The sequence below is a fragment of the Marmota flaviventris genome, chromosome 1 (assembly GCF_047511675.1).
Source record: "Marmota flaviventris isolate mMarFla1 chromosome 1, mMarFla1.hap1, whole genome shotgun sequence".
Classification (NCBI taxonomy): Eukaryota; Metazoa; Chordata; class Mammalia; order Rodentia; family Sciuridae; genus Marmota; species Marmota flaviventris.
In genome coordinates, this window is record NC_092498.1 from 202,362,487 (window position 1) to 202,609,645 (window position 247,159).

The following is a 247,159-nucleotide window of genomic DNA, read 5'->3' on the forward strand; positions in this document are numbered from 1 at the left end:
AAAAGCTCACCCTTCCTTCCTGTGCTGTCCTTCTCCCCTGCTTTCTTCTCTAATCTCATGGTACCTGCATCCCTAGGGAAGGTCACATTCCCCCAAATAATAGGAAGAGAATCGGCTGAACACACTCTAATGGGCTTTATGTTTTTCAGGGTGAGGTTGCATGTAGCCTCATAGTTGAATGGGAATTGACAGGTCCTGGAGACACCCACCATAGGGACACTCAGTTACTTGAGTGGGCGTGGACTAAGACAGTTCCCAACTCAGGCTTGGGGGTCTCAAGCAAAGCACAAAGACCTGGAGTGCGATGTACACCTCTCTAGAGGGAATCTGTGTCTCCTTAGAAGGGGACAGGGTGATGATCTCAATCATGGACAAATACTGGAATAAGATCTGCCTTTCAGGCAACAGGTAACTGGGGCAGTTTGCTCGCCTCTCCCGCACATTTCGAAAGCTGCAGGTATGTTAGTTCAGGTCCTCTGAGAAGCAGACACCAAGATAAGATGTTGCCAGTCCTCTCCCCATCCTGTCGTCAGCTCGGGCCCTACCCAACCAGCTTGGTCAGTTCTCACGTGGGGGGAGGCTGTGGGAGAGAGGCAACCATCTCTACCAGGCCCTCTGCCCTGCCTGAAGTAGAGGTCCCCCAGGGCAGCCAAAGGCTGTCCACTATCACCGGGGGCTGGACGTGACTCAGGAAATCAAACCATGAAATCATTTTAACACTAAAATTTCATTTATTTGGACAAAGGGGAAAAATAACTCCAACCAACCCTCAGACGTGGTGGGTGTCTTGTGGATGTCTGCTCTATCTTGTGGTCCATCCACAGCTCTCAGAAAGCACAGAGTGAACCATTCCCATATTTTTGTTTTGTTTTCTTTTTAAATGGACCCCAAGGATTGTATTTTGCAAGTGAATAAGAAGTCATGCCCGCAACCATGCTGGGGTCTGCACTTTTACAGGAGAGCTGGGGGTGGGGGGACTGAGCTGGCCTCCTGGCCCTCTTCACTGTACCCTTGAGACAGTGGAATTTAGGTTGAAAAGCCATTTGCCCAGGAAGACAGGATTTTTGAAGACTGAAATCTGCCATTGGGTCTCCAGGCCCAAGCACTGGCTGCTTCCCAAACCCCAGGGAGGGTTGCTGTACTTGGGAACTCTCCATCTTCTGCCTGAACCTGTCTTCAGCTCCCTGATGGTTGGCCAGATTGACCAGTGTGACACATGGCTTTGGCCTCAGGGCTGTGTTTTTATCTCCTAAAGTCAGAGACTTAAAGAAGGTGGGGGGTGGGAAGCTATGAACAGATGTGAAGGCAGGAGAGGGAGCTAGGCAGGCCTCTGCTCCTCCTGGGCATGGGGCTCACAGACTCTCAGCAGAGGTCACTTCTCTGCAGGTGGCAGATGGGGAACTGCTTCAGGCCCTGAGCTGCAGCTCACAGTTTCTCTAAGAGCTGCCAGGGTTTCTTGAGGCCACCTGAAATCCTAAGAAGCCTCCTTTTTACATTCACACTCCAATCATGAGGATTCCTGAAAATGTCACAGGGATTTTTTTTTTTTTTTTAATTTTTGATGTTGCTTTACAAGCATAGCAGGAATGTTCCCAAGTCCTTGGACCTTCTGGAGTCACCCCTTTCTTTATTATTCAAGTGAATAGACGCAGCCACAAATCCCATTGAACTGGGGCAAGTCAGGCTTCTTTCCCATGGCCCTTTCAAGGTCACTAATGACACTCAGGTTGCAAAGCGATGACACTTTTTAGTCCTCATCTTAACTCCACAGACAGGCTTTGCTCTTCTCCTCCTGACTACTCCCCTCCCCATAGCCACCCTGATCTCTTACGGCTTGGGTGCCCAAGTTGAAGCTCTACCCTACCCTAATCATGTTTATCCTTGAGGACAGGATGTCTGAAGGTCAGAAGCGCCTCTTCTGCCTCTTCCAGTGGACTGACTGAAACTGGCTGGATCTAAGGTGGCTGCCAGAGTAACCCCCAGACAAATGCTAATTTCATCTGCATACTGAATGACACCCCCCCCACCCCAGGTGTCATGGTTGACAATTGCCATGAGGACAGCTGGAAAGAACCATAAAAGAAGCAAAAAGAGGTAGTACCTGAATCCCTTGGAAAATCTCCATCAATTCAGAGAAAAGACATGAACGTTCCTCCTGTTTCTTAGCCTATCCCTCCCCTCATTTTTTACCCTGTATCTATCACCTGTGTGCCAATAGGTGGAGAGGTTGACTGTCCAGTCTACTCTCATGTCACGAGAAAGCTATGCCATTAACGTACACTTGCCCGCCAGGCACAGTGACATATACGTGTAATCCCACTGGCTCGAGAGGCTGAGGCAGGAAGATCCCTAGATCAAAGCTGCCTCAGCACAAGCGAGGTGCTAAGCTACTCAGTGAGACCCTGTCTCTAAATAAAATACAAAATAGGTTCAGGATGTGGCTCAGTGGGTGAGTTCAATCCCTGGTACCCAAACAAAAACAAAAACAAACTCATAGACTGGACAGTTTTTTTTTAATCTTTCTACAATATTGGAATTCCTTGAGTAATGAAAAAATTCACAAGCTACATCACTTTCACCAACTTTAATTCACGGAGTACTCATGATCCACTTGGTAGTTATGAGCAATTCTAATATTTTGATTTTTTTTTCTTTTTGTCAGTACTGGAATTAAACTCATGGATGCTCTACCACTGAGCTACATTCCCACACCTTTTTAATTTTAATTTTAATTTTTTTTATTTTGAGACACAGTCTCATTAAATTGCTGAGGCTAGCCTCAAACTTGTGATCCTTCTGAATAGCTGATTACAGGCATGTTCCACCATGACTGGCTCCATTCCAATCTTAATTACTAATATCTAGCAACACTTTAAACAATGTTATATAGGTTACAAAATGACTAAGAAAGGGTTAAGGCAGCTATAGGGTTTCAAGGGGCTATGCCAAAAACCAAACATAGAAATCAGAAGAATGCAAAAGACTCATTGCAGGTGGTCAGATAAGACCACCACCATAACCAGCTGAAAAACTTGCCCAGTACACAGGATGTTCAGGGTGAAGAACTTTTTCAAGGTACAAGGTATGGCGAGGTTACCATGGCTGAGGCAGGAGGCTGGAAGTTCAAAATCATCGTGGGCAATTTAGTGAAACTCTTTCTCAAAATAAAAGGGCTAAGGATGTAGCTCAGCGGTAGAGCACTCCTGGGTAAAATTCCCATTACCCAAAACATAAACAAAAAACAAGTTATCAAATGATTCTGCCTCTGCACTTGTACTAAAAATAGAGTAGCTCTTGGCAAACCGCATCTTCTTAAATGGAGTAACTCAGGGTTAGGCACTGCTGTTCTGTACAATGTGGAGCAACTCAGAGCAGGGCACAGCCTGCTCTCCACATCCAGTTCTATTCTTGGCCAAGAATAAAATTCTCCTTCCCTGCTCAATTGGCCCTCAGTCCTATTGGAACCACAATTCAGAGAGGGAAAAAGGACCAGTTTGGGGTAAAAAACTGGACCTCCTTCTCTGGCTCTTCCCTCTGTGAACTCTGGAGCTTGGTCCTGGGCTCTGTTCTCTGATTGCACCCTGTTCCCAGGGGATCTCACTCAGGCCCCATGACTCAAAACTCCAGTGGCTCCAAATTTCAGGTCCAGGCAGCCCTCCCCTCCAACCACTCAGCTGGCTTTTCACCTTCCTCCTGTTGTTGTATTTTTTCCCCCTTAAACCCTATTTCTCCCCAAATCTGCCCTGTTTCAAGAAATGGCCCACCACCTATTGCCCAAGACTCCCAGTGGCACAAACAGAAAAATTCGGAATTCTCCCTGAACCTCCCCATCTCCTGTCCTGCATCTCCACCCAGTCTCTGCCTGCCCCACCCTGAGATTCTCTCTCCACTGCTTTCTGGCCCCAGTGTCTCCTTGATCTCACCCCATCCTCTGGCCTGGGCTACAACAGGCTTCTCCACTTCTCAATCATTTCCTAGGGTGGTGTAATAGGAAATAGATGTTTGGTCTGGATCCTGGGTTCCTGGCACAGAGCTCCTCAAATCCCTGGAATGTCCTGATGGGCATATCCTCTGTTGCTCATTCACCAGCCCCTTGGACACATTGGACACCAAGTTGGTGTCAGTATATGCTGATGAGATGATTCCTGGAGAAAAGAGGCCTCCGGAGTTTCAAGGTGGGGGAAGGGAGGGGGAACACCAGAAAGACCAGCGATGCCTGGAGTGCTGGAACTTTCAGCCCAACTAGGAGGGGAGAAGGTGGGAATAGTGGATATTGTTCAATGACCAATGTCCAGGGATTATCTATCATGCCTATGTGATGAAGCCTCCATAAAAAAATCTTACACATGGGAATGTGAGAGCTTCCATGTTGGTAACCAGGTCCATGTGCTGGAGGGTGGTGTGACACCGGAGCTTCTGCTGCCACAGCCCATTCCTTGTGCTGTGTGGCTCTTCCATGAGGCTGTTCCTGAGCTGTATCCTTTATAATAAGCTGGTAAACAGAGGCAAGGTGTTTCCGTGAGCTCTGTCAGCCATTCTAACCAACTATTGAATCTGAGGAGGGGGTGTGGGAACCCCCAAATTGGTAGCCAAGTCAGACATACGTGTGGCTTACCTATGGACCCAGATTCGTGGCTAGCTTCTGAAGTGGGGACAGTTTTGTAGGACTGACCTCTATTCTGTGGGATCTGAGCTAGCTCTGGATTGTATCAGAATTGAAATGTTGGACACCAAGTTGGTATCAGAAAAAAGACCTTCCTTTTGTGAGAAACACACTCACTTATCCAAACCCAAAGAATGGACTAAGAGACACAAAGGACAGCAAAAAGCAAAGTTTACTTTAATGCTGGTCTTGCAAGATGAGGTGCCTGGTGGTCAGAGACACACAGATTGGGTACAACTAGCATTTTGTCCTAGAGAGCACAAGATTGTATCCCCCACTCCCCGTTTCTCATTGGCTAAGTACTATGGGGTGCGCGATCTTCCTGGACATTACCTAGGTCTTATTGCCTCTTACTGGGTTATTTAAAGAAAAATACCTTTAGTTGTCCCACCTCCCTTTATTCTCTTGAGGTGGGACAGTCCCCTTGGATTGAGTACCCTTTGGCAGTAAAGTTTTTCTGTTGGTCAGGTGGAGGGAGGGTTCCTTCTCACCTCCTCTTTGTCAAGGGGCTGTGACTTTTTACACACTGGTGTGAACTTTCCATTCTGCTCTCCCCAACAGTTGCCTTTCTTACATCCCAAGTCATTTTACGTTTAAAGTGAAATACTGTATCTGAACATGGACCACGGGACTTCCTGTTTCTCATGCTTTCCCTTGGCAGTCAACGCCACTCAAAAGTCCATTCTCAACATGGCAGCCATGGTCATCTTTTCAGAGCTTAGCTCAGGTCATGCCATCTCCCCTTACCCACCTCCAAGAGCAAACCCACTAACAGGCAGGGAGACCCCGCCTGTTCCAGCAGGTGTACCCCAGCCCTCCCCTACTCACAACTGGGGCTGTCCTCCCCTCTGCGGGAATGTTCCTGCTGGTGCCTGCCCAGTGCCTTACACCTCTTGACCTTCAGATCCTCTCAAATGTCACCTCCCTGATAGACTCCCTGAAAGTCCCTATGGTTCGATTTTTTTTTTTTTTTTGTATCTTTACTTCGAAAAAGCATCCTCTCTGTAATAGAGGAGAGGAGGTGGAATTTATTGTGCCCAGGGCAATGGGAGAAGAGGGTGAGAGGACCAGAAGTGGAAGAGGGAGACAGAGGGTAGAAGACTGAAATGGCCTAAAGTGATTCCTTTTTGAAATCTTCCAAAACCTTCAATGAAATTTAATAAGCTAACACATTTTTTTTTCAAAATTTAAATTTAATTTGTTTTTAATTGTGGTAAAATATATATAACCCCCCAATTTTTTTGATACTGGAGATTGAGCCTATGGTCCTATTTTATGGAAACCTGTTAGCTCTGACTTTTCTAAATTTCCTTCTTCTGGACTACAGGCAGCATGAGTGGGCTGGGGGAAGCTGGATGTTCATAACCAAAAGTCTGATTGTTTCCAACGGCCAAAGTGTCATCTGCTCTGGAGCCTCACTGTGACACAAAGGCCTGGCTGAGTGATTGACACTTGTTCTCTTGTGGCTTCACACGTCTCCTAGCACCTTACTGGGTGGAGCCCAACATCACAGAACATATGCGTCTCCCCTCAAAAGCTATTCCTGTGAGCTGAGGAGGGTGATGGGAAATCTTCTTCCTCTTCCAGAGCACCTTTTACAAGTCGTGGCATTGGATTTGACTTTTCCTTGCCAGGGCCATGCGGCTGCTTTAGACTTCCTATGTATTTGTCATGTTTTCCCAGTATTTGTCAATGAAAATTATGTTATTTATGGCATCAGAAAAACATGTTTTTAGTCAAGCGTGGAGGCACACACCTGATGTCCCAGCTATGCAGCCGGCTGAGGCAGGAGGGTCTCTTCAGCCCAAAAGTTCAGAGTCAACCTGGACAACATGATGAAATTTCATCTTAAAAAGAAAAAAGGAGTGTGTTACCACACACACACACACACACACACACACACACACACACATACACACGCACATCTCTTCATATTGAAATATGAACTATATTTTCATATTCAAACATGGTCTGTAAATCCAAAGCCCCATGGATCATGCAAAATTCATTTGCTTAACCAAAACCAGGTGTCTCATTGACCTATAGCTGCTGATACCCCTTCTCACAAATTAGCCTGGAGAATTGTAGGCACAGCAGCATTTCTAGGAGAGCACAGCAGAGTGCTAGGGCTGGGCTGGCTGGGCTGGGTGAGCCCAGGTCCCACCGCTCATCCCCCTAGTCCTCCCTCCAGCTCCTCCCAGCCTTCCAGCATTTCCCCCTGGGGTTCAGCTGGACAAAACAATACCTATTTTTTTTAGGCTCCTCTTTTCTAGACCCTGGGTGAACCAAGAAAGGTCCTGGCTGCTTTGACTTTTTGAGGCTCCTAGTATATTTGAAAAGAGAAAAATCAAAATGTCACTGGAGGAGTTCCCAGAGAGAGGGATCTTGACTCAGGACTGCTGTTAAGCCTCATTTTTTATAGATGGTTCATCAATTCATTGTTTTGGTTTTAAGCCTTCTTTTTCTTTCTTTTTTTTGGAGCTGGGTTGGAATCCATGGATGCTTTTCCACTGAGCTACACCCCAAATATCCCCTCTTTTTTGTGACAGAGTCTCATAATTGCTCAGGTTGACCTCAAACTTGTGATCTTCCTGCCTCAGCCTCCTAACTGAGTAGGATCATAGATAGGTGTGCATCACCTATACGGTAGAGTGTAACCATATAATCAATTTGGAGCCCTGGTTGGCAGAATCTGCTACTTTTTTTTTTAGTTGTTAATAGACTTATTTTTATTTATCTATATGCAATGCTTAGAGTCGAATCTAGTGCCTCACACATGCCAGGCAAGCGCTCTACCACTGAGCTACAACCTCAGCTTGATCTGTTACTTCTTTCCTTTTCCTTTTTTCCAGTTCTGGAGCTAGAACCCAGGGCCTCGCACAGGCCAAGAAAACGCTCTGTCATTGAGCTATACCCCAGCCAGGATGTAGGACATGAACCCTCCCATACCCTGTGACCCAGCAATCCCATTCTCACCCATGTGCCCCAAAGGCCCACTTTGGTTCATCACTGATGTCTACCTACAACTGTCACAGCAGCGCTATGCAAAATGTTCCTTCCCAAAGAGGGAACTAACTACCCAAGTGCCTGCTGTAACGGGATGGGTGAGGGTGGCCTACCCTTGCCATGCAGTCACATAGCATAGAAAATCGACAAGCTACGAGGATGGGCAACGCAGACGAAGATCACAAACACGTTGAGCAAAAGAAGCCAGACCAAAAACGGCTCATAGGGTGTGGTTCATGTGAAAAGCAGGAATAGGCAACACTAATCTGCGCTTTGGGGAGACAGGATAGTGGTTACCCTTGGGAAGGTGGTGAGGCCACAGGGGCTCCCAGGGTTCTGGCATGCTCTGTCTTGATCCGGGTCTAGGATGCACAGGGGCGTTCAGTTGATCGGATTCCACCAGGTAATACCCTTCTACCATACTATCAGAAACTTTTCAAAAGGCTTTGGAGTGGGTCAGGTCCTTCTTTGGGGTTCAACCCCCAGCACCTAGGGGGGAAGAAAAGAAAAAAAGAACATGTGGCTATTATCTTTAACCTGCACTCAGAGGAAGTTTTTTTTTTTTTTTTGGTATTGGGGATTGATCCAGGGGTTTAACCACTGAGCCACATCCCCAGCCCTTATTATTTTTTCTTTTGAGACAGGGTCTCACTATGATGCTGAGGGCCTCCACTAAATTGCTGAGGCTGGCTTTAAACTTGCAATCCTCCTGCCTCAGCTTTCCAAGTTGCTGGGAGTACAGGCATGTGCCATCACACCTGACCAGAAGGTCAATTTCTGATGGAAAATTGATGGATTCGCAAATTTAGGTGTAGACAGGACCTCAGATATCACTCAGGGCAGAAAGCAAACATTCATGGATTAAATCCCAACTGCTTACCAGCTGTATGCCCTTAGGCAGTTTACTTAACCTCTTTTCTTCATTTTTTTTTAAATGGAAGTAATAGTGGGGTTTATCACGGAGAACTGTTGTGAGAATGAAATGAGATAGGTATGGCAAATTCTTAACAAGTTCTTGGTAAATGTAAGCTCTTAATAGTATTATTATTGTCCAGGACTATAGTTATTCATTCACACAACAGTAGTTAATTGAGCATGTTGTAAGAAAGCAGGATGAGCTCAGCAAAGTAGTCCATGCCTATAATCCCAGCGGCTCAGGAGTCTGAGGCAGGAGGGTCATAAATTCAAAGCCAGCCTCAGCAACAGCGAGGTGCCAAGCAACTCAGTGAGACCCTGTCTCCAAATAAAATACAAAACAGGGCTGGGGATGTGGCTCAGTGGGTGAGTACCTCTGAGTTCAATCCCCAGGACCCTGCCTCCCAAAATAAGATTAAACCAGAGATTGTGGCTGATTCAGAAAATCAGCACTGTAGTTCACCATGTCTGAAGAGTCTTTCACAGCTTTTTAAGCAGATGGCTCTGGGAGGGGTTGTTTAGGGCTGTGGGGAGTCATGTGGGGCCCATGGCCAGGCACAGGCCTCCAGCTGGGTTGCCTGTGCAGCTGAAGGGCTGGTTGTAGGTGGGGATTAGGGAAGAAAGAACAAGTGCCAGCAGCCTGGCAGAGGCCACACACACAGTGCAAGGTCATGGTCCCAAGATCTGGCCTGACCCAGGCAACTTTCCAGGCCAGAAAATCATGAAACAAAGGCTCATTACAAACACTAGGAAAGGGCCTTCACTGCAGCTGCTTCTCTCCATTTATGGGGCAATTCCACATTGATGCTTAGGGCCGGAGAAGCCCAAGGTTCAGGAAATGGATTTGGAGGGGCCTGGGCTCCTGGCCTGTTCTGGCACCAGTGGATGGAAAGAGCCCAAAAGAACTTTAGTTCTTAATTCTTCATCCATCTCTTCAGTTGAAATATAAAGATTCTTTTCAGATCTGTCCCTGAAGTGGCCCTCCAACTTTGGGACACACACAGCATTGTGTGCCTGGACATTTCCTATAGCCAAGCAAAAGCTACAGAAAGGCCCTTTCAGTTTACTGCAAAATAAGCAGGGTTCTGTCTCAAGCCAGGGGCCCTCTGTCCCATGAGCGCCTTAACAATTCACAGACTGCGTGAGCAGTGCTCTGCCTACAGTCTATTGGACTAGGGTTTGTCAAATGCCCTTTGGCCAATGTTTTTTTTTTTTTTTATACACACCTATACAAAAAATATGTATGTGTGCAAGTGTGCAGGTTTTTTTTTCTTTCTTCTTTTTTTCCCCCCACTGCGGTACTAGAGATTAAACCCAGGAGTGCTTAGCCACTGAACCACATCCCCAACCCTTTTTGTTTTTTGAGACAAGTTATGGCTAAATTGTTGAAGCTGGCCTTGAACTTGTGATCCTCCTGCCTTAATCTCCCAAATTGCTGGGATTGCAGGCATGCATCACCACACCAGGCATAGATTTTTTTTTTTTTTTGTACCAGGGATTGAACCCAGATGCACTTAACCACAAAGCCACATCCCCAGCCCTCTCCCCCGCCCTTTTGAGATAGGGTCTTGCTAAGTTGCTGAGGCTGGCTTTGAATTTCAGGCACAGATACTATTAAATCAAATATCTTTTACAAATTCAAATGCACATATACATATATCCATGTGCAGCCCTATTCTTGACTAAGATAAGTATAATTAATATTCATCAAATATGATTTGTATCAAGTAATTGACTACAAGATAATAAAAAAAAAATCTTCAGAAGGTGTGTAGAGAGCAGAATGTGGTGGCACATGCCTGTAATCCCAGCAGCTCTGTAGGCTGAGGCAGGAGGATTGAGAATTCAAAGCCAGCCTCAGCAAAACTGAGGTGCCAAGCAACTCAAATAGAAAATAGGGCTAGGGATGTGGCTCAATTGTTGAGTGCTCCTGAATTCACTCCCTGGTACTCCTCTCTCCCCTCAAAAAAGGTGTGCAGAGACAAGAGTACTAATACCACCTTCCTTGCTTCTCCAAACCTAAGCCTAGTAATTTCTCCTACCTGTAGATGGCAGCACTTGAGCTCCCTTTCCTGCTGTGATTGGGCTGGTTTGGGGACTTTGCCCCCAGGCACTTTTCTAGATTGCTAGGATACAGCAACCAACAGTCGAAATCCACAGCCACGTGAGTTTGCGTTCCAGTGAGGCGACTCACAAACAAGCCATGAAGCAGGTGTTCCCTGTGTGTCAGGTAGGGACAGGCAGGAGAGGGGTGCCGGAAGGGTTTCCCTAGGAAGTAGCCATTAAGTAGGGAACTGGGAATTGTAAGGGAGGGGATCATAGATATCTGGGGGAGCAGATTTTAGGCAAAGGAAATGGCAACTTCTTTGCCCATTGTTTGGCAAGAGCCAGTCCTGGTTAGACCCAGCACTCTTCCTACTGCACACCCAGGTCTGCACAGCTGACACTTGGCTAGGAAAAAAAACATGCCTGGTGCTGCTGGCCTTGTGGAAGCTCACACCCAGATTCTCAGGGTGGAGCTGGGGAGCTAAGGGGAGCCTTCGGCTTGCTGGGGTCATTCATGCTCCCTCTCCCCTAGATGGCCAGTTACCAGCAGCAGCTTCACCGGCTTCATGCTCAGCCAACCTCCTCACCTCCTATTTCACTGGCAAAATTCTAACCTTCAGAAGGCTCCCATGCTAAGATCCCAATACCTTATGTACTTACCTATTTGAGTCTGTCAAATCCTTCCCCTCCGTTACCATGGGTGAGGGGAGATGTGTACTGGAGTCCAGCTCCTCTACCACTCTGGAACGTTATTCCAGAAACTCTGCCTCCCTTTGGCATTGGTCATGCTCTTCCCCCAGCCCCACCATGTCAGGCCAATCCCATCAACCTTGAACATGCTCTTCCATCTCCCATATTTTATGTTTTTTATTTTTATTTATTTATTTTTTTTAACTATTTTGGTGCTGGGAACGGAACCCAGGGCCTCACACATGCTAGGCAAGTGCTCTACCACTGAGCTACACTCTCAGCCCATTAGGTGTCCCTTTCTCAGCAAGACCTCCCCTGACCTTTGTATTTAACCCTGTGCCCCGCCTCATGTCCTCTTCCTGGCTTCATCTGTCTCCACAGTGCTCCTTCCTTTCCGACATCCTCTCTAAGGTCCTACCTACTTTGTTTATTATCCACCCTTCCTATCTGTACATACAAAAATGTATGTCTAAAGAGGACAGAAGTTTCTTCTACTTTGTGCATAGCACCTGGAGAAGGGCCCAGGCCATCACAAGTGCTTGGTAAGGTAATGTATGTTCAGTGCAAGAAGGAATGTACGGTGAGGACAAGGAACAGCTAAGTCACCGTGGCTGGAGCAGAGCAAACAGGGGAGTATTGGGAAATTAGGCAAAGAGGCCAGATTACAGATCTTACTCTCAGTGTGGTTCAGGACACTGCTGAAGAGTTTGGAGATGGGAGGGACAGGATCCGATGGATGTCACTGAGATGCAGGCCTAGTTGAAAGTTTCACATAATGAGTGTGACCATGTGACAGACAGTTTTTTTTTAAACCTCTGTTAACTTATGAAATTTGACTGCAGGACTAAAGGAAAACTGTGTGTTGATAGTGGCACCTGTGATATAGACAGGGTCAGAAGGGAATGACCTGTACCTTGGAAAGGAGCCATGCTTTACTGGTTGCTATGGACTGAATGTGTTTGCCCCATCCCAATTCATATGTTGACATCCTACTCCTGTGGGTGATGAGGTCCTGAGAGTGCAGCTCCATGAATAGAATTAGTACCCTCATGAAAGAAGTCCAAAGGAGCTCTGACACCTGCCACTGTCCCAGGACACAGCAAGAAGGTACCATCTGTGAACTAGAGAGAAGCTCACGCCAGAAACCGTCTTTGCTGGAGCCTTTGTCTTGGACTTCCCAGCCTTCAGTTCTATGAATAATAAATTTCTGTTGTTTATAAGCCACTCAGCCTATGGTACTCTATTATGGCAGCCTGAATGGACTAAGATATGGATAAAAACACAACCCTAAACGTTTCTCCTTCAACAAACAAAATTAAAGTTCATTTGTAAACACTTAGAACTCTCCATGCTCTGTTGACCTACTAATAAAAATATTCAGCTCAAGTTGTTTGCTTTTTAAACAACTGGTGTGTAGGTATGTACATAATTTTTTAAAGATATGAATCAAGAGGCATTTCCAAGCACATGATACTGGTCTATGTTAAATAACTGTGGCTGGTTTCTAAATGTTATGTGCAGAATTTGAAAGATCTGTCTTGAGTATAAACAGTAACACTAAAACATTTGTGGTCTCCAGGCCATGTTTAGCATTTCAGTTATTTATTTCAGTTATTTATTTATTTATTGCAGTCCTGGGGATGGAAACCAGAAACACTTACCACTAAGCTACATCTCCAGCCCTTTTAAAAAATTATTTGAGACAGGGTCTCATTAAGTTGCTGAGGCTGGCCTCAAACTTGTGATCCTCCTGCCTCAGCATCCAAAGTCAACACCCATGGGTTACTATCTTATAAGCTTTTTTTTTTTTTTTTCCAGGACTGGGGATTGAACCCAGGGCCTCACAACATGGTAGGCAAGTGCTCTACCACTGAGTCACACCCCAGCCCTAGAAGATTCTTTTAAGATAAAAATGCCTAATTCTAGCTGGGTGATGTGGTGCATGCCTATAATCCCAGCAACTCAGAAGACTGAGACAGGAGGATTGTAAGTTTAAGGCCAGCCTCAGCAATTTAGCAGACCCTCAGCAACTTAATGAGATTCTGTTTCAAAATAAAAATTTGCCAAAGGATCAGGGCTGTGGAACAGTGGTAAAGTGCGCTTGGGTTCAATTCTAGAACAAATAAAACAAAACTCTCCTAATTCTAGTTTAATATTTTATAGCAGTGCTTCTCAAACTTTACTGTGCACCCCACCCCCATCTTGTTAAAATGCAGATTCTGGTTCAGTAAATTGGGGCTGGGCCTGAGACTGGATTTTCAACAAGCTCCTGGGGTATTCAGACTCTACTATTTGGTGAACCACACTTTGGATTTATGGAATTTAAAGCACTCTCATGCAAGTCATCTTATTGGTCATTGTCACAACCCTACAGACAGGATTCGCTAATATACATATTCAACCAAGCACTGAGCATACAGATATAGTCTTTTTAACAAAATATTTATTTTTTAGTTGTAGTTGGACACAGTACCTTTATTTTATTTTTATGTGGTGCTGAGGACTGAACCCAGGGCCTTGCACATGCTAGGCAAATGGTCTACTGCTGAGCCACAAACCCAGCCCCCAGATATAGTCTTATGGGGTGGAAAACCAAACACCAAACAAAAAAGGCATGTAGACAGATAAATAAGTAATTATAGTTGACCCTCTTCGACACATCTGGGGATTCAACCAATAGAATGAACAGCAACAAAAAAGTTGTACATGTACTGAACATGTATGAACTTTATTTTTGCATCATTAATTCCTAAAAATAAAACCTAATGTCTATTTACATAACATTTACATTGGATTAGGCTTCATAGGTAATCTAGAGATGAGTTAAAAGTGTATGGGAGGGTGTGTCTAGGTTTATATGCAAATGATGCTATTTTATGTAAAGGACTTGAGCATCTGTGGAGTTTTATATCCACTGAAGGCAATGTCTGGAACCAAATCCCCAGTAGACACTAAGGGATGAGATGACTGTATGTAAGTGACTAGCCCTGAGCAGGAGATAAAGAGAAGGCTGAAAAAGAACAGCAGGAGGTGATTTAAGTTCAGAGGCAGAGAGGCAAGGCTCTGGACAGACACCAGGCTGCTTCTGCAACCAAAGCGCAGGGAGGGAAGACCCCCAAATCAGGTTAGGGGAGGCAGGGCTGGTCAGCTGTAGAAGGCCCCGGTAGAGTCCAGGGTATGCGTTGATGCTTTAAGTAGGGACCTCACAGGTCTGGTCTTTGCCTTAGGATCGCTCTGCTATGTGGGAAATGAAACCTCTCCAGGGTCACAGGGTGTGTCAGGACAAGCTGGGGCTTGACAAGAAATCAAGACTGGTGCCCCTGGAGTCGCATGGACACTCTTGGGGACCAAGAGTCTCCGTATGAATAAGGTACCCACAAGGGCACCTGTTTTCATCGCCGCACGCAGGACGTCAAAGGCGCGCTCGCTCCAGGGCTCAACCTGACTTTCCTTTTACTTCTTTTCAGAGGACCATCTTCGCTTTGCTGGTCACGCTGACATCTTGGCCATCTCTCTCCCTCTCTGCCACAGTCTGGATGACACCAGCCACAGGAGACAGCGCCGATTTCCAATTGTGCACCTCCCTCAAATCGGGCAGCAGGCACAGCCCGGGAATCTGAGGCACGGTAGGGCGAGGAGCGCGCGCGCTCTAGAAACTCTGAGCAAACTTTAAGCCACGGGTCTTCTGCCACCGCAGGCTGCCCAGGCCGCGGGGGCGTTTCCTCGCTTAGGACCCCGCCCCGCGCTGCCAGGGGCGGGGCCCGCGGAGTGCCCGGGACAGGAAGAGGGCGGGGGGATCCGATCCGTCCGGGACTCGCAGCGGGGCTGAAGGGGCGGAGGGGAACTCCCGCGCCATCCCCGGGCGAGAGCGCGGGGCGCACCTCGGGGTTCCCTGGCCCGTCCGGGGGCGGAGGCTCGGCCAGGCTGCCGACACAGGCCTGCCCCGGGGGCCCGCCCGCGCCGTCCCCGCCCCTCGGCAGCCACCGCCACCGCCTCCGCCTCCCGGCCGCCCGGGACGCACCCGGCGGGCTAGCGAGCGGCGGGCACGGCTCTCTGTCCGGCGCACTCACTTCCGCGTCCCGCCGCCTGGGCCGAGCACCCAGCCGCCGCCATCGCACACCCGGCCGCTCCGGGACCCAGCTGCCGAGACTCCCGCCGCGGGGAGACCGCCCGCGCCCCCGCCCCGCGTCGTAGGACCCCAGCTCTGGCCCCAGGAAGCCCCGGAGGACCGAGCGCGCGCCTGCGCCTACGGCCGCCACGCTTTGCTCGGCGGGATCCGGCTGGCAGCCTCCGCACGGTGCTGGCCGACCCGGCCCTAGCCCCGCGGCTGCCCGGTGCATTCCCAAGTTCGGTTGCCTAAGGTGGATGGGATGTGCCTTTTCTTTCTCACTCTCTTTTTTTTCTCCTTGCCTATTTCATTTTCTTCTTTGATTTGAAAAAAGAGAAAAGGACTCCGCAGAGCAGGCCAGGGACAGCTGAGTTCCAACCGCCCCCACGTGGACGCTCTCTAGGGGAAAAGAAGTTGGAAGGAAACTTGGTCCAGCTGGTCCGGAGGCCTCAACTTTGACTGGACTCGAAGCCCTAGAGTCATGACCCTCACATCGGACAGGTGGAAGTCTTTACCTGTCCTGGGCTGGACTTGAGCTCCTGCCCTTTACCAGCACTCTCTCCGCCCCCCCCCCCCCCCCCGTCGCCACCACACTCACATTTGGCATTTAGGCTACGCCTGGACACTGGTCAGCAACATGGATAAGTATGACGATCTGGGCCTGGAGGCCAGTAAATTCATCGAGGACCTGAACATGTATGAAGCCTCCAAGGATGGGCTTTTCCGCGTGGACAAAGGTGCAGGCAACAACCCTGAGTTTGAGGAGACACGCAGGGTGTTTGCTACCAAGATGGCCAAAATCCACCTTCAGCAGCAGCAGCAGCTCCTTCAGGAAGAGACCCTTCCCAGGGGGAGCAGAGGCCCTGTCAATGGTGGGGGCAGGCTGGGCCCACAGGCCCCCAGGGAAGCTGGTGTGGGCAGCAAGCTGACTGTGGATGGTGCTGCCAAGCCCCCTCTTGCTGCCTCCACAGTGGCGCCTGGGGTAACCACCACCACTTCCACTGGGCAGCCTATATACCCACCCCAGGAGCAGAGGGCCAGGCCACATATCCATGGCATAAGGCCTGGTAGCCAGGACTGTGGTTCCAGGGAGGGCCCATTGAGTTCTGAGAGGTCTGCTTTCCACCGACCCTGCGAAGATCCTTCCTGCCTCACTCATGGAGACTATTACGATAACCTCTCTGTGGCAAGCCCACCGTGGGAGGACAAACCAGGAGTGTCCTCCAGCATCGGCCTGGGTGTAGGGAGTATGTGGCCTGATTCCTCAGGGAGTGACTCCTCATTGCCCAAAACCTGTGGGGACCATCATCTGTACCAGCCACAGCTCTCCCTGAGCTCCAGCAAGTCTTTTGAGAGTGGCCTTGGTGGCCAGGATGGTGGTGTCAGTGGCTGTAGTAGTGAGAAGCCAGCAGGACTTTGGTCTACTGCCTCCTCCCAGAGGGTGAGCCCTGGCCTTCCTTCCCCAGGCTTGGAGAATGGGGCTCCAGTTCAGCCCAGGAACCCTTCTATTTCAGCACCCCTGGCCTCCAATTGTCCCACTCAAGGAACTCTTTCAAGGACAAACTTAGGGATGGGTTGTGAGATACCAGGCGTTTTGTCCAAACCCACTGTGGACCCTCAACCCTGGTTTCAGGATGGACCCAAATCTTATCTTTCAAATTCTGCCCCATTATCAGCAGCTGGCAAGGACAGTTCACAGCTAGGTAAGGTCCCTGGGTTGGGACCGAAGTCGGGATGTGCAGACCTTGGCACTGGGCCCAAGCTCAGTACCACCAATCTTGTCCATCCAGTGATGTCCACTCCGCCTGAGTTATCTTGTAAAGAGGGTCCTCCCAGCTGGTCCCCTGACAGTAGCCTAGGACCTGTGCTCCCAGAGAGCCCCAACTCATCCAGGGTGAGGCTGCCCTGCCAAACTCTTATCCCAGGCCCTGAACTTGGACCCTCTGCTGCAGAATTGAAATTAGAAGCCCTCACCCAGCGTCTGGAGCGAGAGATGGATGCTCACCCAAAGGCTGATTACTTTGGTGAGTGAGAACCTGCTGGAGCTGCCCATGGTGGGGTGATGGGTCTCTACCAGGGATGCTGTAGCTGTCTTGAGACGCCTGTGTTATTAATTTTTTTTTTTACTTCCTCTTTAAACTGCTTGTCTAGTTCAGAAACTTGAAAGCATCCTTGGGCAGAAGTAGATCTTGCAGCTGGGAGTTACTCATGTGTGAAGGGTAAAGCAGGGTGGGACTATCTTAAAAAAAGAACGGAAATGCTGTGACTTTGGATTTCAAGGGTTTTGGGGTGTGACCTTAGAGACTCTTACAGTGACAGGCTTGTAAGATCGGAGTAGCTTCTCAGGGACAGACACTTCTGAGCAGTTGGTCTGTAGCTCTCAACCGCCCGTGTGTGTGGGTGTGTCTTGTGGTTCCCGTGTGTAACTGAAGCAGGTGAATCACTGCTGTTGAAGGCTGTTCTAAGGACAGTGGGTCTCTTTTCTTCTTTTCTTGCAGTTCTGGGGATTGGACCCAGGGGCACTTTGCCCCTGAGCTACACCTCCAGCTCTTTTTATATTTTTATTTTGAGACAGGGTCTCACTACGTTGCTGAGGCTGGCTTCAAACTTAAGATCCTCCTGCCTCAGCCTCCTGAGTAACCAGGATTATAGATTTGTGCTACTGCACCTGGCTAAGGCAGTGATTCTTGAAGTGTATTCCCTGGACCAGCCACACCCTGGTTAGAAATGGAAGCTCTGAGCTCTACCCCAGACCTACTAAATCAAAAATTCTGGGATAGGAGCGTGGACTCCACCAGCCAGGTGATCCTGATGTGAAGGGAGATTTGAGCCCTGCCTCTTAACTGAGCCCACACCCAGTACCAGCCAGCAGCCAGGTGGCACCCACAGCTGTGTCTTGAAGTAGGATGGGAGATGCTCCTTGCTGGTTTTACATAAATGTGCAGATTTTGGTTTATTATTTTTTTTAAGCCACAAAATCTGGGTGACTACTGGATTCAACTTTTTTTTCCTCTGTTGAGTGATGATTTGCTTATTTCACAGAACTATCTAGAAAGTCAGCCTATTCTGTCCCAGACCTGTTATTTTCCACTTTTGAACTCTGGATAATTGGGCTCTGATTCTCCCATAGCCTCAGTCCTGAAGCTCTGTGGAGGGAAGGGGCAGGGAAGGCCCTGGGTTGGGGGAAGATGGCTGGCTTACTGCTCCTAACCTATGCTTGCTGTCTCCCCTGAGGTCCTTGGAGAGGGTGCTAAGTGGTGGGCCAGTGGATAGCTCTGCAACCTATGGTAGTGTTTTTGCCCCTCATGAGAACTTCTGGGAGCTAGCTTTCCCCCTGCACTCAGCAGTTGGAGGTCAAGGTTACTGTTTGTTGATTTATTTTTTAAAGAAGGTAGCACGTTCTACTGTGAACTGTCCTTTCCTTGCAGAGTCTGACCTTGGGGATAATATTTAGTTGGAGATGTCATGGGTCTTTTATTTTTAAAAAACTTTTAATTAAAAATAATTTTTTTCTTTTCCCCATGATACTGGGGATTGAGCCCAGGAGCTTTCTGCCTCTGAGCTTTTAAAGTTTCATCTTGAGACAAGGCTCTTACTCTGGCCTCAAACTTGGGATCCTCCTGATTCTGCCTTCTGAGTAGTGGGGATTAGCTAGAATTATGTGCGTGTACCACTGTGCCTGGTTCTGTGGGTCTCTTAATTTTGATTTTAATTTGTTTAGTTTTTAATTTCAAGCTAACAACAAAAACCAGTTTTATTTATTCAGGGATGCAAGTTTGCACCCTGGGTCAGGGCAGTGATTAGTAACCAACACTATTAATTCATTCAGTATCTATACTCTGAGCCTGTATCCTGAGCCAGCTGTATTCTAGGCGTTGGGGATACAGAAGGAATAATACTGACAGAAACCTCTTCCTCCCTGGACAGACAGTGCAGTAGAACAGGCAGGAAATGAGCAAAGCAAATGAGCAAGAGAGAAATGGGATTTTCACCTTGAAGTGAAAATGTACATATTTCTCTCTGCCTGACCACTGTTAATGCTGCTTGGAAGATGTTGGGTTCCTATTCAGCTGGCTCTTGGGAGGTGCTACCTGCAGGTGCAGGTGGCTTCTGTTTGCACAGCTGTTCTTGCTGCAGAGGGATGCTGGGTGGGCATGTGTTTTGTTATGCCCTGTCCTGCTCCTCTGGTTTTGGGTCCTTTCCTCATTTACTAAGGAAAAAGGACACAAATAACCACCTGCTGGGCTGGATTTCTGGGGAAACTGATTTTTAGAGTTTAGTGTGCAGGGGGCTTATTAACAGGTGCTATTGGGGTTCCCACCTGTGGATGGGAGGGGAAGGAAGCTGCAGAGAAGGAGCTGGGGGTTGGAAGAACCCTTCATTCCCATCCTGAGTTGGGCTGAGATGACCTGGCCTTCACACTCCCCATGCTCAGCCATTGGATGTGGGCCACCCTGGGGAGATGGAGACCTTGGGCAAAGTAGCTCTGTGTAGCTAGGACAGTCCCTGCAGGGGACTGCCAGCGGCACAGCAGAAGCTGGACCACTCTGCTCTTTCAATGAAGCATCCTCCACATTCCCTGCTCTTGGGGCAGGTGGCCATGGGCACTGTGGGTCTAATAATTGCTACTATCCGTTGAATGATGTGCCAGGTATTGGATTAAAGCTTAGGGGGTATTATTGTCATTTAACCTTCATACAGGTATGACACAGGCTCCATTGCTCTTTGTTTATAACTGAGTCCAGAGAGGTTAAGTGACATGCTCAAGACCACACATGTGTGAGTGAGGCACTTCTACCTTCCTCGGGGCTTTTGCTTCCACTCCGGTGACTCACTTGGTGGAAGTAGGTGGTCATGCGTGTTAAGTTGGGTGCCTTGTCTTTGCCTCTCCAGATGCCTCCAGTGCACTGGGGGCATCTATGTGCTCCTTGCCCTTCCCAGACCTCCTTCCCCTACAGTCAGGACTCCAGACTAATGTGTCCTCTGGACCCACAGCCCCTGTGCCTTTCCTCCCTGTTGTGGGCAGGCCTGAGGATCGTTCAGTGCAGAAGCCACCCCAGGACAGAGCCACACACTGCCCAGAGGGGAGAAGGCTCTGCCACCTCTGTTAGGCACCGGAGGGTCAGGAAGGCAGGAATACAGAGGTTTCAGGGTTTCCTTTCTCCCACAAGTGGATGGATGGCCTCCTCTCCACCCGTAAGGAGAGAGAAGAGACTGGTTATGTCTTTAGTTTATACTTTTTCGTGGTGCTGGGGATCAAACACAGGTCCTCATGCATGCTTAGGCACAACATTCTATCAGCCAGCTACATCCCCAGCCCCAGTTAAAAAAATTAATTAATTAGTACTAGGGATTGAACCCAGGGATGCTTTACCACACAGCTACATTCCAGCCCTTTTTATTTTGTAAGAGAGGGTCTCCCTAAGTTGCTGAGGGTCTTGCTAAGTTGTTGAGGCTGACCTCTAATTTGCGATCCTCCTGCCTGAGCTTCCTGAGTGTCTGGTATGATAGGCTTGCGCCTCCACGATGGCTGTCTTTAGTTTTTCTGACTTTGGTGGACATACCTGCTGCAGTATTTAAACCTAGAAAGGCAGAGCCCACCCCCAGCCTGGGTGCCTGGAAACAGTTGCGATTTCTCCTGGGAATGGCTCTGCCCTTGTTAGGGCCCCAGGGAGCCTGTCCTGCCTGACCTCACTTTACTGGCCATGCAGGTGAAATGAGCTGTCCAGATAAGGAGCACCAGGAGGTCATCCCATCTGCCCCTTCCCATTTGAGTCTCCTGTCTTAGTGACCTTTTAAGCACCTCTTATCTGACTTTATTAGTGATAGATGTGTGACAAAAGGGGCCGAATTCTAGCCTAAATGGAAATGGGGAGCATTTTTCATATAAAAGGAAATAACATGGGCCAATCCTCTCATAGAGCAGCATCTCCAGAATTCCAGGACAGGGGTCTGTCAGTGCATCCTAGAGAACCCATCTACCCCCAGCCCCTCCAATATCAGACATTGCATTAAACCCAAGGCAAGTACTAAAGTAGAAGGTGGTAGGAGCTCATCAGCTACTCTGCTCTGAGTGTGCTTTCCTAGGAACTGGCAATGCTTTTGGAGATTTTCTGCCATGCTTTGGAGTCTAGGCTTCCACTGGACATGGAAGTTAATTTCTGATCCTCTGGGTAATTTTTGTAAATGACATCCAGGATTCCAGTTCTGCCTGTCTACCCCTACAGGTGTACACCCTAGGCTATGGGGATGCCCAGACCTTGAAAAATTGTTCACGTGTTTATTTATTTATTTTTTTAAGTGGACTAGGCAGTCTGCCCCTCAAGGTTAGGAAGGCAATGACTTTTTATCGATGCATATAGTGTAGGTGTGCAGTAGGTGCTCACAAAGTGAACACCAGCACCCAGATCAAAACAGAACAGGACCATCACTCAGGAAGCCCCTGGGGCCTTCACTGTCATTGCCACCCTCTAAGGATCACTGCAGCCCTGACTTCTCACAATAAAAATGAGTTTTCGAGCAAGCGTGGGGTTTGAAGTAACGTATCATGGCGTGTCTGAGGATGAGTGGAGATGGTAAGGTTGGGACACCGTGTTGGCCCACACTTTAGCTCTGTCCCTGTGTGCCAGCTCTCTCTCTAGCATCTCTCTTCAGAGTTGCTGGGGGCAGGGAAGAGAGGGAGATGGAAATGATGCAGCTCCTCCCAGACTTCACCTGGAGTGCTGCATCTCTTTATTCAGTCCACAGACACACAAGGGGCATGGGTGGTGTCCCCGTCATGCCCTTCTTGCTGGCCTGGGTGTGTGTGGAAGGGTACACGGGGATCACAGGCACTGGGATTCAGTCCACGTCTCTCTTACGTGGGCTCCCAGGCTGTGCCTGCTCTGGCCTTGCCCACTCTGCCCCTGTTGCACAGTCTCCTTGCTGTTCCCTGAGTGAGTTCCTTGCCCACACAGGACCCTGCCTTTGCTGCTCTGGTGGACATCCTTCTGGCTAGTGCAGTGCCACCCCTACTTCTGGTGCCCTCCAGGTGGGTGGGCCTGCTGGAGTCGCCATGTGCTGACATGGGTTCCCACAGCATCTGCCTGTCCCATCACGCCTGCTCTCTGGGTCCTCCCCTCCTTGGGATGGCATGTGTCTGCTCTTTTCCTTTGTGACCAGGAAAGAATGTCTTGTTTTTTTCCAGCTAGTCTTCCTGCTTTTCCCATTAGCAGTCAGAGCATGAAGTGGGTCTTTTGGCATGGCCATTCTTGCCAGAACTGTTTTAAAAGGTTATGTTTCTTTACATTTGTTGATTTATGACTTTCCCCCGCGAGACAGGACTGTGGAAGAAGTTGTGTGGATGCATCTGAGAGCCAGGAAGCCAGGCATCTGGGCCTGATCCTCCCAGCAGCTTAGGGATACTGTTGGGCAGGGTCCCTACCTCTGCTGAGCCAGGATGACCTCTGAGGGGCCTGCCTGGCCAAGGGTCCTGTGACCATGGCATTGGGTGTGTAAGTACATGCCTGGAGCTAACCAAGTAACAAGGGACTAGATGGCATCGTTCAACATCGTTTGGAGTTATGGTTACATTTCTTAATGCAAATAGTAGTCAATTTTTACTTCAGATATTCTGGAAAACATATGGTTAAAAGAAAAAGTATGAATCATTCCTGTGTCTAGCACCTTAGAAAACGTAATCAGTGTTAAGATTTTCTGCAGAAAATTTTCAGTACAAAATCATGGCAGAGCCCGTTGGTGAGGCAGGGTGTATCACACACTGTGGTTTTGAATCTCTGGCCAAAGGTAGACTCATTTATGGAGCTAGAGGCCAATTTGCTCTTGATTGTCTAATTAAAGTGCGATTAGAAAGGACTGAGGGTTTCCTTTAAGAAACAGCCTGACACAACGAGCCACTGGTACTAAAATGATCCCAAACCCTATGGGCCACTGAGGCTCTTGTTCTAACTAATTGGGTGTCCTCAGTGTGGGGAGCTGAGAGCACTCATGGTGCTCATTGTTCGTGGTCACCTCTGTGGACTCCTGTGGTACCCTGGGCAATGCTGGGTCTCAGGTTTGGCCATCTGACACAGCACAGTGACTTGGGGCCCAGCCTTGTCTGGGCCGGTCTTTCTCTTCGGTGTCCCAATGCCCCATATCATGTGAGCTCATTGGATTTCTGTTGAGGAATGGAAAGACTTAAGTTAGGGTGGGAAGGGATTTTTAGCTGGGGTTAGGGCTCTGAATAGTTGGGCTAAAAATTCATTGAGAAATTGCTTTCCTAAGCATCCCATGTATGGTAGCTTCCAACAACATCCCACATAGAGTAGCTTCCTTACTTTATTACCCCCATTTCACAGGTGGGAGACTGAGGTACCCAGAAGTTAAGTGACCTGCTTAATCCATTTACTAAGTAGTTCTGCTACGCCTGTGCTGTCTGCCAGCTTCTGGAAGCAGAAGGGCTTTTTGACAAAGGGAACTTCAGAGGGCCCTGTGGCCACTAGCAGGTCAGGGCTGAGGTTCTCCTCTTCTCTGCTAGAGCCAGGGCCACTCTGGGAGCAGCAGAGAAACAGACTGTGGTGGGTATCTGAGCTGGTGTGAGGAGCTGGATCCCTGTCTTGTAGCCCCAGGCAGCACTGAGGTTCCTCTTCTGTCCAGGAGCCCACCTGAGCGCCTCCCTTCGGGGCAGCGTTGGGGCCATGAGGATGTGGTGGCTTAGTGGCCAGGCACCTGAATTCTCATGTTCCACTGAGGTTAGTGAGTTAGGACAAGCAGGCCATGCCCTTGGGGGTGCTTGTGAAACTCAAGACATGCTTCAGGCATGGAAGAGGCACTTCTATTGGGGACAGCTGGGGTACTTCGTCCTGAGGATTAGTAGCAAGCCCAGGCTGTGTGCAGATGTCCTAGAACCAAACTTGGATAAAACTATGCTTAGAGTGCATCTGGCAAACGGAGCAGAAATCTTACCCTGAAATAAAACAGGTTACCAAAATTTCCAAGGCAGGCTAGTGCTTGCCAGCAAATATTTATATCGACTCCATTTTTTATTTATTTTCCCCCTCATGGGGAAACCAGCTGAACACAGGGTCTCAGGGTCATGCTGGAAGGTGAGGGACTTTCTGCTTGAGTGTTTGAGAGGGAGGACTTTAGGACCCGTAGCCAGGTTATTTTTAAAGTTTTGGGAGCTGTGAGTATAGACTTTGCCAAGTTCTTTCCTTTTCCTTCTTGTTCTGTGACTTGTCTCTGTATGTCCCAGGAGAGTGAGGATGGGTTACTCCCGGTTACTGGAAGCTGGCTGGGAACATATCCCTCCCTCCCCACCCCAAACTTGTATTTGTAACATATAGAAGGTTCCGGAAGCCTGCCATGATGTTGTCTGTCATTCAAGAGGAGGGATTTTGGGCTTAGCAAGAGTCTATCCTGCAGCCATTCTGGGAGTGGTAATGATTGAGGTCTTAGTGGACAGGGCACCTCTCCTGGCCTGCAAGGCAAACACATCGTGGCAGACCCAGGGCTGAATACGTGAAGGTTGATTTCTCAACAGCATTTCAGTTGATAAGTCAATAGCAGATTTACTTTTTGTTGCCTGAAGCCTGTTCTGACACCAACTGCGGCTTCCTTGTTCTCCTGGACCTCCTGTCAGCTGAGCTGGTAGATTTCCTTCCAGCAGGGTGGAACCAAGTTTGCTCACATGATGGTCAGGGCTGGCTCGGGGGTTTTGCATCTGCTCAGATATTGCCTGTTCCTCTCCTTCCACTTCGGTTTGCATTGCTTCTTGATGATGCAGTCATCAGGTTTTGGGTTTAGAGAGAGATGGATTCCAGGGCAGCCAGCTGCTCGCTGTGGCCAGGCTCTGGGGCATATGCTGACAGTTGTCCTTTATGTTAACTGTGTAGGCAGCAGGGCCTGATCGTGCCACCTTCTGACAGTGCTAGCTTGGACACCTGGCTTCACCTTTCTGTTCTCAGCTTCCTCATTTTCTGGAACTGAATGTCCTGTGCTTATTATAATTGGGTTTCCTTTCCTGTGCTGAGAGCTTCGGATTTGGGCTGTTGACTGGAGGAAGATCACTCTCCTCCCTGTCCCTGAGAGTGACAGTGGTTCTGGGAAGAGCCTGCTTCAGATATACTGTGTGTTTGCTTGTGTGCGTGCCTGAGTGAGATGTGTGTACGTGCGTGCATGCTCAGGGACACAGGTTGAACTTGGATGCTTTCCCTCATTTGCTTGCGGAGAAGCCAGCTGGAGTAGAGCAGCCAGGGACAGGGAGGTGTGGAAAACTCGTAGGCAATGACAAGTTTGCTTAGAGCAAGTGAGGTCACACAGTGTGCTGGGGTGCCCTGCCCAGGCTTATTCCACACATACTTATTTTGGCCTGCTGGGGGCCAGGCTCTATGTTGGCACAGAGCCCAGGGGAGGGGCTGGTCGAGTAACATGAGGCTCCTTTCCTGCAGCACCGGGAGCCACCCCTTGCATTCTCTAGTTTCTTACAGTGTCCTTTTAGTGGCTGACTTCACACAGTGGGGGAACTTGTCCCCTTGTGATCTGAAGGGACTTACCAAGAGTGCCATAGTGGTATTGGGTGGCAGCAGTGCTGGTGGTGGTGAGGAGCAGCTCTGGGGCTTCCATCTCTCCCAGACAGTATTCTTTTCACTATATTCGGGCCACCTTGGAATTCTCATAACTGGGTCCAGGCCAGGTTCCTGAGGCTACATGTATAGGTTGGATCTCTAGAAAGGTGGCTGGGACAAAAATTTATATGAGCAGAGCATGGTGATGCATGTCTGCAACCCAGTGACTTGGGAAGCTGAGTCAGGAGGATCACAATTTCAAGGCTAGCCTGGGCAACTTAGCAAAACCCTGTCTCAAAATAAAAAGGGCTGGGGATGTGTATCAGTGGTAGAGTGCTTGCCTAGCATGCATGAGGTCCTGGGTTTCAGCCCCAGCACACATACACACACAAAGAAAAAAGAAAAGAAAAAAAAAGTTATACTGGGCTGGGGCTGTAGCTCAGTGGCAGAGCACTTGCCTTGCATGTGTGAGGTACGGGGTTCAATCCTCAGCACCACATAAAAATAAACAAAGGTATGCTGTCCATCACTTCAAAAAAATTATATATATAAAAAAAGTTATACCAAGTGATTTCCAAAGGCCGTCCTGTCAAGGGGATGGGTCAGGGAATGGAACAACTGGATAGAGGGGTGAGGAAGTCAGGGGAGTTTTAGTCTCAGGCAAAGTCACAGAGGGGGTAGCTTCTGCTTGATCCCACTGAGAGATCTTCTGAGTTCCAAGGACCAGTTCGCCAAGCCCTGGGCAGGTTGGACAGGAGCAGGGGATGGGGTGGCAGGCATGCATGATCTTCTCCAGGGAGATACTCATTTTGTACTAAACCAGGCTTGAGGAACTGTTTGTGGGGAGCAAAGCCTCCAGAGCATGTGGGCTTTGCATCTGTCCACCCTACCTAGTCCCTAGCTGTGAGGCACTGGGCAGGTTATTCAGCTTTCCTAGCCTCGGTTTCTCCATCAATCACATGTACATGTGGTTATGGTGAAGACTGAATTATGGTGAAGACTGAGTGTAACCTGTCCAGTGTGCATGACTGACCACTTGCAGCTATCACACACTTCAGAGCGTGGCTCATTCTAGATGACCGAGGTGCACTAATAGGAGAAAGAGATGGCTCCTCTGAACTGAATGTACTATAAGTGTGATAGACACTCTGGATTTTGAATACTCGGTTTGGAAAACAGAATCTAAAGTAGCTCATTAATATTTTGAAGTTGATTCTGTGTTTGATGAGACTATTTTGAAGATCTCAGGTTAAGTAAAATTGACATCAATTTCACCTGGTTTTGCTCTTTAAGTGTGGCTGCTTGATCTAAACCCACACTGGCTTGCATTGCTTTTCTGGAAGCACTTAGGACAGGGTATGTGTGGTATGCAGTGGTCACTTGTTCCTAAGCTGCTATTGTATCAAAGCATCTTTACTTTGTCTCAGCTGAAGCCTTCAGAACCATAAATGCTTAAACAGAAAGATGGTGATTTGTTCAAGGGAGGCGGATTTCACAACTGCCATCCACCAAATGAGCCCAGCTAGGCCTTGTGCCTGAGGCAGGGGGTGGCACGAGACTCACAGGCAGCCATAGAGTGTGTGTGTTCCCTGGAGGAAGAAGGTCCTGGGAGCCTGAAGCTGCTGTCTCTACATGGCATGACGCGGGCAGTGATCATCGCTGAGCCTGTTTTCTGGTACCTTAAAAATGTACCCTGAGCTTAGCAAGTACATGCAGAGCCTCCCCAAACCACCCCTCCCCTCGAGGTAGTTGGAGGAGATGTGGAAGATGACATTTCCCATCCAGAGGGGAATGAGGAAGGTTGGGATTTGGCTCATGTAGGGCTGCGGCTGACATTCTGCCTGTGCCCTGCCCCACTGTCAGGCTCCGGAGCCCTTGCCTGGGTGTGGGCCTCCCTGGAGGCATGTGGGGGAGGATGGCAGGTGGCCAAGTTGGGGTGCAGGATGGGAGGTGGCTTTCCAGGCAATTTCCAAAGGCCTGTTTGTCTGGAGCTTGGCCTGATGGAGCTGAGGCTTGCTCTCAGGTGGCAGGGGCTTAAACAGAAGCCCTTTGTTGGCCTGCCAGAGGTCAATTTTAGAAGCTGTGAATAGACTCGAGCTGGCAGCCCCCTCCTTTGCCCTTGGCCCGTGGCTGCCAACTCTCTGGGTTACCCACGCCTGGTGATGGGCTAGTGGCATGTGGCAAGAGGTGGCTTTGCCCAAGTTGACAGCCAGGGCGCAAAGGAAGTAAAGGTGGGGGCAGGAAGAACGGAGATGATGCTGAGAAAACCCATTTGTTTGCGGAGGGTGGAGTGGGCGGGGCACTTTCATCTCTGCCTTGAATGCTCAAGGGTAGGCTGGTGCCACTGGTTCCCCATCTTCTCTGACACAGCCGTGGAGGTCACTTACGGTCACTTCTGCTGTGCTCTGAGCAGGCACAAGCCCTCCTACACACCCACTTCTTGATGGGAGGAGTGTCTAGGAATTTGTAGCTGTGTTTTAAAAATGCTACATTTACATGCAGTGGAGTGTGTAGGCTGGTGAGTTTTGACACCCATGTAACTCAGAACAATCCCATCCCCAGTAAGTTCTCTCTTGCCACTTCCCAGTTAGAGCCCATTCTCAGGCAACCGCTATTCTGACTTTTCCATCATTTTTAGTTTTCCCTCTTTTAAAAATATAAATGAGTTCGTGTAGATTCGTGTGCAGTTCCTCCTCCTCATGCATGGATTCTGCATGGGGGTTCCAGCAGAGGAGCACGTCTGCTTGTGTACTGTCCTCCTCTATCAGGAAGGTTGTCCTCTTTGACCGAATGCAAAGCTCTGGAAGAAATGCACATGGAGCCATGAGGGAGGAAGGAGACTCACCTGCCTAGCTAGCCACTTCAGCAGGGCCATTGACCCTGGCCATCAATGGGATGACAGATTGGCCTCACACCCACAGATCCTGAATTTGCATATTTATTTACTTGCTAAGATTTAGCGAGAATCAGTACTCAGCATTTTTGGGATCATTCTTGGTTGTGCAGAGAGTGGTGAAAAATTTGAATCCCCAACACCTGCCTTCCCAGCTACAGCCTAGCTTGCCTTCTCACTTCAGGTCTCAGAGAGTAAACAGGTGCCCTTTCATGGCTGATTTAGTGCCATGTTTTTGTTTTTCTTTCTTTTTTTATTGCATCTTTGTGCTTTCTGTTGTGATCTCACAGTTTAAAGCGGCCCCCAAGCATGGTGCTGAGGTGCTGGCTAGCCTTCCTAAGAGCAAGCAGGCTGCAGTGCCCTAGGAGAAAGCAGGGGTGTCGAAGCTCAAGTTCATGATTGAGTCACGGCGCTATTGGCCGGGGGTTCAGTGTTGAGTCAGCAGTGTATAAAACAAGGTGTCTTTAAACAGAAACACACATACACATTTGTTTACTGATTGGTTGATGGAAATCTCGGGGCCAGAGGTTCTCAGGAACACGCACTTTTGTTTGTGCTAGGAGTGATGGTGCCAGATTCTCTGGTTTAGTGTTCTTGGCAATTTTATGGAACGTGATCACTGCAGATAGCAAGAACATGCTGTAGTACTCTTTAGCTTGGCTTCTTTTGCTCAGATGCTATCTGTGAAATTAATTATGGACATATTACTGATTTTTTATTTTCCAATTGAGAAACTTTTTTTTTTCTCCTTTCTTTCAGTTTTTTGGCTAGTATGAATGAATCTGCTATTTTCCTTTGTGTACAGTCTTTGATTGGATTGCCAAAAAAATTTTCCAAAGCGGCTGTGCCATGTAATGTTCCCACCAGCAATGTGCGAGTGAGTTCCTCCTTGGATTTGAGCTGTTTTGGGATTTTTTTTTTTTTTTTTTTTTTTGGTGATACTGGAGATTGAACCCAAGGCCTCACACATGCTAGGAAGTATTCTGCCATTCATCTACATCCAAGCTCTTTTTATTTTTGTTTTGAGAAGTGATCATGCTAAGTTTCTGAGGCTAGTTGCAAACTTGGGAGTCCTCCTGTCTCAGCCTCCTGAGTAGCTGGGAATATAGATGTGCATCACCATGCCTGGCAAGACAAAATACATAGATACTTAATTCTGTCTTTATTTTTGCAATGCTGGGGATGGAACCCAGGGCTTCGCACATGCTAAGCAAGAGCTCTATAACTGAAGTATACCCCTCACCCCTAGATAATACAATTTTAAAGAATCTGAGGGAATCAAAATTAACTTTGTTGTAGAACTGGAGATTTTAGTGCAAGTTATGATGTCTAGTAGAGGGTATAGGAGAAGTTGGAAGTCTCTTTCCTCTTAGGATCCTGGCTGGGCCTGAGAATTAAGTTGGCATAAGAGAAACAAAAGAGAAGCTTGTAAATTTAATATAAATTTTACATGACACTTCATAAAAAAATGAAGATCCAAAGAAGGAAGAAAGTTATGTGCTTTCGTATCAGGTTGAACAAAGAGAGACAGTGGTAGGAAATTAATTCGATTATATGTGGGGGCTAAAGGAAGATAGGAATTATTTTAACAAGATCTGCTTTGTACAGAATTCTCTCAACTGTTACTAACCACTGAAAGTGTCCCTTTTTTCCTGGTACAGGGAGGGTGTGTTTTACATGGGAGTTATTAATCTCTTGTGGTTTTGTCTATTGGTGGTTCTGAGGATGAATCCGGGCCTCAGGCATGTTAGGCAAGTGTTGTACCACTCAGCCACACCCCAGCCCCTGCCTGGGAGTCTTTTATCTCCTTTTTAAGGAAGAAAAAGGAAAGATGAGAGTGGCCTTCTAGCATCTGTTGATTCCAAGTGTATTAGCCCTCGGTAACCCTCTCTCTAAGTGGCCCATTGTGGGGTAGCCACCCTTCCAGGGCTTTCCAGTGTTCAGAGAAGCCAGTAAGTGAAGCAGTTTCTCTTTTAGCCATTTGTTGAAAATGCCTCTTGCTTTGGGTCTCTTGAATTCCTGGGAGACTGTCACCCTGGCTGGTGTCCTTATTTCTTGCAGGGTCAGCCCAGACTCATCTTAGACAAGTAACTGTGAAATCAGAATTTAGACCCCGAGTTCCCTCCCCTTCCAACAGGAATCTTTTGACTTCACCTTGCTGACAAATCCCAGCTCCTTCCCCTGGTCACTTAACTCTTGAGAGGTAGCCTGACAAGTGTCTTGTCAGTTCTTGATGTGGAAAACTCCTCTGTTGATCAGCCACAGTCTTCCTAAAGGTCTGACCCAGCCAGCAGTGTGATCTGTCCCATTAAGACAAAAACCAGGTTCTTCCCACCTCCGTCTCCAGCCCCTGGTCCGCTCTCCCCTCTGTGCGTAGCCATGGGTACTCATGGCTGGGAGCCCGTCTCTATTCTGTTTCCTTTCTCTGGACAGGACCTTATTCAGGCCCCTCCCTGGAAGGAAGGTCTTGATCTTGGAGATGCCCAGGAGAGTCACACCTGTGTATTCACTGCCAATGTCCTTGCTTACTGGTGGATTTTAAACCCAGTAGTGTCAGAAAGTAGTGTTTTATCTTTTCCAAGAAAAGGGCCTTAGCAGTTTGTCCTGTGTTATACTCTCAAGTCAGGTACAAAACCCATGTTAAAAGTTCTATTTTGTGACATGAACCCAGCCCAGCCGCCCCCACCCCCTTCTCACCATGCAAGATTTCCCATGTTTGTTAAGGGTGGAAGTGAGCACTTGGCAAGGGGCACAGATGTTCTAAGGAGAAAATTGTTGGTGGGTGCACTCTTTGGCCACTAAATGGGGAGACTCTCCCCAGCCTGCTGGGAGGCTGGATTGCCTCCATCTCTGGGGGAAGAAGAGGACCAGAAGGAGAGAGGGGCCATCTGGGAGAGAGAGAGAGCAGAAACTCTGCTCAGGTTTTCAACAACTTTTCTCTTTGTCTTCTTTTGTTTCTCTGTCTACTCCCCACCCCACCCCACCCCCAGTTTGGTAACTATGTATTTAAAGCAGCTCTAAATTCAGCCTGGGAGCAATGGTATAGCTCAGTAATAGAGCGCTTGCCTAGCAAGCAGGAAGCTCTGGTTCTGTCCCCAGTGGCACAGAAAATAAAATAAAATCAGCCTTGTGTTAATTCTGAGGAAAATTCAGGCTTTTGTGTTTTTTTCTAAAAAGAGAAAAAAGAATTTTCAGTTTGATTCCTTTCCATGCGGTCCGCCTTGGCTGGCACAGGGGCTCCTCACTGCCCGTGGTCACTGCCTTAGCCTTTCTGTGTCATAGCAGCCATCTCTGACTCAGCTGTGCACAGTGCCCGGCCGCCCACTGGCGTTTGTGTTTTCTGTGGTTGGAGGGAGGGCAGGCAGGGAGATGGGAGCCCAGAGCCGTGTGACTCATTCATTCCTTCTCACTCATTCAGCTAATGTTCATTGAGCTCCTGCCTGTGCTGGGCTCAAAGATGGGGCAGCATCCTCCAGGGCTTTGCTGGCCTGTGGGGGACAGGGACAATAGGGAGGGGAGCATGGGGCCTGGGAACAGAGGCCTCAGCTCTGATCCTGGGGGTCCCCCAGGGAGGGCAGGAGGTACTGTGAAGTCCTGGAATGTAGAGTCTGTGGGGACAGCGGTTGATATCTTTTCCTTAACCACTGTCCTTAGGCTTGGAAGGAAACGAGGGAAGAGGACATCTCTCCTGAAACGGAAGGGAGGAAACAGACTTTCGCTGGATGCCTCCCGGTGCCAGGAGCTTACATGATCTCTCCCAAGCCTCAAAGCTCCCTCAGGAAGTGTGTGCCATTATGCCCCACTTGGCAGATGAGAAAACTGTGAGATGGGGTTGGAGCTCAGGATTTACACCAAAGCCACTGCAGGTCTTCAGCAGGAGAGAGGCTATGGACAGGGCAAAGAAGCACTTGCCACTGGGAAGCACCTAGAATGTTGGTGACCTGCAGTCTTAGGGAAAGGGCCCACTTGGGAGGTGGTGCTACTTGGTGCTTATTCATGGGTGCTGATTTTTTAAAAAAAATTTCATGTATATTTTTAGTTACCGATGGACCTTTTTTTATTTACGTATTTATATGCAGTGCTGAGAATCCAATCCAATGCCTCACATATGCTAGGCAAGCACTCTGTCACTGAGCCACAGCCCCATGGGTGCTGATTTTGAGGAAGGATCCTCAAAATGAGGAAGAATCATTGCATCATATTGTACCATTCGTGTTTTCCTCCCTCCCTCTTTCTTTCCCTCCCTCCCTCCATTCCTTCCTTCCTTCCTTGTGCTGGGGATGAAATCCTGGGCCTCATGGGTGCCGAGTGTACTCTGTACCACTGAGCTACACCCTTAGCCCCTGAGTTTTCTTTCTGTGTGTGATACTAAACTAAAAATGTTTTTTAACAGCACTCCCTAGAATAGGATAGTGAGGCAGTCTTTTAGAAGATTCATTTAAACTGATTACCAGTTGTGTGCATGAGTAATGCTAGCTCTTCTTTATGCTTGAGCATAGATAGCCAGATTTAACAAATAAAAAGATAGAACATTCATTTGAATTTAAATTTTGCAGTACTGGGGATTGGACCCAGGGATGCTCTACCACTGAGCCACATCCCCAGCCCTTTTTATTTTTTATTTTGAGACAGGGTTTTGCTAAGTTGATAAGCACCTCACTAAATTGCTGAGGCTGGCCTCAAACTTGCAACCCTCCTGCCTCAGGAGTCTCTGGAATTATAGGTGTGCACCACCGCACCTGATTCTAGTGGTTCTTAGTGTATTCAGAGAATTGTGCATCAGCATTTCCACTGTCTAACTTTGGAACATTTCATCACTCCAGAAAGACCCTGCACCCACTAGCAGTCACTCCTGTTTCCCTCTTCCCCAGCTCTGGGCAACCATTTATCTACTTACCATTTCTGAGAACATTTATTTTTGTCAGCATCTTTGTCTCCCGCCACCCAAAACTTCTGTTACATTAACTGGGTCACATGATGTAATTTTCAAAAAATGCTTTTTATACATTGTACCAAAGTATCCATTAGAAAAGTTGTTCAGGGGCTGGGGTCGTGGCTCAGTGGTAGAGTGCTCGCCTAGCACATGCGAGGCCCTGGGTTCGATCCTCAGCACTACATATAAATAAATAAATAAAATAAAGGTATTGTGACCAACTACAACTAAAAAATAAATTTAAAAAAATACTTAAAAAAATTCAATCTTTTGGTTCCACTAAGAGAAACAGGAGTGTCCTTTTCTCTCTACCCTCAGCAAAGATGTTATCATTATTTTCTTTCTTAACCAGTTGGGTAAGTGATAAATGGCATCACCTCCTTGCATTGAACTCCTAGTAGTGCCCAACACTTTGCATGCAGAGTGGTCATTCCTATTTTAGATTAGAGTTGAAAAGGCTCACTGTGGAGTAGAGAGAGACTGGAAGCGAAGGAGGCCGGAGAGAAGGGTGTGCGCAGAACAGGGGGGGTGCCCTGGTGGCTGGCTGTGGGAGGGTTTGTGTAGGAGGTTGGGGCAGGGGTGCGGGGCTTTCTCCGGATGTCTTCAACTCCTTCCTTTGGAGAGTGGAGGGCAGGGGATCGTTCAGGCCAGAGAGTGGTAGCACCCTTGGGCTAAAGAGCACCTGCAAATGGGTCTGGCTGGCAATCTCAGCATAGTCTGATTGGGACATCACCTTAGAAGCTTCCTTTCCCAATGCAACAAAGTGAGGCCATTGTTGGGTTTGAGGCTTTGTGTGTTTTAATGGCAGCTTCTGAATGAAGAAAGTAGGCTGGTGCAATGCCTCTGTAGCCCAGAATGGCTCTTAAGTACTTCCTTTGTGGCTTGGTGATAGCCTCGTGCGTTTGACTGGGGAACTGTGGAGCATGTGGAGAGAAGCAGAGGCAGGGGATCTCAGGGTGCCAGGGGGATGCAGTGCCATGTGTTGTAGTGTCTGGGTCTAAGGTTCTCAACTGTTCTCACATTAGGATCAGCTGGGGAGCTCGCCTTGTCCCTACATCTGGAGGTCATGTTGGGCGACCCCACCTCGACTCTGCATAGCAGACTTGAGAAGTAGCCATCTGCTTAGTGCATCATAGGCTCAGCGCTAGCTGTCTCTGGGGATGTGTTGTGAACTTATGGGGTGGCTGGGGAGGACTCTCTGGTTCATTCTTTTTTTGATGGGGGATGGTGTTGAACCCAAGGGTACTCTACGACCGAGCTGTATCCCCAGCCCTTGTTATTTTGAGACACAGTCTTGCTAAGTTTCCCAGCCTGAACTTGAGCTTGCAATTCTTCTGCCTCAGCCTCCTGAATCAGTGGAATTACAGGTGTGCACCAGTGCCCAACTGTCACTGGGGTCATTGGTTCAGCCTTGCCCCAAGGGCTTGGCTCCTCTTCCAGAACCTGCTGATGTCCAGAACTGTTTGAGTGCAAGACTGCAGCCTTTGACTGAGAAAGAGCCTTGTACAACTTGTGCCCCAAATAGCCTTGCAGAGAGGCTTCAGGCAGATCTGCCATCTTTGAGTTCCTGCCCCCAGACCTTGTCTGAATATAGGGAGTGATTCATGGCTACATGATCCCACATGATGTCCAGTGTTGGGAGCACCTTCCTCACTGAGAAGTGCCAGGGTACGCAGAGCCACTCTCACTGGCTGGCACTGTGGTGCCTTTTTATTTAAAACCTTTTCATCACGACAAGAGATGCTGACCAGGTCACCATCCAGGTTGGCTGTGGATTCAATTGAAGGAGGCCCTCTGGCCTCCATGGTCCTCGGGCTGGCTGCGGGCAGGAGGGAAGCAGGAAATCTGCTCTGGCTAAATGTGAAGGCTGCTCTGCTGGTCAGACAGCAAATTAGTTTTTTTGGCTTTGGGTGTGTAGGAGACAATTCAATACCAGTTTGGGGTAGCTTGTTTCATGGGGAACGCCGCCCAGGCCAGTGCATTTTGATCCATTATGCTGTGGTACTTGTTTTCAATTAGTCTCCCTGGAATTGCTGCAGGGCCCGGCTGTTCCAGGAGGCAGAGCGGGCTCTGTCCCACCCTAGACAAGTTGCTTCCCTTCTGTCTGTTATATATTTTGAGATTCCACTACTTTTTTTTTTTTTTTTTTGAGAAAAGTTTTTATCCATTAAAACAGTTTGAAAACCACCTCTGTGCACAGAGAGGCCAGTCTGATTTACAGGTCACCAATGCCATTGGTCTAGAACCAAAATAATGATGTCAACAGTCTGGCCACAGTAGTGATAAAAAGTCAAATGCCCTTCATGGGAGAACTTTTTGTTTACTTGTGGTGAGTGGAAAGTCCTTAGCAGAAGGCCTGTTGCATTGCTTTGACCCCTTAAAGGTCATTACATTATAATAAGTGATGGTGTTGGTATTTTTTTTGTACTGGATACCCAGTTTTTCTTTTCTGTCACATGGAAGACTATATAAAACTCTGAGCAACTGCCTGGGGTCTCCAGGATGAGAGTCAATCAGCAGGGAAGGGATAAGCTGAGAATGACTAGGATCCCTGCCTTCTGGGAGATTCTGCTTGGGAGTGGCCACAGCAGGTCTGGGCATCCTCAGTCAGTGACTATCTTGGCGCCCCGGGGGAGGGGAAGCTTTTGCCCTGAAAAACTTTGCAGCCCCTTGTAAGTCCTTCCTGCTGTCCTAGGCATGCAGTGTCTTCTCTGTTCCCTCCTCTCCACCCCGACACTAGATAGAACTTCTTTCCTTTAAATCCAGTGTCTCAGGGTCATTGCCTTCATATCAACTGCCCCAGAATTGTGCACATATCTCTGGCTTTCCTAGCCATGTGGCTCTTCCCTCAACCTTGAGCATCTTCTCCCCAACTCTTGACAATTTTTTTTGTTTTTTTCCCATCAGTACTGGAGATTGAAACCAGGAGCATTCTATTACTGAGTTATGTCCCAGCCCTTTTAATTTTGAGGGGGGCCTTGCTGAGTTGACCATGGTCTTGAACATGCGATCCTCCTGCTTCAGCCTCCTGAGTAGCTGAGGTTACAGGGGCGCGCCACTGCGTCTGGCTTTCAAATGCATTTGGTGCTTACCTGGCATCTACTGTGTGTGGGACACTTGCTTTTCTTCTATTTATGGGGACACTAAAATATACGGCCAAACTCTGCCCTTAGCAAGTTTTTTTAAAAAAATATTTTTTAGTTGTTAATAGATCTTTATTTTAGTTATTTGTATGCGGTGCTGAGAATTGAACCCAGTGCCTCACGCATGCCAGGCAAGCGTTCTACCACTGGGCAACAACCCCAGCCCTCTTAGCAGGGTTTTGGTGTTGCTTTGTTTTGTTTTTCATAGGTGGCAGGGGACAGATACCACTAGCCTTTCCTGCAGAAAACCATGAGCTACAAAAGACAGGCGGTATAGTGCTTGAACAGTCCTTGGTGGCTCTTTGTCTCCTGTTGTACATCTTTCACAAAAGGAAGCTGTCCCTAGTCCTTGTCCTTTCTGTGGGAAAGAATTCTGTACAGCTACTTCAGATGACTGTTCGGCAGCTTCTTATAAAACGAAACATATTTTTACCATATGATCTAGCAGTCACGCCCCTTGGCATTTGGTCAAAAAGGCTGAAAACTTACATCCACACAGAAACATGCACATCGATGTTTATAGCAACCTTATTCATAATTTCCCAAACTCAGAAGCAACCAGGATGCCCTCTAGTAGGCAAATGGATAAAGAAATGGGTCCATCCAGACAGTGGAATATCATTCAGCCTTAAAAAATGAGCTACCAAGCCATGAAAAGGCAGAGAGGAACGTCAAGGGCAGTTAGTAAGCCAAAGAAGCCAATCTGAAAAGGCTATGTACTGTAGATCCCAACCTTCTAAAAATGGCAAAATTGTGGAGACAGTGCAAAGGTTATTGATTGCCAGGGGTTAGGGGAAAGGGAGGGATGATTGGCAGAGCACAGAGGATATTTTAGACAGTGAACTACCCTATATATGATGCTATAATGGTGGATACATGTCATTACATTACGTATTTGTCTGAGTCCATAGAACATAGGACACCGAGAGCCCATCCCAGTGTAAACTGTGAACACCAAGTGATAGTGACGTACCGGTGTGAGCTCATATTTGTTAACAGAGGCTCTACTTTGGAGTGGGGGGTGTTGGTGACAGGGGAGGCTGTGCGTGTATCAGGGCAGGGAGAATATGGAAAATCTATACTTTGTGCTCAGTTTTACAATTATCTGCTCTAAAAAGTAAATTCAATTTAAAAAAATGCAGAAAGGGAAGAAACCAAAATGCTAAATGTCATATTAAAAAAGAGTCCCCACTCCATCTATCGATTTAGTAATGGTCTTTCACAACCCCACCCAGTTCCCCAGCTCCTCAGGTGGTCCCAGGAAGCAGAGGCCTCGCAAACACAAACCTTCTCTTCTGGGCCCCCTCTGTGCCCAGGACCCCAAGAGCCATCTCTGTATGGGGAGAAGGGTGGGCTACCTTCATCTCGAAGCTGCACCCAAGAAGGGGCTCTGCTCCTGCTGGCGAGCTGGCCTGTGGATTTGTTGGTGCCCCAGAATCTGAGGACACTAAGTTTGAGGATGAGCAGAGTGTGTCTGGCCTTCCTTCCTCTTAACTCTCTTAGCCCTTATAAGTGTTAAGGGGGACTGGAAAGGTCACGGATGAAGAGTGAGCCTGACTTTGGGCTTTCTGCTTCATCTTTGAACTTCGCTTTCTTCATCTGCAAAGTGATGATTTTATCCACTGTTGGACTGTTGTTCAATGAAGAAGCTGTGTTGTCTAGCACAGTGTTTGGCATGTAGGATGTGTTAATAAATGCACACTCCACAGATGAAAGGATGGGGACTGGGTTAACCCCTAGCCCAAAGCAACTCCAAATAGAAAGAACAAATAAAATTCAGGCACAAGGATAAAATAGAGCATTAAGATACAACATCAGGGTAGGAAGGACAGTAACTTCCCGGAGCTGAGGCCCTGCTGTCACCTTGAGGGGACTTCCAGGCCTTGGCACTAGGAGAGGGGAGGCAGAGCTGGCAGATCCCCCTAGTAGAAATGGAGCTGAGAGTCTAGGAAGACTAAGGTGGAGTTTGTAGCAATAGCCATTAAAGCACTTATATCCAGAATATATAAGGAATGCTCATAGCTCAACAACAAGAACAAAAGGCACAAAGGATTTTTTTTTTTTTGGTGTGTGTGTGTGTGTGGGGGGGGTTACTGGGGATTAAACCCAGTGGTGCTTTACCCCTGAGCTGCATTTCAAGCCCTTTTTATTTTATAAGTAATCTGGGCTGGCTTCAATTTGTGATCCTCCCGCCTCAGCCTCCCAAGTTGCTGGGGTTACAGGTGTGCGCCACCATGCTTGGCAAAAGATTTGAATGGATACTTCACTAAAGATATAGGAGGGCAAGGCTGAGGCAGGAGGAGAACAAGTTCAAGGTCAGCTTCAGCATTTGGTGAGACCCTGTGTGGAAAAGGGCTGTGGTTATGGCTCAGTAGTAGAGGACCTCTGGTTCAATCCCCAGTACCACACACAGGCATGTGCACACACACACACACACACACAGAATAGGAAGACGATGGCAAATAAGCACTTGAAGATGCTCATGCACAACATAGTTACTAGAGAAATGCCAATTAAAACCTCACTGAGAACCCACTATGTATGTACCTATTATAATAGATAAAGACTGTCTACACCAGGAGTTGGAAGGATGTGGAGAAATTGCAATGCTAATAAACTGCCAGTGGGAATGTAAAATGGTTGAACCTTTTCAGAAAACAGTTGGATAGTTTCTTAGGAAGTTAGCTATATACCAGCCATAAGACCCAGCCATTCTTAGCTCTAGAGAAAAGGAAATACATCTGCTTTAATCAGCATTTTTACCGCTGTGACTAAAAGACCTGATTAGCACAATAGTAGAGGAGGAAAGTTTATGTGAGGGCTCATGGTTTCAGAGGTGTTAGTCCATAGAAGGCTGGCTCTATTCTTCCGGGCTCGAGGAAAGGCAGGACATCATGGTGGAAGAGTGTGGCAGAGGGAAGCAGCTCACATGACGAACAGGAATCAGAAAGACACCACTTGCCAGATACAAATATATTCCCCAAAGCCACGCCTCTAATGCCCACCTCCTCCAGCCACACCCTACCAGCCTTCGGTTACCTCTCAGTTATCCCAATCAGGGGATTAATTCACCGATTGGGTTAAGATTCTCATAACCCAATCATTTTTCCTCTGAACTTTCTTCCATTGTCTCACATGTGGGCTTTTGGGGGACACCTCACATAACAATGTCCATGCAAACATTTGAGTGCAAGTATTGATAGCGGCTTTATTTGTAATAGCCCCAAACTAGAAGCATCTTGTATGCGCATCAACATGTGAATGGATAAATGAAATGTGCTGTGTCCTTATAATTCAATACTGTGTGGCAATAAGAAGGAATAAACTATTGATACACAAGAGAACTTGGATATATCTCAAAATAATTATGCCAAGCGAAAGAAACCAGATGAAGAGGAGTACATGCTCCAGATTCCACTTACAGGAACTCTCGACAACACAAAGTAATCTGTGATGACAGAGGGGAGCAGCGGTTGCCCCGGGACAGGAGAGGAAGGAGCTTGGGCTTGCAAAAGGCCCGCAGAGCTGTGGACTCGGTGCTGGGTGTGTTTACTATCTTCATTGTAGGGTGGTGATTTCACAGGTGCATGCATATGTCAAAACTTATCAGATCTCACCCTTTAAATGTGTGCAGTTTATTGTGTGACACTTAAACCTCATTAAAGCTGTTTTTAGAAAAGATCACTCTAGCTGTAGTTTAGAGAATGGATTCTAGGGCAGAAAGTCAAATTGCAGGGGAAAATGTCCTCTTCCTCACTCCTCTTGACGGGGTGGTTTTTTTTTTTTTTCTTTTTTTGGTGGTTCCAGGGATCAAACCCAGTGGAGTTACCTCCACCCCACCCAGCCCTTCTTTTTATTGTTTTTTTGAGACCAAGTCTCACTAAGTTGCCTAGTTGGGGCTTGAACTTGAGATCCTCCAGCCTCAACCTCCAAACTGCTGGGGTTACAGATGTGCACCACCCCGGCTTCCCCCTAAAAGTTCATTCCCTTACTCCCCTCACTTTCCTCCTGGCTTTTGAGTCTGGATTATTCCAGTAATAGGTGATGGCGCTTTCTTACTCCCCTCTGCTGAGCATGTCTATAAATCTGATAGCCTAAAGGCCCTGGGAAAGCAGAGGGAAGCTAGTGGCTTGCTTTTTTTCTTTTTGTGGAACCCCAGCCTTTTCTCAGCCTGGGCCACTTAGGCTCAGTGCAGGATTCAGGTGAGGATGGGCAACCCACCTGTCAGCCATGGCAGAGGCCAGTTTCCCCAAATAGGGGCTCAAGTGCAGTCTCATCCTATTGATAGTGTTTGCAGACAGCCGGGTCACAAGAGATGGAGGAGTGTTTGTGGGTGGATTGATGCTGTACCGACTGGAGGGGCAGTTGGAAGGCACTCAGCAGCAGTGTCCTTGGCAGGAGGGCAGAAGGGACTGTGAGCCACGCATCCTCATGGGAGAGGCCTTACTGTTGAAGTCCTAGGCACATGGCGTGTGTGGGGAAGTAAGGCAGAATGGAGGGCAGGCCAGGTGGCAGGAGGAGATCCAGGGCAGGGGGGCCTTGGGTTCGAGCCCCTGAACATGTTGTGTGTTAGAGGGTGGAGGAAGGTGCTCCCTCATTATGTGAGGGGCCCTGTGTGTGTGACATGAATTGAAAACTCAGAGATTAAAAACTCCCAGTCCAGGCTCTAGCCCTCGGTAAGTACCTTCTTTCCTAGAATGTGACACTTGCATTTCTTGTTTTTTTTCCCCATCTACAAAGGATTTTTCTATCCATTTACTACACGCAACATAGATGAAATATTTTCCTACTGACGCGGCTTTGTATGGGATTGTCCTCGCTCTGTGACCGATGGTTTGGACACAAGTGGCTTCCTTCCTTGCTTTGTATCTGTGCTCAGTGGTCAGAGTGGTGCGAAAGGATGCCAGCAGCCCCAGGGATGAAGCTCAAGCATAGAGAACCGGAGGGAGCAGGTCCCGGGCCTCAGAGAAAGGGGAACTGGAAGAGAGCGTTGGTGGACAGGGTACAGAGAGAGGAGGAAGTGATAAAGTAGCAGGAAGTCTTGGGAGGTTGTCACAATGTCCACTTGAAGGTGCTATTCATTGTGCTGTTTGCTTTATGAGCAACGGGGGAGAGGGTGTTGGGTTAAACCCTGACAAGCCGAGTTCCCTTCTGTCTGGGCCCACAGGGTTACACCGACTCATGAGGTGTATCTCTCGTCTCCTTTTCTGCAGGCAGCCTCAGGCTGCTCCTGATCATCTGTGGAGGGCGGAAAGGGGCAGTTATATAAATATGGGAACCTTTGAAAGTTCTGGGCAGGGTTGTGGGTTGACCCAGCGAGATATTCTGAACATGAACATGACAGTATGGAGGACAGTGTGAGGCCTGAAGTCCAGCCTGGTGGTGGTTTTCTGCAGTTGAAAGGACTGACCTTCAGAAGGGCGGGAGGGTGATGGAAATACATTTCTAGTGACAGGCTGATTGCTGGGGGAGGGGTGGCCTCTCGCTTTACTCATTGGCTGTTTTATGACTTGGTTTTCGCCCATTCCCTTTCTGACTCACTGGTGTGTTCTTGCCTTGCAGGAGCCTGTGTGAAATGCAGCAAAGGAGTATTTGGGGCTGGCCAGGCCTGCCAGGCTATGGGGAACCTCTACCATGATGCCTGTTTCACCTGTGCGGCTTGCAGTAAGTGTGGGTTGTGTGGTGGAAGAAGAGGACTGTGGGGACCGAGGAGGTGGGGAGAGGGAAGAGCATGGGCCTCACGCGTGCTATGCAAGCTCTCCACTACTGAGCCCATCTCTAGCCAGAAGTGTCCTTTAAGCTAGATTCTTACCACCAGCACGAGGGTGTGCAGCATAAGGTGATGCATCAGAATGTACTCAAGGTCGCCTGTGACTTTGGCGACAAGTTGCATGGATCCCTGACAATGGGGAGAGGCCTCAGAAGAATGAAGGGAGGGGAATGTTGGGGTTCCCCAAGTCTACCCTGTTGTCAGTTATCTCCCCCACTGTATGGACCACTCAACTAGAAGGTTGTTCATCAGTCACTTAACTCTATGTGGGAGGCAGGCCACTTTATAACTCTTTGACTCCAATCTTTGACTTAGAAGCTGCTGTATGAATGTGAGGTGTGTGTATGTGTTTGTGTTTATGTCATTGTGTGTGTGCATGCATGCCTGTGTACTCTTTGCTCGTTAGCACTGTCACTAGGGGACTGCTGGTGGTGATGCACATGGCTCATTCACAGCAGTGCAGACTGTGTGTAGTGGTGGTGCAGTTGATCATGATTGCTTTGTGGAGCTTGACCAGGTGTCTTTTTGCATACTTCAGGGCGGGCATTAAGATTACAGTGGGAAATCAGGAGATGGATCCTTTGGGTCCTTTAATGGCAGCTGCCCCAGTGAAAGAGTCCATCATGCAGGATGGGTGCCAAGTCTGACCAAAGCATGAATTGTGCTTATTTTCTGATTTCTACCAAGGATTAATTTTTGAGGAGCACTTTTGGAAAATGTCCCACTGATGTTTTCCAGTTCTATACCGAGATTATCAGCTCTCGGTGAAAAGGAATCATTACACAGAATGTCAAGGATGAAGGAGTCTTTGTTACTGTCTGGCTGGTGAAGCTCCATCCTGGCAGCTCATTAGAATTACCTGGGAGATTTAAAAACCAGTGAGCTCCACCGGGACCAGCAGAATCAGAAGGGGTGGAACTCCTAGAGGGGGTCAAGGATATTTTTTCAAAGCTCCTCAGGTGCCTCCCGTGGGTGGTTTGGACTGAGTACACTGATTTAGTATCCGGCACCTCATTTCCAAACCTCCTGGCAAGGGAAGGGAGGAACCTGCTTGTGGCTGGCTTGTGGCTGGTTTGTGGCATGACCCGATTCCCAGTGCAGAGCTGCCCAGTGTATGGACCTGACTCCCGACCTGCTGAGCCCTGAAGGTCCAGGCAGAAGCTTGAGTTCTCTCCTTGCACTTGAGTCCTCACTCCGGTTCCCCCAAAACACATGCCTTAAAGTTCAGTTCATGTGTTGGTCATTGTTCACTTTGTAGGGAAAAGCTGGAAGAGATTTTGACCTGGAAATCTGTGTGTCCTCGGTGGAAACACCTAGGAGTTGTGTGGTCTTCGATTGTCTTGGTCTTTGAGCTCTGTGACACTGTCACCAGGGGACTGCTGGTGGTGATCCATACGGCTCGTTCACAGCAGTGCAGAGTGTGTGTGGTGGTGATGCAGTTGATCATGGTTGCTTTGTGGAGCTTGACCAGTTTTGCATCTAGTAAGCAAATTGATTTCTGCCTTCTGATGGCCTGTACATGTGGTTCTTTGCATTGTCCCAGTTGGCCAAGTGAGTTGACATGAGTTCAATAAAAATCTTTGACTTGTGTTTGTGGTTTATCTGAATGGGAGTTGCAATCAGATAGTCCTTTAAAAATTATCTCTGGCCAGGTTCCGTGGTGCATGCCTGTAATCCCAGCAGCTCAGGAGGTAAGACAGAAGGATTGCAGGTTCAAGGCCAGCCTCAGCAAATTAGCAAGGCTCTAAGCAACTTAGCAAGACCCTGTCTCAAAAAGGACTGAGGATGTGACTTGGTGGTTAAGCACCTCTGGGTTCAATCCCCTGTATCTTCCCCCCAAATTATCTTTGACCTTTGATTTCCACAGGTATTTATCAATATTTGCTCTGTTTACCAAAAGAAAGCAAATAAATATGAATCAGAGATTGTTTTTCACCGTAAGCAGTTACTATTTGAACTAGGGAAGCCTTTGGGGAGAAAAGCCTATGGATGAGTGTCTCGGTGTTCTGGGCTGCTGTAATGTCACAGCACCTTGGACTGAGTGACTTACAAACAGACATTGATTTATCATGGTAATAGAAGCGGGGAAGTTCATTATTGAGGTGCCAGCTGATTTGGTGTCTGGGAAGGATGTCTCTTTCTGGTTCCTAGATGGTCATCTCTGGGTGCTTATAAAAGGGGGACTGAGCTTTCTGGGGCCTCTCAGAAGGGCACAAGATCCATTCATGAGGGCTTCACCTCCCAAAGGCCCTACCACCGTACCCACTGTGTTGGAGGTTGGGCTTTCAACAAAGAGATTTTAAGGGACACCATTGTAGGTGAATCAGCTGGTTCCACCTGTGGCTACTGGAATAGCGCTCTATTCCTTCATAGAATAGGTTTACATTGTTTCCAGTTGTGGCCAGCGCAGATACTTAATGACAGAGCTGATGTGGGTTTTCTTGATATGTTCGTAGTCTAGTCCCTGTCCCCTCACTTCCTGCTTCCTATCACAGCTAAACTGGATTTCTCTTTCCCACTTCCACACCTGTAGCCACACTGTTCCCTGCAGTCTCTTCTTCTCACTCATTTTGTGCATTTAAAATCTGTCCAGCCTGAAGACCCCACTCAGGTTCCTCCTCTTGCAGGAAGGAACCCTGGCTTCTGAATCTGGCACATTTTCCTTGCTTGTTCGTGACGTCATGCTCTGGTGCCAGCACACCAGCCCTAGAACAGAGCTGTTGAAGGAGCTGTGCTTGTGCGCAAGCTCAGCAGGGTGCTGTGTGCCATGGGGCAGACACTCCTTCTGTCACCCGCGTCTCTCCATTGTATAGAGCAGTTGGCATATTGGAGAGCCAGGCATGTGTCGAAGCAGCTTCTTTTGGGCACTAGAAGTCATTTGTCTTTGTTCAGTTGACTTATTGCTGCCCTTTAGCTTGGCTTTCAGCAGGGTGAGGAGGCACCCGGTGCTGTGTTCCAGCTCTGCAGGTCCTCGAGTGTGTCTCAGTGAGCTTCAGCACCATGAAGACGGCACACTGAGGGGCCAGGGAGGGTCCAGTTTACCCCTTTCTTAAAAGAGAAAATGGGGGCAGAGAGTGGAGAGACGTTTCCAAAGAGCCAGGAATGATGGTGCATGCCTGTAATCCCAGCCACTCATGAAGTTCAAGGCCCAGCCTCACAAGTTCAAGGCCAGCCTCAGCAATTTACCAAGATCCTGTCTCAAAAATGACCAGAGGTGTGGCTCAAGGGTAAAGCACTCCTGGGTTCAATTCTCAGTTCAAAGAAAAAAAGAGAGATGTTTTCAAGGTCCAAAACCTGGCAGCTGAACTAGCACCAGCAACTAGGGCTCCTGCCTCTAGGTTTGACTTATATGTTCCCATTTCTCTGACTCACGCAAAATAAGATGTTTTCTTTGTTCTTTTTCATGTTCTGATAATAGAGCCTGATTAGTGTATTTCAGAATATATGTGTATGTGCTTTTTTGGTTTGTTTTTTTGGGTGCTGGGGATCAAACCCAGAGCCTTGTGCATACTGGGCAACTGCTCTACCACTGAGCTACATCCCTAGCCCCCTATACATTTTCTATTTTTCCATTTTGTTTTTCATTTTAAACTAGAAAATAATCTAGCTTAAAACCTCATATAGGTCTGGAGGTATAGCTTAGTGATAGAGTGTATCCTTAGCAAAATGAAGCCCTTGATTAATTCCTTGGCCACACCTCACAAAGAAAACCAAACAATGCTCCGCACTGAGAAAAACTCTACTACATACATGGTATTTATCCTTAAATTTTTTATTTTTCCTACAGTGCTGGGAATTGAACCCAGGGCCTCATGCATGGTAGGCAAACTGTTGCTGAGCCTCTCTTTATGGTATTTAAAGCTAGATTATGGCTATATGTATATATCTGTAGGTCTGCACACACATTTCTTGGATTTTATTGATTCACATTTAAAATATAATGTTGAGGGCTGGGATGTAGCTCAAGCGGTAGCGCGCTCGCCTGGCATGCATGCGGCCCGGGTTCGATCCTCAGCACCACATACAAACAAAGATGTTGTGTCCGCCAAAAACTAAAAAATAAATATTAAAATTCTCTCTCTCTCTCAAAAAAAAATATATAATGTTGAGATACAGTCAAGCTCACATACATTTATAAAGCCAGGCCAACATTTCACTGGTTTGACTGGTAAAGATAGCAAGGTTCTTAAGAGGTTCAAACAGTTTATTACTTAGGTACTGCTATGGTTGGGGTGTTCGTCCCCTCCAAAACTCACGTTGAAACTTAATCCCTGAAGTCATGTGTTTGTTGGGATGCAAACAGCATTAGATGAGGTCAATGAGGGTGACGCTCCATGATTGCATTAGTGGCTCTGCATTAGTGGAGGAGACCTGAGCTGATACAGGCTTGTTCCATCTCACCAAGAGATGCCCTGTGCTGCCTGGTACTGTGCCAAGTCCTCATTACCAAAAAGGACCTCATCAGATATGGACCTCCACCCTCAGACCTCCAGAACTGTGAGCTGAATAAACCTGTATTCTTATAAACCAGTCTGTGCTCTTCAGTTATAGCAACAGAAAATGGACCAAGACACATACACAACACAAAGAATAGGCCAAAGGTGCCAGTATCCTGGGTCCTTGTCCCAGAAACTGAAGGAATGATACAAACCAGAGAGGTTGGGTGACTATGGCACAAGTTATGGGATGTTGAGAAACATTGAAGGATGTAGTGAAGTACTCCCAGAGCCCGCAGCTCTGTCCTGAATGGAGGGCAGAAAGCCTCCTCCCTCACGAGACAGAGGCTAGTGGAAGGCTCCTGCTCGCATCTTCCTGGGGCCTGCAAGGCTCCGTGGTGTTCTGCCAGGAGTCGGCAAGCCTTTGCCCATAGGCGGATAGGTACAGATTCTCCTGGGCACCAAGGTGGGTTTACTGAACAGATAGATATGTACATTTCCCCATCCTCTGATGAGAGGCGGAGGTGTTTAGTTCACTTTGAGTTGTGCAAACCACATGAAAACCGCAAAGGAAAAATTTTTTAAGATAGACACAGCACCTTTATTTATGTATTTATTTTTTAATGTGGTGCCGAGGTATGAACCCAGTGCCTCACACATGCTAGGCAAGTGCTCTACCACTGAGCCACAACCCCAGCCCACAGAGGAAAATTTAAAGACAGAAACCCTCATGTTAGCATTGTAGAAGAGCAGCCTTGCCTTCAGTTTTCTCTACCCATTTTTGTCCAGATATATCCACACTTTATTTTAGAGCTGTGATGATAGAATAGAAATATTGTATCTTTTCTGACTTAGCGTTAATTTCATAGTAATATGTCACCAGTACATGGTCGTCCACTGAGCTGTACGGGGCGTCATGGCCTTGAGCCTGTTTCAGGTTTTCATGTAATCACACATAGTGAGTGTCTTTGTGCATCCACCCCCTCCCTGAATTGTCTGCTCGGTTTTCCAGAATACTTACTCAGGGAGCAATGTGTGGGTGTCTCTGTGGTTTGCTAAAGTTTTCTTCTTTCTTAGGTTTTGGGCCTTGAGTGTGGTTGCCATGGCAATGTGTGCTGAGGTCTCCCTTCTCCCCACTCAGGCCACGCCCACCTGACGTGGCCCTGGCTCCTGGCTGGTTGCTCTCCAGAGGCCATGGGCACACCCTGGAGGGGGGTCCAGTGGCCACGCAGGCGTGTGTGTGTGGAGTGGCCTGTCTGGAGGAGAAGCTGGCGCCTGTCTAGCTCTGGAGAGGTGGAATGAGAAGGAAGAGTGTGCCGACTTGAGGGGTCAAGTGGAGTTCTCCTGGGCACCTTCTAGAACAGACTCTTAGGGAGAAAGGAGAGGCCCTGCATTCTCACCCCAGGCAGTCTTAGGTCCCCCCAAATAAGATTTTGTTCATTTTGTAATAACCAAATTCCATCCCAGAGCCGAGGTTAAACCTGTTGGCCACGTTGCATTTACAGTTGCTATAAATTTTCAGCTGTAAGAACTGGAAAATGTCAGAGCCCTCAGCCCACATACTCTCCCTCCAGGAGCCCATGGAACTTGGGGTGTTCGGGAGGCAGCTGATCTCAAGGCTCCAAGGAATGAGGAGAGCCACAGAGGGCTGGACCAGGTCCCCTCAGGGGATAGTGCTGGGATGCAAAGGCCAGAGCAGGTTGATTTCAGTGGAGGAGGCTTGTGTTTATAATCCTGGGCGAGGGGATGCGCTCTGATCTGCCAGCCTTAGCAAAACGAGAATTCATGCCATTCCTTATCTCGCCTTCCGAAAACCCAGTGCCATGCCTCCTAAAGATGGTGACCGACTCTAGTCCTGGAATCCATTACTCATACTGGACCAGTGGAAAGTCTGTCCGAGTTAGGCAAAGGCTGCGTCGAACGCTCACAGAACATCATGTTGTCAGCTGAGGTAAATAGGACAGTAGAACTCAGCCTACCCCTGGATCAGAGGGTTTTTTGTGAATGAATACACACTTTGACCCCCAGGTAAGTTCACCTCTGAATTACAGGAAGGCTCTTGTCAGCTATTTTGTTTTTCTTACAAAGTCTCGATACCACCTCTGAAAGCCTCCACCTGTTCCGTTGACTCTGTAAGTGACCTCGGCAGCCTCGCCTCTGGAAATGCTCACACCTCTGACTTGGTTGAGCTTCACCCAGCTGATCACGGCTGCCTGCCGCAGCAGTCATCATTCTGTGTCTATACTCTCCAGCTTGCTGTGGGCCCAGGGCCACATAAGCCCTTCACCCACAGCTGCTCGCTGAGTGAGTCCTTGTCACAATCCGGTCAGATCAGCATTATTTTTAACCGTCCTTTTACAGTCAAGCATTTAGTGGGTTGGAGAGTCAATCTGCTTGTTGTTGGTTACACTGCTCTTAAGTAGTGTGGTTGGCACTCGAACCCAAGACCACGCGGATCCGGAGCCCTCACTCAAGACCACTCTCCTAAAGTGATCTTTGCTTAGAAAGAACACGTGCCAGAGGAAGGAACCTGGCGCTGGGCATGGGCTCCTCCTGGACTTCTCCAGTTTGCCTCAGGGCTGTGTGACAATGAAGACTGAGGTACTCAGCTACCCTCGGGTTCTGAGGGCAGGAGATTGCCCGGGACTTGGAATAGGGTGGGTGGTATCAGTTCTGGGATGCCCCAGAGGAGACAATGAGCTGAGGGCTCTGATCGGAGGTCTCTCTCTTTTAAGGCCTTTGATTCTGAATTTCTGAGCCATTCAATTGCCCCAGTGTTTCTCATCACGTTCCCCATTTCTGTATGAGCCGAGTGAGTCAGCTGGGTCTAAGGGAGAAACTGAAGATCAGGAATGTGGGAAAGGAAGAGTGGGTAGACACTGAAGGAAGTCAGTGGGCGAGAAGAGGTCAGGGAACAACTCAAATAGACTGGAGCCGGGCAGAGGGCTGCGTGGGTCAGGAGTGTGCAGAGGAGTGATTTTGACTCGGTGGGTTTTCAGAGGTCCCTTGGGTTCATCTCAAGGGTGCACTGGAATGGAGGCCAGACTTGATTTGCCAGGCCAGACTTTGTGGCCCCATCAAAGGTCATGAAGTCCCAGAGAGCAGGACAATATCAGCATCTTCCTGCGTATCCCATGAACAGCCTGCGGGATCTGAACTGTACTTCAGAGTGTAACTTGGGTGTGACCTACACCTCGATTGCCATGCCCACATTCTGAGCCTTTACTGTGAATTAGTCATGGCCATAAGGAGCCTGTGACCATGCAGATTCTTGGCTCTACCTGCAGAGAGAGAGAGGACTGCCAACATGAGGGGCGCGCGTCCTAGGGATCAACACCAAGGTTGGGAACTTGCCCTGGCTCTGTGGCTGTCCTGCTTACCTGCCCCTCTGCTTTCCTCTGGACTTTTTCCCTCTGGCCTCTCAACTCTAGACTTGCACTGTCCATGACAGCAGCCCCTGGCCACAAGTGACTTTGGAGCATTTGAAATGTGGCTAATGTGACTGAGGAACTGAATTCTTCATTTTATTTCATTTTTAATTAATTATTTTAAATGGTCACATGTAGATATTGGACTGTACATAAAAAAGAGTCTAATTCCAAAATCTTTTCTAATAAGAGTTTACTGATTAGTAAGAAATTATCAGTAGAATTTATCATTTTGTTGCATTTTAAATATCACACATTCAATATAGTGATATAATAAAAAATGTACATGGAAGAAGAAAATAATTTGTAACTCAATATCAAAAGGAAACAAAATAAATGTATGCTGTACCTACATAGGCATCTTTGATTTTTTTTTTTTTTTTGGTACTGGGGATTGAATTCAGGGGCACTCAACCACTGAGCCACATCCCCAGCCGCATTTTGTATTTTATTTAGAGACAGGGTCTCACTGAGTTGCTTAGCATCTTGCTGTTGCTGAGGCTGGCTTTGAACTTGTGATCCTCCTCCCTCAGTCTCCCAAGCCGCTGGGATTACAGGCGTGCGCCACTGCACCCAGCTGAAAATGTTTTGATGTTATTTTTTTCAAAGTTTTCTGCTACACCCTTCCTCCCCTCTGCTTCAGGGACTCCAGGGATCCTTATATTAAGCATCTTGAAATTGTCCCATAGCTTACTTATGTGTAATTTGCCATTAATTTATCCAATTTTTTTTTCATGCCCGACATTTTAGTTCTTACCTCTTAGAGTTCAGTTGGGGTTTTTAAAATATCTTCCATGGTGCTATTTAACATTTGGACATGTGGAATATAGTAATAAGTAGCCATCATTTTCCCTTCTCTGTTTATGGTAATATCTGTGCCAGGTCTGTTCTCTTCACTATGGGTCATGTTTTCCTGCCTCTCTATGCCCGGTGACCTTTGATTGGATGGCAGACATTGAAAGTTTTTTTTAATTGAGTCCCGGATATTTTGTGTTCTTTAAATCTTCTGAGCTGTGTTGTTCCAGGATGCAGTTAAGTTGTTTGGAAATGGTCTTTCCAGTCTTGCTTTTATGGCTTGTTAGGTGAGTTCGAAGCAGAGCTCAGGCTAGGGCTCACGGTTCCTCACTTCTGGCGCTGGTGGGAATTGGCACTGCCTCCAGCCCTTGTGAGCAAACATCAAGCATTGTTTTTGCTCATCCTTCAGATGCCTGTCCCTGACCTTGATTAGTTCCCTCACATCCATGAGCCAGTCAGCACACACTGCTGAATGCTCAAAGAAGAACCTTGGCACATCTCTGGGTTTTTAATCTCTGCCATGTTCTCCTCCCTGATCTAGATGATAATGGCCTAGAATAGTAGGAATGAAAAACAAAAAGAATGACTCTATGAAACTGTTAAGATAAATCAGTCAACCAACCTACCAATCAAGCAACCTGGGAGTGGCAAGTGAGAAGAGAACTGGAGCATGAAGCAGGGCTACTCAAAGTGTGGTCCTCAGACCAGCCCATAGGAGAGGAGCACAGAGGTGGAGGGTATTTAGGAAGTTTTGTAACAATTTGTCATGGTGACTTTGTGTCAGTTGAATTAGATAATAACTATAATTGAGGCTTGGATTTTATGTTTCATTTTTCTATATTACTGTATTTTATAAGAAAATAAAATCTGACAGGTGGAAATTAAAATAAAACAACCTCCAAACCAGGCCCTTTACCACAAATAAACCGAGAAGGAAGTAGTGACGTGGAGGATTTGGACAAAGAGGGAGATGACAGTGGTTGTGAATTTTAGCTCATGTAGCTTTCATATGAGGAAACTGAAGGTCATTAAAGGGACCCTGGCAATAGTAACTTAAGACAGATACTTCATAGGAGCTGGTTCTCTGCTGGGTTCCCAACTGTGATTCCCAGTTCTGTCCTGGCCCTACTCTACACCTTCTGCCAAGGAACCTGAAGGGGTTAGGTGACAGGCCAAGGTCTTCTTTCTGGGAAGAGGCAAAGGTATGTTCGGACCCCAAGCCTGAGTACATTTCCACTTTCCACCTTTCTGCCATGTTCCCTGGCTTACCAAGACAGGTGAGCCTGCATAATCCAAGTTGGATATCCATTTCATTTGAGCTGAAGCAAGTCAGTTGGTTTCTTTCTGTTGCTTTATTATTAGCAATACCTTTTAAGAGTTAACCTCCTCTGGAAACAGCTGTTTGAAGGAGTAGATGAGGTAGAATTTTGTGCTATGATGCGAATGTTCTAGAGCTATCTGGACCCAAGCGGCCATCTAATACTTGAAATGTACTAGTTCAAGAACTGGAACTGAACTTTTAATCCAACTTATATGCAAATAGCTTCGTGTGACTGGCAGCCACTGTAGGTAACAGGTAGAGGTTATTAATTGTGACAGGACAATAAAAATACAATGTAGATGATGATGTTGTGCTAATTTTTTACTTCCTTTTCTCAGGAAGTTCGATCATGATTGGGAAAACCCTGCATTTTTACTTGTTGGAGAGGTTATTTGGGAACTGAAATTTGCGGTGAAGTTACAACTCATTTCTCTTTCTCAAAGGAAGGGGAAATAGTGGGTATTACTGTACGTCCAGTTTTACTTGTCACAGTAAATGGCTGGCCTCTCTTTGCCACCCTCGCTGTGTCCCTCATTAATCCACACTGACTTTATCAGATGCTTTTTTTTTTTCTTTTTGTCTGAAGGTTCCCTGAAGGCAAATATAAAATATTCATTCACTGCATCCATGGAAAGTGTCTTTTGTAGTTGATTCTCTGTGCGCTTATATCAGTTAATGTTTCATAAACCATGTTAAATAGGAAAAGGACATCTTTGCTGTAATACAGAACTCAGGAAAGCCCAGTTCTTTGCTATATGCTTAGTATGCATATTAGTAGCTTTTTCCTGGTGGGGGTGGGGTGGGGTGGGAATTCCTCATCAGGAATCAGGGTGACTCTGAAACTAGAATTTAAAAAATCTAACTCTGACAGTTCTACCCCAACATTTTTTGTTGTTGTTGTTGTTGGAGGCTAATTATCTAGGCCATAGTATAGGTCTTAGAACTTTGACTTGACCAAGATGAATTGTATCAAGTGGAAAATGCTGGTTCAAAGACTTGCCTGAGGGGTAATCTAACTCAGTGGTCCCCAGGGTGGACAGTATTGGACTTTGCCCTGCAATGACTTGGGTTCGAATGTCAACATTTTTAAATTTTAGCTATGTGGGTAAGTTCAACTGACCTCTTTTAGTTTCCCCATTGGCAAAATGAAGATTCACTAAAGCGCCAGCATAATACAGTAAGTGAGGTTCAGATGCTAAAATGCAGAGGCACAATATCAGAAGGTTGATGAGCTGGCCTCATCGTGCCTCCCCTGCCAGCCATGAATTCTCAGTGGGTTGTGCAGCCCCAGTCTGTCCTGGTTCAGGCTATGATTTGGTGCCACCGAGTGGTGGTTAGGTGCTATAACGTAGATGTTAATGAGGATCTTCTGGATCCTGTCCTTGATTGGAACTTTCAGTCAAGTGGCAGCAGTGCCAGGAATTTCTAGGCTAGTTGGTGTCTTTCATTGGTGAGATCTGGAGTGATTTAGCATGGATTTAGTTCATGTCTTGTCTCCCTCCCTTCTTCCCTCCCTCCCTTCCTTCCTTCCTTCCTTCATGATAGTGGGGATAAACCCAGGGATGCTCAACTACTGAGCCACATCCCCTGTCTTTTTCTTTCATTCTTCTCAAGGCCAGGTTGCTTGCTGTTCCCTGCCTGGCCTTACTCTTCAGTGTGCCTTTTCTCCAAAAATTATATAGATTTTAGTCTGTTTTTTGACTGAAGCTTCCCTGAAGGCCATTTACTGTGACAAGTAAAACTGGACGTACAGTAATACCCACTATTTCCCCTTCCTTTGAGAAAGAGAAATGAGTTGTAACTTCACCTGTTTACAGGTGGGAGATGGGAGCCAGTCATCAATCAGATTATATCCAAATGTGTGTCCTCACAAGGAAGTTTTACACACATGTACATGGTACTTAAGTGTGATATGATGTAAGTGAAGGGGTCAGTACATAAAAACTCCTTAAATAATGAAAATTCCCTTCTCCATCCTCTGGTAGGAAGAGAGAAGCAGGGTTCTGCATATAGGTGTGTGTTCAGTGAGCATTACATCATGGTGGATGGTCCCGTGGTTTACTTTAATCAAGCGTGGGCTTCGGAGTCCCAGACCTGAGTTCCCAGCCTGCCCACCCCGCACTTGGGTTGAGGTTCACCCAAGTGAACCTTACTTATTCCTTACTTATGAAACAAAGACATTTAACACTCAAGTGTCCTGTTGTGGGCCAGGGCTGTAGCTCAGTGGTAAAATGCTTGCCCAGCGATGTGAGGCCCTGGGTTGGATCCTGAATAAACAAACATCATATTTTTGTGAGGAGAAAAGGAAACCCCAAAAGTTGGGAGTGGTTTTTGGGAGTGATTTCGAAGCATGGCCAGTCCTTGTATCCTTGTCCTGCTCCATGATACCAACACCATGGCATATCTTATTTCTGCCTCACACTTTGGTGATCATTCTTTTAAGGCCACTGGTTTAAATCTAAGTAAATATTTATCCATATTTTTAATCCTTTCCAAAGTTGAGTCCCAGATAGCCCCACTGAGTCAGGGATAAACGTTTTAGAGTTTTTCCTTCCAAGGAGAGTTAATCACCTATGCTCTCATCAGTCCTTTAGAAGAATATGCAGTGATGGCAATCCCCAGCACTTAAAGTTGATCTAGTAGGTGAAAAAGCCCGATAGTCCGTGTGTGAGCACGCTAGAGGACTCGGGGCTTTGCATGTTGAATAGTCTTCCCTTGGTGAGTTTTGGAATAGAGGTCATCTGCCCCCTAGTAAAACAAAAAATGGTTTCCTGCTCAGATTTCTTAGCACTTCCCAGTCCCCATTCCTGGAAGCAGTCGGCTCCTCTCACATTGGATGAGGAGGCTCAGCCTGCTCTGGGAATTCCAGTGTGAGTTTCTGGTGTCCTCCTTGCTCTCTCTAGTGGTCCCATCCGAAACTGCAGCCTGACTGTCTCCCCTCTTCAGAACAGGATTCACCTCTGTGGGAAGTCTTGGACTTTAATTGCAATCAACAATGTGTGACCTGTTTTTTCTTCTGGTTGTGAAGCTTTCAACCTTTCTGATTATGTGGTATTTTTCTGTCCTTGCCACTTTGCTCTTGGGAAGGGATCGAGGGCAGCAGATCAGCTCTTACCCAATTATCTTTTTTTTTTGGGGGGGGGGGTTACTGGATTGAACCTAGGGACACTTACCCCGGAACTATATCCCTAGCCCTTTTTATTTTTTTTATTCAGAGACAGGGTCATGGTGTCTGAGCCCCATCCCACCCCCATTTCATTCGGTTTTTAGTCTTTTTAAATCATGCAGAAAGCTGAAGATTTCCTTCCAGTTATTGGTCTTCATATCTCCTTTGTGGTTTGTCTTTCCCCATTCTTTGCCTATTTTTCATATAGTGCTATTTATTGAGTTATTTGCATAATTTAAGGTGAAATCCTTTTCTGTCATGTAGTGTAGGGATATCATCTTTGGTCGTAGTGTTTTATCTACAGGGTGTATGTGCGTGCACGCACATGTGCATGTGTGTGTGTTTAGAACTACAGGAAAGTATGGTGGGAAATAACCCTTATTTACCTATCACCCAGATCGCACAGACACTTCTACATTGTCATTTGGGCTCTATATATTTTTATAAGGGATGTAAAGTATTATAGATGATGAAAATCCTCTTGGTTGCCCTTCCCATCCCATCCCTTCCTTCCCCGGGGCAGCTGCTGTAATGGATTGAGCATGGCTCCTTCCAGTCCCCGTATCCCTACTGTTTCACATGCACAACTGCCAGTAAAACACATCTAGTGCTAGTTCATGTGTGTGTGCTGGAGCTTACAGATGTATGTCATATCGATGTATGTTTGGAAAATTTGCCTTATTCGTAATTTTCGTTCAATTAATAATGATACGTATAGATCTAGCTTCTTCACATTGAATGCTGAGTAGAATCACATCCATTGAATATAATTTCAAATTCTTTCTCAGTTTGTTTATCAATTCTTCTATTTTGGGAAACACGGAAGACACTTCTCGTTTTTCTGTAAGCAACTTTGCATGAACATCTGCACGTACGCCTCCTTTTTCGCATGTGGGGATCTTCTCAAGGGCAATGGGCTATAGGTTATAGGAATTTTTAGCTCTTGACAAATTGTTCTCAGGGTTGTCCCAATGGACCCTTGCACCAGCATCACCATGACATGGTGTTGTCGGATTTAGTCATTTTTGTGAATCTGTGGGATTGAGATAGAATCTGTGGCCTTAATTTCATTATCCTGATTGCTGGTGGGATTGAACATCTTTTTATTATATTGTAGATATTAGGTTTTTATAATAACCTTGCCTATTATTCAAGGTTTAACAGGTTTTCTTTTCTATACTCTTTCTTTTCCTTTTGCTCATTTTGCTCATTTTACTTTTTCTTATTGATTTGTTAGCATCTAGTATGGTATATATAAAGAATGTTTATCATATGAAGATATATAAAGAGTCATTCTTTACATGATATATATGTATGTGTGTATATATATATATATACTATAGATAGAAAATAATTATATATAATTATATATATTATATATAGGAAATAATTATATATATATAGATGTATATGTATATAATTATTTCCTTTCTGGACTGGGGATTGAATTCCGGGGCACTTTATCGCTGAGCTACATCACTAGTCCTTTTTATTTTTTGAGACAAAAAACTCCTTCCAATAGTGTGTGTTTTCTACAACTCAGAAGAAATAAAGTTAACCAATTTGTAGAATTCCCTGGTAGGTTGTCACAAGCATCCCCTGGAGAACATGTCAAAGTGGCTGTCATAAATGCTGGTGGAGTGCCTGGTGCCGTGGCGCACCCCTGTAATTCCAGTAGCTCAGGAGGCTGAGGCAGGAGGATCACAAGTTCAAAGCCAGCCTCAGCAACTTAGAGAGGTGCTAAGCAACTCAGTGAGACCCTGTCTGTAAATAAAATATATTTTTAAAGGCTAGGCATGTGGCTCAGTGGTTAAGCACTCCTGGGTTCAGTCCTCAGTACCAAAAAATAAAAAGCCAGTGGAAAATGGCAGCTTTGTAAGACACTGTTGCCGGCACCCCGCTCCAGTGTGTGCCTCTATCCTCCTGTCGCCTGAGGTTTCTGGCTTCTTTCTAAGCAGAGAGGAGGTCCAGAAGGTGGGCATAGGATGATTCCCTCAGCTCTCAGGGCTTCATACCAAATAGCAGCTTCCAGGGGATCCTTTCTTCTGTCTTAGCCTGCCCATGGCTGAGAATCATGGCATCTTAGTAACCGGAAACTTACTGGCAGTTGGCATTTCCTTTTTTTTTTTGTACACATGTGTTTATTTCTGTTAAAAAAAAAAAAAAAAGACATCGCCTTTCCTTTCACTCTGTTCTCATTGCACATTAGCATTTCTCTTTTTTACACTGTCTTTGTATTTTTTACCTTAGGCCGGAAGCTGAGAGGAAAAGCCTTTTATTTTGTCAACGGCAAAGTGTTTTGTGAGGAAGACTTCCTGGTGAGTATGTCACCCAGCTTCCCCTCCCTGTGCTGGCCAGAGAGGCACAGGGCCAGGAGCCTGGGGGGACCCAGACAGTAGGAGGTGGATTCTCTGCACTGCCCAGCTCTGTTGGGAAGCCACACTGCTGGACAGACAGGCCCTGGCTATCTTCTGGAGATGCCAGGGTAGCCCTTATTCCTGGGGTGACGCTCCGGAACTCCTCTTTGAGAACCTCTGCATTTAGGAATTCAGCTTTTTACATAAATCCTGGCACACAGTAGGTGCCCAGCACAGCTGCTGTTAGAGTGGTGGTGTTAGTATTTGTAGTGGCTTTTGTGGCAGAAGATAGCTCCTGACTCAGTGTATGGCTGCGTTGTTCTCGGGTAAAATGACAGATTCCTGCCCAGAGTGACACATCGTTCTCATAAATTGCTTATGATTCTCTGGTCTGGTGGGAAAGTGGCTGATTCATCCACCCAGCCTGGGTTTGACTTCTTTTCCCTTTCTTCTGCAGTACTCTGGCTTCCAGCAGTCTGCTGACAGGTGTTTTCTTTGTGGACATCTGATCATGGACATGGTGAGTCAGATCAGCTGAACAAGATCATAGCATCTTGGGAGGAGGAGGCAGTTGCGGGGGGAAAAAAGAAATTAATAACGGAGCACAGTGCTTATTATCTTAATTGGTGGCCTCGGCTGGTTTTATTAAAAGAAGTCCCGGTGAAGTGCAGCCTGCTTCCCTAATAGAACCCACGTTGTTGGCTTTTTGTAATATTTGCAGCTTTAATCATTCAGACTGCACAGTGTTGATTCTGATCTTGTTCTCTCCTTCACTGGACTATTTGGATCACATTGGCCCTCTGATTTCTCTGTGATCTGGTGGCATTTCAGGTACATGCCAAATGCAGCCTGGTTTTACTGCAGAAATCTCAGCCAACTTGAAGTTGAGTGCAGAAAATCAGTTGAATAGGGTTGTTTTTTCCCCTGTATTCAGTCCAGCTCAAGCTCCTAAGATAGGTTTGGGGGCCTGTCATAACTTCTCAGACAGTAGAATTAGGCCCTGGTTGTATGTGTTCTATCTCTTGTTTGGCTGCTGGCTCTCAGAGCTTGCCCTTGTCTCTTCAGCAAGGACAGTTTTTCCCTAGGGGGTTGGGTTGTGAAGTTAGTGAATACAGGGATTGAATCGTTCACCACTGGAAACCTGCCTTTAAGAATGTCTTTAATTTACTGATCATAGGAAATGATTGTGTGACATACTTTAGTTGGAAAGCATTAAATTCCTCTGTCTCTCTCATGATCCATCAACTCCATTCTGGAGAAGAGAATCGCCAATCATTACTTCTTTTTTTTTTTAACCTTTTTATTGAGAAGTAACTCAGAGTGAAGCGTGCAAATTTTGGGTGTGGCTGATGAATTTTTTACACGTGTACCTGCTCACATAACTACCACCCAGATAAAGATTCATGACATTGTTTGAACCCCAGAAAGTCCCTCTTGCCATCTTCCACTTGAGATCCTATTCCCATGGTGGCGACTGCTGTTTGGCTTCCGTTGCCACTAATATGTTTTGCTGGTTCTGAAATATCATAAGAGAAGCATTGTCGAACATAGATGCTTTTGATGTTGATGTATTTCATTTTTGTTTTCTGGGGGTACTGGGGATTGACCTCAGGGCAACTCTATCACTGAGCCACATCCCCAGCCCTATTTTGTTTATGTAGAGGCAGGGTCTCACTGAGCTGCTTAGTGCCTTGCTGTTGCTGAGGCTGGCTTTGAACTCAAGATCCTCTTGCCTCAGCCTCCTGAGCCGCTGCCATTGCAGGCGTGCTGCACCGTGTCCGGCGAGCATAGAAGCTTTTGAATCTGTCTTTCCTCACTTAGGGATGTGTTTTTGGTCCTTCATTTATTTTTGTTGCAAGGTAGAATCCCATTGTATGAAATTGATGGGAATTGGGGTGTTTTCTTTTCTTTTTTTTTTTCGTGCATGATGCTGGTGGGAACTCTCTTGTGCATCTTTGACAGATATAAACACTCGTTCTGCTGGTTATATACTAACATTCATAAAACAACAGTGAACAGAGTCCTCACTATTCATGAAGAATGCCTGTGGCCATGAAGTATTGATACATTGCACCAGAGCTTAGCCTGCTTAGCCACGTCCTCACTAGTGCCCAGGGCCTTCCTGGGGAACAGGGCCCTCTACCTATTTCCTCAGGGGGAGGCATGTAGGAGACATGTACTCTTCCCCCTACCTTCCCCGGTTGCCTGCCAGACTCTGTAGGGCTCCATTTCTTTTGCAGAATTTGTCCTTGTTTTTAGAGTTCTTCTGACAAACCCACTGCATATGAGATCAGCATTGTCCAAATTCATGAGTACTATTATTCCTTGTTCCTACTTATAGGTGTCCTAAGTCTTCTTGGGCCTTAAGTTATATCATTTATCTATTGCTACATGATAAACCACCCCAAAACTTAGTGGTTTAAAACAACAGTGATTTATTATTTATCATGATACTGTGGGTCAGGAATTAGGTCGGGGCTCAGCAGGGTGATTCTTCTGCTCTCCGTGACATTGGATGGAGTCACTTAGCTTTGTTCAGCTGGTGGCACACTTGAACTGGAACCTCTGAGATGACCTCTCACCCCTAGGCTACTCCCCATGTGGACTCTGATCTTTCTGTAGTTTGGTTCAGGCTCATAAAAGGTAGAGGAAGCAGAAGCTGCCAGTTCTCTTAAGTCCCAGACTCCAAAATCTCAGGACATCACTTCTTCCTTATTCTGTGGATCAAATAAAGTCACAGGCCAGTCCTGATTGGGGAGGGGAGTATTCTCCATTTCTTGATGTAAGGGTCAACATATGCATCTAGGAAGGGGAACACTTGATTTGGGGAGATGGTTTTCTACTCTAGGGGATCATGGAAGTTGGACCTGCAATCTCCCAGGTCTTTTTGAAGACTCAAAACCTCTTGGTGAACGTCTGTCTGGTAGTAAGCCTGGATTTTAAAGACAGAACCCTTGACTGCTGCCAAGAATTTTCATAACACACTGAAAGATTTTTTTCAGATACCACGCTTATTTCTATAGCAGAGCTTCAACGGTCCAACTCTGTATAAATTGTCTGTTCATATCCCTTTTTGTTAGTAAAGGGGTATATTCTGGAATAGGACATAGTCTTACATACCAGAATTATTACAGCTAGCCAAGATGGAATGAAATAACTTTTTTTTTTTTACAATCTTGCTTTAGGCACATCATGGGTTCAATTAATTTAAGGATCTCTTTCTGCCAAGGCAGCATTAGTCCGGAGGAAATGCATTCCAAGGCCCAAATTGCCAAATGGACTTTGAAAGCCCAGCAGTTGTTCTTCCTCTTTGGCAGTTTACTATGGATCCAGAGGGGCCTCTGAGGTAGTGAAACCCAGGAGGGAATGAGGAAGTATGAAAGCTGAGCCTTCAGAGGTGAGCTAGCAGAGCACAAAGTCCACCTCTTGCCACGCTGGCTAGAGTGTGTGCAGTGTAGAATTATCTGCTTCCAGTGCAAGGAACTGAAACATGATATGTCTTTCCCAGGGTCTCACAATGTCCTGACTTTCCAGTCCCTTTCCTTCAGCCTGTGTGAGATTTCCTACATGGCTTCCACTACTAGGGACAGGTGGCCGCCTGTACATTCTCTGTACATGGGTGTTTGTGAGCTCCCTTACTTGTGTAGATTGTTTTTGCTCTTTTGCGGCCCAGGTAATTGCAGAGACAAATCTATTGAGTCAGTGAAGTTGCTTTCAACTATAAATTATAGGAGAATACAGACTCATTTTAACTCGAACCAATGATTCCTTAACTTAGCATGTATCCGAGTCATCTTATTAAAATACAGAACTTTACCCCACAGTTTCTGATTCAGGAAGTCCAGGATGGAGTCTGAGGATATACATTTTTACCAGGTTCCCAGGTAATGCTGAAGCTGTGGGTCCAGGGACCACACTTTCAGAACCTCTGATTTAGCGGTGAGGTTTGGAGATAAGGGGTCCCAGGGTGAGTTAATTCAGCTCCTTGCTGATCTCCCCAAGGGTGTTCTTTCCGTACCCACCCTCCTCCCCTTGCCTGTGTCCTGGTTTCAAGATGGTGTCAGCAGTTCCAGGTGTCATATCCAGAACAAATGATGCTGAGAAGAAGGAGGTTTGTGGGTATTTGTCTTCGTTGTGTTTAAAAACAGCTGCCACTGGGGACTTTGCTTTTACACTTGGATGTGAGATAACCAGGGCTTGAGTTGGGGCTTCTCGATTACCATACTGCGGAGTCCATGTGAGGAGCACCCAAGAAGCTAAAGTTAGAAGGTTTTTTCCCCCAAATGGCCATTTCCCGTAGAATTATCTTTCATTTTCTCATGTAATTGCCGCTTGCCAAATTGGTGAGGAATCCCTCTGTGCCTCAGCTTTGCATCATTTCCTGCTTCTCTGTGGTGGCTTTTGGCCCTGGGATTGACTCAGCCCTATCCCAGCATACCTCTCTAGGAAAGAGTTTCCTGCTGTGGGTGGGGATTGGAAAGGAGTCCCCTTAATTCCCTCCCTGTTCAGCAACCCTGAGAGGTTGCAGGAGAAGGATTCTTATGGATCCACTCCTGTCCATACATATAAACAGACCAGCCTTCCCATCCCTGTGCTCCCTTGACCTCCATCCAGGTGAAACTCTTGGGAGAGCCTGCTCTGTGTTAAGTTCCTGCCAGGTGGCTGGGCTGACGAGATGAGCTGGGTTCAAAGGAGCTGGCTGCAGCAATAAACTAAGAAAACGGCGAAGAAACCACACAACACACGGACATAAGTTTCTAAGACCAAGGGTAGGATGGCTCTTTGACCTTAAGGATCAGCTTCATGCTGGACAGCACTGGAAAGAGAGCATATACCTGGAATCTCTCTATTTTATAGGAGGGACACACAGAGGAGCTTCGATGGAATGTTCTTCACCAAATAAAGCAGGAGATAGGGTTTCAAAGGTGGAGTCTTGCTTTGTGATGTCTTGTGGTCAGCAGATTGATTGACATCTTGGCAAGTTACACCCATTTCAGGTGTTATGTGGGATCCCAGGCAGAACAAGAGAAAAGGTGCATTTACATCACACAGACCAATCAGCATGCAACGCCAGATGTCTCCAATGCGCACACACACACAGCCCATGGATGGCTTGTGACATGGAGTGACTGTACATGTGGCCCCTCTGCCCAGAGCACTTCTCTTTCTCCCACTGTCCCTTCTTTCCCTGGAATTCCACTAAGTCTCTGCCTTTCCTGCTTTGTGCCCCCAGATCCTGCAGGCCCTGGGGAAGTCCTACCATCCTGGCTGTTTCCGATGTGTGATCTGTAACGAGTGTTTGGACGGGGTGCCCTTCACCGTGGACTCGGAGAACAAGATCTACTGTGTCCGAGATTACCACAAGTAAGGAGGGAGGGACAGACGGGAACCATACACGTAGGCCACACTGATCTCAGCAGAGAGTGGAAACGACCGTGATTACAGTAGCTTGTACCATTTGTCCAGAGTCAGCAAAGGCTTAATGGCTTTGAGGGTACAGCATGGGCCCTGGGAGGTCAGTAGATGCCAGCAGATAGGAACTGGTTGACACATCTCTTTAGTGAAAAAGTAGAACAGTGTCAACAAACCCTGTAACCAGCTTCCTGGTCTCGGGAGGACTCCACCAAGCTACCAAGTGCTGTGGCTCCAGCTTTATCTAACTTTGCCAGGTACCAAGTCAGGGTTGGTTGCTACCACACTGGGTTTACTGGGCTGTACTAGGCATCACAAGGGGAGTGAAGAGCCAGGTTAGTCTTTATCCAGGTGTTCTTGTTATAGCTGGGAACAATCCCAAAGCAACACTGAAGCGTGTTCCACAGAGCGAGCCAGGCTCCGGTCTTCTGGTGAGGGCTGGAGGGATGTGCCAGGATGTGCCACCTGGGCAAAAGGTGGCTCCTCGCAGCCTCCTGGTGCCAGCCTTATTCGGGGCCTCGCCTCCTAGAAACAACACAAGTACATTTTTCTGCTTCTTTGTTTTTCCCCAGGGTATTGGCCCCCAAGTGTGCAGCTTGTGGGCTTCCCATCCTTCCACCTGAGGTAAGATGCTTTCTCAGACATGTTCCTGGGTCTTCTAAGACCCGGGCATCTCCCTTAGGTCAGTCACAAGATTCTGTGTCCTGTTCTTATACCTTTCAGAATCCCAATTCTGAGACAAATAGCATTGCTCCCTTTCTCGTGGCCTGGCTTTCCCAGCCCCATGCCCTTCATGTGCCTGTTCATCCCACAACCAGGTCTAACTCCCCTACTTGATGCTTAGATTAGTAGATGAGCAGAAAAGCTTTTCTTTTTTTTCATTTAAAAAAAAAAAAAATTAAATGTCCCTGTTGGCCTTTTTGTTCTCTGTTGACTCCGGTGCTCCAGAAGGTGATATTGTCCCTCCTACTTCCTACCTCCTCAGCGAATTCTTCCTCCTTCAAGTGTTAGTTTTCATTGCAGCTCTGTGTTACCCCAGGACACTCTCTGCTCCCCACTCCATGGCCCTTGGCATCCACTGGGCCCTTAGCTGGCCTTTTCCACATGTCTTGCTTTTCTTTGGGCTCAGGGCTCCGATGAGACCATCCGTGTTGTGTCCATGGACAGAGACTACCACGTGGAGTGTTACCACTGCGAGGTAGGCCCCTCCCTCGTGGCTCCCAAGCCCATCTCAGAAGTCCAAGAGGAAAGCCACTTAGGTTACTGGGGCCTGAGAGGGTCGTGAGGTTATGGGTAAGATCTGCCCTCTAGAGCTAATGTGGGAGCAGACGGGGAAGATATGGGTGCTCGGGTGTGAAGGTCTTGATCATTTTCTGCACATCCAGAACTGGCAAGTTCTGAAACCTAAACTGCTTTCCCTGGTGCTGCAGAGCTAGGAGGGTCAGGTGGAGTGTGGGTCTCAGGTTTTGTGTGGGGACCAGGTCATCAGACAGGAGTGTGGTTGGGGGAAGAGACTCCCTTCCCTCCAGCACACAGGCTTTTCCATCTGCCAGAATCTCCTTTCTGAGCTATGCCCTGTAAATCATGAAGAAACCCCTCTTGGAAACAGGCATGTATGGAGGCCAGTGGAGGCTCACCTGCCCCGTGTCATGTGCCAGGCTGAATGAGCCACTAGTGTGCCTAATGATTGCCAGGGAAACCAGAGGTCCCCTCTCACCAGCCCCCATGAAGGCTGACAGTGGGATTTCCACAGGAGATGAAGTTCATTTTGTGATACTGTTGCTGGGGAGGGCAGGGAGCGTAGGTTACACATATTGAAGAACTGAAGGAACAGGTGGGACGCATGGCCAATGATACCCCAGGTCCCTGGAGAAGAGGGTGAAGATGTTTGCTCAGCCATCCTCTCTGCACATCCCAGACCAGCCTGTCCAGTAGAGATATAAGTGCCACAAGTTCAAGTTGGGTGTATCACTTCCAGTTTCCCAGTAGGCACATTTGAAATGTCTAAACAAGGAAGTGGGATCAATTTTTTTTTTTTTTTGGCAGTATTGGAGATCAAACCTAGGGCCTATGCTTGCTAGCATTCTTACCACTGAGCTATATCACCACCCCTGGGATCAATAATTTTATTCAGCCTAGTAGATCCATCCTAGTTATCCATCCTAGTAGATCCTAGTAGATCATTTCAACACGTAGTCAGTATAAAAAGTTATCCATGAGGTGATTTTCCATCATCCTTTTGTCCTGAGCCTTGGAAATCGGTGTGCATTTGCTCTGTCAGCACATGTTCTTTCCAGCCAGCCCCCTTTCAGGTGCTCTGTAGTGACATGTAGTCAGTGGCATCCAGATTGGACAGGTCTTCACTGGGGAAAGCTAGGAAACAGTGCCCCCTGCTGACTTGGGATGGTGGCCTGATGTCAGTCTCGCAGTCTGTATTGTTCTGCTTTCATTGGACATTCTTGCTTTGCCCCCTCGTCCCCCAGGACTGTGGTCTGGAGCTCAATGATGAAGACGGTCACCGCTGCTACCCCCTGGAGGACCACCTGTTCTGTCACTCATGTCACGTCAAGAGGCTGGAGAAAGGCCCCTCGTCTGCAGCCCTCCACCAGCACCACTTCTAGCCAGAGCCACTCCCGGACCTCCTGGTGGGGGTGAGGGGCCAGAGCTGCACAAGGAGACATCTGCCCTTTACTTCTGGTGGCCCCTGGGATGGAATTGGGGTAGAGGAAGAGGAGAACGGGTGGGCGAGTTCCTGCATGTGTGGGGTTCCTTTCTTTTAACCAGGGAGGTAGTGCACTACCTGTCTGGTGTATGTATTTCCCAAGTGCTTTTCTCCTTGTCACGCCCTCGTCAGGTGACTCGGGAAGCCACTCCACTGTGTGAGCCAACAGTTCCCGCTTCAGGAGGAGAGTTTTGTGTTGATCACATTCCCAGTATGTCCTGAAGTGACAGCTCAGCGGCCAAGACATTCAGCCCTTCCCGATAGGAAGATGCCTTCACCCGGTCACCCCTTCATACATGTGTACCTCCAAGGCATGATTGAAGACTGCTTTCCATCCCAGATTCAGTACTGCTGAGAGTGGCTGCAAACTTTAGTCGCATTATGGCAAGAAGGAAGCTCTAATCCGTGCTTTGTGTCCTGAGAAGTATTTGCTTAGTAAATCAGAGCCAAGGTTCCAGACACGGGAGGCCAGGCTCCTCCTTGGGCTCTCACAGCATTCTGTGCCCCTGCCAGGCCTCACTCTCTTAAGGCAGGGTGTGATATTTGGGGGCCCCATGGAGGCTTGCCCTGTCCCTGTAAAACATGCTTTGGGAGAAGACCTTGGTGCAGGCACCAGGACTCTTTTGCCCACCTATTTGTGTTGTTTTTTTCTCGGAGCTCTGGAGAGTCTGTGACTTTGGAGCCATTCCTGCAAGGAAGTCTCTGGATCCCATGTGGGAACATGTCTGGCACCTATTTTAGCTTATTTAACGAAGGCCGTTTTGAAAGCCCTGCCCACATTGCAGAGAGAGAACTCCTTAGAAGCAGGGAGAGTTTTTGTGTGTGTGAGATCTGTGAGCCGGCATGGCAGGCAGTGAGTGAATATATTTACTTCAGGGCTTTCCCTCTTGCCTACTTCTGGGCAAAGACATTATGTTTGAAGAAACCAACATAAGGTACACTGCTTTGGCCTATTTTTTTTTTTCTTTTAATTGTTTCTGTCCACTTTTAGTCTTTCACACACACAAAAATACCTCACAGATAGAGCTTCACCAAATTGCATTTTTAGGAGGGATTTGGCCACCACACTGGACTCAGATACCTCCTTGGGTGTGTTAGGAATCGCTGGCTTCACATGGCAGACTCCAGCTGGTCAGGGTAGTGTGATCATAACTAAATAGCAGCTGGGAATAGAGCTGATGGAAATTCGGCACTATGGCCTTACGCATTTCAGCATACTGGCTCCCAGGTGGCCAGGGCTGGAGGAGGACCACACACTGGCAAGATTTCAAGATCACCTGAAAAGTCACAATTTGCCCTCCAAGTCACTCCAAGGCTGCTGAGGCCAGAGGATAATTTGAATGGGAGAAGCTTTAAAAAAAAAAAAAAAAAAAAGACTGGTTGCCATTTGCCCTCTTCTCCTGTGACGGGATTGCTGGGTGTCTCCCTGCTGCCAGCCAGAGCAGGGCATGGCTCTGGCCTCTGTACTCTGCAGAGTCCTATCCTCACACCCAGAGTGGGCTGTGGAGAGTGGTCAGTGGTATTGCTGGCACAAGTGAATGCAGACTGTTCACCGGGCCTGGCTCCACCTGTGGGCCGTGTTTGGACTCATTGGCAGCCATTGTGGGTGAGAAGCACAGAATCAGCACCATGGATTTGTCTTTTCCATTTCCTTTGTCCAGATGGCACTCCTCAGTTTCTGGTCCCAGGCTGTGCCTCCTGAAAGCCCATGAATGCATGGGCCTGTGGTGTGGACCCTGAGGCTGGGTCCCTCTCTTCTGAACAAGCCATCCAGCTCGGCTTTGGCAAGGCTGGTGGGGAACAAAGTGAGCCACTAGGTCTTAACCTAGCTCTGTCCCCTAATGTTGGCTTTGCCGGCACACCTTCGCTCCACTTTTGAGTCAAGCAGAGTGAAGAAAACTGTGTTGGAATCACTATCAGAAGGAGCAGGGATTTGTTTGCAAATGGAGTAATTAGTTTAAAACCCTTAGATTAATATTTTGAATGACATTTTTAAAGTGGCCTTGATAGAGTTATTTCAGATGTATTTGCAAATACATTTTATGTTGTGGGAAAAGTACAATACAGTAATTTCCAGATGTCCTAGAAATCCTAGCAGTGGACTTCTCTGATTGTCCAGTCTCTGGAAAGGGCACTGGTAGGGATCTTGAATTAGTTTTGTCTGTCTCCATCTCAGGCCCTTGCATGAAAGCCATGAAGAGATGTTTGCCTATCTGTATTTTAAATAAATTATTGGTCCAATAGAACTGTAATGGGGTTGTATTTATGGGCATATAGGGAAAAACCAGGATGAATAAATTTGCTTTGAAAGTTAGAGAAAATAACCTTTTTGGTTTCCTGGACAGTTCTTGGACTTTAGATAAAACAAGGAGGATGAAGGCCTGATCCCAGACCCCAAAGTGAGCCTCCATCCTTCTCTCTTGTGTCATTTCGCCTTGAGATGTTTTTGCACTCTATCTTGGTTCTCTCCTTTTTTTCATCTGCTCACTTGAGTCAAAAGCAACCTGGGTGATCTATAAAAATCTGATAACCCAGTTTGGTCTGTCATGTAGGGATTCTCTCTCATTCACTGTTTCTCCTCCCGAGATGGAGATCGTCTGCTTTGTTATCTCTTACTGAAGAAGGGCATTCCTTCCTGGCATGAGGCAGTGGGTGGGGACTCCACTTCTCAGACTCCACTTCTCTCCACTTCTCAGTTATTAATATTTGAGTGTGCTGTCCTACAACTGAGAACCTCTGAGGTTCTGCTTTTGAGTCCTGGGTGGCTGTTAGAATAACCAAGGCACTCTGATCACCTTCAAGTGCTGTCCTTGCCTTGTGTCCGGGGGCCTGAGTCACATTTACAAGATGAAAAGCAGGATTGTTAGGATTTAAGAGAATTGTTCGGAATTCACAGTCCATTGCACTCCACTAAAGGCTGCTTTTATGTGCCCTTTCTGTGCCCGTGTGAGTGCATGCTGTAAGGTTGATAGTACCTTGCAGAGAAAGGGTGTGGGATTCTACCCCAAATAGTGGTTGCTGGATGCACTTATTAAAATTCTGTCTGTCAGGAAACCAAATTATTTTTGTACTTTCCTTTGCCAAGAATCAGTCCTAAGCCAGGCATGGCAGTGCATACCTGTAATCCCAGTGGCTTGGGAGGCTGAGGCCGGAGGATCACGAGTTCAAGGCCAGCCTCAGCAATTTATCAAGGCCCTAAGCAACTCAATGAGACCCTGTCTCTAAATAAAATACGAAAAAGGGTGGGGATGTGATTAAGGGCTCCCTGCATTCAATCTTCAGTATGCACCCCCCCAAAAAAAGAATCAGTCCTAATTTCCTAGTTAGTATTTGAAGTAACTTTAAAGTAACAACAACAAAATGAGTAAAAATGTACTAGGTATCTTTTGTGTTCTGAGCCAAAACTGGACAGATGTGGGAAATCTCCATATAGTTATGAAAGTTTTGCTGTATAGGGAAAATTATTTTCCTCTGTGTGTCTTCTTTGCTATAAAATTATTCAAAATATTGCAACGATACAACTGAATCAATTTGTAGGCTATTAAAGTGTTCTCCAACATAACAGTGTTCACTGGGCCTTTTCTGTGTGTGGAATAATGTGACAGTGTTGACAGTGTTTTTACCCCTGGGTTTTACCCTTTTAGAACTCTGGATTCTTTAAGTAACACACGAGTTTCAAGAGCCTGAGATTTTACCTTCTTAAAGCTAATAAATTAGCATGGCATGGTTTCCTGGATCCTGGCAGAAGTTATGGAACTTGCAGATCAGGACAAAGGACAGTTTATTACTAATAGCAATAGTAGTAGCCTGATTATCAGCATTTGGAATTGTTTACTGAACCCTGTTTTCTACAGGGCTCCATGAAGAGGATCAGACAATACCTGCACATGTGGTGGGTTGCATTACAAGGGGCACCAGATGCTTAGGAAACCCTGTCTTTTATAATGGGCATTGAGTCTGCCTGATCTTTGCTCTGGAGAGACACAATCATTCACAACTGTTCAATGAACTAACATCCTTGAAAAGATAGTCTGGAACTAAGGCAGTCGGTGCCTATGCTCACAAGATTAGTGTTAGAATCTGAAAGGCCTTGGAGAATCATATCCAAGGGTGTGTTGATTTCTATGATGCAAATTCTCCTGTCACACCTAATTTCATTCTACCAACATGGCACCCCAGAATCCACCCCAAAGTTGGGAGAAGATAACTTAGTTATGAGCAAGTATGAGCTAGCCTCATGCATCTGGGGGCTGAAGCAGAGAGGAAATCTGATCTGGTTCTAAATTCCATGATTGCAACATAATAGGTGACATTAATTGTGGGGACCATGTCCCAAATGTTATTTTAAGGACTCCATATTCTCTGTCATCCCTCATTTTATGAACATCTGAGAGACATGGATGGTGAAATAACTCTTCAGTAATACATCAGTAAATAGCAGGACCAGTATGCCATCCCAAGTAGTTTCATGCAGAGTGGCCTATCTTGGCCACTCTGTCTGCTGAGGGGTTAATCAGTTGTACTTCAGTGTATTTATTCAATAAAGCCACACAGTCCCTAAAATGGCAATGAGGAGCAGCTTATCACTGCTGTTGGACTCTTGTTTTCCTGTTGCTACTGTAGAGTCATTCCTCAAACTCGGTGGCTTAAAATAGCACAAGTTTGTTAAAATTCTGAAGAAATGGGTCCTCTGGGTTCACATCAAGGTTGTCTGTAGATCTGCACTTGATGCAGAAGCACTGGGAGAAAATGCATCCTTGCCCATTTCCAGCTTCTCAAGACTGCCGTGTTTCAGGGCTTGTGGTGGCACCACTCCAGCTCTGTAACTCTGCTTCTGTAGTCAGGCTGCCCATCTCTGATCACGCCCCTCCCCCCTTATCATAATGACCTTTTTATTATATTGGTATTTTCCAAATAATCCCTAATAATCTTACTATCTCATGATCCTTAAGCCGAAATCCCCCTTGCTTTGTTGGATAAGATATAGTCGTAGATCTTGGACATCTTGATGGACAGCATTATTCAGACTCCAACAGAATATGTTTTTTTTAGGATGGAAATGAAAGTTTCCCTATTTTTTCAAGCATTGTTAAAAGTGGGGTTTGCATTTTTCCTGGATTGAAAACAGAAATGTATCATATATAGTAAACACAATTAGAATCTGGGTGTTAAAAAAGTCAGATGTCATACCGTGATGGGAGAAAAAAAAAATCCAAGAGGTCTGGTCTGGTTTAGAAGTTCTCAGACATGTGACATCCCCAGGTGTATGACCCTTCTAGGAGAAGTCCTCATTGTATGATACCTCTGAGCTTGTAAAGTAGCTGAAAATACTGCTGCTACCTACCCACCCTCTCCCTCACTCTTCCAACTGATCCAAGTCCTGGAGAAAGGTGGCTGTGGGCACAACAGGTCTCTGAAGGAGTGAAAAATGAGGGAACTTAGGGATTTGGCATGAAGGCAGACTCCACAAGACAAAATGGATCCAAGGTCTGTAAGTGGGAATTAGACAAGAAGGGAGCTATAGAGATCATCTGGATGGTGCCAGTAATCTGCAGCTTGGACTGTCTGCATGAGAAGGCCCTGGCAGATTTTATAAAATATTCATATATGTATAAATAACAATTTATTATAGGAAAAATTCGGTGACAGATGTCAATTTACATTTACCCATCCTTGATGGTTTCTTATCCTGAACACTGCTGTGCTTAAGAGTCTTATTTTGGCTTATTTGGCGTTTAAAAATCCTGGAAGAATGCCTTTTTCTAACTGTATTCTCTCTCAGTGTCACTAAATGTTCATGAAGGCCTTGGTTTATGGTCCCCAAATGGTGAAGACATGTTCAGAGCAACTGGGCAGGCCCTCTCTGGAGGGCAATGGCCCTTTAGCTGGAAGTATTCGTTTCTTAAAACCCAAGAAACACAACACAACTTCAATCCCTTTTATTAAAAGGGAAGAAATGTCCAGAAGCCCAGAGCTGGTGAATAGAAGAATTATCAGGACTAGAAATGAGGTCTTCTTATGGCCAGTAAAGAGGGGAGAGTAGTATGTGATTGCCATCCATGCTCAGTCAGGGCACAGGACCTGAGCCTGTTCATGGGTGGCCTTCTTGGGTACAGTGACCCCTAGGGCAGGAAAGCCTTGGGTTCAAGAGCCCTCAGTATTCACCACTTAATTGTTCAGTGACCTTAAGGAAATTTAGTTCTCTCTTCTTTAAAAAATGAGGATAACAATCACAAGTTTAAGGCCAGCCTCAGCAACTTTGCGAAGCCCTAAGCAAATCAGTAAGATCCTGTCTCCAAAAATAAAAAGGGTTGGGGATAGGGCTCAGTGCTTAAGTACACCTGGGTTCAATCCCTAGTACCAAACAACAACAACAACAACAAAAACAGGTAACTGAACATAAAGAGATTGTTTTAAGGGTTGATTGAATTGGTCCAAATAAAAGAGCTTAAAGCAATATCATGCATGAAGTAACGGCTCAGTTAAGTGTGATAGTTTTTAAGATTTAATATATTTTCACATCAGGATGATCAACAAAATAAATTAGAAATGAATTAAATAAGAAAAAGTAATACAAATAAAATTTTTAAAAAGTGCATGTGATAGGGACTAGGGTTGTGGCTCAGCGGTAGAGCGCTCACTTAGCACACGCAAGGCCCTGGGTTCAATCCTCAGCACCACATAAAAATAAATAAATAAAACAAAGGTATTGACAACTACAACTAAAAAATAAATATTAAAAAGTACACGTGATAGAAACAAAATACTAGCAAATTTGAATTAATAAAAGCAAAAATTAGGTTAAAAATATTATAAGGAAAAGATAAATAATAAACTGGCAAAAAGATTATAATGTGTTTGATAGCCAGAGTTAATATCTTTAATACATTAAAAAGTCATATTTGTAAGAAAAAAATTAAATATATTAAGAAAATAATAAGAAATAATGTAAAGGAAGTTCCATTTTTCAATTATGAAAATTAAAAATTATGATTCAATTTATATTCACATTTTATGTAAATACCCAATTTACATACATAAAAATAATCCAGTGTTGGTTAGCATGCATGGAAATAGATGCTTTTGATTGAAGTGTGTACTGGTTTAATCTTTCAGAGGGCAATTTTTAAAATATGTACCAAAAATCTTTAAAATGTCCATGAAATGGATCTTAAAAATGTTCACCTGGTTATTCCATCTAGAAAATTTTAAGACATAGAAATAATCCAACACTTATCAGTTTTATAAAGTGTTAAGCTGACTGGTTCCTCTGGCTCTCTGGTGTGCAGGCCATTTGGGGACTGTCCAGCTTCTGATAATGTAAGCCAATCTAATAAATCCCCTTTTATTTAAAAAAAAAAAAAAAAGACAGTTCCAACTGACAAGCCGTTCCTCAGAAATTATTTTCCAGACTAGAGAAGAGTCACAGAAGGAAGGCTGAGTTACAGGATGCTGCCAGCACCTTGGAAAGGGATCTCCCTTCTTGTCAGACCTTCTCTTTGTAACCGGCCTTTATGAATTGTTTGCAAGGGTTACTAGAGCCTCCCTAACCAGCAGGTTGAGGGGAATCAATGGCAAGTCAAATCTAACACACACACAGCATTATTTAACATAAGGAGCTCCAAATAAGTGTTAAAGAGAGGACAAGTGAGAGACATTGCAGCAGACAGTGCAGTCCGCCTGGCTTCATTCACATTGATCTTCTCCATTCTTCATAGAGATGAATGCTACCAACTGACGTTAAACTTCATTGAATGCTTAAAAAAAAAAAAGTGTCAGGCTGGCAACAACCCACATTCCTAAAATATTTAGTTATTTGATAGAATATCTTCCAAGACTATTTAATGGCTTTAAATCTCAGACAAAAAGCTAAAGGATACAAAACGAGACCCTGTGGGGGCGGGGGGGGGGATGTGCAGGTAAATCCCTATTAAAGTGCAACAGAAAATGTTAATAGTGGTAATCACAGAGTAGGAATTTGCTTTATTTATTTTTGGTGCCTTGTATGTATGTTTAAGCAGCCACTATACCACTGAGCTACATCCCCAGCCCCCGCTTTATTTTTATTCTCAACAAATTTCTGTTGGAACAACGTTATGATGGGAGAAATTAATTGATCATGGAGTAATTGGTTCATACAATGTTCAAGGCAGCCACTCCGGGGGTTCAAGGCTCCCTGCTGCCGCAAACGTTTTGGGCCTTCTCAGGTCTTGTATCTGGGAACCTGTAAAATAAGGGGTGAATATACTAGATTAGTCGGGGCGGGGGGTCTTCTCACTGTAAAATGACCAAGGTTTAAAATTTTCCCGATTTAGTTTAGGAACCAGAATGGTTGGGGGGGGGGGGCCCAAGGTAGCTGGCACCAGGGCTGGAGGCTCCGAGGGCTTTGCGGATCCGCACCACGGCCCGCAAACGCACTGCGATGGTTCCTCCTTGGCGCGGGCAGAACCGGAGCCCACCCACCTCGGGAAACCCGCGCAGCAACCCTTCTCACGTCGGTACGGGGGTTTCTGCTCCTTGGAGAAAAATAAGGTCTCCTAAAATGCGTTTTTGCGTTATCGGTAGGTAACCCGCAAGCCGCTCACTCCAAATCGCCACCTCTCAGGTGTGCTTTCCTAAAGGTACTGGACTTAGATTTTATATATATATTTTTTTTACCAGGATTCCTCGTGTGCATCATTTAAGATGAGGGCGCTCTCCAATTTGCAAACCATTTCAGACAGCTTTAGGTTTCAAACATGGCTTAAAAGAGAGTATTATTGGGCAATTCAAGACTTTGACCTTCACAGTTTTTACACATAATTCTTTTCTAAGGACCCTTCCATATCAAACCCAAACGTCGCAAAAGAGCGCACGTCGAGCCAGCCAGGAGTCGAACCTAGAATCTTCTGATCCGTAGTCAGACGCGTTATCCATTGCGCCACTGGCCCGTGCTAGCGGAGCTTTCACTGTGCAGCTGATCACCGCTGACGCAGTTTCAACAGGCTTCCTGGCACCAGCTCTCCGTTCCTGCCCCTGCGTCGGGTGTCGTGGCTCCGGCGCTGAGCTGCCGGCTCCGCCTTTCCCAAAGAACACGCCGCACCAATCCGCAGACGCTACGTCACGGCGTTCTTCCACGCAATCCAATCCATCTCATCAGGGGGCGTGTCTCTCACGCTCCAACTCGCTTACTAGTTTGTCCCCCATCGCCTCCGGTTCGCTTGCGTTCTTTCCCGCGGGGCGGCAAAGGGGTGGGGTGAGGCGGGCGCGGTGGCTGGAGTGCCAGGGTGACCGGTAGTGCAGCAGCGGAGGTGGTGGTGAGGCTCAGGGCGAGCCGGCGGAACGGAGAGGGAGAATTGGTGGTGCAGGATGGCGGCGACGACTTACGAGCGGCTGAAGCTGTGAGTTCCGCGGCTATGGTGGTTGACAGAAAGGGCCCGGGGGCGGCAGGTGCGGGCCGGTGTCTCCGGGAGGATCCCGACTTCAGGGTCGGGTAGGGTGGGGAGCTCCGTACCCCGGCCCCTGTCTTCAGGGCGGGAGCACGGATCTTGCCGGCCTTTCTGGGCCCTCTCGGCCTCGGCTCCCGCGGGGCAGCGGAGCTGCAGACCGGCTCCCAGCTCTCCTGGACCGCGTGACTACGCGGCCCTTCTGGGCGCTCCTCCCCACTTTTTTTTTTTTCCTTTTAAAAGAGAGCTCTTGGCCCAATTTATCCTTCTGGCTTAGCAAAGAAAAAGAGGGTTTCCTTTATTTAATGTATTTATAGTAACGTTTTAAAGTCCACATAACACTTTTCTCTTGGTTACGTCGAAGGCTGCTTGACGGGTCTCTAGGGTGCAGGAAAAGAAATTTGCGGTCAGTACTTCTTTTAAGGTCTGGAAGGAGTTTACTTTGGTTTAAATTTTACACAACTGTAGCATAAGCAGGTCCTTAAGTCTTTGCTTCGTTAATCTCTACCGTTTGGACATTGCAAATTGACTTTTTGGTGAAGACAAATGCTTAGGGCTTTGGGAGAAAGAGGCCCTGGATGTTAAAGAGTTTAAAATAGTTGTTTGTAAGGGCTTTGGCTCGTCCTGGATAAATAATATGCATGTATTTCCCCTTAGTATTACCCTCAGCGTCTGCACTTTTCTTGTCTGGGAATAACTTTGTTCTACTCACTTTAATGCTTTGCCTCTAGGCTATTTAAAAATTTGGTAGTCGGGGAATGTTTTTGACAGCAGAATCAAATGTAATTTTTGAGAAGCTTATCCATCCCTCTGTATGTTAAAATATCCTGGTACTTAGGCATAGGTATCACATTTCCTTTGCAGGAAAATGAGGAGGTATGGTTTGGGCACTTCTTGTACTCCCAAGAACCTCAGGCTCACTAATAACTTTCTGAAAGGTTTAGAGTTTAGGGGGTGCAGCATTGGGTGGGAAGATATCTACTCCATGTCATGTAATTTGCAGAAAAGGTGACTACTTTTTCTACATTTCACTCCCTTTGCCCCTCCCATTTATAATAATCCCCTTGAAAACTCCCAGCTGCACACCTCCCTCCACATTTTCTTCACCATTTATTCTCTCCCATTTCCTGTTTGCAAAGTGATCAAAAAGTTGAAATGTCTTTGACTAGGTAACTGGCTAGGCCAATGTTGCGTGTGCTTTGCTGGTGAATTGGGTTATTGTTGTCTATCTGATAGGCATTGAAGGGTTTAATGTGATCTTACACCAGGTCTCAAATGTGTTTAAGCAATATGGAGCCTTGGTTTAATGCAGCTCAGTGTTAGGTTACAGGATGCAGTTGAATTTTCCTGTGGCAAAGATTGAATAAGATAGAGAACTTTAGAATTTTGATGATTGTTTTTGAGCTGCCAAAGCACTAAATTTCACCAGTCCAGACCTCAAAACAAACAACACCCTCTATATCCATAAAAGAGAAAGGAAATTTGGTCCTTAAATGATGAGAATGATGCTTTTGTATTGATTTATGTGAGAATAGAAGCTATAAATTTGTTTCAGTAAAAAAGTAAATTTGGGGTTATGTGAAAGTCATTCTCTGATTTATCAGTCCTTAAGTTTTGAGTACTTCTTATAAATGTGAGGATAGAACTCTTTTTTTTTTTTTTAAACCAATTTGTTTTACTTTAGCGGGCTTGTGAGTTGAAATCTCTGTTTTTATTCCTTTTTTTGCTCTTGCTGTTCAGTTTTTAAATGTGGCCTCTGACCAAAGAGTATTCTTTTGGATGCATCTGGATGTGGAATTGGTTGCTGACCTACATAAGAATTGGTAGGACACAGTAGCCATTTTTTAAAAAGTGCCTGGAGATGTATTTTAAGAAAGTGTCATACAAAAGAGATAGTTTGGTTAATTTTTTTAAACAAATTTGTTGAACAGTGATTATTTAAATGTTAAAGTGCTTGAAATACTAAATATTTTTTCCTACATTATGCCATACTTTTTCTTTGTCCATCGTTGCTCTGCTGAAGTTCATCTTCCAGATGTCTTAATTTCATCCTCTACTTCCTAAGGTACAATTTCCACTTCCTATAGGATCAAGCCCACATTAGTTGGCTGTCTATATTCTTAACCTTTCTATAATCTATTTTCTAACTTTATTTTCTGTAAGTACGCTCCCATCCCCTGCCCATTTCTGCCAGACTTGGCTCACCCTCTTCTAACTTGGATTTATTTTGATCCTTTCACCCGGAATGCCTTTTCCTCTCTCCTCTCTCCTCTCTCTCTCTATATGCTGATCAAATCCATGATAGAACTGAGAAAACTCAGGTTTTTTAGTCAGAATAGATTTGGATTCAAATCTTAAACTTGCTACTTGCTTACTTGCTTTCCAGGGCATAATACTTAATCTCTCAGAATCTTTTTTTTTTTTTTTTGATACTGGGGATTGAACTCAGGGGCACTTGACCATTGAGCCACATCCCCAGCCCTATTTTGTGTTTCACTCAGAGACAGGGTCTCATTGAGTTGTTTAGCATCTCACTTTTGCTGAGCTTCACTTTGAACTCGCAATCCTCCTGCCTCAGCCTCATGAGTTGCTGGGATTACAGGCCGCAGTGCCTGGCTCAGAATCATTTTTTTAATCTGTAAAATCTGAATGTTAATACTTCACAGAATTATTGTATGGTTTGAAAAGGATTGTGGATGAAATACTCACTGTATGTCACAGAGACCTTCTCTGAGAAACCTTTTCTTTTCACATTTTTCTTGTCGCTCAGCTGTGATAAGTCTTTGAAGCCAGAAGTGAAAAATTAAACAACAAAAGTCCGAATGATTTACATATTCTGTCTCTTTGGATTGATTTATAAAGCATTTACTGTGTCATGGACAAGAGGACTGAGAGCTATAACCATCCATCCAAAATACTGTTTGAATCAGTCACCTAGAAAGGATGTGATCATGATGTATACTTTGTTTCTTTAGCTGTGTTGCCACTATCTAGAATGTGTTAGAAGCACCTTAATAGACTTCTCCTCTAGTCCTACTCAGTATTTAACAAAAAGCCTGTGCATCTCCTCAGTGAACCTGCATCCCCAGTAAATGAACTTTCCAGTATAGATCACCCACCAGTACTTTAAAAAGAATAGTTTGTAGTAATTTGGAATGTATTATTTTGAAAAAGCAGAGGCTTAAGTCTTTTCATGTATGTTGTTTTCTTCCCAATGCCTCTGTAAGGTCTTAGGTAGGTATGTCCTCTGTCATTGTTGAAGACAGTCAAATAATTACCCTTGGTTACAGTCAGGTCACACAGCCAAGCCACAGCAGAGCTGACCTTGGAACACAGTTGGTCCAGAGTCCAGTGATCTTTCCATTACACTGCAGTATTCAAATTACCTTTTTTCTCTTTATCAGGTTGATTTCTTCTTAGTCCTCAGACATGCCAGGTATAGAAATGAACTTATAATAAAAAATAGTTGACATATCCAAATGGGTTTTTAATACGGAAAACAATGTAGATTTGTTTAGAATTTAAAATTTATATACTTTTTAAACTTCTAGGCAATTTTAAATGTCCTTTGTTGAGACTTCTTTTTGTTTTTTAGATCCTTTATGTAAGCATGGGTAATTTCAAATGTGTATCTGAAATTGTGAAACAGACTAGAAATGTATTATTTCTCCCAACCCCCATCTTGAAAGGTCAGCTGAAACTTGGTGGAAAACAGGGAATCCTTTAGCTACTGAATCTGGCGGCATCTTGTCTCTGAAGAAGTACTGTTTCCTTAGTTAAGAAATTGTCTTTCCTACAAGATTTTCATAGCTGTGAGGTCAGTCAGGGCAGATGTATTGCAAACTAGAGAACAGATGTAAGCTAACCTGCATTGTAATGAGAACCGGTGTAATATGTCCAACATTCACATATCTCTCCATGGAGGGAAGGGTATAGATTATCCTCATGAAATTGGACAAAGATGATAAAAGTTTGTGTCTTAAGAATGGCATAGTTGGATGGAAGTTTGGGCTAGAGAGTATAGATTAATGCTAAGTGATGCGATGTAGCTAGCATCCTTTAGATACATAAACTTTGTGATAATGACAGTTACCAGGTTCCTAGGCAAATAATCGTTTTTTCATTATGATAAAATGTATATAAAATATATTATTTTAACCATTTAAAATGTATAGTTCAGTAGCACGAAGCACTTTCATGTTGTTGGCCAACCATTACTACCATCTGTCTCCAGAATTCTTGTCTTCTGGCAAAACTAAAACTGTACCCATTAAACAACTCCCTATTCTTCTATTCCTCCAGCCCCTGGCAACCACCACTCTAAGTCTTCTGTTTCTGTGAATTTGACTGTTCTAGGTGCCTCATTTCAGTGAACTCATAACACTATTTTTTTTGAACAGGCTTATTTCACTTAGTATGTCGAACTGTGTCAGAATTTCCTTTTTAAGACTGAATAATATACCATTATATGCACAGTCAGGTTGCTTTGCAATGGGAACACATTCTGAGCAATGCGTCCTTAACCAATGTTGTTGGGTAAACATACAGTATACTTACACTTGTCTAGATACTTACACAGCCTATTATACACTTAGGCTACTCGATATGGACTGTTGTACATGCGGCTCATAGTTGACCAGAACGTCTTTATGCAGTGCATAACTACTACCATGTTTAGTTTATCCATTCAGCTGATGATGGTCATTTTGATTGCTTCCACCTCTTTGTTGTGAGTAATGCTGGCATGAATGTGGGTCTATAGATAGCTCTTTAAACCCTGCTTTCAGTTATTTTGAGTATATACCCAGAAGTAGAAGTGCTGGATCATATAGTAATTCTATTTTTAATTTTTTGAAGAACTGCTATATTGGCTGCACCATTTTATCTTCCCACCAGCACAGTTACTGGGTTCCAGTTTCTCCACATCTTTGCCAATACTTATTCTTTTTTCATTTCTTCTCTTTTTATTTTCCCCGTTTTAGTGGGTGTAATATACTTGAAGTGAGTTAATTTTACTCATGGTGATTGGCAGGATTTTGAAGACATTGCTTGTTGCCTGAAATAAGATATGGATGTTGCATGGGGAAAAACTATGTTTTTAGATACTCAAATCATAATCTAAGAGTTAAAGAAAATAAACTATTTGGTATGTACTTTATTTTTTTAAAAGAGAGAGAGAGAGAGAGAGAGAGAATTTTAATATTTATTTTTTAGTTTTCGGCAGACACAACATCTTTGTTTGTATGTGGTGCTGAGGATCGAACCCGGGCCGCACGCACGCCAGGCAAGCGCTCTACCACTTGAGCCACATCCCCAGCCCCTGGTATTTACTTTATAATAAAATATGTTGCTTTTCTTAAAATTTAACAAGGCTCATTTTAAAAAAGTATTCTTAAGAGCTATTGAATCTCAGGTGGCTATAAGATTAAGTGTATTTGTGGGGCTGGGGTTGTGGCTCAGCAGTAGAGCGCTCACCTAGCATTTGCAAGGTCCTGGGTTCAATCCTCAGCACCACATAAAAATAAAATAAAGATATTGTGTCCAACTACAACTAAAAAATATTAAAAAAAGATTACGTGTATTTGTATTAACTATAGTAGCCAGAATTTTCTTTGTTGAATTTAACTTTTAGTCTCCTGTGGTTTCCTTTTTTAATCCCATACTATGATACTAATCCTTAAGAGCAAAATAATCTACCAAATGAAGGTAGTTAAAGTAGGAAGCAGTTGTTATTTAAGTATTATTTTGCTTTGATATTTCTTCCATTATAGTATGTGGCAACAGAAACCAGAATTCTAGGTGATATTGAATCTTCTTGTCTTTTTTATTTTTATTTTCCCCTTCTTTTTTTTTTTTTTGATATTGAACCCAGGGTCACTTTAACCACTGAGCAGTATCTCCAGTCCTTTTTATTTTGAGACAGGGTTTTACTAAATTTACTGAGGCTAGCCTCTAACTTGTGATCCTCCTTCCTCATCCTCCTGGGTCATTGGGATTTCATACATGGGCCACTACAGCTGCCTGAATTTCCTTGTATTGAATTTAATATATTCTTATTCACTTAGAATTAATAGTTAATTGTATCCATCCCTGCTGTTCTGTCCCTTTACCCCCCGCCCCATCCTGATACTGGGGATTGAACTCAGGAACATGCTATAAACCCAGCCCCCTCACCCTTTTTAAAATTTTTATTTTTGAGGCAGGGTCTCACTAGGTTGCTCAGGCCGGCCTCAAACTTGGGATCCTCCTTCCTAAGTCCCCATAGTAGCTGGGTTATAAAGCGTGCATCAGCTGTCTTGTTTGGCAATAGTTGATTGTATTCTGATCACTTTATCAGATGGTTTATATAGGACCAGAGCCCTTTTTGTATAGCATTAATTTTTGAACCTTAGAGACCTGACTACATAGCTAATGACCAAATAATCTTGAATGGAATCTTCTTATTCTCTAAAGCCTATTTTATTTATATTTATTTATAAAATAAATAATGTGATAGAGTTCTGTGGAAATGAAGGACATCACAGGGTTGCTGTTTTTTTTTTTTTTCATAGAAAAGTTTTTCCTAGGTTTTTAGTTACCATTGTTTTTCTTCATTTGCATGAAGTCCATCAGTTCTAAGTAATTGTTATGTTGAGAATGCAGTATAACCTGTTGACTCTTAAACTTGAAGAAATTCCTGGGCGAAGGTGGCTTGAGCAATACTCTGTAAACTTTCTTATCAGGGAGAATACTGCTCCCTCTTTCTCATTTCCAGTTTAAAACTTGACCTGTCAAGAGCTTTTCTTAGCAAGGAAAAAGGAAAACAGTGTTTAAAATTTTATTTACTCTATCACTGAGCCAATAAAAACACAAATTAAGGCCCTTTAAAACTATGTAGGTGTTTGCTGACTAAATATGTCATATTCTCTAAGAAAATTGATTAAGCTGCTGCTTTTTTCTTGTGTGAGAAATACCCAGGAGAATGGACTAAGCTCAGTCCTTGTCTTCAGAGACAGCCATTGGTGAGGATTTTAAATCCAAAAGAACAGTAAAACCATAAACACCAGCAAAATTACATCATCGAATGTTCACTCAATTATTCTTGACTGTAAGTGCTAGAGGGTGCAGTGTTTGAAGTCTCAGGAGCATAAAACTTATAGAATAGAATTTACTATATGTGACAAATATACTTCAGATCAATATTAAGGCCAACTAATGAGGGGTGGGAAATGAAAGGAGGAGAAAAAGAGGGCAGCAAGGGTGTGTACAGGTGTCTCTGACTGGGGGTGATTACTGTTGTGATTAGTAGGATTCTGAGTCATTATTTACAATTATTGTCCTTAGAAATGTTGATGAGCTAATAGTCATTGTTCATACTTTCATTATATCAATTCTTAAGCCCAGAGATAGCAGACATTACCAGAATAGTGTGGTGGCAGCACCCATGGCTTAATTTCTGGCAGCATCTCTCAGCGGTAAAGGCCCCAAGGCCCTTGGGCTAAAACTCTAACTTAATCTATAATCTTATTTGTGTATTTTATTATTTTAATACATTGTTAAACTTTATTTTAATCTTGCCAGTATATGGTTTAAAAGTAAACAGTACCAAAGCTTACAGTATCAAAGAACACCCTTCTGTACCCCCAACTCCCACTGTCCTAGATGCAACTTTTTAAGTGACTTCTGATATTTTATTGCATATTTCTAAAGAACATGCTTACACTGCTGTTTCCTGATATTTTTTCAATTTTAGTCATCTGATGACTTTCTTCTTCAGAAGATGACGATTTAGCTTTTACTTCTTCTGAATATAGTTATAGTGAAATATTCAGTGTTCAGAATTTCTTGTTAATGAAATGAGAACAGAGTGTTACAAAAAAATCATCTTGTTTTATATTCTGTATCTGACTCTGTGATTACCCCTCATTTTAGTGGGACATATCTTTCCTGCTAAGAAAGAGGAAAGAAAGATATTTTTTTCTTTTCTTTCTTTGTTTATTGGTGGTACTGGAGTTTATTTATTTATTTATTTATTTTGGTACTGGAGTTTAAACCCAGGGGCTTTCAACCCCTGAGCCATATCCTCAGCCCTTTTTATATTTTATTTAGGGACAGGGTCTTGCTAAGTTGCTTAGGGCCTTACTAAATTGCTAAGGCTGGCTTTGAATTTGCGATCCACCTGTCTCAGCCTCCATTCTGAGGATTCTGAGTCATTATTTACAACTATTGTACTTTTATTTGGTGTGTTTTCCATTTATTTGGTGGGTCTTTTAGTCTAGAAACTTGTCCTTTGGTCATGGATTAAATTTCTTACTATGGATTTGATAATTTCTTTTTTTCCCCCCTCCTTCTTTGTGTGTTCTGGAATTCCTGCTAAATGGAAGCTGAACATCTTGGATTGTGCCTCTTTTTCTTTCTTTCTTTTTCTCCCTCCCCACCTCAATCATCCTCCCTTCCTTCTTCCCTTCCTTCCTTGCTATGCTTTTATCTCACAATTCTTTTTAGTCTGTTCTCAAGGAGAGTTTTTTCAGTTTTGTCTTCCAGCCTTTCTGTTAATTATTCAAATTATTATTTTCATCAGTTCAAGAATATATTCATGCTTTTTTTTGATAACACCCTGTTCTTATTTTATAAATTCAATGTCTTCTTTCTGAGGCTATCATTTATAAATGTGTTTTGAAGTTGTTTTCTGTTCTTAGCATACTTTGTTTACCCAGAGTTGTTTTACTGCTTGTTTTGATCTTTGTCTTCTCAAAGGGAACCTTTATTTAAGTACCTAGTGACTCTTGGTTGTCGTCCCATGTTAAAGAATGAGGCATTAAAAACAACTAATTCAAAGATTTTTTTTGTGGGTCAGGACTTGTCAACTGTAGCCCTCATTGTGGTGTGATTGTGCAAGAACTCTCATCTTCAATTAGGTTCCTAAATGTCAGCAGTTCCAGATCTTTTTTCTCTTGTACCTATTAGTTTTTTCAGGGACAGTCTTCAGAGTTCCTATGGGGATTGGGAGTAAGTAAACTTGGCCGCCATCATTCTGGGAGCCTGGCAGAGGAGGAGGATTGGATGGTCATCTGTAAGTAGACTTCTGTGTCTCCTGACTTTGTCATCTCACACTGAGCTGGTCCTCAGCTGTGCCTGGTATCTGGAGTCCAGGGATTCTCTTGTCAAACTGTTTTAAACATTAAATTCCAGCACCAGGAAGGGCAGGTGCTTGGGTGCTACTGGTTTGGATAAGGATCTTATTGTTCCTTTTACAAACTTCAAACTTCTTCACTTCCATCCCTACTCTTGCCTTTCTCTCATTGCCAAATTCTTATTTACCTTTTTCCTCTGCTCTTGAAGCTATTCAGTGTTTTTTGCTGAAATATGTTTGTGTTGTTGGTTCTTACCTCATAGACAATTAGATTTTCTGGTAATTAAGTTAATTAGCCTATTTCCAAGCACTTTTCCTTCTTCAAACCTGCATTTGAGTGGCTTGGATGTGTCCTCAGCCTGCATCTGCCTGTTGGTGCTCCCCAGATTCTGTCTTCTGAAAGAAGATCAAGGCTTTTTCTGTGGAAGATTTTCACTCTTGGAAATTTGTTTTAGTTTCACCTCAGTTAAAATTCAAATTTATTGATCTTACTTCAAATGTGTTTATCCAGACTCAGAGGTGTCATATATTGTATTTTTTAAAAGAAAGTATATTTTCTAACTTTGTAATTTTAAAAATTCTAAGCACATAGTAAAGTCATTAATGTGGTGATTATTAGGAATATTTGTTTTGTTTTGCTGTGCTGGGTATGGAACCCAGGGCCTCACTCATGCTAGGTGAATGTTGTACCACTGAGCCACACTCCCAGCTCTCTAAATCAGTTGTAAATTTAAATGTCAAATTGAGAAAAAAATTTTAATTGCTCATAAAAAGCTGATTTTTTCCATGTATGTGTACATATGTGTGTGTATAACTTCTTTTTTAATCACTTGATTTTTAACAATGACTGCTTTATTGATTGAAATGTACCTGAGTTACATATTTAAAAATGTACAGAATATGGAAACAAAGTGTGCTTTTCAGTTCATTGGTTTCATTTAGATAGCTTATTTTAATTCTTGAAGTTTTACAGGTGAGAAGTTTAAATGCATTTATATAGACACATGTAGAGTGTAGAAGGATGAATTATTGAGGGCAGGGGCAATAAATATTTCTCCATTGGCTGTTTATTTAGATGCAAGTTTTGATTTTGTGCATTATATAAAAAAGAGGAATTCAGTTTCTGTGATCATATGTTGAATAATCATCTTTTTATATTACTAGTAATTATTGAACAATTCAACTAGTTATTCAGTACAATTCAATTAGTTATGTATCTGGAGACATAAACTGTGGTAGCCCTGTCCCCCACAGTACAACGCTGAATTTAGAATGCAGTCCTTGAACAGCACGAAGAAACTCAATGTAATAAGGACTGGTGGACTTGATTCCACCGTCAGAACTGGGTAGCCCTCCTCAGGCCTTCTCTGTAGCCTGTTAAGTTTGTCTTAGATGAAAAACTAAAGCAGCTGAATAGAAGCCGTAGAAGAGTAAAACAACAACAAAATCCAGGGGTCTGAGGTCACTTAGTAACATAATAATAATGCTCCCATTTCATGGTGTCGCTTCTTAGTGCTGGACATATCATGTACATTCCCTTGTTTACCTTCACTTAATTTTTTTTAATGAAGTGGAGACTGAGCCCAGAAGTCTGGTGCTTTATTCAGGCACTTAGTGTACATGGTGTTGGGATTCAAACCAGATTATAAGAGTCTAAAACCTGTCATTTTTTTCACCATAGTAAAGTACTAGAATTTGAAGATATCATCCTTTGGTAGGCTAGCACAGATATTGTTTAGTTCAAAATAGACCGTGATCCATCAGGAAAGTACTGTTAATTATACTTATTTTAAGAAAAGTCTTGCCAGGTGCAGTGGCACATGCCTGTAATCCTAGTGGCTCTGGAGGCTGAGGCAGGAGGATTGCCACATTCAAAGCCAGCCTCAGCAAAAGCAAGGTCCTAAGCAACTCAGTGAGACCCTGTCTCTACATAAAATACAAAATAGGGCTGGGATGTGGCTCAGTGTTTGAGTGCCCCTTAGTTCAATCCCTAGTACCCCCACCCCCCAAAAAAAGAAAATTCTTCATTTACTAAAAGTTAAAAGACTTCATTAAAAATTATTTTTGGTAGCACTGGTGATTAAATCCAAGGGCACTCTACTCCTGAGCTACATCCCCAGCCTTTTTGAATTTTTTGGAGACAAGGTCTCAGGTTGTCCAGGCCGACCTTGAATTTGCAGTCCTCCTGATTCAGCCTCCCAGTTGCTAAAACAAAAGGCCAGTTGTGGTGGTGCATGCCTGTAATCCCATCTATTCTGGAGGCTGAGACAAGAAGATCACAAGTTTGAGGCCAGCTTTAGCACCTTAGGGGCCCTTAAACAATTGAGCAAGACCCTATCTCAAATAAAAATAAAAAGGGCTGAGGATGTAGTTTAGTGATAAAGCACTCCTGGGTTCAGTCCCCATTACTGGAAAAAAACAAAAGTAAAATTTATTTTTGAAAATTTTGTCCCTGCTGGGAGGCTGAGGCAGAAGGATTCCGTGTTTGAGGCCAGCCTGGGCAACTTAGCAAGACTTTGTCTCAAAAGAAAAAAAAAAAAAAAAGATTGGGGATGTAGTTAGTGGTAGAGTGCCCCTGAGTTCAATCCCCAGTACTTCAAAAAAGGCAAGCAGTGGGTAGGAAAAAGAAAAGTTTGTCTCTTAGAAACCCAAACACTAGTATCTAAAAATTCAATTGAGGGAAGAATCTCTTTCCTTGCCACCAGGAATTGAAAGGGTTTGTGGGTGTGTTCTGGCCAAGGGTTAAGGTGAAAGTTATTTCATTTTACAGGAATGAAATTAGCTTTCTGTTGTTCTTGTACCAAATTACCATAAACTTAGAGGCTTTAAACAATATAATATGTATTATCTCATAGTTTCTATAGTTAGGAGATCCTGTTTGAGGCTCACTGGGTGAAAATCAAGGTGTCAGCAGGGCTGCCTTTCAGGCTGGAGGCTGGGGGAAGAATCCACTTCCAAGCTTATTCAGGATGCTGGCTGAATCTGCTTCCTGTGGTTGTGGGGCCAAGTTCCCCATTTCCACGCTGGCTATCATCCTGGAGTTGTCCTTAGCTTCTAGAGTCCTCTATTGCATTTCAGGCACCACCAATAGCTTATCAAACCCTTTTCAAGACTAAACTCTCCTTCTCTTTCTGCTGCATCTTCCTGACTGCCTCTTCTGTTTTCATGTGCTTTTATTTTGTTTATTTTTATGTGGTACCGGGGATTGAACCCAGTGCCTCCTGCATACGAGGCAAGCACTCTACCACTGAGCCACAATTCCGGCCCTCATGTGCTTTTAAGGGCTCATGTGATCACACTGGGCACTCAGGATGAACTCCCTATTTTAAGGCCAGTTGATTAGTAACCTTAATTCTATTTGCAGGGCAGCACCTGGATTAAATAATCAGCAGATAGGAATCTTCAGGACACAGTTCTAGAGTTCTGCCTACCACAGTTACTTCTATAACAAATCACTTCTACAATAAATCTCTTAATTTTTCAGCATTCTGACTCCAGTTTAATTGTTCATACTTTCAGCTATGCAAAGTAAAAATGATTACCAGAAAAAGTAGCATAGTATAACTGACATTTTATGCTTTTTAAAGTTGATTCTGTGCTAATGTTGTCTTTTATACTAAAGACCTTTTTTAAAACATATTTGTATCTTTAATACAAAGTTAAAAAAGACATCCTTTTTATTTACTATTTATTTTTTTGAGTCAGGGTCTCACTGTTTCTCACTTCAGGCTAGACTTGAACTCCTAGGCTCAAGGGACCCTCCCATCTCAGCTTCCCAAGTAGCTGGTGTGCTTCACCATACCTGGTTCATTAATAATTTTTTAAACAAAAAAATTTTTTTTTTATTCTGGAACATTTATCTTTGATATAAAAATCAGACCTTTGTTTTTTGTGGTCTTGATATTTTGGGTTAATGTTTACAACTCTGCTTTCTTTTGAAATGTAGCTTTTTCCCAGATTTGTTTTTATTATATTCTGGTTTGTAGAATATATTTCTTGTAAATATGTGGATATACATTGGTGAAAATTCCATCCAGATATTTTGGAAGAGAATTATTTTGGGTCTCTAAGCATTAAGAAACTTGGTATTATTATAAGGAAGACAGATTTTTACTACAATTCTGGGGCCAAAAGGTGAAGTCCATGTATTTTTATTTTTAGATTATCATTATTGGAGTAATATCTTAACGCGTATATGATAAAATTATCAGTTTAATACAATTGATAACAGATATGCATTAGAGCACAGTGCTATAGCTAATATGTTGTTATTCATGTATCCCAGTTATATGTTACGTTCAAACAATATATTTGAGTTGGGATATAATTTGATTCCAGTGTTGTTCTATCAAAATTAATTGCTCAGATATTGTCTGTGTGACAAATCAATATCTTCTGCTATATATTATTTCTAATTAAAATTTTTAAAACTTTTAAATTTTGTCTAGTTTTTCTTGGTGCTTTATAATTATACTTACTAGTGGAATTCACTGTGACATATTCATACATGCACAACATAATTTGATCATTCTCATCTCCCAGTACTTCCCCTTTCCCTTTCCTTCCCCCTCCCTAATCCTCTTCCTCTATACTACTGGTCTCCCTTCTATTATTAGTACATTGTAATTGTGTATAAAAGTGGGATTCATTATGGTATATGAATATATATAGTAGATGGACATAGCATAATTTGATCAATTTTGTTCCCTAGTAATTTCCTGTTCCTTTCTCTCCTCTGTCTTCTTAGTTCCCTTCCTCTACCCTATTGTTCTTTTTTCTTGAGATTGTTTTTTTCCTTTTTTCTTTTCCCCCCCTCCCCTCTGGCTTCCACATAGGAGAGAAAACACTCAACTCTTGACTTTCTTAATCTGGCTTCTTTCACTTAGCATGATGTTCTCCAATTCCATTTACCAGCAAATGATATAATTTTATTCTTTATGACTGAGTAAAAACTCCATTGTGTATGTATACCACATTTTCTTTATCCATTTGTCTAACAAGTACTTATGAATCCATAATTTGGCTATTTTATTATTTCTTTAAAGCATTCATTGAATAACATTTCTACACCTGCGTTCAGAGTCCCATCCTGATAATTGGCAACTTTTCTTCCTTCTTCTATGTTAAAGAATGGTACTGTTATTAAAGCGATGGAAGGTAACCATACCTCTGAGTTAGCCCTTTACCTTTGCAAAAACGTGCTAGTCATGGTTCTGTCAGGTAGGTAGGGTAAGAGTTGTCATGCCCATGGTTTGGTTTACTTATAGGCCAAGGTGTCCTGGTTCACAGCCATGCCAGGAGCTTTTACATGTTGTTTCATTTAATTTTTTTAATGCGTTGGTTACCTTCCATCCCCAACCTCCTTAATTTTCTTCACAGCATATATTACTGAAATCATTTAATTACTTTCTTGTATAATGATTATCTCTCCCATAGGCCCTAGATTCAGAGATTTTGTAGCACTGATGCCTAGAATAGTACTGGCATCAGGTATTCATATCTTAGCCAGTGTTACATAGGTAGTAATTAGCATGGTCAAGGTTAGAACTCCTTGGGCTGGGGTTATGGCTCAGCGGTAGAGCACTTGCCTAGCATGCGTGAGGCACTGAATTTGATCCTCAGCACCACATAAAAATAAATAAATAAAGGTATTGTGTCCAATTACAACTAAAAAACAATTTAAAAAAATTAGAGCTCCTATACTGTTTATTGCAAATCTGTAGGCCATTTCAGTATAATTAGTTCTTAGGCAGTGTTTTTATAATTTGTTGAAGAAGTGTTTTTATTAGGACTTATGCTCAGTTTTTTGAGGCCTACAAACTATGGATTGATTGATTGTGGATGGTTGCTTTGGCCTCACTGGAACTGAGATAAATCTTTGTTGGTTTACTTAACGTGGATGCAACATTATGGGCTATTTCTTGACAATGATGTGATCACCTATTTTAAAGTCTGGTGAGGAGAAGCTCTTTGTTAATTCATATGATTTGTAAAGTTTCATAAGACACTTAGAATAAGATGTTCTGTGATAGCTCTGGCCATGGATGAAAGCATTTCACGTGGCCCTTTCAAGTCCTAGTCTGCTTAAGCTCCAGAGAATGCAGCGAGACATCTGCTGCACAGGCATTTGAGGGGTTGAGGAGTGTGGGGTGTAGATGGACTCCAGATAGAGGCTTATCAAAATGCCATCTGCATCTAGAGGCAGTACTTCTTTTCAAAAACATTTGTAAAGAAGTTTTGTTTTTCAGGTCTGCTTTTTATTTAAAAAAAATTGTGTACTATGTTTTATTCATCACCTATCTCCTAGTCTCCAGTGTTTGTGTAATGCTTAAGCACATGGTATCTTTTCAGTACATGTTAGAAGTGTTACATTTAGAGTATATTTAATGTTTGCATAAAGCATCTTCTACAGATGTGGACTGAATTTTTTTAAATGATTTAAGACTAAAGGTAATAAGAATAATAAAGAATAGCAGTCTGGAGTTTTAAAAATATTTTGTTTCAGAACTTCTTCCCTTTTTTATAGCTTTATTAATGTTTCATATGTTTATTAATGTTTCATATAAGCTTTATATATTTAAAGTGTTGTACAGTTTAATGAATTTTGACACATTTTTACATCCTTGAAACTGTTGCCAGTGTTAAGGTAGAGAACCCCATGTCTTTCTCCCTTCCCATATAAGTTTAACATAAATGCACTGTATGGTTGGACCCAGCCATTTCTCTTCTGAGTGGTACCAGAGAGAGATGAATACATGTCAGCTTTAAGACTTACACAGGAATGTTTGTAAGACCTCTGTTCATAATAACCTCAAACCAGAAACAACCTAAATGTGCATCAGCAAGTGAATGAATAAACAAGTTGTGATATATCCATACAATGGAATATATTTAGTAATAAAAAGAAATGAACTATTAGATTGAAGACTGCCTTTTTTGTTGAACATGTTTTTTGCTTGACTTTTGTTTTTATTCTCTTAAGATGTTCCCTAAAATGAAGGAAACTAATCTAATATTAACTGATTTGTTACTGATGAGTCATAAATGGTTGTAAGTTATATTTGGGTAATCAAATATTCCTTAAAGAATTTATGATTCTTCATGGTGGGGTGAATCAGAATAGTGGGAGTAGAATGAAGAAGAAAGAAAAAGCCTTCAGATTTGCTGCTGCACAAGTAGGATTTTTTCAAGTCTGGTTTATGAACAATAAAAGTTAGTTTTTGGGGGACCTGCACCCCTTCTGCAGCCTTGCTCAGCTCCTGGGGAGGCGCCTCCCCTGTGCCTTCAGGGACAGCAGCCTTGGCCGACAGACAGCAGCCCATGCTTTACAGTTCTAAGTAGGTCCTTAATCATGTGTCCTTAACCACGCAGAGTTGTTTGCCTGAGCAAGTTATTCTTTAGGAACCAACTGTTAATTTTTGTTAGACTCTGGTTACAAAATCAAAAAACTTTTGAGTAATATGCCCCAACTTTATTTGATTGTATTCTTTTTTCTTTACAGAACAGTAAGTTTTGTTGTTGTTGTTGTTGTTTTAAGTTTTTGTTTGGAACATATAGCTTTCTCTGAATCTTAAACAATTTTTTAGAAATATTTTGTTAAAAATGTGTTCATTATTATTTTTAGCTAATACTAACCTCTTGCTTACTAAGTAGCAAATGTTGTTCCAAGTTCAAAGATTAGCACATTTAATCCACACAACAGTCCTGGTGGTGAGTCTGATATTATCCTTTTTTTTTAAGGGAATGGGGTGAACAGAGAGGATGAGTAATTTGCCTAAGGTCACACAACACAGATAGTCTGGTTCTAGATTGTATTGCTGTCTTCTGCATGGCGGTGAATACAGGTGATAAATTAGATTTGATAATGATTTTCTTGTGTAAGTCCAGGTGATTAATTTTATAGAAATTTTTCTATAATTTTATAGAAAATTAAAACTTCATCATTGTATAAAGTGTGAGTGAACAGGGTTGCAATAAACTTATGAGGACAGCAAACTTACCACTTCCTCTACTTAGAAGCTAGGAAAATGATGTCACATTAAAACCCTGCTGTAATTTTACAATAAAGAGGGTTTTTTTTTAAGTTTTCATTTTATTTGATTTATTTATGCCTTTCAATTTCTTCTTAGGCATATTACACCTGAAAAATTTTATGTGGAAGCTTGTGATGATGGAGCAGATGACGTACTTACCATTGACCGTGTGTCCACAGAGGTCACCCTTGCAGGTATTGTATAGCTTGAAGTGCCTGAGAAAGATTTTATACTAAATTACAGTCATTAAAATGTTACTCAGAGTTATTTCAGTGTGTGGATCCCTGTATATTTTGGTTTTGCTTCTCTGGATTGTAAAAAACAATTTTTTTTCAGTTTTGTGGGACACTGATTTATAAGTAGATTAATGCAAAATAATTTGGTGATAAATTAATGTATCATGTGGTTTTACAATTAGAATTTCATATTTCATTGGCTTAAAGATTTTAATTTACCTCCAGATAGATTCCATGTTCTTGTTAAAGTATAATATTTGAATAACCTTAGAGCAGGCATTCAGTTAATGTTCTTCGCATAAAGTGAAAAATATGAGAATGTTTTCAGTGAGTTAGTGAACTATAAGAAATGTGTGACTATAAAATTTCCATTTCTTTGGTTATTTGATTATTTTGGTAAGTACCATGCACAGTTTTCCTTTGATCAAATGGAATTAGAGTTCTTTGATAATTTGGCATTTTGTAGTTGTTGCTTGGTGACTGTTCTCAAGATAGCTGATTGGTTTTAGCCAATGTTTGTATACCTCTCCTAAAGTTCATTTACACTACTGCTCCTTTTTGCCATAGTGATATAAGCTCATGTTTTATAAGAGCTTTCAAATGGGTGTGTTTTCAGTTTTTTTTTTTTTTTGTGTGTGTGTGTGTGTGATACTGGTGATAGAATTCAGGGGCACTCAACCACTGAGCCACATCTCCATCCCAATTTTGTATTTTTATTCAGTGACAGGGTCTCAGTCAGTTGCTTAGCATCTTACTTTTGCTGAGGCTGGCCTTGAACTCTCAATCCTCCTGCCTCAGCCTCCTGAGTCGCTGGAATTACAGGCATGTGCCACTATGCCTGGCACCACTTGAATTTCCTTCCCTTTTTTTTTTTTTTTTTTGGTGGTTCTGGGTATTGAACCCAGGCCTTGTGCATGTGTTGACCTTCCGTTGACATGTTATGTGTAAGTGGAGAGTGTAGACCCATTTGAGTAGACTGAAAGCTACTGGTTTAAATGTGAAGACGATGATGATACCAGCAGTCATCAGTGGGCACAGTGCTTTGAGCAATCAGTAGTGATGAGGGCTGACTCACTCACAGTTTCTCAGTGTTTCATTTTACCAGTAGCTTTGCAAACTGTGGTCACGGAAAGAAGGGTTTTTTTTTCCTTCCTTGGGAAACTATCATATATGCTAGGACTTATCACAGTTTTATTGCTGTCATCCTCCAGTTAATATAATTTACAGCTTTATCAGTAGTACATTTGAGTTTACCAGATAATCTCAATATATTCAGAATTTACTCAGAGCTATTCATTCATGCACAGGCATTTCTATTTTTCATGTTGTAATTGTGGCACAGATAGCTAAGAATTACAGGCATGTGCTACCATGCCTGGCAATACTTGAATTCCTTCTTTTTTTTTTTTTTTTGGTGGTTCTGGGGATTGAACCCAGGCCTTGTGCTTGTGTTCACCTTCCATTGACATGTTACGTGTAAGTAGAGAGTGTATTGGATTATTAAGAGATAGACAAGTGAATTTTAGACCTTTTCTGGAGTTACTTTATTCAGAGTAACAGAATTACTGGTATGACTGCCTTTAAGAACTAGGCCTTGGGTTTATGGCAATATTTTAAAAATGGCTTTCAGGATGATAAGTTGCAATTTAGGAAAGCTTTCTGCCCTTTTTTTTTTTTTTTTTTTTTTTAATTTGGGAAACCTTGGGTTAAGCAGTGGAAAAGTTTTTTATTTTATTTTTAATTACAGTTGGACACCATATCTTTATTTTATTTACTTATAATTATATAGTGCTGAGGATCAAACCCAGGGCCTTGCACGTGCTAGGCGAGTGCTCTACCGCTGAGCCCCAGCCCTAGCCCAGTGGAATAGTTTTCTTCTGCCTTCTCAGAGCCTTTACTTTCCTATTGTGTGTGTGACTTTCTCTGTAGGAGGGGGACTAAAGTGCCGCAGTCTGGCTGCAGCAAAATAACCAGGGGGCGACGAACAACTTGTGTACATTGATACAGCAGGAGTGGAAGCCGTTTATTGTAGGACAGGAGGGGTATATATACATTCCACACAGCTTATCTTAATTAACATAAACTAGATATAGCAGTCAACCAATAAGGAATCTCTACACTTAATGGCTCGCTGGCGTTACTTCACAAACCACTCCCTCTGCAAAATGCCAGGCGCCATCTTGACTTGTTTACAGACTCTAACACTAAAGGTAATTGGAGATGAAGCAAAATGAGCGTATTTGACTATGGGACTCTCCCTCTTCCCTTTTAAGGCACTGTGTTTTCAACTAGAGTTCTTCAAAATGCATTTGTGAAACATTAACTGCGAGTTTTAGGAATTATGTGAAGTGAATCCTGTAAGATACTCTCCAGTTAATAAGGGCATCATTGATAAAATCAAGGTCAAGAATGGTGCCTTCCTGCATACCTGTGAATTGTGGCTAGACCCAAGGAGGAAGCTTTTTCTTCCTCTTTCATCCCTTGGATCTTTGCCTTCATATCCCACATTCTTATATGTGAGCAGACAAGGCCTGCATGTATTCAGTTAGTTGCATGTTAAGATTAAAAACTTATCTGAAACCTTTACTTCCATTATTTACTTTAATTCTCTTAAAGGAGTAGGTTCTTAGTTTCTGGCAAGAGGTTGAATAAATTTGGTTGAAAATGGGCTTTAGAAATGGCCCATGACTGACCTGATGAGGAAGCTAGAACATATTACTCAACACAACACCCTACATGAGTAAAGGCCTTTATATATCATGTGTACATCTCCACCTGACGCTCTGCCACAGTGGAGGTCTGACATTAGGGCATATTGCTTTTTTAGAAAAATCATGCAAATGAATTTAGTTGAAGTAACTTGTAATCAAACTAAATTTCTATTTCTATTGGTGAGCTTTTTCTGTGTAACTTTTTTTCCTTTGTTTCTTTCTTTTAAGCCAAGAAAGATGTTCCTCCTTCAGCTGTCACAAGACCAATATTTGGTATACTGGGCACAATCCATCTGGTGGCAGGTAAGAGAAAATAAGCTAAGATCAACAAAGAAGGCAATTAGAGTGTGAAAGTATACTTCATATCATGCTTTGGGCAGTAAAGCTCTAGGCTAAGTATTTGTCATTAGTTTCCCTCTCTCTTCTCTCTCTCTCTCTCTCTCTCTTTTTTTTTTTTTTTTTTTTTTTGTGGTTCTTGGGGTGAACCCAGGGCCTTGAGTATGTGAGGCAAGCTCTCTGCCAACTGAGCCCCTGTCATTAGTTTCTAAAAATAATGCTCCTCAAATGGTTAAATTTATTAGCCTGGAGTTCCATTTTAAAAGAAAGATTTCATGTTTTATTTCAAGTAGATTTGAAATCTGTCATCATTTATACATTTTTCATATATTCTGAGAGTATTTAAATAAAAATTTTGTGCATTGATGGATCAGGATATTCTATATCTTCAGCCCTATCTGGATATGACATAGTGTGTATGTGTTACAGAATGTTACTTTGTTTTGAGTTATTAAAAAGGTGATTTGAGGGCTGCTCAGTGGTAGAGCACTTGCCTAGCATGTGTGAGGCCCTTGGTTCAACCTTTAAAAAAAAAAAAAGTTGATTTTTGTTCATCTAAATTCCATTTCATTATGAATTGCATTCTGCCATCATGTATAACAAATTAGAATAAATAAAGAATTTAATAAAGAAAAAATAAATTTAATTGAACTTTTAAAAAGTTGTTATTTCAGTCATTGTGCTAGATGTTGAGTTAGAAAAGAAAGTCTCTGTTCTGTTCATTCACAGTCTCATAAGAGAGCATATAAATAGTAGATTGTGACAAATTTTTGAAGAGATACATATACAGGAAAACTTCCAGTGAGGACACTTGCAGGTAGAGGATTGAACAGGCCTTGAGAGCTGATCCAGTGAGGGCTCAGTACTTAAGTAGTATGTCAGAGTTCTCAGGTTCTATCCCTAGCAACACACACACACACACACACACACACCCCAAAAAACAAAAACCAGAAGAATTAATATAATGGGAAAGGGTCTCTCTGTTTTATTTGTCTGGGGATGAGGCTGCCAGGATCATGTCGGTGTACTGTGCATGGACCACAGTGACTTCTTGATTCCCAGCAACTCATCCTTGTAATATTGCAGTAACCAGTGAGTTTACTCCCTGTCACATTTTTCTACCGTTTAGAGTGTCTCCAAGGACATAGGAATAGTATAGAGGAGATGTTGCCCTTGGGTAGCAGATTTTGTGACTGTCATACTTCAAACTACGTGCAGGAAAATGATAGACAGAGACCTGAATGCCTTAGGGGTGATGAGAGAGGAAGTGTTTTCTGTCTTTTCTTTCTTCCTTTCATCCCTCTCTTCCTTTCTGTGCTGCTCATGGAACCCAGGGGCCTCAAGTATACCAGGCAAATGTTGTACCACTGAGCCACACCCCAGTCCTCTTTCTCCATTTTCTACCTGCTAGGACCACTCCTTTGGTGACCAAAAGGTTTTGTGTTTATCTTTTTGAGAAAAAATTGACCTTTCAATGGGAATTTTTCTAATATGCTAGTCTCTGTATTCATAAGTTGTATGATTGCTTTTAAAAATGGTACTTTTGAGTAGCACATTACAATCTCATTTTCTTCTAGCCATTTAAAGTTTAAAAATAAAGACTATTACTCTGTTACTTTGGCTTTTTCTTTTCCTTTAGTGTTGTTGGGGGGTCAAACATAGGGCCTTGCACATGCTAAGCTAAATCCCCAGCCCCACTCTGTGAGACTTTTTTATTATTTATGTGTGTTTGGTCATACTTTTTTGTAGGTAATTATCTTATCGTCATTACCAAAAAGACAAAAATAGGTGAATTTTTCAATCATGTAATCTGGAGAGCAACAGATTTTGATGTCCTTTCTTATAAGAAGACAATGTTGCACTTAACTGATATTCAGGTAAGAACTGGAAGTAATTATTAATTGCAAGACCCAACAAAGTACCATGGGGCAAGGGGTTGCAGAATACAAGGTATATTTGATGAATTTCTTCTAAGCTTAATTATGAGGCAGCCTTTAGGGAAATGTCATTAGACCTATGTTTTTACCTTTCCATAGATGATATTTTAAGAAATAGTTCATGTATTTTATTGGTTTTAATGTCTTCTTTTTAAAATAATCTTTAAATTATGAAATTTCTTATAGACAGAAAAGGACAAACAAAAAATGCATCCAGATTTAACTTCATGTTTTCTGTAAAGAAGTATTAGATACTTTTGAAGTTCTGCTCATTTCATTCCCTTTTTGTGCAGAGAAAAGTTTTCTTCACTTTTACCATATGTGAATAGAAGTAGTGGGTGTATGTGCATGTATGCACGTATACACAGAATATATGCATGTATTTTCAGGCAGTCCTCTTTGCCTGATAGGAATCTATATGCACAGATGTCAGTTACCTGTCCCCCAACAACACAGTTTAAATTTTAGTTATCACAATAGATTAACTGAAGAAATAACTTTACAAAGATGAAAGTGTGAAGAAGCAAATGACAACTGTGGAAGTGAAATTGAAATTGAATGCATGCAATTGAACATAAATGGAGCACAGAAGAAATAGCTGACTATAGGCATGCTAACACTGTCTTAGAGGCTGTAGTTAGGCTGGCAGAAGTTGGAGTGAAGGCAAACTTATATATATTAATGATGAAGTGACTGTGACAAAAAGGAAGAAGAAGAAGTGATAACTTCAAAAACCTTCATGATAAATTAGAACCCTTGTGTTGTGACATTTAAACTGCAAAGTGTCAGAAACTGATTTAGACTTGGAAAGGTGTATGACAGTTTACCAAGGATGGAGTAGGTATTTTGTATCATGAGTTATATAACAGGGAAGAAGGCAAGCACTGTTAGTTTCCATTGATGAAATTTTTACAAAGAAACAAATATTTTTAATTCTTATGTTTCTAATGCTTGGAGTGTGCTAAAAATATTAGTTTTACTATTTTTTATTTCCATGTACATTTATAACTTACAATAAGAGAATTTTTAATATTTTGACAAACACTTTTAAATATCATGGAACAATCATCTTTTCTAATGAATTATTAAGATGGTTTAAGATTATTAAAGTTAAAATAGTATCATCGTTTTTACAGTTTCACCCACAGTACAAAGTGAAGATGACCTATATACAAACAGCATCTATTTTTGCTTGAAAGTGTATGTAAGACTTGGCACGAATGGCATTACTCTGTACTGGTTGAAACTTACTATTTAAAAATAATATTATGGTTAGATATTTACACCTATGAGTGTTTTCCAAAGTAATTTTATGTTATAGTGTTTGCCTTAAAAATGAAGTTGTATTTTTATATCCAAGATTACAAAAATGTTTGTTTCTGAAAGACAATATATTTTTCCAAAACACATACCTTACCTGTGATAAACCTTTAAAACAATTAGACTATAGCGCTGTCTTAAATAAGTAAAATGTGGCATGTGATTTTTATACTTTTGAGTCATGATATTTTTAAAGAAATAAAAATGGCAGTATTCATTTAATAACCCTGGAATATTTACCTGGAATGAATTCTTCCTCATTGCTGCTCTCTCTCTCTGTGTTGTCAGGCCCTGAGCTGATGTTAGCTTTGCTTGCTACATCTGCTTTGACTTTACCTTCAATTAAAAAAAAAAAAGAAAAGAAATTTAAACTCAAATTAATAATTTTTAGTATGTAGATTTGTAACTCGTGGATTAACATGTTAATCATTTGGTAATCATTAGAAATTATCCCTCATGAATTTGTATGTTTCATTTGCCAAGTGAGGCTAACCAAGCAGGGTTGTTGTGAAGATTAAAGAGAATGAATGCAGTGTCTGGCATACAGTAGGTCATAATCTAAGATGATAATGTTTTGTTAAAACAACTCTTCTACCTTTTGGAGTAAAAATTGTGAAAAGGAGTCCTGCCTAATCAGGTCATGTGATAAGACCCTGAAATATTTGTATGTTCTATGTAAGGAGCTCTCCTAGGTCCTCAGAACATAATATGCCTCCCCTTCTCTGCCCAGTCCTTGCGCTGGTGCTGCTTAGTGACACTGGATTTAACACATGTTTATTTTGTCTTATTCTCATTTTGACAGATTTCCTTTTTTCAACTATGAAACATACTGATTTCCCCCGCTTTGTTTACAGTTACAAGATAATAAAACTTTCCTTTCGATGCTGAACCATGTCTTGAGTGTGGATGGGTTTTACTTTTCAACAACATATGATTTGACCCATACTTTGCAGCGGTTGTCCAACACCAGTCCAGAATTCCAAGAAATGAGTCTCTTGGAACGGGTAAGCTTGATCTTCACTTATTTATTCTTAGTTTTCTTTTTAAAGGACATGTCTCATTCATCCATAAAAAAAATTATTTTTTAATTTATATTTCCTTTTTTTTTTCTTTTGTGGTATTAGGGATTAAGCCCAGGTTCTCACACATGCTAGGCAAGTGCTCTACCACTGAGCTATACCCTCAGCAGTATTTTGACTTTTCTTTACTCTCAGGTATATATATTAGGATCATGTGTGGCTCTTTGAAAACATACCATGTTTTAAGTGTATATCACTGTCTCAAGTTGAGGGACCTGGAATCAATACGTGAACACAACCAAGATTGAGAAGAACTGGGGTAGATGTTCAAAAGTCTAGTCTAAACACACATGTAGGCGATTAGAATTTTTGCATCAATATTACCAGACTATCAAGTGCTGACTCTCAGGTTTCAGGTCTTCCAGCATTGCATTCATTTGTAATTCCATAGATTTCAGTGGCCTGTATTGTTGGCAATATAATGAGGTTTATAAAAATCGATTTTCTAGCAATTAATGTTCTTTTGGTAGTGATATTATTTAAACATTTTTAAACTATAAAAGTAACAATTTTTTAAGAGCTTGAAAGTATTCTTTTAAGTTTTTTTGTTATTTTGCCTTTTTTTTTTTTTTTTAATTAGGCCTCAGATGATCTCAACTAGAACTTTCTGCTATTCAGGAAACTGAATAATTGCTGCTCTGATTTTTTTAAATTAACAAACCATAGATGTGTTTAGGGGGTAGCCAGAATTTAAAAAGTTGCTGTTATCTCTTAGGTTGGACCATATGAAAGTGCCAGTTATTGACCATTTTTAACCACTAAAAATGATACTTCCATATAGTTCAACCTAAATTAACATTTTAGTTGACTGATCTTTTGAGTAAAATTTTATACTCTCAATCAAGTAAAATTATAAATTCATATGTTAATTTATATATAGGATAAGCAGTCAAGAAGTTTGGCTTTTTAATAAAAGAGAGTGAAGTGTTTTTCATTGTTTATCAAACTTCTCTTGAGTGCGTGTCATGAACCAGCCACTGTATTAGCTAGTGGGGACCCAGAATGAAAAGCTGTGGCCCCTGCTCTGTGGAAGAGCATATAGTCTACTTTAGGAGGTGTGTGATAGACACATATATCTTAAATACTTTATCTTAGCTTAAAATTTCTTTATCCATCAGTGTTTTCATGTAGAAACATAGATGTTTCTTCTTCTTTTTTTTTTTTTGTACCAGAAATTTAGAGACTGATTCTCACTGAGATGCTTAAGGCCTCGCTACATTGCTTAGTCTGGCTTTGAATTTGCAATCCTGCCTCAGCCTCCTGAGTTGCTGGGATTACAGGCCACATCACCATGCTTTTCTTTTTCGTTAGTTCCTGGATTCCAGATTGTCTTGTCTTTTGTTAATCACATCCATTCAACTTTCCAGTTTGAGTCTTTTAAAGATGAACATCTTAGAACAATTTGTGAGCAGAATCCTGTAGGTTTTTTTAGTATGTTCCTTTCTAATCTTTCTTAGTTGCCACTTTCACTAATTCAGTGGCAATTTTGTTTTAGCGACTTGCCCCTTATCAATTTTTATTTCAAATCATTCAACTTCATAGAAATAGCAATTTGTTTTTAGTTTTATTTCATTAATTTAGAAAACATTTAGTTAATATGCAGTCACATCATTATGTAATGATGAATAACTAGTATGCCTGTCATAAACTAACTGGGAATATGTGTTCAGCTCTCAGTTAATGCCAAGTGTAAGGGCCATTCCCTATGAACTTTAGGTATGATTCAGCTGAGTGCTTAATACAGAGACTGCAGAGAGTTGGTCCATCTGCTGAGTCAAATAAACAGAGGTTGTTGAGGAGCTTCCTCTGTATTTGTAGTTGAGTATCCGAGTAGCCAGAGAGTTAAGTAGAGGTTGCCAGATCCTAGGCCTGTTTAGGCCAGGAAGAGTTTGGTTCTTAGATGGCAGAGAGTCACTGAAGAATGTCAAGCAGATAAGAGACAGGAGGTGAGAGAAATCCTCCTGGCAGCACTGAGGAGGATGTGTGGGAGGGCTGATGCCAACACTGGAAGAAAAGGGGGAGGCTGGTGCAGTAGTGAGGCCGGAGTCAGATATTGCTGAGAGGGATGGAGGGAGAAATGTAGAACAGAGTGTGGATTTTGAAGGAGATTTGGTACTGGACAGTTGGCTAACGGAAGGGAAAGAGAGACCCTGAGAGGACTGCCAGGCTTCTCTCAGAGGCAGACAGGAGAGGGCAGATTTAAAGGGGGAGGATGTATTCTGGTGGGAGCCACCAGATGGAGATATTGATGAGTGTAGTTTTTTTTTTTTTTTCTATAGAAACTCAACATCACAGGAGCTATTTTATTAAGTTTTAAAACTTCTCTCAGGCAGATCAGCGATTTGTATGGAATGGTCATCTTCTAAGAGAACTGTCTGCTCAGCCAGAGGTAATGTAACTAACTAAAATCTGCTTACTTGTCACAGTTTTCATTTATACATGTTATAAAAAGACTATCTAATCACTAAGGATTTGGATAAATAATTCTAATTTAACTATAACTTACACATTTTGATCATGTCTACCCTCTTGTATCACTCTGGATTGAAGAAACCTAATGTTACTGTAATCTTTGTTAGTTTTCTATCACAGTGACAAAATACTTGAGGATAAGACAGAAGTTTTATTTTGGCCCATAGTTTTAGAGGTTTCAGTCTTTAATTGCTTTTGGGCCTGTGGTGAGGCAGAACGTCATGGCAGGGAACGCATGGTAGGGCAAATCTGCTTACCTCATGGTGACCAGGAAGCAGAGAGAGAGAGAGGTGGGAGTGGGCCAGGTTCCCCATCCCCTTCAAGGGCACACTGCTAGTGACCTAACTTCTTTCCAGTAGGCCCCAACTCCTGAAGTTTCTACCACTTCATAATAGGGTCACAGATTGGTGGCTACTCCTTTAACACATGACCATTGGGGGACATTTAAAACTCAAATAATAGTACCAACAGAAGCCTTAAGTTAAAAAACATTGTTTTCTGTAAGAGAGCTGGAATGAGTCTTGGTGGATGAATAATGAAGAAATGAAGGGCTGTGACTCAGTACCCAGGCTGAGTGGAAAGCTTTGCACCTGTCTTCCTAGGGTTGTGTGAGGCCCTTCTGTCTTGGAGAGAGACATGCCCAGATGCCACCTACCTCTTTCCTTTGTTTATGCAAATGAGTATAAGGAAGAGGCCCTGCTAGAAAAACATAATATATTGATTCTAGGAAAATAGGCTTGTTTACCTTATTTCTTGACATTTGTTAGGCTTTTTTGAGAAAACTAGTTCCAAGCTACAAACAGCGTGGAATGTCTTTTCCAGGAGGAGTGAATTGGTTGTAAGCAAACACTGAGAAGGAGGGAGGTATATATTCTGCAACTTCATGTAGTTTTATTAGTTTCCAAAATTTGAGTAATCAAGCCCAAATGATTGTACTGCATATCTAATGTAATTAGAGACATTCTTTAAAATGAAAAGTTATGTGAAAGCTTACTACCATGTTATGTATGTGTATTACCTCCCTGTGTATAAATGTATTTATTTATTTCTAAGATATGTTGATTCTAAATACATTGTATATCTTCATTTCAGGTTCACCGTTTTGCTCTTCCAGTGTTACATGGTTGTATCCTTACCTGATATTACTCTCTAGTTCCTAGCAGTCTATTAAAGTATATTATAAGATAGATTTGGAGATAGTGTCATATCTGGCATGAAAAGAGTATTTGGGGATTAATGGAAATTGCTACTGATAAGAAAATTAAACTCATTGACCTGAAATCTTAGCATTGATTATGAACAACTTTTTTAAAAAGAACTCTCAGACTAAATTATTGTCTCTGTTCAAGAGTTTGGGGGCTGGTAGTTTAAAGGAAGGAATTTGTGTACTATATTTTGCATTTATTTTATATTATATCGGTGAATTGTGCAGTAGAAGTGTGAACTTGTCTGTTTAAATGAAACCATTCCTTAGTAATTAATAAAGCTAGATTCAGGGACTAGGATGATTGACAGCTTGGAGAGGAGAAATGCAATTAAAAATTTTATTTGCATTTAAAGTAATGATAGAAATGAAAATCAAGTATAAAGAATAATGCTTGGGGAAAACCATAGCACAAATGCAAATTAAGTAGTGGTTGTATAATTGTAAGCTCATTTAAAAAACATGTCCTTAGCAGAGATAAATTAATAAAAATAGGGAAGAGAAATCAAAGTGTGAAATATGATATATCAAGAACTATGTAATGTTTTGAACAACCAACAATAAAAAATTAAAAAAAAAATAGGGAAGAGAAGTGAGCTGGCTCTTGAAGGATAGGTACAGTATATGCTAATGAGTGTTTGTAATTAGGACTGTGGTGTATAGAAATTGAGGTAATATTTTTTTATCAAGTAACCCCAAGGAACTTATTGTCACAACAGTCTTATTTATTCATTATGTTAACAGGATTTTATTATTGTATTTGTTCTACTTAAAAGCAGGAAAGTAATAGAAGAAACGTTTTACATAGTTATGAAAGAATAACATTAGAAAATCTCAGGATAAAAGGCTTACCTATTTCACTTTATTTTATTTTTTTTGTACCAGGATTGAACCTGGGGGCACTTAATTACTGAGCCAAATCCACAGCCCTTTTTATTTTTCATTTTTTTATTTTGAAACAGGGTCTCACTAAGTTACTCAGGGCCTTGCTAAGTTCCTGAGGCTGGCTTTGAACTCATGATCCTCCTGCCTCCTGACCACAGGTGTATGCCACTGTGCCTGGCTCACTTTACATTTAAAGCATTAAATGAGCTTTTGTTTAATGTAAATTGGTGACTAGGAACATAGTTCCATTTTCACATAACATAGAGAGAGGTCTGCAAGTACAAAGGTCTAAGGCAAAAGCTTGGCTGGAGCAGAGTGTAGACAAGGAGAGGCAGGAGCAGTGTTCAGCTGCATTCTGTCATCAGCTGGGTGCAGATAACTAAAGAGTTTTCTGGAATAACTGTAGCTTTTACTTTCACTGTGATGAAAAATTTTGAGGAGGGTTTGAGTTTGAAAATTGGCATGGTAAGACAGTGTCACTCTGATTGTGATATAGAGAATGGGCCAAAGGTGAGCAAGGGTGGGTGGATGCAAGGAAAAATTAGGAAGAATGAGTTGGAGTCATCCAGCTGAGAAGTGACGTTGCCTAGGACCAGGGTGGAAATGTGACATTGGTGAAAGATGATCAGATTTTAGGTAACTTTTAAAGACAAAACCAACAGAATTTTCTAATATTGTACATGGTGAATGAAAAAGAGATTAGTGTGACTCTGAGGTTCTTGGCCAGAGTATGGAGGTGGGCTGGAGGTAGAAGAAGATTATCAGAGTCCATTTTGAACTGTTAAGCTTGAGGTTTCCATAGATAACCAAATAAAGATGACGAGAAGGCATTGGATCAGATGGGACTGGAGTTCAGGGAAGAAGTTCATGCTGGAGACAAATTTGAATATGTTCAGGGTATAGATGGCATTTCAAGCCATGGAACTGGATGAGGTCACCAAAGGAAGAAATGTACACAGAGAAGAGAAACAGTTATGGGAAAGGGGTGTCAGAGAGAAATGACCTGAAGGGGAAGGGAGTTCTAGATAGAGAAAAAATGTTAGATCCATGAACTGTAGTCCCCAGTGAGGATGAAGGACTTGAGAAGTGAGGATCCCAAGCAAATGTGCTAAAACAGTAGGTCCTAGGGTATTCCACACTTCAAAAATCAGAGAAAAAGGAGATGGGGTCGTAGCTCAGTGCTAGAGCGCTTGACTAGCACGTGTGAGGCCCTGGGTTTGATCCTTAGCACCACATAAAAATAAATAAATAAAATAAAGGTATTGTGTCTATCTACAACTAAAAATAGTTTTTAAAAAGTCAGAGAAATGAATATGAACCAGCAAAAGCCAGTGAGGAAGAGGAAAACCAGGTCAGAAATAGGGTCCCAGGAGCAAGCAAAGTTTCCAAGAGGGTGTGAGTAGCTGATATGCTGCTGATTAGTTAAATATGATGACTATTGGGGAAGGAGATTATGTTTTTGCTTCTCCCTAACTAAGGGATATTACCAAATTTTTAAAGATTTAGGAGAAGGAGAAGACTGCATGCTGAAGGATGCCTGTGAGTAGATGAGGTGGAGTGCTAGGCACGGGTAGAGGGCCCATCATGCTGTTAACCCACCACTGTAGAAGCCAAGCAGAGGTGTGGATATGGGTGCTGGTGGTTGTATGAATGTGGTAGGAGCATGTAGAGGACTTTTATCTTCACAGTGAAATAGGAAACCTTGTTATTGGTTGTGAGTGGACTGAGAGGAGTGTTGGAGGTGAGGAGACTGTGAAATGGACATCCTGGGGAGTAGCAGTGGGTCATGCTGGGAGTTACCTTATTGATAAGAGTAGAGATTAATTCATTCACTTTTTAAAATTATAGTGTTTGTATTTTGTTCTTGAGATATATATATATCTTGTAATCAGAGGGAAGTGATTCACAAAGTAGTCATATTTTCTGGTAGATTTAGCTCTCTAAGAGTAGGCTCATGTCTTACTCATCTTTGTGCCCTGCCTCTAAATAGATAATTTGGGTGAGTAAATGAATAATGCTGCCTTGAAATCTTCTCTGGTGTTGTGGGAGCCTAAGAAGAGCCATTAGTAAGTCTGATGATGCCAGGTAATAGGAATGAATCATTAGCGATTCATATTGCTGGGGTCAAAATGGTACCGCCATTTTGTTTGGCATTCTCTTTGTGAATTTGCCAGCCCTCCTCCTGTGTGTTCCCAATACATTCATACCAGGAGATATTTACAGACATGCTCATAGCAACATGTTAGAGCAAAACTATGAATACAAGTTCCATCAGCAGAAGAATTAGGTCTTTTGTGGCATGGTCCTTAAAGATTACACATAGCACTGCAGAGGACTAAAGTGCTTTATGCAATGTTAAGATGAATCTTGGGGACTTATAGGGAAGAAAAAAAAAGGGCTTGAAGTTTATAAATAGTGAAGGACCATTTTTATAAAACTCAAAAACAAGCTCTGTGCTTTTAACTCATGGTTGCATGTATTGAAACTAAAAAGGGGAGTGGCTCCACTTACTAAAGACTTGTGAATATTCATGGGGAACCAGAAAAATTTGCGTGTTCTATCCCTTTTTCTCTTCGGACCATTGATATTAGGGTAACAATAGTCAAATATAGAAATGATACATATATTTCTACATGTTATATTTTTTTTAATATGGTTAAGTTATTACTATGCACTCGTGTTCTATCAATGGAAAATACTTCAATTGGATTCTCATCTCCAGGAGAAGTTGTTTCAGAGCTGGCGTGCGTTATTATGTAAGAGGTGAGCTTCTTTTTGTCAGTGTGATTCAGTACCAGTTCATATCTATCTCTAATCAACATCTCTCTTATGGTGATATGACTGTAATCTTTTGTGTTTTGTATTCATTATTATTTGTTAAATATTTGTATCCTGCTTCATTATAATAGGTAGGTCTTGTGTGTTTTACTCCAACTACTGTAATCACATGATTACAACGTGACACTATATGCTACTTCTTTAACAGCTCTAAGAGGAAAAGCACGTTTGTTAGATGTTGGAAAGTACAGCTGAACTCTGTAGATTTCAGTAACCTAAACTCATATTAGAATGTTCTTTCTCTTATTACTCTTGATTTATTTACCTGTGTAAAGCTAGACATTTGACCTCTTGCCTTCACTTTGTAAAATGTTTAGAGTTAGAAACTCTCTTGTAGAAACTAGGTTTTCTTCGATAGAAGTATATTTTATAATTGCAATTTTTTAATAGGCAGTAAATTTGCATATTTCAAATATTAAAAAAGATTTTAAGAGGTACTAAAAATGTCCGTCCCATTGTTGTCTTCATCTGCTCAGTTCTTAGTCCTACCAAGTAATCACGTTAGTTTCTTGTTTATCCTTCTGGATAATTTTATGTTGGACAGGTATTTGTTAATTATTTTTCTTCTTTTGTGGACAGTAGTTATACACTTTACATTTTCCTATGCCCTGTTTTCTTCCTTTTTTAAAATTTGGTATGTCTTGGCAATCTTTTCATAAAGAGATCTCTCTCACCTTTTCTTCTCCCTTTCCCTTTTCCATTCTTCCTCCTCTCTTCATTGTTAAAGTATCTCTATATTGTTTCTTAATTGGAATTATGGAAGGAAAAAAAAACAGCTTATGCCTCTGAAGATAATCTTAGGATTATTAAGATCAAGTCATTGCTAATTTGGCTCAATAATTTTGTCCTCTTGTGGTAATACATTAACAAAAACAATAATACTGCACACATACCTCAAAATGGTATATTTGAGAAATATATCACATAGAAAGGGTGCTAAGAAATATTTTGAGAGCTAAAAATCCATTGCTTTCTGAGAATTTAGTAATTTGTGTTAGGGACTAGCTTGAAAGTTGCTTTTGCTTAGCAAGTCTTTGTTAGCAAAAAAATATAAATAACTTTGTAAGGGAGCACTTCAGATACTGGAAAGGACTAAGCTCTGCCAACACTGTAGAGCAGTACTTTCCACACCAGGTTTCATTGGTATATTCATGGAGTTTAGAAGCTCTAGAATCATATGCAGTTTCTGTGTTTATTTTGATAATTAAAATTAACAGGCATCTTTCAGAAATCTTCTGAATTATTATAACTAAACAGTATTACTGTTGTGGGCCTCATTTGCCTATAATATTGTGTTATTACTAAGTATGATCACTTAAGTTGATTGTTTTTCAACTTTCAGAGTACTGTTTTTCAAAGTAGGATTTGTGGACATGCTTGAGAATTTTTTTTTTTTTTGGAAGATGTCTCAAGAAGCACTGTTTTAGAAAAAGTTTGTATAAAAAAAGTGACTAGCTTCATTTGTTTATTAATAGGTCTTTTTTTTAATATTTATTTTTTAGTTGTAGTTGGACACAACACCTTTATTTCACTTGTTTATTTTTGTATATGGTGCTGAAGATCGAACCCAGGGTCTCGCACGTGCAAGGCGAGCGCTCTACCGCTGAGCCACAACCCCAGCCCTACTAATAGGTCTTTAAAACTCCTATTTAAACCTGTTTAAATCAGTAAGCTGTTAGTTTTCAGGTCATATGTAATGTATTTGTTTAAATTTTAATTTTATAAGTACTTTCCCTTAAATTTGAACTGAGTTAATTTGTTCTAAGTGAACTTGAATTAGTGAGTTTCTGATGTGTTTCTTATGTACTAATTATAATTAAATCTTAATTTTTTCTCAATTTAGGAATTGATTCTGAAGGCCATGCAGCTAACTTTGTAGAAACAGAACAAATTGTTCACTATAATGGGAGCAGGGCTTCATTTGTACAGGTAAGTTATGACGATGTCTGATTGGCAGCCTGCCTTTTGGCCTTTTCTGCTTGATCATAATTTTCTGTCATGTTGGAATCTTCCTCCCCTTCCTTTCCCCTCTTTAAGTAATATCTTTGTCTACCATGTGTAAGAAGTACCCCCCTCCCCTCCCCAAAGAATTGTTCATTAATCAGGCACTGTTCTGCTGACATTTCCTGCTCTTAAATACCTAAAGGAGAGGGTAGGGGAGGAGGGGTATGGTTATGGAAATGTAGCCACTTGTCTGAGGATAGGCTGTTGGCTTCTGGTTAGCTTTGCCTGCCTTGCACTTCACTGTGAAGTAATACCTCTCATCTGTTGCCTCCTCATGGAATTGTGGATCACTCCTGCTCCAGTGATAGTGTGTAATGTATTCATGTGTTCATAACTTTATTCATTTAAGAATGAATAAAGCAGTTTTAAAAATTTTCATGCTGCCAAATTATATAATAAACATGCCTTATTAATTTTTACTTGTGGGTAAATTGATTTATTTTAGAATTTAGGGAAAATACAAAACTGTCTACTACACAAATGCCATGTATGTAAAATTAGGACAAAGAGTCCTTTCTGAGCATTTTCCTATAAAATATGAACTTTTAGAGTAGGTGTGTGTGTACCTCTTCCATAGCTGGTAGGTTGTATTATCTTATACCTTTGCAGAGTCACTAATATTTATACTGCTAACAATGAGTAAGTTGAGAAAAACAGTTTGTATGTATTTGATTTCACATTTCTCTCTTTTCTTTTAGACTCGAGGATCAATCCCTGTTTTCTGGTCCCAAAGACCAAACCTCAAGTACAAACCACGGCCGCAGATCAACAAAGTAGCAAATCATGTGTGTATCTTTCATTGGCTAAAAGTAGAAGCTCAGGGGCCATTTAGGTTTGCATATAAAGCTCTAGTTCTCCATAAGCAGAATTCAACATCTTGAGGTCCTTCTTGATTTTGGCACACAGTGAACCTCTAAACCAAAATGCTTCAAAGATTGCATATTAGAAATATGTGGGAAATGACTGTGCTTGAATGTTGATGGCAAATACAGATTTGAGGGAGCTCAGTAAGATTTACAACTTATGCTGTTGAAAATACTTAGTATATTTTATTTGAGGTTGTGCTCAGAATTAAACTAGTATTGTAGCTAAGAGTAAAATGGCTTGTAATTACTGTTTACTACATAGTATTTAGAATATCTAGAAAGCATCCTGATATGCTTTCTTGAGTATAGAAATGGGACATTTAAGGAGGTACTTTAAAAAAATTATAAAATATTCCTATAATGTAATATGGTAAATATCTATTTCCCCCCTCTAGATGGATGGTTTCCAAAGGCATTTTGATTCACAAGTAATTATTTATGGAAAACAAGTCATAATCAATCTGGTAGGTTTCTTGCATGTTTCTTTGGGGGGTGGAAATAAAACAATAATTTTGTTAATAGAAAATTTATAATTTTAAACATTTTTTAAATATACAATTCAGAGGCATTAAGTATTTCATAGTGTTTTATACCCATCACCACTATTCATTTCTGCTACTTTTCATCATACCAAACTCTGTACTCATTAAGTAATAACTTCCTATTACCTCCCTCACACCAGCCTCTATTAATTATTTTATTTCCAATCTCTCTGAACTTCCCTATTTTAGGTTTCCAATGTAAATAGAATCATATTATCTTTGTCCTTTTGTATTTTACTTATTTCACTTAGTATAAATGTTATAAACATTTTAAAGATTCATCCACGTTGTAGCATGTTTCAGAATTTTATTCTTTTTTAAGGTTGAATAGTATTCTGTTGTAGCTGTATGCTACATTCATCTATTGATAGTTATTTAGCTTATTTCTACTTTTTGGTTATTGTGAATAATGCCATTATGAACATTCATGTGCAAGCTTCTCTACTTGAGTCTCTGCTTCCAATTCTTTTAGATTTAATTTTTTTCCCCCAGTGCTAGGGATTATACCCAGGGCATCATGCATTCTAGACAAGTGTTCTACCACTGAGCCATATCTCCAACCCTTAATTCTTTTAGGTATATTCCTAGAAGTGGAATTGCTAGATCATGTGATGATTCTGTTTAATATTTTGAGGAACAACAGAACTGTTATTCATAGTGGCTGCCCCATTTCTATTGGCAGTTCACTAGGGTAGGGTTGCAGTTTCTCCAGTCCCTGGCAACAGTTATTTTGATGATAGGTATACTAATGGGTGTGGAATTGGTGTCTCATAGTGGTTTTGATTTAGATTTATGTAATGACTGGTGATGTTGAACATCTTTTCATGTGCTTATTGGCCATTTGTGTATCTTTTTTTAGGAGCATTTCTTTTTTTTTTTCTATGATGTTTACTTAAGTCAGTTTTTTTTTTTTTTTTTTTTTTTTGTGGTTCTGGGGATTGAACCCAGGGCCTTGTGCATGCAAAGCAAGCCCTCTACCAAATGAGCTATATATCCCCAGCCCTTGTTTTGTCTCTGTTGTGAGTGGTAGTCATTCTGTCTATATCCTGGATATTTAGAGGTTTTTTTCAAATATTTTCTCCTATTCTTTCAGTTGGCTTTTCATTCTCTTGAGAGTAGTATGTAGTGCACAAAAGCTTTTAATTCTAATGAAGTTCAGCTTATCCGTTTTTTCTTTTGTTGTCTGTGCTCTTGGTGTCATATCAAACAAACTCATTGCTAAATCCATGAATTGTCCCGGACAGTATTTTCTTCAAAGAATTTTCTAAAAAAGCTTTAGATCTGACATTTAGGCCTTTGATCCATTTTGAGTTAACTTTTGTATGTGGTGTAAGGTAAGGGTACACCTTCATTTTTTGCATATAGATTTCTAGTTTTTTGAACACCATTTGTCAAAAAGACTGTCCAGTTCTTATTGAATGGTTGAGACCTCCTTATCAAAAATCAGTTGAACTTATATGCAAGGGCCAATTTGGGGACCTTCTGGCCTATGCCATTGGCCTGTGTTGTGTGTCCTTATGTCAGTATGACACTGTGGCTTTCTTTAGTAAGTTTTGAAATCAAGAAGCATGAGATCCCCCTCCAACTTCCTCTTCCTTTTGCAAGATTATTTTGGCTATTTGGGGTCCCTTGAAATTCCATTCCATTGGAGGTTTTTCTATTTCTGCAAAAAATGCCACTGAGATTTTTTTAAAATTTCCTGATTTTTTGCCATTGAGATTTTAATAGAGATTATAGGGACTCTGTAGATGACTTTGGGTAGTATTATCATCTTAATATTTTAAGTGTCAGCCCATGAACACCGATGTCTTTCCATTTTTAAGTTTCAGCAATGTAGTTTTGGGGGAACATGTTTTCATTTCCTTGAATAAGTTTATTCCTGAGTATTCTTTCTGATGCTATTGTAAATGGAACTCTTAATTTTCTTTTAGAACTTTTCATTGTTAGTGTATAGAAATGTAACTGATTATTGTGTGTTGATTTTTGTATGCTGCAGCTTTGCTGAATTTATTATCTTTAATAAATATGTAGTTTTTGGTTTTTTGTGGTATCATTGTTTGACTTTGATATCGGGATAATCTTTTTCTTATAAAACAAGTTAGAAATCATTCCCTCTTCTGTGTTTTGAAAAAGAAGAGTGGTGTTAATTCTTCCATAAATGTTTGGTAAAATTCACCTGTGAAGCTATTTGGTTTAGGGCTTTTTGTTGGGAAACTTTTCAGTACTCATTCAGTCTCCTTTCTAGTTATTGGTTGATTGATATTTTCTCTCTTTATGATTAAGTTTTGGTAGATTCTGTATGTCTAGGAATTTATTCATATCTAGGTTATACATTTGTTGATACATGAGTGCTAATATTTTAATATTAATATTAAAATAATACTTTAATCCTTTTTATTTCTCAAAAATTGTTAGTAATGTCCTCACTATCATTCCTAGTTTTAGTAATTTGAGTCTTCTCTCTTTTTTTTTGAATGGAGGGGGGTCATTCTAGCTAAAGTTTTTTAAATTTTATTAACCTTTTCAAACAATGGACTTTTTGTTTTGTTGGTATTCTCTCTTGGTTTTCTATTTGTTTTGTTTCTCTCTGCTCTAATCTTTATCATGTCCTTTACTTGTGTTAGCTTTGGGTTTAGTTTGCTCTCCTTTTTCTAGTTCTAGACATTTGACTCTTATTTTCTAGTTTCTAGACATAAAATTAGATCATGGATTGAGGCTCTCCTTTTTTTTTTTGTATGCCTTTATAGCAGTGAATTCTTCTTAGCACTGCTTTTGTTTTACCTCATAAGTTGTGGCATATTATATTGTCCATTTGTCTCAAGTACTTTTTAATTTCTCTGGTGATTTTTTTCTTTGACCCAGTGGTTGTTCAGGAGTATGTTGCTTTCACATATTTGTGAAATTTCTATTCTTCTGTTATTGTGATCAGAAAATATATTTTACTTTTTAAAAATTTATTAGAAGACTTGCTTTGTGGACTGACATATGGATTATCCTGGAGAATGTTCCATGTGCCCTTTGGAAAGATGTGTATTCTACTGTTAATGGGGTAGAATATTCTGCATATTTGTTGGCCTAATGGGATCTATGTTACTTAAATCCTCCATTTTCTTATGGATCCTCTGTATGATTGTTTTGTCTGTTATAAAAATGAGGTATTGAAAGTTTTCAACTATTATGGTTAGACTTTTATATTGCCAGTGTTGCTTCATTATATTTTTGGACTCTGATGGCTTGTTGCTTCTTTATTTTTAATTGTTAGATCTTCTTGGTGAATTGACTCTTTTATTAATATTTAATGTTCTCTTATAACAGCTTTTCACTTAGAGTATATTTTACCCGATACTAATACAATTGCTCTAGCTCTTTTGATTGCTATTTGCACAGAATATCTTCTTTCATCCTTTTACTTTCAACCTGTATGTATCTTGAAAGTAAATGTCTTATAAACACCATAGGGTTTGTTCTTATTTTCTATCCTTTCTCCCAATCTATCTCTTTTTATTGAAAAATTAATTCACTTATATTTAAATTAATTACTGATAACAAAGGATTTGCTTTTGCCATTTTGCTATTATTTCCTATATGACCTGTAGTTTTTGTTACCTATTTCCTCCATTGCTGTCTTTTGTGTTTAGTTGATTCTTTGTAGTGATATGTTTGAATTGCCTTCTTATTTTCTTTTGTGTATATTCTGTAGCTTTCTTTTGGTTAGCCTGAGGATCATATATAATTTCTAAAGTTAAAACTATCTAATTTTAATTATAACCAATTTCAATTGCATATAGAGCTCTAATCCTAAAAAGGTTTGCCCTCCCTTTTGTGTTGTGGATATTGCAAATTGTGGCTTTACACATTGTGTTCCTAATAATACAGATTTACAGTTTTTATTCATTTTACTTTTAAATCCTGTAGAAAATTTTAAAATGGAGTTATAGAGCAAGATTACAATAATACTGGGTTTTATATTTACCTTTACTTATTCTACAAAGTTAGTTCAGATAACTTCTAGGTTTGTTGTTTCTGTGCCAAAATGAGAACTTGAAGCATCCTTGTTATTCTTCTGATCTCTCTCTTTAAATAAACAAAGTTATTTATGGTGTTTTAAATTTTTTTTACAGGTAAACCAGAAGGGCTCAGAGAAACCACTTGAACAAACATTTGCAACAATGGTGTCTTCCTTGGGAAGTGGAATGATCAGGTACCTCACTCAGAATCTGTTGCTGGATTTCTCAGGTCCAATATGCATTTGCTGTGGCCAATAGGTCAGGAATTTCAGTCTTTTGTGATTGTTTGGTGTGTGGCCTCTGATGTTAAACACCATATCTTCTGGATCAGTTAAGCTTTTGCATGGTGACCTCATTTGGAACATTACCTATACCTGTCCTAATACCAGGCAACAGTTGCAAATACTATGTATCTTTGTGAAAAGATGGGATCCTAAAGCATCAGTTTCCCTGTGGAAAGGTACAAAGTAAGGCAGCCCATTTGGAGCTTCTCCCTAGGAAACTGGGTGGGTGGTGGGGGTATACAATAGTAAGAAGTGGTTACTAGCATTTGGGGAGAAATTGTATGGAAAAGTTTAAGTGTACACAAAGATGAATAATATAATGAATCTTGGGGAAGACCTTTAGGCTTTCCTGTCCAACTCAAAAGCTCTAGCAAATTCATCAGATCCTCGCTCCATCCATACTTCCACCTTTTGAGAGTAGAACCTGCCCAGATATGCTTTAGGAGACTCAAGAGAGGGGACTCCTATACAAGGTGTGCCTGAGAATCTATACCAACAGACCCGATGATCGGAATCTCTGGGGTTGGAGTCCAGCTTATGTGTACTGGAAAAAGTTCATCTGTTGGCTCCTGTGTACACCCCTGGTTAGATCCCTGTGCCTATACAGTTTCCATAGGCATTTTTTGCCTCCAGAGTTGTCCTGAGAAATTTGGAGTTTTTAACAACAGCTAACTTTGAGAACTTGAGGTGTGAATTAAGAGTCTAGAGTCATGCCCTTTGGGCAATGTGAAGGTTGCCTACTGCTAAAGAACAAGCAACCCAAAGCTATTTATTTTGTGAACTCTAAAGACCACCAAACAGAGGAACATAATAAGATTGTATTTGAATTTTTAAAAAGTTGATAAATACATATTCTGGCAGGCAGGAAAATCAGTGAGTTGATTTAAATCTGCAGTCAAATGGTAGATTTGTTGTTGTCTCTAAGATGTCTCTTGTACTGGTAAACCTTTTAGTTGTTAAGCCAGTTATTACAATGAGTGAAGCAAGTGGATGAATATGGCCAGAAAAAGAAAAGTCATATGGCCACACTTATGAAGACTACTAGGACTCATTTAGCAGTGGAAAGTTATTCTTTTGGAAACTGGATGAAAAATACCTAGATGTGTAAGGTGAAGTATCTCTAAGGGTTTCTTCCTAGAACTTGGAGAGAAGTAAAACTGCTCAACCATTGGGTTCAGAGTAAAATAATATGTTTAAAATAATTAATCATCAGAATATAACTCTGTAACTCATTCTTGGAAGACATAACTGATTTAAAATAAGGGTACAAGCCTAACAATCCAAGTATGTTTAGATGCTAGTGAGCTATATAGATTCTTTTGGTTTGTTGGTTTTCTTTTTTTTCTAATTTCATTTTATTATGGTAGGAACACTTAATATGAGAACTACTTTAACAAAAATTTTAAGTGTACAATACAGTATTGTTGACGAGAGGTCCAGTGTTGTACAGTAGCACTTTCTAGTAGCACTTTCATTTTGCTTTACTAAAACATTATGCCTGCTTAGAAGGAAATTGAATGATTTCTTATCAATATCTGAATCTTTCCTTTTGCTAGATACATTGCCTTTGACTTCCATAAGGAATGTAAAAATATGAGATGGGATCGTCTAAGTATTTTATTGGATCAGGTAGCAGAAATTCAAGATGAATTAAGGTAAGCTATATTGTTTCCTTGTGGAGGTAAAAGGAATGAATGTGTGTGTATATATACATATATATAATATCAATCATTTATTATATAATATCTAGTAGACTTACAAAGGAAGTTTCCTTAGTTGTCAGTGCTTTGTATACTATTTTATTTTGGTCCTTGAGTGTATTATTTTATTGTTTAAATTTTTTATTGGAAAGATGAGAATTGATGATTTAAAACTATTCCTAAATTCTTAAAAATGACCCATTTGGATATATTCATACTATAAATTATCTTCAACACATTTACAAATTTTCACATAACTGATCTGGTTTACCACTGTTCTATATTCAGTTGTTTTCACTAAACATTCCATCATAGTTTTTTTGATTATTAGTCTGCATAGACTTTTTAATGTTAGTGTTAGTGGCTTTTCTGTATTCCGTTAGGTCTAACATGATTTGAAACAAATGTTTTCCTTTACATTAAACACCCAGTTCATTTCCTCTTCTCCTATCCTGAGCAAGCTACAGTGTGTCACTTGGGTTACATGTATATATAGATTTTTACTTCTGTTAAATCCCCCCTTCCCAAATTCTCAAGAGTAGGATTAATAAAGGTCTGAATATATTTGTGGTACTTTCTGTATGCATTTACTATATTATTTATCATGTTGGTTCACAGATTTACTGTATTCTATGCATATGTCTGTCTTCACTTATTTTAAAGGTAGAAGAAGGAATCTATAAATCATTCTATCATTTTATTCTGCCTCTGTGTGATAGTTCTAGACTCAGATATGCCTTTTAATTTTAACTACACAGGCATATAATAAAACTGCTGATAGACATTTTCTCAGTTTCTTTTTCCCTTGTTTTGTTGTTGTTATTGTTACTGCAGTGCTGGAGATGGGACCTAGGGCTTTGTGCATGCTTGGCAAGTGCTCTATCACTGAGCTGCATCCCTAGCCCTTGGTTTTTTAAAATATATTTTTATGTATATTAAGTAATCAAAAATAGTTCTACTTTTTTTTTTTTTCTGTGAGATTTTTGTCACAAATATTGCTGATGTAGGGAGATTGACCTGTATTGTTGTTGGGCTATTAGAGATCAGTGAAAACATTGGCTGGGCCTGGCATCTTATTGGTGGGTGAGGTGTGGTTCCTTGGGTTCACCCATTAATTGCTGTTATACAAGAAAGTAAGAAAGTAGGAGGATTATACCAGAATCTATATCCATTGCCATTCACTGTGCCACTGAGACAGTAGTAGATTTTACCAGTGACTTTCAGATGACCTCTCAAGATAACTTTTTTTCCAGAGGCTTTTGTGATAGTAGAAAGAATCTGGGCTTTCAGGTCTGATTTGTCTTGGTTTAAATCTCAGTTTGTCTCTCATTAGCCTTGTGACCTAGGCACCTGTTGGATATCTTTAAACTTTGGTTTTTCTGTTTGTAAAGTGGAGCTAAGGACACCTACCTCATAGATTTATTGTAGGGTTTACAAAATAATATTTACAAAAATCTAGCATTTATTTCTTAAGTACTAATGGGGTGCCATCACACACACAACATAGACACACACATACACACACACACACACACACACTCATGCATATGTATACATGTGTGCTAACTCTAAATCTGCCTCACTAGTCCTCCATGAATCTCATGTAGATTTAAACACCTTTTAGGTCTTTATTACTAAGACCATGATTTCTATGTAGCCCTCGATTTATTGTATCTCCTCCCTTCTTTCGAGTTTTGGAGAATAATTTCAATACATTAATATCATCTAGTGTTCATGCTATGCCTCATACACTCTGATAAATACTTTTGTGTGTGTGTGCATGTGTTATGAATTATCTCATTCAAACTTTAAAGCAGTCTAATGAAGGTACTATTGCCTCCATTTTGTGGATAAAAATACATTATTTGAAGTTACAAAATTAGGTATTTGCTGTGGTGCTAAGGCTAGCAAACAGATTATTTACTGCCAGACTCCCTTTTCTTAACCATCACACTGAGTGTTGTCAGATTTTTGAATTCCTATCTGGGTAGTTAAATAGAGAAAGGGAAGCAAATTTTTCAAATCATACTTGATTATACTTTTTATATTTTGTACTATTTGCATGTTATCCATTTAAAAAGAAGAAAAAAATGCCTATATAGTATGTAGATCCACCCTTGCTTCATAGATTCTGATTCAGTTGATCTAAAAAGCAGGAATTTTTACTTTTAACCAGAAACCCAGTGGAGTCTGATATGGATTATACAGGGACCATGAAACCCTGATATAAAGGGACTTAGTTGAAATAATAATGTTAAAGGAACCTCTTCTGACCTTGGGAAAAATGATTGATGTGCATAGCAATCTATATAATACTCCCAAGTCTACTTTTTCACTTCTCTTAGATGTAGTGACCTCTGATATGCACATCTTTTTTGGATAGGGGGCTGTGTGGCCTCGGCCATTCAAACTGCTATTTGATCTAGAATAATGAAATATGCCTGACCATGCATTCCTGTCAGACTTTTTAATTCATAACTTTTAGTAATGTCATTGAAATGAGACCCATGTTCTAAAACAGTTATACCATTAGTAGATTTGACCTACTTTGGTATGAGAGTGTTTATACAAATATGTTTTAGTTATTTTCTAGTAGACTCTGCCGGCAAAGTGGTGGCAAACCAGGAAGGCGTGTTCCGCAGCAATTGCATGGATTGTCTAGATAGAACCAATGTGATCCAGAGTTTGTTAGCTCGTCGGTCTCTTCAGGCCCAGCTTCAGGTGTGAATTCTTTTTTTCTTTTTTTCCCTCTCATTGAAAAACAATATAACAGAAAATTTAAAGAACCTTCATTTTTGAAAACCCCAAATAATGATTCACATTGCCCTCATTCTAAACTAAACTTTTAATGTTTGTGTCTTGCCCTCACTGGTGTGCACATTTTCTATAATGGTTGTCAGTGTGTGTGTGTGTGTGTGTGTGTGTATATATATGCACAATTTTTAATATTACTGTTTTCCTTTAGTATTTACTAAGCCAGTTAAGTTGCTATATTTTGGGCTTTTAAAAAACACTGAAGAAAATATATCTGTTCTTGTTATTATTGTCAACTTAAACTATTTCCTTTGGGTTAGTTCCAAGAAGTGAAATTACTGGATTAAGCTGATGTCAGCAATAAATAAGTGAATTCATTTCATTGAACTTGTGCCAGTGTTAGCTAGTTTTATTTAAAACAACTTTTTTTTCTCTCTCTTTTAATTCTACAAAGTAGTTCTTCCAAGTTGTTCTCATTTGCATTTCTTGTATTACTAGCAAGGGATATTAACTCTTGGCCAAAAAGTTTCTGATACAATTTTGCTTTACCACTAAGATTATACTAATGTGAAAAATAGATAAAAATTTCTTTTTCTGTTATATTTGCAATTAAAAATTTGTAGCACCCAGGTTTCTAAATAACATTGGCATTTGTTGGGTGGGACAAAGTTTATCCCAAATGATTTCCTGCCTAGGTAGTTAGTATGTATTCAGTTTTATTTCTGACTATTATATGATACCCAGGAGGAAATTATGAAGGTAAAATACCTCCTTTAGAATGAATGATTCTTGAATCCTACAGTAACACATGTCATAGGAGTGAGTTCCCTATTTAGGAAGTCTCTAATTTGTATTGTACTATGTCCTTGTCCTTATGAAAATTTTCAGTAGAAACAGTGTTAGGAATGGTTTGGTTCCATGGCTGATTTACCAAAACCTATTTAAATAGATTCTTCAGCCTTAAGTCTTTTACGTTCTAAACCTGACAAACCTTCAGGACTGTGTTGGTAGGAGTTTCTCTAGCAGCATTACATTATTGTGGGGGCTCTCCAGTTGTGCTTTCCTCCTTCCACTGAAGGCAGTGTTTTTACCAGCTGTAAGCCATTGAGGGTGGCTCCTGCTGTGTCTGAGGGTAGAGTGATCCATTCTCGGTGAGAGGTAGTGAGCTATCATTTGAGGTAAGAAAAAAAGATGGTGGTTCCCAGAGAGTTGGTGGCCTGAGACCAAGGCCACGGCAGGACTTCCTAATCTATGGTCAGTGGACGTCACAGAGGAGTCCATAGAGGGGATTCAAGAACCCACTGACTCCTATGGTTTGGGGATGGTAGATGTGTAGCATTTATCAGGTTCTCACATGTGCCTGGAATAGAGGGTAGGCTATAGTGAGTCCGGAGTGAAAGCGTCTGGGGATGGTGAACTAGGAGAGGGCAGAGGAGTAAAGCAGTAGAAGGTTAGAATGGGAGGGAAGGAGGAAGTAGTGGCTCAGATCCCACAGCAGCTTTCAGTCTTACTCATGCCCTTCTCCCTGAATATGCTCCTGCTACTTTCTCTGTGATTCTGGGGCTCAAAGGAGCCCCCAAGAGAGTCTTTGCAGTTTGCCCTGGCTGAGAAAGGTTTCTGGTACTTGGGATGCATCTCTGTCTTACAACCAACAGCCAGGATCCATTTGATAGGATTTCAAGACTGTCTCTGCCTTTTCTTCTTAAATCTTATGTCTGCTGAAATCTATTCCACATAAATACGGGTGTGGTTCTTATTCTAGAGACTAGGCGTTTTGCACGTGGGACAAAAGCTTGAAGAACAAGATGAATTTGAGAAGATTTATAAAAATGGCAAGTAATTTCTTTAATTGATCACAGTTGCTCAAATTTCAAAATAAATGTTTTGGATTCAGAGATTTGGTTGTCACTTTTATCATATCAGCTGCTTTGTACTTTTTGTCACAGCCTGGGCTGACAACGCAAATGCTTGTGCCAAACAATATGCAGGAACCGGTGCCTTGAAGACTGACTTTACCAGGTAAGCCGCACTTCTGAAATGGCATTGCTCATCATAGTCCTGGTGACTTTTAGAATCCTGTGGGAAACTTTTGGGGAACGGCAGCTACAGCAGCCAAACACCAGTACCTAGTACTCACTTTGGCACCTGTTGTGTCGGGGTTAATGGGAGATAAGGCCCAAACACTGGTAGGTTCTTAGCCTCCCTGGAGGATTCTGATGCACAGGGTATGTTGAGAACACAGCTCTGCAGTGCTTCTCAGCCTTCATCGTGCACTCGAATCACTCACCTGATTCTGCAAATCTGAGGTGTGCCTGAGAGTTGTAGCTCTAAAAAGCTTCCAGGTGATGTTGATGCTGCTTTCAGGGACCGCACTTGATGGTGAGGAGTTATAACATTTCGAATACATTACAAATGCATTTGGGTCTTTTCTGCTGTAGTGCATGTTTTCCCTGGGAGCAAAATGCAGTTTCTAGTCTCTTTGCTGTTTCATACCACTTCACCTGGCTGTAGGACTGTCTTCATATTTCTAGTTTTTGCAGCTGGGACTGTTCCTTCTTGTGCCTACTTTAGTGATATTTTAGGAAAAGAATTCAGTTGGTCTTCTATATCCACGGGTTCTAAATATGTGAATTCAACCAACCACAGATTGAAAATAGTCAGGAAAAAAAAAGTTCTGAGCATGTTCAGACTTTTTTTCCTTGTCATTATTCCCTAGACAATATAATATAACAACTATTTATTTATCCAGAAATGACTTAAAGTGTAGGGAAGGATGTATGTAGGGCATATGCAAATACTATGCCTTTTTATATAAAGAACTTGAGCATCTGCAGACTTTGATATCTGCTGGGATCCCCCGTGGATACTGAGGTACAAATGTATGTATTTCTTAGACTTGCTAGTGACTTCTTTGTGAAATTTCTATATTTTCAGTAATGAGTTTTAACATATTTGTAACTCACTTGGTTTCATGACATATGACCTTAAAGCAGTGTAAGAATTTAGTGTGTAAGTATGTAATTTAAAACTGACCTTTTATAACCAGAACTGGGAAGAGAACTCAGTTGGGACTCATAATGGATGGTTGGAATTCACTCAAACGATATTACAAGAACAACTTTTCTGATGGATTTAGACAAGTAAGTTTCTAGTTGATGCTTTCTTTGTTCATTGATGGTAGTTTTGCATTATTACCCAATAATAATAATAAAATAATAATAATATCACATTGAGTTTGGGAAGTTTCTAATTTCCTTCTCTCTATTCTAGGATTCCATAGACTTATTTCTTGGGAACTATTCAGTGGATGAATTAGAGTCTCATAGTCCTTTAAGTGTTCCAAAGGACTGGAAATTCCTGGCTGTAAGCAACTTTTATGTTTTTCAAGTTTTTAAAGCATTGTTTCTGAAGGGTAGATGGTACCAATTCCCCTTGACTAAAAACAGTGCATGCTATCATTCTAAATGGAATATAAATACTTAGGATTCCCTAAAGAGAAGATTACAGTGCAAAGTAAAGTAATTGAGCATTTGTGTTCTTTCCCTGATACTCCCTTTCACATCCATTTTGTGTGGGAACACATAAGCAAAGGAATGTGGAGGATTCCTTGTTCAGGAAGACTGCAGTCCTCTTAGAACTGAGGAATTGCCAGAGATACAAACTTGTAACAATGGAAGGCAAAGTATGCTTTTAGCACTTCTCTTGTTTTTTACCTCTGTTTGCCAAACTTTGCAAGAGCCTCTCATGCTATTGGGCAAAGTACCCTGGGATGGAGGGGAGGCCTGGTAATCTAGATTCTCATTTGGGAGACTTCCTTCTGCTTGGCATGCCTTCATTTGGAGCAGAGATATGCTTCCACTGATTTTGTAACAACCAATGTTGCCTTGGAGTTGTGGTTGAACCCCTAAATAAGGGGTCTGTTTAAAAAAAGAAAGATATTATGTATTATCAGCCTGCAAAAGAGTTTTATTCTTTTTCCAAGCAAAACAAGCACAACTGATGTTGCAAACCTTGAATGACGGTATCTCTTTCTATTATCTTTTCCAGTTGCCTATTATTATGGTTGTTGCCTTTTCGATGTGCATTATCTGTTTGCTTATGGCTGGTAAGTCTGTTCTTATTTTATATTCTTATATTTTTTATTTCTTAGAATGTTGAACTTATACATCTTGAATTTTTTAGTTCATTCAACATTTAATGTTTACCTTTTTAAATTGAAGGAGAATGGAGTAGATGAGACTAGTTGTTTTGATGTTATAAGAAGAAAAAATATATGGTAGTTTAAATTAATTCAGTTTTGTTTGTTTTTGTGGTGCTAGGGGTCAAACCCAGTGCTTTGCGCATGGCTAGGCAAATGTTCTACCACTGAGATACACCCTCAGCCCGTGTAATTTTTTATTTTTGTTTTTTATTATATGTAGTACTGGGAATTGAACCCAGAGCCTCACCCATACATTCTACCATTGAGCTATATCTCCAGTCCTGTTTGGTTTTATCCTTAAGATTTTGATAACTTTTCTTATTACCAAAGTAATACATAATAAGTATAGAAAATAGTTAGGTAAAAAAAAGAAAAATATTATCCTGCCTTCCAGAGAGAAGTTAACCACTCAACATTTTGATGTTTTATTTTTTGTGTTTTTCTTTTGATACTGGGGAGTGAATATAAGGGTATTTTACCACTGAGCTACATCCCCAACCCTTTTAATTTTTTATTTTGAGACAGGGTCTCACTAAGTTGCTGAGGCAGGCCTCAAACTTATAATCCTCCTGCTTTAACCTCCCAAATTGTTGGGATTATAGGCATGTGCCACCATGCCTGGCTTGATGTTTTATCTTTATAAATATGTGAATATTTTTTGTAAGAGAGATAGTATGCATTTTTGTAATCTTATTTTTGCACTGAGCAATAGGAGTATTCTCATGTTCTTCACTTTTAATGGCTTCATTTGTGGTTGTATAATTATTGAACCAGGCACTTATCATTGGACAAATAAACATTATTAATAGATTAAAGATATTACTTACCATTAAATTTTAAAAGATTAGGAGTAAAATTACCTAAGAATCTGAACTGAAAGGTCTTTGTTTTTCTTTTGTGCTTAGTATTTTCTCATGTTAATAATCATTTAAGCTTAAGTGAAAGGCTTGCATTATGTACTTGTGCTTTGGGCTGAATCCGACTTTGGTATGTCATTCCTCTAAGGCACAAGTTCAGGCACTCTGGGAAGAGAGGCCCCTTCAGTTGTCGGCCTCCGGCCTTGTTTGTCTGTCTGAATCCCATTTAGTTGGGCACCACTCAGATGCCCCCTCTGACAGTGTCCCTGAGACCTCCACAGAAGTTATCTTTCCTTCTCTGGATTTCCATAGCACTCTCAATACCTCTCTTCCAGCACTCTCCTCTTTGAACTCATAAATACCTAGGGTTTTACTCTAGAGGTAAAATCCCTCTTTAGAGTGTTGGGCAGAACCAGTGTGTATTTCTTTATGGCAATCATATGTATACTTGTTTGTCTTTTTCATTGGGTCAGCAACTTTTTTTTTTTTTTGTACTGGAAATTAAACCAGGGGCTGTTAACTACTGAAGCACATCCCTGGCCCTTTTTTGTATTTTATTTAGAGACAGGGTCTCACTGAGTTGCTGAGGCTGGCTTTGAACTCACAATCCTCTTGCCTCAGCCTCCTGGCCTCTGGGATTACAGGCATGTGCCACTGTGCCCAGCCAGATCAGCAACTTTCTGAGGGCAGAGAATATGTCTTACTGTTTCATTTCCAATATTGAAGATGTAGTAAGCCCTCAGATGTATGCAGAACTAAGGATTTGTTCAAATACCATCCCCACCTCCACTGCTGTTTCTGGCAGTTTCTTGAGGGGGAGGCTCAGTGCCTATTCATCTCTGTGTTCCCTTCCTGTTACACATGGCAGACTGTTACCACTGGAGTGATGGGTAGGCGGAAGGAACCATCCTGTTTATCTCTCTAGCTAACACGCTTTTTCTGTAAAGAGCCAGATAGTAAATATTTTTGTCCTTATGGATTACATGCTGTCTCTGTCATATACTCTTTGTTTTTGTTTTTATAGCCCTTTAAAATCAAAACCCATTCTTAGCTCACAGGATAAAAATAGGTTGAGGGCATAGGAATTACTTCTGGCATCACTACAAGTCCTATGTCAGGTTTTATGACAAGAAGGAAGAGGACAGAATGATCTAGAGCCAGCAACCAAAGGCTGGTTCATTCACCCACTAGATCCTGGCTTCTTTCTTAAAAACAATGCCCACTGGAAGCCTTTTCCTGGGAGCCACTCCACTGTCAGTCAGTCTTGTTTTGTTTAGTGTGCCATTTTACATTAAGAACCTTGAGAGCAGTGGGAAAGTTAACACCAAGAGCTCAGCTTGCAGAAGAGGAGAACTCTTTGGGGCAATGTCCAACAGCTTCGAGCAGCTGCCTTTCTTCTTTTGTCAAGAATTGTTAAGCTTAGGGCTGTGAAAATTATGAGTATACGAGTTTTGGGGTATATTTAGCAAAACGAGATCGGGTACTGTAGATGGTAACATCTCATGTCAGTTAATTGCTGTAAATAATGAACTTTGACATATTTGGGCATGCTGATGGTGTCTGATCTCTAGCCCCTGCTGTGGTTTTCAAGGGCATGAAAAACAAGCACAGCACAAACTCTGCCAGCATGGAAGGGGAGAGTCCAGATGTTGGCCTTCCTTGTCGGCCTCTGCTTGTGTTGCACTGTCTGCAGATGAGGCCAGTACAGTTGTAGGAGAGAAGTGACCCCAAGCTCAACTGTTCAAGGAGTAAAATGAAATAGATCTTTGCCTACTGGCTTGCTACTATATCCTTCATGAACTCCAGACTTTGAAAAATGCCACCAGTAGAGTTGTGCTAAATATTATTAAAATATGTTGTTATGTTTTGTGTTATATATTTGAATATATCCTATGTCTGAAACATATTTTATAAATATGTGTATTTTAGTAGTTTCTTATAGTATTAAAGTTTGTAATCTCAGAATTATCATTTATCATTTGTGAGATATAATGTGAAAGAGTTTAGTCCAGTGGTTCTCAGAGTGTGGCATCAGCATCATCTGGGAACTTGTTAGAAGTATAAATTCTTAGAGCCCAGGAGTTGATAGTTCATCAAGGCCTGCAGAAGATTCTAGTACTAATGAGAGTTTGAGAACTGCTGGTTTAAACCTTAATTAAGAGGTTTATACATTTTTCCTGAGGATGGGCTGATAAGCTTTAATGTTGTGAGGACATACTAGACACCTTACTCCTGGATTTGATTTCAGTGAGTGACTTTATTTATCAACTCTTTTTTTTTTTTTTCATCAACAGGTGACACTTGGACAGAAACACTGGCTTATGTACTTTTCTGGGGAGTTGCAAGCATTGGAACATTTTTTATTATTCTTTATAATGGCAAAGATTTTGTTGATGCTCCTAGATTGGTCCAGAAAGAAAAGATAGACTGAATTTGTGTTTGTGGAAAGCGGCTTGGCTTGGAAGATTCCATGATACAGAACTGGAGTCTTTACTGACCCGCTTTCCACATCAGCCGCTGTCTTTTTAAAGCCTTTATCCAAAAGCACCTCTTGTGCTCTGTGTGGAATGATGACTTAGAATTGATCGGATGTTACTGCCTTGATGATCTCTTTGCTGTTGGGATGGTTATATTTATAATTTGAAGCTATATTATAATTGAAAAATAACCTGAATTCAGCTCACAGAAAAGAAGGACTCGACTCATTGTCAAGTTAATCAGCTGTTGCAGATGATTAATATATTTTAAAAAATTAGCTTCTTTCATTATTTAAAACAGTAAAATTATTTTTCTAGCTCTTTTGTTATTATCATTGTAGGTGCAGTCACCGTTAGCAAGATACTTTGCCTCACCTTTGGACTTTTCTTCAAAGTTTAATAATGAGCTAACTCTACCATGTCTATAAAATGTAAGTCTCTTACTTACATCAGATAGCTTCATGATATAGTCTGTGACTTCACAGGAAGGTGGAGGAGGATGGGGTCTGGGTTCTTCAGTTTCCGGTGGGCTGCCTCGGCCTCAGTCAGCTTGAGCTACTGCAGTGCACCAGCAGTTTACGTGTAATGAAGGGTCAAGACAGACTTCTGTCTTCTTTACCAGTTGTGAATGGAATCAAAGAATGGAAAGTCTCTTTCTTATGCTAAAGGTCCAAAGCCTCTACTTTTTAAGAATTGCCCCATTGTAGGAAATACCCTTGACTAGCCAGCTGCTTCCTCCTGTACATTTTTATTTCTTTGGGGGTTATTCATTGAGACCCAGAGGCCTCTGAGGGGGTGTCGTGCTAGATCTGATATTGCACTTGGGGCAACAGCTGCTTTTCCACGCATGTTATTGCTTTTCTCTCTGTCACATTTTTTTTGTTGGCTATCAATAAGTGTGTCTAAAATTTAGTGCTTCCAGGTAGTTATAGTTCTCCAAATCAAGGACCAACTTCAACTTCAATTCATGTGCAAAAACAAACCTGAAAAATATGCTTCAGAAACTGTGCATAGTTGTAATTGTAAGTCAGATTGTATATTCAAATTGTAATTATGAGGTTTAGATAATAGTACAGTATGTAAGGTAGTGTAATTACCACTATTTTGAAATAATTTGATTAAACACTGCTATAATATTTCAGTGTTTTGCTTGAAAATATGTACAGGTTTTTTCCTTATGTTGTCCTTAAATATTTCTAAAAGCGCCTTTATTTTAGCATTATCTTTTTCAACATAATCTTTTATAAACATTAATAAGAATTGTTGCTTTTAGAAACTCTGAAAGAAATAATAGCTGGGAAAATGCTGTGTAGCTTAAAATCAGTCATTAAAACTCACAGTAGGGTAAGTAGATAGAGCCACCTATTCCTAACATGTAAATAAGCATAATTTGTTCCAAAGATGGAATATTGACACATAGCTCATGTCTACTGTAATATATTATCCAAATGCTACTGGGCATTTCACAGTAATGATGTGAAACCAACTGCATCAAAGACCAAATCTGAACCGCTAATGTGGCTGCTTTGCAGGGAATGGACTTATTGGTGTGTTAGGTCATAAGCTATCAATATTTCAGAACCCTGCAATGATTTTATTTCTTAATTCATGTACTGTACATCCATAAGTGAAAATAAAATGTCATATTCTTTTCTAACTACTATTGGTTTTGTTTGTTCCTATACTTTATCTTGAAGATGAGTTTTTCTAACTTTTTTTTTTTTAATCTCAAAGCAATGCATGATCATTATGGAAAATTTAGACAATATAAGTAAACAGAGTCAATAGCTTCTGAGATCCTGTTTTCCATTTACCTTTTTCATCGTCTCATAGTTATTGTGCATCAGAAATTTGGGCATTTCAGTTCTGCCTCCTGCTTTAGGGTCTTCTACAAAGGCTGCGAATAGGATTCATCTGGGTCCACTTTCAAGATTACCCCATTGGTTGTCAAGATGCAGTCCTCACAGGCTGCTGGCTGTTGGCTGGAAGTCACTCTCAGTTTCTTGCCACGTGGTCCTCTGCAGTGTAGCAGTTTGGTTTGTCAAAGTCAGCAATAATGTCTGCTAGCAAGATGGAAGTCACAGTCTTCTATGATCTAATCTTGGAAGTGTTATCCCACCACTTTTTATTCTATGCAGAAGTCATCACTGAATCCAGCTCATTCAAGGGGAGAATTTATGAAGACATGAACACCAGGAGACAGGGACATCTTGTTAGTCTGCCTATCATAGTAGGGAGAGAAGAATATTCTGAGGCCAGAGCTAGTTTTGGAGGGAATCAAGTCATTTCCTGGGGAGGTTGGGCTTACACCAAGTCCAACGTGTAGTGATTATTTGAAGCTCTGTAGCAATTGGCTCAAAAGTGGGGGAAAGGAAGGAGGAAGTCATGGTTACACAGACACAGGTGGTGTGCCATGCTGCTGTTGTCCTTAACCCCTGGCTGTCTTCCTTTAAAACAGTTTATTTTCCCTTTCACATTTCTTTGTGTGTCTTCTAGTTTAGTACATATTATGTATCCCCAGTTAAATGTAATGTTTCGTTCTGGGGCATTCTTGAGGGTTAGAAGGAATCCTCACAATTCAGAAGACCTTCCACTCTATTGTAAATCCAGCTCATTGGAAATAGTTTTCCTAACTTTTCTCATGGAACTGAACCCTCATCTCCTCCTGGGGCCGACTTCATGCTCCATGATGGTGTCGTTTTACTGGCTACGTGAGGAGGTGAACATGGGAAGAGGTGACAGGGAAAAAAAAAAGACTTACTGAGTCTCTGCCTTTTCTTTATTTTCCACTTTTCGGAATTAGCTTTTGTGCTTACATGATGAAAGGATCTCTTGTGTACAGAGAGGTCTGGTACTGTATGAGTAAATGACGAAAAAAATCCCAACTACAGATATACTTGTTTAACGTTTTATTGACGTCAACAGTGGATAAAAAACAATTTTTCCCCTACCTAATATCTTGGAGCTAAGTCCAAGGTAGTTCTACTTCCAGCATGAATAGGAAGTTTCCAGAGTCCACCATCTGGCCATGATGCCATGGGTCACTGTTAAGTGACAAGGATGGAATGTCCCTTTCCTCCTATTGGAGGGTGGGTGGACAAGTCCCTAGACTACCATTTTTGTGCAGTACCTAGCAAACAGCAAAAAACCTTTTCTAAAACAAGACTTACTACTGGCTCAAGAGGATTACTGAGAAGTGTCCTGCTCTTCGTGAAGTTCACAGAAGCCAGGGTAAAACTTCAGTCAAACCAGAGACATTGTCGCCTGGAGCAGATTACATACAGACATCATCGTCTGACTGATGCTGATGTGACCTGGGATATTTTTGCTCTGTGATGGTGTGAAAGCCACATGCATCCAGTAGAAACTGTGTCTTAAGGTTTGACCACACTAGTGAGATGCTACATGGTACTTGGGGCATGTGAGCAGCTTGCAGTCAGCCACAGGGTCACCAAGGTCAGCATCCCACACAACACAGATCGCTGTGCTGCTGAGCTGAGGGTTGGTAAGTGAGGGGTAATCATGTTTTTAACTTTGGGTGTTTTAACTCAAGGGTTTTTTTTTGGATATAACCACGTGAGTCAAAGAGCCTCATGTTGCTTTATCTCTCTGATTTCCATGAGCAGTTATTCCACAGAAGTACCTTTTCCCCATAATTGGAAATGCTTTCCGATGTTAGAAGTCCTTATTGATGTAACTGAATATACCACCATTTTCTTTCCATCTTAAATGGGGCCTGGCTTTCCGGTTTTGTTTTAAAATCTTAAAATTTTCTGTAGGATGTGGCCGTCTGGAGTTTGCAGTGCTCCCAGGTGGATGGGGATGGGTCGTGGATGGGAATGGGTGGTGGATGGGGATGGGCGGTGGCAGGGGCGCACTGGAAGAGTGCCGGCCTGAGTGAAGCAGCCATAGGTCGACCTTTCTCTTTTCACCTCTGAGGCTGACGTTCAGAGTTGACAGGCTCCCACTGCCTGTGACTGACTGCAGGAGAGGGTGGCACTGTGTCCTAGGACAGTGACCACATCTGGAGGTCAAGAGGAGGGGACAGGCCCTTAAGGATGGAACAGACTGGGTGTTTGGCCTGGGGAGGGCCCACTCTTCAAGTGTGGAAAACCATCAGATGAGAAACCAGAGGACTGAGTATTGAGTAAATAAATGCAGTTCAGACATTTGAAAGGACAGGATCTTTAAAAAAAAAAACAAAAAAACACATCAGGGGAAGCTGGAAGTATTGATAAGCTGGTGGCTAAGATAGCAAAAGACCTTCCTAATACTTATTTTTGCTGTAAGGAAATTTATAGCATGAAAATAAGTTTTAAAGAGATATCTCCAGCTGATGTCCCAAGTGGGTGTTTAAGTGTCTTCAAAGATGTCTGTATCAATGTACCCAAAGGAATGCTCCTGATTCCAGGACCTCAAGGAAGCACAGAATGCTGGGGCAGGAAGGGGACCCTCCTACTTCAGAGTAATGTTAACCTACTTTATTACAGTAAAATAGATTCACATGGTGGGCTAATGCTATAATCATACTATGGTGTATCTTCAGTAATAAGATGCTCTGTTTAAATTACGTACATTTTAGAAAATTTTCTTATGTACAGATAAATAAACACTGTAATTGATGTTTGTTTTCTTTATAGAGTTGTTATGCCCAAATATCATTTTAAATATATGGGAAAGTTAAATTTACTCTTCATCTTCACAGTAATTTCTGGAACCTTTTCTAAGGCACTAAGACACCATGGATGGGATATCTATTCATATTCCTCAGGGATTTGGGGGTTGCAAACTGTACTTGGGGCAGTTTTTGTAAAGAGGGCTATTCCTGGACCACTGTGAGAGACCTTAGATGAGAGACAGGTGCTTCCCTTTGGGGCCCAGTAAAGGTCTCTCTCGATGGCCAGTCAGTCTTCTTCACATGTAAAAAGTGGACAGGGAACACAGAAGTCACATGTTCACTGAGTAAAACAAAACAAAAGCGTAATTAAACACTGACAGTATTCAAATGTGGCACCTTAGGTACTTCAAAACTCCTCCAACTGAAGTAAAAGTATTGTTCTCTAATATTTTGGTGTCTCCTCAGCAAAAAACCAAATTGCTTATATTTGGATCCCAAAGAATGATGGTAAAATTTCAGCTCACAGTGTGCCTTACTCCTAGGACTTTGTAGAATCAAGGAAACAATTATCTTCAAGCCTAGCCTTAACCTTGGTGACAAGGAAGCAGCATGCTGTGGCCTTCAGGGCCCGCAAAGGGTGGAGGCTGGTTTTGTGAGCAGCCTGCTTTCTTCTCAGGGAATCTTCCTCCTCCGCGGCTTCTGAATTTTGTGTCATCTCTGGAGGCTGGGAGTGAATCCTGGAGGCTGAAGTATTTTAAAAGCAGCCAAGGCGCTTCCACCAGTTGCAGCAGCTGTGACACGGGGCGTCTCTGGGAGGTCCAGTTCTCAGGCCACGGGGGCTGTGTCTCCCCTCTTATAGCGATGCATGATGAAAGTCCCCAGGGCCACCAGGGGGATGCACATAGTGGAGGATGCCACAAGCAGCCCAATAACAGCTAGAGCATATGCCGGGTAATCCTTGGTCACCAGCTGACCCTGCAAGGAGGGAGAGTGTCAGTAGAGGAAACCTTTCCATAGAACCTTCTGAGCACTATGCCCAGGCCTCAGCCCTCAAGGAGGTGGAGAGGCAGCATGGGGTGGGAAGAGACCTGAGGGGCTGCCATGCCACTCCAGAGGCCACCCCAACCCTGCAGTTCACAGCAAATGTGCTAGGAGCCCACTTCTCACTCTTCCATAAATAGGGACAATCTGACACCTCACTCAGGGGCACTGTCCAGGGCACCTAAATGTAGGTCCACCTTGAACCCAGACTAGAACTTTCTGTGGTGGTAAATGTGCTCTTTATCTCTGTTCAATGTGGCATCCAGACACCTGTATGGAGGAGGAGTTCCCTGCCCAGGAGTCAGGAACCAGCAGCCTTTTCAGGGACACTTTCTCAATACCCAGGTAAAGGTCCACTGGGATGCTCCGGAGGAGACTGTCTCATCACTGGGACACATTTAAAAACATACCCGGCTTTGCTGTCCTGGACTGAGCATTTGTATAATACCTTGGTGAGGTTTTCATGTTGTGACCAACGACCTCCCCATACCACAGCGGGTGTCAGAGAACTAAAAGCTGTGCTTTGGTGTGGCCAGCCCTGTCCTGTGGGGACAGCAGATACCTGGGTGGCATCCCAGGCTTGGTACTGCAGGGTCCCTGTGATGATGTAGTCACTCAGGTAGAAGAATAAGAGACCGATGATGAGCAGCGGGCTCACACAGGCCCACATGGCCTTCCAGTACCAGTTGAGGGCTCTGCCAGTCATGGCCTGAAGTTCATTTTCAAATCTATATGGATCATGGGGAGAGAAAGTCTGGGTTATTGATGCTTCTGGAGGTGAGAGGGGTCCAGTCTGCACACCCCATCACTTAGGAAGATTTTGTTGGGGGCACCATTTATGTTTGAACATCACCCCGGGTGCCTCTCTGACCCCTTCTAGCAGGGGCAAGGGGAAAGGGGCTGAGGCTGCCCAAGAGGGGTGACAAAGCAACCCCTGCTGATAGGAGGACACCAGGAGACATCTTCCTGGTACTAGCTGCCAGAGTAGACCAGAAGGCAGCTCACAGTGACAGTGGGGACAGGGTGCATGGGGACTAGCAGTCCAGTCCGTCTTCAAGGACGGGGGCCCTCAGGTGGTTTTGCTTCCCCTCCACTCCCATCCAGGTGGCTCTACTGCCCATTAGAAATGCTCCCAGGACCCGCAGAGCAGAATTGCTTTATGCTTGCGAACAGCAGGTCTTGTTGCAAAGAGAGTCTGGTCTTGGCCCCAAAGGGCCTGGACCCTGGCCAGGAAGAGCTGGAGGAGTGGGCCCAGAGGAGCCAGGGCTGTGCTTTCCAGAACTGGAGGCCGCAGGCCAACAGCACTCCCACCCTGGCTGCACACTAACGTAGCAGCACACAGCAGTACTCCTCCACAGGCCGATCAGATCCTGGTCCAGGACCCACATGTGTACTTTAGCACTTAGGGACATGTTGGCCCAACTTCTCTCCCCATTTTACAGGGGAGGAGACTGAGGCCCAGGGTTGGGCTGGGACTCACTGAAGGCACCCAGGTGGCAGAGTTCCTCCTGCCTTAAAATCTGCTTCTCACTATGGGAGAAGCCACCTTGGCAGGAAGGCTGGGGTGAGGCAAGATGTCACTGTCACCAGCAGTGGTCACAGCACCTGCCTCCCTGCATCTAACCCCAGTGTGGAGTTTTGGGTAAAGGGGATCAAACCTAGGGCCTCGAGAATTTTAGGCAAGCGATCTGTCACTGAGCTGTATTCCAGGGCCCAGGTGAGAGGGTGTCCCTCTCACCCCTAGCCACTCCTGGAGAGAAAGGTGGGAAGAGCAGGCTGCAGAGGAGGAGGCAGGACACTGCCTCAGAAGTTCACTAGATGGCGCTGCGCCCTCAGCGAGCAGAAGAGCCCTCTCCTGGCCACTCCTCTCCTTACAAGTCCTTCCAAACTGGAGCTCTGTTTTTCTTCTCTGTGCCTCCTGCCTTCCCACCACTCTTCTGATGGGCTTGTTCCCCTCCCCACGACCTCCAGTGAACCCAAAGTTCCGTTCCTCTCTCCCCAACCTTCTCCCTTTGCTCTGAAACACCCTCTTTAGGGACCAATTGCTCCTTCTAGACTGGCATTTTCTAGGCGACCAATCTGTCCCATTCTACTGGGGACTTTCCTGGATTTAATACTGAGAGGCCTGTATCCCAGGAAACCCTTTGGGGCTGGGGAAAATGGAAGACTTGGTCACCCTCATGCTAGTGTCCTCAAAATGTTATGAGATGTGAAAGGAAGAAGAGGGGAGGATAGAATGGCCGAGGGAGGGGGCTGGGGTCTTGGCTCAGTGGTAGAGCACTTGCCTAGCACATGTGATGAGGCACTGGGTTCGATCCTCAGCACCACATAAAAATAAATAAAAGGTATCTACAACTAATATATATATATATTTTAAAAAAGAGCCAAGTAGGTTTGGGGAATGCTGCAGATTATAACCCCTCTCTGTGAATCTCAAGTGTCTTCCGGGTTCCATGAGAGCTACAGGAAAGACAGCCAGCTGGCTTCAACTTATGTCCTGAGATGCATTGATTGTGGGCAATCCCTTGGCATGTCAGGAAATCTCAGCTGTTCCAGGCACAGTGAGGAATGCCTCTCAAGGGACCTCCAGCCTGCTAGAGTGCTGCAGCTGGTCTTCCTTTCCATCCCAAACCAGTGTGGAACATCAGAAGACACCGGGGAAAGAGGAGGTAAGACAAAGTGGCCTGGTCCCCTGATCCCAGCTCACGCTGGAGCAGCGCCTGCCATGAGCTCAGAACATGTTAATTTGATGAGCTGCCTCAGTGGCACTGGGTAGCCTGAGGTCCTCAGGTTCTAGCAGGCACTCTGCTCCTTGCTGCTGCTGCTGCTCAAGGGACCACAATTGGAGGAGTATGGCACTAGACCATGTCTCAAAGTGTGGCCCCAGACTACCTGGGGACATGCAAAAATGAGAACTCTCTTTTCATTCATTTTTTGGTACTGGAGATTGAATCCAGGTGCTCTGCCACTGACTTACATCCCCAGACCTTTTTTTTTTTTTGTTTGTTTTTTGTTTTTTGAGACAGGGTCTAAGTTGCCCAGGCTGGGCTTGACTTGAGATCCTCCTGCCTCAGCCTCCCGAGTCACTGGGGTTGCAGGTGTGCTCCACTGCACCTGGCTTAAAATGAGAACTCTTGTCCCTCACCCCAGACTCCTTAACCAGAACCTCCGGTGGGGCCCTGCAACCCTTGTTTGCATGAGCCCCCGGGTGGCTGTGAGGCACATTCAAGTTTGAAAGTTGCTGTAGGCCAGGGGTTGTGAGCCCAGCTGCCCATTTCATGACCTGGGGAGACGGGCCACATTGCTGTGCCGGCCTGGGCAGCAGGGTTGAGAACCTGACCACATTTTGAATTTGCCAAAATTCCTAGTTCTCAATGGACTTTGGTCCAAGTCCTTGAAAAACACTGATGTTAGCCAATGATCGGGGCATCTAGGACCTGGAGGTATAAAAATTCTCCACCGAGTAAGCTGTGGGGTCCAGCAGGGTCAGCGGGGAAACTTCCTATAACAGAGTGAAGCGAGGCAGAGAAATAGCCGAGATCCAAGGGCAAAGGGCCGACTTCTGGGAGTGAAATGACATTGAGTCGGGGCGATTTTTCTTGTGGGTTGTCCCCCTTCCGCTGCGTTTCCCCCACATAGCTGGCAAGGGCTGGAGCCTGCTCACCTCCTCAGCCCGTACACGTAACACAAGGCGATCGTCTCCACCAGGACGATGAGCAGCAGGGACAGCGTGGCCGCATAGTCATTGAAAATGTCAAACCAGTAGTTCCCGGCCTCCATGGTGAACACCAAGCCGACGGCACAGCTGATGAGGCACAGCAGACCTGGGAGCACAAGACCAAGGGCTCACCTGCCCACACCTCCGCCCACGCATCCGATTTTCTATGGGGCTGCAGGAGCCATGGGCTCCTAAGGGGACTCTGGCCAATGGGTTCATCCTCATGGATTGGGAGAGGGTGATGCTAGGCTCCTTGGAAAAGTGAGAGTGGTGAGCATTTGCTCTTTTGGGACTCTCACCTGGGCTGTGGGGCTGGGGATGATATTGATCCCATCCACTCAGCTCCAGAGCTCATGGACAGTCAATCAGGGAAAAGGCTTGAATGTGAGGTAGGGATCTCCATCAGGACTTCCTGGAGATATCTTTCATACCACCAGAGTGGGGAAGAAACTTAGTGTTTACCCAGCTCCTACTATGTACCAGGCACTGGCTATGAATTGTACCCTTAAACCTGCCAGGCAGGTATCAGGAATCACTTCCCCAGCGGGAAGCCAGGGCTCAGAGATGTCAAACAATTCATCCAACGGCCCACAGCACACGGTGGCAGAGTCAGGATTCAGACACAGGTGCCTCAGCCTCCAGAATCTGGATTTTGTCCCCGTCTCCTTCAGTTGCCCCCCATCTTGGGGACCCCAGGAGGGGTTTGAAGCCTAAGGTCCCACTCCTTTCCACTGCACACCAGATAGTGATGGCCGCTGAGCCCCACTGCCATCTTCAAGGGATGACACCAGGAAAAAGGGGTAAGTGCTGTCTGGGGAGCTGCTTGCACACATGCTGGCTGCAGAGACAGGATTCCGAGCAGGATGCTAAGTGCAAGCAGACCCTCAAGAAAGGCAGGCGGCGCCAACTAAGGGAATCAGGACTTGAAGGAGATGGGAGGGGAGCTGGGTTTGGATCACCCTGGGCGTGGTGGAGGCGTGGCACCAGCCATGGCACAGGCAGAGAGCCAGGCTCCGAGGTCCTCATGACTGGTGGGAATGGTGTAGAGCGAAGCCAGGAAAGATGTTCTGGGAGAAGCTGGTTCCTTCACTAACGACCCCAAGGAAAGCTGAATGGATGGAGAAACTGGTCTGCGCTCTTTCAATGGCTTCTTGTACGACAGGAAGAGTGTCTGGCAATTACTGCCACATGCCCAGTGGATTTCATGGATTTTGAATGAAGACAACAGACTTCATTGATCCACAGTTCAAGGACAGTGCAGAGAGAACTAAAATGGTAGGACTCAGAATAGGGGAGGGCTGTAGGCATGCTTATTGCCCGGGAAGGAATCTGAGAAGGAGCTCTCTGGGGTCTGGGCAAAGTTCTTGACCTAGGTGGTGGATATTTGGAAGGACCTATAGGTAAAAATTCATTGCAGCGTCCTTAAGTAATATATGCTTGTAATCGTGATGCTTCAATGAACAGAAGCTGAATGTTATGGTTGGGACGTGAAGGGTCCCTCAAAAGCTCAGTGTGAGACAGTGCAAGAAGGTTCAGAGGAGAAGGGTTGGGTTGTGAAAGCTTAACCCCATCAGTGAATTAATCCCCTGATGCGATTAACTGAGTGGTAACTAAAGGTAGGTGGGTGTGGCTAGGAGGTGGGGCATTGGGGGCGTGGCTTTGGTGTATTTTTATATTTGACAAGTGGAGACCTCTCTCTCTCTTTCTCTCTCTCTCTCTCTCTGCTTCCTGGTCATCATGTGAGCTACTTCCCTCTGTCACACATTTCTGCCATCACATTCAGTCCCACCTTGAGCCCCAAGGAATGGAGTCTGCTGTCTATAGACTGAGACCTCTGACACTGTGAGCCCCCAGATAAACTTTTCCTCCCCTACAGTTGTTCTGGTTAGGTCCTTTTAGCCACGGCCATGAAAAAGCTGACCAAAACACTGAAATAGTCTCTCTCCCATGCTGTAGTGTCAGGTTGGGGAGGTGGGGCAGGATTTAAGTTTTGGGTGACCTTTCCTGGGATGTTGAGAAGGGAATGCACAGGCTGACTCATAGGTCTCAGATTACAAGCAGCTAAGGAAGCACAGGACTGTAGTGAGGTTGCTTCTGTCACCTGGGGCCGCCTTGAGAAGCACAGGGCCCTTGAGGAAACTTAGCCTTGACTTGCCGTCACCTCCCAGCCCACCCTAACCCAACCTCTTCCACTGGCTAGCCCACTGACCTGAGATGGCCTCCTTGGGCAGGTGGCTGGTAATGACCTTGCTGTCAGTCAGAGGGGTGAGGATAGCTGCCGTGTTTCCCAGCATGCTCCCAATGCCCAGTACCAGCAGCATGAAGAAGTAGAGGACGGACCACAGCTGGGACACCTCCATGTTTTTAATGGCCTCAGTGTAGACGATGAAGGCCAGGCCAGTGCCCTGGACAGCCTGCTCGCGGTGAGAAGATACCAGTTGCACACCCATGGGCTTGACAGTCTCCTGTCCTACACTCAGTTCTAAGCAACCTGGGCACCTTGGAACTAGCCCAAAGAAGCCATATTCTGAGCTTTGCATATGCCAAGCATGTATACTACTACAATATGGGGGGTTTAAAAAGAACTGGATAGCAATTGTATTTAAAACCAGAGGGATAGGAGGAGAGTGTTCAAAAGGCTTTTTGCTACTTGGGAGGGAAATCAAGAGACGGTCTAACATTAGACTTTGTTAAGTTAAATATGCACAGGAAAATTTCCAGGAAAAAAACAAAAAACAAACAGGCATCCACATTTCAAATGGTAGAGGATTACATGGAATGAGAAGACGGTGGGGGAGAAAGAGAGAAAAGAACAAACAGAACAGGGAAAAAAGTCTAAATAAATGAGTAACCATATAGTTCATGGACACAGAGCCAAGTTCAAAAGTTAGTGAGGGAAAAATCTCAGGTGCCAAAACCAAAAAGGAAATGGGAGGTGAGAGGCCTGAACAGGACCTGGTGCTCAAGGGCCCCGTGGTGCTAAACAGAATCTAGGCCTTGATGCCTAAGGGTGGGGTCTTGTCATGCGATTCTCCCAGGAAGGGAGGGTCACACCCCAGGGTGGGGCAGGCAGGGATCTGGGGCTGAATCACCAGGAGAAAGAAAGCGTTGCCCCACAGGTGAAATAACCCAGAATGCCTCCCCCATGTAACCAAGGGACCAACAAGCCCAAGAGACCAGCCTCCTGCAGCCTCACTGGAGACCAGAGCCACGCTCTCCCTCTTCCCTATTCTTGGAAAGAATTCTCTAGAAGTCTTTAGAAGTATTTACATTAAGTATAAGAACTAGACAATATGCTTGCTGACACTTCTGTTAGGCTCAAAGCCCTGGTGCATACAATAAGAAAATGAAATGAGATACAACTACTGAAAATACAAAATTATGTCTGTTTACACACACAAAAAAAAAAAAGCCCAGAAGCAAATCTATAAATGAATATGAAATTTTGTAGGCAAATTCATCAAAGTCGCTAGGTATGAGATCAATGTACAAAACCTATAGCTTTCCTTTACATCAAAAATAAACATGATAGAAAAGGGCGGGGGTTCCACTCACAATTGCAATATAACAACAAGGCAATATAAATCCACTAAATGATTTGCCAAAATATTCATGTAGAAAATTAGTTGTAGAATAAAACACCTGGGCTGGGGCTGTAGCTCAGTGGTAGAGCACTTGCCTAGCATGTGTGAGGCACTGGATTTGATTCTCAGCACCACATATAAATAAATGAATAAAATAAAGGTTCATGAACATGAAAAAAAATAATTAAAAAATAAAAAGGAACAAAAGACCTAAGTGAATGAGAGAAAGCCTGTTCCTGAATCAGAAGTCGTGATTCAAAAGATATTAATTCTTTCCAAATGACATTATAAAATTATCAATGCAACTCTAATGAAAATTCCCTAAGGGATCCCTCCCAGTGAAACCTGCCCGTGTTATCCTAAAATTATTGTGGGAAAAAATGAAGATCCTAGCATAGCAGAGAGAATTCTGTAAACTATAAAAATTATTTTAAAATCAAAATGTGAAAAGCATCCAAATATCTATTAGTAAAGGGATGGATAAATAAGTTGTGGTATCAATGTGTGATGGAATAAAATAAATATAGCACTTAAAATGAATGTGTGAGATTCTAAATGTATTATTATGGACAGGTCTCAAAATTAAACTGTTGAATGAGAAAAGTGTCCTCCAGGACCACTTAGGCTCACTTAAAAACCACCAACAAAGCAATGATATCATCTAAGAATATTTAAACACATAGTCTACAAATATTTTTCCCATATGCTGGCTGTCTTCTCACTCTGTTCACTTTTCCTTTGCTGTGCAGAAGCTTCTTAGCTTGATATAATCCCATTTGTCTATTTTTGCTTTTGATGCCTGTGCCTTTGAGGTGTTATCTAAAAAATCATTGCCTATACCAATGTCTTGAAGTACTTCCTTTGTTTTCTTCTAGTCTTACATTTCAGGTCTTACATTTAGGTCTTTGGTCCATATTGAATTGATTTTTGAATTTGGCAATAGACAGAGATCAGTTTCCTTTTTATGCACATGGATATCCAGTTTTCCTTGCACTGTGTATTGAAGAGACTATTCTTTCTTCAATTTATATTCTTGGTACCTTGTCAAAAATCAGTGGTGTCAGCAGCTCAGGAGGCTGAGGCAGGAGGATCACAAGTTCAAAGTCGGCCTCAGCAACTTAGCAAGGCCCTAAGCAATTTAGCAAGACCCTGTCTCAAAATAAACAATAAAGAGGCTGGGATGTAGCTCAGTGATTAAGCACCTGTGGATTCAATCCCTGGTACAAAAAAAAAAAAAATAGTATGGATTATGCATATGGATTAATTTTTGAGCTCTTTATTCTGTTCCATTGGTCTATGTGTGTGTTTTTATGCCAGCATCATGCCTTTTTTGATTATAGTTTTGTAGGGTGTTTTGAAGTCAGGTATTGTGATGCCTCTAGTTGTTTTTGTTTTTGTTTTTTCCTTCTCAAGGTTGCTTTGGATAGTCTGGGTCTTTTGTTGTCCCATAGGAATTTTAGAATTTTTCTTCTGTGAAGAATGTCATTGGTATTTGATGTGGGTTGCATTGAATCTGTAGACTGTTTTTGGTAGTATGGACATTTTAACAATGTTAATTCTTTCAATCCATGAACATGGGATATCTTTTCAAGAGAGAGTGTGTATGTGTCCTCTTGAATTTCTTTCATGAGTAATTTGTGATTTTCATTGTAGAGATTTTTAAAAAATTTCTTTGGCTAAATTCCAACTATTCAGTAGCAAAAATCCACATCATCCAATTAAAAATGTTGAATGATGTGAATAGGCATTTCTTAAAAGAAAACATGCAAGTACATGAGAAGATGCTCAACCTCACTAATCATCAAGGAAATGAAAGCCCAAGTCATATCTTATTCCAGTTAGAGTGGCTATTATCAAACATATAAAACAAACAAACAAATGCTCACAAACTCCTACACTGTGGGAATGTAAATTCATACAGTAATTATGGAAAACACTCTGAAAGCTCCTCAGAAAACAAGAAGTAGAATTTCTATATGATTCAATAATTCCCACTACTGCATTTATACCCAAAGGAAATGAAATCATTCTATCAAGGAGACACTGCTCTATGTGCTTATTGTAGTATCATTCCCAATAACCAAGATGTGGAGACATCAGTGGACAAATTGATAAAGAAAATGTGGTACACATATGCAATGGAACCTTATCCAGCCATTAAAAGAATGAAATTCTGACACTTGCATCAATATAGATAAAACTGCAAACATTAAATGTAATAATTCAGATACAGAAAGACATGGAAACTAAAAAAAAATCAATCTCAGAGATGGAGAGTGGTATGGTGGTCACCAGAGCAGGAAGGATAGTGAGGAAGAAGCATGAAAAGGAGTTAGAGGAGCATTTTTTTATTTGTTTGTTTTCGCAATAGGGTCTCACTAAGTTGCTGAGGCTGGCCTCAAACTCAAGATCCTCCTGCCTTAGCCTCCTGAGTAGTGGGGATTACAGGAATGCACCACCACACCTGGCCAAGAGGTTAGAGGACAAGCATCAAACAAGGGACTGACAGAGGAGGAATTAGTTTTGGGAAGACCCTGTCACAAAATAAACAATATAGAGGCTGGGATGTAACTCAGCCATAGTGCTGGAAATTGTCTAATCTCTGACAGTCTGTGCTGCTAAGTTCCAAAATAACTGTTTTGGATAAGAAGGGTTCAAAAGTTCCTAACACAGGAAAATGATTAATGTTTGTGGAGATGGAGATGCTCATTTTCCTGAGTGGATAATTACATGTTATATACATGTATCCATCCTCAGCACCAAAAAATTATCATACTGTACCCCATAGACGTGCCTAAATATGTGCTAATAAAATATAGTTTAAAAAGAATATATACATATATACACACACATACGTAATAAAAATGAAGGTTCTTGTCTCTGGTGAGTAGGGGAAAACTTAGGACCTATAATGAAGGAGAATTTAATTTTGTCCCTGAAACATCCTTTTAAAAATAACGACAGACTGATTACAAGTATTCATCCTGAGAGGCAGCTCTAGGGGTGTTTGCTATTTTATTCTCTGCCCATACCTTCCTATATTATTAAAATTAAGAGAAAAGGAGAAAGAAGGAAGGCAGAGAACCCAACGGGGCTTTATAATGAGGAGGGGTCCCCAGCAGCGCCTGGGGAGAGCGGGGGTCAAGTCTCTGTTCTCTGAGTTACAGGGAAAGTAAATCCATCTTTCCTGGTGTCCGGGGACTGGGTGGGTGGCAGTTCTCAGGGCCCCTGGGAAGTGTGTGGAGAGGCCAGCCCCGCCCTTCCCAGGTGCCTTACCGTGTCCAGCTCTGATTCCAAGCTGCAGTTTTTAATGAGTGGGAACACCTCGCTGTATCTGCTCGGATCGGAGGACGCCAGGTAGTCCTTCACCTGCTCCAGGTTGCTGGCTGTCACAGAGCCATCTTCAAGGTCGAAAGAGTTGGTCAGCAGCAGAATCACCCTGCAGAGCAGACCATCAGCTTGACCTTCACTGGCTGGCAAGGTCGCTATCCCCAAGGGCTCTCAGAAGCTGGGGTGGGGGTGGGGATCTGTCCTCCCACCAGCCTCTACCTTCTGGTTTAGGTGGGGATCTGTGGACTGGTGACTCTTTCAGAGACAGGGTAAAGCTGGGATGGCTTTGAGAAAGCCTCAGATATAAACGGGCAGGACAACAGGAGCCAGACCCCCACCTGAGGCCCTTTGAACATCTGGACCAGGGAAGTGTGACGGAATTTCCTCTGATGATGGATCTGCTTCAATCTGTCACTACTAACCACGTGCGGTGACAGACTACTTGAGTGTGGCCAGTGCCACTGAGGAAGAATTGAAAGGAAATCTGGAATTATCTAAATCGAAGTTCATGTTGGCATGCAAATTATTCCAAGGTAAATTAGCCGGCATGAATTCAAACTTTAATGGAAACAGGGCTGCTTGGGGCTGCTGCCTGCCATGTTGGAATCTCACCTTCTAGAGGGTGCTCCTGTAGTTTTGTCAAGTTTTGGTCCAGAGAGGACTTGGTTACTTTATTTTTTAAAAAAAATTAAATTTATTTTTATTTTTCTCTTTTGAGATGGGGACTCCCTGTGTTACTACCCAGGCTGGTCTGGACTCCTGGGCTCGGGTGATCTGCCCACCTCTGCCTGCCCAGGGCTGGGAGCCTGGTGGGCACCAAATGCTGGGCTTTGGATACTTTTGAGACTGGGGAGACGGATCAGCAGACACTGAAGTTGTGGGTTGAATGCTCTCTTCTGCTAGGTACACAGAACCCCACAAACCAGCCCCTTCCCTGTAAGGCCGACCTTGACTGGCCCCAGGACCCTCCCTCAGCTTCTGGTCCTGATGGTGGGAAGCCTGAAACTGACCCTGGATTGAGGACTCCCAAACGGGTGCTCTCGGTGGCCCCTGGGCCTTTGAAGGTCACCTCTTCCCTGTCCCCACTTCAGCTCAGAGCTCTGGGGACTCGGCCCCTGTGTGAGGCTGGCGTCTCTGGGGGACAGCCCAGGCTTACTTGTTTAAGCAGCTTTCGTAGTTAAAGGTGGCCTTGAAGCCGTAGATGGAGAAGGTGACGATGCTGGCGAATATGGAGGTGGAGCTGTTGATGAGGGACACGGTGATGGCGTGCTTCTGGCAGTTACTGCTGGGCTCGTTGTAACTGGCGAAGGCGATCAGGCTGCCGAAGCCCAGGCCGAGCGAGAAGAAGATCTGTGTGGCCGCGTTGACCCAGGTCTTGGGGTTGGCCAGCTGCTCGATCTGAGGACCAGCAGGGGACAGGGCCCATGAACCCAGGGCCCCGTGCCCAGGCTCTCAGATCCATGGGAGAGGGAGGCCCAGGGCAGAAGGGATGGGGCTTCCAGGGCGCAGCCAGTCAGGGCAACCTGGGGCTGGAGCCCAGCTCTCCTGCCCAGTCCATTCCCCAGGAGGACAACTGTGTGGCCTTCTCAGGTCGTATCCTCCGTGGCACCTTACCCACAGGAGGTTTGCAACGGAACATTTACGGTAAAATGATTTTTAAAAAAAAAAAAATGCACTGATCTCTGGTCCACCAGCCAGGTACTCTGTGAGTCTGGATATTAAGTGGTTGTGGCTTGGAGGTGGAGTTCAGGTCTGGATTGCATCTGGTGCTGTTGTTGTGGATGTTTGGGAACAAGAGGGTGCATTTGGGGGGATGGTACAGTTATTCTGTTTCCAGGTGCTAGATTTTCTAAATGAAGAACTTGTCCACCCCACAGGTTCCCTGCTGATGAGCTGTGGGGTGCTGGAAAATGGGGAGTTGGGAGGGGATGGTGGATGACCTGGAGGAAGCAGGTAACAGGTGAGGGAGATGATGGAGCTGAGCCTGTGGCACCCGGCTCTGGGGAGAGTCTGGGTGGGGCTTTGGGGCAGGGAGGCCAGAAGGGAGGCTGGGGCAGCAGTTGGCTGGGGGCAGTGAGGGCAGGAGGGACTGGAAGCAAGACTTCACGGGCTGGGGACCACCTCCTGAGGAGGGGTCCAGCCCCCAAGTGACCCACACCCCTCGCCCCAGCCTCGGGGCTCCCAGCACCCTCTGTGTGCAGCTTCCCGCTCCCTCCCACCTCCAGCCTCCCCAGAAGGTGGCGGGATGTGACAGAGAGGCATCCTCAGGGTCCCGCCCCTGCAGCCTGTACCTTGGGCGTGAACATGTACATCAGCCCGTTGGTAGCTCCATGGAGCGTGAGGCCCCTGATCAGGTAGATGATGAGCACACAGTAGGGCAGCAACGCCGTGAAATACACCACCTGTGGGCGTCAGAGGGTGGAGTCAGCCTCCTGGGGAGGGACGGAGGGCGGGGTCGACACATGCCCTGCCCCAGTGACATCTGGAAGAGACGTGGACATTCCTGGTTGGACACAGTGTCCAAGGTTGGGCTGAAGAAATGGGGCTGGCTGGCTGTGGCCACCCCGTCTGTCACCACCAGGAAACCTCCTGTTCTACACAGGAGGGGCCGGTGGGCATCGGGGCTTTTCCTGGGCTCCGCCTTCGCCCTGGCCACAGGGTGCGTGGTGGTGAGTGGCCCAGCTGCCTCCAGCCGACCACACTCCAGGTGGCAGAGACCCCAGAAGCTACGTAGGAATTGTCACGGTGCTAGATAAAGAGTTCAGTCTGAAAACAAAATGTGGGCGATCAGTAGTGAGGCCAGAGAGAAAGAGTGACAGTCTCCACCCAATTTCTATGAAAGGCTCACTTTCTCAGGCTTGAAACTGCACAAAAGTGGAATTTTGGTCAAGCAAATCTTTTCCCTGTTCACATGCATTGCAGATTCAAGGACTCTCCCTTCCTCCCTTCTTCTTCCCTCCCTCCCTCCCTCCCTTCCTTCCTCTCTCTCGTTTTCTTTCTTTCTTTCTTTTTGGGTACCAGGGGCTGAACTCAGGGGCACTCGACCCCTGAGCCCCATCCCCAGCCCTATTTTGTATTTTATTTAGAGTCAGGGTCTCACTGAGTTGCTTAGTGCCTTGCTTTTTCTGAGGTTGGCTTTGAATTCTCAATCCTCCTGCGTGAGCCTCCTGAGCCACCACAGGTATGTGCCACTGTGCCCGACTCAAGGACATTTTTCTCTTGGTTTTCTTGGTAGCTTTGGCAGGAGCCTCTCATTTTTGGGATCATCCTAACTTTTACAAAGCCTCAAAATAGGGACCTTTTTGAGGCACGGTGTCGCACACACCTGCAATCCAAGCGACTCAGGAGGCTGAGGCAGGAGGACCATAAATTCCAGGTCAGCCTTGGTGACTCACTGAGGCCTTGCCTCAAAATCAGAAATGAAAAGGGCTGAAGGTGTAGCTCAGAGGTAGAGAGAGCATCCCTGGGTTCAATCCCCAGTACCATGCACACAGGCCTTCCACAGCACATCTGGAGTGGATAAAGAAAATGTGGTACATATACACAATGGAGTATTACTCAGCCATCAAGAAGAATGAAATTATGGCATTTGCCAGTAAGTGGATGGACCTGGAGACTACCATGCCAACTATAATAAGCCAATCCCAAATAACCAAAAGCCTAATGTTATCTTTGATATGTGGATGCTAATACACATCCAGGGGTGGGGCGGAGAGGAAGAATAGACGTTCATTAGTTTAGACAAAGGGGATTGAAGGGAGGAGAAGGGGATGGAAATAGGAAAGACAGAATGAATGGGACAAAACTTTCCAATGTTCATATATGAACACACGACCAGGGAAACTCCACATGGTGTACAACCACAAGAATGGGACCCTAAATAGAATAAGTTATACTCCATGTAGTGATCGGTCAGAATACACTCTACTGCCAGGTACACCTAAAGAGAACAAATTTAAAGATTTTTTTTCAAAAAAAAGCACGTCTGCCCACCCACAGTTGGATTTTTTTCTATAGATCACTTCCTAAGTACACCAGAGCCTTCTAAGTCAAGCAAAGGAGTATTTGGTAGGAGATGGGCGCAGTGGTGCACACTCCTGAAATCCCAGCAGCTCAGGAGGCCAAGGCAGGAGGATCACAGTTCAAAGCCAGCCTCAGCAAAAGCGAGGCACTAAGCCAGTGAGATCTTGTCTCTAAATAAAATACAAAAAAATAGGGCTGGGTCAAGTGCCCCTGAGTTCAATCCCCAATACCCCTGTCCCAGAAAAAAGGAGTATTTGGTGGGCCGTTTTTGTGTATGAGCGCCCTTATCTTTTGGGTCCTCCTGGGAGAAACACAGCTGGTGACTGACCCTTGTCCCAAGGGGCTTGAATGACACTCAGCCTTCCATGTCCTCTGAGGCATGGCGCCATCTTCCCACGAATTTCCAAAGCCACCAGTGTGATGCTCTGTGTCCTCTTGCCCAGACAGCACACAGACGCAGGGCATGTCCTTCCACTGCTTCTGAGCTGGGGTCATTACAGCTTGAGAGGAGTAATAAGTGTCCCCAGGATCAGGAGACAACAGGGAGACGAGGTGGATAAGGGGGAAGACAGGGCATCCGCCAGCACACTGTAGGCGCCCCAGGGACACTGCCCACAGCACTGGGCACTGAGGGGACACTGGGGCCAGCTCGTGGGAGTCCCCTCTTTCTCCGCAGGGGACGAGTTCCCCAGAGGCTGTCTGCAGTCCCCACCAGGTGGCTCCTTCTCTTTCCCATGATATGGGCAGGATGTTGGGCACGATCAGCTCAACCTACTGGAAGGAGCCGTTCCTGACCACTCTATAACAGTTCACGGAGGAGGAGGTGCAACAGAGGGGAGTGGCTCTGCCCTGGCCCTGCCCTCACAACTGTGCCCTTGAGCAAGTCATGTCACCCCTCTAAGCCTCAGTGGGGTGCCAGCAAGGACCTGCTGGGATGGGCTGTTGCAGGATGGGACGATGTGAGTGCCCACCATGTGGATCTGCAGTGAGGAGGGACCGTGTCCGAGGCTGGGCCCACCAGGGCGCAGGGCCTGGGCCGCAGATTCACCCAGGTGGCCGGTGACGGAATCTCTCAGAGCAAACATGTCAGCCCTGGGAGGAGCGTAAACCTGGGGACTCAGCAAGGACAAGGGACTTGGGAAGACCAGGCCTGACTGCTCCGTGTGCTCTGTGGGCGCTCATACACAAAACAGCTCACCAATACTTCCTTTTTCGGGAGCAGGGGTACTGGGGATTGAATTCAGGGGCACTTGACCACTGAGCCACATCCCCAGCCCTATTTTTTTGTATTTTATTTAGAGACAGGGTCTCGCTGAGTTGCTTAGCACCTTGCTTTTGCTGAGGCTGGCTTTGAACTTACGATACCCCTGCCTCAGCCTCCCGAGCCACTGGGATTACAGGCGTGCGCCACCGCACCCAGCCTCATTTTTCACAAAGTAGTGAATGAGCCCTCATTTTGAGATTTGACGCCGTACCTCCCACCACCCCTGACCATCTTTACTGGGACCTAGTTGATGGTCTGTGCCGGCCACACTGTGGGTGTCCTCGGCCCCAGCCAGCTCCTACCCAGCATTGCAGAAGCAATTCCCGGCCTTGCCCAAGGTTGGGGACAGGCAGCTGCTCCTGCGCCCACCCACCTCAGGGAGCACTGCACCCTCCGGGGGCCCTGGCCCACCTTGCCCGTCGACTCGGTGCCCCGCAGGATGCACAGATACACCATCAGCCAGGCCAGGATGAGGCACAGCGCCGGCTCCCACTGCACACCCCCGGTCTCCTGGATGGACGGGGAGATGTTGAGGGTCTTCCTGTACCAGAAGTACTGCGTCGAGGAAGCCTTCTCACACTCCTCCTCGTAGCCCGTGTGGTTCCCGTTCAGCGGGCAGACAGACCACGGCAGCGGGTCCTTTAGGATCGAAAAGCATCAGACAGAGAGGCTATAAAGGTCAGGTGGGGTGATGGATGAGAAGGATGCTGGTCCCCCCCAGGGCAGGAGGTGGAGCTGCTGAGACAGATGGGGAAGCAGGGTTTGTCAGGGCCACCAGAGGGACCTCAAGGGGCTCGGTATGGTTTGGATGTTGAGTTCCCCCAAAGACCCATAGATAAAGACTTGGGCTCCAGAGCAGCAGTATTGGGAGGTGCTGTGGGCCTTTAAGAGGTGGGGCCTAGTGAGAGCTCATTAGGTCATGGAGACTGTGTCCTTGATGGGGAAATGGGACCACATTCTTCTCTCTCTACTCTTGTTCAAGATGTGACCATTTTCCCCCATGTGTGGTCCTGCCGTGATGTACTGCCATCTGCCACTCTTACTAGGATCCAAACCAATGGGACCCATCTGATCTTGGTCTCTGAACTCTCCAAACTATAAACTAAATCCTTTCTCTTTATAACTTAGCTGCCTCAGGTATTTTGTTATAGTAATGCAAAACTGACTAATGCAAAGACTACTTGACTTGCAATTCTGCAGGCGTTTGTTAAGGACCACCAAACTCCATTGTGCATCTAAAAGATTGAGGAAAAAGTGGACAAAGGATAGGCCAGCTATGATTAACACTGTAACCCACCACCTCTGTAGCAGCCAGACCCAGAACTCAAACCCCAAACTACAGCACTGGTCATAATGATCAGGACTTAGGCAATAACTCATGTATTCCCTGTTGTTTGCCAACCCAGGATTAAACAGAGAAACTCAAATATGTGCCCTAACCAATCACATAGAATGTCTCTCTTCTCCTTAGCCCACCTCTAGCTGCTCCAAGCTAACACCCCTAATGGGGCACATCTGCTGGAAGAGATAGGCATTTCCTTCCATGGACATTGGATCTGGAAGCCAGAGGGGGATGAGGTTCACCATCCTGAGGCCATCATACCCCTAGGACCAGAGAACCCCGTATTGTGACTTCTTTGAGCTCCAGTCAGCTACACCTGAAGCACTTAGACTCCTGGACTTTGTAGGGAGGAGTCAGTAAGATCTTCTTCTGCTTAAGCTGGTTTGCCCTGGATTCTCCAGCATTTTAAAAGCAAAGGAAGCTAAATGGTGCCTGTACAATGAGCAAAATCCAAGGCCAAATGCAAAACAGAGATACCGAATGGCAGTGCAAAGGTCAACTTGAATTGTCAGCTTGATTGGATTAAGAGATGCCAAGGATTAAGAGGCTTCTGGGTGTGTCAATGAGGGTGTGTCTAGGAGTGATTGGCATGTGGGATAGCCAACTGAGATGGAGACCCTCCCCAAGCACGGGCAGCACCATCCAATAAGATGAGGGCTTTGGGGTTGGGGTTGTGGCTCAGAGGTAGAGCGCTCACCTGGCAAGATCAAGGCCCTGGGTTGGATCCTCAGCACCACATAAAAAATAAATAAAGATATTGTGCCCAGCTACAACTAAAAATTAATTAATTAAAAGGAAAGTATAAAAATAACAGATGAGGGCTTGGATGGAATAAAAGAAGTGGGAAGAACAGGGAGCAGCAGCGGAGGCAAGCTGGGTTCTTCTTGAGAAGGTTCTTGTTTGCGGCTGCCATCTCCTGAGGACATCAGACTCCAGCTCCTTCACTCTTCCAAGGTGGACTCTGCCAGTGATTCTCCAGGGGGGTTCCGGAAGCCTTTGGTCCCAGACTAGGGTAGCATTGCTGATCCCTCTTGTTCTGAGGCTTCAGCCTCTCGGACTGCCCAGTGACTGGCCCCTCCAGCTCTCCAGCCTGCAGATGGCCATTGTGGACGGTCCAGCTCTGGTTGTGTGAGCCAGTCTAATAATCATACCCCTTTTTATAACCATCCCTCCTGTTGGTTCTGTTCCTCTGGAGGAAAAAAGTTAACTCTGAGCACCCTTCAAGACCCGTCCCGTGTTGATCAGTTTGGGGTGTCTCTGGGGTTCCACAGGCTCAGATTCCTCAGATCAGACAGAGCTGTTCCTCTAACAAGAGCGAGTCTGACCTTCACCTTAGGCTTACTCCCTTGATAGTTCACAGTCCACACCACCAAGGCCCAGTGGTGTTACCTGATGGGTCATGGCTACTCTGCAGCGAGGGCTGGAGCCCAGGCTTACACCCCTGTTGGTGCTCAGGCCCTGTGCAGGGGACACCCTGGCCACAGAGCCACCCTGGCTTGCTGGGGTGTGGGAGCCAGATTCTAGCTTTGATCCAGATTGTTTGCGAAGCCGCCACAGCCGCCCTCCCTCTCTGCACTAGGAGCAGCTTCCCCCAGGACAGCTAGCGTCTTCTGCCCCACCCTGGGGCTTTCTGTGACCAACAGAGTGCGGGGCAGAGAATGAGGGTGACTTCCTGTGGAGGCCTTCGGGGCCTTTAGCCGCCTGTCTATCATCTTGGAAACCAGCTGTCACGTGAAGATGGTCAGCAAGACTCTGGAAGGATGAGGCCACATGGACAGAGAGGCCACCAAGAGGGAACTCAGGGCCCAGTGACAGCACTGGGTCCCTCCCAGGTGAGAGAGGCCCTTTAGACAGGCTGCCCAGTTGGCCCACCCCAGCCAGCGTCTCCAGGGCCATTTACTGGGCCATGCAGGACTGACTGGGTTCATCTACTGACCCCTCTGCCGAGGCCAGAGTGACATGCACAGTTCCAACTCTTCCTGGAGGATAGATCACCCAGGGAGATGACGCCCAGGGGCACCACCAAGGCTCTGGTGGCATCTGTGTGGGGTGGGGTCCAGGCATCAGGTTTTTGAAAGCTCCCGCCAGTGTCCGTGTGCGACCAGGGCGAAGAAGCTTCGGAGCCGGTGGAGCAAGGGTGGCCCCGCTGCCCTGTCCCCAGCAGGATCCTGATCCCATTGGTAACAGCCTGAGGCTGAGGGCCCCTGAGCAGCAAGTGACCTGTAACCACGGGACTGGATGTTTCCACATAGGACCAGCCTGGCACGGAGTGAGCGCCAGTGAGCGCCTCCCACACCCTTGCTGCCGCTATCATGTGACCGTAGGGGAGGGCTCCAGGGGAGAGGGACTGGGGGAGGCAATGAATGACCTGTGAAGGATGGGGTGCATGAACATTCAGGTGACTGTCTGGAATCGCTGTCCGCCCCCAGTTCTGAGGACTAGAAATAAGGACCCCTTTTGGATATACTTTATTTTCACCTTTGGAAGATGAGTGAATCATTTCTGACCTTATTAGACAAGACATCTTGCTTCCACCTTTGGAGACTTGTCTTCACGGGCGTAGACATCGAAGCCAGACAAGTTGGTGCATACCTGTAGTCCCAGCTACTCAGGAGGCTGAGGTGGGAGATCACTGGGCCACGTGTTTGAGACCAGCCCGCACAACACAGCTAGACCCCATCTCAACGATAGCGAAAGGATACAAATCTAGAATGCCTGCGATAATGCCTACACCTCTTTCAGAGTGCCACTGTGCAGCGTACAACCTGCCCAACCATCTGTGGCAGCTCTGCACAGAGGAGGGCATGTAGGCCCCAGCATTTAGAGTAAAAAGAGCTGCCCTGTGTCCACCCAGAAGTCTGGGGAGAGGCAGAGTTGTCGTCAGTCTTCAAGAAACTCTAGCCAAAGCCAGGGAAAAGAATGTGGTACTTTGGCTAAACTCAGGGCAGGGTCCTTCCCATCTGGGAGTGTGTGATGGGGCAGCCTTGGGGGCAGGGGGCTCCTTGGGAGGCCACAGTCGGATGGAGATGCCACCTTCCCAGTGGAGATGTCAAGTCAGGACTTTTAGAATAACTCACCCAGGTATTCCTGGGGGCCCCAAAGACTCAAGGATAAGGATTCTTAAGGCCTCAGGAAGCCTCACGGACTGGGGACAGTTGACAGCCGATGGCCAGACCTGCCTGGCTTTGGGGCCATGGGAGAACATCTGAAGCATGAAGGTCAGGCTCAGAGCCAACGGGGAGGTGGTGGCCAGGCTGGTCCTGCCTCCTCCTCTTTCCCATCTGGGGAGAGGCTGCTGGAAGGGGGATGGGGCAGCAGGCAGAGGGGTCCCTGAGAGTGACCAGGCTGGAGCCGAGGACGAGAGCTGGTGAGCAGTGGTCAGGGGTGCTCTGGGCTGGGCTGGGGTTTTCTCTTTTGCCCCACAACTTCCAGCCCTCTCTGAATTTTCTGCAATGAGCATGAACTCTGTGGATGGTCAGGACACTGTTTAGAACTCTCGTCTTTGAGAAGAGCCTCTCTTGTGTTAAGGGTGACCATGGCCCTTCTGGGAGGAATTTGGGGTCTTCCGGAAAAAGGAGAGGCTCAGCCCTGAGCTCCAAACCTGAAAGGCTAAGTGACCATGGCAGGAAGGCAAAGGAGGGGGCAGAAGCAGAGGAGGGACAGTCCCTACAGACTCGCTGGGATGCTGAAAACAGTCCCCACTTGCCACAGGCTTTTTCCTGGACATTTCCTGGTGCATCCTGTCATCCCAGCAGCTCAGGAGGCCGAGGCAGGAGGATCGCGAGTTCAAAGCCAGCCTCAGCAATGGTGAGGCCCTAAGCAACTCAGTGAGACCCTGACTCTAAATAAAATACAAAATAGGGCTGGGGATGGGGCTCAGTGGTCCAGTGCCCCTGAGTTCAATCCCAGATCCCTCCCCCACACCCCAAGAAAAAAAAAGGTCCTTAATATATTTGGGGTCACATCCTTCAGAGAGAATCAAAGGATAACTGTGGACCTCAGACCCAGAAACAGGCACACATGCATAAGCGCTCATCCACCAGCTCATGTTGCCAGTCCGGGGCCAAGGTCCTGGGGCAGAAGCCCTCCCTCCCTCTGGCTGGGGCGGCTTGGCTTCCCTTCCATCCTCCTGTCACTCTCTGGCTCCCCAGAGACTGGCATCCTCCACCCACCACCCAAGGTGGGTGGCTTAGATCCACCCCCTTTCTCGCCCTGCTCACCTGGAAGGAGTGGAAGAGGTACCAGAAGCTCCAGGCGTTGATGACGTTGTAGTAGATGGTCCCAAAGAAGGAGACCACCACGCTGGCGATGCCTGCCAAGAAGCAGAGGGTGGCACTGAGGACTAGACACCGGTGGCCCTGTCCAGCGCATGCTCCCAGGACACACCCGGGGTGACTCCCTGCAACAGGTAAACCTCCCTCCGTGGAGTCTGTGTGACCACTGTGACCTTCGGGAGAGTTCTTTCTTTCTTTCCCCCCGCCCCCCACCATCTTCTGGGACGTGAGGCCAAGCACAGGTCTTGGTTTTTGTCGTTGGGACGGCTGTGCCAGGTACCAGGCTACAGTCCTCAGATGCGTTTGGTCCTCGCCACGGCATTGCCCCCATTTCACAGAGAAGGAAACTGAGGCACATGGTGTGCCCAAGACTGCCCAGCTGGCAAGTGGCAGAGGTCAGATTTCAGCCTCGTGGGAGAAGCTCTTTGTCACCGGCAAGCACCAGCCCCAGGCCCAGTGTGACCACAGCTGCCTCTTTGGCTTACTGAAGGTTGAGTCCTAGGGGCTAGACCCTGCCCTCTGGCATTAGGGAGCAGGGGCATGAGGGACGGGGTAGGGAGTGGTGGGAATGGGCTGCCTGGGTCTGGTCAGGACTGCAGAGCTCAGGGTGGGGTTGTGAGCCAGCGAAGGTGGGCCACCAGGGGTGCCCTGAGCTGCCCACACAGGCCTTTAGAGCTCTGTCCCCCACTCTTTCCATCCCACACCAGGGAGGTCTCTCAAGGAGACTGGCACAGGCCGTGGTGGGGACATTCAAGCTGCCAGTATCAGCAAGCTGCAGGACATCGATCCCCACCTCCGGCTACCCTTGGGGTGCTGGGTACTCAACGGGTTCCAGCACCCCAGAGTGACATGCACAGCGACCGTCTTTCCTGTGACAGAGCTCACGCTGCCTCTGTGACTGCTGACCCAGGCAGACGGTAAAACCGCACGCTGTGTTAAAAATGAACAGCTTTTCAAGGTGAGGGGCGTTTAGGTTTAGGTTCTGGAGATGACTTGAGAGGCCACTGGACACGTGGCTCTTCTGGGTCTGAGATCAGGTCCTGTCAAGCTGACTCCTGCCTCACTTCTGCCAGGAGTCACCCTGCTTTCCTGGGGTTGTGCAGAGCAGGTGCTGGAGATCCCAGCTCAGGCATCTGGGGAAAGACGTGGTTTGAAGCAGCAACCCTGCTCTCCATGTGTGCCTCAGCTGCAAACGTTAATGGCACCTCCTCCAGCAACCTCTCAGGGGTGCAATGAAGGTTAAATAAGCTCATGAGCTTGGGTCTTGTAGGCAGCACCCAGCACAAAGTAGGTGCTCAGTAAGAGAGAGCTGTTAATTAACAGGGAGCAGTTATGTGCATTTTCTGAATGGTTGCTGGCTGGGCTGGAGTTAGAGCCCCTGTGCTGGGCAGCTGCTTCCCTTGTACATATTTCCAAGCTGAGGCCCAGAAAGGAGAAGCCACATGGTATCAGTTTCCCAGGGTGCTGCCCTGTGGGTCAGAATCCCAGCCCCTCTCAGCCCCTCCTGGGCTGTCAGTCCATCCTGTCATGGGCTTTCTCTGGGGCCCCATGCTGGCTGATGGATTCCCACCCCTGTGCTCCCAGGGGACTGAAAGGTGGAAGGGGACTGGAGAGGCCTCACATACCGACACCGCTGAGGTAGGGGCTGATGGTCCTCCAGGCACCGATGCTGCCCTGCCGCATGCGCTGCCCCACGGCCAGCTCCATGTACAAGAGTGGCATTCCCTCCACGAAGAGCATGATGAGGTAGGGGACCAGGAAGCTACCTGCAGGCATCCAGAGCTGAGGGTCAGGCCGGCACTGCAGATGGCCTTTCTCCACCACCTGTGCAAACGCCCTTCCCTCATCCTCCCACCTGCCCTTGCCTCCTTCTGCCTTGTATCTGTCCTCTCCGTCTGCCATCTTCTGCCTGCCTGGCTCCCACCACTCCACATGTCCACCCCTCACCTGTCCCTCTCACTCATCCATCATCATCCATCCATTTTCCTTCCTCTCTCCCATCACCCATCCATCTGAATGGATCATCCAACCACCCAGCCACATATCTATCCACTCATCCACCCACCCAGCCACACATCCATCCAGCCATCCACTCAGCCACACATTCATCCATCTAGCCCGCCAGCCACCCATCCATCCACTCATCCATCCATCCATCCATCCATCCATCCACCCATCCATACATCCACTCATCCACCCACACATCCACCCATCCATCCACTCATTCATCCATCCATCCACCCACCCATGCATCCATCCACATGTACATCCATCCATCTATCCATTCATCCATCCATCCGCTCATCCATCCATCCATTCACACATCCACCCATCAATACACCCATCCATCCACCCATCCATCCATCCACACATCCACCCATCCATCCATTCAACCTCTTTTTCTTTCTACTCATCCATCCATCTATCATCCATGGAAGACATGCAGACATGTCAGTTGTCAAAATCTCTAAGTGTCCCCACCCAGGGTGGAAAGCTGCCTCCATCCCATGCTCCTTGGGTGTCCCCTTCAACTCCTCTTCCAGAACCCCCCTTCCATCTTCTATTTCAGCAGCTAAGGGTTGATCAGAGCCAGGACACTGAGTCGCTGCACTTTTTGAACACTCCCCCTTGAGCCCGTCCACCTAGCTGTCTCCCTCTACTCACTTCCTTGGGGCCTGCGCATAGCCCTGGTGGTGCCCGGGTGAGGTGGAGCACTCACTCTGCCTAAGGCCTGGGCATGGATGGGATGGGAGATTAGCAGCCCCTGTTTCCCGCCCTGCAGGGCTCACCTGGGCAGAGGGGTATCAGTTGCCTATCATTGCCCAGGGGCACAGAATATTTCTCCAGGCCTGATATGTCAGAGACGGCTGCCCAGTGGATAAAGCTGTAGGCCACCTCTCTTTTATGGAGCATTTCTGGGTGTGTTGAACAGTACCTTCCACCTAAAATATCACTTTAGTAGAGGGAACTGTGACTCATAAGAACCTCAAACCCACCGTTTCCTTTGGAGTCATTGCAGGTAAGTGTCCTTGGTGATGGGAGGAGCTGGGGAGTGGGAGGGGGCTGTGGTACCCCACCCTGCCAGACCAGGCACCGAGGCAGGCCACCTGTAGAAGGGCCCCCACCTGCCCTGGAGAGGAGTGGTTCCCCAACCTACCCCGGGAGCCCCTCAACCATCCCTCTCCAGTTCCTGGCTCCTTGACTGGGGACCCAAGAAAAGTCCAAAGAGAGAAAGCTTTGGGGATTATGAGCTGGTTACAGAAGGAACTGATGACCCAGGTGTTAAGATAAACAAGAAAATATATATCTTATTTTTTGTAGTACTGGGGATTTAACCCAGGGCACTTAATCACCGAGCCACATCCTGAGCGCCACCCCCTGCCACTTTATTTGAGACAGGGTCTCACTGAGTTGCTTAGGGCCTCGCTAAGTTGCTGAGGCTGGCTTCGAACTTTCGATCCTCCTGCCTCAGCCTCCCATGTTGCTGGGGCTGTAGGCGTATGTCACTGCACCCTGCGGAAGTATGTATTCTTACATAAAAAATCCAGTAGTTAAAAAATGCTTCCATGGTTCATGAGCACTGGCCTGTACCCTGGCTTCTCGCCAGCAGGTGTTTGCAAGCCCTCTCCAGACCCCACGGGGATCTCTGCATCACCCTTACCCAGCTACGGACGCATTCAGCCCAGGACGCATTCACTCAATCGTGGACCCTCAGGCTGTGTCCAGTTTTCTGCCATCCTCAACAGAGCTGAGGATTGCAGCCTGGACCACTTGCTTGGTCTTATGCCTGGGGCTACAGATCCCAGAAGTACAATGCTAGGACAGAAGCCATGTGGTCATTGGTCCACCCCAGAGGGATGGCAGGAGCAGTGCAGGGGACAGCTAGAGCCTGCAAGGAGGCTTTCAGGAGGGTCCAGCTCCTCCTCTGTGTGTGGGGGCCTTGGCAACTGCAGCTCATTTCAGGACACCCCTAGGAGAATCCTCCAGGCCTGTCCCTTCCTGTCCTCAGGGACATGCTTTGACATTCCACCAGGTTTCTCTGGGTGTCTGAGGCTCTCAGTGGCTTCTACCCATGAGCCAGGATGGCTGTGTCCATCCCTCGGAGTTTATAAAATAAGCTTAGACTGGGGGTGTGGCTCAGGGACAGAGCACTTGCCTGGCAGGTGTGAGGCCCTGGGTTCCATCCCCAGCACACACACAAAAAATCGTATTCTCACCCAAAGTGTCAAACAGTAACCACATCTGGCAAGGTTCACGGGACAGCTTGCCTCTGGAACACAGCCCGACTGTCCACGGCCCTGGGTCAGGTGGAATTCCGAGGCTCCGTGCCCAGGTGGAAACGTGAGGGCATGTCGCCCTACCTGTCAATCATTTCTCTCTTTCCCCCTAACCTTCCACAAACAACCAATTCAGGGAAATGTGTCCTGAAGTCCTTTTGTCAACAAATGATCTTAGGACAATCGAACATCTGTGTGGAACGGCACACCTCAACCCACAATTCACAGTTGATATCAAAAAATCTGACAAAGGATCATAGACTTGTATGTACAACTAAAAGCTATAAAACTCCAAGGAGAAAAGGAGAAAATCTTTATGCAAAGATGTCTTAGATACCACCGCAAAAGCCCCTTCTGGGGAAAACAATATGTTGATAAACTGATTTTCACTGCTTCTGCTCCGTGAAAGATACTTAAGAGAACAAATGGACAAGCCACAGATGAGGAAAAAATATTTGCAAAATATACAGCTGAGAAAGCTTGGTGTCAAGTATGTAGGAAGGATTCTCAAAAACTCAACAAAAAAACAAAGCACCCACTTGAAAAAAGTAAAAAAAAATGTTCAACAGAAATTTCACTGAAGAATATGTCCCTCAGTCCACTGATGCTGGATCCCAGGAGAGCTGAGACTGGGTCAATTGCAAGGAACATAAATTCTTTGGCTCATAGTTCTGGAGGATGTGAAGTCAGAGAGCGTGGTGTCATATCTATGAGGGGTTCTTACCAGCCCCCGTGGCATATATGAGAGGGCAAGAGCCATCAAGAGGGTGTGGAGCTCACTTTGATAACAAATCCACTCCAGACTGGGGAGGCTGAGACAGGAGGATCACAAATTCAAAGCCAGCCTCAGTAACATAGAGAGACCCTAAGCAACTTAAGTGAGACCCTGACTCAAAGAACAAAAAATGGTTGGAATGGGGCTCAGTGGTTAAGTGCTCCTGGGTTCAATCCCCAGAACCAAACCACACAAATAAACAAACAAACCCACTTCAGCGATGATTCATTCATTCATTTGTGAGGTCTCTGCCCCTTGGGATCTAACAGCGGTTGAAGGTCCTGCCTTTCAATACTGGTGTATTGGGGATTAAGTTTCCAATCTGTGGACTTTGGGGGCTGGGGCACGTTCAAAACACAGTAAAAGCTATAAATGCCAAATTAGCACATCAAATGATGCTCATCCCTGGAGTTCATTAGGAAAATGCAAATCCAAACCACAAGGAGACACCCCGCACTTATTAGAATGGCTACAATTTAAAAAATACTGTCAAAACTAAGTGCTGGCGAGGTTTTGGAGAAAGTCCCACACGTTGCTGGTGGGAATGTCAAATGGTGCGGTCACTCTGGACAGCAGTTTGGTGGTCTCCTAGGAGGTGAAGCATACGCTTATCATGTGACAGCATAGAACCAACACCCAAAATAAGGCAAATCTGCTGCATATAAACATATCTCAATAAAAGAAAATTTGTTTCATAATCACTTTGAAAATAAGTCTATTAACCAACCCTCTTCCAACTGAACTGCTCTCATGCTCCTTTGATGTAGAAATTCTGATGCTGGATCTGCTCAAGGAGTCCGTGGTGTTGGAGAGCCGTGGACGAGGCCTGCAGGGGTGCATTTGTTCCTGTGTATCCTGATGGGGCGCGCTTGGTAGATTAAATATGGCCAATTCTTAGAGCTCCTGAAGGTGGGGTCTAATTCCCACCTCATAAGTCTGCGCTGAACTTGGGACTTTGTGCAGTAGAATGTAGTGGGGAAAGGATGTCATCGGCTCCAGAGTCCAAGCCTTGGGACTTGGAGCATGGTCCTGCGTCTGTCATATTAGAGGCCCTTCCAGGTTTCTAAGGTCAACAGGAACGTGCAGGAGAACCTCAGGCCCCCACCTACTGTGCCAACTGCCAGATGTTCGAGGGACCTTGTAGTTGCATGAGAAGGCCCGAGGTAGGCAGTGGAGGAGCTGCTAAAGAGACCCATGAGGAGTGATTAATTATAGTCATGCTTGGTTCTTTTGTTGTTGTTTGTTTTAGTACCAGGGATTGAACTCAGAACTGCTCAACCACTGAGCCACACCCTGAGCCCTTTTAATTTTTTATTTAGAGACAGGGTCTTGCTAAGTTGCTTGGGGCCTCACTAAGTTGCTGAGGCTGGCCTTGAACTTGTGATCCTCCTGCCTCAGCCTCCTGAGCTGCTGGGATTACAGCTATGTTCCACTGCACTGGACAACTGTGGTTGTTTTAAGCCACTACTTTCTTTTTCCCTTTTTACTTTTTAATACCTCAGCATGTATTTTTTTAAATGCTATGGTAAAATATTTTCAAATTTTTTTTTAATAGTCTGAACTTTTATTAGAAGGATCCTCTCTAAATTGACACTCTCATCCTGGGTGAATGAGATAATATAAAGTGGGGATTTGAAAAGATCCATATTGGGGCTGGGGTTGTGGCCCAGGGGAAGATGCCTAGCATGTGTGAGGCACTGGGTTCGATTTTCAGCACAGCATATGAATAAATAACTTAAAGGTCCATGGACAACTAAAAAAATGTTTTTAAAAAATCCATATTGTAGCAAAGTGAAAGAAATGGAATTCTACAGGATTTTAAGAGAATTTGCAGTGACATCTTAGATGATCTAAGAAAACAATCATATTTTCATGGTTCTCCTTTTGGTTTAATATTAGAAGAGTTCAGTTGCTACCACCTGTTTTTTTCCTGGTCAGCTGGCCTCAGTAGATACTTATATCTCAGCCCACCTGTCTTTAGTGATGGCCAGAAGACTTCAAAGCCCCAGAAACCAAGACTTCTTGCTGATTTCTACTTGAGATCTCTGGACCAGATATCCACAGTGAGAGGGAAGTCCTTAGGCATGGGCCAGGGACTGGAGACAGCACAGTAAACACCTCTGCTCCACCATGAAGCCAGCTACACTTGTCCCAGAAAGGTCCTCCTCTGTACCCTCAGCTGGGCTGATGGTCAGCAGGTGGTTCACCATGTCTCGGCCAGGGGTGAGAGGTCCTAGCTTGAGCTGACGTCTTCCTGAGACAAGCCCAAAGGAGTCTGGGATGAGGGGATGGTTTAGTCAGCTTTTTCGCTGCTGTGAAGGATCTGACCAGAACAATTTTCGGAGGAAAAGTTTATCTGGGGGCTCATGGTGTCAGAGGTCTCAGACAGCAGGCTCCATTCCTCGGGGCTCAAGTGAGGCTGAACATCATGGCGGAAGAGTGTGGCAGAGGGAAGCAGCTCCCATGATGATTAGAAGAGAGAGAGAGAGAGAGAGAGAGAGAGAGAGAGAGAGACTCCACTTGCCAAATACAAATATGTACCCCATAGCCATGCCCCCAGTGAACCACTTCCTCTAGCCAGCCCTGGCCTTCAGTTACAACTCAGTTTATCCCATCAGGAACGAATGCACGGATTAGGTTAAGGCTATCACCCAATCATGTCCCCTCCAAACCCTGCATTGTCTCACACGTGAGCTTTTGGGGGACACCACATCTAAACCATAACAGGGGTCATCCCAAACTTTGTAGATTTTCACATCTGAAAAGTCTGACATTGAAGCCATACAGATAGAAGAGCATCAGAATCCATAGAAATAGTCACGGATACAATTATCCCTGCATTCCCACCTGAAGTCCTTAGCATGCTTTACCAACCCCCAGCCTTAGGAGCATACACAATGTGGTGGGTCCCATGTCAGCTCATTGTACAGTGTGCCTTGAGATCCAGAACCTCAACTATATCCTCCTCAAAAGCTAAACCTGCATGCACCCTGCCTGGTGGCCAGAGCCCTTGACGCAGTCACAGGTGTTAATGACACAGCCACCTGTAGGTGCCCATCGAGCGACCTCACATCTTTGGTAAACACATCTGCTAAGTGAGATGTCATCCTATTTGAAAGCCGGATGTCAGTGCCAGGAGTGGTGGAGTGGAAATGATACACCAGGGGTCCTGGATAGAGAACCCCTCCTCAATACCTGCTGGCTGCTCAGTGTCCAGGACCCCGCCTTGGTACCCGGGGTGGACACAGATCTCTGCTGTGCATCCCAGCTCCAGGTTAGTAGGGAGCACACTGCATGGTCGAGCATCGGGGACAACACACCGTGGACCCGCCCACACCAGGGGCCCCAGTACCATCCCTCGGGGACCTCACTCTTCTTCCTTTCCCACCTGTATCTGCATCTGCCCCAAGGTTGAGTGTTGAAAGGCAACATATGGATGTCCTTGGAAACACAAGTCAGCTTGGTGTGGCCGCTCGGTGGCATGCCAGTGGAGACAGCCCCCTGGGCACCAGCCTCAAAGGTGAATCTCTTATTCCAGGTCAGTTCTGTGCCAAAGATCTCTGCCATGCAGGCCAGAAACTCCGACTGAACCCACCGAGAACCCTCCACCTCAAAGCAAAGCTCTGCTCAAATTTAGCCATTGGCTAATTCTAGTTGGAATTTAGTGATTACATGTCATGGGCCCCCTCTCCCATCTTGTCCATCTTTTCTGTGTAGCCGCTGTGCTGCGCTTGGCCAGACGCATGGTGAAACAAACCAGGTTCTGTGTTAATGTGGTGGGAGGACGGGCCACCAGTGCCCCTTGGGTCGTGTTATCACTTATTTCTTAAAAACAACATTCTCTTACATGATCTTAGTGCAATGAGCCAAATCAGGAAATTAACGCTCACACAGTCATCTTATTTAATCTACAGACTTTGTTGAGATTTTACCAACTACCCACTGATGTCTTTCATTCTGGTGTAGAACGCCACTCTCAATCACATGTGGCCTCTGGTTGCAAGGTCTCCCCAGACTGTCCAGTGTGACCTTAGCGTTTTGGAAGCTGACCAACCAGTTCTTTGTGGAATATGTTGCACTTTGGATTTTGGAAGAAACGCTGAGGGGATCTTGTGTGCATGTCCAGAGCCACAAGATGAATTTGCTCTCTTCTTGGTGCTGTTGACTTGACTCATTTGGGTAGGGTGCTGTCCGTGAGGTTTCTCCCGTTTGAAACAAGGAAGTCTCTTGTAGGAGACATTTTGAGACTAACAACTGTCTTATGCTCACATTTTTGTCCAGTTACTCTGCTGACTGCCAAAGGGTGATTTGGCCCCCATGCCCTCTGACCCCTAGCCCTGCTTGACTGTCCTGCTGAGCAGTTACCTGGGTTGAAACTCAATAATCACATCGTTTGCCTGGTGTCTGCCTCCAGACTGGTGTGGAAGCTCACGCTCCCTGCCTGGCCCTGAGCAGCACAGGGCAGGGAATTGGAGCCCAGGGAATATCTGCAGACTACAGGAAGGTCTCCTTCAGGTCTCACTGGGTCTTCCCCACCCATCACTTCCTGTAGGAGCCTTTACCAACTGCCTGAAACTAAGGGCTCCCCTCTCTGGGATCACAGCCCCTGCTGTCGAGGTCCTTGCCCACACACTGAGTATCTCCTGGTCTGCTCACCCTTCCCAAACCCCCAAACATCTCACTGAGGTTAGGGATGGGGTCTACCTGACTTACTGCAGAGTTCTACCCTAATGAATGGCCGGCACACAGTAAGTGCTCAATAAACATTTGTTGACAGTGGTGTTTCTACTGGGGTGGACAGGTCATGAGGTTGTTACCAGGGAATAACACTGGAAAGATCTGGTGAGGTACATTATGGTGCTAAAAACTGTGTGTGTGTGTGTGTGTGTGTGTGTGTTTTAATTCACAGTATCACTATTTTAACCTCTGACATGACTTCGTGTCTATAGTAGATAAGAGGAATACTGGCAAGGCCGTCATGGCTAACACCTCCCTCTGAAAGGATGAACCCTCATGAAAGCAACCTTTGGACCTATGATAAGACACTGTATATCGAAAGAGAAGCACCCCTGGAGTGTGACAGAGCTCGCCTTCCTCTGAAATAGATTTGTTATGAGAAGTAGAAGAAAAGAAAGAAAGACATGTTTCCGGGACCACACCAGGCAGCAATGAAACAGACCAGGTTAAGAAGACAAAGGGTTTTCTGAGGATGGGGAAAAAAAAAAAAAAGCAAGAAAACAAACCTTGATGGCTGAATTTCAAGCCCCATAATGTGGCAATAAGTGGAGAAAATCTACAATGTTAAGAAATCGTCCCGTGAAATCCTCAGAACAGAGAAGAGACATGGCCAGCAGCACCTGGTCTAGCTCAGGACCTGAAGAGGCAAGAACACGGCAGACTCTGCCCTGGAACAGGCAGTCACCAACTCCACCAGCGTTTACCTGGGTGTGTGCAAGGCCAGGGCTCACTGTCCTAGATAGGGCTGGTGAGAACATGTTGAATACATGTGCACATTGCCTGGGATTTGGGGGGAGATTATGAGATCATATAAACTTCTATAATATTTTAGGTATCCAGAATACCTAAGAATGAATAAATTTAAACCTGGCTGCAGAGTTTCCTTCCTCCTCGGAACCAAAAAGCTGAAGACAATAAAGAAGCTTCTCTAGATTTTTTTTGAGTAATAAAGATTGTAGGCAGGGCTGGGGCTGTAGCTCAGCGGTAGAATACTTGCCTCATGTCTGTGAGACACGGGGTTCAGTCCTCAGCACCGCATAAAAATAAAAAAAGATATTGTGTCCATTTTAAAAAAAAAAAGATTGTAGGCCAGTCATGGGGTGACAAAGGAAAGATATTCTCAGACACACTCAGAAAGTGATCCACCTATTTAGTATTCCTGAAATATTTACTTGCTGGTAAACCAAAGAGTTGGATAAAAGGGAAAAACCGAGTTAAGGAGTTGTGTCGTAAAAGAACCAAGTGGCAGTTGATAGACAGAACAGAGTGAAGTCTGAAATAATGGTTAATTTCGTTGTAAATGCAAAAGGAAAACGGAATTCCTAAGTAAGAAGAGGCAACCTATTAATAGTAAGATAATCATCTTCACGTGTCTGAAATCTCAGATTAAGTCAACAAAATTTAATAAGTGGGGTGTGGGTTAGGAAAGAAAGAAGAAGTGAAAGTGTGTGCTATGGGGTGAACGTGTTCCCCAAATTTCATGTGTTGGAAACTGAATTCCAAAGTTTTTAATGGTATTCGGAGGTGGGATCCTTGGAGGCGACTGGGTTGTGAGGGCTCTGGATTAATGAACTAAGGAATTCTTGGGTTGAGGTAGTGGCTTTGTTATGATTTCATGCTTCCTCTGGTACTTACTCTCTAGCACCAAGGCCCCGTGGTTTGTTATGACATAGCACAAGATGACACAGCACAGATGCCAAGCAGATGCAGGTGCCATGTTCCTGAACTTCCCAGCCTCCAGAATCATGAGCCAAACTGACCTCTTGTCTCTCTAAGTTGGTCTGCGGTGTTCGATTATAGCAACAGAAAACAGACTAAGCAGGTTACAATTTTTCAACTTTCGCAGATAACATTTTATTCTTAATACGGATATAGAAAATAAATGCTCCTCTTTTTTAAAAATGTAACTACTAGTAGAATAAAAATAGGACTTAAGAAGCAAAATATACTTTATATTGTAAAGGATAAAAAAAAAAACCCACAACACCCACAAAAAGCAAACTGCAAGGCAGAACAAAACATGATGAGAAATGGCAGTGAACATAACCTGATAATAAATATAAATGGATCAAACTCTTCCACTAGAAAGACAATGACCATTGGGTTATAACAGAGCTAATTTTACACCACCTAAAGTTCTACAACTGGGGGATAGTTAAATACATCATGAAGCCTCTGTGAATGGGATGTTATGAAGCTATTTAAATTAATATTTTCAACATATATGACAATACTTTAAAGTAATTGCAATAGGTTAATTTCATTTTATTTATTTATTTTTTAAAAATTTGGTACTAGGGATTGAACGCGGGGGGGCTTAATAACTGAGCCACATCCCCAGCCCTTTTTATTTTGAGGCAGAGCCTCACTAAGTTGCTTAGGGCCTCGCTAAGTTGCTAAGACTGGCTTTGAACTTGTGATCCTTCTGCCTCAGCTTACAGGTATGTGCCACTGCACTGGCCAATTGGTTTATTTTGAATACAAACATCAAATGATAGTAAAAAGAAATGTGGTTCTAATATTTTAAAGGAAAAATGTTAACTGCTGTTAACTCTGGATGGTGGAATTTCAGGTGATTTTGTATTTTAGTCTTTGCACATATCTGTATTTCCCAGAATCTCGACCATGAACTTATATATCACATTTACAACCCCTAGACAAGTACAATAGGTTATTCTAGAGCGTGTTATTATGATTTTTCTAATGACCATAGCAGTACCTCATCTGTTTGCTAAACCTAAGAATCTCACTGGAAGAGAGACCCCTCTCTGTGACAGCTGTCCCCTCCATGTGTGACATTTGTCTCTGTGAGCCCTCCCATTGTGCTGTCTCCTTTGAGGCCCACAAAGACACAGAAAAACCACTTTTGGGGGAAGTTAACTGAGGCTTCCAAAATCTTTGTAAATCTTCTCCACTTACAGACCTTTGTGCTCAATAAAAACCACCACTTGGATTCTTTAACCTGAGTTTTTCTCTGTGTGGGTGAGCGGCTGTGTACGGACATGGGTCTACTTGTCAAAGCGCGTCCCGAGTGACACTGAAGCTGCTGGGCCAGGCCCCCCTTGGAGACATACTGCTCTGCCCAGTGTGACACTCCTTCCCAGTGCCTCCTTCTCCTCATTCACCTCCTTCCACTTCCAAAAGTTTCCCATTGAGACTCAAACCTATTCAATGTTTTGTGAATAACCAAAGATCAGGTTAAAAAAAAATTAAAAGTCATCCTTATGGATCTGCCCTGGTTGGAAATGTCTAGAGTTCCTGTCCAGCCTCTTCCCTCCTCTCCATGCCCATCCGCTCTGGCACATCCTCACTCTGCATGCTACCCAGCTCCAGCCTGGCCTGCATCCTGGCATCTGTAAACCACAGCTCTATCAGTGGCTGCCCCTAACCCTGGCTTTACCTTCAGAGTCAGGTTCTCCAGCTCAACTCGTTAATCAAGGCCCTTGGGGGACATGCTGACCCGCTCCTGGCCCCCAGCACCTCTCTCGCCATTGTCCAGCCCTGCCCCAGCCCCAGCCCTCGCTGCATCTATCATGGCCGCCGAGGGTCTCTGGCTGTTCCCCTCAAATGCACGCACTTCTGTGTCTTTGCAGGCGTGGTTTCTGCTGCCTGGAGTGTTTTCACATCTAGTTGTTGAGCTGAGCCTCAGACTCCATTGCCCCATGGCTTTCTGAATTCCCTGGGGGCCGTTAGTCCTTCTCCAGTTATTTCAACAGAGCCTCTGAACTGCCCTTCCTAGCTTGGCCTGCTCTGGGCTGAAGGAATGGTTCTAATATTTGCCCTTTCCTGCCCCCAGGGTAATAAAACCATCTTCAAGAAGTCCCCCACTGCCTGCTGTCCCTGTTTGTATTTACTGAATGACTTCAATTCAGTGCCTAGAATGCCGATATTGTTTAGTTTTAATTATTGTCTGCCTCTTTCTGTTCATAAAAGGGCATAAGATAGTGGTGTTTTTTTTTTTTTTTTTTTTGTTTGTTTGTTTGTTTGTTGTTGTTGCTTTTGTTTTTTCGTCTTTAGGTACTGGGGATTGCACTCAGGGGTGCTTAACCACTGAGCAACATCCTGAGCCCTTTTTATATTTTATTTTTGAGATGGGATGGGGTGCGCCAAGTTGCTAGGACCTTGCTAAGTTGCTGAGGCTAGCTTTGAACTCGAGATCCTCCTGTCTCAGCCTCCTGAGGCGCTGGGATTACAAGCCTGCATCACCTTGCCCAGCAGAGGGTGGCTCTTAATTTGGGCTGCACAGCAGAATACCTTGGGGGAATTTTAAAGACTCCTAAAGTTCAGGCCCTGCCTGAGAGCCACCCAATCAGGGTTTCTGGAGGTGGGACACAGGTACCCCTAGGTTTTCCAGGTCCTGATGACACAAACATGCAGATGAATGGAGGCTTCTCCCAGCAGGCGGACCCACCATGTTCTACTGGTTGCTCCTCCTCCCCACTGTGGGGCGCTACACTTCAGACCCTCAGTGACGGCTCAGGACTGAGGGTTAGCCTGGGGGCTGCACAGAAGAGGTTGCTTTTTCTTTGGGGGAGGAGATTTCCTGGAGAGGGCAAGGTGTGTGGGGTGCACTGGGCCAAGGGAGGACGTCACACATTTTGGAGCATACTGAACAGATGTAGAGAGGACACTGGTCCAGAAGGACAAGGGATCAGAGGAGGACACTGTGGACTTGCAGGCTCTTGGCCATGCCCCCTCGAGTGTCCAGGTGCCTTCATGGTCAAGGGTCATGTCAAAACCATGGGAGGAAGCCCCCCGTCTCGAGGGGAGATGGCCCCAGCTTGGGCACAAAGGTGGCTCGAGCCCCAGCTACTTCCCACCAAGCAAACTTTTCTTCTCTGAACTTGTTTCCTGTCTGTAACTAAAGGGACGGGACCGACCGTGGCAGCGCTCTGAAGATTGTGCAGCTGCAGGGAATGCACCACTCTACACCTGGCATGAAGCGGGAGCCCACTGGAGGGGTTCTGGAAACCAACCAATCAGGACTGGTTCTGGAAACACTGGGGTGTGCAGGAGATGTCCACACTGCGGTGCCTGGCATGTCAAAACTTGCTTTGCGAATCGTAGGTGCTTGACAATTTATGACCTCTGACACTCAGCTTCTGTCCCTCCCAGGAGATCTGTAGACACAGCGAGTCTCATCCTGAATGCACCCGGATACACAAACATATACACAGGTCATAGGTGAGCACTCAAGTGGTTGCCTGGCCCATTCCTGGAACTGATGTGCTGTGGATCAGCCCCAGGGTGTGAGCAGCCGTCTCCATGGCACCTGGCTCCAGTGGTATAGGGGATGGCCCAGACCAGCTCATAAGAGCCAACTGTCCCCACCTCTTCCCAGCCCTGCACAGTGGGACAATATGGTGGTAGTTTGGAACCAGCTATGGTGGAAATATTTATACCATGATCATCAGCAAATGCTATGAATTAGTTCCTGCTCCCCCAACCAAGCACCCCATGCCAGGCCCCCAGCTGCTGGTGATCTGGGGACACATGAGCTACCCTGACCCTTTCTGCAAAGAGTGGTCCATGGACCAAGCGGCAGCCTCACAAGGAGCTTGTTAGAAGTACTGAATCCTGCTCTCCCTGCAGGTCTCTGTGCCTGAAGCTCTGGGAGGAGGAGGGGAATCTGTTGGAGATGCGATGCTTTAAGCAGTTTGGGGTTAGCAGAGATAAAGGGGCGCTGGAAGAGCTCACTTCCTGACCCAGAGAGGAGTAGAGGCTTTGAGGGGAAGTGGAACATCAAATCTGAGAGCATATTGTCCCAGGGCGTGGTCAGGTGCCATCCGATGCCCACCTCTGTGATGTTCAAAAAGCATATGAAGAAAATTTAAGAGGGGGAAAAAAATCTATATTTCCTGCTCTTGTTTCTCTGCGTTTCTTCCATGCACACGTTTACATAAAATGACTCGTGGGTTGTTTGTCCCCATAGGTTAGTACTTGGCACACTGCCTCCCTGGTTTCTTCCTGCATAATCACTGCCTTAGACTTTGACATGGTGGCCCCAGACCTGCTGATCTTCTCAAAAAGGGATTTGGTGACGTTCCTTCGACTGCTTATTTTTATTGCTGGCACCAGTGGCCAGAGCTGTACAGAGAAGACCAGTACCTGGAATGTAATGTTCAGAATTAACATTCCTCGTGCCAGGCCTGGCCTGGAGAGCAGAAAGGGATCACCTCCTTGGCCCATGGAAAGGAGTGCAGACCCTAATCTGCTTGCTTCTGGGAGGCATTTTGGCACAGCTGGGGGGATTGGGGCTTATAAACAAAGCCCTTCATTTGTTGGGGGTGTTTGCAGCTCTGGGGAGAAGGAGGAGTATTTTTGTGATGTGGCTTGTTCACCCTTCACGTCCAGGTCAAGAATGGGTTTGTAAACTGCCTGGGTTTGGGGCAATGTATATCACGTATTCATAGGTGACTATTGTGCAGCAGAAACCACCGGTATTCTGCCTCACAGCTTTTCATCACAGACCTCGTTCATTCATTCAGCAAGTATTTATTGGGTGTCTCCTCCAGCCCCACCCACCATGAGGCTGGGTGAATGGGGAGACAGAGAAACCTAGGACGTCTGTGCTTCTGACCAACTGCTACCTTGGCCAGACAGGTAGTGCGGAGGGTCACAAAGAGCAGCCAGGCTGACAAGAGCACCCCAGGGGAAGAATCTATCTTGTGCAAAGAGTTGAGGCAGAGAAGTTGGCCCTTGCTGACAGAGAGCTGTTCAGAAGAGCTGGGGGTGAGGTTTTGCAGAAGATGAGTGGCAAGAAATGAAGTGGAAATACAGGGGAGTTGTTAGGTGGTCAAGTGACTCTTGTGCCAAGATGAGTTTGGTTTGCTCTTTATTCTGTAGACACTCGTCATCCACCTGACCTATGGCCACCCCATCCATTCACCTGCCCACCCACCAATCTATCCGCCACCCAGCCCCCAGCCATCTGGAACCACCCATCCAGCCTAAGTGTCCTCTGCACCAGGCCCAAGATTTCCTCTTGTTGTTCTTTGAGGTTTCCCTAGCAACTCCTGGATACATAGTTGACTTCAGAACCACCCAGCCCACCTGTGCCTGTTATGGACCCGGCTATATGGACAATGACGGAACAGACTCCATGTTACCCTGAGACTCGATGGCACATAAAAAATACTTCTCCCATGGGATCACCCTGCCTCTGTACCCATATCATGTTTGGCAACACAAAATGACAATTCTTGTAATTCAATGTAAAATTGTTCTCTCTTTGATTCCCATTTTTCTTGGACAATGTACCCTGGCAGAGAATGATTGTCTAGATGTTAGCAACTATTCTTTAACTTGTACTCAACTAGGGTCGTTTTGACCCACTTCCCCATCTGCTTATGATTTTAGATCTCATGACCTTTGTTTATGGTTTTGAATCATAGCAACAGCCACTTACCATTAATTGGTTTTGGACTATAAAAGGTAGACTCAAACCTGGGGAGGAGGTCAAAGGGTGTAGACTTGCAGCCTACCCCTTGGCCTGCCAGCTGGTGAATAAAGGTTCTGTCTCCTGCTTTAAGATCTAGTTGGTGATTTATTGCAATCTTGCCATAACATGCCTACCTGCAGACTATTTAGGTGATGGAATTAAGCAGTCATGTGACACTGAGACTCGATTAGCCTGAAAATTGGGTGTTGGGAACCAGGTACCCAGATAAAGGCTGGTATGCTGAGCCCAGAACTGTATGAAAGTCTCCCTTCCAAAGTCAGTGAGGAAGATGAGGGGGCATATGGCAGCAACTGCCTTTCACATAATTATGGGGTGTTTATCCATTTCAAATTTTGAAAAGGATCCAGAATTGAGAATATTAAAAAAAAATCTCTATGGATTAACCTTTTGTTGAGTTGTTTTTGAGCTGAGGGGGGAGGTGATTGGAGGAGGGAGCAGTATTTAGGACTTGGTCTTAAATGGGTCAAATTTTGTGTAAATACTTGGATCTAACATCTTTCATTGTCTTTTATGCTGATTATAGAAGACACAGAGAGAGGGGTGGGGGAAAAGAGAAACAAAAAAATAAACTCCTGATAATACATTGGCACATTTTCCCCATTCCCTTTTCTCTGCATATTTTAAACATAATTGTTTAAAAATTTATATCCGTTTTATAAGGTTTTGACTCTGACTTCCACTCCCTCCACTTTAATACATGATGAAAACATAGATAAAATTTTATAAACAGGCCACTTTAAGGCTGCCAAGAACACCACTGTGAATGCTCCATAGTTTATTGAACTCCTTAATCGTGGGCTTAGGAAGTTTCTAAAGTTTAGTCTTATCCAAAGGTGGTGGCCATCCTGTTTTCTACCTTCTGTGAGAACTATGAGTATTTCCTTTAGGCAGAATGTTAGAAAAGGAACCACTGAGGAAAGACGTCTTTAAATGGTGGGACTTGAATCCCTCTTGCCACACCTCCCAGGTGGCATGAGGTGATGCTGGCTGTCCCCTGAGCTGCCGCAACCGCAACTGTTCATAGGAAACATTTGTCAAAAAGAACCCACAAAATCCAGATAGGGAATGATCTGCCTTTCCTGCCTCATGGTTCCAAACCAAACCATCCTCCCCTCCCCAAACTAATCTTTTCATGAAAGATGTGAAAGAAGCCAGTTGAGATGGCTGCACACCTGTAATCCCAGCAACTCAGGAGGCTGAGGCAGGAGGATCACAAGTTCAAGACCAGCCTCAGCAACTTCGTGGAAATAAAAAGCGCAAGGAATGTGGCTAGGTGGTAAAGCGCCCTTGGGTTCAATCCCCGTGCCAAAAAAAAATAAAAAAAAAAAATTAAATTAAAAGAAATAAAGAAGTTAAAGAAATAGCTGGAAATTAACCTGAATCCTGGGTATCAAACCTGCTGTGCAAGGGACTTCAGTTTCAGATGTGAAACTTGTAATTTTGTCCTTAGTTTTACACGTACACTTCAGGTTTCTAAGAAGCCACGTCGGAGGGCCACCTCTCCTTCTCCCAGGGGAGAGAGCAGCATCCCGCGCCTTGGCTCTCACCCTGCTGCAGCTGCAGCCGACCGATTGGGAGCTCTGCTCTGGGTGGACTCCGGGTGGGGTCGGGGGTTCCGGGACGACCTGGCTCTGTGGCTGCGGGCTGAGCGATCGGTCGCGCTCCGAGCCTAGGCGCGCTGGCTCCTAGCCGGGTGGAGCCCGGCGCCTCCCGCGCCTCCCGCGCCTCCCGCGCGCAGCCCAGCGCCCCGCGCGCACGGGCTGGGCGCACTCACCTCCGCCGTACAGCTGGCACAGGTAGGGGAAGCGCCACACATTGCCCAGGCCCACGGCGTAAGAGATGCAAGCCAACACGAACTGCCGCTGGTGGCCCCATTGCGGCCGCACCTTCTCCATGGCCCGACTCCACTGGCCCCGCTGCCCCAGCCGCGGCGCTCTCGGCTCTTGGCTTTTAATTGCTAATCTTATTAACGGCGCCCGCGGAGGGCGAGGCTGGTAGTGGCTGACGGCGAGCCCCACCCGCCGGGCCGCCGCGCTGGGGAAGCGCCCGGGGTGGTGGGCGCGGGGCGGTGGAGCTCCCAATGGGGTCCCTCGGCCCCTTGCCCCTTTTTGATCGAGTGCCCGCTGGGTGCCAGGCCTGGTCGCGGACAAACCTGTGACCCACACACATCCCAGCCCTCCTGGAGCTGGCTTTCTGGGGAAGGGAGACGCTTACTTTGGACTGGATGGAACATTTTCAAGGGTCTTTGACCCACAGCGGGGGCAGTTTCATAGGTTGGACCGAGTGCATGTGCGAGACCAAGAGAGACCCAGGGAAGAAGACCACTAAGGCAAAGCAAACGGGTAGTGGCTTCGCGGAGGAGGAGCCGTGACCTTCCCGCAGAGACTGGAAGGAGCCAGGGACCGTCCCCTCTCCAGTGCCCAGGGTAGCTCTATCCACTGTACAGCTGGGCTCTGTACCTTTGGAGGGCGGGATGGAATCAGGCTTTGAAGTATTGCTGTGGGAAACTCCACTGTCCAGGCCAGAACAGGGACCTGGAATTCTGATTCCTTAGGCCAAGTCGGGACCAGACCCACAAGGTGGCTTAGGTGCAGTGGGTCACACGACATGACACGGACTACGCCTGCACTTTGTGTTAAAATAGGATCTTGGTTAGTATCGAAGTTCCACCACTGACTTGCTGTGAAATCTTGGCAAGTCATTTGACTTCTCTGAACCTCTGTTTCCTCCCCAATAGTGGGAACAAACATACCCCACCAAGGGAGGGCTCACGTGAGAATTAATTGAGGGCTTATTGCTGGCATATTGTAAGAGCTCAATAAAAAAGCCTTTATTGTAAGTGCCCAGGAGGCTAGATAACCAAAGACTAGCTAACCCAGCAAATGAGATGATAACACACTTTGAACTATGCCTGTTACACAGTAAGAGATAAGAAAATGCTAAATAAACAAGTGAAATTTAAAAGGGAAAAGCAGAGCTGTTAGTGAACTCTTAAAACCAAAATGCAGTCATTGCAATTGGACTTTTCTTAGGCCTTTGAAATTCTTCTGGTGCCTGCCTGCTGGTCGGGGAGGGGAATGGTGCTGGTGGAGGCTCCCCCAAACAAACTATCCTTGGAACTTTTTACCTCCAAAAAGAAGAGGAGGAGGAGGAGGACCCACAGTACAGTAGGAAAGACTATGCAGATATTTGTGTGTATCATTCCATTTAGGGGCTATCACAAGGAGACTGTGAAGAGCATCCTAACATATTTTTGGTGGATGGATGCACTTACCGTTGGGACTTGGGGGCTTAGGGTAGGTATATGTTCAGCTTTGGTGATACGGGCCCCCTTGCTTTCCACAGTGGTGGTACCAGTTCACTCGTTCATTGGTTTGGGTCACTGGGCATCCTCACACCCACACTTGTTCTGTTTTTGATGTCGTTTAATCAGTTTGCTGCCTTGAGATATCTGCTTATATGTTCTTGTTCTCATAAATGAGTTTTCCCAGAGGATTCCTCACTATGCAGGGACATTCAAGAGAGATGCCCGGCGCAGTTGTCTATCACCTGGAACATAGAACTACTTGAAATTTGTTGGCTTGGCAGAGGCCAGGCCCCTGTTGAATTCCCTGCCGCAGGGATCTCACCTCCTTCCATTCGTTACAGGCACGCTCCCTGGGAGTCTGGCCAGTGTGTTGGAGGGGGTACTGGTTTGGGCAGCACAAAGAATCACCCAGATAACCCCACAACAGGACCCAGTGCTTGCAAATGAGGCAGTCACTCAGGTCACCTTGCTCCAATCTGACAAGGCCAGAGGCACTGATGGGGCTGCCTGTGTGGAAAGGAAGTGTCACCCTCCTGAGCTCCAAGTTGTTAATCACCTATTGTTCTATCAGCTCTGTTTCCTTACAGATACCACTTGCTTGTAGAAGTGAAAGCTGGAGACTGATAACCACCTGCTCTCCTTACCCACTGTCAAGTTATCACATACACCCTACTCCCTACCACAGAGTCCAGATGCCAAGTTGACACTCCAGAAAACTTTGGCTCATTACATCTCATTATAATGATATAAAACACACCCCCGGTGCCATGATAGATCTGGCCATGCCCAAGTTAGAGAAGAAAAGAGATGGCACCCTGATCCCTGGATCTCCTCCCCTTCCTATGAGAAACTCTGATAATAGCATGCAGACCACACCTCCTTGTCACCTATTGCTAGTGAACACCCAGACTCCAGAGAAGGTGCCTGTTGAGCGTGAGCTCTTCTTCTTTGTTCTTTGGCCATTGACTAAAATTTCCCATCTGCTCCCGGTACTGTCTGCTTATTTGCAAACAGGACTGAGTAGGAAAAGAATCTGCCAATTTAGTAACAGAAGAGTGGGTGGGTGGGCTTCCACGGGGTGGGATCGAATGTGGGCTGGAGAGTGTTTAACCCTGATCTCTCCAGAAAAAGCTCTGATATGTATATTTGTCGATTTCCATGGTGTAAATACTCCCACAAAGGCCAATTCCGAGCCACGGATGAGATGTCATTAATCATGGAGTTGGAGAGAGATGTGCACTAATGCATCATTAAAATGAATTTACAGGGGCTGGGGTTGTGGCTCAGTGGTAGAGCACTCACCTAGCACGTGTGAGGCACTGGGTTCGATTCTTAGTACCATATAAAAATAAATAAATAAAATAAAGGTATCATGTCCATCCAAAACTAGTGTGTGTGTGTGTGTGTGTGTGTGTGTGTATAAAATGAATTTACACCATGCAGGTACAGTAGACATAGATAGCCTGGAAAGCATAGCTAATGGTATCGTAAATATTAGAAAATGGCATTTATTACCTCTGAGCAATGTTTCTTTGAATACTTATGACCTCTATTTTAAAAGATGTATGCAATAACTATTTTTATAGAACTCAGTTCCTAATAATGGCTGTTTAATAACCAGCTTGCAAAATGTCTGAAAAATTTCCGGTCAGCTCTCAGGAGCCTGAAGGAGACAGCGCCAGCACCCCATGAAGGTGGTGAGGGAGTTTGGAGCAGGGGAGGGGGTTCCGCTCTCCATGGTGGCTGGAGCCCCAGGACAGTGCGGTTTTCAGCCTAGCTGAGCCACATCCTGTATGCACCAAGGGACCTGTAAGAGCAGTTCAGGAGAGCCTGCCACGTGCCCCATGTCAATCAGGACAAGATGCCCTGCAGGATAGCACGTGAGCATGCCTGTGTTATCTGATTTCTGCCACAGGTGGAGAAGGAGGGCACGGCCCTGATATAGTTGCAGGGGTGTGAGCCACTCGACCTGTGTCAGGGTTCCAGATTCCTACCCCACCAACTACGAAGGTCACACAGCTTTCAATCATTTGCTTATCCTGGTGATTCCATTCTTATTTAACCATCCAGGGCTCCCAGTTATCCACAAGATAAAGTCCAAACTCCTTTGCTTTCTTTGTGAGGGCCTGAGGATTTTTTTTTTTTTTAAATTGGGCCTTGAGGAATTTGACCCTTGCACACCTGGGTTCCAGAACCTCGAGTTTTCACTTTCAGGAAAATGCTGTGTGTTTGTGTATCTCTGAGCAGCCCCTCAGCCCGGGAAGATATCCTCTCTGTTCTTCTCCAACCCGATGAAATATGACCCGTTTTTGGAAGCACCTGTACCCCATCCCCAGCCAGAATGGATTGCTGCCACTCTGTGCCCCCAAGTCTGGCCTGGTCTAAGGCTTACAGTGCTGTGTTGTCATGAAGAGTGCGTTCATTGTACCTGTGCCCTCAGGGCTGTGGCTGGAGCCTGCCTAAACAATCTTTTCCCCCTAGTGCCAGGTATGTGGTTGAGTCTCAAGAATTAATGGAGAAATAAAAACTCTGCTGCTGACTGAGCCCTGGGTGCAGTGAAGTTCATGCTCGTTGTTCACAGCGCCCACCACCCTCAGACGTCTGCATTGCAGAACCTTTCTTTGGTCCATTGAAGTCTTTATTGTACATGGGCTATGTCCCAGGAGGCTGCTAGGCTCTGGAACTCAAGCCAAAACCTGGATCATGACTGTCCCCTTCCCCACAACCCAAGGTACCTGCTCACACAGAGAGAAACACAGTGCAAACAGGAGTGTGGAAACCAGCAGGAGGAGGCTCTGTAGAGGAAATGCTGAGGGACTGACCCAGCTCAGGTGGGAAGGAGGAGAGTCCTCCCAAGAGCCTAGAGGAGCCCCTTCCTAAGGGCTGTGCATGCATGCACCTGTGTGTGCAGGCATAAATGCACGCACATGTGTGTGCACGGTGTGTGTACGCATTGGTGCTGTGTGCACTTGTGTATATGCACATGTGTGTACATATATGTGTGCTGTATGTGCACTTGTATGAATGCATGTGTGCAGTGTGTGTACTCATTTGTGTGCAGTGTGTACATGTGCAGGCATGTGTGGGTGCATATGTGGGTGTATGGATGTGTATGTGTACATATGCAGTCTCTGTGTGTATGCACTGTGTGCATGAGTGTAAGTATGGTGTGCATTTGTGTGTGTGCATGGGTGTGTTGGTTGGTGCAGTGTGTGTCCTGGTATATGTGTGTGTGTGATGTGGATGGGTGTGTGGTGTGAAGGAACTGTGAGAGTCTCTCCCTTCTCCCTGAGACCTAGGGCTCTCTTGGCTGCTATGGAGCTTCTGGCCTCAGCCCAGGACCTGGGCGTGGCCCGGTGGCAGTGCTTCTGAAGCCTCAGTGTGCCCAGCAGTCCCTGGGAGTCTTGTGAAAACACAGTTCCTGGTTCCATGGGTTCTGTGTTTCCCACAAGCTCCCAGAGGGTGCCCCAATCCGGAGTCAGACTCATCTATCCCTCCCACGCTCCTGCCAAGTTTGCCATTTTTGACATGTTTGTGAACCAAATGTACCGATTTTTAATCATTTCCTTTTAAATGAATTCACTTGTTCACATAAACACATCTGAGAAGGAAGTTTTATATCCTTACCATACATGAAAAGCTAGTGTTTTTCGAATGCATTTTAAGATCCATCCACACACCTTAAACATTTTTAAAGATCTCGCTGGTGCCTCCTTAACACGCTCTGTCCTCCATGGGTCTTGCCTACAGACTCTGCCCACACAGCTCTGGAATTCCCAGAAGCATCCGCGGGATTGTGCCCAGGGCTTGGACAGGGCTGGTACAGAGCCCCCTATATAGTAGCCCACCGTGGTGCCTTTGTGTTTCTGTGTGGAATTTTATTTGGCATAGAGTTGGGGTCTCCAATATACCGGAAACCCCTATCTGAGCCCTTTCCTTTGCATTCCCTTGTTGTAGAGAAGAGGATCTGAAGTTCTCTGTGCACCACATTCACCACATGTGGTTACTTAACTTTAATTTAATTGAAAGGAATAAACGCCATCCTTAGTGTTCGGTTCCTCGGTCACATTTCAGGAGCATGAAAGCCATATGTGGCCAATGGCTGCTGTGTGGGACAGGGCAGACACAGAGCACTGCCATCCTCCCAGGAGTTCCTTTGGACAGCCCCAAGGTGTGGGGTCGGGGGAAGGATTCAGTGAAGGTTTCTTCCGTGGACTTTCCTCTCTGGGCCTGGAGTATGTGCAGCTGCTTGGGATAAAGCAATGTCCTGCGTGCTGCCCTGTCATCCTCTGTCTCTCAGAATGCTGAGCGGGGCATCCCGGGCTTCCCCAGGGCTGTGGCTCCCCATCCTGGAGCAGGGAGACTAGATATGCTCGAAGGTGCCTCCAAGCCCTGAACCTCCTCTTCCTGGATGATGAGACACACCTCTCTTCTGACCCTAGCCCCTGTGATGGCCTATTTGCAAGCCCAGCTGCCTTTCTGCTTCCTATGCCCCAGAATCCGCCCTCTGTCCACGGGCCCCTGACTCTGGACCTCCCTCCCTATTTTCCTAGTGCCACCCTTTCTGGCCTGGACCTCATGGTTGGCCAGTTCCACTCAGCTCCCTCCCCCCTACCTTTGTCCTCTTGCTCCCTCCGCTGTTTCGCAGTGCCACCTAACTCCAGGATTTCTGGACTCTCTAGGCTGCTGCTAGGAGATCCTGGGGAAGCACCAAAAGCTGCATGCGATGGCCTAATTGCAAGCACAGGTGGGAGAGCTCAGCAGGGTCTTGCTGTTGCTCTCTCCTCCGCGATCCATCTCTGGTTCCATGCTGTCTGTGGCCCTGGGAGAAGGTTCCAGACCTTCTCTGTGTGCCTCAAACCTTTCCTCCCGCATCCCTCATCTCACTGATGACTTAACAGAGGTCCCACGAGCCCACAGATAGCCCAGGGGAACTTGCCTCACGCTGGCCCTCTCCCCACGAGTTGCCCTGAGCATGGGCCTCAACCCTCCTCTGGGGCTTTGGCATCTCCCCCATCAGTTATCCTTTTCTCCCTGGCACTGCTGAGACCACCCCCCACACCCCCAACACACACATACCCCATACTTTCCTTCCCAGGTTCCACTAACAGCATGTTCTAGAATCTTCTGGATCTTACCACCAATCTTTATCCAAAGGTGTGGCCATATTCCTTGCCCTGGTTTCTCATCACACCATTCACTCCTTGCCTCTGTGAAGGAGTGATGTGGCGCTGAGACCTAACTTATCAGGAACCCATTCTGTCACATACAGCAGGACATACGACCTTCCCTTTTTTTTCTTTTCTGTTCCTTCTGTTGTGATGGAAGGACCCTTCTTCCCAGTAAGACTGTGTGTGCTGACCACCTCCCCTGCATGTCTGCAGACCCAGACCAGGACCGATACACAGCGAGTCCTAAACAGACTAGATGACTTGGCCCCGGATGGTGGTTTGTTAGTGCATGAGGAAATTTGGAAAATGATCTTAATATATTAACCACTATTTTTTCTTTTCAAAATGAAATATAATATCTCTACAGAAAACTGCACCGAAAAATCCATCTCTATCTCAGTGAATGCTTTCCCTCAGCTCAAGAAAACCCGTGCCACCCCCTCGGCCTCCGGGCCTCGCACCTGCATTTGAGTGTTCATACTTCATATCACGTGTTCAAGTTGTGTACTGTGAAAAAATACCGTGGTTGTTCTTCCGTGTCTGACTTCTTCTGCCTCACATGATGTCTTGTTTGTTCTGTCTAAGTTTGTATTGTAGCTACAGGTTTTCTTGCCACGCTATTATATTGCCTATGTGACTATATTTGTATATTATTTGTGCATTTTACTACTGATGGACATCTAGGTCATTAACAGTTTTTAGCCCAGTGTGGAGAATGTTGCTAGAGACATTCTGGTACATGTGTCCTGGTACACACAGGCTAACGTTTCTCTGGATGGCAAGGCTGAACCACGGTATGTCAGGAGATGGTCTCTATGTTGGCTGTATCAATTCATATATATGTATATACATATATATGTGAATAGGTATGTATAAATGTAAATATATGAATTTATATATGTGTGTATCAATATTTCCATGACAGCCTAAGATTTCTAGTTGCTTTATATTCTTGCATAGTCTGATAAAGGAAAAAAAAGAGGAAAATTTATCAAAAATTCAGGACAAATAGCACAAAGTACGACAGAAGATGGAAGTCCGAATGCTATTAGTAATAATAGTAAATTTAAACAAGTTAAGTGGACCATATATGAAAGTCAGAGACCATAATGACTGGGATTTTAAAATCAGAAATACCTACATGCTATTCATAAAGAGATAGTACCAACCATCAGATTGCAGGAAAATGTATAGCAAAATTACAAAAAAAAAAAAAAAAAAAAAGATGTACCAGGAGAATGCTACTCAAAATAAAGCTAGGAATGGCTGTATTGCACATCAGACAAGACAGACTTTAAACCACATAGTGTCATTAGCAATGGAAAGAACATTTATCACAAGAAAGACACAATATCTGCATGATCAACACAATTAATAAAATGGCTTCAAAAAAAAAAAAAGAAAAAAATTTGATGGGACTAAAGGGAAAACCTGGAATTCCTTCCACCATGATGGAGATTTCTGAACACTTCTCATTGCTGGCAGATAAAGCAGAACATATAAAGAACAGGGAACGAAAACGGATAAGGCATATTATCATAAAAAGAACCAAATGGAACTTCTAGAAGTGAAAAATGCAATAATGGAATTTTAAAACTCAGTCAATGTGTTTAAAAGCAGACTAGACAGAGCTAAAGAGAGATGGGATGGACTTAAAGATAGGTCAGGAAAAATGATCTGGCATACTGCACAAGAGATGAAGAGACAAAAAAAAATGAAAGAAGATAAGATATATATAAATAAAATGCCGGGTGTGGTGGTGTGCGCCTGTAATCCCAGTGGTTTAAGAGGCTGAGGCAGGAGGATCTCTAGTTCAAAGCCAGCCTCAGCAAAAGTGAGGTGTTAAGCAACTCAGTGAGACCCTGTCTCTAAATAAAATACTAAATAGGGCTGGGGATGTGGCTCAGTGGTCAAGTGCCCCGAGTTCAATCCCCACTACAAAAAAAAAAAAAAAGCCAAAATAAACCAAATAAATAAGAAATGTGGGACAATAAAATCTAGTGTATGTTTACCTAGAATTCTAATAATAATAATAATAATAATAATAATAATAATAATAATAAGGTATGGGGGATATAGTATCTAAAGCATTAAGAGCTCATCATTTCCCACCCACTAATGCATGAAGCCCAATGAATTCTCTATAGGATAAAATGATAATAATACACATAAGATGCGTCTTAATCAGCCTCCAGAACATCACGGCAGGGACCTTGATCCATGATAAGATCTCACCACAGAAGAGAGTTTGTGACAGTTTGAAAACATAAAAAGGTACAACTTAAAATTTAAACAGGTAGAAGAGGATATCGCTTAGAGGACTGATAAGATCTAAAATAATGGGGCTGGGGATGGGGCTCAGTGGTAGAGCGCTTGCTTGCCTGGCACATGCGAGGCACTGGGTTTGATCCAAAGCACCACTAAAAATAATAGTTAAAGGCATTGTGTTCATCTGCAACTAAAAAAAAAAAAAAGAAATTTAGAAAAAGAACTAAAATGTCGTGAGGAGGTGGACAATTTTAGACTTCCTGAAGGTATGCAAAGCAAAAGTTTCAAGGAGATTTCCCCCAAATGTCTTCTCAGGACTTCAGGCTCTGATCAGGGTTCCAACATTTCATTGAGTGGCTGTGAATAGAGAACTGTTCTAGGGTAAAGTTTTCCCAGCTTTTAATTTTCCTGACATTGACTTTCCGAAAGACCAGGCTAATTGTTTCAATTGCATAATGTCCTGTATTCAGGATTTGTCTGATTGTTTCATTTCGGGGTCATTTAACACTGGCTCCCTGCTGCCCCCTGGGCTGGTGACTTGCAGAGCCTGTGTTCAATTTGGTCTTCACGTGGTGTTTATACGCATACCCCCACTCACACATAGGTGATAGCATTGTAGAGTTAAACAATTAACTGCAGTTGGCATTGGTGGCCTTCGGAAGCAAAATACATACTGAGTCGATAACCTAAGTAGACATCTTACGTTTCTCAAACGGGGTCCAGTTCTGATCTTTCACTGAATACTTCCAAGCAATTGAGAAAATCCAATAAATCTAACAAGAGGCCAAGAGCCCCCCAGGGCGGTGAAGAATTGCTGGTCAGAAATAGAGACCTCGGCTTCCATGACACTGGGATTGGGTTGATGGCTAGCAGGGCTGTTTCTGGCCCTGCCTCTGCTGTGGGGTATGACAAAGATGAATGGGACGCAGGTGACTTTAAGGAAATGCAAAGTCCAAGTCTTGAGAGCAAAGAAGGTTTAGCTTCATGTAGGGGAATGCTAAAAGAAGTCTGAATCTATACTTCGGCAGTACATACTGGGTACAAACTCAGGGCATCCCGAAACTTGCAGTAGGAGAAAGGAAAATAAGTTTAGCCTCTGGTGTCCTTCTGTCCACGTACCCACCTCCAAAGGACAGCGGCGTGGAGAGAGTCAGCAACCTGAGTGGGTTTTGCGTGAGCTGATGCTTGTTTGTCTGAAGTCATTAATTGGAGCAAACTAGCACAAAGCAGGCACTGTTTAGAAAGGCCGGACTGGAACAAACACCGTTTTCAGGTCAGAGAGAACAGATGCAGGAAGGAGCTTACTTGGAAAACACAGTGGCTCTCCCCACCACTACTTCTCAGTGGGTTGCCTGCCTTGGGTAAGGCAGCCCCGTGCTGTGGGAACAGCGGGGCCGGAGATTGGCAGTGAAGCCTTTGGGATTCTTTGTTGGTCTTGGCTACATTCATTCCTTGAACTCAAATATTTTTTTTTTTTTTTTTCCTGGCAACAAGAATTCAGACCAGTGAGAAGGCAAGTCTGGTGGTAGGGGGGGAAACAGACAGAACACTGTGTCAATATTTTCCAGGGTCAGAGTATGCCTGAGCCATGCTGCCTGGGCTAGTGACCCCCAAGGAGATTCACTGTGTCCTGCTAAGATGTTCTGTTCTCGATCTCTCCTTTCAAAACAGGAGAAGCCCCGTGAGTGTCCCTCTGCCAGGAAACACACATTCTTTGTTTCACAAGCTCAATGGTTCAAAGTCGTGCGTAAGCTCTGGGGTTCAAAGTGTATTTGACTTCTTCCACCTTTCCCATCCTCAAAATGTGGTGTGTGTGTGGGGGGATCCGTGTGCCTGGGCATCCCTGGGGAGCTTGTGAAAAATCTCAGGCCAGAGTTAAAGAAGACCCCTGGTGAATAGCTCAGGAGCACCCCGAATTTTTAAGTCAGAGAGCACATCAGAATCATCCTTGGAGCTTTGAAACACAGATGCAAGAGTCTCGAGAAAAAATGTTCTCAGCAGAGGAGTCTCTTGATGTCTAGTTCTAGAAGGTTCCATAAGGTTGGCAACTGGCTACCTTTCTTCAGGAGAGCAGGGATCCTACCGTACTGCTCCGCCACTCATTTTATCAGTCTTCATTGATCTTTGATCTTCTCTCTGCTGAATCCCTCCTCTATTTTAGCCTTGTCCCCAGTGCTAAATCTCTTCTCTAAAATCCAGTGAGTCAACAGGAAAAAAAAAGAAAGAGGTCTTAAAGATAATTTTGTCATCCATGCAACACACACGTCTTCTCATGAGCTAAAGGAGTCCCTCACCGGTTCCATGCTTACCCAAGTGCCCACTTGTCTGAAAATAACTCAGACGCCATCTGGGAGTGGTTGTACTGCATCCATTCTTTCCCTGCTGGGTTACAGGGAAATTCACACTCCTGGAACTGCTCTGATGTCTTTGTTTCCATTTCTTAACATGAAACCTGTGTTGATTTATTCTTGCATCAATGTCTGCCGTGTTGGATTTTCATTGATGCACTATTTTTTTTGGTTCCAGGGATTGAACCTGGGGTGCTTAACCATTGAGCCACATACCCTGCCCTTTTTATTTTGAGATAGCCTCTCACTAAGTTGATAAGAACCTTGCTAAATTGCTGAGGTTGGCTTTGAACTTGGCATCCTCCTGCCTTGGCCTCCTGAGCTGCTGGGATTATAGATATTATGCATTATTTTTGTATGGAGATGCCCAGCCTACCTGCGGAAAGGTGCATAGGTTAACAAATAATGATGAGCAAGTGCCCAGGGAGCCAGCCCTGGGCTGAAGAAAGGACCTAGTCCCAGCTCTCAAGAGCACGCTCTTTCCAGTTCTTCTCTCCTCACTTCCCCCAGAGGTGATGTGATCTCAACTTTTATAAAACAGTTTCATAGTTTATCAGCTTTTCTTCCTGATGACTTCATGATTATGATCCTTTTCCATATACCCTGACAAAACGTAGCTCAGTTTTTGCCTGGTTTTAAACTTTGCTGGAATAAAATAATAACGTCTTTCTTTTTTGCATTTTTTCCTTCTTCTTCTTCTTCTCCTCCCTCTCCTCCTCCTCCTCCCCCTCCTCCCCCTCCTCCTCCTCCTCCCCCTCCTCCTCCTCCTCCTCCTGCTCCTCCGCTTCCTCTTCCTTCCTAGGGATTAAACCCAGGGGCACTTAACCACTGAGCCACATCTTCAGCCTTCAGCCCTTTTTGTTTTTTGTAGTTTATTTAGAAACAGGGTCCACTGAGTTGTTGAGGGCCTGGCTAAATTGCTGACCTTGAACTCACAATTCTCCTGCCTCAGCCTCCGGAGCCACTTTTACTTCTTTTGCTTAACATCCTGCTGTGGTGGGACACAGCCATGCCGAGTGTAGCTGTGCTTGGTGAATTTTCATTGCCACGGACAGTGAATTTAAAGAATAGAGCCTTTGGGAATGTTCAGTAGAGCGGACTAGGAGGTTCAGTCTATTGAATTTTGTAGATACTTGATACAGTGTGTGGCTGATTTTCATGAGTATTCTCTGTGCTTAAAACCTGGATGCTACAGTTTGGGGGGCAGCATTTTATTTGTTAGGTCCAATTTGCTACTGTATTGCTCTAATCTTCTACATCCTGACTCATTCTATTGTCGGCATTAAAATCTTCCACTAGGCCCGGTATAGGCCTGATGTAGTGGCTCACGCCTGTAATCCCAGTGGCTTGGGAGGCTGAGGCAGGAGGATCGAGAGTTCAAAGCCAGCCTCAGCAACGGCGAGGTGCTAAGCAACTCAGTGAGACCCTGTCTCTAAATAAAATACAAAATAGGGCTGGGGATGTGGCTCAGTGGTCAAGTGCCCCCGAGGTCAATCCCTGGTACCCGCGCCCCCACATATCTTCCACTACGACTGTGAATTTGTGGTTTTCCTTTCAATTGTGTCCAGTTTTACTTTAAGAATTTGAAGCTATTAGGGGCAAGCTTTGGATTTTCATATATCCCTGGAGGATGAGAACTTGTACCCTGAAAGCTAAAAGCCGGAGCGACCATCTGTAGCAGTGGGAAATCCTCTTTTCCTTTGTACACACCTGCAGATCGTTGTGGATTTTCCGGGCACACAATCAGATCGTGTGTGAATGGCGGCAGTTTAGCTTCCAGGGCTCGTGCGTGGGTTTGGACCTCCAGCACAATGTTGTGTAGAAGTGGGGAAGACAGGCCTTACTGAGTTCCAAAGATCAAGGATAAGCTGACACATCACCACTAGCCACGGAGGTTGGATTTTATCAACTATGAGTTAAATTGAGTTGCTCCTCTGCTCAGGACTCCCGAGTGGCTTCCCTATTTCAGCACAAAGTCCTTGCAGTGACCTGTGAGGCTCCCCATGACCTGCCTTCTCATTGTTTTATGACTTCTTCTCCTGTACTTTCCCTTATTGGAATGATCTGAGCACTGTCTGTACTCTGCTGCCTCTTTCATGCTTATCTTGGCTCTGCCTCAGGACCTTTGCACTGTCTTTCCTGTACCCGAGATCCTCTCACCTCAGATATCCCCGTGGTGATCTTCCTCATTTCCTTCAGGTCTTTGCTCAGAAGCGTTTTTCTTGAGGCTTTAGCTACCTCTGCCCAGCTCTAAAACCCTCCATGCTGATCACTCCCAGTGTCCTATCTGTAGCCCAGAAGTTCAGATCTGTATGTCTGCCATCTCCCCCATCCCCCCATGTGGGGTCCCAGAAGCCTAAAACAGGCTTGCCTAAAACAATTCCTGGTCATTGCTCCACTTTCCCCACAAACCTGTTCCTCCTGTGTGTTGATACCTAGTCTAGCCTAGCAGTGACTCAGCCCCAAGCCCTTGAAGACATCCTGGGTCTTCTTTCCCATTGACTACTGATCTGTGCTGACATTCTGTTAGTTTTACCATCCAAATATATCCAGCACTGAACCCTCCTACACGGCAGGTGGACTGTAAATTGGCAACTTGGAAAAGTTTAGGGTGGTGCCCACTAACCTTGGGCATTCAGACATGCTGTGACCCAGAGATGGATTCCTGGGTATACCTGTCTACACCAAAGAGCCCGAGCAGATGTTACAGGAGCCTCCTCCACACTCCCCCAAACATCCAGGGACAGCATGGTGGATGAATAGTCACCCACGGGAACATGATCCAAGCAAGGACAACCAACAGACAATCGCTACATGCCCAGACAGGGTGGCTCTCACAAGCGCAGGGCTGAAGGAGGCAGGACACAGTGGAGCATACGCCGCCTGATTCCCTTTGTGTAAAATTAAAAGCAGTCCAGGTCTTACAATCAGCATGCTATAGTGACTCGGCCACATCAATGCTTACAGCAGCTCAGTTCACAATAGCCAAACTCTGGAACCGACCTAGGTGCCCTTCAACAGACGAACGGAAAAAGAAACTGTGGTATATACACACAATGGAAAATTACTGAGCCACAAGGAAGAATGAAATTATGGTATTTGCCAGTAAATGGATGGTACTGGAGACCATCATGTTAAGTGAAATAAGCCAATCCCCCCAAACCAAAGGCCGAATGTTCTTTCTAATATGCGGATACTAACACCAGAGGTAGGGAAGAGTAGGAGTAGTTTAGATTAGACAAAGGGGAAAAGGGAGAGAGGATGGGAAGAGGAAAGGTGGTAGCATGAATCAGACACGACTTTCCTATGTTCATGGATATGTGAATATATGATTAGTGTCCCTCCACATCATGTACAACCACAAGGATGGGAAGTCACACTCCATGCGTGTATGATGTCTCCGAATACGTTCCACTGTCACGTCTATCTAAAAAGGACATATACAAAATTAAAAACAAAAGTCCTGAGAGCTGTGGCTTTGGTAGGAGATGGTACCCGGAGGGAGCACGGGGGCCTCTGTGGGTTCAGATGACAGGTGCTTCTTCATCTGGGTGCTGAACACTGTGTGCTTTGGGCAAATCCTTTGAACTGTACATCCATGGTTTGTGCACTTTGCTGTTGGTAAGTTTTACTTAAATTGGAAAAAGGTGTGTGTGTGGGGGGGAGTGTCCACGCCCTCACCACCTCCACACTCCCCCTTGGCCTGAGCCGTCCCTTCTCACCTGGATGACTCCTGTGTCACTCTGCACCCCATCCTCGCCCAAGAACAGTCACAGAGAGGTCCTTTTTATGGTTGCATGTTTTATCATTCTAAGACTCAGACTCGGCAATGGCTTCTTACTTCCTTTAGTGCAAAATCCTGACTCTTTACAGCCGTCCCACGGGCGTGATTCAGCCACTTGGCTCCTGGTCGTCCTTCCACAAGCTGGTGTTGCTCCCACGCAGGGCCTTTTGCCCTTGGCTGGATCTCTGGCTGCCGCAATGTGTCCGCAGTGTCCTGACCTCACTGCTGAAGTTGTGTCCGGCACTCCTCCGTCACTCCCGATCCTCCTTCTTCTACTCCACCATTATGATGACCCCAGAACTTTCTTCTAATGTACTGCAGAGGTTCCAGTGGTGGCCACTCAAAAGATGTGTCCAGCCAGAACCTAGGAATGTGACCTAATTTGGGAAAAGGGTCTTTGTAGATGTAATTAAGGGTCTCAGGGTGAGATCATTCAGGATTAGGGTGGGCACTGAATCTAATGACAAGTGTCCTTAGAAGAGGAGACACATTGGATAAAAATGGCGGTGATGTGAAGATGCAGGCAGAGACTGAAGCTGGGTGACCAGGAAGGGAAGGCGGCCAGCAGCCAGCGGCCAGCAGAAGCTACGAGAATAGCACAAAGTGGATCTCCCTCAGAGCCTCCAGAAGGAAACAGCTCCACCAACACCTTGATTTAGGACTTCTGGCCGCCATAACAATGAGAGACTCAACTTCTGGTGTTTTAAGCCAGCGGCTATGATAACTTGTTATAGCAGCCCTAGGATACTAATACACCCATATCTATTTACTGTTATTTATTGCTTACTTTTTGTCCTCTATAAGCTCTACAAGGACACAAATTATCATTTTATTCATGAGGTGTTTCAAATACATGTGCCTGACACACAAAAAGCACTCAACCCTAAAAAGCAATTGATTTTATTTACAAAACTTAATAAATACTAGCTAAAGTATCCCAAAATTTAGTCGAATAAAAAATTATGATATAGCCAGACACTGGAGTACCTTAACAATAAAAAAATGAACTACAGATCTATGTACCAATATGCAGGAATCTTAAATATGTTCTTCTGAGTAGAGGAGGTCAGACTTAAAGATTTATTGTGTGATTCCATCATATGAATTGTAAAAAAAAGGCAAATCAAAGCCACCAAAAGATAAGTGATTGGGGGTGGGGTTGTGGCTCAGTGGTAGAGCGCTCGCCTAGCGCTGGTGAGACACTGGGTTAGAACCTCAGTACCACATAAAAATAAATAAATAAATAAAAATAAAGGCATGTGTCCACCTACAACTAAAAAAAAAAAAAAAGAGAGAGAACAAAGAGCCATCGAGAAACCTTCTTGAATGATGAAAATGTCCTGTGTATTAACCATGGTGGTGGTCACATGGGTGTCAACGTTCTTCCAAACGTTTCAAACCATACCCTTAAAATAGGTGTGTAGATTATATCTCCAAAAGGCACTTGTATAAATGCTATAATAAACCACCTCACTATAGGAAGTCGTTCATTTGGTTAGAATAATGTAATGATTATTTAAAGCGAATACCCACTACAGATCCTGGAACAGGACTAAGATGTTATTTTCTAGCCAAACAAGATGTGGCAAGAATACCCAGCACTAGGAAGCAGAAGATTACAACTAAAACAACAGAAAACCGATGGTTGCTTTTCCAAGGATGCTCAGGCAAGGGGACACTGGTAACCGAGCCCGCCCGCCCTGTAGACCACACAGTGCTATTTTCTCCCTCAAGCCCCTGGGACACGGACCAGCAGCCTCAATCTTGCAAGACCTCCAGGTTGACAGGGCGGCCATCCTGGGCGAGTGTGCATTCTGCTCTGGTTGGGGGCCCTTTCCTTTAAGAGGGGCTTCCTTCTGATGACAGATGGTTGATCTTACCTGCAAGGTATCGTAAACACTGCTGAAAGCGTTCAAAGGTTTCATATAATGTGATCAGGGATCAAACTTTTTAAAAAAAGTTAATCTTTTATGGATTCAGAAACACGGACGGTGGTTTTCAAATAACAGATGCTTGACAAGGGAGGAACATTCCAGACCCCTTCATCTTGTAAATATTGAGGCGAAAACCTTTGATAATACGTTAGCTGACAGAAACCAGCAAGATATAAGAGGAGAGCGCATCACACTGGCTCAGGCAGGAGCCTTGGGAAGCAGATGCTGCGGCAGAGATTGTGGGTAGGTGGTCAGTCAGGCAGTGGCCTTGGGAAGGGAAGGTGTGGTAGAGAAAGGGAAGCCAGCAGGTTGGACATGCTCAGTAGAATGGCTCTTTTTTAAAATTTTTAAGATTTGTTTTAATTAGTTATATATGACAGTAGAATGCATTTTGACACATCATACACAAGTGAAGGATAAGTTCCCATTCTTCTGGTTGTACATGATGTAGAGTTTCACTGGGTGTGTAATCATATATGCGCACAGGGTGATAATTTGATTCATTCCACTATCTTTTCTACCCCCAAACTCCCTCTCCTCCTTCACTCCCTTCTATCTAATCCAAAGTACCTCTATTCTTCTCCCTGTCCTGCCTATTTGTTGTAAATTAGCATCTGCATATCAGAGAAAACATTTGACCTTTGTTTTTTGGGGGAACTGGCTTATTTCACTTATCATAATATTCTCCAGTTCTATCCATTTACTGGCAAATGCTATAATTTCATTCTTCTTTAAGGCTGAGTAATATTCCATTGTGTACATATACCACATTTTCTTTATCCATTCATCGGTTGAAGGGCACCTAGGTTTTTGGTGTGTGGGTTTATAGTTTAGCTATTGTGAGTTAAGCTGCTATAAAATACACTGATGTGGCTGCATCACTGTAGTATGCTGCTTTAAAGTCCTTGGGTATGAACCTAGGAGTGGGAGGACTGGGTCAAATGTTTTCTGAGGAAATTCCATACTGCTTTCCATAGTGGTTGCACCAATTTGCAGTCCCATCAGCAATGTATGAGAGTACCCTTCCTCCCACATCCATACCAATGTTTATTTTTGCTTGTATTCTTGATAATTGCCAAGCAGAACAGCTCAGGACTTGGTGAGGAGTTCTGCAGATGAGACGTGGTTCAGCACTGTCCCATGTTGGCGTGAGAGAGCTGGCCCTTAAATCTGTATCTGTTGTGGGATGCAGCCCCCATGGAGGGGAGAAGAATCCTGGGCAGGCAGTTCAGTGCAGTAGGGCACATACCAGGGGCTGACTGCTAGCCACTGGGGTCATTATCCTCTATTTCGAATGGAGACAACCAAACACATAACAGCCAAGGTGAGACCACGGCTGGACTGAGTCAGATGGTAAAGATAATGATGAGATTCAGGCAGCTTATTGCTTCACAGACAAAACAGAAGGAACACAGACAGTAAGAGGAAGGTTCCAGCTCCTGCCCAGGATCCTCCTCCCACACACCAAAAAGGGCGCCAGCTAACTAAAATAGGCAGAATAGGGCTGGGGATATAGCTCAGTTGGTAGAGTGCTTGTTTTGCATGCACAAGACCCTGGGATCCATCCCCGGCACCACACACACACACACACACACACACACACACACACACACACAATAGGCAGGATAGAAAGACAACAACACAAATTGTGGGATACCTTGTTGCTGAGGAGCCAACTGTAGACTGTAGCTAAGTGAGTTTGTATTTTGCAGGTCTATCCTGAGCTCTTCAGAACCTCATTAGAAGCTTCCCAGGGAGGTGAGTGGAGATGGCTTGGGAGAACTACCCATCATCTCCCATCTCTTGTGTTCTGGGAGAATCAGAAGGCATCTGGCCAACTGTAGATCAGCTGCGGTCCAACTCTTTCCTGTTGGGCCTGTATGGCAGGTTGACAGGGCAGCCATCCTGGGCCATTCTCTGACAGAATCCATCATGGTGACAAAATGGAGTGTAGTTCAGGACCCTGAGAATAGTTCAACTTCAAAAATTAAAATTAAATATTGCAATTCACATCAGTTGGGGGGGAGAGAGAGAGAGAGAGAGAAGAGAGAGAGAGAGAGAGAGAGAGAGAGAGAGAGAGAGAGAGAGAGAGAGGGCATCCTTGTCTCAATAGATGCAGAAAAGGCATTTGTCAAAATTCAACACCCATTTATAATTTTTATTAAAGCTTTCAGCCGACTAGGAATAGAAAAGAACTTCCTTATTTTGATACAGAATATTTGAAAGCATCACCCTTATTGGTAAGATATTTAAAATATTCCCTGAGATTGAAAACAAGGCAAAAATGTTCTCTGCCAATACTTTCATTCAACACTGTACTTGAAGTCCTGGCCAGGAGAAGGACAGGTTATGATTAGCCAAATATCACCACAGGAGATGCCCTGACAACTGGAAGACCCCATGGTAGTATTCAGAGACCTCCTACTTGCAGAATCGGAATGTGCTGAGACTCAGGCCTAAGATTGTATTATAAGGGTGATGTTGTTACCAAGGGGACAAAATTCACGTCTAGAAGGTCTCTTTTTCTTAAGTCAGTTCCTTAATTGGGAAAGAAGGGGACTCTGAAACATGAGATGAGCCCATTGGGCCCAAAGATCTTGATACCCATATTCCCCTGAACTCTTGGGTCTTTTAGAAGTGGCTCCCTCCCCCTTGCTAGAGAAGAGTGACCTCCCATCACCTGGAGACCATTCAGAGGCCTCTTGGAAGAAAACTGGCAGGGGCTCTCTTGTCCAAGGTCTGCCCACTTCCACTCACTAGTTCTAAACCAATCAGGGATCAGTGTTCCTGGTCTCCAGGGTTCTGCCTGCTGGTTTGGGACTCTTCAGGTCAGCAGACCACAGGTCAGGGAAGGAGTTATCTATCACCAGAGAGTAACTGAGTCTTCTTATGCAGAGCTGGGGCACCTTTAAGGGTAGAAAGGACTCTCAGGGGGTAGTTGGTGATACCTTAGGTTTGACCTCCAACCAGAGAGGGAAAGACAGTGGTGGGTGATGATCCCAGCTTCCTTCACCCTCAGTGGAAGAATTGAGATGTTTCCATTCAGTGTCTTGAAGGATCCCCAATAAGACTGAGTGCCGGTGGCCCATAGTAGTGACTCTCAATCTGTCTTAATTCCTGTCTCTATAAGATTTCCTGGAATTACTTCCTAAATAAACCACCTGCACCTACATCCTTATCCAAATATTCGAAATTTGGAGAACCCAACTAAGACTTTTTTTCAATGATTTTATCATGAGGTTTTTGTCATGCTCTTTGCTGAAATCCTGATATACCATTTTTCATGCTCTTAAAAGACAAATGAGGGGCTGGGGATGTAGCTCAGTGGTAAAGTGCTTGCCTAGCATCTGTGATGCTTTGGGTTCTGATGCTTTGGGTTCTATCTGCAGTGTGTGTGTGCATGCATATATAGTTTAAGGTCTGGTATAGTCATGCTACCTGCTTCACTCTTCCTGCTAAGAATTGCTTTAGCTATTCTGGGTCTCTTATTTTTCTAGATGAATTTCATGATTGCTTTTTCTATTTCTATGAGGAATGCCATTGGGATTTTGATCAGAATTGCATTAAATCTGTATAGTGCGTGCACACACACATATACACACACGACAAGTGAGTTTAGCTTGCTATGATTTCTTCTTAGAAAGAGCTCCATGCTGGGTCCTGGTGATTACGTTTCTTTTCCAAGTGTACATGAAAATCCAACTAATAAAATGTTAATCTGACAGTAGGTCCACTGCTACTTTTAAAACTTAAATGGAGAAAAATTGAAGGCATTTCCTCTAAAAACTGTAACAAGACAGGGATGCCCTCTTTCTCCACTTCTGTTTAACATAGTTCTTGAAACACTGGCCAGAGCAATTAGACAAATGAAAGAAGTTAAAGGGATACATATAGGAAAAGAAGAACTTAAATTAGCACTATTTGCTGATGATATGATTCTATACCTAGAAGACTCAAAAAGCTCCAACAGAAAATTTCTAGAATTATTAAATGAATTCATCAAAGTAGCAGGATATAAAATCAACACCCATAAATCAAAGGCATTTCTCTGTATCCGTGACAAATCCTCTGAGAGGGAAATGAGGAAAACTACCCCATTTACAATAGCCTCAGGAAAGAAAACAAAACAAAACAAAAAAAACTTGGGAATCAACGAAAGAGGTGAAAGATCTGAAAGATCTTAAAGAAAGAAATTAAAGAAAGATCTTAGAAGATGGAAAGATCTACCTTGCTCTTGGATAGGCAGAATTAATATTATCAAAATGACCATACTACCAAAAGCACTATACAGATTTATATATGCAATTCTGATCAAAATCCCAATGGCATTTCTCATAGAAATAGAAAAAACAATCATGAAATTCATCTAGAAAAATAAGAGACCCAGAATAGCTAAAGCAAATCTTAGCAGGAAGAATGAAGCAGGTGGCATCACTATACCAGACCTTAAACTATACTACAGAGCAATAGTAACAAAAACAGCATGGTATCGGCACCAAAACAGACTGGTAGACCAATGGTACAGAACAGAGGTCACAGAGACTAACCCACAAAATTACAATTATCTTATATTAGACAAAGGTGCCAAAAACATGCATTGGAGAAAAGACAGCCTCTTTTACAAATGGTGCTGGGAAAACTGGAAATCCATATGCAACAAAATGAAATTAAACCCCTATCTCTCACATGCACAAAACTCAACTCAAAGTGGATCAAGGACCTAGGAATTAAACCAGAGACTCTGGGTCTGTTAGAAGAAAAAGTAGGCCCTAATCGATTTTGCTTCATCTAATGGCAGTGTTGTTGTTTTTAAATCTGTAAAAGTTAAATGATATCTTATAGGTTCAAAAGGAGGAAGTAACACTTTATATAATGCAAGGTATTGACTACTCTTTCATTCTCAAGTAGGTGGTACTGCAGCAGGATGCTCTCTTGGTAGTACAGATAACAGTGTCAAACAATGCTATAGTTCCCCCCAATGACCCAGCCAGTTGTCCCCACTCCACTATCTTTATTCTCCAAGGCAGAAGCTATTACCTTTTCATAAGTATAATGTTTCCCTTCGGAAAACAATGAAACTATTTTCTAAGAGGTGTTGAAAAATGTTTTGTCTAAATATGATTTTGTTTAAATATGAAATACTAAAAGCTGAGATAGCTTTTCTAAGACTTGTGTGAGATAAATCATGTAATTGAATTTCTAATGGCAAAATTTTGATCACAGGCATTTACACATAAGCAGAGGGAAATCATTAATGCCAAATTTTTGTGACCCAAGGATTTGAAATTTAAACATCTTTATAAAATTCTTTTCAGTTGATCAGAATGAAAATAAAAAATTGCAAAGGCTGCATCAAATAGGATTTCATATTTAATGTGCAGTAATATTTTCCCTATGAATTATGATATAAGCAAATGATCACTTAAACATTTAATACTGAAAACATAATAATGAAAATTATGTTGAACAGAAGAAATTAATACAACCTTTACATTTCGTTACTGTCAACAAAGTCTGAGTCACAATTTAGCAGAAGTTGAAGTTTTAAATTAAAGTTGCATTTCATGGCCACCAGTTCACAGGCTGTCTGTGCCCTTTCCACATTGAAAGTTTGCTTGAGGTTTGAACCAACATTCTTAGAGATCCAACATTTATAGAATAAAAAGGGTTTCTTTCCCAGTTAGATGAGATAAATCTTAACGCTGGGAACTACTAAAAGAAACAAGAATTTTGAACTATATTTTGCTGAGGGGTATGAGTTGAAAAACAAAACCAGAAGCACTAAAACGTGCTTGTCAAGTGCAAGGATAATGTTGAGTGACACCAAAGTGCACATTGGTTTAGCTATATTCTGGCATAAGTTAGATTTTAAGGTTTCAGAAATATTTTGAATTTATTATTGAACAAGTGGAACAAATTATACCGAATATTAAAAAAAAAACACCCAAAACAAACTCGGGGTGACATTCTACTTAGCAAGATAGGTTTCTCAACATACCTTCTTTCTCTCTTGGCATCAGACTGAGAAAGGAGTAGAGAGAAAAAAACTAAATGGCTTCTGAAGGCCACACTAGCCATTAGTTGGAAGTTCTGCTTCTGAATTATACAGAAGATACTGGTCCACAAATAATGGAATGGACTTTTGGAGGGATACCAATTCGAGCTGTCAGTACAGGGTGAGATGGAAGTCCTCAGTGAACACATAATAGGAGATATTGATGAGGAATTTCATCATGGAGAGAGAGGCAAAGAACTGGTGGTAACAGCTGCCTTGTAACTGTTATTTCCCCCCCCTCTCCCTGGCTCTGCTTCATCCATCTTCTTAAGACTACCTTCCCCTTTCTTGGGGGGGAGGGCAGTTATCTTATACTTTATCATTTGTTCCTTTCATATCTTAACACAAAACCTACAAGAAAAATAATGAATTCAAGGCTGATATTAAAAGTTTGAATAAAAATAGGAAGAATTATCCTTTGACCAGTAGCTCTTCTCTGGGAATAAGATCTTCACCTGTGGAAGTGGAATGGCTTCTCTTAGCAGCTGTACTAATGGAGGATTGACACTTTTTGTCCTTGGAAGTGGGAAAAATTACTAAGTTACTAAGGCTTTCTTCTGAAGCATTACTGTTTTGTGAGCTTCATTTTATTTATTCTTAGAGTGGGGGATGCCATTTCCAGTAACTTATCCAAAAACACCTGAAAAAAAGCAGGACCAAAGAACATTGTTTTAGTCAGGTTTTTTTTTTTTTTTTTTTTTTTGCCTCTGTGGAAGAACAACATAAAGGAGGAAAAGTTTATTTGGGGCTCATGGTTTCAGAAGTCTCAGTCCGCAAATTGCCAACTCCATTGCCCAGGCCTGAGGTGAGGCAGAACATCACGGAGGAAGGGTGTGACAGAAGACATGGCAACAAGGAGACAGAGGGAACTCTACTCACCAGGGACAAAATACATACACTAAAGGCACACCCCCGTTATCCCCTCCTCAAGTCATGCTGCCTACAGTTACTGCCTAGTTAACCCATTCAAGTGGATTAACACACTGACTGGGTGAAGGCTCTCATAACCCAATCATTTCACCTCTAAACCCTCTTGCACTGTCTCACTCATACACACGTTTTTGGGAGACACCTCATATCTAAACCATAACAGAAATGCATTAAAACCTCTTGAAAAAGCTATTGCTGTAAGCGCAAATTATAATCCAAAATCCAATCTGCAATCTGGTGACGGAATTTATGCTAAATATCAATTTTAAAAGAGTTCTTATTTTACATGTAATTAAAATAATATTCTGGAAATACAAGTAACGATTACTTTGACACCAAGTCCAAATGCTTTCTAAATGTAGTATGGGATGGATCTGACTTCTCCATCAGTAGCACAAAATCACGATGTCAAGATGCCAAAACACGCCGGCATCTCCTCTTAAACACTATTTAAGGCAGGAAGATGGGAAAAGTTAACCAAACCCTCATGTCCACTGCTGATAATTTTTCTTACAATGGGTGAAAATGCTGCCTCAGTTACTATTCACATTTTCAATGAATTCATACATTTCTTGATCATATAGAGTAAATGAAGTAAGATTTCATCACTAATAATAAAAATAAGGTTTATTTGTAATAACTAACTTTAATAACTATTGTTTATTTTACCTTTGGGGAATGCACAACTATACATATTGTTAGCTTCTTTAATTCATTAAAAAGATATAGTTTTTATGCTAATGTAAAAGGCTAAGACTCTTCCTCCCACTCTAAAAATCTTCCTCTTGTCAATGTTTCCCACTGTATTTGAACTACGCCTCTGGAGCTTGGCAGAGTGCTCACTGGGCAGGGGTAATCGGCCAGAGCCATTACATTTCTTCTCTTCTCCACTGGACAACTGAAAATAGGGATTCTAGTTCAAAATATCATAAGCAAAGTATAATATTACAAAAATAGGGAGAGGGGATATGATGAAATGCTTCAGAATCCATGCCTGAGGTGGAAGGCAGTTGGTTTGTTCATGTTGTGGCAGTATCCGGAAATCTTCAGTTTTTAATCTTCTGACTCATACCTGGAGATATAAATTAAGAGTGTGTAAAGATACTTTTTGTTGTGATGCTGTCATTACCAAACGAGGTCACTTGAAGCATCTCCAGGGATGAAAATCATTCCTCATTTGTCATCAGCACTGTGGTGGTTAGGTGCTTTCAAGGCATTATGACAGTCACCTAGGGGATTTCTGCCACAGAAAACCTAATGTCCCTTTAGAATCTAGGTCTCTGCAATATTTTGGTACAATTATCCAATCCTCAGATCAATACCAAGAGCTGTTGTGAGTGAAGGGTTAATAAATTTCCTTTTCTAAAGGACCAACCTGGTCTTGAATTGAGTTTCTAGTTCTCTTCCCTGGAACTTGGAAAAAAGGCAAAATGCTAACTGAGTTTCTAGGCAAAATTGCTGATGACAGAACTGACCCTAGCTGGGAGGCTACACGTGGACAGGAGGACACACAGTAGAGATGCCCACTGTCTTGCAGCTGCTGTGCTTCTGCCCATGTCCTGCTAAGTGATTGCAGTGCCAAGAGCATCTCGATGTAGCTTCATGTGTGTGTAAAGGTCTAGCTAAACCTAAGCAGCAGTGCTGGTGGCCTTAGGGACAAGGTTGGGCCCAGCTCCACAGAAGAAGGCCTCTGGACTAAAGGACTGAACATCTACCCTCTCATCTGAGCCTTCTGGACACAGCTCAAATTTAACAGAAGACAAATATCAACCCAGGGGAGAGAGATGAGGGTGGGACTGGCCTGGCTTACTTTGCCAGTCTTTTCCTCAGGTCTTTGATTTGGTCGTTCTTCTTGGTGAGAATCTCCTTCATGTTTCGATAAGCAGCTGTTTGTTGAAATTTCTTCTCTAATTCCTGCTTAGTGAAAGACATCAGCCCATTACTAAGAAATAGTTAAGGAAAGCACAGCAAATGTGATGAAAACGCTTGTTTTTTGCTTCAAATTTACTTACTATATAATTTCCTTAACAAAAGAAACTTAGGTAAAATGAAGACTATCCAAACTTTAAAAACATTATTTCAAATAAGAAGCCAAGAAAGTACTATTTTCCCAAGTAAAATGTTAGCAAATAACTCAAGTATTCTTCACTTAGGCATGAGAAATCTATGTGAAATATTAAATAATTTTCAGGTAAAATGAATCTTTTTTTAAAAATAAAACAATCTTTTTCAAATCCCAAAGTAATATCAGTATTTTAGAAAGAGGATTTAATTTAATTAAACTTTAGTTCCATATTCTTTTTTTTTAACTTTTATTTTTTAGTTGTGAATGGACACAATACCTTTATTTTTTTTTTACATGGTGCTGAGGATCGAACCCAGTGCCTCATGCATGCTAGGCAAGTGCCACAACCCCAGCCCCAGTTCCATATTCTTAAGAGTCTAATCTCTAAAGTGAAGAACTTAACTCTCTACATATTCATATAAATTATGAAAAAGGTACAGAAACCTTAAAAAAAAATCACTGATCCTTCTGTCAGGTTATAGGAGGACCAAGCCAAATGATGTAGGGGGCAAGGGGAGATGCAGCCACGAGGACAACCATTTTCCCAGCCCATAGAAGGAGAGGAGATTGCTCATTATCACAGATAGTTTAGCACCACAGACGGAAGAATCTCAATACCCAGAAGTAATAATCCTTTGGCACATGTGTTTGCTAATACCTTGAGTAAAAATAATTTGAGCATGTCCTCTACACTGTTTATCAGCTAATATGACATAAACAGACAATCCCTTAAACACAGTATTCTGACCTTTTCAGCCATGCTCAGCTGCTCCTGAACCCTGAGTAGGTCGTGCTTGGCTGTTGCAAGATTCTCCTCCAGGGACTTCTGGTTTTCTGTCTTGTCATTAAGTGTCTTCTGAAACTCACTCTTTAAAGCAGCAACTGTGTTTTGCAAGTCACTCAAGTCTTGGGCCTTTATAAAATCCTACAAAAATGAAATACATGAATGTAGCTTCATGTTGGCATCCTAAATAATAACCGCTTTAGAATGGTGATTCAATGTCAAGGGAGAGGAAAGAAGAGACAGTGTGTGATGTGTGTGCATGCAGATGCAGCCTTCCATTGGCCTGGGCTGCCAACAGGCCCAGTCCATCCACCGCAGCTCAAGGGTGTGACCTCTAGCACATAGCAGACACTCCAAAGTCACTGAATTCCAAATACAGAAAATATGCTTTATGAACTGTTGGTATTCCAGTCCAAAAGAAATGGGAGAATGAGATTTCAAAATTGCAGTGTGGTGCGTACCAGAGTTGAGATGGCAAATAGCTTTCATTATGAAAAGCCAAAATCCTGAAGATTTTTGAGTCTTCGAAATGGTATAGGTGGAAAAAACATTTAAAAACTAAGATAAAAAACTAAGTAGATATGCTTTAGTCATTATTTACAAAAATATGAGAACAAAATGAGTATTGATAAAAAACATGGTTTTTTTAATTTACAAGATTTTGAGTTTTTATATTAATGAGCTATGTACATTTTTGCATAATCTGACAACAGAAATATGGCTTTTATTTGGAGCTTGTTTTTGACTAGACAAAATTCATGACAGAAAAATGATTTGTATTGATACAATAGGAAAAGAGTCTATGATAGCTAAATATATAGATCTGAAGCAGTCTTTTCAGCAAAACAAAAAGTCTTTGCTCACTTTTGAAACCTAATCTTTAAAAATGTTTTATTTCATTGTGACTTGTAAATGCATATGTCCATTTTGCTTGTGTCCAAAATTTTGTTGTGTCCAAAATCTTAAAACAAAAGTGAAGCAAAGCCCCAAATGGGTTTTAAACAAATTCATCATCTAAGAATGTTTGAAACTGCTTTTACTTTTGAGAAATTATGAAGCTGTTCTGGAACACTCAGCTCTATTTTATAAATCTATGGTTCTTGGCATGGTTGAAATCATACATATTTTCCTTTTATAAAACCATATACAAAATACCCTCCCATTTATAAAATATACACTCATACAAATACAATGTATGAGATCTGCATCAAAGAGACAGAGAGGGAGGAAAAAGAAAGTAGAAATAGAAATGAAGCCAGACTGGCCATGTATGACGATTGGGAAAGCTGAGTGGTAGGCGCAAAGGGGTTCTTTCTCAGTGAAGCAGAATTTGGGATTGTAAATGTAGCAGATGTTCATAATAACAATATGACCACCAGAAAAGCCAATACTGCACTGAGCATTCACTCAAAAGGTCCCACTCACATGAAATCATATTACAGTATTCACATTGGAAATAGAACGCTCACCTGACTTCCAGCAGGGGGAGCAACATTCAGTCATCAGTCCCAGCCAAGCCTGCAGGCTCAACCTGAATTTCACTGCACTATACAATGCAGCTGAATTTATGGGTTTGAAGATTCATAACCACTAATTAATTTGATTTGATGAATCTCCTTGTGAGTAAATTCAACAGTTATTAATTTAATCAATTTTTTTAGCATTTGGAATTATTATTTGTTTCACTTAAATTTTTAATTTTTAAGTTAAATTGAAATTACATAATAGCTCAAAAATCCACATGTGCTGGTTAGCAATGGAACCTCAATTTTACCCAGCCCACCAGCCTCAATACCTATAAGACTCAACCACTAATTAACTTGATTTGATTTTGTCACACTAGTCCAAGGATGGACAGAGGGAAGAGTGCTTGTTCTCATTTGGTGTTTCTTGGGCAAGGCTGTTCCCCATACAGGACAACGGTGGCATTTTTCTTAGTGGCAGGGATAGGGGTAAGGTATAATGAATAAGAACTAGACTTAATTTTAAATTTATAACTTTATTCTATCTAGAAAATGTGAAAAGGAAAGCTAAAACTGTTTCACCTTTTGATTTCCTTGGTCAAGCTGTAAATCTTGTAGTGCTTGTTCTAGTTTTGACTTCTCATCCAATGCATTTGTAGCCTATAATCAAATTTAAGTAGAACTCATCAGTATTTAATCTGTAAGGAACTCAATTATTTTTTTTAAAGGATTTCTCACTTACCTGCATCTCAATGTTCTTCAGCCTTAACTTCAATTTCTCATTCTCTTCTTGAAGTCTTAAAATCTCCTTTATGAGTAAATTTGACAGTTATTATTTTAATCAAAATATTTTTAACATTTGGAATTATTATTTGTTTCATTTAAATTTTTAATTTCTAAATTAAATTGAAATTACATAATAGCTCAAAAATCCACATGCACTGGTTAGCAGCAGAACCCCAATTTCGCCCAGTCTGCCAGCCTCGATATCTATGAGTTAGCTTTGACTCAAAGACTTAAGAGTTCCTTTCCTTTCAGACCTCAGGCACACCTTTCCTTCTTCCACCCTCTATCCACAGCCATTTTCCAGAGCCCCTCCCCTCTCAGCTGGTCAATCCTGCATGGGTCTATTCTTGGCCTACACTGTATACTTACCCTGAAAACACCATCTTCATCATTTCAGAGCCTTGCCCTCAAATGCTTCTGACCAACCTGAGGCTGAGCACCTTTGTTCTTATGCAGCTCCAACACCACCAGCCACCTATCATTTATCTTTTCCCTATACCCGACCTGTGTGATCCATCCAAGGGCACTCTGTTCCAAGTCTTGCCAGCCTCTGTCTGCCTCTCATCACTGACCATTATGTTCCCCTGATCAACAGTCCTGTTTCTCTTCCTCTGACAATTTAATCTGTCTTTATCCTCAAGGCCCAGATCAGGCACCATCCTACCCAAGTGCCTGCTTTCACCCACGGGGAACTATGGCTTCTCTGCTACCCCATGATGCCTACAGCACACAGGAGAATCCTTTGGTCTCTCCTTCTAGAATATAAATTCTACCCTCCCAAGGAACTATGGCATTTTGAGAGTGAGGGATGAATATTATACTGCTTTTTAAAATCTTTAACAACATCCAGGGGCTGGGGATGTGGCTCAAGTGGTAGCACGCTCGCCTAGCATGCGTGAGGCACTGGGTTTGATTCTCAGCTCCACATAAAAATAAAATAAAGATATTGTGTTCATCTAAAACTAAAAAGTAAATATTAAAAAAACTTTAACAACATCTAGCATAATGTTGAGAATATAGGAGTAGTGAAAAATATCTATTTGTATCCTTCATTGTTATCATGGATCAAAAAGTCCAAATGTCTGTCAGTAAACACTATCCACAGTCCCATGCTCTCCATGCTGCCACAGAAAGGTGTGCTCAAGAGCTGTGTCACATGCTCTGGAAAGTGGACGTGCCCTCTTCTGGCCCATTGAGTACCATGAAGAAAGGCAGAAGGGCTAGTTACCCTCAATGGACCAAACTCTGAGACAATCTCCTGCCCTTTGTTCCTCTCCCTAGAGTTGTTCAGGAAAAGGGAGAATAGAATTAGAGCTTTTCCATTGTTCAAAATGTTGACAACATACCTTGTTTAGGAGTTCTGTTGTTCCAACTTCGTTAATTGGAACAAGTTTTGGTTTTGTAATATCTATGATGGGCTGAAACAAAATAAAGAAACCAAAACAAACTCAGCACAGAATAAACCACATCTATTCAGTGAGCACTGTGTATGAACATATGCACAGGGAAGCCAGTACCACAAGTATGGGGATTCTCACTGGGTTCACCTGTTACATCTCAGGGCCTGAGACACCACAAACTGCTTTTAAAAATAAAGAAAGGAGGGAAGGAGACCAAAGCCAGACCTGATTTAGATCCTAGCATCTAGGAACTAGAATTTTTATCTGTGGGAGCTAAAATTGATTTCTGCATGAACCTCAGACTGTGAAAAATGGTAATATTGGGGCTGGGGCTCAGTGGTAGAGTGCTTGCCTATCACATGTGAGGCCCTAGGTTCGATTCTAAGCACCACATTTTTAAAAAAGATAAATAAAATAAAGGTATTGTGTCCATCTACAACTAAAAAATATTTAAACGAAAACAGTAATATTGCCAAGAATTTAGGCACCACACTATAGATGAACAATAACTGGAAACAAATATTATGATAGTTTAGTACTATGTATTAAAAACAAGCATCCATGTCCTCTGACCCAGAAATTTCTTAGCTATAAATATGTTCCAAAGAAATCAATGAAAAATGTTTTCTGAGGGTATGTCCATTGACTCATCTCAGCTGAGTTAACAATCTGACAACAGAGTGCATTTATGGTTTGTCTATGAAAGGGAATGGTGAATGATCATCGCACATGTTGAGAATGTTAAGAAGACAAGTTAGTAACTACTAGTATTGTCTCCATGTGACAGATGGGACTCAGTCATCACAGGAAACCTGTTCAAGGTCACACAGCTAGGAGTGGCAGAGCCAGGAATATGAGCTCAGGTCTGACTCATCCCCAACACTGCACTGTGCATCAGCTGAGTGAAGAGTTTACACAGCTGGACTGACTGGAGTGCAGGGAGTGTGTGTGGATGGGGGGCAGAAGAGACAAAAGCAGTTTTTCCAGTTATGCCCTTGAGAGTTTTCACTTTGACCTCTGAATGCTTTGAGTGCCTTGAGAGTTTTGAATACCAACTATTAAGATATGGACTCAGGATGACCAAAAATTACCTTTTTATTTGAAGATGTAAATTCTGCTTTTTCAAATTCTGCAACTTGTTCTAATAATCCTCTTGAGGATAAAAGCAAAAATAGAAGAATATCCATTTAGAATAAATTTGTATCAGAGAAAAGAATAAAATCACTGGTACCAAGCTATCATATGCTAGAGGAAAGAGCACAAGAAGGACAAAATTTTACAACACCAGAAATGAGATTTAGTTATAAATGGTTGAGAATCCAAACAACACGGACTCAAATTTGAACCATCCACAGTATTTTGAACCTGCTAGGGATACACTATATGTTGCTAGAAGTAAATTGCAATGTTATATAAATATCAGTGAAATTTGTTTTTCTCCCTGCCTCTATTTCTGAGGTTCTATGAGGAGGTTGCTCTATTACATAGTATACATTGTTAGCTAAGAAAGGCAAACTGATATTTTAACAAAGCAGCCTCAGAAAATAAAATTAATCCACAGTATCTACTGTAGATGAAAACTATGTATTCCTAGGAAAGACAGGGGATGTGGGGTGAGCCACCTACTGAGCTACAAGATGAGGAAGAGCTGACTGTAACACACTTACAGCCCATGCTTCTAAGTGTCATAAAACAGCAACTTCCTAAAGAGTTTTCTCATCAGTCACCCTCTGTAGTTGCAGAAGCTAAATGACTTTCCCTCCCTGCCACAGGCTGTTCTTAGCATTGCTCGACACACTCCACATGAACCAACATGATGCCACTCTGCCTAGAGAGCAGGCTGCAGGGTAGTCAGTCCCTCTTCATTTCTAGGAGTCTTTTCTTAGAAAAAGTTTCAACTTCATTGATTTTTCTACAGTTTTTGAAATTAATGAGCTTTTCAATATTGTTAGGATTATAAACTGTTTTATATTTCCTATTTAAGTTTAACTTATAATGCTGCTAGTAAGAATCAATGGTGTTGGGCGAGGTGGCACATGCCCATAATCCCAGTGACTTGGGAGGCTATGGCAGGAGGATTGTGAGTTCAAAGCCAGCCTCAGCAAAAGCGATGGGCTAGGCAACTCAGTGAGAACCTGTTTCTAAATAAAATATGAAATAGGGCTGGGGATGTGGCTCAGTGGTTAATTCAATCCCCGGAACCCCTCCCCACCCCCCAAAAAGAATCAATGTTATCTAACATATTAGAATTAATTTTTGAACTGCTTCATAATCTCTATTTCTTTGTTGACCTAGCGATAATGACCAACTAACTGACCAAGCTAACAAAGATTCCACAAAGAATAATTAATGATAGTTTGGGAAGCAATTTCATAAATCTCAAAAGCCTTTGAAGTACCTAGGAATTACAAACAGAATTTTGAAAGAACATTGAGTGGTATTTAAGAAAACTACCCACTGTCCAGATGCTTTGCTGCTACCCTACCCAAATTTTCTCACACTCTAGCCCCAAGAAAAGAAGCAGCATAGACATTTACTAGCTTTTAAGATTATGCTTGGGACTCTACCATCTCAAATGCAGATACAAATTTTATCACCTGTTTTCAAGCTCAGAGATGTCTGTCTGTAGCTTAAGGTACCACTTCTCAGCTTGTGAAAACAGCTGCCGCAGAAGTAGCACATTGGTGTAGGCAGTGTTGATGAGCTCAGACTCCACCTCGCTATGCACCACAGCCTGCAACCCACTCAGGACTTCCGACACTTCATCCACAGTGAAGGTCTCCTCCACAAGCCTGAAAAACAACAAAGATCTGAAACTTCTGTATAAACAAAACAATTTACAAAATGCAACAAAATTAAGAAAGCCACATCAATGTTACCTAAAGAATTAAAGACTATAATGAAAATGTTTCTAGAAACTCTTTTCTTTGTTAATGCAACAGATTAAGATTAATTTAAACTCAAATTTTAATATCTACTTTAATGATTAAATTGTGCTTAATTCTTCAAACATTCACATCTATTAATACAAATACAGTCTGAGAAACACTTCCAAAATCATCATATATTTTTTTCTTTAATTTTTTAATATTAAATGTTTTCTATTTCAATCTCCACTATAATTAGTCTACTCACATTTAATAATCTCAAAAATTACTTGGAAGGTATAGTTTCTCCTTTTCTTCCTAATATTTCTCTAGCATTTTAATAAACATATGAACTAGTCACATGTTGGTAAGTGCCTACAAGAAATAAATGGTATTTTATATTGCTTCCATTAGCATTCTTTTTAAAAAAATATTTTTTAGTCATAGATGGACACAATACCCCTATTTTATTTATTTATTTATTTAAATGTGGTGCTGAGGATTGAACCCAGTGCCTCACCACATGTGCTAGGCAAGCGCTCTACCGCTGAGCCACAACCCCAGCCCTCTCTCAGCAATGAACATCACCATTGACAATAGCAATAAAAATCTACTTTCACTCAGAGATGTTTGGTCTGGAAGGGAACCATCTTCTCCAATCCCCTAATTACACAGAGAGGAGCACAAGGCTGGGAGGGTGGGAAGACCTGCCTATGATCCCACTGGGGGTGACTAAAACCACAACAATTCTCAGAAATCTCAGCAAATGACTGACACTGAGTCTTTGAAAAGCTTCTGTGTATGCTTTCTAGTGCCAATGACAGTTTCACAGTAACACAGTCCTCCCCACTCCAAAGTCTCTTACCCTCAGTCTCTTAGCAAGACCAAGAGCTACTACCCCAACCTCATAAATACAGTTACAGAATCTTGTTAATTCACAAGCCCATCACAGTTTCATGCCTACCTGTCAGAAACTTTGCCATTTCATAATCATCAGAATGTGCATGTTTGATAATAGATTGACTGTTTACATCACACTACAATTTCTATACTTTGTATATCCAGGAGTTTCAGCATAGCTGCTCTCATCTGAATAATTAATCATGACAATCCTAGAACTGTCATGATCCAGCATCCCCATAATGGCTACCAGAAAGGATCTACATTCCTATTTGGTTTCCTTAGAGTCCCCTAATACCTGCTCTCCTTGAGGTCCTGGAAGCAGGAATCCACAGTTTTGAGTCTCAAGCCTCTTTTTGAACGAGCAAAACGCATATAATTAATAACTTCATTTTGGTGGTGCTCATTTAGGCCCAACTCTGCCTGAAAAAGAGAGAAGTAATTGAATTGTTAGTTTTGAAGATTTGATAAAAAAACAAAAAACCCAACAGTGAAAATATACAGGATCCTGTCGCAGAGACTGCTACATGTCCATCAAATTCAGTTGTTCCTTTCTTCCTGGCTACAGTACAGCTCCAGCTAGATGATGTTTCTTCAGCCTCCATACAGTCAAGGGCAGCCATGGAACTACTTTTTAGGAATAGATGTGAACAGAAGAGATATGGGCTGTCCCAATACCTGGTCCTTAAGACAGGGGTACATCTTTGAAACATTCTATTTCTGTGAAGCCTGTTTTTTTTATGGTGCTAAGGATCAAACCCAGTGCCTCACACATGCTTCACTGAGTCTTACAGACAACATGAATATTTCATGGGCTGGAAGGGCAACAAGATGAAAGAGATGTGTGTTCTCATCTCATGGAACACCACTGACCTACTCATCTCACTGAAATGAGCAGTGAAATATGATGCTTAGTGAGAAAGAAAACAACTTCTGAATTCTTTCAGACATTGTTTTTTGGTCTGTTTTAGCAACTTCACCTTATCCCACTGCATACAGCTTTATAAAGTATAATTTGGCTTGGAAACAGGCATTAGTTGGTTTTTATTTTAAACCAGATGAGAGTTTTACAGATATTTAAGAGGTAAAACCTGGAAGGCTGGGCTAGCAGCCAAGGATAGGTCAAATACTGCTTAATATTTTTTGCATGTACTGTGCTATTTTATATGCATTATTTCAATTATGTTAACAACCCTAAAATTATCTACAATGAAAAACCTAAGTCTGACTTCAAAGCTTAGGTTGTTAATTGAATTGATAGAAATGAAAGATAGAAGATAGAACATGAACTGGAATCAATTTTTTTGTGATATCACCATCAACATTTTTTTAAATCACTTTCATAATATTTTAGGGAAATCAAGAGAGGGAGTAAGCTCAAGAAGGGTAAAGAATGATTAGGAATGATCTGTTTTTGCTTTTGGCGACCTAGGAAGTCTGACTGCTGAGGTGTTTCAGTAGTCCATTTAAGCAGCAATCCCAAACCTGGTTTCATTCCTTTTTTGCCTGAACACTTCAACTTCAGTACTGTACACGGCTCTATGTAGAAATACCATTTAAGTGGCATGTTATACCTACTGGAGGGACTAAGTGTTTTTTTTTTTTTTTTTTCCTTATTTTTATTTTTTGATACTGGGGACTGAATCCAAAGCTTCACTCATGCGAAGCCTGCATTCTACCACTAAGCTCCAGTCCCAGCCTAAGGGTTTTTTTGAACAGGGTAATACAAAGGAAATGTCACCCCAAATTTCTTTAGTTGTAAAATAGAGTGTTAGAATTCTTAAAGATGAAGATTCTACATCAGAAAGTTGGATTCCTTCAATTATTCATGTTGGCAAACGTGTTTGTGTGTGTGTGCAAATTGGAGTTTCTTAGAATAGTGTGGAAACCCGGCGCTGAACGGCTCTTCACCTACTGAGTTGTGACTTGGCCCTGGCATCTCCCCAGGCAGGAGCGAGGGACGAGGCGACGCAGAGCGGCTGCTAGGAGAGAGATTCACTCAGGGTTACCCCGGAGGGGCTTGGGCTGAGGTTAACGGAGACTCTCGCGCTCAGCGCAGTCTCCCTTCCTCGGGCTCAGGAGTTGGGCTCAAACAAGCTGAGGACACGCCGTCATTCCGGACCCACCCGCTCAGCGTCTCGAGCCCGGCCGCGGCACTTTCCTCCGCGCCGGCCGGTCAGCTACTCACCATGGCGGTAGGCGGGGTCAGGAGCCTAAAGGAGCGAGAGAGGTGAGGCGATGATTTGCTAAACCCCAAATCACCAAGATCCGCGGGACCGCAAAAGGCTGGAGATAAAACGGGTTGTTTAGAAGCCTGTGGTTGCTAATAGGAACGCAGGCACGTGGGTCTGCAGTTACGCACGTTCATTGGTCCTCAAGATCACGAGACAGGAAGTGCCTATGACTGGCAGATATCCGCATGCGCATTAGCTTCTTGGTCCGGAAGTCCCACCTTTTTATGCCACGCTGCCTTTTGGCGCGGACCGCCGTTGCCAATGGTAACGGGGGGGCGGGGCCGCCAGGGTCACCTTAGTGCTTGCGTCTTTGGGAGCCTCGGGTCTCGCCTGCAAGAGAGAGATGGTCCACGCTTCTCCCGGCCCTGACGCCCCCTGGTGCGGTGGCCTTTAGGGCGAATCCAGACTTCTGACAGCCTCACAGCATGCAGATTGGGCGAAGCGCGCTTTTTAAATTTATTTTTAAGAATTTAATTTTTTATTTACTCTACAGTAGTTTCTACCTGGGCTTGGTCAAGGTGGTTGAGACAGGCGGACGACACCAGCACTTCCAGGTTCCAGAACAGAGTCTCCGAACAACCCCACACTCGCTCTTCCTTCTATTATGATTTTCTCTTATATTGCTGGTAAAGGTCTCTAATTTATCACCTTTTCCTTTTTAAAAAATTGCAAAAAAATATTTTTAAAAAATGGATTTGCCCCAAAGAGCAATGAATTCCAAAGTTTCATGCTTAGTATGACTAAAAACATTAGTTGAACACCCCCCCCCCCCCTCGCCACGGCCTGCGAGAGCTACACCACCAGAAGTTCCCAGTCACGAAATCTAGCTTGGGTCCTTAGATAGTCCGCAGTTTTTACCATCAACCCCAAAGTGGTCACGGACCACTCTTGGAGGAACACTGCCGCCGAAAAGACAAAAAGTGTAGGACGGGATGGGTTATTGCAAATACTGGGGCCTTGGGTAGGTGAAATCCAGTGAGTGAGCATCCACCACTGAGTGGGTTAATGAGGCTCAGAAAGTAAACGAGACGCAGAGACGACCCTGAGGAGGCAATGAATAAGGGGAAAGGTGAGCTCGCTTCCATAGACTACAATGAGAAGCTCAGGGCTGAGAACTACCAGCCTTTTGAGAGTCTGAAAGACAGAGAAGACATTTGGCATTAGTCCTGAATCATGAATAGAAAAGCTAATTTTTTAGGGAATACATTCTGGGTTTGGTGTTGATTTTAGCCCCTAGAAAAAGTGGATCACAATAGGGTGCTATGTAGCTCTAAAAAGGATTTTAGAGACCCGATCCTACCTACTTATGGATGAGGAGACTGAGAGACAATGGCACATGTCCAAAACCTCATAGGGTCTAGGTGGAAGCATCTGAAGCTTGAGTCTGTGAAGAAGCCAATACAATATGTTTTCAAGAGCAAAACTAGAAGGCAGGTGTGAACTATTCTGGTAGTGGGTGTTAAAACAGATACTGGTTTCAAGAATTTCATTTTTCTTTTCATTTCTTGCCACAGTCATTTTATTCAACATGACTAATACCAAATTATGTACAAAGCTTAGTAGTTATCCCCAGGAACCATGTTTAAAACTTTTAAAAATAAACTTGAGACTTTTATTGGGAGAAGAGGCAAAGTGGCCCCAGATAAATTCTTTAGAATAAGACTAAGTTATAAATGTTAGCTTTTGGTATTGATATTGGTAGGAAAAGAAGTGCAAAGATGAAAACATGTTTATTTGTTAAACAGTTTATACAGTGAACTGGAAATAATTTAAATGGATTATTTTCAGTTTAGATAATGTTGGGAAAAGTATAAACGGCAGCCATACCCCAGAGAAAAAAAACCCAACATGGCGCCTAAGCACCTCTTCTTCCTACCTTCTTCTTTTCTGCAGTGGCGCGAAAAGTTCCCGCCCGTGTGAACTCTCCCGCCGGCGCCAATTTCAAATCTCGCTGGCGGGGAACCTTAGCCCCAATGAGAACTAATTCCTGGGCTCCGGAGCTGATATCTGAAAGAACTTGCCAATAAACGGGTTGCCTGCCATTTATCTAAACCCTACCATCTCCCCCTTAGTTCTGTATAAGCACACTGCTTTTTGCAATAAAATTGGAATTCTCCCGGCGAAGTGTCTTTGCGTGGGGAATTCTTTCAGATAAGAGCTAGAAGGAAACTTTTCAGACAAGGAAAGGCAGTTCAGAAAAGTCAAACATCTTGCCCAGGATTTGATGCAGCAAAGGCAGATCTGGAATCCATGCCTCAAGATTATTGCCAAGAGTTTCTCGATCATTTAGTACTACCCAGGTTCAGGTGACAGGCTCTCTTATCCGCACTTCACACCGCCCCTCTGAAGGTCAGTCTTTCCCCTCTGGGAGTGGGGAGGCTGCATTTGAGTATAAGATTGTTGAAAGGCAGGAGGAAAAGGAGCAGTTTTCTTATTTGGATGGGGCTTCACAAAGTCTTGTGACATTCAGGAGTCCTTCACTGAGATGATCCAGAGATGATATGCTTGCAGTCTCTGAGGATTACAAGCCTCAGAGTCAAGAAAAACACCAGACAGTGTTCTCCCACGTAAGCTGTAGCACTCTGATGCACTCACTGGATGATGGTTTGGAGGCATTAGTGTGGCTATGCCCAACTTTGCTTTTGGCCAGACTCCCTGTCCTTGACCCCTCCAGTGGTATCTGGAGTCTTTTTTCTACTTGCAAGGTTCATGAGCGTAGATTCTCTCAATCCCCACCATGACACCCTCCTTCAAACTCAGTTAATGTCTACCTTATTTACCATGCCACCTCTCAGATTTCTGTTCAGCGAGTGTTTGTTGAATCTGATAACAGTGGTTGCCATCATTTAGTGCCCACTCTGAACTGGATACATTCCATTTCAACAGTAAGTCCTCATGACATTTTATTCTTATTTCAGTGAACATTGTGTTCACATAATGAGACGATCACTTTACTAGGTATTGTGGATGAAAGATAAAGAAGGAATTTCAGAAAGACTTCTGTGACATGTAACTAAACAGACCGTTCATCACTTTGCATTGCTGAGAAAACTTAGTGTGTTTTCCCAGACTGTGCATGCTAAATGTTGTTGATGCAGGGAAACCAAAGGAGTGAGTGTATAATTAAAATATCTCATTTGTGGAGATGTTTGTGGCTTGGGGATTTTTGAAGTTCTGCAAAACTGCAGCTCATTATTTTAATTTAATATTCTATTTTATTTTAAATCTGTCCTAAGGAGGTTATTAAATCCCTGATAGTCAAACTACCCAGCAGCGTTGTTACATAAGCTGTCTAACAGTGTCAGCAAACATGAACATGCATTCTCAGTCCCAAGTGGATGAATTTGGCTCAGGAAAAGGCTGAGCTTTTGCTTCAGGTTGTTAACTAGCTTGAGTTTATCACCAAAGCAAACAGTTGGAGCTGTGAGGGAGAATGGCTCCACCCTACTTTAATCATGAGCTGTATTTTTTTTTTTTAATAACTGTGACAATTTTTAGGGAGAGTGAGTGGTGTGTGTGTGTGTGTGTGTGTGTGTGTAAATTTGGAGGGATTGGAAGGAAGGCATTTTGTACTTTTTAGCATAGTTCAATATAAATAAAATGAAGATCAATTATCCTTATATTGAGAAATGAGATTTTTATGAGATTATGTTACCTCCACATACTAAGATCACGATTTCAGGATGCTTTCTAGTTAGACTTGGTAAAAGGAAAAATGGGAAGATATCATGGTCTTCTTAGGGACGTTGGCAGATTTCTTTGAGTCTACCACTATTTACAGATGGTGAATCTGAGGGAAGAATCAGAAGGGCTCAGAAATCCCACGCTGTCCCCACTCTATATAGCTTTGGGTGAGGTAGGGGAACCAAGGTGACGCTCTACTTGAGTGAAAAAGAGGAAGTAATAAGATGATTAAATAAAAAACATTACAGGTGATAAACCAAAAAAGTAATAATTTTGAAGGTTCTGTAGGAAAGAGGAAAAGTACGAGAAACACTGAACTGGTAGTAAGTGGAAAATAGTGAAGGAAAAATTATTTGGAGAGATTTACTTAAAGAAGTCAGAATCTTTGGCATATAGGGAAAGGCTAGGTTAGAAATCCTCTCTAACTTCCTGGATTTCCCAGGAAGTTTTACTGAGAAAGTAACCAAGACTTTAAAGAAGAAAAGGGTCCAGGTTTAAAGGGCTCTCTAGGGGCTATGGCATTTGAGTGGTCCAGTCTTTTAGAGGCTATTTTCTGTTGGTTTCAAAATTCATTAGGGACAGGCAGAGTATGAGAGGATGCTGACAAATTCGACTAATGGAATCACCATCACACGCAGTAAAGGAGGTCAGGCAAGGAAGTGGTTCACCATGAAATACAACTCCCTTTTAAAATTGTGTGGATGGTGGCAATTACTTAGTCCAAGTCATAGATCAGTTTCACTGATAAATCTTCATACGTTAACAACATCCTAAACAAATAAATACCCAGTTTATCAGAAAGTGAAGCCTAGCTCAAAAAAAAAAAATGTGAAAAGGGCCTGGGGTAGTGGCTCAGTGGTAGAGCGCTTGCCTAGCACGTGTGAGGTACTGGGTTCAGTCCTCAGCACCACATAAAATAATTGAATAAATTATAAAGGTTAAAAAAATGTATTAAAAAATGTGAAAAATTGGTTGTGGGGAATACCTTCTTATGCAGTACAAGAAAAATTGATTGTGAAGAAGACGATGATGTGTACAAATACTTTCCACAACCCCACATTCACCTACACATTTGTGTTAACCCACAAGTTCAGTCCTTGTTCAACTGCTGTTTATGGGATGCTAAATCCATGAGAGACAATGTGGGAACACTGGGAACAATGATAATGATAGGTCCCTAATAGGATAGGGAGCAGGATAAGTCCTTTTAAAAATGACCTTATAATCAAGCCAAAGGAACAACATGAACTTGCAAAAACAAGTTCAAAGCAGGCAGTAAGTGGTAAGGGAGTTTGAGGAAGGGTTGAATTGCCACCTCTATTAAGATAGAAAGAAGAGGTTGAAGGGCTGGGGTTGTGGCTCAGCGGTAGAGCACTCGCCTAGCACGTGCAAAGCTCTGGATTTGATCCTCAGCACCACATAAAAATAAGTAAATATAATAAAGGTGTTGTGTCCAACTACAATTAAAAAGTAAACATTAAGAAAAAAGAAGGGGTTCAGGAAAATCTGCCAGAGGGCAGTAGAATTGTCTTGAAAACTGTACAGAAGAGTTGTGGGTGAGTGTGGTGACTATGGAGAACAAGGAACTGGAATTTTCCCAGGTGTTGCAGTAGAAGTGTCTGGAGATACACACTGAGATTTATTATTTCAAGGGGAAAATTGCAAAGAAGAGGTATGCCAGTAGTCCGTACTGGTCTAATAGTGTCTCACTCAGGAGTGCGGGCCTTCCTAGATCTGTGATCCTCCCTAAATGTGTAGTTGGACCACTGGCAATGTACAGGTGTTCAGCAGCTGCATTTCGTCCTAGAAAATGGGTCCAAAGCCTCACATCTGCAAAGGAAGTTTTGCCTACAAAGGTGGGGCTGTGTAGTCCCTTTAGCCATTCTGAATAGCCTGGCACAAATGGAAATTTGCTCAATGGAATAGGTAAATAATACCTGGAAAAGAGAGTTGAAGGCAAAAGGCATTCTTAACTCCGGGATACATGTTCATCCTCTCCACTACCACAATTCAACTCCTTGAAGGGATGCATTTTTCTTATATGATTGACCCAAGCTTCCAATAAGGGCTGGGCCATAATCAGCTTTGAGCCGTGCTTCAGAATTGAATGGAAGATGAGCAGGAACTTCTCAAGAAACACTTGTGAGCTTCCACTGGGTTCCAGTCCCTGTGTCTATGGGCAGCTTTGGGTTCCAGGTTTCTGCCCTATCTTGGAAAGTCTATCTTATGATTTATATAACTATTTAAATTGTAAGTTTGAGAAGGAGTGATTTAGTCCTTGTGATTTAATTCTTGTTTTTTTTTTTTTTATATTACTACAAATTGAATTCTAGTTGACCAGTTGGCTTAGTGCTACATTTGAAGACATCCCATTCAAGGGTGTTTTTTAAATATTTTGAACCCAAGACATTTCTATTTCATCTCTCATTTTCACAGGTCTTTTGCCTTGTGTCCAAAGTGCTATTGGATGTTGGAAGAACAAAGGTGGTTGTCCTGCTCTCAAGGGCTCCTTAGAAAGTCATGTTCACATGATGTCACCTTTAGGAAGCCAGATGTGGTACTTAGCTCACTCTAGGGCTTCAGGAAAGCTTTGAGGATTGTTCCTGAATTCAACCTGGAGGTATTATCAAGAGTTACCTTGGGAAAGCAAGGCAGAATGTCCAGAGGGAGCAGCAAACCAGGCACTGATTGATACCTGAAAGAGCCTGATGTATGAATTCCTAACCAACCTAAGAATTTAAGTATTAGGTTGGCATCTACTTTTAGGACTTAATGTGAAAAATGTCATTGTTTTTATAAAAATATTGGCAAATAAATAATGAATAGAAAACCAAATTACCCTGACAGAACACACTAAAAACCAAGGTGATGTTTTAAAAAGTTACGTATCTAGTAACTAGTACTGTGTCAGTGATAACAGAAACATGACAGGTATGTCTTTATTAAATCACCCACAAACAAGTCTTGGGGAAAAGTTGGCACATTGACATGCACAGGCTCAGTCCTTTTAAGTGTTTACAGTTGAAGATAAATGGTTCCCTACTATTTTCATCTGATATAATTTGTTCTTGCTTAAAAATAGTGAAAATAGGTGGTTGTCCTGCTCTCAAGGGCTCCTTAGAAAGTCTGCACATCAACCAGAAGATGACATGAACTTTAATAGCTGTATATATAAGATGGAAACAGTTTTGCATTTTAGGAGACTTAAAGTATGAATTTCTATATTTGATTTGTGTGAGAGAAACCGCTGGAACAGTGAAGCTAGCTTTTTATGGTTTTGCTTTGTTTTACTAAGATCACTGCTTGTATCCACAGAAAAAGATTCTATTTCTGTGCTGAGACATTGTCCATATACTCATTGTATTTTTTTTACTTAGAATTTGTAGTAGTGTGAAGATGTTCTTCTTCAAAATGGAAATATATTTTAAAATCATCTTCAACATGAGTGATGATAGCTGTCATTTATCACACACTCTGTGTTCTAGTAACAGCTTCGTGTTTAACATGCAATGTTTAATTTAATCCTCAAATAACCTCATGAGATAAATACTATGATTAATCTTAGTTTTGGAGGGATAAGGTGGAGCCTTAGTGAATGTAGCTAACTTTTGCACGGTCGATTGAAGGGCCGGGACACGCATGAGTACGTGGAGGCCAGCAGCCAGACACAATGGACAGTCTCACACTTTCTGGTAGCACAGCCAGAGGATGCCAGCACACCTTCACCTGGAAGTTCCATCTGAATCATTCCATCTTTATAGCCATTCTCTGAGGCCCTGATCTCCAGGCCCCTTGATTCATGGTTGTCCATTCTAGCATCCTAGAATTGCTAGATAGAATCATAACAATTTTCCCCTCCAGCCTCCTCTGTGCCTTGTGCAATTCAAATTCTATTGCTTAATTTCCTGAGATCCTTTTTCCTTGAACACTCCTCACCCAAGAGTAAGCTTCTTTCTCTCTCCTTTCTCCTCAACACACATACCCACGGAAGGGCTCTTGGTCTGTGCCTCCTTCACAGTTGCTGACCCTTGAGCCACGCTCCTCTCAGCCAGCCCTCCACCAGTGAAGCTCGAGTTTCTCACCCTGCTGCTGCCTTTTCTTCATCAAACATTTCACATCCGGGTCATTCACTCATTCACCTATACTCACTGAGGCCTTGTCACCTCCTCAGGTGACCTGGCTCCACCCAGTCTTGCCAACTCTGTGGATGGCCCATGGAGCACCCTTTATCATGGCTCTTTCTGCTCTTCTCCATCAACCTTTAGCCCCACTACACATCAGGATCCACTCTGCTCCCCACACCCCATCATGGCCAGGAGCTGCTCCATGGCATTGTTGAGGTCTCCAACTCAGAAATGCCCTTCTCTGGACACCACCAACTCTCTGACACCGCGCATACTCCCTCATTCCCTTTCTACCTTGCATCTGACTTGGTTGTGACCTAGCTGTGATCTTTGAACCTTCTATTTTCTTCTAGTACATTGACTTTTCTCCTGACCCACTTCTCTTGGTCTCAAGCCAGGACCTTCATGCAGTCATTCGACCACAAGAAGTTTCTGTTTCTCACCAAATGACTGTTATAACACCATCTTGACTGATTCCAGCCTTCCAATCACCCATCTTCTGTTGTTGTTCTAAAAATTAGAAAAATCACCTATTTGTTTCATGAAACCTTTTTGACATTTATTTTCTAATTTCCTCTGGGCTGCTTAGACATTGGGGGTCAGCCCTGTTCCACATCGCCCAAGCGACTGTCTCCTAAAGCTTTCCTAGTCCTCAGGCATTTCCCCTCTTCTTCCTCATTAGTCCCAACATGTGGTCCCTCTTCTACTTTTGTAGAAGGATAAGCTCCCTTAATGCTCCTGAACTTCTGCTCAAAGCAAGTTCCTTAAGTGAGGAGCTACTTAAACACTTAGTATTAGCAAGGACAAGTGCACTTTTGAAAAACTCTGATAAAGGGATGAAAAAGCATGAGCCTTTTGGGAGGGCAATCTGGAAATTGCTATCAAAACCGAAAATGCACACACCCTTTGACCCAGCAATTTGGCTTCATTTCTAAGAATATGTTTAAGAAAAAACAAGAGGGTCAAGATGTGTGTACATAGATGTTTACTGCTGCTCTCTTGATGTGGTGAACTGTACTGAGATAGTTTAAATGTTCTTCCTATGGGAAATGATGAAATAAATTCAAGTGTGATTTTTTTACAGCTGTCCAAAAGAATGGGGAATGATCCATGTGCACTGACATGAAAATATATCCACAAAACAGAGTGAAATGAAAAAATAAAGTTGGAATATGGTAATGTAGTAAGATCCCACTTTTATAAATACACAGATATTTCATTGTGAGAAAGGTGCAACAATAACAATAAATTCTTTATGCCAAAATATGCAAAGGGTAATAGGGTAGGGATATGTCTCTACTTTATATATGTCTGTAATTTGAATTTTTTTATTAAGCAGGAATTACACATATAGTTTAGCGACATAAAGTTTAAAAAAAAAGCCATTTCAAATTGCCATTTGTTACATTTGACATTATTTTATGTTCACATCACAATCAAGGTGGCTTCTTTTCAAGACTCAGAACTCATTTCTCTTTCCATAACATCAGAAATCAGGCAGAAATTTCAGGTCGCCAATAGACCTAGATGGAGACTATACGAAGGCACATGCTCTTTCCTCTTCATCTCAAACACTCATACCAACATTTAGATATTCTCACTTTAGTTGCAACTCACTATCTTTAGCTTTTTCTTCCTTTTTTCTTCAGATGGCTGAGCAGGCCCAGGCCTTCCACATGGAGGTGGGGTAGGTGGAACATAAGAAGGACTGTACTTGTGGTTGGTTAGTTTTCCATAACCCTTCCATGACCTCTCTTTGAGCAAGAATGGTTGGTCTTGGTGAGGTCCTGTGAACATTTATTTGTCTGATTTGGATTAGGTTTACTGGTCCCATTCAGATAATTAATGGCAAAATTAAACTGAATGCCTCCTTTTATTCTCCCCAAGGACACAAAGATACTTCATACAGGAACATTATAAGCACTAGGCTCATTTTCTTTGCAGCTTTATAGAAATATCTTTTTGGAAAAGGTCCATATACCTGTTGGGCACCTTTGTGACTGACTTTGAGAACAATGATTATCAATATGGTCTATTCATTCTTTTTCCAGATACAGATGGCAAAATGATTAAGTGTGTAGTGAATATCATGAGCTACAAAGAGAATCTAAGTGCACATCTTGCACTCTGGGACACCCATGTACCTTCTTCTGTCTTGTCCTACTGATTCTCCAGAAGAACTCTTATCTCAGGTTAACATGACCCAGTTCTCGCGTAACCTCTTCTATCTCTGCCAGGACCCAACTCCATCAATGATCCCTTAAGATTTTTTTTTTTTTTTGCTCTTATTATCTTCATTTTCTTCCTCTCTCTTTGATCCTTTGGTAGTTTAAAGTCATGCTTAAGTCTCCTCTCCATTAAAAAAAGAAACAAAGCAATGACAAACATAAACTCAAAATTAACCCTTCCTTTGTCCAAACCTTTCCTATGGCCAGGTGCCCTGACTTGTCCCTGTTCTTTACTGCCGGCCATTTTCTGGGAGTAGCCTCTGTTGACTGTGCATTGCACCTCTCATTCATTTCTGCATTCTGGTTCTCTTCTTCCTACCCAAATAGACTTCTCAGAAGCAATCATGTGATCTCATTGCCAAGTCTAACACCTCCTCCCAGTTGGTTTTGTACACTTCGCACTTTTTTATACTCTCCTTGGTTTCTGCTATTCTGTTCTCCCTTTCCATTCTTCCTTGCTGTCTGAGGTTGGCTCCTCTGTTGCTTGCCCCTGAAAATTGGTGACCCTTTGAAGCTTCCCCTCAATTGCTTTGTTTTACCACTGTGTCCTTGTCTATGGACTTTCACTAATTCCCAGGAGTTCATCTCTCATATTATGGTCGACCATCCAATCTGTACCTCAATTTGTGCTTCTCACTTGCATACCTAAATTTGTATTTGCAGAGCTCACACATTTTCCCAACCGGGTGTCTCAAAAATGACAAACTCAACATATCCATAGAGAGCTCGTAACCCTCCAGTGTGTTGGTCTCTTTTCATCCCAACTATCTCTTCTCACTATCCACCACAGAGATAATCTGGACTTCTCTGCATTCTTTCTCTCCTGCTGCTTTTAGCAAACCTGGGGTTATATCTCCTGAAATAATTCAAAATCATCTCAGCCCTTTCTCATTCTAAGAATTCCTTCCCTGTCCCACCCTTCTTAACTGGTACAACGGTGGCACCAACCTCAACAATAAACTACCAGCAACCGAAAGGCAATTCTGTTATGACTAAAGCACTTGTCAGTTTACAGAGATTTTCCCTAGTGGAACTTAGACCAGCTTCATGGAAACATTGCTAAAGACCACTGGGGTGGTGCACAAATTGATGGCTATTCATCTTGCATATGAAACTAGAGTTCCTAAATAAAAATTAAGTTGCATCTTGGAAACTCAAAGTAATGTTTCTTTCACACCTGACTTTGTGGATTCTTATACCAACCAGTCTAGAAATTAATCACATTGACAAAATTGTTCAATGAGCTAAAATTTATTTATTAAATGAATTAAAAAGTAAAAAAAAAAGGGGGGGGGGGGCTGGGGTTGTGGCTCAGTGGTAGAGCATTGACCTAGCATGTGTGAGGCCCTGGGTTCTATCCTCCGCACCACATAAAGATAAATAAATAAAGGTATTTTGTCCAACTACAACTAAAAAATATTTATAAAGAAAGAACTGCTGGAGATCTTATGAGGTAAATAGGCTGGGAGTTGATTTTTATAAAAAATAAGTTTATTTTCTAGAACAGATTTAGATTCACAAGAAAATTGAGAGGAAGGTACAGAGATTGCTCCTTCAAGCCTGATCTCCACATACCCACAGCCTCCCCTGTTACCCAGCCCCAGTACCAGGTGGGGCCTTAATTACAACTGATGAGACTTTCCTGACACATCACTGTCACCCAGCGACCACCATTCACATTAACTGATTAACTGTGTGCATTTCGTTTTCATTCTACCCTGTAAAAAAAAACAAAACAAAACCATATTTTGTGATTTTTTTTCAAATTGGTTAATTATAATGATTATTTTATAAAGGAAGTTCTAGTGTTAATGCCTGCTAATTTTGGTTGTTCTTGAGATCTCACACTTTTATTACATGTTCAATTTTTTTTAGAAGAAAATACTGGCTAACCTGTATCCAATTCCAAGATTAGAAAACAAGTACATCAATAGTAGATCAAAAACCAGTGCTGCCATACATGCCCCCTGACCTATTTAACAACTATCAGAATATATTGTTAAGAAAAAGCATATATTTCACTCTACAATGATTTTTATGGTTGCTCTTTATTTTAAAAGATTCTGTGAGCCTTATACTTTGTAAGTACTTTAGCCAAAGAGGGAAATAACCCTTCAACATGTCCTCAAGGCCAAGAGAAGATTTGGAGGACTCTAGGATACAGGATCACTGGGGTAAACAGGTACAGAAGCAAAGTCACAGGGATTGAACTAAATAATACCCTTGCTTATGGTATTTTTTTTTTTGTGTGTGTGTGTGATGGAAATAATTTATCAATACCCCTGCTATATGTTCATCCTTTTTTAAAGTTAAAATCACATGCCATATTTCATAAACTGTGTTCATAAGCTACACAGAGCATTAAAAACTAAAAACGAGCTACCTCAATTAAAAAAAAAAAAAGGAAATCTTGAGAAAATGAGACGCTGTAGGCATGACTGTTTTGGAAGTGCCTTTGTTTAGACCCCAAATAAGGGGCAGTGGGTTTCTGAAATCTGGCCTCACATGAGTATCTCATCACCAAAAGAACAAAGAGGGTTCCCGTAATGTCATCATTTAAAAAAAAATAATAATTCTAAGAATTGTTGACTTGAACTTTGAGGTTGCAAATGTTTGCTCTGTTTACCGCAGAAATCGGTGTTTGTTCACTTAAATTTGTAAACTGTGGTTTTCAGAGGAGGGTAATTTAATTCACCGATCTTGTGATGAATCCACTGACTGTGGACTCCATGGCCTCTAGAACATTCTCCCAGAAGCACAGACTTAGTTAGAGGTATTGCTCCTTATAAAAATTATCTTGTAGGTAAAAGTAAAAACATGACTCTAACAGTTGAACTTTAAAAACAAGATGTCGGATCTCAATTATCCCTGCACAGTGCTTGTTCATGATGCTTGTGGGGCAGAAATGGGGACTAATCCATTGCAGTTGTTCTTTTTTCTTTCTTTCTTTCTTTTTCTTTCTTTTTTTTTTTTTTTTGCTATGATGAGATAATTTTTTATGTTATATTGAAACTAAAAGTCTGGTCAAACTTTTCTCCTCCTAATCATACCTACCAGAAGGGATGTCTGACTCTCTTCCTAGGCCTCTTGAGTATGCAGGTACTTTCATCTTTTCACCAACAACAATCATTGTGAAAAGTGTGTCAGATTCAAAATGGAGCCCCCGTGTCAACCCTGCCAGATTTAGGAAGGCTGTGAATTGGAGGCTCTCAGGCATGATTTTCCTGATAACAAGAACCATCACAAGGCTGGCTAGCAGCTCAAGGGCAGCTGACTGCATATCCAGGAGCCCTTGCCTGACAGTGAGTCATGAGCCCAGTCTAGCAAAACAGCAGCTATGACTCTCTCTGAGTGTTTACCACGTAACTGCAGCCCTCGCCTGACACCACAAGCACAGTGAGCTTCCTTTCAAAACATCTTGCTACCTCTTTTCTCCCTGCAATAAAACCTTGACTTTTGTTCCTTGGTCATCCTCGAGGCCACCCAGCCTGTGCATGTGTGTCCCTGTCGTCAGTCATCCTAGTCTTGGTTATTACCCCAGCAAAATCCTTTGCATGGAGATTCCTCTCTGTGGTGTTGTTTACCTGACAACACCACTGGATTAGTTTCTTCATTTCCAAATGACAAAAGCAATAAATGAATAACTGTAGATTTTCCACAGAGAACATTATGTGGAATATTTAGTTAGTGTAAAGAATTGAAAAAAAAATTACTTCATTTTTGAAAAATAAGAATTTTGGGAATCTGGAATGGAATGGCATTTGATACATTTTAATGTAAAACATGGTTCTAATATTCTTTAGTGATCACAGAATGATGAACAGCCACTGTTATTGCATTTTATTTGGGGTGGGGAGAGGTGCTGGGGATTGCACTCCCTGCTTAGCCCCATGCCTCTGTTATTTTTAAGGGAGAGAAAATAAAGCTTTAACCTAGAGTGTGAAATTTGTACCTAAAAGTAACAACTTATTTGAGAAAGGATGCTAAGAGAAGGAGACAAGATGTGAGTCCATGAGTGTGTTTGTGTGTGCATGTATATGTGGGGGGTACACATGTGTGTTCACATACATCCTCTGGGTGTGGATTTCCCCATCCTTGGATCATAAATATTTGAAAAAAATTGTAGTGAATGTCTACAGGCAGTTTTCCTTGACATTATTCCTTGAACAGCACAGCATTAACAACTACTTATGTAGCATTTACATTGTATTAGGTATCATAAGGAATATGAAGAGGATTTAAAATACACAGGAGGATGTATATAGGTTATATGCAAATACACTATTTTATATAAGGGACTTGAGAACCTGAGAATTTTGGTATCAAGGGGGACTCTGGAACCAATTCCCCACAAATACCAAGAGATGACTATATATGTGTATACATAAATGAGTGTGTGTGTATGGTGTGTGTGGGGAGGCATACTAGTGGGCTGGGGCTGTAGCTCAGTCACAGGGTGCTTGCCTAGCACGTGTGAGGCACTGGGTTCGATCCTTAGCACCATAAAGGCATGCTGCTGTCCATCTAAAGACTTCAGAATCCTGTGGTTATTCAGATGGTGGCTAGGCATTTTTACCCAACCTATCTTAATAAATGCTTTTTTTTTTTTTTTGGTAGGTGTGGAAATAATAATATCAGTAAATGTAAAAATTCTACTTTTCTCCTTACCATATGGGAACCAGTTCTCCTTTTCCCACCTCATTTTTTAAAATCACTTTTTTTCCCCTCTGCTGCTAGGAGAGATTTGCCATTTGTCTTCCCGCCGACTTCTGGTCTAGTCCATTGCCAACATCTTTCTACTTGACTCTCATTGGGACATATTTCTTCTGGGTCTTTTTTCTTAGGATTAGTTTTAGAGAGAAGATATGAAAAATGTGCCCTTATGCAACACAGGGTTCAATACAATGGCCTATATTAATGTGCTTGGGTCAGGGAGGCAGGGGTGGCTTCCAGGAAACCAGAGGTATCTAATATCAGTACAGAGACTACTTGTGGGTGCTATAGATATTTTGAAAGAATGCAAAGAAGCAAAACGAAAGGGAAGAAACCCTTCAGGGATCAAAACTTCAGAGGGCAAAAGTTCAAGGAAGGATTTATTTTTAATGTTTAAAGAAAGGACGAATTGTGAGTCAGATCAAGAAAGATGGTTAAAGTGCAAAAGCTCAGGAAGCCCAAAAGTGCTGCTTGGTTTGCTACATGTTTGTGTTTTCTGAGCCTGAAATCAGCCAAATACATCTGCCTCATTCCTAAAAGGTTTTCTAATGCTTGCCTAAGATTAAACACACACACACACACACACACACACACACAAAACCATCTACTACAGCTTTAATGTGTGCAGAGGAGGGGTGAGGAGTAGGAGTCTTAAAAACACCAATGAGTTAGGTTGGCCTTGCCTGATACAAGCACATTCGAGTCTATGTGTGAGCACATTATATTTGCAAAGGTGTATGTGTGTGTGTTCTCATCATGCTTATTTGCAGATGGTACCAGGTGCGGAATCCACAGATTAGTAGGACTGTAGGTGAGACCATATACTAACACTGTTGGCATTTTATTATAAACTCAAACATACAACTGATTTGAGGTCTACAACTTTCTTAGGCTTCATGATTTCATATCTCAGTGTAACCAACTACAAGAATTTGCTCATCCCTTACCTAAAAAAGATATCTGGTTTTAGAAACTGAAAGCTGTGAGGGAAGTATATCACTTACTATAAACTTGTTCTGTGGAAAACCAAGGTCCAAAAAGCCCCGTGGCCTGCTTAAGGCCCCATGCTACTGTCCAAGTATTCTGTTCCCCATCTGGTAGTTATTAGCATTACCATCACATTACAAAATCCATTATCATTGTTCCCCGAGAAAATAAAAATCATATATGGCCAGCTATGGACTTTTGGTAACCAAGTTCATTAATTTGTCTACCGAGCACCTGATACAGGTGCCAGGCACCCTTGGAGGCTATGGCATCACAATGGCAAAGCAAAACAGACACGGCCTCTGCACTTGGGAAGTAAGGTGGAGTCTTAAAGCTATGCGGGTTGGTTATCCATATTTTGCTCTTCCTTAGAAGAAACTTACAAATTCATTTTGGGGCAAGGCCATGTGGTCCAGCCAGGTAGAACGCTTCAGCCCCTGCTGGAGGGGAACAAACCCAGGCCATGTACAAGGCAAGGCACTGGGTTGCTGTCCCCTCTCTTCCAATAGATCTGCTCCCAGGAGAAGGGATCAGGAGTGACACAGGACAAAATCAGAGCACAACCCGCAGGTCGCGCAGAGCGTGGAGGAGTCAGGATACCATTATTTTAACAACCACAGCATTTGTCCTCTTGAGTGTTTTTCCCACAAAACACAGTGGGGAAGCAATAATTGACTGACGGCACCATATGAAGTGGACTCTGCTCCTTTGGTTTCTACAATCTATTAGGTGTGGGGGGAAACACAGGCTGGGTTCCTGCTGCAAGTAAGAAAAAAATGAATGGTTTCTGTGGCTTGGAAGCCTCTCAAAGTACAGGTCGATCAAGCAGCTGCTGCCCTTGGGTCTGAGTCTCTTCATTCTGTGTGATTCACCGTGTTGAACCTCTGGGAGGACTGAGAGCATGGCCCCACAGCTGCCTTTCAAATGCACATCTGGAATTCTTCCACACCTTGAAGGTGCAGAAAGAGCACAGCAATGATGATTGATTAGATTGTCTTGCTGCTGTTCTCTGAGAAAGTAATGCTTCCTCTTTCCAGAACATCTTAATGTTATATTTGGAACCACTCTTGTTTTGAAACTGTTTTAAATTAAACTCAGTTTTGGCTGCACTGGCATCTGGTGAGAAGAGTATTATCATAAGACTCCAGGACAACTCATGAAAAACACACCATTTAATGGAGGAAAATCCATGAATCCTCAATGGTACTCCAAAAGAAGAGAGCTAGGAGGAGCTCATTTGAGGCATGCAGTACCCAGTTTTTGACACTGTGCACTCTAAGTGAAAGCCTTTTCAATGCCTCTCAAGTAGGAACTGTATTTCAAGGTAACCAAAAATCACCAGTTGACAAAATAAAGCTCTATTTCATAGAATGCCTGCTAAATGTAGAAAAACAGATTTACCAAATCATGATCTTGCTCCTCTTATTGAGAAGGTAGACCCAGGCAAGGATTCTCAACTTGTGTTGAAGACCCGAGGAGAATGGTTGATGGAATGTGGAGATGTATGGAGTGCTATAGTGACACTACAGTGATAAGGCTATGGTCATCTGGAGAAAAACGGCATTATACTTTCATCACCCTAAACTAGTGGTCGATCTCAGCATGCATGGGGGATAGTGGGACATCCAGATGGCCTGGTCTCCTGGGGTCCTGCATTCTGATGCTAAGCATCAACCGTGAAGCAGTCTAACTAAAGATGTTTAACTGGGGACTAATTGACCAGTGAGTGTAACTTCCAGAACACACAGAGGAGAAAGAAACAAGCTAACTGACACCATTATCCAGCAAAATCAGGCCTCCCTAGGCCACTGGCCCCGTGGCTGCAATAAGATGTCTATGCAGAAAGACACCCAATGCTGGGTTAAAAGACAGAGAAGGACATAAACCAGGGTAACATGTGGTCAGAGGCTGGCTCCTGGCTTGGACAAAGAAGCTAGGAAGAATATTTGGGGGGGAACATCTGGTGAATCTGAATAATATACTGACTATTAGATGATGTTTAAATATGACTATTAATTTCAGGTGTGATGGTGATTTATTTTTAGGTGTGACTAATTTTTGCCAAGTAGGAAAGTTTAAAAAAAAAAAAGGAAATGCGTTTTGAAGAAGTTAGGGGAATAATGTCATGATATCTCTAACTTATTTTTCACATAGGACACACAACTGGATATTGTGTGTGCAATGTGATGTCCGGCTCCCTTGGGAAAGGCTGCACGTAAGTAGACGCCTAAGCAACCCCACTTTTCAGAGACTAGCAGGTAATGCTTAAATACAATTGCTATAAGTATTGAGCGTACATTCAGTATATTTTCTAAGGATTGAAGTCTGAGAGTAAAGAGTGAAAAAAATGGCCTAAAGTAGTTATTTATTTTTGGTTTTCTTTTTTTCCAACTATAGGAGAATAGTGAGAAAAATTATGATATGTCCATATCTGAACTGTTGTGAAGTCACACAGTTAAGATGTGGGTGTAGGGCTGGAGGCTACGTCAGTGGTGGAGCACTTGCCTAGCACCTACAGAGCCCTAGCATGTCCCTTTCTCAGAAGTTCAAAAAATCAAAAGTGATTATATATCATTTGGATTATATTTAATAGCATGAAGTCTTGTTTATGATAATGCTCAGTGCAGGGCATGTGACTCTTTTATCATACGGTCCCAGTTGTGTACAAGGGGATAGGACTTAGCCCTCAGGTAATTGCTGAGAGAGGGATAGAGAGGAACCAGTGTGGTCCCAGCAACAGTGATTGACAAGAGGAAATAAAAGAGAGAAAAATTTCACAAGGGGAGACAGTCAAGGGTCGTGGGGCCGACCGAGCGCAGGCGACACTGCTGTCCGTTGTTTCATCCAAGGGAGTCAGTTGTCTCGTCACAATCAGCAGATGTGGTAAATTTTCTGACATGATGATAAGAAACTCCTAGTTTTACTCATCTCCAAAGCTGAAAGTTGAAGAGTTGAAGCCCTTTTGCCCTTTTCACAATGACTAAAGGCAAGCCACCCCTCCTCCTCACAGGAGCAGAGTCTGGGCCTGCCAAGGCAGCTCTGCTTTGAGGGACAGGAGCTGAGCATGAGCCCACTCAATGCAGAGCAGCTAGTGGTCACCCACTTGGCTTTGCAGGGACAGCCCCACACTCTCCAGGAGGCTGGCCAAGCCCCGGGGGCTCCTGGGAGACCCAGACACAATCCTTCCCCTGGGGAGCAGGGGGGCAGGGTTCTTCAGTTACCAGAAGAGAAAGGAGCTCCACCAACCACCACATGAACTTAAAATGGTGAAGAGACCCGTGGCTCTCACAGGATGGGTAAATAAAATCCTGATCATGTTAAAAAGCAATGGGAGAGATTGAGATAGAATGACATGCACTGACAGGGAAAGTTCCTGAAGCTCCATCGTTTAGGGAGTGGAGCCAGAGTTAGAGCAACAGATCTCATGGAGTCCTGTTCACACACACATACACACACATGCATGCACACACACACTCGGACATACACCTATGCAAAGAAAAGGATGAACACACAACAGACTCTGGATAGTCGATACCTATGAGGAGCTGGGAACGGGGTGAAATCAATGGGATTTACATTTTTCTTACTCTTTATATTTCCAAAATTTTAAAGTTGTCTTTTTACAATAGCATGCATCACGTATTATGTAATTTTTTCAAAAGAAGGAAAGATAATCTCACCCACTTCTGGTAGAAATGTAAAAATGATACAGTCATTTGAAAACAGTTCAGCAGTTCCTCAAAACGTTAGACACAGAGTTACCACACAACCTAGCCATTCCACTACTAGGTGTTTACCCAAGACAGAAATATAATCCACACGAAGGCTTGAACATGCATCTTACAGCAGCAGCCTCTTCTGTAATAACCCCAAACTGGAAGCATCCAAAATGTCTACCAACCAATGCAGGGGTACAAATTGTGATATAAGCATACCATCGAACACTGTTCAATAATAAGGAACAACTGTTGAAACGCACCACAACCCGCATAACTCTCAAAACAATGATATCAAGTAAAAGAAGCCAGCCCCCAAAGAGTGCATACTGTGTATTTCAATTTGTATTAAATTCTAGAATTACAAACCAGACTACAGTGACAGAAAGCTGATCAGTGGTTGAATGGGAGGTAGGATGGGGAGGGGTGAGTGGGAGGGATAATAAATCCAAGGACACTCTTGCAGAGGGCAGAGATGCTCACTATCTGCTTTGTGGTGATGGGTTCACTAATGTGTGCTATATAGCAAACTTTATCCAACTGTATGTTTTAAATATCTGTGGCTTATTGGGTGTAAATTATGCCTCCAAGACTCTATTTAAAATGTCACATGCTTAATACTGAAATTTTTGAAATGATAGGAGAATAAAAGTAAAAAAGAACTTTTTTACTCCCTTGAAAAGACCACTTCTAAAAATTTTGAGACTTTTATTTCTGGAAAATTTTTGAGTCCCCCAGACTCTAAGTCCGACAAAGGCAAACCTACCTAATTTATCAGCTCTATTCCCAGAACCGTGCTGGACAATCACAGTTTGTTTTATTATTTTTTGATACCAGGGAGTGAACCCAGAAGCATTTAACCACTAAGCAACATCCCCAGGCAGTTTTTTATTTCTTGTTTTGAGATAGGGTCTCACTAAGTTGCTTAGGGCTTCGCTGAATTGCCGAGGCTAGCTTTGAACTCATGATCCTCCTGAGCTGCTGGGCTTATAGGCATAAGCCACTGCGCCTTGTGACAACCACAGTTAAAATAAGCGAGGGGTCTATGTTTAAATAAATCAATGCACACGTACACAGCCTACCTGCTCCATTTCATATCACATCATTAGGGCCCTTTCATGTCACCAAGAATTCTTTGAAAACGTGTAAATGCTACACACCATCCTTCTCTCTAAAGTCGTTTTTAGGCTGGGGTTGCTTACAATTTTTCCATATACTCAATAAGTACTGTGATAGGCAGTGTTGTATATAAATCTTTGTGTGTACACGGCAAACTTTCATACACCACGGGCCCACTTCAAAGTACTTAATGGATCCAATTGAGTAGGCTAGTAACTTAGTTTTACATTGTACAGATAAAAATAGGTAAATTTTCCATCTTTTAAATTCATTTGCTAATTAAATTCTTGTTCCTTCAGTTTTCTCTCTTGTCAAATGGTAGCAATAATAGCATCAGCCTCTTGGTATGGCTGTTGGGATCAAAGGAGACAGTGTGGGAATAGGGCTGGGGTTAAGCCCAGCAGAGAGGAGGCTTGTGCCAGGCACAGTGGTGCTCGCCTGTAATCCCAGCAGCTCAGGAGGCTGGGGCAGGAGGTTTGCAAGTTCAAGGCCAGCCTCAGCAACTTAGTGAGGCCCTATGCAACTCAGTGAGATCCTGTCTCTAAATGAAAAATAAAAAGTGCTGGGGATGTGGCTGTGTGGTTAAGTGCCGCTGGGTTCAATCCACAGTACCAAAAAAAAAAAAAAAAAAAGAGCAATCTGGAATGATGGGTGCTTATGGCCATTCTTCTGCCAGAATTGTCCATGATTCCCTCTAAATCCCTTCATCTCACCTGCCCCTTAGGAACTGCCCATCTGAATACATCTATCAGCTTTGCTGGAAGAATCTTTGGGATGGTTGAAATGATAAGACCTGAAGCGTATGTTGTTGTTCTTACCTAGCACCACTTTGGAAAACTCATCTTAGCCAAAGATCAATGCCAACCCCATGAAGGGACTCCACATTCTGGCCCTGGTGACTCTGGTGGCAAAGAGGGGCCCAGGGAACAATTGTCTTTCAAGTGGATTTTCCCCTGCTTTCGGCTGATTTTCAGGGTTGCATAAGTGAAACTTGGTTGAAACCACCAGCTCCGTAGAGCAGTGGTGGCCAACCATAAATCATTCTGGTTCCTTAGCAAGTGTTGAACACCTTAGAACCAGATGGCTCTCAACAGGACTGTTGGATTCAATAGTTTGAGAGAGAAAATTTAGCCAAATTCAGGTTCCAGATTCTTAGCATTTGCAGAAATGCTTAGTGGGTGTAACACACACACACACACACGCGCACACACACGTGTGCACACACACAGCTTTTGTTTACTAGATCAACAAAGACAAAGATTAATATGTAACTATATGTATTGACCCAGAACATCTCCAAATGCAGCTTCACTTAAATGATAACCTACTAGTTTGTGGCTAAGGGAACTGGGGGCTAACAAAATTGAGGGTCTTGCCCAAAACTCCAGTAACATAAGTGGCAAGAGGAACAGACCCAGTTCTATTTGATTTTATATCATTTATATGATACAGAGGAACTATATTAATGGCCAACATTCCCCAGTTCACTAGGCGTCTGGTGCATCGCCTCATGAGGTCCTTATGACCTTCTCTGTTCAGGGGCTGCCTCTCCACACACCTCCCCAGTGTGGAAATCAGACTGTCCTCTGCTTCCTGGCTCGGTGTTGTCCTGGCCCAGCGTCACGGACACCGCTTGGATGGTTGTTAGAAAGGCAGACTCGGGCCACCCGACTCAGAATCTGTACTTTAACAAGATCCCCACGTTAAAATTGCAAGGCACTCCCCCCAGATCTGCTGTCAAATGCACACATGATGGTCAGAGCAGAGAGGCGCAGAGTCACTGAGAAGAGCCAGAAAGTCCCTCGGGCAAGCAGGTCTTGTGTGCACTGACCCAGGACTGAATGAAAGTGCGTGTGTGTGTGGGAAGAGGGAGGATGGGAAGACAGGGAGGACTAGAGGACAGAGAGGCACAGGGCCACCCTGGCTGGCAACCTCAGCATTGCCGAGGGATGGAGCCCCTCGGGTAAAGGCTACTGTCAAGGACAGTCCTGGGGCGTGAGGGAGAGAGACATCAGGCTTCCAAGCCGCCGTCACTGCACACTTGCCGTGGGCAGCCCTTGGACGAGAGCATAGGCAGATTATAATCCACTTGCCTTCTGGAAGCTTCACGAGGACCCTCCTAGAGGGTCGGAAAAGGAAGATGCCATTCGGCCATACACCCGCGTGCAGTTCCTCTGGTCTACGAATCACGCTTGTGTGCTCTTTCAAGTTTCTCTAGGGAAACAGGGTCAATGTCTCAATGAAGTAAGTGATCGGAGGTCGTCCCATGCCCACAGGTTCTGTCCTTCCCCACCTAGAGCCGATCACATCCTTAAGAACGAGCGTATCTCCCCTGATCCATCCCTAATTTTTATGGGAATGTAGCTGCCTGAGCCGACAATTGCTCATGTCACTCATGAGCTCCCCCTTGGTGGAAGGTGCCTGGAAGTCGCGAGGGGGGGTGTCTAGAGATGGGTCGGCACAGCCCTGGTAGGGAATGGTTGATCTCCGGCTTTTTGAAGCCCCAAGGTCCCCATTTTATGGAAATTAAAAGGGAGTTTGACCATGTCTGCTCCAGAGAAAGGGGGTCACCTCAAAGTTTGGGAGAATCTGGGGTCATTGTCTAGTATCTGGCTGACGGCATTCCTCCAGGATCATAACTTGGCTTCTCCGGTGACCTGCCTGCTGGGGGGGGGGGCGCGGGGAGAGCGGCTCTGCCACAGGCACGTCCCCCTCCCCCCCCAGTCTCGTGACATCTGGTTTCTCCTCTTCCTCCGAGTCTCCATGTCTTTCCGCCACACAGCCTTGCCTCCTGTGATGAGGAGTCATCAAACTGTAGCAAAGAGGTTCATGGAGATGACACCTGCAGGAGTCCCGCCTTCTGGGTGCCCTGCTGTCTCCCTGGTGCCCGCTCTGAAGCTCACCGTGCCAGGAGGGACAGGGCAGCACGTGATAAGGATGCTCACAAGGTCACACGGGAAGCCATGTGGTTTGGGTCAGGAAACCAGGTGCCTCGCTGTCAGGTTACACCCACAGACGCGGGCACGACGGCCGCGTCGGGTGTCTCTGGGTTTCAGCGGCTCTGAAATTATGAGTTGTCAGTCAGATGGCACGGAAGCCTGGAGCCTGTTATCAGCTAATCAGAAAGGCCTGCTTGGATGTGGTTTAGACATCCTGAAAGGCAGCACAGTGTGGCACAGGGTGGAAATTGCCATCCCCTGGATGAATTATGGTGCCTCTCTGTGTGTATCTCTGTGTGTGTGTGTGTGTGTGTGTGTGTGTATGCTGGTGCCTTTGTTCTTAACCATCAGATGAACAAGGAGAGAGCTTGACAAGACAGAATGGTTTTATCATAACATTCTAAAGAGAAGTACCCGTATATTTGTGCAAATGCAAAGTCTACTTAACATTCTGGATAAACTGCAGATTTTGTGATTTTTTTTTTTAAGAGAGAGAGGGGGGGGGAGAGAGAGAGAGAGAATTTTTTTAATATTTATTTTTTAGTTTTCGGCGGACACAACATCTCTGTTTGTATGTGGTGCTGAGGATCGAACCCGGGCCGCTCGCATGCCAGGCGAGCGCACTACCGCTTGAGCCACATCCCCAGCCCCTTGTGATCTTATTCAACAGAAATGCCTTTTAGAATCCTAAACTGTTTCATGTTATTACACAATTATGCAATTTATTCTCAAATACACTCTCATGGTAAATATTCAATAATTACAAAGTTAAACTCCTCTTTCTCTACCTCCCCTTCTTCTTCCTGCAGATAAGCACTGCGACCATTGGGCATGAAGCCTTCTGAAGCTTTTTCCCTATAATTATAAACATGTGTATGGTCCCAAATCAGTTATATAATTTTGATGTTTTGTTGGTGTCAGAAATGTCATTATATTGAACAAATCATCTACAGGTTGCTTTGTTCTTTTAGAACCATACCCTGGTGATCTTTCCATGTTAGGACAAGTCAATCCATTTCATTCTTTTTAACTGCTGCATAGTAGTCCACAGAATGATCACACCACCTTTTATGTAATTGTTGACTTCCTGATGGACATGCAGGTGGTTTTCTATCTTCACCAACATGAGCAAAGGCTGCCATGATTTTTGTCTTGATGCTTCCTTGAAGAAACACATGTATATTTGTCTAAAGGAGAAGTCAGAATGGAATTGCTATGATCCAAGGGATATAGGTTTTATATTTTAATGAATATAGCCATCATCCTTCTGTATGTGGCAGAACCAATTTCCACACTCTCAGGAGTGGGTGAGAGTACTCAATTCCCCACTCCAATGCTTGAGACTAGACTCGTAATGATTTGCTTACTTGAAGGGTGGAAATATCATTCACATTTAACATGCATTTCCTGGATTACTACTTTCTGGTTCTTTTTCTTCATTTTGGAGCTATGTCTTCTTACTTCTGCACATTTTAAAACTTTGGCCATCCTTTTCTCTTTGGTTATTAGGAGCGGAATGCCTTTTCTGAGAGAAATTGCCAAAAAGCAAGCAGCAGCATACAGTACCAGAATTTTTTTCTTTATTATGGAAAGTCATGAAAGACTCTGCTTGCACAGAAATGAAGAAAGCAAGCTGCGGTGTTGTGCACGTGCGTTTTTCCTCCCCATAACGTGACTTGAACACCCACACGGCTTCAGCAAGCCAAGCGAAGCCCCCCAAGTCTGCAACGGCAAAGATGAAAGACAAAGGTCGGCCCGCCACAGCCTCAGTAGCAAGAAGGGTGATTTCCAGCCAACAAACAGCTGAAATCTGGCTTCCGGGTCCTGCAGAAGAACTTCACCTGCCATCCCAGGGATGACCCTTTCCTATAGAAATCTTTGCTGTAGCCGGAGTTTGGGATTCGGGCTGGTGCTTATCACTGGCACATCTAAGCGACATAAGCCTGCGACATAGGCCTGCGTCCCCGCCTGGGGTTATCTGAGGGGCACATCGCTCTCTGGTACTGACAGAGGCAGAGAAGCAACCAGGTGGCAGCAAGGGCCCTGCTCAGAGTCACCCTCAACCGCAGCACCCCTTATCTCTACAGCGCATCTCCCCCCCCCCCGGGGATGCTGAAGGCTGGGGGCTCGAGAGAATGGGGGCACTTGTGGGGTGCAGAGGGGCCAAGAGGGGAGGGGAAGGAGATCCATCTTCTCCGGAGTTGGTTCTGACGCAGGTGGATGGGCCCTGGAGCATATACCAGGCTAACAGGCCAAGGTCGGGTGAGGCCTGGATAAAAGAGCTGGATGTATGTGATAGAGCCCCTCAAATGTCTGTTTTCAAAGAGCACTTAAAAAGTCTCTAACCATTTCTAGAAAACAGCTTTGAGGTAGGTTATGTGTCCGTCCTTCATGAAAGTGACTAAGAGGCTGAACCTACCTCGGAGGAGATGCGAGTTGGTGAGCCCAGGTTAGATCTGCAGCTCACCAACGGAGCAAAAGAGCAGGGGTGGCTTGGCACACATCAAGACTTTGGGGGGCTTGTTAAAGCACAGATTCCCGGGCCCCATCCCCAGAGCCTGATGCAGGAGGTCTGAGGCACCCCGCAGGCCTGATGGGCTTCCAGGTGATATTGGTCCTGCCGATCGGGAAACACACTTTGAGCACCCCTGGGCTAGCGAAAGCTCATTGGAGAAATCTTAAATTTGGAAGAAAACAGATGCGAGGGGCTTTTATGGATGGTTTGCAGCTGTGATCTTTTCTCTGTTTTACCAATATCCTAGGTCAGAGGCCTGAGCCAGAGAGGGCTGGCCCTAGATCCCAGTATAAGAGACTGTCCGCTTGCCATGATTCCAAACAGCAGAGAGAGATGAGTGTTGGGGAAACGGGAGGGGAATTTATTCACTGTGGCCACACGGGGAAGACAAAGGGCCTAGCGACCTCCTAAGAAAAAGGCCCTTAAGGTACTGACAATAGCTTCAGGATTATAGAGGGGGTAAGAAAGGTGGGAAATATCCAGAGTCAAGCAGCCTCGGTCACACTGGGGTCTGGTTGATCATGACCTCGGGTCTGGTCCTACAGGGGCGCCAGGGAAATCAGTTTTGCTTTGGGGGCAATTGCAGTTCCTGCCTTGAGGTGATCTGCCTGCAAGGCTCACTGTTCTTGGAACTTGAGATAAGCTGGGGAGGGAAAGTGACTCAGGTTAGGACAATGGCGGGCTCCTCCTTCAAATCACCAACTTTTGAAAATAAATTATTTATTTATTCTAATTAGGTATCTATGGCAGCAGAATGCACTTTGATTTATTGTACACAATTACCAGCACAACTTTTCATTTCTCTAGTCGTACGTGATGTAATGTCGCACCATATACGCAGTCATACGTGTACCTAGGGTAACAAATTCCCAATTTTTTAAAATATTTTTTTTAGTTGTTAATAGACCTTTATTTTATTCATTTATTTATATGCACTGCTGAGAACCGAACCCAGTGCCTCACACATGCTAGGCAAATGCTCTACCGCTGAGCCACAAACCCAGCCCCCCAAAATTCCTGATTAAAAAAAAAAATTTTATAGTTGTCGATGGACAAAATGCCTTCATTTTATTTGTTTATTTTTATGTGCGACTGAGGATCAAACCCAGTGCCTCACACGTGCTAGGCAAGCGCTCTGCCACTGAACTACAGCCCCAGGCCCCAAATTTCCAATTTTAAAGGAGCAGTCTGGGTCAGGGTCTGGTTGATCATGACCTCGGGTCTGGTCCTACATGTTACGTCAGGAGGCTGGGAGAGGGGGTTTCAGACATTCAGAGAATGCTTTTGTGATTAGGTCTGCACATGGTGGAAGGGGAACAAAATGTGTCTGAGGAGCTTCTGAGGGCAAGTGACACTGAAGGGGGGCTGTAAAGTCCTAGAAGGCCAAGGGCCAGGGTCAGGGTAAGATCAGCTGTCTAGAGTGTTAGTGTAATAAGTATTCATGAGAAAAGAACCACAATCCCACCCAGGTATTTTTTAAACCATTTGAAACAATGGTCAAGTAATAGTTAAAAGGCTTAAGGCAAGATCCACTCCTGTCCCTTTACCACGTTCCCCACTCCCAGTCCTATTCCCTAAACCAACTTTTCATGTTTCTCAAACTTTATTGAGTACATGAATCCCCTGGGGATTTTGTTAAATGCAGGTTTGACTCAGTGGGCCTAAGAGGTGGAGGCCTGAAATTCTGTACTTCTACAAACTCCCAGGTGATATGGTGTTGGTCTATGGGTCACACTTTATATTAACGGTTTGAACAATTATTTTAGATGTGTATTTTGGCAATCAGTTTTAGCCATTGATAATTTACTTCTGCCATAATATAATTTTATTTAGTATTTTGATCAACATTAATAAACAGTGTTATAATGACCATCTTATATGGCCTTTTGTTTTTCCTGGAGTTTTTAATTGTCTTTCTTTTCTTCTTACAATGTCTTGCTCATAAAAATTCCTGATCCCTCCAAAGTTCACTATAACAGATATTCTTTGAAGTGCTCTTTTCTCTGGAAGATCTTCCTCCCCCTACTCATTTTACCTCTTCTCCAAATTAAATAAAATGAAAACCACTTCCTACCTCCTCCTCAGGTTGTTCACTCTTCCTAGGATATTGTCTCCTTTCTCCTATCATTTCCTCTTCACAGGCTTTCATGCAACCTGTTGAAGTATTGCTCACTACTGTCATTGTAAGCAACTTCTCGAAGCCTTGTAGCTTCCTTTCCTCCATCAGTAGAGATATCTCCCTCTGCTTTCTTTTATTTCCCTTATTCCTTTTTAAAAATTGGTTCTTTATAGTTATATATGACAATAGAATCCATTTTGATACAAATATACAAGCATGGAATATATCTTATTCTAATTAGGACCCCATTCTTGTGGATGTATATGATGGTAGAATTCACTATGGTGCATTCATATGTATACATAGGAAAATTATTTGAAATTCATTCCACTGTCTTTCCTTTTCCGATCCCCCTCCCTTCCTTTCATTCCCCTTTGTTCAACCTACTGAATATCTATTCTTCCTCTCCCTTATTCCTTCATTGCATACATGTGTTTATGCACACACACATACATACACACACACACGCCACCTCCTCAGAAAGACCTCTTGTTCCTCGTGAAGTAGTTCCACCCTTCTCTTTCCCACCCCACAGCCACCCTCCATGACATTGCCCTGGATGGTAGATTCATTTTATTGGTGGCTCTAATTAATACTCTCCCTTTACCTGTACCCTTTTGGATGGACTTGGTTTTTCCATTGAGAGATACGGTCCATTTCCCTACCCCTTGACCTGGACTGATCTGTAACTTGCTTGTATGTGACAGAAGTGGAGGTGTGCCAGTTCTGAACCAAGACACTGGGATTCCTTGTCTATTTTTACTGTCTCCAGAACCTTAACACCACCATGTATTCAAACCCAGGATAGCCAGCTGGGGGAGGGGCATTTGTGTTCCACATCCTGTGCACACATCTGCAGGACAGGCATATATTAAGTAAAAGACTTCCTAGCAGATAGCAGAAGAGCAACATAGTACAATGTGAAAATGCTGATTCCCTTTCCTCTCTCTTGCCCCAAAAGGCCACTGAAAGCATGAAGTTTTTTTTTCAGCAGTTCTCATTTTCATTAGACATGGACTAGAGCTAAGTTCATTCTGGACAGCTGGCCGCTAATCAACTAGTTACTTAATCAAAGACACCTGGACTAGCAAGACCAGAAGAACTGACCAGTTGAGCCCAGTTTAAATAGTAATTAATAGGATTATGAGCTAAATAAATAATTATTGAATTTTGGAGTACTTTGTTATGCAGCAAGTGCTGACTGATACACCTTGCTTATTTCCTTTACAGCCCTTATCATTATCTAATATTATACTGTCTTTCGCTCCTCTTTCTCTTGTTTCTCCTTTCCCTCCACTCTTTTGAATGTCAGTTCTACTGGGGTATGCTCTTATGTATTTTCTTCATAACTGTGTTACCTTACTTTAGAATAGTGTCTGGATATTCTGGGTGCTAAATCATTTTGGGTAAATGAATGAATGAACAAACGAACGTGCCAATTGCAAATGCTCATGTGTTGCTCTTATTTGGGAGGTGGAATCTACAATGGAGGTAATAAAAGAGGAGCAGAACTTTGAATTCAGTCTGGATTCAAATTCTGGCTCCCCCACTTACTAGCTTTGTGATCTTGGATAAATCCCTTGACCTCTTTGAGCTTCGATTTCATTGTCACATAACATTATTATGTAAATATCTATCTTCCATGATTATTCTGAACATTAAACATGTGTGAAAATTATTCTGGAAATTGTGAAATACTGTATCAATGTTATTCATTGTTTTTAGTTCGACCTACTTTTTGGTTCTCTGGGTAAAGAAATAGCCTAATGTAAAATTTTAAATTTGTGGAACAAATGAAGGCCCATGTCCCCAGGTTGAGGGACACAGGCATGGAACCCTTAGATGATTGGGAACTTTTAAAAGAAGAAGGGTTGTTAGAAAGGCAAACCCAGGCAAGCTAGTCAGCTTTCTGTCCCTGTGACAAAATACCTGAGAGAATCAACTTCAAAGGAGAAAAAGGCATGTTTTAGCTCATAGTTTCAGAGGTTTCCATCCACAATCACTTGGCCTTGTGGCTTTGGGGGCTGTGGCAGCCCAGTCCATCATGGTGGGAGAGTGTGTCAGGGGTTTCTGTTCCCCTCCCATGGCAGCCAGGAAGCAGAGAGGGAAGCAGGGCTCCGATCCCCACATCCCTTTCAGGGGCACACCCCAATGACCTCACTTCCTCCCACTAGGCCCCACCTCCCAATAGCACTGCAGGCTGGGGACATGGGCCTTCAGGGGACATTCCGGATCCAAACCATAGCACAGGGTAAGAGAGCGAGAAGAGCCCTGAATTTGGTTGAATTGGATGACAGTCCTGCACTGGTCATCATTGGGTTTCTCTGTCGCGCTCAAAAATGGAATCTTTTAACAACAAGAAAGGACCAGTTCTCTTGCTTTGGAATCTCAGATAGCAACTCCGTCAGCCGCCCTAGGGAATAGACATTAGTGTCCCCATTTTACAAAACAGGAAATCGAGGCTCTGAGACAAAGGCCACCCTGTAAGTAAATGTAGAGCTGAACAGAACCTACCTATACCCATGACACTGTGAGGACACTGCATTTGTCACCTGCTTGGAGCTGGCTTGGCTCTTTCCTGCATTAGCTTTCCCCCTCTCACAGCTACCTCTGAAGCAGGTCGTATTAACTCACTTTACTGATAAGGAAAGTGTCTCTCCCAGGGTCACCGAGGAAGGGGTGCTTCAACTCCAAAGCATCAAAGCACCCAAGCCTGTGATCCCGGCTGCTCTTCCTTGGCCATTCCTGGGGGTGGCAGCAGGAACAAGTTCAAGAACTTGGGTAGATGGTGGGAACCTTAAAACAGAAAGAGAAGAGAGCTCAGTCTTTGCGGCCAACGGAAAGGAAGGATGGATGGTGCTGGGGTAGTAGCAGGACAAAGGAATAGAAGTAAGGTTACCCGGGGCTGGGGATGTGGCTCAAGCGGTAGCGCGCTCGCCTGGCATGCGTGCGGCCCGGAACAAAGATGTTGTGTCCGCCGAAAAAAAACTAAAAAATAAAAAATAAACATTAAAAAAAAAAAGAAGTAAGGTTACTCATCCCCCAGGTTCTCTGCAAAGCCCCCTGAGCCCAAGACAGCAGAGGTGGAAGCCAAGGCAGAGTCCTCTCTTTCTCTTAGGTACTCTTCCCCTCCCCCACAGTGATCACTGACTTTATTTTTAAATTAATTAATTAACTTATTTTAATTAGCTATATATGACAGCAGAATGCCTTTTGATTCATGGTACACAATTGCAGCACGACTTTTCATTTCTGTGGTTGTACACGATGTAGTGTCGCACCACATGAAACTGTTTTGAAAATTTATACTCCAGTAAAATAGAAAACCTCGAAGACAACAACAAATTTCTAGAGGCATGCAATCAACCCAAACTGAGTCAAGAGGACATACACAATTTAAACAGATCAACTTCAAGCAAGGAAATAGAAGACGCCATCAAAAGCCTGCCAACCAAGAAAAGCCCAGGGCCAGACAGACTCACAGCCAAGTTCTACAAGACTTACCAAGAAAAAAATAATACCAATACTCCTCAAATTATTCCATGAAATAGAAAAGGAGGGAACCCTTTCAAACTCATTCTGCGAAGCTAGTAGCATCCTGATACCAAAACCAGGCGGAGACACATCAAGGACAGAAAATTTCAGACCAATATCCCTGATGAACATTGATGCAAAAATTCTCAATAAAATTCTGGCAAATTGCATACAAAAATATATTAAAAAAATAGTGCACCATGATCAAGTGGGGTTTGTTCCAGGGATGCAAGACTGGTTCAACATACGGAAATCAATAAATACTATTCATCACATCAACAGACTTAAAGATAAGAATCATATGATTATATCAATTGATGCAGAGAAAGCATTTGACAAAACACAGCACCTGCTCATTTTCAAAACACTAGAAAAACTAGGGATAGTAGGAACATACCTTAACATTGTAAAAGCTATTCAATGCTAAACCCCAGGCCAACATCATCCTAAATGGAGAAAAACTGGAAGCATTTCCTCTAAAAACCGGAACAAGACAGGGATGCCCTCTTTCACCACTTCTATTCAACATAGTCCTTGAAACTCTAGCCAGAGCAATCAGACGAAAGAAATTAAAGGGATACAAATAGAAAAAGAAGAACTCAACTATATTAGGTACTCTTGTGGGAAACGAACTGGTCAAGAAGCATCAAGCAGCACTCAGAGAGGAGGAGAACACCAAACTTTAAGCCAGCAGCCCCAGAGGAGATCAGACTCCAAATTCTGAGCGCCCATCACCAGTTTTTCACAATCTTTATGGGCTCTCTAGTGTCATAAATTTTCTAGTCTAAAGGATACATGGCTGTGCATGGGTTTCTAGTGGGAAGCCTGTTTACCCAGAGTGTGATAAGGGGAAGGACTGGGTCCTCTTATAAGGTCTTAGATAAATTGCTAGTCTTACAGGAGGCTCACCCCCTGAGCCTCCATGGGGGTGGTTACACTTCAAAGGAACAGTTAGACTCTCAGGAAAAGTGGTTTACAATCCAAAGGGTTAGGGGTGGATAGTGTTATCAGGTTCCCAGAGGAAGGCAGACTGGAATGGGGAGGGGAACTCTCTCTTTCCCAGGCACAAATTCTCCGGACAGTGTTCTCACTGCAGGCCTGGGGTTGTCACCCATTACACTCTCAGATACAGAGGAAAGGAGTCTTCATGGATGCCTGTCAGACAACGGGGAAAGCCTGGGGCCATGGGAGTGGGTGGTGAATCCCAGGAGCCTGGGATATGTTGAATAAAATACTAGACAGCTTTGAAAAATAAACTCCAAGTCTAACATGTCAATGGGAGGAGGGCTGGTGAAGAAATCCTGCAAGGCTTGTCGGAAACTTTCATTTGCTCTTTGCTTTTTTTCCTCAAAGAATTTCTTTTTTTAATATATATTTATTTTTTAGTTGCAGTTGGACACAATACCTTTATTTATTTTTATGTGATGCTGAGGATCGAACCTGGTGCCTTATGCATGCTAGGCGAGCACTCTACCACTGAGCCACAACCTCAGCCCCTCCTCAAACAATTTCCTTTGGCCAGAGTCCTGCCTACACTCTCTCTGGTCTGCAGAACACAGTTTGGGAAGGCTCTCAAATGATGTTTTTTTTTTTTTGTTTGTTTGTTTTATTTTGTTTTTTTTTTTTGTCTTTAGGTCCCCTCCTGCAAATGTGGCTAATATCAAAAACTGGGCTATTTCTAAGCTGGAATCTGGAATTAAAGCATAATTTATTATTTTCAACTAACAAATAACGATTGCATGTTTGTATGGGGTATAATGTGATGCTTTAATTACATATACCCTGTAGATTTATTAAATCAAGATAATTAACATATCCATCACTTCATCTATTACTTGTTTTGTGTGTGTGTGTGTGTGTGTGTGTGTGTGTGTGTGTGTGGTGATGATATTTAAAATCTTCTCTCTCAGCAATTTTGAAATATAAGAAAACATTTTTATCAACTCTATGGAGGGGTCTGAATCCCTGGTTCTATCATTCTGTGGGTAAGAGGCTCACTTGGCCACCGTGGGCTTGAGCAGGCGTGTGACTGTGAAGAAGAGACAGTGGGCCCAACCTCAGGTCAACTGTCCCCACCGAGGAGCTCTACTCTGGGCCTCCGCTGTAGGGACCCAGCCTCTTGATGTGGTGGTTTTGATGTGGCCATTTAGAAACTGAGGACATTTTGACACAGCTATTTTGAGGCTTGTGGAAAATTTATGACTTTTAAAAATAATACCAGCTCTTGAAAAAAATGATCAAGTATCAATTGCACCACAGAGGCCAGGGGGAGGTTGAGGGTTGTGCCCTGGAGAAAGGGGCAGGGTGAGGCTGTGAAGTGGAGTCTATTTTTTAATTTACATTTCTTGGAGGAAAAGAAAGAGTTAAACATTGGATGATCCCATTTGGGGGGTTACAAAAAACCCTGAAATTAAAAAGGTGTCAGTAGTCATGAGATGGCATGGTGTTGATGAGATAATAGAAAGATAGATTAATGGAATAAAATACAAAGCCCAGAAAGAGACGCATACAGAATCAGTCAGCTGATCTTTGACAGAGGGCAGCAGCAATACTGTGAGGAAAGAGTTTCTTCAACAAGCGGAGCTAGAACAACAGGACATCCTCATGCAAAAAAATGAATTAAAAACAGACCTTTCACTCTTCACAAAATCAACTCAGAATGGATCACAGATCACAGTGTAAAATGCAAAACTATACAACTTCCCAGAAGAGAATACAGGAGAACGTGTAAATAATTTTACGTTAGGTAATGACTTTTTAGATAGGACACCAGAGACACCATCCATAAAAAAAAATAATCGACCAGCTGGACTTATTAGAATCGAAAGTCCTGCTCTGTGAACAACACTGTCAAGAGAACGAGGAGAGGAAACACAGAGTGTGAGAAAAATATTTGCAAAAACACATCTGGTAACAGATTGTTATCCAACACAGACCAAGAACTCTTAAAACATAACAATAAAAAAAATAAACAACTTGCTTGAAAAAAAATGGGTAAAAGACCTTACCCCATGCCTCCTAAGAAAAGATACACACATGGCAAATAGACACATGGAGAAGATATTCGGCATCGTATGTCATTAGGGAATTGCAAATTAAACAAAAATAGCACCGCACGCCTGTTAGAATGGCCCAAGTCCAAACACACAACACCAAATGCAGGCGAGGATGTGGAGAGACAGGAACTCTCGTTTGTTGCTGATGGGAACGTGGGAGCACAGAGACACTTTGGAAGACAGTTTGACGGCTTCTTAAAAAACTCTTACCAGGTGATCCGGCAGTTTTGCTCCTTGGTATTTACCCAAATGAGCAGAAAATTCATGTCCAGGCAAAAAAACCTGCACGAGGATGTCTATAGCAACTTAAGTCACAGTTGCCAAACTTGGAAGCAACCAGGATGCCCTTCAGCAGGTGAATGGATAAACTGTAGGTCATACAGATGACAGAATGTCACTCAACACAAAAAAATAAATGCGCTCTCAAGCCATGAAGAGCCATGGAGAAACCTAACTGCACATGACTCATTGGAAGAAGCCAATCTGGAAAGGCTACGTACACTATGATGCCAACTCTCTTTCCAACTCTGTGACATTCTGGAAAATAAAGTATGGAGATGGTAAGAGGGTAGGTGGTGGCCAAGGGTTAGGGGGAAAAGAGGGAGGGATGACAGGTGGAGAACAGGGGACTTTTGGGGCAGGGAAACTGCTCTGGGTGATATCATAATGGTGGATGTATGTTATTATATATTTGTCTGAACCCATTAAGTGCTCAGTACCAAGCATGGATCCTAGTGTGGACTTCAGACTGTGGGGAGGGGATTCATGGACTGTACCAAGCACCACTCTGGGGCAGGGTGTGGTGAGAGGGCTGTGCTGAGCCTGTATGTTGGAAAATGTATGAGAGCGCTGAACCTTCTGCACAATTTTTGCTGTGAATCTACAACTGCTTTAAAAAAAAAAAAGTTTTAAAAAAATACAACCGCCTGTCAGCACATCTCTCTGTGTACTAGTCATCTTCACCGGGACTGGACGTTTCCTGCAGTTAGCACGTGAGCCTCCTTCCAGGAGAGAGGGATACCAACGCTTTGAATTCACCCTGGCGCCTCTCCACGGGATGCGACCTTGCCTTTGGGCAGCCTGGCTAAGGGGAAGTTCTAATCTAGGCAGTTTGTTCTGGTGTCTGCAGAGAAACCTCAGGGTTTTGCTGTTTTCTGTTGCTACAGGCGCGGCATCCAGGGATTTATTAAAAATGGAAATTAGATCATACTGTCGCCTAAAGCTCTTCAGTGGCTTTCCACATCCCTGGCATTGGATAAAAACCACTGGCCTGGCTTGAATCCCAGCAAGGCCGGGCCTCTCCTGCTTCTCTGGCTGCCCCTCACACCTCTCTGACCCCCAAGTTGGTCTTTTGTAGCCTGGGATATGTCAATGCCACCCTCTGTTGGGAAGTCACTCCAACTTCACGTTTATGGGAACTTCTTGTAATTGAGGTCTTAAATAATGCCCCTCGTTAGTGAGCCCTCTTCTGAGCCCCCAGCCACTGGCTAGATTCTCTGCAGAGCGCTCACCACTGTTCAGTATTATCTGCTGTATTTCCTGCTATGTCTTGCTTCTCAGAACAGTGCTGGCAGATGGTGGGGACCGGACAAATAGATATTGAATGATGAACTCAGATGAGGTCTCCCAGTGAGATAAAATGCTTGAAAGCCCAAGGCTTGATCATGTTTATCATCACTAGAAGAGGCAGATAAAATCACAAATCCTGCAACTGGTCTCATGATTCACAGGCTGCAAACACAGAACTCTGGGAGGTGAGAATGACATTTATTTCCCTCTTAGCCTGCATTCTGCTGCAACCTCGGCAGCCGCAGCAGCTGAACTCTTAACCTCCACCGATCAAACAACTTTCAAACTCCTTTACTTTGGCCTTCGACCACACACGTGCAATGTGCTAAGGCGTCACTGTGTCCTCTCATGCACACGTGGGAAAGTACTGCATCTTTTGGAAACATCCACCACATGCCAACCCCCAGGGGCGTCACTTGGCCCTGTGTCTCTGCTCCCTTCTGTTCCTACTGCAGCTCTCTGCCCCACAACTGCCTTCTATCCT

At 43.7% G+C, this 247,159-nt stretch overlaps 4 protein-coding genes, 2 long non-coding RNA genes, 1 other non-coding gene and 1 pseudogene across 8 annotated transcripts; 2 read left to right on the top strand and 6 right to left on the bottom strand.

Moving 5' to 3' along the window:
• Positions 1-15,143: 15,143 nt before the first annotated feature.
• On the top strand, positions 15,144-69,913 carry Limd1 (LIM domain containing 1). 2 transcript variants are annotated; one of them, XM_027932264.2, is made up of 9 exons: positions 15,144-17,452; positions 42,507-42,608; positions 58,111-58,178; positions 58,675-58,737; positions 63,451-63,581; positions 64,202-64,253; positions 64,759-64,827; positions 66,113-66,280; positions 66,484-69,913. In XM_027932264.2, exons 1-8 carry the CDS (start codon positions 16,066-16,068, stop codon positions 66,248-66,250), a joined length of 2,010 nt encoding a protein of 669 aa, XP_027788065.1. In that variant the 5' UTR covers positions 15,144-16,065; the 3' UTR covers positions 66,251-66,280; positions 66,484-69,913. The 2 variants fall into 2 exon arrangements, with proteins under 2 accessions (XP_027788065.1, XP_027788064.1); XM_027932263.2 differs by having other exon boundaries at positions 66,113-69,913.
• Positions 69,914-74,305: 4,392 nt separating this feature from the next.
• LOC114090361 (uncharacterized) lies at positions 74,306-75,539 on the bottom strand. The gene is made up of 2 exons (XR_003582328.2): positions 75,230-75,539; positions 74,306-74,575 (listed from the first exon to the last, which is right to left on the bottom strand). It is a non-coding gene; the product is annotated as an uncharacterized lncRNA (long non-coding RNA).
• Positions 75,209-75,281, bottom strand: Trnar-acg (transfer RNA arginine (anticodon ACG)). Its single transcript has one exon. It is a non-coding gene; the product is annotated as a tRNA-Arg (tRNA).
• A 69-nt stretch (positions 75,540-75,608) lies between the features above and the next one.
• On the top strand, positions 75,609-129,288 carry Sacm1l (SAC1 like phosphatidylinositide phosphatase). Its single transcript, XM_027932497.2, has 20 exons — positions 75,609-75,731; positions 93,018-93,115; positions 96,097-96,171; positions 97,954-98,081; positions 100,316-100,465; positions 102,870-102,929; positions 104,105-104,138; positions 107,763-107,864; positions 109,783-109,868; positions 110,642-110,728; positions 111,205-111,273; positions 115,473-115,552; positions 117,199-117,297; positions 119,925-120,063; positions 121,859-121,928; positions 122,043-122,115; positions 123,143-123,236; positions 123,367-123,459; positions 124,144-124,201; positions 127,449-129,288. The coding sequence occupies exons 1-20, from the start codon at positions 75,700-75,702 to the stop codon at positions 127,583-127,585; spliced, it is 1,764 nt and encodes a 587-aa protein (XP_027788298.1). The 5' UTR covers positions 75,609-75,699; the 3' UTR covers positions 127,586-129,288.
• A 3,375-nt stretch (positions 129,289-132,663) lies between these two features.
• Slc6a20 (solute carrier family 6 member 20) lies at positions 132,664-174,008 on the bottom strand. The gene is made up of 11 exons (XM_027932463.2): positions 173,851-174,008; positions 156,451-156,591; positions 154,772-154,863; positions 149,621-149,848; positions 146,214-146,324; positions 145,079-145,320; positions 143,869-144,031; positions 139,218-139,422; positions 136,955-137,114; positions 133,853-134,018; positions 132,664-133,224 (listed from the first exon to the last, which is right to left on the bottom strand). The coding sequence occupies exons 1-11, from the start codon at positions 173,969-173,971 to the stop codon at positions 133,075-133,077; spliced, it is 1,779 nt and encodes a 592-aa protein (XP_027788264.1). The 5' UTR covers positions 173,972-174,008; the 3' UTR covers positions 132,664-133,074.
• LOC114090118 (polyribonucleotide 5'-hydroxyl-kinase Clp1-like) lies at positions 161,910-164,196 on the bottom strand (annotated as a pseudogene).
• A 23,504-nt stretch (positions 174,009-197,512) lies between the features above and the next one.
• Lztfl1 (leucine zipper transcription factor like 1) lies at positions 197,513-210,466 on the bottom strand. Its single transcript, XM_027932356.2, has 10 exons — positions 210,327-210,466; positions 208,437-208,561; positions 206,969-207,163; positions 205,463-205,523; positions 204,318-204,389; positions 202,928-202,993; positions 202,768-202,845; positions 200,687-200,863; positions 199,684-199,787; positions 197,513-198,945 (listed from the first exon to the last, which is right to left on the bottom strand). The coding sequence occupies exons 1-10, from the start codon at positions 210,327-210,329 to the stop codon at positions 198,927-198,929; spliced, it is 900 nt and encodes a 299-aa protein (XP_027788157.1). The 5' UTR covers positions 210,330-210,466; the 3' UTR covers positions 197,513-198,926.
• A 30,670-nt stretch (positions 210,467-241,136) lies between these two features.
• Positions 241,137-241,639, bottom strand: LOC139701509 (uncharacterized). The gene is made up of 2 exons (XR_011704039.1): positions 241,416-241,639; positions 241,137-241,312 (listed from the first exon to the last, which is right to left on the bottom strand). It is a non-coding gene; the product is annotated as an uncharacterized lncRNA (long non-coding RNA).
• Between the last annotated feature and the right edge of the window lie 5,520 nt (positions 241,640-247,159).

Excerpts from the sequence above, each read along its gene's own strand:
- Lztfl1 (XM_027932356.2), bottom strand. Across the intron at positions 204,390-205,462 it reads TTACATCTTCAAATAAAAAG|CCCATCATAGATATTACAAA; the intron begins GTAATTTTTGGT and ends ATTTTGTTTCAG. Across the intron at positions 202,994-204,317 it reads CAACAGAACTCCTAAACAAG|GAGATTTTAAGACTTCAAGA; the intron begins GTATGTTGTCAA and ends TTACTCATAAAG.
- Sacm1l (XM_027932497.2), top strand. The coding sequence starts at position 75,700 with ATGGCGGCGACGACTTACGAGCGGCTGAAGCT. Across the intron at positions 121,929-122,042 it reads TGAGAAGATTTATAAAAATG|CCTGGGCTGACAACGCAAAT; the intron begins GCAAGTAATTTC and ends TTTTTGTCACAG. Across the intron at positions 122,116-123,142 it reads TTGAAGACTGACTTTACCAG|AACTGGGAAGAGAACTCAGT; the intron begins GTAAGCCGCACT and ends TTTTATAACCAG.
- Slc6a20 (XM_027932463.2), bottom strand. The coding sequence starts at position 173,971 with ATGGAGAAGGTGCGGCCGCAATGGGGCCACCAGCGGCAGTTCGTGTTG. Across the intron at positions 154,864-156,450 it reads CCCCTACCTCAGCGGTGTCG|GCATCGCCAGCGTGGTGGTC; the intron begins GTATGTGAGGCC and ends GCTTCTTGGCAG. Across the intron at positions 144,032-145,078 it reads TACGAAAGCTGCTTAAACAA|GGTGATTCTGCTGCTGACCA; the intron begins GTAAGCCTGGGC and ends TCTGCTCTGCAG.
- Limd1 (XM_027932263.2), top strand. The coding sequence starts at position 16,066 with ATGGATAAGTATGACGATCTGGGCCTGGAGGCCAGTAAATTCATCGAG. Across the intron at positions 42,609-58,110 it reads TTTCACCTGTGCGGCTTGCA|GCCGGAAGCTGAGAGGAAAA; the intron begins GTAAGTGTGGGT and ends TTTTTACCTTAG. Across the intron at positions 64,828-66,112 it reads TGGAGTGTTACCACTGCGAG|GACTGTGGTCTGGAGCTCAA; the intron begins GTAGGCCCCTCC and ends CTCGTCCCCCAG.